Consider the following 255,469-nt stretch of genomic DNA (forward strand, 5'->3'; position numbering starts at 1 on the left):
CAAATGTGGAAGCACCAACCACTTCATCAAAGAGTGTCCATTATGGGAATCTGAGAAAGGCAAGGGAAAAGAAACTGATCAAAGCAGAAATTCCAAGCCTAACTTTTCTAAAACAAATTTCAGGAAAGCAATGATTTCCACGTGGGGAGAATCGAGTTCCGAAGAAGAGGAACAGGAACACACAGACGATGAAGTAGCCAATCTCTGTCTAATGGCAAAGCATGATGATGAGGTAGTCATTCAACCTAGTTATTTGAAATCTCTCTCAAAGGATAAATTAATCTCTTTATTGTTAGAAACCTTAGATGAATATAAAGAATTATGTGCAAAACTAAGGCAAGCCGAAAAGGCAACTGGAATTTGTAGAGATCATGTTAAGTATCTGAATAGCTTAAGAAATGATGTTCAAGGCAGATTCTTTGAATTGTTAGATAAAAATATTATGCTAAAAGAATCCCTTGAAAGAGTCAAGAGTGAGAATATCATGCTGAATATTGAATTGACTCAATATAAAATGTTGTGTACTAACATTGATTCTTGCAGGTCTACTGAAGTTCCTTTAATCATGTTTAATAATGAACTAGAGCATGTTAAGAAAGAGATAAAGGAAACCAATGATAAAAATGAGAAACTAGAAAAGGACCTAGAAATTGCAAGAAAAAGTAAAAATACAGCAAGCACGGGTGTTCCCAAGTGGGTAAAGGAAGCTCAGACAAAAAGAACAGAAGGTCTAGGCTATGTTCATAAGAAGAAGTCCACTGGAAAGAAAAAGAAATATGTGAACTTACCTAGTGAGACCGTTTGTTCTTTTTGTGGTAAAAAGGAACATCGCAGTGAAGAATGTACTAAGAAAGCAAATCTGTACAATAAGAATGTGAACTATGTTTGGCAGAAGAAATCTGATTTAAATGTGTCAACACAGGAACCCATGAATGAAAGGGTTCCTGCTACTAACCCTTAATTTCTTTTGCAGGTCGCAGTGAGGGGGAACAACCAGTGGTACCTCGATAGCGGTTGCTCTAAGCACATGACAGGAGATGAATCCAGATTTCTCTCACTGACGGCCTATACAGGGGGAACAGTGACCTTTGGAGACAATAAGAAAGGCAACATTGTTGCTGTTGGCAAAGTAGGAAGGTCAAGTTCCCATGCAATTGACAATGTATTTTTAGTCGAGGGTTTGAAGCATAATCTACTCAGTATATCTCATCTTTGTGATAAAGGAAACTCTGTAAGCTTTTCTTCTGAAAATTGCAAAATCATCAACAATAACACTGGAAAAATCGTTTTGGAAGGAACTCGTAAAGGGAACACGTATACCGTGGATCTTAACAAAGTTCCAAAATACAATCTATCCTGTTTAAGTGTTATTGAGGATGATCCACTTCTATGGCATAGACGTTTTGGACATGTTAGTCTTTCATTGCTTGACAAATTAAGGTCAAAGGACTTGGTAATCGGATTACCTTCTATCAAATTCCTAAATGACAAAATTTGTGAAGCTTGCATCAAAGGAAAGCATGTTCGATCATCATTTAAATCAAAGAAAATGGTAAGCACCACAAAACCATTGGAACTCATTCATATGGATTTGTGTGGCCCCGTTAGAATTCAAAGTAGAAGTGGAAAAATATATGTCTTAGTTCTTGTAGATGATTATTCTAGATTTACATGGGTCATATTCTTACATAGTAAAGATGAAACTTTTGATATGTTTATGACTTTCTTGAAAAAGGGCTTAATTAGGCTAGATTTTATTTCTACTGAATGACAAATTGCTGATATATTAACTAAGCCTTTAAGCAGAGACAAGTTTGAAAAGATGCGTGTGGAATTGGGGATGCTACGGCTCAAGTGACTTTTGTTTGGAACCCCTAAGGTAAAATCGGATGTAACTAACGATGCTATGCTCAATCTTGTGTGCATAACACAGCTGAAATTACCCAGGGGAAAGATTTGTGAAGTATTGAAAAGTCACGTATACATACTTTTAATATGTTAAAAATATTGAGCCATGTTTTTTTTAAGTTCCCTTTTCATCATTCTTTACTCTCTGTATCATGATCACGTAAATTATCATCATAATTTACAATCAATTTGCTCTTATTTATCCTTTTCATTTTTTATTTATCTGTTTTTTTTTTCTTCTTGTTATTTTCTTTCTTATCTTTTATTCCTATCTTATTTTTTTTATTCTTATCTTTTTCCTTCCTTATTTTTTCATGATGAATTTTTCTATTCCTCAATACAAAAAGATCTTATTTGCTACGTAAGATAAGAAGCATGTATATCAACTTCTTAACTTACGATTTTATTTTATCAACATTGAATTAGATGAGTGCAATTATTTCACCAAATTAAATCCTACTACCTCTAAAACTACCCCACTACCTCACAGTTTAAACCGTCACTTTTCTTTCTCACTCCTCCCCATTAAACTCTTTTTCTTCTTTTCACTCCACCTTCACCTATCAAATCAATTAAATTCCCCATACACTCCCATAACCGGCCTCACTCTCTCTCCTTCCTATTCACACTATTCATCTTCTCCTTCCCTTCATTTTACCTTCAACACCATGAAAACCAACCGAAACACCACCCCAAAAACCCGATCACCACCATTCAAACCCTCCTCAAACACGGGGTCTCCACAACCGGTGCCAATTGCGGTGGTGCATCCATCTGCTCAGCCAAAGAGGAAGGCTAAGGCTGTGAAGGGCGGCGACAGGAAACGGCGCGCAACCACCAAATTCCCATCATGGAATTACACTCTCGGATATCACATCAACTATGATTGGTGTGTGGCGAGTAAGTTCACTGAATTTACTTCTTTAATTGATTATCAAAAATGGACTCACTTGTTCCAGAATTGTTCTCATTACCCTGTTTATCCTAAATTTATTTATGAGTTCAAAAATACCTTTCAATGTGATAATGGTGTGTGCTCGGCCGTAGTTAATGATATTCCAATTTCGTTTGATGCCAATTATCTTGGAAATCTATTTCAAGTTCCTGTTAAAGGCTATTGTTCTTATTTAAAGCACAAACAATCTGTAAATATTGGCCATAATGATGAATGCAAAATCCTTCAATTTATTGGAGGAAATCCGAAAGTGAAAACTACTCACCATCATGCCCTAACACCCCTTCATAAGCTACTGTTTACCTTCACCTGGAAGGGTATAGTACCCCGTTTACAAAAACGGAGTACCGTATCACTCTTGGATGCCTCCCTCATATTCTGTCTTGCATGCAAAATACAGATTAATTTCCCTGCTCTAATGATTGAACACTTGAATTTTTATGCTCAAAAGACCACAATTCCATATGGCTCTTTCCTTACTGTGTTGTTCAAATCTTTTGGTATTGATGTTGAATGTGAATCCCCAACATATCTCAAACCCGATAATATCCTCTCTGAACAATCATTACTTAGACTGAGTCTTAGGCTTACAAATGGCAAAGTATGTTTTGTGCCTCGGAAAGGAGGGGAGAAAAAGAAAGGGAAAGGGAAAGAAGCTAAGGAAGAATGTGATGCAAGCAGTGACCAGGGTAGTGAGGAGGCTAGTGAGGGTGCTACCACCTCCAGTGATTCTGAGGGAGATAAGGAAGAAGAAAAAAGTTCTAACGGAGAGAAAAACAAAGAAAAAATACTTGAGGGAGATGTGCAAGGAGAAAAACAGGAAGATTCTGAGGGGGAACATATGGAAGTTTCTGAGGGGGAAGCTCGACAATCTGACTTACATGAGGGGCAGGGAACTGATCAAAGTGAGAGGGAACATACCACAGACTCTGAGAGCACAGCTGGACCACCTGTCATTCCTGTGTTTACAGGGGGCCTTAGAAGGAGTAAGAGGAATGTGGTCAAGCCTGCCCTTTCTACTACACACCCTGTGACTGTAGAAACCATCAGCTCCTCAGACAAATCTGATTCCACCTTCAAACCTACCCAAGTTCCCTCTTCCACTGAACCCTCTTCTATTCCTGTCTCACCTACTAGGCAGCCTTCTCATTCACCTTCTCCTCCTCCATTTCAGCCTACTGGCTTTGCTGCTTTCTCTGGAACTCGTGTGTCTGTTTATGATTTTCAACAGGTTCAAGCAGATATGGAGAAGTTGACTACTCTGGTGAGCAAGAAACTGGAGGAAATGGCCTCGGAATTGCTTTCTCTTAAAGGCCAGGTGCAGGCTCTGGCAGAATCTCAAGCAACCGGATTTGCAGGCGTGGAGGCAAAGCTTGCACAGGCTGAAGGCAAGTTTAGTGAAGGCAACAAGGAGATCTTGGAAACTATCAACAAAGTAGCCTTTGAGGAAGTCGAGGAAGACTCTATTGATCCCACAAATCCAACCCTTGATCCTACCAATGCAGCCTCTTAAATCCTTGATTGCACTTATTCTAATTTCATATGTTGAACAATTTTATTTTGGTCTTGTTTAATCTCTCTGAACTTTGGTTTGTACGCCTTTATCCTTTGCTACATTCTCTATGTTCCTCTTCTATTTCCTAAATCGGAACTTGGCTCGTATTTTTCATATGATTGTGTGTGGTTGCTGATGATTTAGTACCTAACTTATTTTTGCCTTGCATTATTTGAGCTCACTATTCCCTACGTAGTCTAGTGGGAGTATAGCAAAATGTTTTTTTTCAATCTTTTGATAATGCCAAAAGGGGGAAAAGACAAACTTCATGGCGGCTAAAGTGTTTACCAAGGAACTCACACATCGAAGGTACAAACTTTTGCCAAGTTCAGTTTTTAAAGTCTTTGTTAATTTTTCTTTTGCTCAGTTTTTTTTTTAAAAAAAAAAAAAAAAAAAATACTTTTTAATATTTTTCTAAGTTCTTTAATTGTTTTTTTTGTTTTCATGCCTTACTCTAAATTTTTGTTGCATGCCTGGATGATTTTATTTACCTAAGTTTGTCAATGTTTGTCATCATCAAAAAGGGGGAATTTGTTGAGCCTTTTGGTTTTGATGGACAAATTGACAAACTCGACTAATGAATGTTTTGAGTCTTTGGTGAATAAAGGATTCAAGCAAAGTTCGTTCCGGAGTAGGAACTTGGATGCGGAGTAGCATTCTTTAAAAAGCCTCGTGCAAATCTCACGTTCTAGTTTTAATTGTGAGCACTCAATAATATAAAGTCGGAAAGGAACTCAATGACTTATGTTAAAGACTACTGGAATAAAAGTTAGTTTTAAAAGATAATTTCTTAAAGAAAAGATAATTTGTAAAAGTTTTAATAAAGATAATTATCGAAGATAATTATCTAGTTGTTTTAATAAATAATAAATTTATCTTTTCAAATAAAATCTTTTTAAACAAACTTTTGATAATCTTTTAAATAAATATTTGATAAAGTTAGCAAGTGGTTTTTCTGTGAGAAAATCTTTTATACGGCTAATGGTTATCAAGTTGTTAGGATAGTGGTTTAATTAGATAAGGCTAGGAAACCTCTTCATGATCACAATCTGTCAAGATAACTCCACAAGTTGTTAGTGGGTTGTTGACATGTGGACGTGATTATGGTGGAGGTTAATGACTAAGCCTTCTCTATAAATACTCATGCAAACTATCTCAGCAAAACATAACTCTTGAGCATAAAAATTCCAGTAGCCATCTAATAACATAAAGAGAGTTATTATCCTTCTTATATTCTTGAGTGCAGTAGGTATTTGTAATCACATATTGTATTCAAGTACTTTGGGGTTGGGATTGTGAGTTTGTAAGGTGAGGTGAAGGAAGCTTCGTTGCTGAAGTCTTCTGTGAGAGTTGGGAACAAGTTCCTAATTTGTGGAACTTGTTAACGGGTTTGAATCTTCACTTGTAAAGAGTTTTGATTACATAGTGGAAATTTAGAAAAGCCTATATCTTCTCTCGTCATTATTTCATTTAGTTAAAATCCGCAAAAAGGTTTTAGATTTCACCTCAAATACAATTCACCCCCCCTCTTGTATTAGCCAGTTAGACTTTCATTTTGGGATGTCCAAACAGGAATACAGGCACGAAATTATGGGACAGAAGGAGCACATCTAACTGCTACCATTCTATCTTCAAACCATCTAATTGCTTCCAAAAAATATAATGCATACACTAAAGTCTCCTACCTAGCGACCTTGAACAAAATGATGTATTTTCTATCTCTAACTCATGCTGTTGTAACCCTTGTTGCTTTATTTTTTTTTGCAGGACTATGAGAGTTATCGATTAAAGGTCAACTAAACAATACTATACGCCGGAGTATTTGCTAAACTCGTGATCTTAGTCAATCGAAAAAGAACAAAAACGAGAATGATCATCTAACAACAAACAAAATTTTTGATTCTTACCCATGAATAGACTGGAAAGGAGACACAGGCAAAGATCAACATTGTGCTGAATAATAGAAGCTTGGCTTCCATTTTTGCGATTTCCTTGTTCTTTCTTCAATTCTCGTTGAAATTTGGTGGATGAAATAATAATAATACGTCAAATTAATTATTGAAACATGGAAGCATATTTATCCCCTCATAAACAAACAAGAAAAAAAAATTGAATAAATTAAAGTTAAGCCTTCTAATCGTTAGTTGTTAATTAGATCCCTTAATTTAAAGATTAAAAAAGTACGGCAAATGACATTATGGGAAGCACGTACTATTTCAATGACAATTCATTACACATTCATGCTTTTTTCTTTTTTTATTTTTTTTGGCTACGGATTTGTTTATTTAAACTTTTCAATGTACTCTGTACATTTTAAATTTAGCATCATCAAAAGTTAAAGTTGTGGGTCATTCGAAAAATGACTACCATAAGATAAATATGTAATAAGTTCGATCTTATCCTTTTCTCTTGACGAGAGAAAAAAAGAAGAGAGAAAGTTGTCAAACATATTTTTTTTTTTCTTTTTGGAAGTAAAACCAATGATGTAGGATTGATTATTGATGGTTAAAAAAAAAATTAGTTTAGGCATACATATGTATTTATCTTCTACTAAAACTAGTAAAGTACATCATTATGAAGAAGAGAGAAATGCATATAAGTAACTAAGATCATGATGACAATAGCAAAAACAGATTGACCTTCTAGTCAAAATATGAATTCCAAATCAAATCAACAAATACATAACATCTCTTGAACCCAAAACTAGTTCATATAAAGGTGAAATAGGGCATAAGATAAGACAACATAAGTAGTTTACAGATATTACAAACACATATTAAGCAATTTTTTAAAACACAAAGATACACATACAAATTATAAACCATCAAACTCTAAGACTTCAATATGTTTGGAAACTCCAAGCCAGTACCAGCCAACTTCTCATCCATGATTTGACTCAATCTTTCAACCATTTCCTCACTTAGAAGGTTAACCCAATCCCCCACCTCACCTTTCCTAAATAAGCCCTTGTTATCAAAGTTTAGAATAGATTTTCCATCTTTGTTAACTTCCAAATTCTTCATATTTTGAAAACTACACAACTTTGTAATATCCTCGACAACATGATCTCTCTTCTCTTGTGCTGAAAAAAGGCACCCTAAAAATTCGGCTAATCTCGTAACTTGAAGATTCACATCCTCTTTCAGATCTTCATATTTCAAAAACATAACCTTTTGAGGTGAATTCAGACTTTCTTTCCAGTAACCCAGCATATGATCCCAGTATGGACCATATCCTACTTGACCCATACAATACATATCAAAGGCCTCTTCTAATGAGAAAGGCCCAAGATTATTAGGCCTAATATTAGTCATAAAATGCCAAATTGATACAAAAGTGTCAAAAGGGTTCCTACATATGCAAACAACCTTGCAATTAGAGGTGTAAGGTACATGAGATGCAAAAAGCCTTGGAGAATCAAGATTTGACAAATTTGGAACTTGATTATCTGCATAAACCTTGTACTCCAAGAAAGGTACAAGGTCATGAGGGTTAGACCTTAACAAGGGGTGGTCTATGGAGTTGACATCAAAACGACGTCGATTTACGATGGCAAAAACAAGAGCTTTTAACCAAGTAGTGCCGGATTTTGGAATAGTAGCAATGATCACATCACTATCATGAGCTTCAAAGTGGGTTTGAGCTGAGATTATGGCTTGAATTTCTTTGGGTTGACACCAAAAACGTTGGAAAAGGTAGAGATTTGGTGTTCTCCATCCTTTAACTTTAGGAAGGGATAAAATTAGCTCCTTGCAATTTTTTGTTATGCCTTGGAACTCTTTTTCTTCTTCCTCTTCTTTTGGGAAGTAAAGAATATCCATTTAAGATAAGTATGTAGTAATATTTTGAGATAGAAGTTGGAATGATTTTGGGGAATATATGTATTTTTTGTTTTATATAGTCCATTTATATAGTGAGTATATGTAGAATAAAGACAATATTTTGTACGTAGGTACAAATGTACAATCATAGTATTAAATAAGTAATAACTAGCTACAAAAAGTGTCATATTTAGCACATGGCACGCTGAATCAAGAATCAGGATGAGTTTAGCTGCTAGCTACCAACGACTTTGATTAGTGACACTAGCAAATATTAGCAGCAAAATATAAAGTGTAAATACGTAGTATTAACAAAGTTTTGGCTTAGTGCAAGAAATAAAAGGAAGAATGGAATCTTTCAATCTAAGGGTAGGTTCAATTCTTAACTATCATTCAATCATATCAATATATATCAAATTATCAATAACATAATACTAAAACAGACACCAGGAATGACACGTGTTAGTTCCTGCTTCCTGGTGCTGTTTTTTCCCTCCAAAATTCCTTCCGTTTTTTTTTTCTTCCTTTTTTTTTTAGTAAATGCCATTAATTACCTATTATAAGTTATGCACAAAATATTCACAAAATCATATAATAAAATTGTGATTATTTTTATTCATATAATTTCCATTAGCTACGTAATTTTAGACTACTATCTAACATAATTTTAAATAAATATAGAGTTTCCAAATGTTAAATATACAAACCTAAAGTAAAATTAAATTAACTTTAGATTAAAAAAATATACATCCAAAAGTTAAAAAAATATTTTTTTAAGCAAAATTTATGTTGAATTTACAACAACAATAATAATAGTTAATGATTTTGGTGAATACGACGGGTAAAATATAGATTTCGTATTAGATTGTAGCTAGTGATGATAGTTAACTTTAGTTAATGATTTTGGTGAATACGACGGGTAAAATAGTTAACAATACCCTTCTCCATTTTCATTTTATTTTTTTTTCATTTTTTTGCCAATATATACTATCAACTACTTACTACTATAAATTTGCACAAAATATCACCATATCATATAACTGTAATAATTTTGATTCTTGTATTTTCCATATTTATATTACAATATTCTCCCTATCTTTTACTTTGTATTTTTAAATTTTTAAATTAGAGTTGACAAATTTGTTGTGTCATGTCGTGTTATGTCCTGGTCTGAAATGAAACTGGTTAAGAAGCTTCAACACTAACCAAACCCAACCCATTTAATAAACATGTTGTGTCATGTTGACCCGTTTAATTAACAAGTCGGAAACTCTTGACACAAACCCGCTTTTTCGTGTCACTTTTATGTCATGTTGTCGGACTTTTGACGGGCCAGTTATTTTTTACGCACTGGGCTGACTCTGCCAGGCAAAGGCAAGAGGACCACGGGGAGAGCGGCTGAGACAAATCAAGATCTTGTGTATTCCCCCATCCCTCGCGCAGATGCATCATCATTATTAGTACCTTGTAGGCTTATTGAAAACTGCAAGACCAGCACCAGTCGCTAGAGCTGAGAGCAAGCCTCTCACTCAGGTCTCCTTACCAAATAATTGGCAACCTAACTGCGATAGTCGGGAAGACTTACTTTCTCTCTTTCTACGTTATTTTACCTCGCTCTCATCATCTTACGATGAAAAGTAGGTGAAGTCATTGCGCTCTGGCAGTATGTCTTTGAAGTTTCAATAGTGAACGGACTGTGAAGTATTCAAAAAAGAAAAGAAAGGTGTAGTCGATGTCCTTTTTCAGAAAGACAAAAACTGGAAAAAGGGACAGTTCGAAACAAGTTTCTCACGCGACAAGGCAACTGAGAAAACCGAATTCGCCCCAACCTCGAATGTGAATGTTCCTGCTTATTAGGCAGCCTCGAAATGGTTTAATGGTGCTATATGAAAAAATATTAGCCTCGTTCAATAAATTTATCAAAATTCCCATAACTTATTAGCTTTTTTTCTTAGTCAGGTTGAGTCGTGTTAAAATATATTATAATTGTATTTTTTTTTTCATGATATTTTTGTTAAAATTTTTTTAATACTTTTCTTATTAAAAGTAGTGAAATTATCGTGGATGGCACGACCCAAATCTAGTTGATAAGTATAGTTGACACAATGTTATCAAAATTTATCAATATCTCACATAAAAGTATAGAGTAATATCTATTACGGAGTAGTTGACAACGTGTTTTAAGTTTTTCAACTAGTTTTTGGACCCGGGCAATGCCTCGGATTATTACATGGAACTAATCATTGATATACTTTGTACTTTTTTTTAGGGAAATTTACGTTATAATTTATGATTCAATTTTCTTGTAATTAATAAATTTGTAGTTCATATTGTCATTTGCTAGATATTAATATTTTGTATTGAAAAGATTGCAAAAAAAATCATATAGCTTGGTGGTAAGACACTTAATGCTATAATTAGAGGTTGTGTAGTTGAGCGGGTGATATGGCATAGTGAGGGGAGTTTACGTGACACGTGGACGTTGTTAGAAACGTCTTTTAATATATTAGTATAGATACTTGTGAAATAAATCGTGATGCATAAATGGTAAATAAATTAAGGCATTAATGACTGATGAACAAATAAGCACAAATTCATATTCGACGAAAATAGTCATCTATCCAATTACGTTAAAAATTATCGGCCCCAAAAGAAAATAGATCCGCCACTGGAACCGCATAAATGAGATAAAGTGAAAGTGTGTATGAACGGAGAGAACTGAGGAGTAAATAAAGGAGATAGAAAGAAAAATATCAAATTTGTTTACAATACACATAAAAATAATACAGTGTTATAATATCAAATATGCTTATTATTATTAACATTTTGATGGATGCAAGAAAAAAAAAAGTTGTCGATACTTCCGACTTTATTAATTTGAATTAGTTGAAAACCAACCTGTCCATTATTGGTCTGGTTTAAAAACAAAGAGGGTGTAAGTTTTATATTCTATAATATACATGCCTCTTTCTATGTTTGTCATTTGACTATGACAATAAAACAATTTAATTTAGACACTATTAAGTATCAAACAAGATACAACTGCCAGTTCAAGAACTCATTGACATTGAGATGGATATCGGAAATTGGATTGTGTTTAACTAGTGACTAACCTAAAATTCTTGAGGCATATCAACCCAAAGCAAGGCAACCGGTATTATATTCTAGTTTCCTTTTTTGTGAAATATTCTGTCCTAAATTATTGCAAATGCTTTGTTTTGCCTACTAAAAGAAACTTCAAATTGTGTAATACACACAAAACGAGGCATTAGCGATAAATTTTGTCAATTCTAACCTCAAATCAGATCCAAGGGACAAACTGACACCTAAAACTTCTATAGATTATGTTTTCTAAAAGGAAATCATATCGAATTTTTATTTTAACTATTTGATTTAACGGTTCTTTTGACGATAGGTGGTGAAAAACAATTGTTAGAATTTTTTTGGTGGTAAAATAGAGTTTTAGAAGTTTTAGTGGAAAAAAACACTTTATGGTGATAAAAGTCAAAAAATCCAAAAACGTTTTTAAGGAAAATATGAAAATTGCTATAATTAGAGTTTTGGAAATTAATTAGATAATAGAAAATAACATTAAATTATAGTACATGCAAATTCTTACTATATATAGGAACTCACGAAGGAGTGGTACATAAATATGAACAGTGGATTAGAGAGATTATTATAAATATATAAAGAAGCCAGGGAGGGGTTTGGATTCTCTAGAGTTGAACTCTATAGAGTTCAATAAATCTAGACCCTCCACAAAAGATCAATGGCTAATATTCATCTTGCATGCATTTCAAAATAAAAAATAAAAGTTCAATAAAAAATAATTTAAAACTCTCACTCTCACAACTCTACAACTCTATAATTTTCAAACTCTAGAGGATCTCAACTCGAAACTAGGGGACACTTGTAAATAGGATCGGAGCATTGGAGGATGTAGTTGTATATATACTTCCAAGAATGTCCAACATTAATATAGATGGATATAGAGATAGAAGAAGTGTGTGGAAACTTCTATACTCATACTTGCTTGCTTGCTCCTGAATTTTCCACTTAAATTTGGAATCATCTTGAAAATTCTACAACTTTTGAGATATAGAGATTATGTTAGATATATGAGATATTGGAAAATATATGTGTGATATATTTTATATAGATATCATTAAGAGAATAATATATTAGGTTTATTTTATGCTAAGATATTATTTAGAGAATATATCTTTAGGATCTATGATTATGGTAGTATACTTTTAGAAATATTATTTTCTATTTTATGATCATATGTTTTGTGTAAATACTCTAACTATTGATGAATAATAAACAAGTCATTCAATCATATTATCTCTATAATTTGTCATGGTATCAAGAGCAGGTTAAATCTTGGGACCGTTCAAAGAAATTTCTCCCTGCCGGTGGCTTGTAAATTAAACTCACCGGAGGGATTAATAAAAATTCCGTTATGCAATTTTTTGGTTGGTATACGTGATTAATCCATCTTATATGAGTATATGATGGGTATTGGTTTTTTTGTTGGAGTATGTGTTTGAACTTCTCCCGTACTATATCTCTATGGAGATGAAGAAAAGGCACGTTTAGCGTACTTTTAATTAAAAAAAAAAAAGTTTTGGCAAAAGAACACGGACACCAACAAAGGGTCCGGGCAAAATATCACGGACACCAACAAAGGGTCGTGGCAAAATATCACGGACACCAGCAAAAGGTCGTGGCAAAAGACCACGGACACTAGCAAAGGGTCGTGGCAGAAGATCATGGACACTAACAAAGGGACGTGGCTGCAAAAGTTTGTTTTTTTTTTAAAATTAAAATTGAAGGCGACATTAACTAAGTCGAAAAGCAACTCAATCGAATTCAACAAAGTGATGAATTTCTAATCGCAACGTTCGTTTTACTACCGTTACGATTGCGGGATGGTGTTAGAAATATGAGATATCGAAAATGTTAGGATTAATTCAAAAATATACTTAATCTTCATATCAAATTAATCGGTAAAACATAATTAAGCGTACCTGATTCCATGACAATTAATCGAATCCCTTCTTGATTATGGGTCTTCTAGTAGATACACACTCTAGGGTTTCTCTCTATTGATGGGATATAACTGAGAGTCTATTGTATGTACTACTAGGGACCATAACCCTAGATGTCTATTTATATATATAGACCCCCTTCCCTAATCCGCCCATCATGCATTAGAAAAGGTCCAACGGTCTCTACACATAAAACTAAACCCAAACTTTATAAAAGACGTAACAAGCCCAATAATTATAATTACTTTAATGGATCACTTGAATTTTGGGCTAAACTACATGACAGCGTATATAGACAATCATCACCGTATAGTCCACATACATTATTATTGTATTTAGGTCCATAAATTTCTTACAATCTCCCACTTGGACCAAATACAATTACATGTTTGTGATTCTTGATGCATGATTGCATTATACTTTAACTTTATGAGCTCATAATACTATCATTTTCAAACGTCTTTAAACAATTAGGTCCATTAGTTATATTAACACAGAGTCAAAGCAATCTAAGATACAATTAACGTAACTAGACCCATCAATGGCCACAATGTTAACACAATCAACGACATGAATCAAGCATAGGTGTGTAGCATGGAAATAACAAAATGTGATCCAAAATGTCTATTTCCAACTGGTCCACTTTAAAATTTAGCAAGATCACGATATGATCTAATAAAAGAGTAAACCAAACTGAATACTTTATTTCTGCATAAATACTTAAAACCTCAATATTCTAAACGTTGTTTATGTCATACAAGCAATAAGATAACAAACTCCCACTGAAACTATATATCCTTAGGTGGCATGACACCCATACGAGTAGTGTGCTCATGAAATACTTTGGGTGGTAAACCCTTAGTAAGCGGATCCGCAATCATGGAGTTTGTGCTAATATGCTCTAAGGACAATTGTTTACTCTCCACTCTTTCCTTCACAGCTCTAAACTTGACATCAATATGCTTTGATTTTGACAAGCTTTTGTTATTGTTGGCATACAATACTGCTGACCTGTTGTCACATAGCAATTTGAGTGGTCTATCAATACCATTCACTATGCGTAGACCTGTGACAAAATTCCTTAACCATAATGCATGGTTGGATGCCTCATAACAAGCTATGAATTCTGCTTCCATGTTGGAAGTAGCTGTAAGAGTCTGTTTGACACTTTTCCAAGAGACAGCTACGACAAAGATGTAGCCAGATGTGGATTTCAGGCTATCTTGACATCTAGCAAAGTCAGAATCAGTGTATCCAACGATCTCAAGTTGATCTGACCTTCTGTAAGTGAGCATGTAATCCTTTGTTCTCTGCAAATACCGCATAACCCTCTTTACTGCTTTCCAATGATCAAGTCCTGGATTACTTAGGTATCTGCCCAACATTCCAACAATGTATGCAATATCTGGACGGGTAAAAACTTGAGCATACATAAGGCTCCCTACAGCTAATGCATAAGGGATCTTCTTCATTTCTTTATTCTCAAAGTCATTCTTTGGGCATTGAGTGAGACTGAACTTGTCTCCCTTAGCCACAGGAGTATCACCTGGTTTACAGTCTTGCATGCCAAACCTTTTCAAAACTTTTTCGATATAGCCCTTTTGTGACAATCCAAGAGTGCCTAGATGACGATCTCGATGGATTTGTATCCCTAACACAAAAGAGGCGTCCCCAAGATCTTTCATCTCAAAGTGATTTGATAGAAATCTCTTGGTTTCGTGCAAATAGCCTATATCGTTGCTGGCAAGCAATATGTCATCAACATATAAAACCAGGAAAACATGCTTACTCCCACTGAACTTATGGTACACACAATCATCAACTGCATTTGTCTCAAAACCATGAGACATAACAACTTGATGAAACTTAAAGTACCATTGACGAGAAGCTTGTTTGAGTCCATAGATGGATTTCTTTAATTTGCAAACCATTTTCTTTGAATCTCCCGAAACAAAGTTTTCTGGTTACTGGATATAGATGGTTTCCTCAATGTCACCATTGAGAAATGCTGTCTTAACATCCATCTGATGTAACTCTAGATCATAATATGCTACAAGTGCCATCATAATCCTAAAGGAGTCTTTAGAAGAAACTGGTGAATAAGTCTCCTTATAATCAATGCCTTCCTTTTGAGTATAGCCCTTAGCGACAAGACGAGCCTTACGCCTTATCACATTTCCATTTGAATCCCTTTTGGTCTTAAAAATCCATTTACAACCAATGGGTTTCACACCTTCTGGCAATGAAACAAGGTCCCAAACGTCATTATCCGTCATGGACTTAATTTCCTCATTCATGGCATCAATCCACTCTTGAGAGTTAGGGCCTTCAATGGCTTGGCGAACGGTGATTGGATCATCATCCATCATTTCATTATCCAACTCTTGTTCTTGAAGTAGTGCAACAAATTCTTCGCTAATTTCATTGTTATCCTCCTGTTCTTGGAGAAAAACAATGTAGTCATCTGAAATTGCACTTCTTCTTTCTCTAGTGGATCTCCTTAATGGCACTGGTTCTTGAAGTTGTTGAGTTTGTTCATCATGAATTTCCTGTTGATTATGAATAGGGGAATTATTTTGAGTTTCTTGAGTTGTACCTTCAATCATGCCAAGAATTAATGTCTGATCATGATTGATAACAAATGAAGGAAGAGAAACTTGTTCCTCTTCGAAAATAAACTCTTTAACCTTATTTTTCCCTCCAAACTCAACATCTTCAAAAAATCTAGCATTTCCCGACTCAAAAATTGATCTAGTTGTGGGATCATAAAATTTATACCCCTTAGACCTTTCAGGGTACCCAACAAAGTAACAACTGACAGTTCTAAAGTCCAGTTTCTTTTCATTTGGCCTATAAGGTCTTGCTTCAGCTGGACAACCCCAAACGTGTAGATGTTTTATACTGGGTTTCTTACCAGTCCATAGTTCATAAGGGGTTTTAGAAGCTGCCTTAGTTGGTACTCTATTGAGAATATAAGTTGCGGTCTTAATTGCCTCTCCCTAGAGGGATTCTGGTAAGGTAGAGTGACTAACCATGCTCCTTACCATCTCCTGTAATGTTTTATTGCGCCTCTCAGCTACACCATTCAGTTGAGGTGATCCTGGCATGGTGTATAGAGGGATAATTCCACATTCCTCTAGGAATTTAGCAAATGGCCTTGGACGTTGTTCACCAGATCCGTCATTTCTGCCATAGTATTCACCACCACGGTCAGATCTGACTTTCTTAATTGTTTTCCCAAGTTGATTTTCAACTTCAGCTTTATAAGATTTGAACACATCCAATGCTTGGGATTTCTCATGAATCAAATATAGGTAGCCATAACGAGAATAATCGTCTATGAACGTAATAAAATATTGTTGACCATTCCAAGAAGCTGTAGGAAATGGTCCACAAATGTTCGTATGTATTAGTTCTAAGACATCTAAAGCTCGTTCAGCTCCTAATTTCCTTTTGTCTGTTTGTTTCCCTTTGATACAATTAATACATACATCAAAATCTGAAAAATCAAGGGAATCAAGAATTCTATCTGACACAAGTCTTTGAATTCTTTGTTTAGAAATATGTCCTAAACGTTTGTGCCAAAGTGATGAAGAATTCTCATTTGCTAATTTTCTTTTGGTACCACTAGAACTGGCATGCAAACTTTCATTAGATGAAGCAATAGTATCCAACAAATATAGGTTGTCAAATCCAGATAAAGAACCAGATCCTACTAACTTTGAATTATAAAAAAGACTAACTTTATTGTTTCCAAAAGAACAAAAATAACCAGATTTGTCCAATGTAGAAACAGAAATTAAATTCCGCCTAAAAGACGGTACAACATAAGTCTCTTTTAAATCCAAACAATATCCAGTCTTAAATGACAACCTAAAAGTGCTTATAGCTTCAACTTCAATTGCCTTTCCATTTTCCACATAGATGTATCTTTCACCATCACTCGGTTTTCGGCAATTCAGGCAACCCTACATGGACACACTTATGTGAGTAGTTGCACTAGAATCTAGCCACCAAGTGTGTTTAGGTACCGAAATTAAATTAACTTCAGAACAGACAAAAGAAAGAAACATACCCTTTTTCGCACGCCATGCGTGGTACTTAGTGCATTGTTTCTTCTTGTGAGTCATCCCACCACAGAAGAAGCATCTAGATGCTTTGTTTCAGCCTTGTCTTCCTTATGTTGCTTCTTTTGTGGTTGCGAAACCGCATCCTTACCCTTCTTCCTTTTCTTGCCATCCTTAGAGGAAGATGCTAAGTGAGCACTTTCTGTCTTTTCTTGCTTCAATCTCTCTTCCTCTTGAACACAATGAGAAATGAGCTCATTTAGAGTCCATTTCTCCTTTTGACAGTTATAACTGACCTTAAACTGACTGAACTGTTTAGGAAGAGATATCAAAACCAAATGCACGAGCAAGTCATCAGACGGCTCTAACTTTAGTGCCTTTAATTTTGAAGCAATATGAGACATTTCCATAATGTACTCCCTTATGTTCCATGTTCCTTTATACTTTTGGGAAACAAGACTACTCAAGAGAGTGCTTATTTCCGCCTTCTCATTTTTAGCAAAACGTTTTTCAAGTTCTGTAAGGAACGATTTGGCATTATCCTCTTCGGACATAGTGCCCCTGAATGATTCCGGAATTGCATGTTTCATGATCATAAGACACATGCGATTTGAGCGTTCCCACTTCTCCATATTCCCCTTTTCAATAGAGGAACTAGAATCCGTAAGAGCAGCAGGACGCTCAACCCGAAGAGCAAGGTCTAGATCCATGCAACCAAGAACGATCATAACGTTCTCTTTCCAAGTCTTAAAATTTGTCCCATCAAGCATGGATATAGTATTAATGTTGGCAGATATCACATTAGCAGAAGTATTCACTGAAAAGAACATAAACAAACAAAACAAGCTCACAATTGATTCCAAAATTCAACTTTAATAATCAGATTAAAATATTGACAACATATCCCATCACAAGAGACCTAGCACAACATAAAATTTTTTTTAGTCTTTGGACAGAAAAATTAACTTGTAAGTGGTCCTCTTGGTGTAGTAATCAAATATTAACAATAAAATCTTGTCAAATATTAAGCCTTTCTTTGGACCGACTCAACATTCACATGGAAAACCTTATAATTGTTACATATTTATCACCACAAGTATGTTTAATTTCCGGCCAAATAATAGCCTTCCTTTGGACCAACCATTAATCGCATGAAAATCAAACACACATATCTCAATATTTCAAATAAATTAATTTACACAAAAGAGGTTACTTTGGTAACATATTGTTTCAATTAATAAACCCAAAATATGAGACACATTATTATTTTTATTACCTTATTGTCAAATATTATAATCTGATTTAACCTCAATACATATTATTCATGCAATATATTGATATTCTTGATTAACTCATGATCACCATCGAAATCAAGAAAGTTGCGACAAGTACTAGCATTCAATTTAAGAATAGAATTTGATACTACAATATATATGACAAGTCATGGAAGCAGGAGCATGTAAAACATACATGATTATAAATGTTTTGATGAATAATCTAAGTGTAAGAAAATAAACACTAACAATTACTCTTTCAAACGAAATCAATCAACATATGAGACAAAATAGCCGGAAAAAAAAAACCGAAGATCGCAAAACACTTAAACAACTTTCACCCTCGATTAACCGTATGGCAAAAATACGATCAAATCCAAAATTATTATTCATATACAACGAATTAGCCGAAACGAAAATACTCCATTAACACCAGGGGCGGAGCTAGAAGGGGACGAGTGGGGACACTTGTCCCCCCATTTTCAAAAAAAAAAATTAAATAAAAAAGAAAAGAAAAAAAGAAAAAAAGAAAAAAAAAAAAAAAGGTGGCCCGTTCATTTCTCTTCTGCAAGCCGCTCGACGCTCGTTCATTTCTCTTCTTCAACCTCGCTCCTCCCTCCTCTCCATAAAGTCGTACCTTGAATTATTCATTGAAGCCGTACTTTAAATTCTCCATTGAAGCGGCTTCTGAGCCTTCCATTCTGCAATGAATCAGCTTCTCAGGTGAAACAGGTATATCAATATTAATTTCGAAATTTTGGTGAAATAGTTCTGTCAATATCAATGTCGAAATTTTGCTTGAAAAACCCTAAACTACAAATTCGTTCCAATTTGGTGAAATAGGTATGTCGAATTTCAATCAGCGAACCATATAATGTGCCGAAGCTTTCATCCTCGCAATTAGGTAAAGTTCTCTGCTCAAAATTCGTGTTTCGCTGAATTTGCCCTTTTAATTTGTCAACGAACCCATCTAATTTACTGAAAATCGGTAAATGTACCCAAAAAATTAAAATTATAACATTTTTGTAGATTAATATGGGGTTCTCTAAAAGAAAAGACTGATTTGTTATTTTTGTGAATTTCATCAGTTAAGCATCATTTGAAGAATTTCCCATCATAAAGAAAGAGATCGAGAAATAAGAGGTTTATGTAGGTATATTTACTGCATGTTTGTCATTATATATACTGCATAGTTTTTAATAATTTTTTCATCAATATTGAGTTTTGTACCCGGGTTTTAATATATTATCATGTCTAGAGCAACATTTTAAATCTGCATTGCCTAGTATTTCTCTTAAGATTTGAAACTTGAATGTTGGGTTGAATTGCAAAAGAAGACTCATGAGAGCATCAACAACAGATTGGCTCTTGTTATGAAGAGTGGAAAGCACACTCTTGGTTACAAGGCTGTTCTCAAAACCCTCAGATCTTCTAAAAGTTTGTTTTCTATAAACCCTAATAACCTAATTTTTTTTGGGTGTTTGTTAATTTGATATGGGTTTATCGTATTTTTGAGGGATGCTTTGATTTTTAATTTTTTGTTTAAATTTATAGAAATTTTAGGTATTTTTGATTGTTTGCAAAATGACTTGTAGTAAAATTCGAATGTATAGGTTGTTAATCTGAATTTGTGTATTGAGTTTACTTTAGTTTAATTCACATTTATGCTAAGATGATAGGTAGATGATCAAGTAGTTGGAATGAGATTAATGTTCCTGTTTTTTTTTTTTGGTTAAGATTTTTGTCTAATTATATTATATCCATAATCCGTCCCCCCAATTTGTAAATCCTGGCTCCGCCACTGATTAACACATACAATACTTCGTTTCAACAAAATACACAGAATAACAGCCACATGAATTAATTAATATCAAGACTCAATAGTTTCATGAAAATTCATATCCAATCAAACGATTGATTAAACCAAAATTAACGGAATGAAATTAACCGACTAATCCAATATGAAGGAGGCTCTGATACCACTTGTTAGGATTAATTCAACAATATACTTAATCTTCCTATCAAATTAATCGGTAAAACATAATTGCGAAAGCGTACCTGATTCCATGACAATTAATTGAATCCCTTCTTGATTATGCGTCTTCTAGTAGATACACACTCTAGGGTTTCTCTCTATTGATGGGATATAACTGAGAGTCTATTGTATGTACTACTAGGGACCATAACCCTAGATGTCTATTTATATATATAGACCCCCTTCCCTAATCCGCCCATCATGCATTAGAAAAGGTCTAACGGTCTCTACACATAAAACTAAACCCATACTTTATAAAAGACGTAACAAGCCCAATAATTATAATTACTTTAATGGATCACTTGAATTTTGGGCTAAACTACATGACAGCGTACATAGACAATCATCACTGTATAGTCCACATACATTATTATTGTATTTAGGTCCATAAATTTCTTACAAAAAAATATATGTATGATATATTTTTTGTAGATATCATTAAGGGAATAATATATTAGGTTTATTTTATGTTAAGATATTATTTAGATAATGTATCTTTAAGATCTATGATTATGGAAGTATATCTTTTAGGAATATTGTTTCCTATCTTATAAGTTTATATTTTATATTAATACTCTACCTATTGATGAATAATAAACCAGTCATTCAATCATATTATCTCTATAATTTGTTAGAGTACAACAGTTGATAGTAGACCATAAAAGAAAAATGGAAAAAATTGACGTTAACAATCCCAAATATGGACATTCTTCTTCACATGGCAATCCCAACTTTGGGGGTGTCCATCTTAAAATAGTCATTGCCTCATTGGCTTATAATGACAAGAGTAAAATGTACCATTTGCAATTGTCAGGTGTTGAATTTTTTGTAATCCGTTTTTTTTTAAAAAAAAATAATAATAACATGAAGATGGTGTAAGGTGTAACAGGAGGGATAGATGTTTGATTTAGAGTGGTCGAGGCTTTTTTTTTTATTTACAGCTAATGAAAACAAGACACGTGTCAATATTAACAGGTCAAATTAGTAAAAAAATATGTTAGGGATTGTTTTGAGAAGAACCTCTTAAAGTTCAATGCGCACCTGGGGTGACAGGCCCAAATGAATAATACACGTGCTTATTAGAGAAGTGAAAGGCAAAAAGAACATCAGGTATAGATACAAAGTACGAGACATTAATTTAATTTAGGAAAAGATAACTATCAATTGATCTTTAATTACCCACATATTAGCTGTCATATCTTTTCAAAATATTTGGCTTTTCCAAATTCATTTTTTCTCTCTTTTCATATTATTTTTATCTTAAAAAAAAATTTAGGCCCTGTTTGGTAATTAACTTTTAGCTGATTGATATAGCTGATTATATTAACTGGTTTGACTAGCTGGTTATATTAGCTTATTTGACTAGCTAGTTGTAAATAGCTGATTGTGTAAAAGTTTTTGGTAAATAGATGTTTGTTGTTAGCTGTTTCAATGTATTTAATACCCAAAAAGCTAATTCTTCAATAAGCTAATTGTAAAAAGCTCTTAAAATGAGCTTTTTCAAAAAGAGTTTTTTGGAACCAAAAAGTTCTTTTAATAAGTTATTTACCAAACACCCAAATTAGCTTTTTAAATTGGTCAAACCTCTAATATTGCTCAATAAGCTAAAAGCTTTTCAAAAAGCTCTTTACCAAATAAGGCCTAAATCTTTTCCAAAACATAACGTTCAAATTTGCACTGGAAAAGGGTTTTTTTCACTAAAAAAAATTGAATCCCTATATTTTCAAAAAAATAAAAAAAAAAAAAAAAAAAAAAAAACCTTCATATATTTCACTTAAAAATCCTTCTTTATATTTAATTAGTTTATTAGATCTTGTAAAGGTCGCCTAAATTATGATCATGTGCATCTCTTGTAATGTTCATATGATAATTTAATAATGTTCTTTATCGGAAAATAGGATGTTTTATATTATTGTAATGTATAATTAGTTAATAATAATATAGAGTATTATTTTTGCATGTTCGTTATTCATATCTTGTATGTTTTTTATTCGATCTTTTGGTAAACTATTTTAAATATGCATGTTCATCAATTGTAATCGTAATGTACTTTTACTATCCCATAATGTACATCGTTTGTTGTTGATTATTATTTAAAATTTGTTTTTTTATTATAGTGGTTAATTAACGTATTCTTCATTACATGATAGTATCATGTTCTTTATTAATAACATGGATGTCCTTTCAATATTATAGATGCTCTTCAGATTTAAACGTCCATCATTGTCCCAAAAACTTCTCATCAACCTCGGTAACCCTGAATACAAAAAAGAAAAAAAAAAGTTATATAAATCATAAATATGTGGATAACAAAATAATAATATAAGGGTTAAACCATATAAACATGCCTACGTACAATACTCTCTATTTCTCAAAAAAGAAAAAAATATATAAAATAAAAAAAACAAGAACAAAATAACATGAACATGAAAGTATAAGAACATACTATTAAAGTAAAAAGAACAAATATTCTTGGTATTATTGAAACCCAAAAAATACTTTTACGTATGCCTTGAAGAACATAATTGATAATAGAATATTTTTAACGTATGTGGCTAGTCGAAACGTGTGCCAGAGGACAGAGGTTACTTCGTCAATGTAATAGGGTATACTTTTTTTTTCCTATTACACTGACGAAGTAACCTCTAGCACACAGTGCGACTAGCCACATATAAGACTTTGTGTAATGGGGGTTACTTGGTCAATGTTAAAAGGGTTACTTTATAGTATTAGTGTTATAGGGTTACTCAGTTTAATTTTTCAGCAATTTTTTTCCCTATTTATGGTACGTCTTATATCTACAACGTTTTATTAAAAAGATTAAATCATATTCATGAAATTGGATATTTAATGTTCAATTATATACATGTATATTTAACAACAATCTATTATAACAAAAATACTTTTTTTTTTAATTATTTGCTCCTACATAAAATTAAACTTATAGCTATAATTAACAACAATCTATTATAACAACAATCAAAGAGTCGAAGAGGAAGATCGAGGGGAAAATAAGAGCATTATTCTAAGGGGGAAATAGGAGCGTTAGGTCATGGCGATTGAGAAAGGATGGACAAGAATAGGCGATAGGAAGAAGAGGAAAGCCTCCGTGATTGATCGACGAGAAGACAGGTTGTGGTAGCTGTGAGCCTGTGATGGACTTCGGGCGGTGGTGGTTGTTGCAAACTTGCGATCGTGATACTGAATTAATTAGTAGATCTGAAATTCTAATATCTAATTTTTTTAAAGGATTTTTTGTAAATAACCACCCCAAAATGTACCCTGTATTGAATTTACCACCCGTTTTTTTCGAAATTAAAAATTACCACCCATTAATGTCAAAACCTGTAGATTTCACCACCCTTTTCCCATTCCGACCAGTTTTATGACTTAGGGTACACGTGTCACTACATTATTGCTCAAAAAAAATCAAAATAAAAAAAATCCCCTTAACCCAGCCCTTGGCAGCTCTCCCATCTTCTGCCACTCCACCCAAATCAACGACCTGACACACCACCCTCACCCGAACCAACCACCACTCCTGCCGGCAAACCTTACCAAGCCCCACCTAGCCTCCATCCCTAACCCCTACCCACATCGCCTATTCACCACCAAACCCCACCCACTTCGTCACTTCCTCAAAATACCCCTACCCATATCGCCGTTTCCTCATGAAACCTTCACGTTGCCGCTTCCTCTGCTCATTTCAAGGTTGATTGCACTCTTCAATTTGTTTTTAAATTTAATTTTCTGTTTTTATGGTTTTTATTTGTTGGCTTGATAAGATTGTTGAATTAATTCAACCAACAATGGATTTAAAGCATGTACAAACTTCTAAAATTTTCAAGTGAGTAGCTTGTAATTGATTGAAGAGGAGGAGATTTAGAGAGTTGGCTGATAATTCTAGAATATGGGTTGACAGTGGTAACTATGGATAGAACTATATATGAGATTAAGAGGTGAGTTGTGGTGGTGGTGAGATTGAGGAGTGGAGGAAATAGCAGGAATTATGTATACCGAAAATGGAAACGGGGAAGGGGAGGGGTGTTGGAGGTGGCAGAGCTGTCGCCTTCCAGAGGTGGTAGTGGTGGGTTTGGTGATGCTCCTATTTTATATTGTATTTTACCCCCGTCCCTTGGTCGTAATTAGTAGTGTTTTTGGCTCTTTAGAGCCACTTTTATTACTAATTGGTGTTTTCTAGTGTTTTCGTAGATTTGGTTGACTTTTGCAGGGATTTATGCTTTTGGAGTATTTTCACGAGATATTTTGGAGCAATCACGAACATTGGAGAAGCACGACCAGATTCTATAGCCCAGGGCCGGTTAGAGCCATCGAACCGGTGATTAAGGGCTCGGTATAGGTGATACTGGGGCATTTGGATCAAGTATTCAAGACCGAAAGAGGAAACCCAGATTGGCCCGAAGAATTGGGGCCTAATCGTAGTCCAAATAGTGGCCCAAGTGAGCCGCCCGGCCAAAGAGGCTGGCGCCCGGAGGCGCGCCTGGCCGGGCGGGAGAAGCTAAGGTTCGCGCCCGAAGACGCACCCGGCCGGGCGCGAGATTTGTATTGAGGAAGCAAAAAGGCGCGCCCGATCGGGTGGTGCCTCGCTCGATCGGGCGCGTGTATTTATTAGGAGACGATTAGCGTCATTTTAGTTTGTTTTAGTTTAGGATTTGTACGGAATATAAATACTCCTCCGTAATACGATTTTACTCTCTCTCTCTTTTTCTTTCTTTACTCTCTTAATTGTTTTCTTAGATTTCTTTCTCTTAAACCTTTGTTCTTAATCTACTCTTAATTCCAGATTTATTTTGGTAACGATTTCTCTTCTCTTAATCTTAGTTGTTTATTTTATTCCTTTAATCATGTCTTGCTTTATTGCTTTGATTAGTTTAGTTTCTATTATGTGTGAATAGTTTTCTTTCTAGGGTTTATGGGGATCCATAAATAATATGAAGGGGTAATTTATTGTTGTTAATTATCAATGCTAGATTAATTTCCTATTGATTGGTTTAATGCTCTGTGACTAGATATGCGCAGATCTTTTATGCATGAGTTTAACAATATTGATTTGAGATTCGACAGATGAGAATTAATGTTTAGGTCTAGTTTTAATAGGCAGGTTCATTTATAAATGGTTAAGTCGAGATTCGAAAGATGAGATTTAATACCGGTAAATTAATTGTGTGATTGTAATACGTAGCGAAAGCCCTTTATAATCTGATTAATGTATGCATTGATGAATGATTATTATATTCTACCCTGGAATATTATTTACTGGTGAACCTATGCCCTAGATCCTGTTTTTCATTGTTTTCTCCCTATTCTTAATCTTCGTAGTTTAGTATATTATTCAAATATAAATATTGGTTACTTCATAATCTGGATTATATTAGTTAATTAGGAATAGAAAGACTTGTTTCCCTGTGGAGTTCGACCCAACTTCTCTATCTACATTAGTTAGAGGATTTAGGAATTACTTTTGATTAGGGGATACAACTTTACCCTGTCGAAATTTGGCGTCGTTGCCGGGGAAACGGTTTTATTTTTATTTCTGATTATTTTTGTAGTCTAGATTATTTTCTTTTTGTCTCAGAGAGCGTTTGTTTTCTGAGGCAAATCTCATATTTGCTTCTAGTTTTTGTTTATGACCAGGTGTTCCAGATCAGGGTACATCCCATTCGATCCTGAGATCGAACGTTCCTTCCATAGACAGAAAAATCTCTACAAGCAAATCCTGGCGGATTCTGGTGATAATAATAATAATCACCGCGATCCTCCGACTGGTTCTAGCGATTCAGAGGTATCATCAGACGCAGAATCAGAGATGGCGGTTCCAAAGAAGTTTAGTGATTATTCACAACCAAAGCTTACAGATTTTCCACATCTCACCCCCACTCCGGCTCTTGATGGGGTTCAATTCGAAATTAAACCTCAATTTATAATGATGATAGAGAGGAAGCAATTCAGTGGAGCCAAGGGTGAAGACCCAAATCTTCACATTGCCGACTATTGTCAATATTGCAATACCATCAGGCAAGCCGGGGTCAGTCAAGACCAAATCAGGGAGATTCTCTTTCCCTTCTCTTTAACTGGAAAAGCTAAATTGTGGTTTAATGGCTTAAATTGAAATGCACTTGGTATAACTGACTGGGAAACTCTTGGTTTGAACTTTTATAATAAGTATTATCCTGCAGAGAGAACATCCGTACTACAGAGTGCGATTCAGAACTTTGCCCAAGAAGCCGATGAATCTTTATATGAGGCTTGGGAGAGGTTCAAGGATCTACAAAGAGACTGCCCCCACCATAATTTAGCACAATGGCAGTTAATCCAAGCCTTTTATAATGGCCTTGGAAATTCTTCTCGAATAATTTTAGATTCTGCAGCTAGTGGGAGATTTATGAATCTTGATGTTGAAGATGCAGGTCAGGTTATTGAAGACATGGCGATACACAATTCCCAATATGGGAATCCTAGAGGATTTGCTAACAAGGGGAAACATAGTGCTGACTCTGTATCCTTTTTACAAGCTCAACTGACCTCTATATGCCAAAAATTAGATAATCTGAGCACTGCTAATGTAGCTAATGTTTCTGCGATTAATAATAATTCTAATGAGGCTTTCTGTGAAAATTATGGTATTATAGGTCATTGGGAACAAGATTGCAAGAGTTTCGTGGATCAAGTTAATGCCTTTCAAGCCTATAGGCAGAATAACCCATACTCCAACACCTACAATCCTGGGTATTGGAATCATCCGTACCTTTCCTACCAGAGTACTAATGTTCAAAATCCACAACCACAAGAACCACAGGCGCCACAGCAACAACAGCAGAAATATTATCATCCCAATGCTGGCCAGAAGAACCAACCACAACAACCCTCCTCATCTTCTGATCCTTCTCTGGTGGAAAGTAGAGCAATGTTGGTTAATATGCAAAAGCACATGGAGAGTAGAGATGCGACAAATGATCAAATTCTAGCACATAATAAAATTGTAGATAATCAAATTGCGCAACTTTCCGCTACTCTACAAGCCCACCAACAGGGAGCTCTACCGGCACAGCCGACCAGGCCTACGGATCAAGCATTTTCAATTACTCAAAGGAGTGGTTCAAACTATGAAGGGCCCCCTATGCCCAGAGTTGATGAACCTGTTTTATTAAATAATGCTAATCTTGATTCCGTTAAACCAAACAATGTAGTTAATGGCCCTGCAGGGCTAAAGGATAGTACTAACATATCTAATTCTACATTGTAGGGTACGACTCCAGAGAAGGTGGCTACTACAGACAAGAGCAATAATACTCCAAAGCCAATTATCAAACTTCCATTCCCCAATCGTCAATTGAAGACAAATTTGGATAAACAGTTTGGTAAGTTCCTGGAGATGGTAAAATATTTAAAGGTAACAGTTCCCTTCACTGAATTAATCACACAAATTCCTTCATATGAAAAATTTACGAACGAAATATTGACAAGGAAAAGGTCTATTAGTGAGGTAGAGACAGTAGCTTTCACTGCAGAGTGTAGTGCCGTACTTTAAAATAAGTCTCCACCTAAATTAAAAGATCCGGGTAGTCTTTCTATCCCTTGTCATATAGGAAATCTAATGATTAATAATGCATTGTGTGATTTGGGTGCTAGCGTTAGCGTCATGCCATTATCTGTGTGTTCCAAGTTAAATATGGGTAAATTAAAAGCTACCAATATAACTCTACAAATGGCCGACCGTTCTTTCAAATACCCCTTAGGTGTTTTAGAGGATGTCCCCGTCAGAGTAGGTAAATTTTATATACCTGTTGATTTTGTTGTTCTTGATATGGCTGAGGATATGCAAACCCCAATTATTTGGGTAGACCATTCCTTAACACTGCAGGAGCAATCATAGATGTGAGAAGTGGTAAGTTAACACTATCAGTAGGGGATGATAAAATTGTTTTTAATCTGAATAATTCCCCTAAAATCTCCATGACTGAGGAGAAATGTTTTAGTGTTAATGTGGTTGAGAATTATTCTAACAAGCCCCAAGCTCTTGAAAAAGATCCCTTGGAGGCGGTATCTTGTGTTGCACCCCTTTCAGATGAGATAGACAAATGGCAGAAGGAAGTCGATGCAATAGAAAGAGCACTTTACACTGTTGGTCTTGGTTTCGAGGATGAAAAGGTGGAACCGATCAAGCAAGTTGTGCGATTTGAGCCTACGGTAAGTGTTCCGCCAGATCGAGTCACAAGTGTTGAATGCAATGACAATTTGAGGCAATCCTCGATCAAAGAAGGATCTTTGATGCGTAGCATTGAAGAACCCCTTACCCAAGTCAAGGAGGATCCACCCCATAAGGTGAATTGGTGTCCCACAGGGTATGTCAGGAAGTCGCATCGCAGCCTAAACACCGCTAAACCGGGTAAGAAACGCCCGATCTAGCGTTAGGCCAAGGGTCCTAGCTGTTATACTTGGTAAGAAGGTCGTGCGGGACCTAGATAAACCAGCGCTTTTCGGGAGGCAACCCGTATTTTTAATGTTTTTTTTTAGACTAGTTTTTCTTTCCTTTTTCTTGAGAGAGGAGAGGTGAGGGAATTTAATGAGTTTTATGAGTGCTTATACAGGTTTGAAGGAAAAGAGTTAGCAAAAAAAATTGAAGAAAAGAAGAAAACAAGTGAAAATCGTCAATTAGCCTCGGGCCCGACCAGGCGAATGCCGCCCGACCGGGCGCGAGAGCTAGGTTCTTAATTCGAGTATTCTCTCCCGACCAGGCGAGGGGCGCCTGAACGGGCGCGAAATTCGTCGTATACGGACAATTTTGTCCGCCCGATCAGGTAAAGCTCGCCTGACCGGGCGCAAGAAGAGGCGAAAATTACATCATCAGATCGCCCGATCAGGCGAAGGGCGCCCGACCGGGCGCGAGAGTATACGAAATCGGGTACATCAGATCGCCCGATCGGGCGAATGCCGCTCGACCGGGCGCGAGAGCTCAACAAAAATTAAAAATCAGATTGCCCGACCGGGCGCGAAATACCCGACGCCCCTTTTCTTCTTCTTCCTTCGGTTTTCTCATTTCATTCTTTCCTCCATTACTTTATCTCTCTAAAACTCAAATTCTCTCTACCTTCTCTCTAAGATTTCTTCTTTATTTCTTACCCAAATTCAAAACTTTTTACATATATGTAATCCCCTCTTCATCCTCTACATTTCCAAATAAAAATTTTCAGATTTTATTCAAATTAATTTTCAAACCCATTTTCTACCATGGCTTCAAAGAGGGCTAGGTCCATTTTCGGTAGGAGCTCCAGTTTGAGGGAGGAATACGACCCGGATTTGCAACTTCCGTACTGGCCGACGATCCGTATTGCTAGCCGAGAGCAAAAGGAGCGGCTAGAACACTTAATCGGTCGTGAGGTAATTCCTTCTCAGTGGTTACACCGCCCTACTCTAGAATCATTTGGTTTGTATGATTTTGTAAAATGATTTTTAAATGACATTGGCATGAGAAAATTTGTTGATATGCACTATCCTACATTCCGAGAACTTACTTATGAATGCTTGTCTTCTTTACATGTTGTTAGTAGTAGAAATGGGCCAAATTTATTTTTTAGGTTGAACAATAGAAATATTAGTTTAACTTTTATAGAATTTTGTAAATTATTTGAATTAAATTCTAAACTATCTTACCAATGGCATGCGGACTATAAAATGGGTGACATATATCATGCTTTGACTGGTTTGCCTACTCCCGACCCCCAACATGCTAGTACCAAACCTATTCACCACCCTGTCCCAAAAATCTGGCAAAGATTTGCGGGTTTGTGTTTTTTAGGTAGGAACGAGCCCCACAATGCCCAATCTAACGACCTAGATGTCATAGGACACTATGTGTATGGGTTCGGAAAATTGAACATAGGTAGGTTTATTGTTCACCATTTGAGTAGGCATGCCACGGCCAGCACCACATCAAAAACCCCCATCCGTTTAGGAGGCCTTATCACTCGAATAGCAGTGAAAAAGGCCGGTTTTGTAGTGGATGGACCCCACCAACTGACCAACTGTGGACCAGATACCTATATGACTGCTAGGTATTTTGAGGAGTTAGGGTGGGTATGACCGGATAGCGAGCAGACACCCTTTTGGTGTATTAGGACTGGGAGCGAGCACCCTTTGCCCATCTTTCCCCTACCCAGTCCTGACTTGATTGCCTTTCCCCCAGGGCAACCATCTTACACATATGATACTTTAGTTTCCAACGCTAGGGGGGAGGCACCACCACCACCAGTTCCACCACCCCAGCCTCAGCCCGAGGTGGCATTCTCTCCACCTCGCATGTCTCACTCCATCCCTCATGTTGACTCTGACCTAGTTTGGGACCTTCAAAGTATAGGTCAGGCCTTAAGACGTATAGAGCATTCCCATACTGACCTTAATTAGGAGGATTGTTGGCTCCATAAACCATAGGTTAGGGCACCTGGAGAGGAACCAGGGTAGAGCTCTCTACCCTATGTATGATGATTATGCTCGTCGGGGCAACATTCCCGACGACGCTATTCACCCTGACTGGTTTCAGCCTCCACCCCAGGGATACGATAGGGATCCCACTGCCCATGGTATTTGTACTGACTATTCCTCCTTCTATGGGTACGGCCAGGACATTCCTTTCGGCGGACCGGCGGGGGGGAGTTTTCATGCTGATTATTTTGGTGGTAGCTCTTCTGGTGCAGGTGGTGCAGGTGGCAATGGAGGTGCGGGCTTCGGCTCGATTGATGAGGATGATCAGGACTAGCTATGCTGGGCTAGTTCCCGAGCCAATGAGGACATTGTCTGATTCTGGCTTGGGGGAGATTTTGGATTTGGTATATTTCTCTTCCTCTTTTCTTTTATTTTTGGTGTGTTTTCTTAAGTTAGATTTCTTGCTTTCTAGGTTAGTTTTATTGTTTTCTTATATATGAAAAAATAAAAAAAATTGAAAAATAAAAAATCCAAAAATACGTTCCAATGAATTGTAAATTATGCTTTCCTGTGCCCCTTACTTGAGAAAATTATTTTGATTCTAGGTATTTGATGATAAGCATTGTTGATTAGTTGATCATGATTTGATGTTTAATTGCCTTGAAACCTTAACATGCGTCAATTTTGTCCAACTACTTGTGAATATAGTGCTTGACTAGTTGATTTGGTAAGGAATGTGTGTTAGTTCCTGGTATGTCAATGACTTTGAGTATTGGTTTTTAACTTTCAGTAATGTTTATATGATTCATTATTATGCACATTGACGAGGACGAAGACATTTGTTCTTTTAGGTAGCCTCCAGATGATTTTAGATACATTTGTTCCCTTCTTGCTACCCATGTTGTTGCCTTGACTTTTTGTTGTTTATTAGCCACATTACAAGCCTATTTTGCCCCATTGATTACTAGTCTCAAGCTTGACTTGGGGGAGCTATTAGTGAGTGAGGTGAGGGAGTTTGTAGTGTGCTTATTATTTGCACAATTTGGGTGGGTTTTGAGAAGTTATTTTGTTTTTGATCATGTTTATTTTTGATGAGTTTGAGAGTTATATTTTCTTGAAAAAATAAAGCATGATGTTGTGAAGAAAAAAAGAGAAGTTCAAGAAAAAAAAATATGTTGAAAAAAATAAGTGAACTTCAAAAGAAAAGAAAAGTGTTCAATGTTCAAATGTTCTAGGTGGAGGTTGATCAAAAGAAAAAAATAATTGAGCTTCAATAAAAAAATTCAAGTTTGGAAATAAAGTTTGTTTATTCACTCCACTTCTTAATTATTATATCTTATGAGTGATATGTAAGAGTTGGGATTGTTTATTATGATTGGAGTATATTTGGTTGATGTTAGAGTTGGTTATGTAGGAGATGTTGATCATTATTTATTTTGATCATGGGTTTTGATAGGATTTGGCTCCCTTAATGCATAGCTTTTCTCTCACATATTCCCAAATTTATCCTACCCTTTACCCTAGCCTTACATTACAAGCTTTAAAGACCTTCCAACCTTGTGCATAGAATTGTATGAATGTGAAAGTGTTGCTTATCAATGCAAGTTATGATTTGACATATTTCGAGTCGACTAGTAGGTTGAGCGTTCATTGTTTTATACACACGAGAGTGTGAGATGGGTGGGCATTATTCACATAAAGGGGTTGGATGGAGAGCGATCGAGTACATATTTTACTCGCCACAAAAATGAGAGTTGAGTGCGTGAGCACTAGTCTTGAATTCTATATGCTCTTATGGTTTGCTCTGTTTGACAATCGTTAGGGAAGATTGGTAATTAGATGGATTTGATTGGTTGATTTTGAAGCGTGTTTATTTTTATTTACCCTGGATCGTTTGCGCTTGATTTTTACTTTTGGGGTGAAGCATATTTATTGATTCATTGATGAGATCTTTGCTTAGGGACAAGCAAAGGATTGGCTTGGGGGAGTTTGATGCGTCTATTTTATATAATATTTTACCCCCGTCCCCTGGTCGTAATTAGTAGTGTTTTTGGCTCTTTAGAGCCACTTTTATTACTAATTGGTGTTTTCTAGTGTTTTCGTAGATTTGGTTGACTTTTGCAGGGATTTATGCTTTTGGAGTATTTTCACGAGATATTTTGGAGCAATCACGAACATTGGAAAAGCACGACCAAATTCTATAGCCCAGGGCCGGTTAGAGCCATCGAACCGGTGATTAAGGGCTCGGTATAGGTGATATCGGGGCATTTGGACCGAGTATTCAAGACCAAAAGAGGAAACCCAGATTGGCCCGAAGAATTAAGGCCTAATCGTAGTCCAAATAGTGGCCCAAGTGAGCTGCCCGGCCAAAGAGGCTGGCGCCCGGAGGCGCGCCTGGCCGGGCGGGAGAAGCTAAGGTTGGCGCCCATAGACGCACTCGGCCGGGCGCGAGATTTGTATTGAGGAAGCAAAAAGGCGCGCCCGATCGGGCGGTGCCTCGCCCGATCGGGCGCGTGTATTTATTAGGAGACGACTAGCGTCGTTTTAGTTTGTTTTAGTTTAGGATTTGTACGGAGTATAAATACTCTTCCGTAATACGATTTTACTCTCTCTCTCTCTTTTTCTTTCTTTACTCTCTTAATTGTTTTCTTAGATTTCTTTCTCTTAAACCTTTGTTCTTAATCTACTCTTAATTCCAGATTTATTTTGGTAACGATTTCTCTTCTCTTAATCTTAGTTGTTTATTTTATTCCTTTAATCATGTCTTGCTTTATTGCTTTGATTAGTTTAGTTTCTATTATGTGTGAATAGTTTTCTTTCTAGGGTTTATGGGGATCCATAAATAATATGAAGGGGTAATTTATTGTTGTTAATTATCAATGCTAGATTAATTTCCTATTGATTGGTTTAATGCTCTGTGACTAGATATGCGCAGATCTTTTATGCATGAGTTTAACAATATTGATTCGAGATTCGACAGATGAGAATTAATGTTTAGGTCTAGTTTCAATAGGCAGGGTTAATTTATAAATGGTTAAGTCGATATTCGAAAGATGAGATTTAATACCGGTAAATTAATTGTGTGATTGTAATACGTAGCGAAAGCCCTTTATAATCTGATTAATGTATGCATTGATGAATGATTATTATATTCTACCCTGGAATATTATTTACTGGTGAACCTATGCCCTAGATCCTGTTTTTTATTGTTTTCTCCCTATTCTTAATCTTCATAGTTTAGTTTATTATTCAAATATAAATATTGGTTACTTCATAATCTAGATTATATTAGTTAATTAGGAATAGAAAGACTTGTTTCCTTATGGAGTTCGACCCTACTTCCCTATCTACATTAGTTAGAGGATTTAAGAATTACTTTTGATTAGGGGATACGACTTTACCCTGTCATTTGGGTTTTTTTTTTATAATATAATTTTGATTTTATATTTTGTGGGCCCTAAGTCGGAAAACTGGCTGAACTAGTCAGAAAATTGGCCAGAATTGAAAAAGAGTGGTAAAATCTACTGGTTTTGACATTAATGAGTGGTAATTTTTAATTTCGAAAAAATGGGTGGTAAATTCAATACAGGGTAAATTTTGGGGTGGTTATTTACAAAAAAAATCCTTTATTTAATTTTATATAAAAAAAAAAAAGGTTGCAAAAAATTACTCAATTACCACCTGTTTTATACTTTTTTTTTCTTATTATGATGTTAAATTTTCTTAGAAGAGCTCTACTTGCAAGTTTTTTGTGTTTTTAGTGGTTTTTTTTTTTTTTTTTGTACAATGAGCATTGTTAAAGAAAAACTGAAAACAAAGACAACCAACAAACTAGACTAAGCAAAAACACTTTCGAACAAACTTTGTTTGAGCCAAGACGGAGTACTTGAAGTCCACTCTAGGCCCGCCATCACGCTTTGCACCCACATGAACCACCTGGCAACCTATAGATGATCTAATTCGAATAATCAAAGAACTTATTTTCCTAAACCGTGGATGAGAAAAAGATGTTGTTGGTGAACTGGTTGACCCGAAGACTTGGCACCTGAATGCAAAGTGGAAAACTGAAAACTGGAATCACTAACTTCTCCCACCAACTCCTGTGAATCCATATGACTATCAACGTCAGAAAAAGCAGTCATGCACTACGAACTACCATGCGCCACGGGAGCATCTGAGAACTGCTACAACATGAGGACTGCAGATGGTGCCCATAAAAGAGTTTCTACTTGCAAGTTGCGACACTCGTTTGTACGAGGTATAATTTCAATAATTTCTCCAACATCAATAACATAATACTAAAGGCGAATCTGATATGACATTTGTCATGTTTTGATTAAAAAAAAATCCCGCCACTTTTACTTTCCTTTTTTTAACAATATTTATGAACATTATTTTATAATATCCTATAATATTTAACTTTCCATTTGACAACTATATATAAATATATTCTATATGCATTCAATCAATGAAAATATTTTGACATATAATATTTTATAATAGGTATTTTTCTATATCAAACAAACATATATATACTACATATAAGGTAATATAAGGAATATTGGAATCAATAACATAATACTAAAGGCGAATCTGATATGACATTTGTCATGTTTTGATTAAAAAAATTCCCGCCACTTTTACTTTCCTTTTTTTTAACAATATTTATGAACATTATTTTATAATATCCTATAATATTTAACTTTTAATTTGACAACTATATATAAAGTATATTTTATATGCATTCAATCAATGAAAATGTTTTGACATATATATAATATTTTATAATAGGTATTTTTCTAAATCAAACAAACATATACTACATATAAGATAATATAAGGAATATTGGAATAATGTAAAACTCCAGTTTTCCATAGTTCATATCATTCTACATCATATTTTTTTTTTCCTTTGAAAGGTTTTTTGCTCCAACCGGGATTGTTACATTTCCTTTTATTTATTATTTATATATATATATTTTTTTTAGAATTGTTGATTTATTTATAAAAATAACACTACAATTCAATAACTATAAAATAAAAATTAAAAAACCTTGATTATTAATTGTCACAAAAAAAAATATTCAATTAAATTTGTATAAAACATTATACCGTCAAAGTATGCTATAAAACATTGTGCCAGTCAAAACATGCCAACAAAATAAGGATATATGGGGTACATAAGTACATTTCACGGGTTATAATTAACATAACATTTTAATCTTATATAAAACCCTATAATCATTAAATATTGCTTCTTCTTTTTTAAATAACTTTTGATATCAATATAATATAAAATCCAATGGAAAAGAATATCAAGTATTGTTTCAATTAAAAATATTAAATTTTATTATTTTTAATTATTGTTAAATTAACATTATAATTTATAAATATGCTAAGTAAAAACCGTGCATTGCACGGGACTTAAACTAGTTCTACACTAAAAGTGAGAGTTATGAAATACATTAAAGGTTACAAAATTATTGTTAAATTAACACCGGCTTTATTCCTTTTTGTTTGTTTTATTTGTTTTTTCATAATTTCAACTCATTAGGTAAAACATTAATACTTTTAACAATGCATTATATATTGAGAAAAGTACTACCTCCGTTAACTATAATTTGCAACAAAGTTATATTTTATATCTCACAAATAATACCCTTTTGTTGCAAATAATAGTTAACGGAGGTAGTATAAAAAAAAAGTTAATATTACATATTTTGAAACTATACAACAAGATGAATCTAACAAGATCGTCTTAAATGAAAGCTTATAGATTGTTAATTTATCTCTAATAGGACAAATTAAAATGAACATAAAAAGTTACAAACAATGAAAATTAATGTGCTAATCTTTTTTTTTTTGGTGTTTAGAGAGCCACAAGGGCGGGGGTGAGAATCGATCCCAGAACCTCATTGGATCGGGAGGGAAGCTCTAACCACTTGACCTATCCCTTACTTAAATAGAAAAATATCCCAATACATACAACACATTTCTCATTTTCATCACACATTCCAATTAAAGCCAAAGGGCAAAACTCAATCAATAACTAAGCAATAATGCACTACAAGTTATATAATTGTAGCATAACCAAATTAGAGGCCGAATCAAATCTTCTAGCTAGGAGCATATACATCATCTCTAATAATCTCATCACACAAACACACACCCCGACTAGCGGTACCAAACGGTGGCTCATCGACGGCCAACCACGCATTAACCGGGAAATTAATCTTCCGACAACCCCGACTTGGTGCAATAGAGGTAACTTCAACATAGTCCACGTACCAGCCGGGAGATACGCCGGTGTTATCATGACTTAATGTCATGCTACAAAGGGGGCCTCTTAAGCAATTGCCTTTCACAGCAAATGTATCCAAATTTCCACTTCTAAAGTAGTAATGATATTTGCTCATAATCCCCCAAGATTGAAGGTTTGTGATGTTAAAGCGATTGAAATATTTGTCACGTAATTCAAGGTTCACTTTAGCATACGTTGTTACGGTTTGTGCATTGCCGGTTTGCACGTAGATTACGTAGGTGCATTCATCATAATCCTGAAAGAATTGAACAAATTATGTATTTTAGGTTAGATAAATGTGTAAATTGATAGAGTATAAAAACACATTCACGGGCTTAAACCATCACTTTAAATTTATGGTTGAGATGGTTAACTAAACCAGGCCAACGTGATACAAATGTCATAGGTTTAAATCTCATCCACCACTGGATTGAATTACGGGGGGTTACTAAATGCCACAATAGAATTACTTAGTGCGCGGTATTAAATTACTCATTTACCCTTATAACTTACATGTTTGACATCATTCAATTTTTCTCACCAACCATACTCCTTCCACCACCATCACCCTAAACACCATCACCACCACCACCACCCTAAGGTTGCCGGAATCACCATCACATTAAACACCATCACCACCAGCACCCTAAGGTCGCCGGAATCATCCAATTTTCTCATTATCTATCACACCAAATCAACCACTTATCATACCAAATCAACCGGAAAAAGGAAGAGGCCGACGACAATGAAATCGCGGCGTGGGAAGGGGGTTCATTTGCCGAGAAATGTGGGGAAAACATCGGTAAGTTTTTTTTTTAATTTTCGCACAAAAACCATAGTCGCGTGCTATATGCGACTCCACCACGACATAGTCGCATATAGCATGCGATTACACCGTGGTGGAGTCGCATATAGCGTGCGACTACGCCACGGTACAGTCGCATATAGCGTGCGACTCTACCATGTAGTCGCATGTAACATGCGACTGTATCATGGCATAGTCGCATGCTATATGCGACTATACCACGGTGTAGTCGCATATAACATGCGACCGGATACAACGAAAATTGAAAAAAAAGTTCGACATATACTTGACTCGACGGTTGTCGTCCCCACCAAATGCCTCCGAGACCGTCGTCGACTCATTTTATATGTGGTGGACCATTCAAGGTGGAGTTGTGGTGTATGATGGTCAAGGTGGAGTCGTGGTGGACCGGTCAAGGTGGAGTCGTGGTGGTGGCCCAGTCAAAGGTGAGTGGTGGTATGGGTGGTGGAGCTAAGACAAAGTTAGTAGTTAATAATGGTTGGATTGTTAAGTAATTTTCAAAATTATAAGGGGCATAAAAGTCTTTTAATACTATAGCTTGAGTAATTTCATTGTGGCAAATAGCAATTCACTAATTGAATCATCAACATTAATAATAAGATAATGCATGGTTCGTGCAGGTGGATGCACGATCCACATGATGCATCTCTTCCAAAAAAAAGCGGAAAAAACATTGCATAGAAATATAAAGAACATTTAGTTTAAGTGAAAAGAACATATTATAAAATTGTAAAGAACATCGTATAGAAATGTAAAGAACATTCAGTTAAAGTGCAAAGAACATGTTATAAAATTGTAAAGAACATAATGTCTAGTTAAATAATGTTCTTTATCTTCATGTTCTTTGATTGTCAGAATAATGTACTTTTATTTGTGACATATGTTAATTGTTTATTTTGAATGTTCTTTGAATTTTGTCTTTAGATTATGGTGATTGAATAAAAATAATGTTCATTACATTATATTATCATTAGAGGTGATAAAAAATTCAGGTCAGACTGGGCCTTAACATAATATCTCGTGTCCAAAAAAACTCGAAAAATGTAGTGGGCTTTTCGGGTTTTTATCGGGCCGAAGTTGATCACCTCTAATTATCATGTTTTTAATTAATATTACGGATGTTCTTTAGATGTATATAAAGAACATGAAGTTGGATGTTTTTTTTTTACAAAATAGTCATATGTTCTTTATAAAACAACTATATGTTCATTACAATACATCTATATGTGATGTTCTTTATGAAATAGCTATATGTTCTTTACAAAACAAATGTATGTTCTTTACTGAACAACGGAATGTTCATTCCGCCTTTTTTAAGAGAAAACGGATGCACGGAGCATCGTTTATCCGCCATAGAGAAAATTTCAATAATAAGATTCAAAACAAGTCCGTTCTAGTATTAAAAAATAATAAATAAAGAAACAAGACAAATGAATATATATCGCCCGCTAAGCTATAATAACTGATTAATATAACCGGTTTAAATTTTCCCTCAAAAAAAAAATATATAACCGGTTTAAATTGAGTAGTTTAATTGATTGCCTGTGGTATTGGATGTTTCGACAATCTCTGTAATTAATCTATTTTGCCAAAGACCAATCTACAAACTTTTCAGTCAAACATTCGGACTTTCATCTTAATTGCTACCATTCCATCTTCAAAACATCTAACTGCTACCAAAATATATATTATCTCGTTACATATTATTTGCAACGATTTGACATAAATAAAGAGGAAAAATGCCTAATCGGTATTGCAAATAATATGAAACGGAAATAGTAACACATACACTAAAGTCTCCTACCTAGCGAGTTATTTTCATGACTCTTGAGAGTTATTTTCAGTTAAAGGTCAACTAAACAATACTATACGCCGGAGTATTTGCTAAACTCGTGATCAACTAAATCAATCGAAAAAGAACAAAAACGAGAATGATCATCTAACAACAAACAAAAATTTTGATTCTTACCCATGAATAGACTGGAAAGGAGACACAGGCAAAGATCAACATTGTGCTGAATAATAGAAGCTTGGCTTCCATTTTTTGCGATTTCCTTATTCTTTCTACAATTCTCGTGGAAATTTGGTGGATGAAATAATAATAATACATCAAATTAATTATTGAAACATGGAAGCATATTTATCCTTTCATAAACAAAGAAGGAAAAAAAATGAATAAATTAAATTTAAGCCTTCTAATCGTTAGTTGTTAATTAGATCCCTTATTTTAAACATTAAAAAAGTACGGCAAATGACATTATGGGAAGCACGTACTATGAGTCTATGACAATTCATTACACTCATGCTTTTTTTTTTTTGGTACGGATTTGTTTATTCAAACTTTTCAATGTACTCGTACTTTTTAAATTTTAGAGCTTTTTAGTGCAGCAGGTTATACCGTGTGGCCTGTTGCAATAACGGATTTAGACGCATATAATGGGGTTACTATTCACGCGTATAACGGGGTTACTAGTTTTGTCAGGGTTACTTGTATTTTTCAGGGTTTACTTGTATATGTTTTTTTTCCAGGGGTTACTTGTAAATTTTTTTTCAGGAATTACTTGTATGGATTACTTATTCAGGGGTTACTTGTAATTTCAGAGGTTACTTGTAATTTCAGAGGTTACTTGTAATTTCAGAGGTTACTTGTTTTTTTTTTTCAGGAGTTACTTGTATTTTTTTTCAGGGGTTACTTGTATTTTTTTTCAGGGGTTACTTGTATGGGTTAATTCAAGGGTTACTTGTACGAGTTACTTATTCAAGGATTACTTGTATGAGTTACTTAGCTTATTCAGAGGTTACTTATATGAGTTACTTCAAAGGTTACTTGTATGAATTACTTATTCAATGGTTACTTGTTACTTATTCAAGGGTTGCTTGTAGGCCCCATACCAAACCAGTAACACCCTACAAGTAACCCTTGACCAAAACCGGTAACACCCAGCAAGTAACCCCTGACCAAATCAGTAACACCCTACAATTAACCCTTGACCAAAACCAGTAACGCCCTACGAGTAACCCCTGACCAAACCAGTAACACCCTACAAGTAACCCCTGATCAAAACCAATAACACCCTACAAGTAGCCCATGAGAAAACTAGCCAGTAACACTCTACATGTAACCCCTGACCAAACCAGTAACACCCTACATGTAACCCCCGACCAAACCAATAACACCCTACAAGTAACCCCCGACCAAACCAATAACACCCTACAATTTTTTACGTACAATGTTAGATCTAAGACTCTATGAAGGAAACGAGCTCAAATTTCTTTGGTTCTCATCGATTCACTACTTCAAATGTTGTTGATGATCTTAAGGATAATTAATCACAATTTTTCACAGCAATTTGACACCAAATTTCTACAATTCCGGGCTTTAGTTGCAGCAATTTGGCAAAGAGGAGAGAGAAAATGGGTGGAGTAGAGATATGGTTGTTGGTGATGTGTGGTTTGGCTTGAAGAAGAAGCTAAGAAAAGATGAGAGAGAAAATGGGTGGAGTAGAGATATGGTTGTTGGTGATGTGTGGCTTGGCTTGGAGAAAAAGCTAAGAAAAAAGGAGAGAGAAGAATTGTGGTATTTTTTAAAAAAATAATAAAAATTGTGGTTGGCCACACGGTGTGGTCAGCCACCTACAAAAATTTGTGTTTAAAATTAGCATCATCAAAAGTTAAAGTTGTGGGTCATCCGAAAAATGACTACCATAAGATAAAATACGTACTAAGTTTGATCTTATCCTTTCCACTTAGGGTAAAATTATTGCAAGTCTTGAGCAAAGTCTCAACATGAGTCTTACTCAAGATTCTTGAAATAAACTCATCTAAGACTCATGTGAGTCTTACATGGAGTTTGGAAAATCCAAACCCATGTCAAGACTTTGCAAGGCCAATGAAAATTAGCCACCTCACCAACTACAAGTTTACAGTAATTTTTTAAAAAATAAAAAAAGATATTTTACAAAAAATAAAAATATTTTGAAAAGGATTAAATGAGTTTGGAGTGAGTCTTGAGATAATGTGTAAATTTGGAGAAAGTCTTGTATGAATCTGAATAATATAAAAGTATTTTAAAGTTAGTGGAAAGCTGATGTGGCAGAGTCTGAAGTCTGGGTCCGAGTTTGGGGATAAACTCACCCTTAGCGTGAGAAGAAAAGAAGAGAGAAAGTTGTCAAACATATATATATATTTACTTTTTGGAAGTAAAACCAATGATGTTGGATTGATCATTGATGGTTACAAAAAATTTAGTTTAGGCATACATATGTATTATATCTTCTACTAAAACTAGTAAAGTACATCATTTTGAATAAGAGAGAAATGCATATAACTAACTAAGATCATGATGACAATATCTAAAACAGATTGACCTTCTAGTCAAAATATGAATTTCAAATCAAATCAACAATACATAACATCTGTTGAACCCAAAACTAGCTCATATAAAGGTGAAATAGGGCATAATATAAGATAAGACAACCTAAGTACTTTATATATATATTACAAACACATATGAAGCAAATTTCTAAAATATAAAGATACGCATACAATATGATAAACCATCAAACTCTAAGAATTCAATATATTTGGAAACTCCAAGCCAGTACCAGCCAACTTTTCATCCATGATTTGACTCAATCTTTCAACCATTTCCTCACTTAGAAGGTTAACCCAATCCCCCACCTCACCTTTCCTAAATAAGCCCTTGTTATCAAAGTTTAGAATAGATTTTCCATCTTTGTTAACTTCCAAATTCTTCATATTTTGAAAACTACACAACTTTGTAATCTCCTCGACAACATGATCTCTCTTCTCTTGTGCTGTAAAAGGGACCCTAAAAATTCGGCTAATATCATAACTTGAAGATTCACATCCTCTTTCAAATCTTCATATTTAAAAAACATAACATTTTGAGGTGAATTCAGACTTTCCTTCCAGTAACCCAACATATGATCCCAGTATGGACCATATCCTACTTGACCCATACATTACATATCAAAGGCCTCTTCTAATGAGAAAGGCCCAAGATTATTAGGCCTAATATTAGTCATAAAATGTCAAATTGATACAAAAGTGTCAAAAGGGTTCCTACATATGTAAACAACCTTGCAATTAGAGTTATTAATAATGGTTTTAGGCAAGGAATTGTAAGGTACATGAGATGCAAAGAGCATAGGAGAATCAAGATTTGACAACTTTGGAACTTGATTATTAGCATAAACCTTGTACTCCAAGAAAGGTACAAGGTCATGAGGGTTAGACCTTAACAAGGGGTGGTGTATGGATTGACATCAAAACGACGTCGATTCACGATGGCAAAAACAAGAGCTTTTAACCAAGTAGTACCGGATTTTGGAATAGTAGCAATGATCACATCACTATCATGAGCTTCAAAGTGGGTTTGAGCTGAGATTATGGCCTGGATTCTTTGGGTTGACACCAAAAACGTTGGAAAAGATAGAGATTTGGAGCTCTCAACTTTAGGAAGGGATAAAATTAGCTCCTTGCAATTTTGTGTTATGCCTTGGAACTCTTTTTCTTCTTTAGGGATGTTAAGAGTATCCATTTAAGATAAGTATGTAGTAAACTATAGTAATATTTTGAGATAGAAGTTGGAATGATTTTAAGAAATATATGTATTTTTTGTTTTATATAGTCCATTTATATAGGAGTTAATCTAAAATACGGTCCCTCAACTTTGCCATTAGTAGCACATTTGATCCCTAATCTTTAAAATGAAGCAAAAAGGTCCCTCAACCACCCTTTCCTCACCATTTCTGGTGGAGGAACTTCCTAGTCAGCAAAGTTTAGGGGTGTCAATGCCAACTAAGCCAAAGTTCAAGGACTTCCAGCGATGAGTAAGCAAAAGTTTAGGGACTACACTTGTTTTTTTCAAACAAAAGTATAGGGACTTGTTAGATTACAAGTCATTAATTAAATTAAATATAAACAGAAGCTTACTTATTTATAAACTGAGTTTTTATTAACCAAATATTTTTAAAGTGAGTTGGCAAGAATAAAAATTGCTAATAAAATTTGATAATCATGATGTATTTTATATGTATTTTTTTATCATTCCTTTAGTTCCTACCATTTTTTGATAATCAATTTTTTTTTTTTTTGTACAATAATATATCCCTACCAAACTCATTAACCACATATCTTCAAATCCTAACTCCTAACTCTTAACCCCTTATATATTTCATACGCCAATATAAATTGAAATAAAAATAAATAAAAAACCAAAAATGTATTGTGTTTTCAAAGTGAGTGATGAGTAAGACAAACCCAAACTTTGTAATATAAAACTAAAAAAATTATGAAACTAGAATAAAAATAATACCACCCTACTTTTCTCATAATTGATATTTTATTTTTCATGAGTTTATGTTCTAAAAGGTTTTCACCTTTTTGGGTTTTTGTGTGTCAATTTCAAGGTTTTTTCCCTAGGTGTTTTGTGTTCTAAATGATTTTCAATTTTTTTTAGGTTTTACGTGAGACAATTTTAAGGGTTTACCTATTTTCCCCTTTTTTCTTATGTTAATTTCTAGGAGAATATAATTGCCTTAGATTATTGACTAAATGTGTGACCATTAATTCACTCTTAGCTTAAATTATCTCACTTAAATATTTTTATTTTTATAAAGCAAATAATTTTTACTAAAATTAAATTGGTTTAGTTGAAATTTAATTAGTTTAATTGAATGGGCTAAAACTTATAAATTATAATCACTTTGTATGGGAGCACCATGTGTCTCATAGATCCCTAAACTTTGGCCTATAATAATTAAATTAGCCACCTCACCCTATAAGTCCCTAAACTTTCATTTCTAATTTTATTAATGCCAACTCATTAGTTGAAGGTCCCTAAACTTTGCATTTAAAATCATTAAATCTGTTGCCACATGTGCACTAAGGTCCCTAAACTATGCCTAGTAAGCTACTGAAAAGTGAGTCATTGGTGGTTGAGGGACCATTTTGCTTCATTTGAAAGTTGAGGGACTAAATTGCTACAAATACCGAAGTTCAAGGACTGTATTTTAGCTTAACTCCTCTACATTTGTTGCTACAAATACCGAAGTTCAAGGACTGTATTTTAGCTTAACTCCTCTACATTTGTTCCCACGTACAAAATATTGTGTTTATTCTACATATACTCACTATATAAATGAGTAAAGGTAAAATACAGTCCCTAAACTTTCGTATTTGTGCACTTTTAGTCCTTGTCAACTTTTTTGTGTACTTTTGGTCCCTCCTCCACCACTTTAGGTGTTTTCTAGGCAAAAGTTTAAGGACTATGCTGACTAAGCATTAGTTTAGGGACTATGAGTCAGCAAGATAGTTTAGGGATGTTGAGTCATCAATAGTTTAGAGACCATGACTTATATTTTTTTTTTCCTTCTTTTTTCTTCGGAATTTATTAAAAAAGAATCTTTTAATTACTATACTTGTCATTATTACTCTTTTTTTTTACAGCATTATTTTTAAAATCAGCTTTAATTATAAATCAAAAGTAATTAAAAATAATATTTTTCTTTATAAAAAAAATTGACAGGAAAAAAATAAAATTAAGCTTTATCTTTTCATGGATTCTACTCTCTCCCCTTCTTCCCTAACACCCCCTTCCCAATTTTCTCTATCCTCCCTTCACCCATGGCTTCCAATTCCCTCTCCTCCTTCAAAAATGGCTCTCACCCCTTAAAAAACCCAACCTCAACCACCAACAAAACAATGAACAAACCCTGATTTCCCCCCTTGAAATCTCCGCTGAATCCTCCCTAATCTTCCCACCATGACCCCACAAAAGCTTACATCAACAATTGCTCACACTTAAGGGTGTTTAAGAATGGGTTAAATTTGGCCGGATTTAAGGATTTATCTGGGTTAATGCAGATGTAATTGCTCTCTAATGGTGGAATTAATGGTGATTCGGGTGGTATATGATTACAAGGCTTGAAATTACTTCGGTTGATGAAACATTTTAAGCTTTGGTTTGGATTGCAATGGCGGGCTGGTGTTGGGTATGCGGCTGCGTGAATTAGGTTGTTATGGTGGAGATGCGTGAAGGGGGAGATGGGGTTGCGGTGACATGAGAATAGGAGTAGCAGAAGTGGTGGTGTTGTGAATTAATGCAAGTTGCAAGGTTGGTAATAGTGCGGTACGGTCGTACGGGAGGTTAGAGGAGGCATGGGCTGTGTTTGGTGATAGTTGCGGTGGGGATTGAGTAGCAGCAATGGTGATAGGGGAATTACATGGCTTTTTTATTTTTATAATTTTTAAATAAAAATAGAGATTTTTTTTTAATTAAAGAAAAAATAAAGGAATTTTTTATTTATTTATTGTTATTAATGGGGGTGTTAAATAAAATTTTGACATATAAAAATTTAAACAACAAAATAATACAATGAGTCATGGTCCCTAAACTATTGGTGACTAGGCTTAGTCCCTAAACTTTTGCCTAGAAAACACCTAAAGTGATGGAGGAGGGACCAAAAGTGTACAAAAAAGTTGACAGAGACAAAAAGTGCACAAATACAAAAGTTTAGGAACTGTATTTTACCTTTACTCGTACAAATGTACAATCATAGCATTAAATAAGTAATAACTAGCTACAAAAGAGTTTAGCTGCTAACTATCAACAACTTTGATTAGTGACACTAGCAAATATTAGCAGCAAAATATAAAGTGTAAAGATTAACAAAGTTTTGGCTTAGTGCAAGAAATAAAAGGAAGAATGGAATATTTCAATCTAAGGGTAGGTTCAATTCTTATCTATCATTCAATCATATATATATATATATATATAATGGACATCAGAAATAACACGTGTCTATTCCTGATGTTGTTTTTTCACTCCAAAGATACCCTTCTCTTTTTTCATTTTATTTTTTTTTTATTTTTTTGCCAATATATACTATCAACTACTTACTACTATAAATTTGCACAAAATATCACCATATCATATAACTGTAATAATTTTGATTCATGTATTTTCCATATTTATATTACAATATTTTCCCTATCTTTTACTTAGTATTTTTAAATTTTTAAATTAGAGTTGACAAATGTGTTGTGTCATGTCGTGTTATGTCCTAGTCTGAAATGAAACGGGTTAAGAAGCTTCAACACTAACCCAACCCAACCCATTTAATAAACATGTTGTGTCATGTTGACCCGTTTAATTAACAAGTCGGAAACTCTTGACACAAACCCGCTTTTTTCGTGTCACTGTTATGTCATGTTGTCGTGCTATATGAAAAAATATTAGCCTCGTTCAATAAATTTATCAAAATTCCCATAATTTATTAGCTTTTTTTCTTAGTCAGGTTGAGTCGTGTTAAAATATATTATAATTGTGTACTCTGTGAGGATATGACTTCAATCACGCTAGGGATTCGTTTGGGTAGCAGTCTATCACTCTTCAAGATATACCGTACTCCCTCCGTTTTTAAATAATTACTTCATTTTTTTCCGACCATTTTTAAATACTTATTCTATTTTCTTATTTGGAAATTTTTATAATATTTAATTAATTTCTCTCACATAGTAGACCCATTAATATATTTAATTAATTTCATGTTTTCTCTCCTTCAATATAATTATCTCCACTACTTTTTCTTTTTACAATTTTTTATTCTTTCACCTATCCCACTAACTCTATATTTTATTATATTCTTCAATTCTCCTAAAACTACGCGCATGGAGAAATGGAGCAAGTATTTTAAAACGGAGGGAGTAAATTTTTTTAACAAACCCACATCATCAATTATGCCAATTTTTGTAAAAAAAAAAAAAAAAAAAAAAAAAAAAAAAAAAAAAAAAAAAAAAAACCTTACTTCACCAAAATTCTTGTAATATCCACCTATAGTCCTCTTAGACCCCGGCCCGTTCACTATACCTAATTTTTACTGAACAAAAATTATTTTTATTGAATTGAAATTATTTTTGCTAAACTGAAAATATTATCTTTTTTTTTTACTGATTTTGTATTATAATTCTTCTTTAAATTTACTAATTTTTACTACATTGAAATTATTTTTATTGAATTGAACGAAATTATTTTTACTAAACTGAACTTATTTTTACTGAACTATAATTATTTTTGCTGAATATAATTTATTTTGCGGTGAAGTGAACAAGACCTTAGGATGAAAAATAAAAGGTGAATCCCTGAATGATAAATGTATGAAAGGTGAGTCCCCAAAATGTATTTTACTTGTTTGTTGGAGAATATAAATGATTAAGAGTGATAGTGAGGGAATAGTTTATGTAAAAGTAGAATATTAATAAATCATACCACCTCCTGTTATTTTTTAGTTAACATCTTTCATTTATCGCGCGTGCAAATGCGCAATTTTAACGATAATATATCTAATTATTAAACATCGTAAAATTATAAAAATTGAATATTTATAAATGTGTAAGAACTACTTGGCACTAAAGTATAGTCGTGTCGTATTGATTCATTTACTTAAACGTATAAGAACCACTTGTCATGCTATATGAAATAGTATCAACTTCTTCATTCAATATATTTATCAAAAATACCATAAATTATTGTTTTTGTAGGCAAGCTAATTTGTGTTACTTCCGCAGTTTGAAAGATATCGACACTAATCAACCTGTTTGATTAAACATATCATGTTCAATTTATATCACATTGTCGTATTGTATCGTAGCGTATCAATTTTTACCGATTTTACCTTCAACATCTCTTTTTTATATTTTTTTAGAGTACCTTCTAAAGTTGTTTAACTTATCTTGATTCTTGATACATGGAGCACCAAATTACCAATACCAAACATGTGTTCCCAATGCAATAGATTCGACGTACCATGTGCTAAATGTGATGACAAGTTGACAACCCTACTTTTTTTGAGTTATTTATTACTTGTACTCCAACAGGGCCGACAAACAAAAATTTGTCTTTGTTCTCTACATACTCTTATAAGAGAACTACTACCTTGGTTAACTATTATTTGCAACAAAGAAATATTTTATATCTCATAAATAATACCCCTTTGTTGCAAATAATAATTAACGGAGGTAGTATAAAACATATACTTTCACATATAATTCTTAAACCATTTTAAACTCAACACAAAATATTGCTACTTACTTATAATAAATGGATACTCTTAACTCAACACAAAAACAATATGTATATCTACCCTCCGTTCCCTTTTGTTCTTTACGTTTGGAATTATGCACGGTTGTTAAGAAATTGTGTAAAATTAAGGTGAATTGACATAAATTAATCATTCAAAGTACAATTATAGTTAAAAAAAGGAATATTGTACATCTGGGGTAAAAAAAAGTTGGAAGGATGTAGAAGAGAGATGAGAGAGAAAGTAATTATGAGTATTGAAAATCCATTAAAATATTATAAAAGGTACATATGCACATGAAAAGTGAAGGGCAATTGAGTGTTTAATTTGTAAAGCAAGGGTAATTTTGTCTAAAATCAATGACTTAAAAAGGAAATATCCTAAATGTAAAGAATAAAAAGAAACACCCTAAATGGAAATGTAAAAAACAAATGGGAACGGAGGGAGTACTAAAACTAGTAAAGTACATCATTTTGAAGAAGAGAGAAATGCATATAAGTAACTAAGATCATGATGACAATAGCTAAAACAGATTGACCTTCTAGTCAAAATATGAATTCCAAATCAAATCAACAATACATAATATCTGTTGAACCCAAAACTAGTTCATATAAAGGTGAAATAGGGCATAAGATAAGACAACCTAAGTAGTTTACAGATAGTACAAACACATGTTAAGCAAATTTTTAAAACATAAAGATACACAAACAAATTATAAACCATCAAACTCTAAGACTTCAATATGTTTGGAAACTCCAAGCCAGTACCAGCCAACTTTTCATCCATGGTTTGACTCAATCTTTCAACCATTTCCTCGCTTAGAAGGTTAACCCAATCCCCCACCTCACCTTTCCTAAATAAGCCCTTGTTATCAAAGTTTAGAATAGATTTTCCATCTTTGTTAACTTCCAAATTCTTCATATTTTGAAAACTACACAACTTTGTAATCTCCTCGACAACATGATCTCTCTTCTCTTGTGCTGAAAAAGGGCACCCTAAAAATTCGGCTAATCTCATAACTTGAAGATTCACATCCTCTTTCAGATCTTCATATTTAAAAAACATAACCTTTTGAGGTGAATTCAGACTTTTCTTCCAGTAACCCAACATATGATCCCAGTATGGACCATATCCTACTTGACTCATACAATACATATCAAAGGCCTCTTCTAATGAGAAAGGCCCAAGATTATTAGGCCTAATATTAGTCATAAAATGCCAAATTGATACAAAAGTGTCAAAAGGGTTCCTACATATGTAAACAACCTTGCAATTAGAGTTATTAATAATGGTTTTAGGCAAGGAGTTGTAAGGTACATGAGATGCAAAAAGCCTCGGAGAATCAAGATTTGATAAATTTGGAACTTGGTTATTTGCATAAACCTTGTACTCTAAGAATGGTACAAGGTCATGTGGGTTAGACCTTTGCAAGGGGTGGTCTATGGAGTTGACATCAAATCGACATCGATTTACTATCGTGAAAACAAGAGCTTTTAACCAAGTAGTGCCGGATTTTGGAATAGTAGCAACGATCACATCACTGTCTTGAGCTTCAAAGTGGGTTTGAGCTGAGATTATGGCTTGGATTTCTTTGGGTTGACACCAAAAACTTTGAAAAAGGTAGAGATTTGGAGTTCTCCATCCTTTAACTTTAGGAAGGGATAAAAGTAGTTCCTTGCAACTCTTTGTTATACCTTGGAACTCTTCTTCTTCTTGTTGTTCTTCTTCTTCCTTTGGGAAATTAAGAGTATCCATTTATGATAAGTAAGTAACAATATTTTGTGTTGAGTTTAAAATGGTTTAAGAATTATATGTGAAGTACATGTTTTATACTACCTTCATTAATTATTATTTGCAACAAAGAGGTATTATTTATGAAATATAAAATATTCCTTTGTTGCAAATAATAGTTAACGGAGGTAGTAGTTCACTTATAACAGAGTATGTAGAGAACAAAGACAAATTTTTGTTTGTCGGCCCTATTAGAGTACCAAGTAATAAATAACTCAAAAAAAGTAGGGTTGTCAGCTTGTCATCACATTTAGCACATGGTACGTCGAATCTATTGCATTGGGAACACATGTTTGGTATTGGTAATTTGGTGCTCCATGTATAAAGAGTCAAGATAAGTTAAACAACATTAGAAGAAACTCTAAAAAAAATAATACTCCCTTCATTTCAATTTGTTAGTCCCATATAATATTTTGAGCGTTTTAAAAAGATATACCCATATTGAATGTATTCTACTTTTAACTTAGTTTTATTTCCTATTTTATACATATTAAATTGTGATTGGTTAAATTAATGATTGTGCATTGATGACATGAGTCTAAGTAAAGAAATTATTCCCTTGAATTATGCAATTATACTTGACAATTTCCTAAAAAAACAAAAAAAAATTTAAATAAGGCAAAACTATTTATGAATTGTTTTTGACTTTAATGTTAGATTCCAAATATTCTTCTTTTCTTATTTTATGTGATAGATTCCATATGGGACTATCATATTGAAACGGAGGGAGTAAAAAAAAAAAAAGATACAATACGATAATATTATATTAATCGAACATGATATGTTTAATTAAATAGGTTGAATAATGTCGGTATCTTTCAAAATGCGAAATGTTTAATTAAATAGGTTGAATAATGTCGGTATCTTTCAAAATGCGAAAGTAACACAACTCAACTTGTCTAAAAAAACAATAATTTATGGTATTTTTGATAAATATATTGAATGAAGAAGTTGATACTATTTCATATAGCATGACAAGTGGTTCTTATACGTTTAAGTAAATGAATCAATACGACACGACTATACTTTAGTGCCAAGTAGTTCTTACACATTTATAAATATTCAATTTTTATAATTTTACGATGTTTAATAATTAGATATATTATCGTTAAAATTGCGCATTTGCACGCGCGATAAATGAAAGATGTTAACTAAAAAATAACAGGAGGTGGTATGATTTATTAATATTCTACTTTTACATAAACTATTCCCTCACTATCACTCTTAATCATTTATATTCTCCAACAAACAAGTAAAATACATTTTGGGGACTCACCTTTCATACATTTATCATTCAGGGATTCACCTTTTATTTTTCATCCTAAGGTCTTGTTCACTTCACCGCAAAATAAATTATATTCAGCAAAAATAATTATAGTTCAGTAAAAATAAGTTCAGTTTAGTAAAAATAATTTCGTTCAATTCAATAAAAATAATTTCAATGTAGTAAAAATTAGTAAATTTAAAGAAGAAATATAATAGAAAATCAGTAATATATATATATATATATATATAAGTTTAGCAAAAATAATTTCAGTTCAGTAAAAATAATTTTTGTTTAGTAAAAATTAGGTAAAGTGAACGGGCCGGGTTCTAAGAGGACTATCGGTGGATATTACAAGAATTTTGGTGAAGTAAGTGTATTTTATTTTTTTTTTTACAAAAACTGGCATAATTGATGAGGTGGGTTTGTTAAAAAAATTTACTCCCTCCGTTTTTAAATACTTGCTTCATTTCTCCATGCGCGTAGTTTTAGGAGAATTGAAGAATATAATAAAATATGGAGCTAGTGGGATAGGTGAAAGAATAAAAAATTGTAAAAAGAAAAAGTAGTTGAGAGAAAACATGAAATTAATTAAATATATTAATGGTGGGTCCACTCTGTGAGAGAAATTAATTAAATATTATAAAGATTTCCAAATAAGAAAATGGAACAACTATTTAAAAATGGTTGAAAAAAAAAGTGAAGTAATTATTTAAAAACGGAGGGAGTACGGTATATCTTGAAGAGTGATAGACAGCTACCCAAACGAATCCCTAGCGTGATTGAAGTCATATCCTCGCTGAATGCCTGAATCCTAACGACAAACGAGGAAGGACAGATCTTTCTACGAAGGCTATTATCGCGAGATAGGATTCTTTGCTGAAGAGCTGAAGTTTTTAAAGTGTTATTTAAGAAATTAATTTTTTATTAAGGTATGGGGCAAAGCTGTCCTATACCAGGTAATGGGATATACTTCCTCATATATCTTGATCTCATTTATACAATTCACCTATTCGATCTCTTCTTATTCTATATAAATTTTTCTATTACTATTAAATATATATATATATATATATATATATATATATATATATATATATATATATATATATATATATATATATATATATATATATATATATATATTATATAATTTAAAACACGTCTTTCTAATTTTATGATAAAAGATTCTACAGGGTTATTTGTGTAATTCATATTCTTTACTTCTTTTTTTCCTACTATATGTAAGAGCATCTCCAATGGTATTAAAAAAGGATCTGCATGCAAATTAAATTAAATTGTAAGCATGTAGCTTACCATTGGAGTGACAATAAATGGTTCATCCTGGTTGCTTGATTTTCTATAGAAAGGTTCATCCTCTTATATTATGACATGTGTACGATAGAAATTTATTTATTTTTTAATTTATTTTTCCAAGCTATAATATTCTATTGCTCAACATTGGAACACTTTGTAGCTTAAAAGAATTAGCTTGAAATTTTGATGTATCAAGGTAAGCTACAAGCCTTTGTAGCTTATCATTAGAGATGCTCTAATTGAATATGTATTACAATATACTCCCTTTTTTATTATTTTTTTAATCAAAGACTATTTTGCTGAACAAAAATTATTTTTGATGAACTGAACTTATTTTTACTGAACTGAACTTAATTTTACTGAACTTAAATTATTTTTACTGAACTGAAATTTTACTGATTTTCTATTATAATTCTTCTTTAAGAAAACTGAATTGTACTGAACTGAACTTATTTTTACTAAACTGAAATTATTTTTACTTAAGGTGAACAGAACAGGGCCTTACTCTATTGTGTTTAAAATTTCATGTTACTCACTCACAAAATTATATATATATATATATATATATATATATATATATATATATATATATATATATATATATATATATATATATATATATATATATATATATGGCTTAAGAAGAATTTTTAATTTTTTTTTCTAATTTGAAATGATTGAAATAATCTGTTGGAGTTGGAGAAGATTGATTATTTTGTTTGTGAAAAAGAATTAAATATGTCTCTGGAAAGCAAAGTAACTACGTAGTAGAGCACTAGAGCCGCCAATAACTCTTTGATTAATATATATTAAGAATTTTAGGAAGCTAGTAAGCACTTCCTTGTGGTGACAGTTGTATTAAAACACATTTAGAAATTGAAGTAGTTTTGTAATTTGTAGTGGGCGAAATTTTTAATTAAATGATCGGAAGTCCCTTAATGATGGAAAAAGAAAGGTGAGTCCCCAAATGATGAAAAGTATTGATTCCCAATGGAAAAAAAAAGTATTGGTGAACTCTATAAATGCATTTTTACTCTCCAACAAACCCTAATTACATAATATTTTACTCCGCAATAAATATAACTCAATCACATAAAACTGTGCATGAGTCAAAGAGTTTCATGCAAAAAAAATGAGGGAGTAGTTATTTTTTAAAAAATGAGGGAGTAGTTACTTTTAAAAAAACAATGAATAATTATTTTTTACAAAAACAAACAATGAATAATTATTGAGATAGGAATGTTGCATAATTGGAGATTTAAAATCGGTTTTAATTCATTTTTGATTGGCCCCTATTAATATTGATAATTGAGTGATTTAATATTTTAATTGGCGTGAATGAGCTAAATTAGGTGAAAAATTACGCGGCTAGGCCCAGCCAGAAATGCTCGACCGCAAAAGAATTAGCAAAAGTTTTTGATTCGTAATTGAATATTATTTTTTTTATTCGTAATTGAATATGGAGTAGGTAGTAGCACATGGAGTCATGGAATTTGCCTAAAACATGCTTAGTAGTTAGAACAGCTGTTAGGCCGTAGTCATTAACACTCTACTTGATCGACTTGACCACTACTGATTAGGACCAAACTAAATTAATTTTTTTTTATATAAACAATCTAAAAATATAGCTGACGATTTCTTTATTAAATAAAGAATTACGAAAGATAAGTTAGATATAAAATGATGTAAAAAATGAACAAAATTGTGTTTAGAAATTTTTTTTTATAGTTATAAAAAAATTCGTGTTAAAGATATGCCATTTTTTTAAGTAATTATATTGATTGTATAAGGTTAGGGAAATTGTTTCAAAAAAAAAAAAAAAAAAAAAAAGGTTAGGGAAATAATTTTGTATAAGATTTGTTTCTTATACAAATTTTTTTTTTTTAAAAAAAAAAAAAAAAAACTAAATTAAAAACACACCAGACAATTACACGTGTCATTGCTGGTGTGTCTTTAAGTATACTAGATATAAGCCCGTGCTATGCACGGTTTTTTCTATAAATAAATCTCATGAAAAAATAACACGTTTATGATATTTTAATTAATATACTATTATCTATGAAAAAGATAATTTTTATCATAATATTTATGTGATAATGTGCCTTTATCAATCGAATTATTATGTTATTTAAAGAATGATTTTATCAGTTAAATCACATAATATTTTAATAAAATTATTGATTACTATTAGAAAAAATAATTTTTTTTATTAATTACGTGATTCAACCCGCCTATGGGTTTTAGTTATTTTTTGTTTTTTTTTTAAGTTATAAAACTTGTGTGTTTCTATATCCGATTTGTTACATTATTTTATTGATACAACTTCATACGATGTACGAATAATGAAGAGTGTATTTTTCTGTTTTGGGTGATACTCCAATTGGTTTTAATGTGAAACAGTACCTTGGTTTTTTTTAGTGCCACATGTTGAGATATTAGGGATAAGACTGTGTACTATATATGACGGTTCTAATTTTTTTTTTTTTTTTTTGGAAGAAATTAAATGCCCCAGATTTTATTCATAGGGAATCAAAATCCAAAATTAAATACAATCAAGTAAAATACTAAACAAAAAACGGTTACCGGTGTCGCATGGAAGGCAATGAGAACTCATGTGCAACCTTATTACCATCCTTATGAATGAAACTCCAATATATATACTCTAGCAAAGAACAAACCTGATAGATAATTAGATATCATCCAAAAATAATTTACCTACAAAACAAAATAAAAATAGTACTAAAAAATTAACAATTATTGTAGGCACTCAAATGTGTCTCCCCAAAATCAAACCCGGTGATGAGTACCTTTCACGTCGAATCATAATCGAATGAAGTGAAAGTGTGGAAAGTTTAGTGTTGTGGATAGTTTTATTTCTTTTCTCTTCTCTCTGTTTTTGAAAACTTATTTTAAGAAAACAGCCAATCCAGTTTGGTTGGTCCATGATATGGGTCCAATAGTAGTGTAGTTGGATGGGGCTTGACAACAATAGGTCTATGGTAGACCCTGGTCCATCTAATATAGGTGGACCACTAGCCCAAATACTACAATCCATCATCACAAACACATTACAAATAAAGCGGCCCAACCTCTCCTTTCTTTCTTTCCACTCCAACAACACTCTGACATAATAAATTCTGAACTTATAGCCATCAACACAAACACTACGAAAAATTCTCGTTTCTCTCTCCTCTGAAAATTCAAGCATAGCCATGGATGAAAAGCAAGAAAACAATGTAGAAAGGTAAATAAAATTTCTGAACTTATACTTTCTTTAAATTTCTTTGAATTTCGTTCGTAGTTGTTATAATTTATTAAAATTTCATTCGTAGTTTTTGTAAATTGGGTATAATTTTTGAACAATATTCACATTTTAGGGACCCAAATTCTTCTGATAGTGATGAAGATCAATTGTAAGTAAATTAAAACCCTATATAATTGTTGAATTTTGAAATTAAATGATGAATTTAAACCCTAAGTTATTTGAACAGGACAATTTCTCAAATCTGAAACAAAAGGAAGAAGAAATTGGATATAACAAGTCCAATTGTTGATCCAAAGATTTTAAAAGAGATATAGACAAGCAACATTTAGAAAATGGAGAAACCGGGTAAATCATAGGCTCAAATATTTTGTGTTTTTAGTTCATATAATTCGTAATTGCCGTTCAAATGATTTGTGGTTTTAGTACATATAATATGTGATTATCGTTCAAATATTTTGTGGTTTTAGTTTATATATTTCGTGCTTACTGTTCAAAAATTGATATTGTTATTTTTTAAAATAAGAAGCATTTATTTTATAAGTTCAAATGTTTTGTGTTTTTAGTTCATATAATTAGTGATTATTGTTCAAATATATTGTGGTTCTAGTTCATATAATTTTTTTTTATCAATGTTCAAATATTTTGTGGTTTTAGTTCATATAATTTGTTATTACTGTTCAAATGTTTTATGGTTTTATCTCATATAATTTGTGATTCCTGTTCAAATTTTGATATTGTTATTTTTTAATCCAAGAAGCATTTGTTTTATTACAGCAACCAATCTGAACTTCAACCCAAATCCACCACCCAACACCAATTCAAGAAGCTGAGAATCAAGCTCAAAAGGAGGCTGAGAATCAAGCTAAAAAGGAAAGTCAAAAGGAGACTGAAAATCAAGCTAAAAAGGAAGCTCAAAAGAAGGCTAAGAAAGAGTCTCAAAAGAAGAAAGTTCAGAAGAAGCAAGAAAATGTTAAGAAGAAGAGAGAGGAAGTTCAGAAGAGTGAAATTAAGGAGAAAAAAAAAAAAAGAAAAGAAGAGATAATGTTGATAATTTCTTTGATCTAGACAATGTTGTGGATCTAAATTATGATCGAAAAAGAAGTAAAAAAAATCAGATTAAATAGGGAAGAGTGATCTTATAAAGAAGGAAAAAAAAAGTTAAGATAGCGGGATTTGAAGAACAAGGTGAAGTTGAAGTTGTGTTTAATTAAGAGAAGAGTGTGTTTAATGCCTGGTTCACATAGGATAGGTGGACCAGGGTCTATGTAAGAATTTGTAGCTTGACAAGAGCTTTCCAACGATATATTATAAGCCCAATTCCGATGAATATCGAGGAAGTTATGGCCAATTTACTGAACTGGGCCCGGTTTGAGTCTTATATGTAGAGATGGCAATGGATCGGATTCGGATCGGGTGGAGCTTCACCCGCATCCATCCATTACTCTAATCGCTCCATCCACATCCATCCATCACCCGCTTCACCCATCACCCATATCCATCCGTCCATCATCCGCGGATGAAACGGGTGGAGCGGATGACTAATGGATGAGTATTAAAGTTGAAAAAAACTCAGATAACTTTAATTTTCGGTTATTTGTACAATAGTTTTATTAATTTTATTAATTAAAAAGGAAAAAATAACAATATATTGTTTGAAAAATTAATTTGCAACAAAAAAATACATATAATTTTCTTGCACATTTCAGATTTTATTATTAAAATTCTTAGATTAAAAAATTAATATATGTTAAACGGGTGGGTGGATGATTAGCGGGTGAAAAATGTATCATCCATATCCGATCCGATCCATCATCCGCTTCATCCGTCACCCGCTTTTCATCCATTTAATTCGGGTTTTCATCCATTTATTTATTGCGGGTGGAGCGGGTTAGTGGATATCCACTTAATATTGACATCCCTACTTATATGCGGCCTAATGATCTAGAGGAGGGCCTAATATGATTTATCATTCCTAATGCAATTAGGAATGATTTTAGTCTTCTAGATTCTTCTAGAAGGTTCTTTTCATTCCTAATTCAATTAGCATTGATAAATTGACTTTTGTTGACTTTTCAGAGTTTTAATTAAAATCAAAGAGCATTTTTGAGGAAAAAATACGATTTTATCCTCCTGTACGGTAATTTTTATCTGATTTTAGAAAACGCGTGAATTTCTGAAATCAACGCCAAACGCCAGCTGTAGCGCCTGGCGCCAGCCTTGGCGCTAGTGTTGGCGCCTGGCGCCAACAGCCAGCGTTGGCGCTGGTTCGTTTTTCTGTGCGCCAATGCTCTGTTTTGTTAATTTTATCTTTTTAGCTGATTTTTCTATAAATAACGTATTAAAAACTCCGTTTTCATTCACCTACAACCAGTTTTCATTCGCAATCATCAATTCTCTCATTCTCTTCTCATTCACCATCTCTCTCTCTCTTTCTTTCTAAACTTGCTTTTTACATACAAAATTCCGCATTCATTAGATCTAGATACACCTAGCTATATTCGAAGTTGCCTTCGCCCTAGACGTGAAAGGTTTAATTTCTGAGGGTTTGGTCCCAAATCTCTCTTTCAATTATTTAATTTAATTGTTTGTTTATTATTTTCCTTGAAGTTACTAACGTGTGTATTTTGTTATTAGAAAGAGATACGAGGCATCAAAGTAAGTACTTTAATGGTTTTTATTGATATTATGATGTAGAAATCATGTTTAAATTGTTATTATGATATTCCTAGTATCATGTCTAGGGTAAATTTAATATTAAATATGATTGTTACGATGCTTCCTATGTTCTTCCTAATATTTATGATTGTTAGTATCATGTTAGGGCTAAAAATTTGATTTTTATTTCTTAGTGACATGTTAGGGTTTGTTATTAATCTTGTTCGTATCATGCCTAGGATCTTGCTATTATTATGCTTTAGCGTTGATATGATTATTTTAATCATGATTATTATTATTAATTATGATTGTTATTATGATGATTATTTTTAATTATGATTGTTATGATTATGATAATTATTTTGATTATTATTATGTTGCTTGATGCTTATTTATTTTTATTCCTTGATCACACCTTTTATGCATGTTTAAAGGGAATTGGTACTTGTAATCACGCTTAATAAGATAATTAATAATCTTGTTTATGGTTAATTTGATTATATTTCAAGTGATCGCCAATAATAGTTTTATTTGTGCATTAATATTCAACCAACATAGATAAACAGGTTTAGGGCTAAACCTATTGATTGCATGTTAGTCAGAAAACGCACATGAATACGATCAGAATAAAGTAGAGGCCTATTATTAGGGCAGATTCAATCTCTTTTAGGTTGGATTTGTACCTTCATCCCCGAACCCTTATTTGGTTCTAGACCCTATGGAGTTGACGATTTCTTGGATCGTTAAGGGGTGTAACCTTCACCCTGTGAACGGTTTACAAGTTCCTAAAACTTGTTGGCGACTCTTTTACTCTATCTTCTTCCCTTTTGGACGCCACCGTACTTAAGTGTATGATCATAGTGGGGTTCAAGCATGGGGGTTAACGCTTGAAATTTATTTCCCACAATTATATAAACAAATTTATCAATAACCATGCAGTTATTATTTAAATTTATTTGCATGAGAAAGATTTAAAAAGAATAAACATAAAATATAATTAAATTGAAAATTGTGAAACAAAAACGTTAAAAAGATTTACATTAACTATGCAAAAATCATTTACCTATTTTTTGCAAAATGTATGATCATGGCGTTCCAGGACACCCTAGTCTTATTCTCTAAGCGGTCAAACAATTTCACCGCCTTAAACATAGATTAATTTTTACATTTCGAATACATGGAAATCAAGGAATTCGATAGATACATTAGATCCAGATCCTATTTGATCCGACATTCTATAGATGACCATACCTCCTCTATATACAGAATATTCTCATCATATTGGTTCTTGAGTTCTTGACTGGCTCTTTTAAGTTTCTTTGGCTATAAAGTAGTTGACACTTGGGATAATAATCTCATAAACTATATGTTTATTTATGTGGCATGGGTATGTTGGATTATCATTAGATAGTTAGATGGTTATATAGGATTGAAAAAGTGATAAATTTCAACTCGTTATAATTTTTTTTATCATTAATATGATAATTTTGTTCTTGATTAGCAGTTTTTCTCTGCAAGATAAAAAAGAAGATATTTATTGGATTTTTTAATATATATGTGTATTTATATATCTCTAATATCATTCGTTCATTTTGCTTATGTGGCGATTGATTTTTTTAATTCTAAAAGAAAATGTGAATCTTATTTTTCATTGGTTGAATTGATGCTTTTGCTTATGTGGCGCTCCAAATGCTTTCGAAAAATGCCTACTTTATATATATATATATATATATATATATATATATATATATATATATATATATTAGATTGTTATTGATTGATTGATGATTTATTTGTTTTACGATTGTTATCACCTTATTTTCACTTATTTCATACAAAAAAAAAAAAAAAAATTAAAAAAAAAATCTACTTGTATTACATAAATATATATAATATAATATAAACAAATATCTAATAAGTTTAGATTATTTAGATAAGCTTACAATTTATGACAAAAGCTATTAGACTATTTACATTTAGGTGTAAAAAGGTTGATCCCTTCAAAAAAAAAAAAAAGGTATAAAAAGGTTGAGTTAAGTTGATATCATAATTGAAAAATCGAGTAAAGACAACAATGAGGAGTGTAACCTAATCAAAACCCTACAAGGCTACAAATATTAAGAACTGGAAAGTGACATATTTTCATATTGTAAGATCCATACTGGGATTATAACATCCATTATTGCATATTTTGTTATTGTAGTTGTTGTTCTTGCTATTACAGTATAATGTTTGGCTATATAACTACTACAACCTACAACAACTACAACTTATAACTAATACAATAACACTTTTCCTACAAATTATATATTAAAAAAAATTTTAAAAAAAGAAAGAAAATCTCCATTATTATAAGGAAATATTGTTAAAAATAATTCCAACTTCGTTATATTCTCTTTTAATAATTCCAACTTTGAATTATTCTGGAATAATCCAAACTTTAGAGGATGTTTACTTTCTCAATCCCAATTACCTCCTAATTGTTTTATTTAAATAATTGAAAAAAAAAAATCAACCCCCTCTTGTTCCCCTTCCTTCTTCCTCGATCCACACATAAATTAGCCCTACTTCGTTCCTGTTCTTGTTCGCCGAAGCCAACCTCACCCCTTCCCAACCGAACAATCACATATATCCCTACTCCCTTCCCTAAGTTCTCTTTCCCTTCCCCCCATTGAAATTGGCATCAAGGTTTTTTTTAAAACTTGAATGTTGTTCTACATATTCTAAGGTAGGGTGGGGATTGGGCGGGTTTTGGGGTGGAGGAAGTTTTACTGTTTTAGGGTTGGAGTGGGATTCGATTAAGAGGTTGGGCTTTCAACATATCATTTGAGATGTCCAAAATTCATCCGACTTGACTTGAAAGTTGCTTAATCCATAATTCGACATGTATAGACACAATGATTTAGCATGACTCAAACTTGAACGAAACCCAACCTGATTCGACAAAATTGAGCGTAGCCAAGTCATCTAAACTGACATCTCTACCTATTGTACACAAGCCCTCAGTCTTTGCTAGGACCTCATCATTATTATCTAGACTAACAATTAAATTTAAAAGCAAATCACCCAACACCAAGATTGGATCATATGCTTTAATCCTTGAAAACAAGATTTGTGAGCATATTGCCAATGGGGGTCCATGACCAATATGCTGGGCTACTATGTTCATATTATTGTGCTAAATTTTATAAAATCTCAAGTATCCTATCTATATTCCATGGGTTGATCCATAAACATTAAAAATTAGTCCAATCTAATTTATTGGATTTGACCCCATATCCGAATCCGATACCCATTTCCAACCAATGCCAAAAGTCTAAATTTCCCAAATTCTCAAGATCAAAGTCCTTATCTTTTTCATCATCAAACCAAATCCAAACTTCTCTCGTTTTTCTCTCTCTTTCTCTCCTCTATCTCATCTTTCTCAGAACTTCAATTCAATTCTTGAAGGTAGCTGCAACAATGGAGGCATTAGCAGGTTCTAGAATCTACTTTCCATGCATAAAACCCCCAACTATGAAGCATAATTTCAGAAGACAACAACGGGTAATGATTACCAGAGCCTCCATTGCTGTTGAACAAAAAAACCCAGAATCTAAAGTTGCTCTTGTTAGGATTGGAACTCGAGGAAGGTACCATTTTTGGTTTTATTTTCTGGATTTTGTTTATTTTTTTCAAAATGTACCTTTAATTTTCGTTTTTGATGTCTTTGATCTGATTTGGGTTCTGTTTGACACTTAGCGAAAATTGTGTTTGTCTTAAATGTTTGGATGGAGATATGTACTTAATTTTTGTGTATAGAGAGCTCTAGGTAATGATGTAGATGGGATTCGATTTAAGGTATTAGGTGTCGTCCCCAAGACTTTAACCAGCTAAGCTAGTTGACATCCACGAAAATGATGTGTATTACCCTTATTTTATTATATTTTGGGGCAGGGGGGAAGGAAGTGGGGAGAGTGGGTCTGTATGATGTGTGTAGCTGCTAAATTTGTACAAAATGGCTTGTTTCAAGAGAATTGAAGAATTTGCTTACTTAATGAATTATGTGTAGGATTAGATTAACTCACATACTCAATACATGGGCATGTTGGTTGCGTTGTTCATAAGTTTGACCTTTGTTTTCATATAAAGAAAACTGGTTCAAGTAGTGCATTGATGTCAATAAATAACCATTGGGTGTTGAATAATAAATGTGCTTGATTAAAAATCGGAAATCAACGAATCCTTGCTACTGGATCCATTATGTGTCATTAGTAATTGTGGCTCTCTCCGTCGAGATTTTGTTGTAACATTATTAGTTCAAAACATTATCAGCATGACTATGATTTCCAAACAGAGATAGCAATATACAACCAAGGATTGCAAAATTCTACAAGCTTTTAGGTCCCTTTTTAGAATCACATTATCACTACCTGAATTTTGTCTATCCTGGTCCCCCTTGGATACACAAAAAGTATCTCCATTTCCCATTGATCACTGCAAAGTGCAAACACTAGAAATGCCTTAATTTCTGCAGTTTTACAGTTTGTAGGATACCCACATTTTCCTCCAAACTACATGATCATTGCCAAGTTCTTCAGTCATATCATATGTATGAAAATTGTAGAATGCCCTTCCAGATCAAGCTGGAAATCAATGTAATTCCCCGTAACACAAATTGCTCTAGGGATCTTATTGTAATCAGTTCATCTGGCAATTCAGTGCCCATGTTGATCCTCTAATTGATGGTCTTTTTTTAATTCTAATCTCCTCTCTTTGTTTGTTTGGCATAGTATGATATTGTGATAAGGCTCAATTTCTAGCCTCTTAGTAGAAATTTCATTTATTTATTTTGATTTAAGTTGTATTCTCTTCAACGTATTTCTACTGGAGTTATATACATTATTTGTATGTGTAGGACAGTCCATTAGCACTTGCTCAAGCTTATGAAACACGATCCAAGCTTATTGCAGCACATGAGGAACTGGCTGAGGAGGGAGCGATTGAAATCGTGATAATAAAGACAACTGGGGACAAAATACTAACTCAACCACTGGCAGACATTGGTGGGAAGGGCTTGTTTACTAAGGAAATAGATGAGGCCCTCTTGAATAATGATATTGATATTGCTGTACATTCCATGAAGGATGTTCCCACATATTTACCAGACAAGATAGTTTTACCTTGCAACCTTGAGCGTGAGGATGTTCGTGATGCATTTATTTCCACCACTGCAACTTCCTTAGCAGACCTTCCTGCTGGTAGTGTTGTTGGTACTGCATCACTGAGAAGGAAATCTCAATTACTACATAGATATCCTTCCCTTGAAGTAAGTCTACTTACTGTTTTTTTTTCTCCATCATTCTTAGTATGCCTTGAAAACTAAAGGAAATTCATGTACCCTGCTTGTTATAGCTGAGTGATACATTTAATAATTTAATATAGTGGTTGAAAAACAAGCCCTTTTTTCCCCATTATAGTCTCATGTAACTCAAGGGATGAGCAAGTACAATTTCCTATGATCTGTTTAGACAAGTATTTTCCACCTTTTACAAAACCCATTGATGGAGTGAACTTGGTGTCCATTAATGGCTTTTACAGTGGTTGAGCAAATACTTTGGTGTCGTCTGTTTTAACAAAGTAATGCACAAATGAAAAGGCATATTGCCAGTTTCATTGAGGTTGGTACTGAATTAAACAAGGCAGACTGCAAATTTTGCACTTCGTATAATAATTTAATTCTTTGTCTATGTATTTTTAAGTTTCAAGTTCAAAGTTTGATAGCAGTAATTTTGCGTGATAAAATCCTGTCCAGTAACAAGATTAGCTTGTTGTATTGAAGGGCCAGCTTCTCAACTGATACAATGTAGATTACTGAAAGAGTGAAAGTACTGCGTCAGCATGTAAAAGAACTTGTGACTTGTAACAAAAAATATTAAGTTAAGCTTTTTTGATGTTAATATGGCAAAATTAGGATTGGATTGTGAATCCCTTATTACTCTGTATATTGATTAGCTGTTCTGGTACAGACATAATTGCTGCAGTTGGTATACTTCTTTATTAATCTGTAATGATACTGTGAACCTTTGGATATTGTACTCATTGCTGGTCGTGCTGGCATTATCCATTTAGACATGGATGTTTTCTTTTCTCTTACTCACTTGTTTTTTCAGAGGAGGGCGACTCACAATTTGGAAATCCATTTAAATTTAAATTTCATTGACTAAACAGTACTTACTGATTTGGTTTGTATATGTTTGTAGGTACTGGATAACTTCCGTGGCAATGTACAGACGCGTTTGAAAAAGCTTAACGAAGGATTAGTGCAAGCAACACTTTTGGCATTGGCTGGACTAAAGCGATTAAATATGACTGAGAATGTTTCTTCTGTTCTTTCTATTGACGACATGCTTCCAGCTGTTGCTCAAGGAGCAATTGGAATTGCTTGCCTAAATCACGATGAAAAGATGGTAAGTTTGATTATTCCAAGTTATTCCTTAGCATAAATACACATTGATTTTTCATAAATGGGGCAAATTAGCAAATATGCCAAGTTATCAGTGGTATGGATACTGATGCTTATCACTCTATTTGTTCATTCATCAACTCTTAAACTTTTTCCACTTGTCCAAATGGGATGCTCAAATTAAAATTGATCTGGAATGTGTAAAATTAGTTCCTTGTTTGTTTGAAAGTGTAATCGTTATTGTTTATGGTGGGGGCAGAGATTAATCTTGGACTAGTCTGTATTACTTTTCACTATCATTTTAGAATCTGATTTGGCTTGTATAATGAACTTAATTATGTACCTTGACGATGAAATTCTGTGCGGAGCAATTACATGTGATGAGGCCCATCAGAAGGTCTCCTTATTTGTTCTCGTTTTTTTCGTTTGAATTCTATAAATGATTTTGAAAATGCTGTGTGAGTTTATGTGTATATTACCTGTTAAATGAATGATGAAGCAATTGGACTTACATGAATTCTATGGGGAAGCTCTCTGGTGAGTTTGGTTGGGACTTGAAGGACAATTATATAAGATTGTCATTCAGACGTGATTTCAAGAGTTATAGGTTTTGATTAAAAGATATGGAGTACATTTTTGTAAGTGTTTTGATCGAACACTAAATTATTGGGTACAGTAGTGGAAACTATAAGTCGATAAACTCAGGTTTCCTTGAGTTCTGTGCTTCTTGTAAGCATTACTTTCTTGCAATACTCCCATTAATTAGGATTTGATACCCTATCAAATTGAGAGAGAAAATTCACAACTATGAACTATATTGATCTCATAGTTAGAGCCTTAGAGGAGTAACGTGTTGCCTGATATTTTCTGTAGGGCTCCTAAGGTTTAATTTATTGTCAATTATTTTGAATTTACGATGCTTCAAGTTTTAAATCTGCAATCGATTATTCTTAGATGAAGATGAATGATTTTATTTCTTGTAGTTAATTGTCAAAATGGAGATGAATGATTTTATTTCTTCATGTTCTCAATATTTGTGCTATTTTGGTTTCTGTAACAGGCAGTGATTATGCAAATAATTTCTTCTGTGCTTCGTCTTTTATTTGGTATATTGAATCCCGCTATTTTCCAAACTAATGCTTTCCTTTGTTTTCTGAACCAATTTTTTTTCCAGGCAAACTACCTAGCCTCTTTAAATCACGAAGAAACTCGATTAGCAGTTGCTTGTGAGAGAGCGTTCCTTGAGACCTTGGATGGGTCATGTCGTACTCCTATTGCTGGTTATGCTTGCAGAGATGAGAATGGGGACTGTTTTTTCAGGGGACTTGTGGCTTCTACAGACGGAAAGAAAGGTAGATCTATTTCACTGGTTGTCCATTTCATCAACCATACTTACCTAGCTTTATGACAGACCACAATTTTTAATTTAGGGCCATCTGTAAGGAACTCTAGCTAGAGTACCATAACTTTTCTTCACTTTAATTTTATACGTAGTAACTCTAAACTTACGTCCAAACCAATGTAGCGATGTGGTCTATATGTAGAATTCTTACACGGGTATTATGGATGTTCAGATATTGACTTAGAAGAAGTTCAAAAATATCGAGCAAACTATAGAGTAGTATTCAAATAATTTGGACAGAGGGAGCTAAATTGTTTTATGATATCTTGCAGTAATTGAGACTTCTCGAAGGGGTTCATACGCTTTCGATGATATGGTAGCAATGGGAAGAGACGCTGGAAAGGAGCTTCTTTCAAAGGCTGGTCCTGGTTTTTTTGATCCGAGATAATCTTCCAAAGTAAACACAAGATTCAAGAGAAACTCATTTCCTGATCTCTGATGATCCCCTCAATCTTGTTGTAGCAGTAGCATGGTGTGTGTTAATGTAGCGATAATAGCACGATGATATTCTTTAGGCTTTTGTAGACTTAGGATTTGCATCTTTCAGTATGTCGAAATACAAGTGCTAATCCTGTCGAGCTGCTGTATTAGTTTGTATGATTTTGTAATCTGTTGGTTTGATTTGATGAGTTCAATTTTGGCCTTCATCTCTTCTTTTTTTCATTAATTTCCATTGTTAGTTTGGAGCTTTGAAAGTTTATCGTCTAGGAGGTCCAATAGTGGATGATGAATTGAGGAGCAATACTTGGAGAAATAGTACGGCCAATTTTAAAGGAAATTTTCATTGATTGTTAAGCTAAGTTGATTTCTTTGCTTTTTTCCCCCCTTTGTTCTCTTTTATTTTTGAAAAACTAGGCATGCATATTTTTGAATTTTACTTTTTGTTAAGTTCAATTTGCATTATTATTGAAGAACTAGATTGTACATATGTTAATGCTTGAGGATATATTGTTACCATCAAATTAATAATAATATAGCTAATGCTAATTAGATGCCATATATAATACCAAAAATTACAATCATACTAAATACTACATTCGTTTTATATTATTTGCTATGATTAGACATTTTTCCTCTCTACTTTATGTCAAATCGTTGCAAATAATATGAAACGGGGGTAGTATAATCTTATAGATAGTTCTAATAGATGGTAGAAAAAGGTACAAATTTTTCTAATGCTAAAATTACAATTATAATACGAGTTTTAATAATTTCACAAAAAAAAAAAAAGGTATTTTATAATACCTCATTTAATTCCACTATCATATCATCATCATCATCATAATCACCTACCAACCTTCGAACCTAAGATCCACTAAATCAAACACAAAGTCTAATCCAGCGGACCAAGGAGAAGATCGGTGTCGCAATCAGCCAAATAAATTTATTTAACTACACAAACGTTGACACCTACATACATGTATAAAATTAAATAAGTTAAAAAGCTATATATATAAAAAAAAAAAAAAAAAAAAAAAAAAAAAAAAAAAAAAAAAAACACATATATTAGACCTTTAAAAAAATACTACAGACTACTTTTTGCTGTTTTCTTTTAAATGCAATACACTTTTTGACATGTGTTTTAGGAGTTGATTAGAGTAAATAAACGAGCGATTTTATTAAAACAATTTGAGCACCAAGATTAGAGAAAGGTTACATTAGTAACTATGTGCACAAATAATTTTGAATAATTTGACTATTTACATTGTTCAATCTCTTTCTCAAAGTCTGTGTCAAAAAGGTGTGTTGCATTTAAAAGAAAATGGAGAAAGTATAATAACATATGAATGAAAGACATATACTACCTCCGTTTCTTAATATGTGCAACAAAGGAATATTTTATGTCTCACAAATAATACCCCTTTGTTGCACATAATAAGTAACGGAGGTAGTATGAAGTTTCATGTATTAAAAAAAATGGAGGAAATTTATCATTTTGACTCTAGTTTGTGTTTTATACATAAAATAAGATGTAGTTATGAGTGCATGTTGTCTCAACGTATAGTTTTCAAATACTAACATTTTACAATTTACTTCCTCCGTTCTGTTAATATTGTAACAAGGAGAAAATTACGCATCCCAAAACACATTTTATATGCTAAATATTTATAATTGTGTAAGTGTAAAAATTATAAAAAGTTGATATTGTGAAAGTATTTTATGAGACGAATCCAACGAGATCCCACTTGACTATATTTTGTTTAACGTATAAATCATATTATATGGTCAAACAAGAGTGATGAATAGTGCAAAAAGTCCGTTGTTGCAATATTAATAGAACGGAAGAAGTATATTATTAATAATTAAAAATATAATTAATCAATATTCATCATTGGCAAATGTGACGAACAAATAGGGACATGTAAAACAACCTGCAATTTTCTTGTCAAAAAAAAAAAAAAAAAAAAAAAAAAAAAAAAAAAAAAAAAACCTGCAATTATAAAACTAACACCCATTAGAATTATGAAATAACTAATTAAAACCCCCAAGGTTGATTACTATATCTACAAATACAACTATTCATATCTACATGACTTATGTAGATCATAAAAATGTAAAACACTATTAAATTGTTGCACAACATTAAAATTAGTAACACTTGGTCATGAAATACATGTAACAAAGGGATAAGTGAAAATCTAGAGCAACTCCTGTATTCCCTAATTAGTTCAATACAATCTTTGATCACATAATTTTGTGACCTATTATATCCTAACAAAGAAAATGCTAAGTTCAGGACCATTACTCCCATCTGGGTTCATCATGTAATAAGTCTCAGAATCCTTTGATCCGATCACACGTTCGAAAAACGAGCGCATGTACGTAAGCTCACCATCAGGGGTTTCAACACCTTCACCACTAGGCAGTACACCAGCACCCATCGAAACAGCGTGCAACATTTGCATTACACTTAAGTCATCATCAGTTGGCTCTCTTTTTATGCCATACCCAGTTTTCTTACCATTACAATACATTGTCCAAATGGGCTCCTCAATGAGCTTGGTTTTGTCGGACGGGTGCTTTTCACACTCTAGTGCGATCCTCACTAGGCCTAAGCCCATGTCTTGCAACAGCTTCCCAGTTGGGATGGCTAGCTCTAGCAATAACATGGGGAGGCACCTAGGATTTTCTTGGATTGCTAGGTTTACCCTTGCTTTTCGGAACCCAAAAAGTGTCCCGGTTATCCGGGTCCCACCATGGACATGCCCGTCATTAATCCTACCTGACATTGGAATTCGACATGTAGGAGATACGATGGGGAAGGACCTAAAGACAGAGCGTACTCTTCTTAAGAGTTTATTTGATTTAGTAGGGTTTTTCCTCTGAGAGGGTGCTTGGAGGGATATTGGTCCTTGAGGTGACAATGACATGTTGTTTGGTGTGTTTGTGGATCCAGATTGAGGTGGTGAAGGGGGAGGATGTTGAGGCGGGGGATGAGGAGGGGACCGTCGTGGTGATGATGTCGGGGATTGTCGAAGGGGTGCAGGCATGGTGAGATTTAAAACAAGAATCAATGTTAGAAAGTTGGAAAGTTTGGAAACAAATGAAAGAAGATATAACAATCTAGTTGGTTTGGAAAGTAGAGTATAAGAAGAGAATGTTGTGGATTGCACGTTGAGTTTGGCCGTGCTGCTGATAACTTCAGCATGAAAACACCCTCACTTCACCTTACAAGAGTGAGTCAAAATATGTTGTTCATGCCGGCTGTTCTTGAATGTTAAAATACTTGGAAAACAAATATTGGAATTTCTCCAATGAAATCAGAAAAATAATTCTTCTATTGTTAATTTACTAATAAAAATCATGATATGTAAATACACATAAAACTATATATTATAAAACAAGATAATACATTTATTTTAAGACAGAGGTCAAACACAAGAATTTGTGCAAGTCACTCCACAAAGTACATCTAGACGTGCTTAGCAGTCTGCACGTTGGCATATTCTATACTGCGAGAGTGCGAGGGCTGTTCCACAAATAGAGCAATACAGTTCATAAACAAAGTGATCTGCAGTTTTCATCCTATTGATTATTCGTTACATTTCGAAGCTTTCGGTTTGCAAAACTTTTGTAAACTAACTACTACGTTCCCTCCATTAGTTTATGGAAACCGGAAAAACTAGTTCACAGATTTCAAAATTGACGTGATCAATGTATGAAGACTCAGCTTATAAATTATTATGCCAACTTATATGCACAACTTAATTCAAAACCAACTCAAAACAAAAAAGGAGTATGAGTTGAGGAAAAAATCTTAAGCACCAAGAAAAAGTAATTTAAGAATGTACACATTCTTACATTACCAAAAACATCTAACACATAGTAAAGCTACAATTATAATATCTACACTGAAGCATGCTACGCATAACTGTTAAAGAGGTTGCATTTAGTTGACATCGATCAACATCGATTTTTGTACAAAAACAAATACATGACTACCTACTAAAATATGTTACAAAGTGTACAGGTGAAACTGAGAGTATGCAGGGAACTAACTGGAACTTTCAGAAGCATTTCCTGTGAACGATTGAAGGCCCTGTTTCATCATAATCTGCCTTGGTCACATGCTGATTCTGAGGAAATACAACTTTGGCAAGAATTGCACCTCCAATCCATGCTGAATACTTGGTTAAGTCTTCAGGCATATATTCTGGTGCCTGTTGAGCAAGGGAGTCAGTACAAGAAGGGAAGGAACTCAGCAGATACATACTCCCGTATTTAGGTAATGTGGCAAGCTACTATCAGAAACTATTATTTCTAACCAAGAGATAACTCATGGAAATTCGGAAAGAAAATTACAATATAAGAGAGATAGAATCATCTTGACACATTTTAAACTCAAATGTTTGCATGTTAATCACATTCTTCCTAAGTTCTTTTTCAATTGCAACCGAGGGGATAGGGGAGAGGGGGAGATGCAAAGATTTACAGTTTGTTTGGATAAAGAAAGGGAAAGGAAAAGAAGGGGAGGGAGGAGAAGAGGAGGGGAGGGAAAGGGAGGGAAGGGAAGAATGGTGAGTTTTCCTTCTAAATCTCTCCATTGTTGGAGGGATTAATTTTTTACAATTTAATCCTTCCATGTCTCTCCCCTCCAATTCCCCCCCTTCCTCATTTGCTATCCAAATGAAAGATACTCCATCTCTCTATTTCGCTTCCCTTCCTTTCCCTCCATTTCCTTCAATCCAAACACACCGTTTAAAGAAAATGAGAGAGATAAAAAGGGATCCTTGGGATGAAGAGTTTATCATTAGCTAAATTAAGTAATGTTGTACTTGTTTTGCACCTTCCCAATTTCCCAAATATGAAATGTGGGTCAGTGAGAGTGACCTATGAGGAAAGCAATACTATCATAATTTCATGATTATCAATGAATTTCTTCACTTCTTCAATCATTGTATTCCACATGTCATAGAAACTGGAGTCCATATAAATCCTCAAAAAATTCGTCATCGTGAGTGTAAACTCAAGAAAAGTTTATCCCACCAATGCATCACTAACCAGCAAATCCTTCACTTCCCTAGTTTTAGTTAACGATATGGAAATTAAATCTCATTTGTCTACATAACTTAAAACAACAAATAGATTATATTACCAAAAACCCAACTCTTGCATGGCCCATCTTTATACTGCTGCTTTCTATAGAGTAATCTTAAATTGCTGTGAATATAAGCAGCAGCCTCCAAATCTTTAGAAGTGAGCATGATTCTCTTAATAACTGGTTAGCCACTCTAATACTTCTCGAAGAAGATGAAAAAGGTTGTGAAAGCAGTTTGAATGCTAGGCTTTGAAACTTGTTACAGAACTGTAGTTGGACTGCCAAGCCAAAGGGTCTACATATGCTCTTGCTCTATGACATGGTACACTAAAGTATCCTAATCTCACGGAAAATGCATCATATTTCATAGATCTTTAAAACGAAGAAGAGTTGTCACATTTCATCTCTTTTGTCTAACAAATTGGCTGTCAGTAATGGCTTGGTAGTGCGGGGCTTAAGAATCCTTTTAAAAGAGCAAAACTAAAAATATCAGTTTCCTTGAATCTATCAAAACAAGGATATGAAATGCAATACATACTCCCAGCTCTGACAAATATGAAGTATAATCTAAACATCACAACTCAACAATAGAAATTAACTTATCCCATACAGCAAGGCATTGGTAACAGTGTCAAAGATCATGTTACCTTAACCAGAGAAGGACGGATGGCTGAGCTACTTAAGTTGCACTCTTTCTGGAATCTGTCTTCAAAGCCTGTAGTACCAAGGAAATGTCAAGATTCTTGAGAGTTCATCCAAAGATATACCAAAGTATAACAACTACATCCAACATCCATTTACATAAAAAAATAAAATAAAAGAAATTAAAATTTTTAAAAAAAAAAAAAAAAAAAAGGTGAGTTCCAAATAAAGTCAACTATGGGAAAAGGGCATGTAGTGAGGATTTCAGACGTGATTATAGAACAATTTTAGCATCAAAAGGATAGAAGGGTTCCCAAACCACACCCTTCTGAACATGGGAAAGCACATGACTCTCACAAAGTTGAATGTCCCCAAAATTTACAAGAATTTGCATAAAGAAAAAAATATATATATTTTGATATACTACCTCCGTTTCCTAATATATGCAACAAAGGAGTATTATTTGTGAGACATAAAATATTCCTTTGTTGCACATAATAAGAAACGGAGGTAGTAATTAACTTTGACAATTTAAATAATTATATGTTGAATAACCAAACTTCTTTGATGGTGAAAAACCCTGCAAACATTTGAATATTAATTTTTATTGTTGATTAAAAAGAGAAAGAGTTAATATTTTTGGAAATTTTATTGAAACTCGAAGAGATTTAAATAATTATATTTTTGGAAATTCTAATTTTTATCACTGTTAAGACCCAAAGTCCCAAACCCAGGATGGGAAACTGATGTTGAGAGATTTAAAGATAAAGGGTCTATTCGGCAAAACTAGCTATAGTTGTTGGCTATTAGCTTTCAAGTAGCTTGTGAGCTGTAGAGGTAGCTGTAAGCTATCGTGGTTCATACTATGAGTGTTCTATAAAAGTAAAGATTGAAACTATAAAATACATTTATTATTATTATTATCATTATTATTATTAGTGTGATGTGTTATGTATCATATGTTTGATAATTTTAAATATTATAAAGTATAATATATATTGCAAATAAATAATCAATTTTAAAAATAAGATAGAAAAAAATATATTCCTCACAATGAAAGGAAAAGGAAAAAAGGATACGAAATAGAAAATTTTGATATTATGGTTGACTGAAACAGATAATACTGAGTCAAAAAAACATTAAAAAAAAATAAAAAAAAAGGTTGAACACTACTTTACAATTTCAAAAGCTATCTTTTTTAGCTTTCAACAACAGCTACATAAAAGCTACCTCTACCTCTAACAGCTACTTAAAACATTACTTCACCAAACACAAATATTTTTTTAATGTAATGTTTTGACTAGGTCTAAAAGCTAACGGCTACCTTAAAAGCTAATGCCAAACAGACCCAAAATATCCCAGCAGTTAATTAACTTCAAAATGGTGTGAATAATCTTATCCACCTAAGAAGAAATGGGTTTCAGGCACAATTCTTTGGATTCAAAGAAGCACTTCTAGCGTTCATCTACTCGTAAGAACTTGCTAAAGTTTTTAATGTGCTTTTGTGCATTGAATGTATCATACGATACCTTAGTGCTAGACCATGTGAAACCCAAGGCAGGGTGATATGGAGTTGTGTAATTGTGTCAAGCATTACTGCTGTCCCAATGCCTCTGATATGGATCTAATCTAGGATGATAAGAGGGAGTTAGGTACACAGCCTTAATCGTAATGAAAATTTGCAAAAAGATTCTTCGAGGCTTACACCCAAAATAGAAAATACAGTAATTGTTTCTGTTTAATCATTGATCTGAAAGCTAATAGAACTTATAAGTCTTTGGAGTCACATGACCAGTATGACCACCAAAATCCTGTATCACTGTTATTACACTTCCATGTAACATTGAATCCACACAAAATCACAATATTCACTTGGCCATTAGAAATGCTCAGAATGAGGGGATTGTGAACAGCTAGAAATATAATTTTCAAGTGTAAATTGAAAAACAAATTTAGATTTACTGGTGATCAGCATTTACAAACAATAAGAACCAGTATAAACAAGATTTGTTGCGATTGTGCGTTATTTTATTTATTTATTTTTTTTATCATGATTTGTGACAATCAAATAGAACCTACCAGACAACCACCAGGTAAAACTAAGGGAAATTCCTTTATGCTTTAGATTTTATGCATTTCACAAAAAATAGTTGCATTCCAGCACTCAATCAACGTACGTAAGTTGGGAAGTTCTCGGTCTTTGACTTACCAGCCATGCAAGATGTGCCACCACAGAGCACTGTGTTTTCCAGAAGCTGACGGTGATTCTCAGAAGATACAGTGGATATACTATGTACCAGCTGCTCAACAATTCCATTCGCTTCTAAACCCAATATAGAAGGCTGAAATAATGCTTCACCAACAATGTATCTTTCTCGTCCAATTGTAATGACCTGAATTTTGCATGCAAATGGACAAGGTCAGTGTATGTGATCTAATACATTCAGTACCATGTAATTAAGGTATGAGTAGATGAGGTGATACGCATAGATATTTAGTCAGCTAATTCAAAGAACTACAGAAAATTATCTGCTAGCAAAGCATGAGATAATATCTTGAAAGCCTAGCTATAAGCTATGAAGTGAAACCAATAGATCAGCACCTCTTCATTTATTTTCTTCAGTAGGATTACCGTTGCTCTATCATAGAAACACTAGGCAAACTCCACCAAAATCCTAAATCCAGCCTTAAAACTTTTCCTTGTTTACCCCCTCTACAGACATCATGTCCCCTATCATAAAGTGAAAAATGGCAGCTTCCAGAACTTTCTTCATCTCCTTGAGAACACTCTCCTAATTCAGGGATTCCGAATTTCAAAGTCTCCTTCACAAATACATTAGTCCAAGCAGTTATTCAACTAGATCAGCATAACATGCATCTGAATCTCCCCAAATACTGCCCAAAGCATAAAGCTTAATGGGGGTGGTTATTATGATCCAAACAAGCTTTCATCCCATATGGAACTTTTGAATATTGTAAGATCTAATGATGTCCTCTATGCTTATATTATATCATGCTTTCTGATAATAGCATATGTAAACATTCTTCCAATCTTAACACATAATTGTGCTCTTTGAACATTAACAGCTATACTATTTTCTTAAATAATGAAGAGTTCTCTACTAGATCTACGCAAGAATCTAGAATTACTCTCTTTATTCCATCCTCCATTTAAAGAGGGAATGAGTCATTATTCTTTCATGCCTAGTTTACCTAGTTACCTTGTGAGAGGTTACAAACACTCTTTAAGATTGTACTTCAGAGAAAGGATTTTGTAATACAAAATCAAGGGATATTGTGCAAGGTGGGTGATTATAAATAAATGCTTTTTTTTCACCTACTTTATTAGCGAGGGGTATATGGTGTTGGCTTTTTCCATTGCCTTATGACTTCCTCACTTTAGATTTGTTTCAAAATTTGTCTTGTTAGCTTTTACTGGCGATCAAAATCATAAATTATCAATCAAGTAAATATGAAAGCCAGCAAGAAAAAAAGGAATTTACTAATACTTGGGGAAAGGATCTTAAATTGATAAATTTAAGTGGTAAATCAGTAAAAAAAAATAAAAAAATTTAAAAAATAAAACCTGTCCATCAGGAAGTGCATGATGTTCTTTCTGAGAGTTATGCAATAGCTTCTCATAAGCAAGTTCATCCTCAGCACAACAAGAAATCTTCTCTTTCAATCTTTCAATATCAGACAATTTCAGATTCACTTCTGGATTTGATTTTCCAAGTTCCTGAGCAAGTAACTTCGTCAAATCAATGCCTCCAACCTCAAATCTCCTTGAAGAGATATGATGAACTGCACCTTCGATAACTGGTGCAATGTCTGCAAGTGATTAAAAAGTTTAAGTTACATATCCTTGACTTTCTCAAGGAACTTAATGTGCATTAAAGACCTTTGATGAAAAAGGTTTGGATACTTCTATTTGGATATTTTCTATATCAAACTAAGATCACAATACTCCTCTGTTCTTTTTTAATTGCAACGTTTTAACTTTAACACTTGTCAAACACTACTCTAACCATGAAAATCTTAAATTATGTATTGTCAAATATTATATGATAATGATATCGAAACAGTAGAACTACAACAATCTATTGCAGTTTAACGTTTATCTTTATACAAGTAAAGAAATTTCAAAGTAGGATCTAAACAGTGCAAAAATCAAGATCTAGCAATAAAAATAAATAGAGGAAGTGTGGGGGTTTGCTTTATAGATAAAATTTCCTAATATTAAGCAAAATCCAGATTTAGCTCAATAAGCCTCTTAAGGTAATATGATAACCTGAATGACTTTAGATGTCACATACTAAACCCAAAAGCATGAAGTTCAACTTTAGATCCTCCAAATTGGCCCAATAGTCAAACAATTAGACTAGTAAAATAAAAATAAACAATACTCGCACCTCCTGCATTCTGACTTGTGTTGACCGTTGCACTCTCGCCCAATTGGGCGCTATTACAAGTGTTTTTTGATACGTTATAAAGTTGATTTTCATCATTTATTCGCCCAATCGGGCGGAGGGTCGCCCAATTGGGCGCACATGCACGTTGAGATTACATGTCACTCTCGCCGGTCGGGCAAACCTCACCCGATCAGGTGCAGTTGCACGTCAACACACCAACAACTCTTTTCTCTTCCTCTTCCTTTGTAACTCCCTCTTAACACCCACAATTAATGGGATGCTTACGAGGTTGTTAAACCCCCCGTTTATTTCTGATTAAGTCCACATTCATTTGGTCTTCTTCAACCTCTTGAATTTCCTTTGACTATTCTATAAATTCCATGTAAAGAAATCAGATTTACACGCACAAAAATGAGCTAAACACGTTTGTTCTTTGGGCATAAGTTTACTTTGACTCCACCTCTTATCTAAAGTGCCTTAGTGTGAGAGTAGTGTGTAACCTTAGAGGACGATCCGGCGAATACAATTGCGTACCCCGATTGCACCAGAATTCGTTTTCAAAGGCAGTGATTTATCACGCCACACCAATTTCCTCTATTATATTGTTCTTGTTTATTTCCATTGAATTTTTGTATTAGACTCCACTTTTACAACTTGTATCTCATGGAATAGTGATACATCCATGCCCGCGCAAAAATAAAGAAAATTACATCAGGACAAGTCATGCGTGTTTGAGACTAAGATAGTGCTTGTAGAAATTCCTACACCTGGGAATTGGAAGTCATTACACTATTTCATTTTGCAGCTGAGGTAAGTAAACAGAGCTAGCCAACAATAAGGACCCAACTTGTTTTTGGGGCTAAATAGAGAAAGCTGAGAAGTTAGTCATGTGTGTTGGTGGGGTAACCCTCTTACAGATATATCCACTATTTCTGAACGACAGCTACTGCGATTTTGGAAACAGCCCTTCCACCTGTCTAGACAGGTTAGGGGGTAAGGCGGAAATATGAAGACCTTGTGAGACCTTAACTCCCTATGAATGGAAGGATACAAGTCAGGCTTTTGTTTTTTCTGTCACTGTTAGGAACATGAGTCAATAATGAGCATAATGCTGAACTGCATTTTTGCAGATCAAGCATAATAATTTAGGCCATTTGATATAGGAATCATCACCCGAGAGCTGACAGAAAAAGGCACTTCGCAGTTTGCACTCAAGTGTCATATCTTAACCTTAGTGTATAAATGCGCATCTCTTTAAATCTTTAATTAGTATAAACACTCCACATACGCATCAAAAATCAATCAAGAAGAAAATTCTATTTGTTTTAGATTAAACTACTTGACTATATAGTTCAGCTACAATGAAGCATTCCATCAATAAAAGAAGACCGCAAGTAATACTAAGCATCCACGAGGAATTAAGGAAATGCAGATTTTCCACAATTAAACATCAAAGCTAAAAAAGGGGGAATAACAGTTTCTCAACTCTATATTCACAGACCTATCTTTCCATGACCAATATCAACTGAGCAGCCAGATATACGCCCTACAGCATATAGTGATAGAACTCCTTGTTCTGCAGCATAAAACCCTGAGACATTGAAAGTTTCAAACAGCAGTTGGACCAATTGTTCTCGTAGACCCTGCAATTGTTCAAGAGTACAACATTACTTGAGATTTGAGCAACAGCTACAATGTGAATCACATCAACAAGATTGGATTGAACATGTTTGTCGATGAATAATATCATGGATCTACTAGAAAAAAATGTATATGCAATAATTCTCTGGTTAATACTACATGCATGCAAAATATATATAGAAATGAGACCAAAATCCAAAATAGAAACAATGAGTAAGATCTCAGGTTCAGTTACGGATAAGAAGCACACTCCATCTGCTCTTATTTTCTTACATATATAGATGAATTATGGATATCTTATTAAATCATAATAAATGTGCAGTGATTACGGGCTTCATATTCCTTGTTCAACAACAATTGATGGAGGGTATTAATTCTGCAGTCTCCTATTTCAGGAAAAAAAATCTGAGTATTTTTTTCCTTGTCTTGAATAAGCATCATAGCTTTAAAGTCTTATCTTAGTGACAATCAATCTTCACACTAATTTCTTCACACGATAGCATGCTAGAAAAAATATTTTCAAGCATACTCTACAGAATACATTCCAAAACTGGAATTACAATGAAGACATGGAATAATTCCATTTCATCATTTCACACTATGGTCGTAAAGAGCAACGTAACACTCACAAGACTCCACTACATCCAACACCTTGACTATTACCCAGATACAAATGTAATTGCAATTTATTTAAATAGTTGGGTCAGGTCATGTAGCTAACAACTTGCTTTGATTATATTCAAATAACTTCACTTTGGCCCCTAACACCATATATTAGCATGAAAAACATGAAAGAAGCCCACGTACTAGTATCATTTGAGAATGATTCATGTCCAATTACAATCTCTTCCAACAAGAAGTATTCAGAAATTATACGAAAGGGAGAGAGTAATAATCTTTGACCTTCGGAGTTGAAAGTGGATCAGTAAATAATATCTGCCCTTCGTTTCCCATTTCTCATCCAAGGCCCGTATAGAGAACATGATGCAGTAAATCTTCCATGGCATCCCAATCTCTAACGAAGCCACGAACAATGGGGTCAATCGTGATATCCTCAACTGTTGAAGCATTCACTGTTGAACCATCCTCCAAGACCTTCTTCATCTGAGTAGGAATTACCTGTGACTCATTGGACAAAATCACTAATGTTAATGTCAGTTGCCATCATGGGAAACAAATTCCTCATGATCACGAAAATCTTCCTCTCAAACGTTCTCATGTATTATTGTGAATATTTTAGGAAACATATCTTGTGAAAAGATATGATAGAATATTTAGGGTACTATTATCCTAGTATTATATATACATGATTGTGGCCATACAGAAAGTATTATTGATGAATTGTGCTTAGTTTAACAGAAACAAAAGCATGGATCGATATCAATTTACACCTCTTTTCATAATAAGGGGAAATCCACATTTCAATTATCATTAGCATTTCATTGCAACATATGTGCAACCTTTGCATAAAACAAGGTAGTTAAACCTTCTCATATAAGCCAGTTTTGAAGTGACAAGATGTTAAAGGGTAAAAGTGGGTGTTGAAAATCAAAATTACCAAAAACCATTCCTGCAAACCACAGCTCGAGCGAAAGCAGACTTCCCTATATCTACAATGGGCAATCTTGACTAAATATTTCCATCTCATACTAATTTGGCTAAACTACCAAACCCGAGCATGCCTTTAATGACTCCATTCTAAATTGTTTGACCCTCTCCTAAAAGAGGATACCAACAAATAGTACCACAAGTGAACAGCATAAGTCATCCTAAATTTTGAGGAAAACAAAATTATTTCACTGTCAGATTCTTTAGCCTTCTACCACATTATCTTTCCTGTCCCTAAACAATAATAACAACCTATATCCAAAAATTAAGGGGAAATTATGACATTTTATGTTCTCAATTGGGAACCTTTTTTTTTTTTTGCTTAACAAATCATGCATAAGAACATCCAAAGCAAAAGTTCAGCCATTTATCCATAAAACACATGAATTATGACATTCAATAAAACAATAACGCCATAAAATGATAAAAACCCTACAAATTAAAGCTAATAATTTTAATTTAAAAGTAAACCCATAAAAAAATTAAAGGTAAGCAACATAAATTAGCTTAAATTGGATTCTTTAAACTCCTACTCAACATGCAATTAAAGACATCACAGCAAAAAGATTTAAGAAAAAATCTGGAAAATACGTTGACAAAAAATTAACACACCCACAAAATAGAAAAAAAAAAAAGTAAGAAAATGAAAGCAAAAGTTAAAATTTTAAAGTGGGTATTGTGAGAAAATGTTGAAGGGTAAAAGAGAGTACCAAAGGTGGGTTTTGATCAGGAATCGCAAAACCAGCTTTGAGAAGCTTGGAACCTGCATCCACTACCACTGCTTCCATTGTTTTTCTGGGGATGTTGATAATCTGGGTTTTTGCATTGATTTTACAGTTATAAACCCTTCAAGCGGGTGACCCTATTTATTTGAATTTAATCACTCATTAACTCTTACTCCTTCCGTTTTTAAATGCTTGTCTGGCCGTTTTTAAATACTTGTTTTATGGAATATTATTTATGGAGTAGAAATCTAATCTAATATATCATATAACTAATATATAAAGCTAAACTTTTACCCAGGCGACGAGACAGCGACACTTGGCGTTCCAACTTTTCGCCAAGTGTCGTGCCACGTAGGATAGAATTATATAGAATTCAATTTGTAGGATAAAAAAGGTAGTTTAGAAATTTATTTTCAATTAAATTTGGATAGAAAATATAAAGCTAAACTTTTAGTCAGGCGACGAGATAGCGACACTTAGCGTTCCAACTTTTCGCCAAGTGTCGTGCCACGTAGGATAAAATTATATAGAATTCAATTTGTAGGATAAAAAAGATAGTTTAGAATTTTTTTTTTCAATCAAATTTGGATAGAATTTTAGGATAAAATTGTTAATTTAGAGTTTTATTTTTGATAAAGTAACAATATTTCATATGTACAAATTGAATTATAATTTTATTAAAAAAATAGATTATTACTGTCATAAATTATCATATAAATTTATTTTTTGTATCATAATATTTTTTGGAGCAAAGGAATTAGTTCAAAATGTACCACATCCATGATTTATAATATATTCTAATCAATTAAAATAATATACTTCACAATCTAATATAATTTTATTAATGTGTGTAGACCTGTCAATCAGGTCGGGTCACGAGTCATTTCAGACAAGGTCAAAAAAAAAATTCACCAATATTATTATTATTTGTCATTACATGTCTACAAGTTTAAATCGTCACAAAAACACGTCAATTCCTAACTAATTTTGTATCAATGATATGTTTTAAAATTTGACATGTAGATTAAAATATATGTTTAAATTTAATAAACAATCCGGGCATCGCACGGGCACAAAACTAGTATATATATAAAGGGGAGTTTTTCCCCGAGTTTTTAGAGAGCCACGTAGGATTTAATTTTCTTGTCGCGCCATGTAGGATTATGAATTTAAGTAGTAGCCAATTAAATAAGAGATTATGAATTTCTTTTACAATTAAATAATTCAAATGCCACGTAAGCAAAATTAGCAAATGAAATTTTAAAGTTTAAATTAATTAAATACAAAATATTATCTTTTGATATTAGGAATTTTATCTAATATTCTAAAAATAATATAATAACAATTTTAATCACATAAATATGAAAAATATTTTTTTTAAAAAAATACCGACAAACCGTGCATCGCACGGGCTTCATCTAGTATATATATATAAAGGGGAGTTTTTTCCCGACTTTTTAGAGAGCCACGTAGGATCTAATTTTCTCAGTGCGCCATGTAGGATTATAAATCTTAATAGTAGCCAATTAAATAAGAGATTATTAATTTCTTTTAGAATTAAATAATTTAAATGCCATGTAAGCAAAATTGGCGAATGAGATTTTTAAGTTTAAATTAATTAAATATTATCTTTTAATATTAGGAATTTTATCTAAATATATAACAAATTTTAGGCTCATAAATACAAAAAAAAAAAAAACTTATTTAAAAAAAATCAAACAAACCGTGCATCGCACGGGCTTCATCTAGTTTTTTATAATATTTAAGTCATTTCTCTCAGACCCAATATAAATCATATTTTATTAATTTTATATTATCTCTCTATCAATTATCTCATATCAACTACTTTTACTTTGTACAATTTTTTATTCTTTTTATTCTTTTACCTATCCCACTACCTTCATATTTTATTACTTTCTCCAATTTCCCCTAACACTCCGTACAAGGAGAATTGAAGTAAGTATTTAAAAACGGATGGTGTACATGTATTGATAGAGTTTTTTTTTTATTGGTAACAAATTCAAATAAATCATCACCGTTATTAATAGTTTGCTACTTTGGTTGGAAGGTTGGGTGACAATTACCATTACCGTTATTTGTTAGGGCCTGTTCTCTTCCGTTGAAATTCAGTTCAGTTCAGTTCAGCTCAGTTCAGTTCAGTTCAGCTTAGCTCTTAATTTATGTCTAATGATATTGCTAATGATATAAAGCCAAATTTCATTCTTTTAACCTCTTATTACAACGACAACATCAACAAAAACAATAATAATAATAATAATAATAATAATAATAATAATAATAATAATAATAATCTAATATATATAAATAAAGTAGGCATTTTTAGAGAGCATTGGGAGCGCCACATAAAAAAAGGTATATTTTCGACCAATTAAAAATTAGATTTCTATTTTATTTAAGAATTAAAAAAATCACACGCCACCTAAACAAAAGTGACGAATGAAATTTTAAATTTTTTCCACGTTGGTAAAAACGACGAATGGTAATTTATTAAGATTTTAATTATTTAATAACACTAAATTTTTTCATTTCTATTTGTTACAAAACTAACAATTATCTTTATATATAAGGATTTATATTATTTAAAAAACTAAAAATTATATTTTGATATTTAAAAAATATAAATTATCATTTGATGTTAATTGGTTAAAAGACATAATATTTTCATACAAAATTTTAAAATTATAATCCAAGAAAAAAATTTAAGAGATCACCAAAAAAATCTAATCTAATATATATAAATAAAGTAGGCATTTTTGGAGAACATTTGGCGCGCCACATAAGAAAAGATGTTATTTTGACCAATGAAAAACTAGATTAATAATTTATTTTAGAATTAAAAAATCCACTACCACCTAAACAAAAGTGACGAATGAAATTTTGAAATTTTTCCACGTAGGTAAAAACGGCGAATAGTAATTTATTAGGATTTTAATTATTTAAGAACACTAAATTTATCATTTTTATTTGTTACAAAACTAAAAATTATCTTTAGACCTTAGGATTTATATTATTTAAAAAACTAAAATTATATTTTGATATTTGAAAAATATAAATTATCATTTGATGTCAATGATTTTATGTAAATATCTGATAATATGATACTTTCATACAAAATTTTAAAACTTATAATGCAAGAAAAAAATTAAGATATCACCAAAAAAATATTGCATCACACGCCACATAAGCAAAAGTAATATTTCGACCAATGAAAAATTAGATTTATATATTAATTTAGAATTTTAATTTTCAGTCGCCGTTTAAGAAAAAATAAACAGATGAAATTTGAGAATTGAAAACAAAAAATAGTAATTTAAGATTTAAATTATGAAAAAAAAAACAAAAATTATCTTTTATATTATCTTTTACATTAGGATTTATATTATTTTAACAAATAATTAGAAATTAAAAAATATATTTTGATTTAATGATTTTATCTAACTATCCGATGAATGAGATAATATTTATTTCAATTTATAAATTCAAGTTCTATATACGTAAAATTTGAATAAGAATAATTTAAAACTTAACAAAATACTTTACCTTAAATTAATGTTAAAATAATATAATAGAAAATAAAAACAAAAAAATATTAAGAAATTACAAAAAAAATATACAAAATGAAATATTTAAAAACGTGCATCGCACGGGCTTACATTCATAGTAATGATGTAAAAATCAGCAACAAAGCTGACCAAATAACAACATTCATAATAAATTTTTTAATTTTAAAACCACAAAAAAGATGGAAAATATTATTAGCACCAAAAAAAGTTCAAATAGATTTATTTTACTAAAAAAATGATTTCACCACCCTTTAACAGTATTTTTTCAACCAATTAAAAATTAGATTTCTATTTTATTTTAGAATTAAAAAAATCACTCGCCACCTAAACAAAAGTGACGAATGAAATTTTAAATAAAAACGACGAATAGTAATTTATTAGGATTTTATTTATTTAAGAACACTAAATATTATCATTTTTATTTGTTCCAAAACTAAAAATTATCTTTAGATATTAGGATTTATATTATTTAAAAAAATAAAAATTATATTTTGATATTTAAAAAATATAAATTATCATTTGATGTTAATGGTTTTATGTAAATATCTGATGAGATGATACTTTCATACAAAATTTTAAACTTATAATGCAAGAAAAAAATTAAGAGATCACCAAAAAAAATATTTATATACAAAATGTATATATAAATTCGTGCATCGCACGCCACATAAGCAAAAGTAATATTTCGACCAATGAAAATTTAGATTTATATATTAATTTAGAAGTTTAATTTTCAGTCACCATTTAAGAAAAAATTAACTAATGAAATTTGAGAATTGAAAACAAAAAATAGTAATTTAAGATTTAAATTATGAAAAAAAAACAAAAATTATCTTTATAAATTTATCTATTTATTTATAAATTAATATTTATAAAGATGAATGAGGTAATATTTATTTCAATTTATAAATTCAAGCTCTATATATGTAAAATTTGAATAAGAATAATTTAAAACTTAACAAAATATTTTACCTTAAATTAATGTTAAAATAAGATAATAGAAAATAAAAACAAAAAAAATTAAGAAATTACAAAAACAATATACAAAATGAAATATTTAAAAACCGTGCATCGCACGGGCTTACATCTAGTAGTAGTAATAATAATAATAATAATAATAATAATAATAATAATAATAATAATAATAATAATAATAATAATAATAATAATAATAATAATAATAATAATAATAATAATAATAATAATAAATAGTATGTGTTTAAAATGTTTAGAGGTTTCAAGTTTTTAATATATTTTCCATACATTTTATAATATATTTTCCATACATTTTATAATTATAATTATATAGTATATTTTTCGTAAATATTTTAATATGTACATTTGTATATACACATATGTATAGTAATAAATAATCAATAAATAATCAAAGATCACTAATCCGTAGTTAAAAATCACTAATTAATCAGTTCAGTTCAGTTCAGTTCAGTTCAGTTCAGTTCAGCTGAGTTCAGTCAATCGGAACAGGCCCTTAGAGCATCAACACTGAATAGTATGCAACAATCCTTTCCTAATTTCTCTCTCCTTTCCTCCACTTGACACATCACACTCTCTTTCTTTCACATCACTTCCCACTATCTCCATACTTTTACTTATCCTCTTTCTTAAATATTTCCAACATCAATGAGTATCCTTTCTCATATACTCTCTCCTATTTAGATATACCCCACCATATATTCTCTCTCCTATTAACACACTTAATTATTATTTTAGTTTGTAAAATATGTTTATTATTATTATTATTATTATTATTATTATTATTATTATTATTATTATTATTATTATTATTATTAATCGAACAAAAATACGTCAACTAATACATTTTCACATTAATATAAAAGATTAGTAAAATACGAAATACATGAATTAAAAGACATAAATTAAAAATATGAAATACACGGATGAAAATAAACAACGAAAATAACACACATAATTTAAAATTATTAAAATGCTCATTTTATACATAAAATTTTTTTATGACCGTTGGTGTTTTTGGTTTTCTGAAATAAGTTACCGTTAACAAGTTATAACGTTATAAAGATTTAAGTCACAAAAAATAAATGACCACTCTCGTTGTGACAAGTGTCACAAGATAACTTGTGCATGTTTGCCATTTGACGTTGGTTTGGCATTTTGCCTCCAACGGACACTTTTTCCTTTTTTTTTTCTTTTTTTGTTGTTTGCTTTTGCTTGCTTTTGCACTCGGGACGAGGCATTGTTTCCTTTCCATAGAAAGGAAATGCTAGTTTACTGCCCAAGAAAGGATCCTTTAGCTACTTCAGCATTTAAGAGGAATCTAAAAAGTACAAAAAAGGATGGCTAAAAGGAGAGTAATCATCTCCATTGCTGATGCTCTTAGTACCTCTCTAAAACCTAAGGTAATAATTACCATACTCTCTTCAAACAAAAATAAAAGAAGATAGGTTTAAGTGATTATTTTCCATGATTAAATTAAATTAAAAGGTAAGAGTTAAATAAGGTATTTCTGGTATTAAGAGGTCATGTAGTCTAAGTCCAATTATCCAAAAGTCCTTAAGAAAGTCCCTGAGCTCCGCCTTGCAAGAACGTCTGAGGGCTCGGCTTGCAAGTAAGAGAAGGTTAGCTAGCTCGAAATGTGACCCGAGAAAGCCCCTCCGAAACTTAAGTCAACAAAATGTACTTTCAAGAGAGAGAAAGTAGCGAGAGAATGACATAGAATTAGAAAAAAGTTACAATCATTAATCATTTGTGAGCTATTTATAGATGGACTTTCAGATGACAAAGTTGTATTTTTGTGGACATATTAGGGGAAAATTTGTACTTTGTGATGATCAATATGGATTGGATCATAAAGGGGTATTTTTGTCATTTCGGGTACATTGGGGGCTTAGGAAATAGACTAGGCCCAAACATTTATTTGTTGTCTATCCACTCCATTTTCATTTGTCATACCAAACACCCTCGGTATTAAGTAAAATGTGTAATGTACGGGCTTTTTGAATTTAACTACTCCGTAGTCCTTACTCATTAACTACTCTGTACTCATTAACTTCCTCATACTATTCGTCGTAACAATTACAACACTTTATAATTAGGCAAGATTCAATATCCAAAATATTAGTAAACACACATTTTTTATTTAGACGAACTTTTATTAACTTATGAAAAATTTAACAACAACAAACCAACTTTTGCTCCGTTCAGTTCTCTCAAAATGCACCAACATTTAAATCTGTCCAAAATAAACCCAAGTTTCTAAATTTTCTCCCATATTAAACCAAGCAGGTAAGTTGACATGTTATACCAAGTTGCAATCCAAGTAGTGTCATCTCCTTATTGGTTAATTTTTTATAAAAAAATTCTGATAATTTAAATATATTATTTATTTTATTTTTAAAATTTTGATAATAATTAAAAACAGATTCCTCCCTTTCCCCCCAATGTAACTATTCTTATTTATAGTGCACAAAATATACGAAGTACTCTATATGTGAGTATGTGACATCAAATCATTTTTTTTTCCACTATCTTATGCTCCGTATTCCTTAAAAACCATGCAATAAAAGTATAAAACTACCAATTGTGGGAATATAACCTTCATCCTGGAACAAAGTAGTACTTTGTATTAAAATGGTGGGAATTGACCTCATCATCTATTTCCAATCTCATTATGTTGTTCTTGTTCCCAACCTTATCAAACACAGTGGGTTCTAGTGCGGCTGATCGCACCATACGACAAGTTGCCAAATCAGCAAATGACAAAGTAACCCCAGACAAAGTAACCCCTTACTGACTTAGTAGCCCTTGATCAAGTAACCCCTGACTGACCTAGTAACCCCTGACCTAGTAACCCCTAACCGACCTAGTAACCCCAAGTAACCCCTAACCGACCTAGTAACCCCCAACCTAGTAACCCCAATTCAAGTAACCCCTAACCGACCTAGTAACCCCAAGTAACCCCTAACCGACCTAGTAACCCCCGACCTAGTAACCCCTAGCAACCCCAAGTAACCCCTAACCGACCTAGTAACCCCAAGTAACCCCTGACTGCCGACCTAGTAATCTGAAGTAACCCCTAACCGACCTAGTAAACCCCAACCTAGTAACCCCTGACCGCCGACCTAGTAACCCCTATCCGAACCACCAAGTAACCCCTGATCAGATCTAGTAACCCCTTACCCACCACCAACAAAAAACTACCACCAACAACCACCACCAACGAACCACTACCAACCTAAACGCCTTGCCACTAGCCCCGGCCCTAACCCACAAACAAAACCCCGATCCAACCAAACCATTAAAAAAAATCAAATCAAACAAATACCTTAAAATGTTAACAATGGTTTCGAATATCACTTCAAATATGGCTAAAAAGGCCAAATTCAACCATGAAAATTCTAGATCTAGAGTTTTCATGGCTTAATTTGGCCTTAAAAACCTTGAACTTGTTTTCCGGCGACGGAGTCACCAAACCACCACTACCCTCCCAGCGATACCACTACTTCCGACGAATGAACCACCGACGAACGAACCATGAAGACGACGATTGCGAAATTTGTGTTACGTTCTCTGAGAAAATGAGATGAAGACTTTGGCTTAAAGAAAAAGAAAAGAGAAGAGAGAAAAAGATTTAAAAAAAAAATAAAAAATTATGGTCAGCCACATATGAAACTTTGTATATCAAACAAGCAAGAGGTTTTTTTTTTGTTTTTTTTTCATCAATTGAGATTAAATCGATCTCCCAATCCCACCCTTAATTCTTGGGTACCAATACATAATTTTCAAAGAATGTAAACATATTGTAAGATTTGTAACTATGCCTTTTAATCAATGTCAAATTGCAATGAACTGACTTCAAATCCACATATATCTCAATCTACAAATGATTAAGGTGCAATACAACAATGATTTACCTGAAAAGTAATACTTCCTCTGTTCTATTAATATTACAACAACTAGTATAGTGCCCGTGCGATGCACGGTTTATAAATCAAATTATTAAACCCGTAGGAAAAATAAAAATAAAAACAAAGGTAATTCATTTACTATTAAAGGACTTGTACTAATGGTCAATAAAAAAATAAAATTAAAGCAACGTTATTTGAATAGTATTTTATGTTATTTGAATTTCTTTTAATTTTTTTATAATGTTATTTTATTAATTGAAAAATAATTGAATAATACTCCACATAGCTATATAAGAAGTGGACTAATTTATTTATATCTTTCATTGAGAAAAAAAACTAAAATTTTCTTATCATACCATCTGCATTAGTAGCTACAATCAATCTAATATATACATGTTTTATTTACCCGTCGCACTCATTAAATCTATAGACACAATAATAACCCTATATTTGACCTACCAGAACATATATTTTCCTAAGTTAAGAATTGTGCCAAAAACTATATATTATATAATAGTCATATATATAACCAACAGCTGATTAAATATAGTATACAACACAAATAGTTCGTATATAGGTATGGATACTGATAATTTTATATAAATAAAATATACGGATTATATATTACTAAGATTTATCCCTACATTAATTATAAAAAGGTTAACAAAACTCTTAAAATAGTGCATGGACATTTATATATCTAAAATTGTTCTTTTTACATATATTTTCCCCCATTTAATTTTAAATGCCTTAAAATTGTCTCTTGAATTCGCTAAATTGATTTAAAAGGTTATGTTTATTTCAATATTTAAACCCATTTACTATTTTCATTTCCTTTTGTTTTAATTTTTCTATTTAGAATTTATTAGACTATTAGGTTTCAAGATCGAAGTCAATATCTTTTTACCGTACAATCACTCTTTTTACCGTACAATCACTAAATCAAAGTCGCTCAACTAAAGTTTTGGACATTGCATAGCTACACAACATCCAACACATTTAATGATTACATGCAAATAATTTTAATAAAACTACGCATTCGATATAAGTTATTAAACAATTTAACTATATATACATTTTGATAGGTTTATATCTTTCATATTAACATAAATTTACAAATGTTATTATCATATTTTGAAAAAAAAAATTACACTTTGGAGTTTTGTATAAGATAGATAAAGGATAAGTTAATTTCAGTCATATATGCATTGAATTTTGGGTGTTCTATCTGGTTCACCCTTTGGGCTAATCCAGATTTGAGGACATTGCATAGCTACACAACATCCAACACATTTAATGATTACATGCAAATAATTTTAATAAAACTACGCATTCGATATAAGTTATTAAACAATTAAACTATATATACATTTTGATAGGTTTATATCTTTCATATTCACAAAAATTTATAAATGTTATTATCATATTTTGAAAAAAAAAATTACACTTTTGAGTTTTGTATAAGATAGATAAAGGATAAGTTAATTCTCGTCATATATGCATTGAGTTTTGGGTGTTCTATCCGGTTCACCCTTTCGGCTAATCCAGATTTGAGGATCAGTTCTAGGTTATTAGGTTCCACTCCCCTTCCGATTGTTGTTGCAGGGGAGCACACAGGTCCTCCCTACCAAGTGTAATCTCAATCACCACTATACCAACATGGAGGACACGTGTTATAAAATATTATGTTATATACATATACTTTTTTATATTATAAAAAAATTATATTATATACACATACTATTATAGTTAAAATTATTATTATGTATAAAACAACATAAATTATTGCACATGATTGTTGTATATCTAGTATAGTACATGAGCAATGCACGATTTTTAAATCAAAATGTTAGTTTTTCTAAAAAAATTCATAAGTAATAGCATTGTTAATACGAATATTACAATTTAAAACATGAGTAATAGTTATAATACATTTTATATCTATCCCTTTTCCGTCAAAGGTTAATTCAATTTAACTTTTATTCTTCTTGTTTAGATTGGTTATTGGTTCAGTTTTTTTTTTTTAATTTTTTTTTATGCAAGAAAAACAAAAAGTCATTGTAAAAGACATTGTATACAAAATGAAAGGCCGATTAAAATTAAATTTATGTTCAAGATTATGTATTTTTTTTCCAAGAGAACATTTCGGCTCGACATTCAGTATTTGTCAAGGAGGACAACAAACGATAAAAGTAATTTTTACACTATTTTGTATTTTTATCAAAAACTTTTGTATTCATCCGATTACTTGAATTGAATTTAGGATAATTTGTAGACTATTTTAGGTAACTTTTATCAATAAAGCATAAATAACTTTCATTCATTAAAGGGTAGCTTTTATAATAGGTGCACAATATTTTATTGTACATCTGTTTTTTTTTTAATGTTTGTATTGATTTCATAATTGACGTCAAACTAAATATTATCGATTTTATTTAATTTTCATAAAAAAAAAACTATATTAGCCTTTCAAAATACGAAATATTTGTTTCCTGAATTATGCCACTTTAATCATATTGTTTCAAATTAGTTATTATTCTTTAACTTAACTATAAATAAAGATTGGAAAGATTTTATGGATTATTTGTAGTATTGGAAAGTATATATTTATTATAAAAAATTAAATTAATATTTATCTTAGGAAATCATGAAAATCTTATGCATGTATAGAAACATACTTTTATTGTTTGAAGTTTAACAAAAATAACTATGCTTGAATATGTAAACAATAATTATATAGATATATTTTATACATAAGATAAGTCAATGAGAGAGTGACATTTGTCATCCTCACATTGAGGCGCTTGTCTTTTAGTATAATATATATAGATATAGATAGATAGATATATAGATGGACTTTTTGCACAATTCGTCACTCTTGTTTGATCATATGGTATAACTTATACGTTAAGCAAAATATAGGCATGTGGGATCTTGTTGGATTCGTCTCATAAAATACTTTCACAATATTAACTTTTTATAATTTTTACTCTTACACAATTATAGATATCTAGCATATAAAATATGCTTTAGAATGCGTAATTTCCTCCTTATTGCAATATTAATAGAACGGAAGAAGTACTTTGTTTCAATGGCTTTCCAACGACTGGATATGCCCATTTTGATACAGAGTATAATGTTATTGACTAGCATGTTCGCCTAAATAATTGATGATTCGCCCGTATCATGCCTCAAAAATATTAAAATAATAACATACCAGAACAATGAAGAGAGAAAAAGGTGGTGTAAGCAATTGATAATATATACCATCTCTGTTAATTTATCCGTAACTTTGGAACTTTGGAATTTTTAACCCTTACATATAGTATAGGTAAATAAGATAAATATTAACGGAGGTAGTAATTTTAATTTATACAAATTGGTTGAGAAACTCATCCACGGTTGTGTATTTTAGCTCAGGATATAGTATTGTTGCTTCCAAACCGAATGATGAATTGATAGCAAAGTTGGATTGTTGTCCATTCACAAAAACTGAGTGAGCAATTGATAGTATTATCTTCAATAATGCATCTGTTGCATCTGTGAACAATGGATGAACCATAATTCATAAATTAACAATAGCACAATTTTACAAAAATGTATAACTCACTTTAATGTTTTTGGTAGGTTAGGTCCCGTGTCTTGCACGGTAATTTTTAATAACTACTCCGTATTTGCAAATAAACAATGTATTTGTCTCAAATATTATAATTAATCTATACTTCTATACTTAGTATTTAAAAACAAAAACCACAACTTTTTCAAATGACACGTGGCATCATAAGTCACTCATTACCCCCATATGCCACGTGTCACCTCCCTTAATATTTATATTTAAGTCTTTATGCATTCTACAACTTGCAAATTCAATTAAGAAAGTGAAGGGTTTCATTTCCACCATAATAAAATAAAGTTCAATTAATTAGTACACAACTATACATTGCATCTATTAAAAAAAAAAAGAAAGAAAGAAAGGAAAAGAAAGAAACTACGCATTACATAAATATATGAATAATAATAAAAATTGTCTTTTCATCTCATAGACTTTAAATATAATCTTAATTAATATGTCATTTCATATCCCACAATATTTATGTATATATCTAACTAAATTCCTTTATCTTCTTTCACACTTCTATCCTCACTCGTTTTTTTGTTTTCCTATTAATTTATAGAAATAAAACATAACTGGTTTTCTTAAAAAAATAAAATAAAAATAAAGCATACCTACATATGAAAATAATTCACCCAAGTAACAACCCGTGCATTAAACGGGTCAAAAAGCTAGTTTATTCTAAAGAGCCTATAATGCATTTATTATAAAAGAGCATATTTATATGTATTTTTTCTTCAATATTAAATTTCACCAACAAATTTAGTACCATTTTCTTGTTGTTAACCAAATGAATTTCTTAAAACTTTGTACATTACACTTCGTAATCTGTATGTATGTCACAAATTATGTTAAGAACCTGATTTTTTTCCTTAAATATATACTTCCTCTGTTCTTTTTTACTTGACCTGTTTCTTTTATCACGTTTGTCAATGCAAAACTTTAACGATCAATAACTTCAATTCTCCATAAGTAAAAATCATAAATGTTACTCCCTCCGTCCCTAAATTACATTCCTCTTTCTAGCATTTATTCCTCACATAATAGAGAGAAAGAGGAATGTAATTTAGGAACGGAGGGAGTAGTATATTATGATAGTATTTATTGAGACGAATTCAAAAAGATCTTTCATGAATATGTTTTTCCTTACATATTATTCACAAAAGACGGTCAAAGGAGGAGTAGTGAATAGTGTAAAAGTCAAAGCGGGTCAAGTAAAAAAAACGGAGGAAGTAGTTGTTAATATTTTTTTGTATAAGGACACGTCAAATCTTTTATTTTAAGCATTTTTTTAATATTTGATATTCAAATTACTTTCTTGGAGCTTTTAATATATAATTAAATAAAATAAAAATAAAATCCTTGTCGTAATTATTATATGTGTAGTATGTACATAATATTCTAGCACAATTTATGTTAAAAAATCGGATCTACTTTTTTTTTATTCAAATTTATATGTTGTCAATGTATGTATTTTGTAAGGATATATCAAATCTTATATTTATGTATTACTCCGTAGTTTGCTATATACTTCGTAGTTATTAATCTATTGGTACCACTCCATATAGATTGGTGTATGGAAAATTTAATAGGTGTGTCGCGTACCTAACAAAAATAAACCTAACACGCCTATCAAAAAAAAAAATTATACTTCGTAGTTATTTATGTATAAGATTCATCCATTCTATAATAATTGACATATATAAATTTAACATGTGCACCTATTTGACCCTATAAAAAATATACTTGAATATTATTAGTAGTAAAAAAGTTTAAAGTTGATGTTATGAAACTTTATATAAATATCTATCTAGCAATTTTTTTATGATAATATATACTTCTTCCTTTAAAAAAAATTCACCATTTGGATTGGGCAATATGGGTTTAATAAAGATTTAAAAAGAAATCAAATAATAAAAATGTCCATGTGACTACAAAAAAATTAAAATAAAAAGAGTAAATATCACATGTAAGCAAAGGTAGGATGGGTATTCAGTTTGTATGTCAAAAAGTGTATGAAAATATACCTTAATTAAGAAATTGTGCAATTAATATGTAACTTCAAAGAAAATGGTCAATTAATAATAATTAGTTTTATATAAAAAAAAACAGAGAAAGTATCTCTCTAAACTTTGTAGTCAGGCTTGATATATACATGAATAATAAATTAAAATAAATAAATAAATAAACAAAATCAAAGTGTATCAATTGTTACAGAACGTATTTAAAAAAAAAATTATAAAACGGATGAAATATTGAAAGAGTAAGGCCCCGTTCACTTCGCCTTATTTTTGCTAAGCTGAAATTATTTTTGCTGAATCGAAATTAATTTTACTCAACTGAAATTATTTTTACAGATGTTCTATTATACTTCTTCTTTGAGTTTACTGATTTTAATGAACTGAAATTATTTTTACTAAACTGAAATTATTTTTACTGAACTGAAATTAATTTTACTGAAATGAAATTATTTTATTGAATATTATTTTTTTTAAGTAAACAGGGCCTAATTGGGTAGGGGTTTGGATTATTATAAATCAAGTTCCAACATAGTTAAAAAAACTTTAGAGGTATAAGAATCCTAATTAAACTAACCTTGAATGTTCTTAAGAAGTTGTTCCTCTTTGACATATATCTTTTCAAGCTTCTTGCCAAGTTTGTTCTCCCATAAAGACACAAGCTCGTTGAAAGAGTAGATGTTTGCTGGGGGACTAATGTGAAGGATGTGAAGGATCTTGTTTAAGGTCCTTGGATCATCCATTGCTTTAATAGTATACATGGCAATATCTTCTTCCATGTTATAAATTCCTACATTGACAAATTGAAAAATGATTATATGCTAATCAATGATTCAATGTAATAAAAACTGAAGTAAAATGAACCAAAATCCGATTAAAATTAAATAAAGATGTCAATGTCATTTATTTGATTAGCATTAATATGTACTTTCTAAATATGAAAACTTTAAAAAATTATAAAGAACAAACGAAAATAAAGATATTCAATGATAATTAAACGCATTAAAAAAAAATGATCATATCAAATCTGGCATGATCTAATATGATCTAAATCTGATTAATTCTAAAATAAGTTAAACTAAACATAGCTAGTGGTGAGCCTCATTTCTATAAATTATACTTCGTAAGTTGTGGATGAGTAAAAAAAAAAATCATTTAAAAAAGGAATAGGAGCAAATTCAAAGAAAAAAAAGTAGGGAAAATGTGTTACATATAATTGACATATATTCTCTCTAATATCCCATAATATAGAGTCTATTTCATTTTATGTGTGTTATAAGACGTGCTGATAATTTGTACGTGAAAGTAATAATATAAATGAACTTAACATCATCTTTTGAGCACGCATAATTTGTACATGAAAGTAGCATAAGTGCATGCTTTTTACCTTTTGTTGTTCCATCACCTAATATATAAACACGATCCCTTGGAGGAGCTTTAAGCTCGGGCTGAAAGAAGGTTTGGATGCTAGTACGAGCAAAGTAGTATGAACAAACGACAGTGTAAGGGATATTTTCTTCTTCAATTACTCGACGTATTTGAGACTTAGCCTCAATCAAACTCTGAGCAGGTTCAACACCGCTAACTCTATCAACATCCATACCAAATTCTGATGGCAAGAATCTCTGAACGCACAAGCTAATAGTAAAATAGTGTAATATTGTATCATCAAATGTGATTGTTAGGGCCTTTTCTGTTCAACATAATTCCATTTCAGTTCAACTCCAATCAGTTCAGTTCAGTTCTTAATTTCCTTCTCTCATAAACAATTGATTTCAACTCGATTCAGTTCAGTTCAATTCAGTTCAGTCCACTTCATGCAGTTCAGCCCCAATCAGTTGAGTTCAGTTCAATTGTTTTCGGTAAATCGGAGGAGGCCCTAAGTCTTCTATATTTTCGGCCATTAATTTAATTTGTATGTGTGTGTATGTAGGATTGGACTTAAAAATGTGATTGTTAGTGTTTACAATACACCAACGCTCAAAAATTAAAAAGTGTTTAGTAAAAATAATTTAAATTAAAAAAAATAATAATTCTAGTTCAACAAAATAAGATGAAACGACATTAATATATATACCTTAATATTGCGGGACTCTTTGATAGCTGCAATAATCTTCCTTTGATCTTGTATAAGTATGTTAGAATGAGAACGATGTCCAACGGTTGATATTACCACATCCACTTTTTTCATTGCTCTTAAAAGGCTTTCATGATCATAAATGTCTCCCTACATGCATGCATATTGTTACTCTTAGAATATACTACGCAGTACATCAGTAGATTGTACAGTACTATACAATTACAATGAAATACTACGTATTTAAATAAACTTGCTTGGTGAGTTGATAGGAAACTCACTTTATTACTTTGAGGTCACGATTTTTAATCCCAACAACTACATTTGATTTGAAGTAGGGGGAATCCCTTGCTCCCCCCTTTACTTTCAAGTGTTGACCTACGGAGGTATATTGACTCTCTTGTGAGAGGTATCGGAACTCACTAAGGTCCTTCATCTTGCCTTAAAATTTGAAGCTACTATATGTTTTTTGAACTAGATTATTTTATCTTGCCTTAAAATTTGAAGCTACTATATGTTTTTTGAACTAGATTATTTTAGTAGCGTATAATTTTCTTTTAAGCAAGGGCCCTTATTTCTAATTCTGCCTGTGGACTATAAAATGTCATAAACAACCCTGTGTAGGAGTAACTAAAACGAGATGGAAGTACAAGATATTAATTAGCTAAGAATTTTGACTTACAACGAGAACTTCGACATCATTATGGCTCTTAAAATACTCTTGCGTATCCACTTTAGAGAAGGTTTCTTCTCGAACAAGAGCAAAAGTTTGGTGTCCACTCTTAACACTTGCTTCGACGATGAATTTTCCAATGCATCCCGTTGCTCCGATGATCAATACTTTGCTCTTTGATGCCATTGTTTTAGAGGATGAAGGACAGAAGCAACTAGCTAGAAATCAAAGTAACTAGTTAAATGGCCTTTATCTTTGAGCTTTGGTGTACACATATAGTAGATACGTAGTAGTAGTAACGCTACTAACTGTGACCGTACCCTTTTTTAAAAATTTAAATTACTAATGTAACCTTTTGTATCATTTGTATATGTAGTCTCTGTCTTTTCTGCTTTGAAGGTAAGATATGCGTGGACTTGTAAGCTTTAGGACCCATAAAACATTTTTCATATGCAAAGTTAGTGCTATTGTACTAATGTCAAATGTTTGTCAATGATCTAATGTCCTTCGGCCTGGATTAGTAATGACTTTTCAAATCATACTTGTATAATTATCTTCACTAACTTTCATGTGGCCAGCCACATATTTTATTTAATTTTTTTTTTTTTTGAAAGAATGGTTAGGTTACTTAAGTTTAGTCATAGCTTACTCGGATAGTTAAGGGCGATTACTCACTCGATCAATCAAAGGTTATTCAGTTATTCAGGATTTACTTGATTGGTCAGAGATTACTCAATTTGTCCAGGGTTACTTGATCTGGGGTTACTGGTCGGTCAGGGGTTACTAGTGTGCTGTTAGCTGGCTACACGGCCACACACAAACCTCCCGAATTATTGTGGTGTGAGTGTAAAGGATAATGATATTAGCAATATCATTGTCCCTTTATTTACTCCTTGAGGTACACAATTAGGTTGATTGTCAAAGATTTTCCTAACTATTGTCTAAGGTACTCAAACATATACTTTAATGTATCTAATCATATTCTAATGCTTACTTACGTACTAATCAAATTTTCTAACATTCTCTTTTTAATACTTTACATGATATAATCGTATTTTAAATAATTTAGTCAGATAATATAGTCAAATGATATAATAAACCATCAGGAGCAAGAGCTTTCTTGTAGGTACACTCATGGAAGGTTCTTACAATTGGCATAGATTTGTGGTTCTTAGTGTTGTGACTATTGAGAATATGGTGATTAGTGGATTGTGGACTCAATGATTATGAAGAGCTAATACACACGAGTGCCTCGCCGTGTTGGAAGGTTATAGAGGGCCCGTAACATGCTTGCTTGCTTTTTAATTTAACAAAACTACAAAAGGACAAGTTTGCATTGCATTGAAACATAATAATTGAAACTTTAAAACTTCAGTACTAGAACTCCTAAAAAAACAAGCTACAAAACCTTTTAAAAAAAAAAAAACATCTTCGGATTATAATTAATACTACCTTCGATATTTATTACTTGCAACCGCGGGTTGTTATTTGTGAGATATAAAATTATTTCAAAGTTGCAAATAATAAAAAGGAAAAATTGCTCCCATCTGAACTTTGCCTCGTCCGTCCAAATTAATCCCAACTTTCGTTTATTATCTATCACTCCCAATTTTAGGGGGTATTAATTTCTATTGCACTCAACCGGTCATCTAACCTGATATAGCAAGTCACCAGACACGTGTCCTCACGTGATAGGTCCAAAAAAAATTAAAAAAAAAAACAAAAATTAAAAAAAATTAAAAAAATTACCAAACCCAGCCCCCACCCCTATCCCGGTAAACACCCCTCCCCCACCCCCAAAAAACTCTCCACCGCTGCCGGAAAACGGCGCCCACCACTCCCCCGCCCTGAAAAACCCACCTAATCTTCCCCATCCCTGTTCTCGTTGCACCTATTATTAGCAATCACCACCGCAATCACCACCGCAATCAACCCTTCTCACGACCACCGCACCACCTCTGCTCCCAACCATCGACACCAAAATCACCACAAATCGCGCGCAACTGCCCCAATTAGCAACCCACTGCTTCACCATGACCCGCAACCGCCCTCAACAAGTGCTCAACAATTCGAACAGAGCAACCCATGTTCGTCGCGAGCGCGGCCTCTGCCACCGTGGGGGTTCCGTTCCTTTCCCCTACTTTGGTGCGTGAGAGAAGAGAGATGGTGGGGGTATGGGGCTGTTGCTTTGGGTGGCCGGTGCTCCGGGGGAAGGGGGTGGCTGGCTGCGGGCTGCCGTTGGGTATTGGGTGGTTTAGTATAGTTTTTTTTTACTTTTGAACCAATCAGGCTGCGACACGTGTGCAACTAATGACAAGTCAGCAAAATTGACCTCTTCAATCGGTTCCAAGTCAGTTGGGTGCAATAAAAATTAATACCCCCTAAAGTTGGGAGTGATAGATAATAAACGAAAGTTGGGATTAATTTGGGCGGACGAGGCAAAGTTCAGATTAATGGGAGCAATTTTTCCTAATAATAAAAATCGGAGGTAGTATAAGGAAGACATGCTTTTAGACTTTTAGTGACCACACTCTTTGGTCAATAACCTTAGTTTTATACAAATTGATTGAGAAACTCATCCACGGTTGTGTATTTCAACTCAGGATATAGTGTTGTGGCTTCCAAACCGAAAGATGGTTTGATTTCAAAATTGCATTGGTCTCCTTTCACAAAAACTGAGTAAGCAACTGATAGTATCATTTTCATCAATGCATCTGTTTCATCTGTGAATAAGGAAAAAATTCAAGTTAGCTATAAACTTTTTTTTATGGATAACCAAATGTTAAATCGTAATCATTAACAACATTAGCACAATTTTAAAGAGGGGGGGGGGATTGGGTTAAAAGAAATTTATATACGTTCAAGTCTGAGTTGCACCCACCAACCAAATAGTATTTTCTAATTTCTACTTAGGTCCCGTTTGATTTGATGTTTAACATTTTCAATCAAGGAAAAGCACAATTGTAAATTATTTTTTTTGTTTGGTTGTATACAAGAGAAGTTCAAGAAATATAAAAAAAAAATATGAGTGAGTATGTGAGGGAAGTAATAAGGAGGTAAAGAGGATGGAGTAAAATGTGGCTTCCTTGTTTTGTAAAAGAAAATGTTTTCCATCATTAAAAATGCAATTTTCCACCATGAGAAAACTGTTTTCCACACCTTCACAAACTAATCGAAGGAAAATAGGAAAATTATTTTACATGAAAACATTTTACATTAAACCAAACAGGTAGTTAATATATTTTCTGTCAATATAAGGGTTTGTTCTCTTACGTTGAAATTCAGTTCAGTTCAGTTTAGTTCAGTTCAGCTCCTAATTTCCTTCTCTTATAAAATATTCATTTCAGTTCAGTTCGGTTCAGCTCAATTTAGTTCAGTTCATTTCAGCTGAGTTTAGTCAATGAGAACAGACCCTAATTTTTTTTAAAAAAAAATTAAATAAGTATAAAACAATTCTTGGGTGTACCTACCTCTATTTACAGACAAGTGTATATAAAAAGTGCTAAAATTGCGTTGGGGTCCAATTAAATAAGTTCTACTCCATAACAAAATTGAAATACTTTAGGAAAAAGGTATATCATGAACTGACCTCGAATATTCTTAAGAAGTTGTTCCTCTGTGACATATATCCTTTCAAGGTTGTTGCCAATTTTATTCTCCCATAAAGACACAAGCTCGTTGAAAGAGTAGATGTTTGCTGAGGGTCTAATGTAAAGGATCTTGTTTAAGGTCCTTGGATCATCCATTGCTTTGATAGTATACATGGCAATATCTTCTTCCATGTTGAAAATTCCTGTATTATTGTCAAAGTAAATAATGATATAATCATCAAGTTACTATTATATGCTAATTAAATTACTAATCAATGTAATAAGACTAAAAAAAAAAAAAAACATAACAAAATAATGAACCAACATCTTATTTATGTGTAACAATAGTATTACGGAATGAAATTAGTATGTGTAGAGAGCTAAATGGCAAGTGATGAGAATCGATCCATCCTAGGATCCCCTAGAGGTGGGGGAAGCTCTAACCAGTTGAATTATTCTTCAGTGTTATAAAAATAATATGTATACAATGTATAAGTACTTATAAAGCGAATATAATTTGATTAATCTATTCACAATAAGATGTGATCTAACCTTTTTTTTTTCATAAGGTTACAAGATGAATCCTCAACCAACTACACCAAGCTTTAAGATGTAATGAACTTAACATCATGTGATCTATTGAGCACGCAAACAGTTTGTACGTGAAGTTACGAATGCTCTTTACCTCTTGGAGTTCCATCGCCTAATATATGAACAAGATCTCTTGGAGGAGCTTCAAGATCAGGATGTTGGAATAAATTTTGGATGCAAGTACGAGCAAAGTAGTTTGCACAAACGATAGTGTAAGGGATTTTTTCTTCTTCAATTACTCGTCGTAGTTTAGACTTAGCCTCGAACAAACTCTTAGCTGCATCGACAGCGTGAACTCTATCAACATCCATACCAAATTCTGATGGCAAGAATCGCTGAAAACATATGCAAGAAAATTAAGTGTATAAAAAAATCTATGAAGTACATATATATACACTTTAATTTAATTTTTTGGACTTTTTTTTTTTTTTTAAAGCCAATTTTTTGGACTTTGTAGGTACAAGTATATCTATATACTACCTCCGGTTCATTTTAGTCGCAACAAAGGACAAGTTTACGTAAACCAAGGCAAAAGATTGAAAGCATGATTATGGAAAAATAAGGGTACATGCTTAACTATTAATCCAACCCCAAACAAAAAAAAAATAAAAAAAAAAATAACCTTAAACAGTAACCCACCACCACCACCACTACTGACACCACCAAGCATCACCTAAACCACCCACCACCACCATCCTGCATCACTGTAACCATCCACCACCACCCCCACGCACCTAGAAACCCACGAACCCAGCACCACGGTCGCTGATCTGCAACCACGAAATCCACTACAACGCCGCACCCAGAAACCCACGAACCTAGCACCACCAACCCAGCAAACCCACGAAACCAACCCAGCACCACGGCCGCCGATCTGATCTACAACCACAAAACCCACCACAACAACGTCGTACCCAGAAACCCACGAACCTAGCACCACCAACCCAGCAAACCCACGAATCAAACCCACTACCGTTGCTGATCTGAAACCCAAGAATCAAACCCGCAAACCAAACCGCCGATCTGCAACCCACGACGCCGCCGATCTACAACCCCCGCCGCTTGTAACACCATGAAGCCACCATGAAAATGGGGTTGGAGGAGGAGAGAGAATATTAAATTGGATGAGAGTTTAATTAATTAAGATTGGGGTTTAATTTAATGAAATCAGATTCGTAATTTAATAAGGGTGTTTAAGAAAAAAAGTAAGGGCATATATGTCATTTTACAGGCCAAAAGTTACCAAATAAGGAAAAAAAATATTGTGTTGCAAGTAATTTGAACCACCCCAAAATGAAAATTGTTGCAACTAAATTGAACTAGAGGTAGTATGTTTAATTAATATTACTTTTTTTTTTATCTATAAGAAGGGAGGGCCCCTATCCTATCACATGAATAGTTAGAATGGGGAATCGAACCCCCATCACTTGGAGGGTAACCATTTCTCCATCTCCTAAATCCCCGAACAAGTATGTGTGTATGTATAGGCCATATGTATATATGTGACTTTTAATCTACTCCGTATTATACATACTTAGCTAGGTTGGAAAAGTCTAAATCATCAACCAAACAAAAAATACTAATTGACCAAGTTTTAATTAGTAGCGAGCTATATCATCTTTTTAGTTAAAGATACATCCATCGTTCATATCAGTTTATCCCTTTGTATTTTTATAAGAAATAACATAATCAATCTTATTCAGTTATTGACTTCATATTAATGTCTACTTTTTAAATTTGTATGTATACATTTTTATAGAAAAAATTTGCAAAAATGTACAACGGATTTAAAAATAGTTATGTTTTACGGATTTAAAAATAGTTATGTTTTACATGTGTTAAAGATGGTACGTGAAAAGTCAAATAGGATAAACAAGGACAAAAGGAGTGTGTCAAGAAATAAAAGCGATCTAATAAATGACATACCTTGATGTTATTAGACTTTTTGATGGCTGCTATAATCTTCCTTTGATCATGGATAAGTATGTTAGAGTGATCATAACGATGACCAACCGTTGATATCACTACATCCACTTTCTCCATTGCTCTCAAAAGGCTTTTATGATCATAAATGTCTCCCTACATTGTGACAAAGATTAAAAATGTACTTTTCTTCATAGAAAAATAATGTTAAGATTTTCTTCCTCCATATGCAATTTTTATTTAAAGGTGAGCAAGAGGATGTCGGTTAGACCTCAACTTTCACGACTTTAAAGTTGTGAGTTATGCACTTGAAAGGAAGGGGGGAGGGTAAGGGGTCCTCACTTTCAAATATATCGTAGTTGGATGATTCGACCTTAGCTTGTGATCAAATTGTTACAATGTGAATTCCCAATCAAATATACCAAACATTGCTGAGAAAATCCAAGTTTATAGCCTTGATAAACATGGGCTGCTTATCTCATGCTTGGAATCCGCACTAGCAGATTAAATAATACTTCACATAATTTGTACTGTTTTACTACTATTTGGGTACTACTTTCTCCGTTCTTTTTAACTTGATCCGCTTTGACTTTTACACTATTCATCACCCTTTCTTTGACCGTCTTTTGTAAATAATATGCAATGAAAAATATATTCATGTAAGATCTTTTTGAATTCGACTCAATAAGTACTATCATAATATGTAAATTTTAAAATTTTTACTTATAGAAAATTAAACTTATTGATCGTTAAAGTTTTTCATTGGCAAGCGTGATAAAAGAAACAGGTCAAGTAAAAAAAAAAACAGAGGAAGTATGTACTATTGTTTGGGTATTGTTTGCTATGTGGACATTTGCTATTGTAGCCTTTGTAGGCGGATGTTTGCTGGACAAAGGTTATAGTTATACTACCTCCGTTTCTTATTATGTACAACGAAGGGATAAAGTGTTCCTTTGTTACACATAATAAGAAACAAAGGTAGTAATATAAATACCCCTGCCTCGTGACTTGAAATGACCACATTATTAAGATACTATACACATTTTTTTTTGTTTAACAATGCAAGGTTATAAGCCTGGGCAACCTCGAACTTCAAGCTTGCTTGGTTTCTTCATATGCAATTAGTTGCAAATATATAAGTATAGAAGTGGTAAAAATACAACTAAAATGAGATGGAAGTAGAAGAAATGAAGTTAAGAAATTTGACGTACAATGAGAACATTGACACCAAGGCTATGAAAATACTCTTGCGTATCCACTTTAGAGAAGGTTTCTTCCCGGACAAGAGCAAAAGTTTGGTGTCCGTTCTTGACACTTGCTTCGGCGATGAATTTTCCGATGTATCCCGTTGCTCCGATGATCAATACTTTGCTCTTGGATGCCATTGATTAAGAGAAGGAAGATATGAAACTACTAGAAATCAAAAAATTGGTCTTAAGCTTTGGTGTACGTAGTGAATAACTGAATATACATAATAGTAACGTTACTAATTTATGATATTTGTATATGTACTCTTTGAAGGGTAAGATATGCGTGGTTTTCCATGCTTTAGGGCCCATGCAATTATCTTACATGTGCTCAATTTAGTACTATTTGTATTCATGACATTGCTTGACAGTATTCTTATTACGTCCTTTGATAATTGATAATTGTCATGTAAGGCATGTTGTCATTGAATGAAATAAGCTGAACTGAACTGAACTTATTAGAGCTGAACTGAATATTTTATAAGAGAAGGAAATTAGAAACTGAACTGAACTTATTAGAGCTGAACTGAATTGAAAATAATCGTATGAGAACAGGCCCGTTATTTTACGTACTCCATGTGATAAATTAAGTATTACGTCGTATTGTACATACAAAATGACAATAATCTAGTGTCCTCTGGTTAGGACAATTGCTTGACAATAATTCAGTGTTCTTTGGATTACTAATGAGAGTACGCAAATTCTTCAATAAGATGACTTTCATTAACTTTTTAAAGGTGAGTATTATTACATCAATCGTATTAGCCTTTATACATGTATTAGATTAATTAATTGTATTAGCCTTTGAGAAACATAAACATTTTACACAATCAAACTCATTACAAATTAGAAATTATCCTTAAATGAGTTAAAGTTAACAAAAAAATTGTTACTGTTACCCTTGAATCAATTGTCTTTCAATAAATTTAATGAAAAGTATGTCTTATACATAAGACTGATTGATGAGAGTAATGAAAATTGCTTAACAATATATAATCTATATATTGAGTTTGCCCCATTCGGTTTATCGGAGCTTAGCTTCAACTACATCCGGATCCGACCCGGGTTACACACCTTGGCTTATGGTGGGTAAGTCTCCCAATAAGAATTTAGATTCGGTGAAGTTCAAACTTGAACCTCCCTTAAAGCGACATCAAGTTGTTTACCACTTGAGCCAACTCTCGTTGGTAACAATATAATTTGTTGTCTTTTGGATAATTGTCAAACAACTGTCCTATAAATCCAATTCAAATAAAAAAAATAAAAAATAAAAAGTTTCTTGAGGAATACGAGTTTGGTGGGATGTAATTTACCATATATATGTAAGAGTTTTTACATATGTAGTATTAATTTTCTTGTGGTTATTTTTCATTCTCAAAAACTCACCATGTGTAAGACAAACAATTTAGACATTGTTTGATTTATCTATTTATTTCAGGATCTTATTTATTATTTCAGACCAAATCAAATAAAAAAGATCTTAAATTGAAAGATACAAGTTATATACTAGTCCCCCTTTTTTTTTCTTTCATTATATACAAGTTCCTTTAGTTCAGACAAAATAATATAAGCTCATTTAGTTTAAAGCCTTCAATATAATTTGAAACAAACCACTATATATACTAGGAATATACTAGGACATTCTAACAAACAATCAGATGAACCAAATTGATTCTAAATACTCCGTAAACGTTAAGCATAATTTGTAAGGATGAAGATTTGGTCTCTGATATGAGATGGGACTTGAACTAGGACTAGGGATATTCCTGCTCAACAGTGAATGAGAGTGGTTTTATGGCTTATAATGCATGGCAGAATTCTGGCTAATGCCAAAAGACTAAAATACCAAGTTACAGAAGATCTCCCGTTGCCAAATTTGTGATGAAACAGCACTACATCTGGTAAGTAGTTGCCCTGCAGCTCGCCGAGCTTGGTTACTAGTGGGGGGTATGCTGCACTGCTGCAGAGTGCATACATGACTGAGTGTAGGAGTGGGAACCTGCAGCAATGGTTGGAAAGGAATTTGGCCCACATGCTACACTGTAAGTGTTGGTGGACCATCTCAACCAAAAACTTAAGCTGATGGTTGAGGCCCAAAAATATGTTTTACTCTATCAGTAAGGACTTGGTGGTTGTGGAGTTGGCGTTATTGGCTTATTGCAAGGCGATTTGGTAGATTAGAGGAAATGTTTCACCCGCTGGCCTTTGGACTTTGGTTGATTTGAGCTAAATACTTATGGAGCAGTGAGGGGATCTCCGGGTTTGGCAGGAGAAAACAGCATCATTTGTGATCATATGGGTACATCAGACCATCATTTTCCACTGTGTTTGGCATTTGTACCTCTTATATGGCTGAATTCATAGCAGTCTCTAGGCTGATAGGAGCAGCAAATGAGAAAATCTTGCTGAAGGATATTTAACAGGGAGGCAACAGGCAAGTGCCGGAATTCAATTGCAAAAACAGATTGGGAGGTGACTTTAGTCCATTGCTATCATAAAGGAGATAGAGCAGTGGATTGGTAAGCAACTACGGGTTTTGTCTAATGTTTACCAAAGCTGAGCAAGATCATAGAAGATGACATTACAAGGGTGGCTTAGCCACACGTAGTTGTTACTTAATACGAAGCATCTTTTGTTTTGTTTGTTGGGCCTGTGCCCCCTCAGTAGCAGCCAAAAAAAGAGGGGTTTCCTGCATGAATCTTTAGAGGCAAAAATGTAATCAAGACAGTGAACGTAAACTCGCAAGAAATGAATCAGAAGTTCAATATAGAGGATAAGTAGATCCCAGATCACATATTCATATCAAGACGTGTGTAAAGCCAATGTATACAAAACTAGAGTACATTGTGCAAAACTAACACTCTCAAGTTATTTGACTAACTAGCTCATATACTGAGCAATTGATCAAAACTTCAGCAAAAATGCAACTATTTCAGTGCACCTGCATGATGACCTAAGTAAATTAAGTAGATAAGTATATATACATTATCTTTTGTCGAAACTTTAGAATGTGTTTTCAACAACACCGAAATCTGACTGGTAGGATTCACATTGCGCTAATAAATCAGAAGATTCAGAGTCTCTTGTTGCAGCAAAGTTCATGCCATTATGAACATATTCAGGCGATAATGCAGGAACATATTCTTGTTAATTTTCATTCACCTGGTTAAACATCATGTATGCTACAGCTCTGTCGATTACATTGGTTTCTGATTCAGGTATCTCCATTGTTCTTGATCTGGAAGCCGCCATTTGTAAGAAATGAACTGTCAGAAAAATACTCAGAAAAGACATGATATCTACTTATTTAAATATTTTACTACTTAATGGGCATTTGGTATTTTAAATTTAAGTTTGGTTAGCCAACAAGATGACCTGGTCTTACACTCTTACATGTCCAAGTGGATTGGAAAATCGACTTGTGGTCTCAACAAAGGACCAATACCACAACTCTATGCGTTCTGTTGGCCTTTTGTGTGCACATACATAGCAGTGAGGGACTAAAGGTTCATTTATAAGATAAATTATACTCGACTTTCTTCCAAGCAAATCCTTGCCAACTTAGGCATCGAAGGGAGTTTTCCTCAATCTCACCCCCAAGGATAGCTGTGTACATCTTGCAGGTCATTACATTTAAAAACGATAAAAACAGGTTTTTCAAAAACTGAAAACACTATTCAGCCTACCAATTTTCTCAAATGAGATATAACACATGAATAAAATATGATCCTACACAACCATTTCTTCCAATATTTTCTTCATATTTGTTATCATTTAGCAAAAAACTATAAATTAGAGCATAAGTGAAGCAAAACCTTCTTAGCAGTAACAATGACACCAAACTAACTTAAGACTCAATTCAGTACTCCTTTTGTTACTAAATAATAGGCCACATTTGATTTTAGGGTCACTTTTAATAAATTCAATTAACATCCTTCGATATTTAAACTTGCAGGATTGTAAGTACCTTGAGCACTCATCACTAGTTTCAGGCATTGAAGGTTCATCTTCCATAGCATTATTTGATGTCTGCTGCTCTGAGTGTTCAGCAAGTCGGTACATGGAATCTCGAAGGCAAATTCGAGTCTCATCACTCAACTAGAAGAAAAAGTAGTCCACGTATTAGCAGCCACAGAACATAAATAAATACATGAATTAAAAAACAGAACACTAATGCTGTGATGGTGTTGGTTTTGTATGAGTTAACCCACCTGGTTTAGGACATTCTCAAGCCCCATCAGCACCGATTCTTCAATTGACGACAAATCATTAGCCTCTAATTTCCTTGTCTTCATTTGTTCTTCATGGTTAGACGGAACCCGGTCCCTAGTCTCCGGTACCTCAAAAAATAAATATGAATTAATACCAGCAAAACACCAAACCGAAACAAATGGTTCATAACCTGTAATATGAACTGATTCAAACTTTCTGTTTGCCTTAACTATTTTTTTTATTATAACTTTTCCTCCTCATGCCAAATCAACAGATTCCTTATTAAAAATTGATTAAGCCAATCTAACAGTAACCAGGAAAGGCAACATGGTAGGTTATCAACTTATCATCATGTACATGAAAAACATCTTAAAGCATTAGTTTAGACAGCATCTCACCTCTACTGATGGACAGCTACTGCGGCCTGAGTTGTTTCGAGAACTAAGTTTAGATGCCTGTGAATATTCATTATATGAGCTTTGTGAACAAGAGAGGTTGGGATCAGTGAAGCACTTCAAATTTCCCTCTCCATCTGTATCACAAGACATACTCTGAAATTCCATCATTTTGTTCGTTGAACCGCTTTCAGATGGCATTCCAATGTAGAGAGATTGCAGTGGGAGGACATCATCTTCAAGCAAGGAGCTCCTATACAAATCAAAACATAAACAAAAGGGTGAGAAAATCAAGAGAATACAAAGCTAGTATGGTCAAAATCTAATGTAGATGAATAAAAATTGATTGCCTACTGCACTTGGACATCCCATACAAATTGAAACTTTCTTCCATAAAACAGCAAAGTTTTTCCAACTTCAATGGGATATCCAAATTTCCTTTCTTAGTTTTGAGTAGGTTAGATGAAGAACCCAAGTGGACCTAACCCCTCAAAGGTCGACTCAGTCTATACCTAGCCTTTGCAGGTCAAGCACTTGGGAGCTGGGGGGGAAGGGTAAGAGGAAACACCACCCTCAACTCTCCAAGAACCGTAGTTAGCAAGGCTCGAACCTGTCAATGCTGAAGGTTGAAATCCTGCCAACTACACCAAGCAAGCTTGGTCTCCATACTTAGCTCATAGGAAAATGTAAAGTATTGACAAATTTCTACTATTGCTACATGATTTCCTACATGCATTAAAGCAAGTATGTTAAACTCCAGAAGCCTGTACAAGAATATGTCATCCGCTGAATCAGTCTCTGCGAGGTCATTGAAGTAGTAATCAGAACGAGCACAAGCAGCAGAAGCTCTACGAAGAAAATGAGGATCTTCGGATGATCTAAAATTGCTCGAGTCATGAGACTGAACTCCATTAATCTCTTTGTTGCCAGTTCTACCAAACAACGTTTGTTGCTGAGGTTTTGCATTCGCAAAGTTACCTGAATCAAAGGTGTTTGGCCATCCAGAGTTCCCTCCTATTCCACGAGTTTCCCATTGTGACTGTTGATAAGTATATTAGGTGACTCGTACTTCGTAGCTTTGTCCGCCCGATCGGGCGGACATTGCCCGGTCTGACCGGGCGGAAGAAGAAGAGGTGCCTGGCAAATTCGTTGAAGAAGCTGCTCTCGCGCCCGACCGGGCGAGCCTTCGCCCGACCGGGCGAGCCTTCGCCCGATCGGGCAGACCTTGCCCGGTCTGACCGGGCGGTGGGGGTTGGATACGTTGAAGCATTCGTATGGAGTTTTCTTCTCGCGCCCGATCGGGCAGACCTTGCCCGGTCTGACCGGGCGGAGAAGGAAAAATACGGAACGCGGATTTTGCGGTTTTAGGTTATCTTATTTTATTATCTTTTTGCCCAAGTATCTTTTAATTAGGGATTAATATAAAACCTCCCTAAAATCAGTATTAGGGTGAAGAGAGACAGAGTGAGAGCCGTTCTTGAGAAATACAAGAATCATCTTTGTAATCTTTGCAGTTTATAGTGAAATCATTCGATCTCGGTGCCCGTGGACGTAGCTATCACATCGATAGTGAACCACGTAAATTCTTGGTGTTGTTCTTATTGTTTGCATTGAATTTCTTTATTGTTTTCTTGTTTGTTTTCGACCTTTGCTTCCGCTGTCGCACACCAACTATCAGGCGATGGAAGCCTGTCAAGGTACTCTTGATCTCTTTGAACAACGAGATCACCATCATTTGCATAATACCATTCTGTCATAGTTACCTGAAGAAAATTTAAAGCAACACAGAAATTGTTAAGTAAATATTTTCAAGTAGCAATATTTTAGCATCATAATAACTCTATAAATATCTTTGTTGTAATATGATTGGAATCCTCCATAGATCATATTTGACTTGGAGATCAAACTTGTTAGATTGTCAATCTCTTAAATTTGTGTTATGACTTTATAGATTTGTAGTGCGATGAAAAAACATACAGATGTTAGGAGAAAATACAACTACTATACACAAGGTATGATTCATTTAAGTACTAAAGTTGAGAAGATATTGAAGATATATTAGTTTTATACTCCCTCCGTTCTAAAGTACATGCAATATCAAAAAGTGCCCATGTAATTAAAAAGTGAAATAGAGAGAAACCTCTAGCCGAAAAATACAAATGTTGCAAATACTATCAAACTTCCATGAAAGAAAGTGTTGCAAGTAATTTAGAACAGGGAATGATTTATGTTAGTATCAAAGAACGTAATATCTCGATCTAGAATTAAAAGTAACACAATCACGGATATTATTTTGAGGTGCCCGAAAAAATTCCTTACTTTACCCAAGTACAATTAGATTGTTCTAGGTATTCCTAACATACTGCCCACTTATAAAGAGAGAAGAAAGTTATTAAATTGTTTAGAAAAAAGAGAGAAGCAGTGAGTCTGCAGTCTGCATCATTGCATATAGCCCAAGCTTCAAGCCATTTTTGGTAAAATACAATTAGAATATCATGTGCCGCTTTCTTTCAGCCCTCATACCTTATCTTCACCGTCACCGCCACCGCCACCGATTCAACTGTCTAGGATTTCCTACTGCACACATTTTTTTCCTCCTCCCTAATTCATTCAAGCTTTTACTCTAAGCTATATTAAAAGTGAAGATGGATTTGGTCCCCTCTCCCCCTTCTATTATAAAAACATAACACGTGAAATGTCGGGCAAAACTGAGGTGTTCTAATACTCCATCCGTCTCATTTTATTTGCCCCGTCAAACTTAAAAGTTTTGAATTCGGAAATAGGGGTTGAACAACTCATAGTAAGTAAATCAGAGGAGTGCTTTATTTTTTTTTTCAGATCCAGCTCTGAATTAGCAGGAAGTTATTTTTTTTAACCAATCATAATCTGAGTTTAACATTGAGAGTATATTGTAAAAAATCAAAAAAAAAAAAAAAAAAAAAAAAAAAAAAAAAAAGAAGGTTTTAAGCAGATTACTGAGCTGATAAAATTGAGCTGACTTCTCATTGACTCATTGGAGAAATTTATGATACAGAAACAATAATTACTAGTTCTTGAAATCGAAGACAGTCAGATAAATGCTTTAAAAATATATTTAAATGAGAAAAAACATTATCATATCGAATTTTGTTAGATTTGTTTCAACGCGTATTTTATTAATGGTCTGGGTGTATGGCTGATTGACTGTATGTATGTATGTTTATATTGCTATTTGAAAATCATTCAAAACAGAGGAACAAATCAATTTTTTTTCAACAGATTCAGAAATTAAAAACCCAGAAAATTAAATTTATCATGTTCATTCAAATTTGCCATTTGTAGAAATTAGACTTAACACTTGTCATTAAGTTAAGCTAAATACTGAAATTTGAGGTGAACAAGAAAATTGAATTAAACTTGGTGATTTGAACTTGACTGTGATTAGATTATGTTAAATTCATTGAATTAACCTTCAAAATCCAGATTCATCACAGAAATCAATTGATGGGTTAATATAATCTTTCTTCACTCTTCTCTAAACTAGAACATCAGCTGAAATAATTTCTTAAACCCATTTAACATATAATCTAACCAGAAAATTTTTAGAACATCAAATCATCCTATCAAAATCATTTTTTAACTGACAATTCACAACAATTAAAATTGAACACTCAATCCCAACAGAGGGCGGGGTCGACTACATGAACCAAATATTTATCTCCTAAATCATTTTAACAAACAATTAGCAACAAATGACATTTAATTAAAATCAAATTAATGAAGAACATCAATCCCAAATGAACAGAGATTGACTACATGAACCAAAATTAATCGAATTATTTTTAACTCATTCCATCCAAATCATCTTTACAAACAATCAACAACAAATAAACAATAAAACCAAATCAACAAACAAACAAAAAAAAAAGTGAAAGAAATCTTACCTTTTAAAAGAGTAATCAAAGAAAATCACCCAAATGAAGAAGATTCAAGTAGAGATTGAAGAACCAACAACTTAAATTTATCAATAAAATATGAAAAACCCAAGTTAGAATTTTTGAGATAAAATATAAAACCCTTTGAAATTTGTATAAGTAAGCAAAAAAAAACTAGAGAAAACGAGGGAAGATATAAGAAGGAAGAAGAAAAAGGGCAGAAAGAAGGCAAGTTGTATTTGTTGGTCAGAAAAAATTTGTGGGTGAGAGAAGCCAATAAAATGACAGGAAAAATACAATAAACAAACCAAATCATATTTGTGGTTGAGAAAGCTTCTCATCAAATATTGAAAATCTATTGGTACACGTGTCATAAATGGGTCCTACATAATCAAATTTGTGGTTCACCTTGGTTTGTGGGACCCAATCAACAAGTACTAGGTTGTTATTTGTATCTCTCCTTAATACAGTCATAAGGATTAAGGAATATGCTTGCTTTTAGTTTAATCCCAAAATGGTTAGTGTGTGTGAAAGAGGATTGGAAAGACTTAAAAAAAAGTCAAAGATAAAAAAATGTGGGTTGAATTTATAATCAAAGTTTGATTTGTTTGAGGTATATGAAATTTAAAAATAGTTTGAAAGTATTCAAAGGGTTAAAAAGTAAATCAAATTCTTTATCAATATACGTTTATTAAGTAGCTCGTTGTAAGTTTTTAAATCGAAATATTGCAATTATGAAAATAAATATGAAGGGACTGTCAAATAATGTACTTCTCTTATCGTTTTCTAGTATTTGGTCAAATCTTTGAGAAAATTTAATGTAAATGTAAAAAGCTCTTGGTCTCATACATATCGTAGTGAATTAATGACTCCTTAATCCATATACTACCTAATCGTAATTCGTAAGTATGATTGCACTCTTGCATTAGCTGCATATGATGGTTGATTGTAGACATCACATATAGATCACTTTTCTTAAGCTTAGATATTTAGTACACAAATTAATAGTTATAGTCCTTTTGTTTTAAGGAGACATGCCCTTTGATTAAAAAATTGATCTTATAATTAATTAAATAAGCTATAAGCAAAAATAATGGTACTTGACTTGAAAGTCAAAAGAGGAGCTCAAACTCAAAGGCAAGCATGGCCCAATTACTTAATTTAAATTAAGAAATAAATAATCTAAAATTTAAAAATAAAATTAATTTAAAAAAAAAAGGCTCCTACAAACAGGCAACAGCTGGGACAACCAAATCAAATTTGTGGTGGACGTTGTGTGGATAGGGACCCACTAAGCGAGTACTTGAGGTTGATAATTGATGCTCTCATACAGTCATTCTTTTTTTTTTGAAAAACTCTCATACAGTCATTCTAGATATGCTTTGTTTTCTTTTTCTTTTTTTAAATTTCAAGCAATGCTATTCAAAAAAAAGTAGATGCTGAACTTTTAAATAATAGACTATTGTCTAAGGATATTAGAGGATATTACGAGTACAAGTGTGACATGTACAAATAAAGTTCATTTTTATAATTAGATGACACGTGGATGTATATATATTTTAAATCCTTATATAAAAAAATGTAAGACTCGTGGGTAGGGTCATTCATCGGTCTAAACCGGATTAGACCACATCGAATCGAAGACCGAAAAGTAGAATTTTAAGAAGCGAAAATCGGACCGATTAAGCTAAGACCAAACTCGAACCGGACCGAAAGAATCGGTCCAAAACCTGGACCGGACCGTTTTGGACCGATTTAAGAATTTTTTAATAATTTTATGGAAAACTCGAAAAAAGTAAAGGAAATCCACACTTTAACGTTTTTTTGGTATATTTAGTACAAAAAAGCTTATAAATTTAAAGTTTTCTAACCTTATAAAAGATAATCTTAACAATTATTTAAGGACTCACACGTATTTTTAATAAAAAAAATCGGTCCCGTCCAAGACCGAATTTTATAGGGTTTTGGACCGGATCGGAAAAATAAGTTTCCAGAACCGAAGACCGGACCGATTAATTCGGTCCGGTCCATTTTTTGGTCCGAACCGATTTATGAACACCCCTACCCGTGGGTGATTTCAGAGCATAATTAACCAAATTTATTCAGCTTGTAGTCATTAAAGATAGTGTAATTTTTGTAAAACACCAATGGTATTATATAATGTATTTTAAACACACAATAAATAAATAAATAAACTTTGGATTAAATAGTTGAAAAAAAAAACTTTTTTTAAAGGTGTTACACCACCATTTTGACAAGAAGAAATTCATAATCTACATCTTGTATCTTACCTTAAAAAAAATTTAAAAAATTTAATGTCTACTTATTAGTTTATTATTATGGGAATTTACAGAAGTTTAAGTGTAAATATATTACTCGCAATTCACTTGGTTTGAGTTGGCCTGGGTTACTCATAATGACTAACAAAGGTTGTTACTCAAATGGTAATGTGGTAAATATTTGCCTTGAAAAACGCGATTAATAATATTCTAATGCTAACGGTTTGTTGACGGAGTTTAGCACTGGGTTTACTAGTCGTCCAGGAGAGAAAAAGCAAAAGTTCACCGAGAAGCCCAACTAAGCAACCACGATCTCTGATTAATCGAAAGAAAGAGGAGAACCACGACCGGCAAAGCAACGATCTACGATTCTGCGTGAAAGGTTCACCAAGAAGCCCAACAAAGCAACGGAGTCGCCATCATGGTCAGGCGAAAACAACATCGAAGACGAATCTTTAGCTAGAAGGGTAACCACGAGCGACGGTGTACGAATTAGCAGGTGAATGGTAACAACAAGCCTAAGTCACCAGATCGCCATCATTATCTTCTTCCCCCACAACCATTTTCGGCGGATTTTCCGCTAAATTATACGAAAGCACTAAGAACAATTGGAGAATAGAATGAAAATGTTAACCCCAAATCGTAGGGGTGTTGTCTTCTTCCACTAAATTTCCCCATTGATGAACCTTGGTTGTGAGCTCTATTGAAAATCGCATCTTCTAAACACCGCAAAGCCTCTGTTTACTAACCCCACCCAAAATTAACATGTAAATAAAAAAATTTCTCTATTTTGCCCTTACTAATCCCACCTGACGAAATTACCAGCATGCCCTTTGAGTAACAATTCATGTTACTCAAATTGAGTAACTTGAATTTCCTCCTTGGTTTTCTATCACTTTGGAAGCAAAAACTTTGAAAAAAAAAAGTGTTTTTGTTACAAGTTGCACTTGATAATCTGGAATCTAGTAAACTTTAACTAATTCGGACTCAAGCCGAGTCAATCCCTAATTAAGGGAAAACTCTCCTAATAGTGTTGTATTCCCAAGTCTCAAACCCAAAATTTTGGTTAAGCTACAACAACTTCCTTGCCATCTAATCCAAGCACTAGTAGATTATTGTCCTATTTGCCCAACTTTATACTTACATAAATTTACCTTATTTGTGCAGCTTTATTCGTTTTTCATTTATTTCTTTGTAAAAACTAGATATTGCCAAAAAAAAAAAAACATTTTTAGTACAACACATACATTTAGGGCTGTACAAAGTGCGGTTTAGATCGCACCAAACCGCAAACCAAAACGCAATTTTACGGTTTGGTGCGATTTGCGGTTTGAAAATTGCGGTGTGGTTTTTTAAAATGATCAAACCGCGGTTTGCGGTTTGGTGCGGTTTCCAATTGCACCGCAAGTGCGGTTTGCGATTTTTATACTATATTTTCATTAAAATTATATAAAAGAACTAAAATATATGAGCTAATTTTTTACTATTAGTTAATTAAAGGTTAATAAAAAGAGTTATAAAATAAAAGTTTTGTTTTAAAAAGAATAATTACAATTTTAATAAAATACGATTAAACCGCAAACCGCACCGCACCAAACCGCATTTGGTGCAGTTTTTTTAAAAGTGCGGTTTGGTGCGGTTTGAAAAAATTACAAACCACACTTTTGCGGTTTGGTGGGTTTATGATCCAAACCGCACCAAACCGCACCGCGAACACCCCTACATACATTACTCCCTTAGACCTCAAGTATTGCCTCGATTTCTTTTTAGTTAATAGACTCTACCTATTTAGCAAGTATAATGTTGATAATTTCTCTAATTGTAAAGTGTTACATCCTGTAGTAAAGATCTAAATTACCTATCAACTCAATACAACTCTTAAAAAGACGAAAGTAGAGATAAGGAACAAACACTATGGATCGAGAAACTATTCATAGTGTATTAAAGTGTACACTTCCTTTTTTTTTTTTTTTTTTTTTTGAGGGGAAAGTGTACACTTCCTATGAATATTAAAAAGAGGGAAGTTAAGGCAGCTGATTAGAATAATAAGAACCATGACGGCACCTCTTCGAATAAACGTAGAAAGTGAGCAATGTCTTAAGAACACACGTCGTAGTGTCGCACATCAACACTGCAACACGCAGAATAAAATGAAACAGCAGCATAGTCAGTACTTTGTAGACACGAGTGTGTTAGCAATTGGCGCTTAGACAGTGGCTTCAGGAAACGTGGCAATCTGAATCTGAACCATCTGCCTTGGGAGATTAAAATAAGTGCTGCAGAAAAGTACTGAATGAATGAATGATAGCAGTTGCAGCATCAGACCCTGATATCATTCAGTACTTTTTCTGCAGCGCCACCTCCTGCTCTGCCTCGAGGGGCAGGGGAATGTGTCAGGACACGGATAACGAGCACTTTCTAAAAAAAAACTCATTATTAAGGCCACCGCATGTCTGGATGAAGTAAAAGAGGTCTTATAATAGAATCTGGACATATAGAGCAACATTTGTTGAGAGAGCTTTATCCTACTCAAGACCCGGTTCAGGCCGGATCTGAATTAGTTGACAAAAAGGTAAATGTAATTAAAAGTAAGGCGTTTTAATCATACAGAATATGAGATGATACAGTAAAAATTTGGAGGACAGAAGTATATCATATAATCAAACATAGTAAGAACAAAGTCTACTTATGATGGTAATTTTCTGCAAAGTCTACCCAGCTAAACAAGGATTAAACAACTATTACGGCTTTTACATGGGGTAGGAGACTAAATTTTGTAAATCTATCAACATCCAGGCCGGTCAAAGGCATAGCGCTTCAGCTCCTCACCCATTTATGATTTCTGCAAATTACAGGAGTATTTAGTTTTTCAGAGCGAAGGGTGATAGGTAAATTTAAGCACAGCTCTGCATACTTGTATGTAATGTTAATTCAACTTGCCTGCATGGGGAGATACAGCTTGAACTCTGGAGGAAGTTCTTCTTCTGAATAAAGGCGGTCCGAGAAATAAATCCGCCTCAGGCGACAGTTTGCATGGACTTGAACCCGCAGTGTCTCTACATAGTTGGTTCCATATGCTCGTTTGGTAAAATCAGCAAGATTTAACTGGATTTGATTCCATCCTTCATCCAACTTCAGAGGCATGGTGCATATGTAAGGCTTCACTCGAGTCAGTGACTGCATTATTACAAAAAAACAGTCAATGATTAGTACTACCTAGAGATCAAGGACAAAGGAAGTGAGACGTCAGTCGGAAGAAAACACAATAAATGTATTGCAAAAGCCAACAACGTGATCAGAGGTACGGAACAAGTTATAGCAACGCTGTCTTCAGGTCACTAAAAAATTAATTTCAAATATTGAAAAGATGCAGTGGACAATTTTCTCTGAACTGCCGGCAAATAAAGTTTGATACACTCCCTTTAATAGACTCAATTTCTAATTTAGGTGTTGTGCTCACTTTTAGCTTATTTTTATTTGGCAGCTCCATATACCATCTTGTCCAATTACCCCATAATATTACTCCTCCACACTCTCTTACATTTATTCACCCCGCCCGCCCGCCCACCCTTTTATTCCATCTCTCTTACCTTATTAACCGATTCTTACACCCACTCACATTTTCTAAACTTCTCTAAAACCAAGAGTATATGGTAACTGAAGCAAACTTTCAGAAACAGAGGAAGTAACAAAGTAAATAATTGCAAAAATATTGAATGCTCACAGTGTGCTCTATCAACGTCGTCAACCTTATCCTCACGCCCCTAAAAAGATTCCCAATGAGGTAATAATAGAGGGCTGGAATGCTGGAAGCCTTACTCCTAATTTAACAAAAAGGGTGGACCAACCAAGCACAGAGAACAATTCTATTTTTATTTTTTTATTTTATTACAGTACACCGTTTTTTTTTTTTCCAGGAAATAATTTGTCATACCAATAAAACTGTCATGTCTTGTTTTCAAAAGGCACACTTCTTTTAAATAACTTTTAGCCTTGACATGGTAAAGTGGGAAGATTTTTTACATTCTTACATAGAGATACATTGAAATCATTTGGTCTGGAGTTGCATGCATATCAGAAAATCAAATTGGCATCCTATTAGTATCATAAATTCATAATGAATCCATGTCTCTGATGGCTTCACAACAGGAAAAAGTTGCATCTTCCCCACATACAAATTGAAGTGTCAAACTATATCACTCATTAAGTAGAATCCAACAAGGAGCTATTATTTCCAGTAAGATGAACAATCATAAGAAAAACATAATTTGAACATAGTCGACAAATGAATACAAGACAATAAAATAATTTGATAGACTTACAGACTTGATAATTTGAAGCACGAAACCGACGCCTCACGTTCTTATCATCAAGGATTTGAATCTCGAAGGTGAAGTATTTCTTTAAATTCTTCACAATGATAACTAAGAATGGCAATTTTATACCAAGTGTTGCAGCTGGATCTACAGGACATGTAATATATGTCGACTGTATGTTTGATCCCACGATCTCAAGGACATTTGACTGAATATCATCATCCTTCGGACGCTTGATATGGCCATTAGAAACTGCAATTAGTCACATTCAAAACCTGTGAGAAACTTTCTTCAGCCACCTTCAATGGTAGAAGGGTGTCATTATAGAGCAATAGGGCATCACTATCTCTATTGTGTAAAGTTGTTCAAATCTGTGCTTAGATTAACTACTCCTCCCATCCCAATTTACTTCCCTCATAGTCATATGCAGGGATTTTATGCATATACAAAGATAAAGAGAAATAATAGGTGTGTATGGGACCCAAGAAATGGGGGAAGTAAATTGGGTTACCCCAAATAAGAAAATGTGACTAGTAATTTGGGGGGGAGAGAATACATGTTCACTTGTTACTGGGAAGGAATGAAGTGATAAAAAACGAATCTTTACTCCCTCCATCCTCAATTTAATCATCACACGGACAGGGTTTATGTGGTAACTGATAAGTTATAAAAGGCTGGCAGAAGAATTTTTTGATAAAATGTGAAAGGGTGTGGGACCCTAAATTGTGGTAGCGGAAAGAGAGAGGTAATAAAATATTAGTAGTTCATGCCATAAAAGAAAATATGACAATTAAATTGGAACAAATGTAAAAGGATAGTGTAAATATTAACAGAAGTACTATAAAAGCAGAAAAACTTTCAGAAACAACAAAATGCAATGCAGCATAGATATAAGATTGAGTACCATGTAGCTGCAAACAATGGACAGCCTTATTGATTTTACTCCAGATGAATTTTTCAATAATATACTCCATTTAAAAGTTTTCATCCTTTTTTTGAGACAGATAGCTCACCCATTCATGGTCTATAAAATTACATTGAAAATTCATGAAGCACATAAGAGCAGAAAGTAAACAATATAGAACGCTGATGCTTAATCGGATTTCAAGCAAAGGCCCAATCAAAGCAATAGAAACAGGGAACATAAAGCAGATTCCATTAACCAGAAAGCATGAATATACATATATTATTTCAGACACATAATACCTACATTTTTTCCCATTTATTTTAAAGAACCATGATACACCTACATAGTGAAACAAAACTAAACAAACCATGTCATTAATGTTGAGGCTCGTAGCATATAAGCTATAAGACTTGGGTCATCAGAAACATTATTTTGGATAAGGAGTATAATTTTCACAGGAAACATTGAACATACAAAGAGGACAAAATAAGTATTTAACCTCTGACATGATTCAATACAGTAATTAACATCATCTAGGGACAGAATTATAAACCGCCGACGAAAATCTGAGATTGCAGCGAGGAAAGGAAGATAAATTAATCTATCCTGTAATAACTCAAGCCTAGGACAGCTAAGTGTATGCCCTTGATGTATTTATGTATGTTATGCATAGTGTATGAGCCTATGAGTCCTTAATAAGGTGCCAAGGTATAACATTTGCTCTATAAGCTCCTGATAACCATGCGTCATATAGCACACAAGAAAGAGTCTTGATTAATAGGGAAAAAGATGGTACCCTCATCTCAGCCCCTCTACCAAACATCTTCTGACACTTCACACCATCAAATAACAACATAAGGATGAACAGTAAAGAGGGGAAGATTAGTGAATTGTTTGCCTAACACAGCTAGTTGCGCCCAATAAAGAGCTCAAAGACAACCAATAAAACTGCATAAGAAGCAGAGCTCCAACATAGATAATGGCCTTTCGAGTAGCCACACTTGCCAGTCCCATAATATATACACTAATGAATAAGGCTAAGTAAGATAATCTATGTACATTGGCAAAAACTAAAGGAGCTATAATCACCATCAATGAAGATGAAACAACAATCTGAAGCAACTTTTTAGCTTTTTACCTTTGGTTATATAATTTTAATACACAGTAAAAATATCGTTTCGATACAAACACAATCCTGTTTTCCATGGTATATCAAGAAGACAAGAATACCAACACCTTTGACATAAAAAGCCAGATACCACATTACAACATCGGTAAAACCTAATCGAGATTCAAGATTCGAGATTCTCAAATTGGGCAATTAGGTAACAGCAAAGTAGGCATCAATGCATCATCATACAAAAAAACTAAAGCTACATATTGGTTTCACTTAATAGTTATCATTTCCCAACAATTAAAAATAACACAAACATACTGCTTATAGCATAATCAAGAACAATATAAACATACCAAATCTCCCTCTTATACTTCTAAACTAAATCTCAATACTTCAAAAAACAAAAAATTAAAAAAATAATTACCTTCTTTATCCCATATTTGCAAAGGCTTGCTCCTGAACAATATACAAATTAAATAATGTATAAGAAAACCCAAAAATATACTTGTATATACTTATACACAAATAAAAGCAAAAAAATAATAAAATTCAATTGAAAATAATGAAAATATAGCATACCCAAGGCTGTATAAAATGGATAGAAATCCCGATTGGAAAGTATTCTTAAACATTGCTGAGTTTCACCAAATTGAAGCTGAAATTACGACAAAAATACAATTCAAGACAATATTAAAATTAAATTCATATGAAAAAGGAAATAGTTTTTAGCTAATTAAATTAAAATTACTGGAACGATAATCAAACGATTGTGAGAAGTATGAAACCCTAATTTGATCGTTGTACCTTATCGTAGCGGTTGGAGAACAGATGAGAGAGAATAAGCAACCGGAGTGGGAAAACTCTCAAAATGACGAGGGATTCTGGGTTTATTTGGGGAGTTGTTAGAAACCAGTACTCCCTACATGAATATGTACTTTTTTTTTATTTTTTTTTAGGGAAAACATTAGGAGGATTATATTAAATCACAAGGTCCGCTAAGGTTATAATGCATTGCGGAAAGTTGCTCATACAAACTAATTCAGCACAATTACGAAAATCCCACCTAGCTACGAGATGGGCCACCGTAGTACCTGCTCTATGTACATGAGACAAGCTAAACACATGAAAAGATTTACTAAGCCGAACAATATCATCATAAATCAAGCAAAGTGGGGAGCATCCATCCACGGGTTGTCGCACCTTGTTGACCACATTCACCGCATCACTTCGAGCCATACCTGTCAATACCCAAACGTAAAGCCAATTGGCAGCCATAACGAACCGCTGCTGTTTCAGGTACTTCAATGTTCAGGTTCATAACAGTCCTCTTGACAGCAACCCACAGCATAGTGCCATTCCAGTCCCTCGTCACCACCCCCAAACCCCCAGAAGTTCCATCACCTATGTGTGCATCGGCATTTATTTTTACAACACCCTGAGGAGGCCGAACCCACTTGCTAACAGCAGCAGGACAGCCTAAAGGTTTAAAGACTTTGGATGTATGCAACTTGTAATCATGCACCATTCTAATAAATCCAACAGAATCAAAATTAACATCAAGTGAGGCATTATCAAGTACACGTTTGTTTTTGCAAAACCAAATGGCCCACGCAATAGTCAATACATTCATGAGCTTCCCTTTGTCGACCTTTTCAGCCATCCAAAGTAACCATTATGTGAAAGGAACTTGACGAGGGGATTCTGCAATAATTGTGGCAAGGTCATTAACCACCCATACCTGCTGACTGTTGTATTTCTGCACATTCGAAAAAGAGCATGAGCATTCATTCCACCTCTAACCCACACCCACCACAAATCGCATCAGAGGCAATGTGTCTTCTGTGGAGTTCATGTTTTACAGCCAAGCAGACCAAGTAAAGTGGCACAACTTTGGAGGACCATCAATACCCCACATAAGATGCCAAACAATATCATTTGAGCTTCATGTATCATTCCTCATCTGGGCAGCCCCTAATTTTCCTAGCCAGTAGGCTGTTCTCGCAGAAAAAGCACCATGTTTTGCAGGCCACCAGAACTTAGAATCATTTGGCAGATTCAGAGCTAAAGGGATTTGCATAATGTGGTTGCATACCTCTTCTGGGAAAAATTGTTGCAGCACCTCCATCTTCCATTCACCACATTGTTGATCAATTAAATCAACAACTCGTAGCTCTGGGTCGAAATTGGTGTCATGAGTAGGAATCACATTTCCAGGGATCCAAGAGTCAAGCCACACCATAATATCCCTTCCATTCCCTAACCTCCAACTAAGACCATCCAAAAGCAGAGCCTTGTTGCCCCATAAGCTCCTCCATGAGTATGATGGGTCATGACCACAGTAAGCCTCCAAAATTGAGCTATTTTTGAAGTATGGGGCCTTGAGTATTGCATGGAGTAACGGATTTGGGTTGTTGTAGAGTCTCCACATTTGTTTAGCTAGGAGGGCTTGATTAAACATTTAGAGATCTCTAAATCTCAAACCCCCCATCGATTTTGGTTTTACACAAAGAGTCCCAACTGTGCCAATGCATTTTCTTCGTAATCTCTGTAATCCCCCATAGTATGAATTATTTTGATGTAAAAGTAATAAGATTAATTATTAAGTTTTAATTTAAATCATAAATCTTTTTAAGTTAGTAGTCCAGTGCTTAAATTCTACTCAAGCCCAAACAAAAATACAAAACCCTCACCTCTCTTCCTCTCTTTCACGTGAAATTGAAAAAAAAAAACAAAAAACAAAACCAAACCCACAACTTCTTCTCCTCCCTCAATTCTCACGGGAAAAAAAAAAGAGAGAAAGAAGCCTAGCCACCGCACCACCACTCGGACCACCGCCGCGCCACCCTGCTGCACCGGCGTCTCCAGCCACCAGTTCGCCCCCCTTCTCTATCTTTCTTCCTCTTGTGTTTCTCTTATTTTATTTTTTTATTTTGATGAAAAGCTTCAATTTTTATTTGATTTCAATTCTAAATTATTGTTATTAGGCTTTGATAGTATGTTTAATTTATAAAAAATCGCACATCTTTCTTCCACTTCTTTTTATCCATCGCCTTCGGCCCTAAGACGGATCAAAGAAGAGTGGGGAACCTCTCGCTGGTTTTTGGAATTTGACATCAGGAAGTGGATCATGCATGTACGTGGAGGAAGAAGGCTATGGGGTTAGCCCAACATGAATAAGGGCTCTACTTAGTGGAAAAGCTACTCCGACCCTCTATGTTTGTTAGTTTACCTGCCCTGGCCTGGGAGACAGACTTTAAGCGCATCTGAACTACCCATAGTTACAGGGTTGCACTCAATAGTAAATCAATTCGCGCATGCGCTATAACGATAGGACCTTAAGGAACGACGCGTGCGGGTAGTCAGCCCACCGCGCCGCCAAAGATTCCGAAGCTCATATGGCAAGAAGGGGCCTTAGAGATTCCAGACATCTTAAAAGATTACAAATTTATGAGTTTTAGCATGTTTAAATTATTATATAAAATTTCAGATTATATATGTTGTATAATTTAGGGTTTAAACATTGATTTTTTTTTATTTATTTATTATTTATTTTTTTATGTTTTAGGGTTTGAAAACGTGCTAATCAAGTTATCTTATTATACTATGTTTAAACTTTGTTAAAGTATAATTATTTTGATCATATATAAATTTTCAGATTATTAAAGTTTCGATTTTTATGAGCAAGTTATGTTAATTTCATGTTTTTATGCTTCTAAGCCTACAAAATAATTATTGTGGGTATTTTATGATTAAAAAAGCTTTGAACTTTAAATTCTAACCTTAAAAATAATTTTCAGATTTCATACTTTTTATTTTGAAGCCTCTAATTGCATTGAATTGATATATTTTTGGGTTTTTAACACACTAACTTGCTATATAATGATTATTTCAAGTAATTATGCTTATGCGGTTATTTTATATACTTAAACCAAATTTTCAGATTGATTTACTTACTTTAAAGTTGCTGTAATTTGATATTAAACACTATATTTTCATAATTGTAACATATAAACTTATAGTTGGGATGTTATATTATTAACTTTGACTATTGGGGACAATTTAAAGGCTTTATTTTGATGATTTAAGAGGTTTTAAAGTAGTTTATTAGTATTGCTGTAAATTTATTTGCTTGGGTATTGATTTATTTCTAATTCTTTGGTTTAGGAGAGGACTTTGTAGAAGGCGACTTCTAGTTTTAAAGTGACGAACCGGATTGTTTACATAAGGTACGTACAAGTTACGAAACCTTGCTTGTAGGTGCATGTTTAAGGACGGATCGAGAACTTAGTATCATGTATAGGATTGACTAGGTTAAATTGTTTTGTTATACATTGTGAATTTCAAATGATGTGCACTAGTTTATAATGCAAGTATTATTTGTGCTCTAATTATGCAAGGTGCGCTTAGAGGCAAAGGTATGTGATTGGTGTAAAGATTAAATTATTACTCATTCATGATTATGCAAACATGATGAGTAAAGGAGGAATTCAAGTCTTATAAGACGAGGTTATGGTTTTGGGGTGCCTTTATGCACTCAAGGTGTTTATACACCGAGGTAGTAAAAGAAGAAATAATAAATGTTGTTTGTCACTAATAAATCAAGAATTTAAATTGGGAAATTGCTTTGTTTGATTGAATTGTGTTTGGAATGGTTGTATTGTAATGTATATGAGTCATCACCAAGTCTAAACCTGTAAATCACGTAAAGTATATGTACAAGATGGATGAGCAATAAAACTCTGAATTGGTGCACATCTGGAGTAATGACAATCAGGGGTTGGGGTACATGGGGTATTAGCCGTGTACTTTTATCGAGACCGTCTGATCTACGAGTCTCCCATTTCAAATATTATTTTTGTAAAACTAGGAGTTAGGTGAGATCTGATCATACTAATAACTACGGTCACGGAGTCGCGCCCGTGGTCGTTGGATGTTTATTGATGTTTCCAAAAGGAGGCATGAGGTTTTTCTTTTATTGATGTTCCAAATGGAACATGGGTTGGACAACCTTGTCTATTGCTAAATCCAATGAAATAAATAAATGAGTTAGTTAATATCAACTAGTGAGGTCTTAATAAATTTGATAATTGAGTCATGTGTTGAGTCTGTATTTAATGATGCTTATGCTTGATTATTAGTAGCATGTTCGGTATTTTCTTAATTTATTTCGCAGCTTGTATGTACTCTGCTTTGCCGATTGCGTGCTTTTGTGTACGTGTGTCTTTCTTTGGTCATGGCCTTCGCCTTTCAATGACCCTGTGACGATTCAATTTTTACACTTGTAATATTGGGGAGCAGATTAACCACATGTTCTTACACATGCAACATCTATTTCTAGATGGTGGGATCTTGAGTGGAGAGTTGGTTACTTTCTTATTTTATTTACTATTTACATTTTAAAGTTATTTAAACTCAACTTTGCTTTTATACTATTTATATTGGTTTCAGTTTTGAATAAGGGCCTTAAGAGTTCCAAGTTGTAAGATTTAATTTGGTTTTGGTTATTGGTTTTGAAACTTATATATATTTATTTTAGTTTTTCCGCTGCTATTTTCTGAAAAAGCCTTAACGTTTGAACACGTGGCGGTAGCACTCCAGTAATTCTCTTGGAATTGTTCATGTTATTCACAGGTTTTTAAGAGAGAATTATTGGGGTGTTACAGTGGCCCTGTTTGGTAGTAAGCTTATTGGGGATATATTAGCTTATTTGACTAACTTTAGCTGATTGACTAGTCAAACAAGCTAATACAAGTGTTTGGTAGTAAGCTTATTGAAAGAGCTTATTCCACTAAATAAGCTCTTTTTGAAAAAGCTCATTTTAGGAGCTTTTTCAATTAGCTTATTTATTAATTATTGTGAAATGACATTTATAACCTCATTTAATTTAAAATCCTATCTAAACTACCTACCCCACAATTATCTTATTGGTCATTTCACATACTCAATCACCTTTAAGCTATCAGCTATTTACCAAACACTTTTATATAATCAGTTAATACAATAAGTTAGTCAAATCAGTTAATAAAATCAGCTAGTCAAAATCAGCTTCAGCTTTCAGCTTTCAGCTTTCTCCCAAGCAGGGCCAGTCTCTGTAGACCCCCACCAAAATCGAGCAAGTAATGCATGAATCTCATCAATCAATGTCTCCGGAATTCTGAAAATACTCATCATATAAGTTGGTATCGCCTGGGCTACCGCCTTAATCAAAATTTCCTTTTCGGGTCTAGATAGGAGCTTCTCTTTCCACCCTTGGATTTTCCACCAAATTCTCTCACATGAATATGTACTTCGTAGTGTTACACTTTTTTTTTTAATTTTTTTTTTTTTACAAAAAGCTACCTTTAAATATTATATTTCTCCTCTCAATATTATATCTCTATTCTCTCATTGATCCCACCCAAACCCACTACTACTTTATTTATTTTATATTTATACTTCCTCTCACATAGTCACATTCACTAATTTTCAATCAACTATTAACCCCAACAACATTAATCAAAGTGGTGCAGATAAATAGTGTCAAAGTTGAAATGGGACTTGGGTTAATAGTCAATTTATGGACTCAGGGGTTATTTGACTAATAATTTAAATTAATTAATTTGGGTTAATAATATTAAATTAACCTAATTTATTTTATTAAATCAATTTGATAGGTTCATTTAGAGGATTTAAATTGAATATAAGGGTTAATAATAATAAATGGTTCGCGATTACTAACTCAAAAACCCAATACACATTATTAAACCCCAACCCTAGGAGTCCTCTCTATTTCATTTGGGAGGAAGAGGAAGCAAGGAGACTACATCAGAAAATAAAGAAAACCTATCATAATACTAAACATCTCCAAAGAAAACCTCTCAAAACCTAGAAGAAAAACAACAATCATCAAGCACACCATAAAGTTCATGCCTCTATAGAGATCAAGTCTTGTTGGTCCCCAATCAAAAATTCAAGTCAAATGTCTACATCAACAATCTTTGATCGAGATCAAGCCTCATCCTCATCAAGCGTCCCTCAATTAGAAACTCAAGTCAAAGTTCTACATCACGATCGAAAGAATTAAGTCAACTTGTGGATACAAATCAAAGTTTAAGTGGAAATCGAATCAGAGGAGCAAATTAGAGATTACACCCATGAATTATCAAATAAATAAAATAAACATTGTTGTTTCATTTGTTTTGAATTTATATTTGCAAATTTAATTAAAGTTTGTCTTTACAAAGAAAGTCTTAGTTTGAGACCTTTGAGTCAAATAAAAATTAAAAGTGTTCGGCTTGTTTTGAGCGGAATATCAACACCAAATTTTCATATATAATACAACTAAAAGTATGCACCTAAAAGAAAAGACCATACTTCTGTAGGGAATATTTTCAAGCCTTTAAAATCCCACTAGCTTGAACCCCACTGTGATCATACACTAAAGTACGTTGGCGTCCAAAAGGGAAGAAGATAGAGCAAAAGAGTCGCCAACAAGTTTTTTAGGAACTTGTAAACCATTCACAGGGTGAAGGTTACACCCCTTAACGATCCAAGAGATCGTCAACTCCATAAGGTCTAGAACCAAATAAGGGTTCGGGGATGAAGGTACAAATCCAACCTAAAAGAGATTGAACCTGCCCTAATAATAGGCCTCTACTTTATTCTGATCGTATTCATGTGCACTTTCTGACTAACATACAATCAATAAGATTAACCCTAAACTTGTTTATCTATGTTGGTTGAATATTAATGCACAAATAAACTATTATTGGCGATCACTTGAATTATAATCACAATTAACCCTAACAAGATCATTAATTATCTTATTAAGCATGATTACAAGTATCAAATTCCCTTTAAACATGCATAAAGGTGATCAAGCAATAAATAAATATCATCAAGCAACATAATAATAAATCAATATCATGAATAATAATATTATAATCATAATAATAATAATCATAATCATGTTCATGTTAATATTAAAGCATAATAGTAGCAAGATCCTAGGCATGATACTAACAAGATTAATAACAAACCCTAGCATGTCACTAAGCAATAAAAATCAAAGCTTTAGCCCTAACATGATACTAACAATCATAAATATTAGGAAGAGAATAAAAGGCATCGCATGAATCATATTTAATATTAAAAATACCCTAGACATGATACTAGGAATATCATAATAACAATGTAAACATGAATTCTACATCATAACATCAATAAATCAATTAAAGTACTTACTTTGATGCTTCGTACCTCTTTCTAATAACAAAATACACACGTTAGTAACTTCAAGGAAATTAATAAATCAAACAATTAAATTAAATAATTGAAAGAGAGATTTGGGACCAAACCCTCAGAAGTTAAAACCTTTCACGTCTAGGGCGAAGGCAACTTCGAATATGGCTAGGTGTTTCTAGATCTTGCGAATGCGGAATTTTGTATTAGAAAAGCAAAGTAAGAAAGAATGAATGAGGGAGAGATGAAAGAATGCTAATTAAAACTAATTGTTGAGGAAAACATGTGAATGAGGAGAATTGGTGAATGATAGATGTAGATGATATTTGATGAATGAAAACAGAGTTTTTAATACGATATTTATAGAGAAAATCAGCCAAAAAAGATAAATTAACAAAACAGAGTCTGACGCTCAGGAAACAGAGCTGGCGCCAACCCTGGCTAGTTGGCGCCAGACACCAGCCTTAGCGTCAGGCGCCAATGGCTAGCGCTAGGCGCCAGGCCTGGTTCCAGGCGCCAGGGCCTAGGGTTGGACGCCAAGCTTGATTTTAACGCGTTTTCGAAAATCCGATAAGTTTACCGTACTGGAGGATAAATAATATAATTTCTTCGAAAATGCTATTTGATTTTGATTTAAACTCTGAAAAGTCAACAAAGTCAACTTATCAATGCTAATTGAATTAGGAATGAAAAGAACCTTCTAGAAGAATCTAGAAGACTAAAACCATTCCTAATTGCATTAGGAATGATAAATCATATTAGGCCCTCCCCAAGATCATTGGGCCATATATAAAGCCCAAACCGGGCCTAGTTTGGTAATTTGGCCATAATTTCCTCAATATTCATCGGAATTGAGCTTATAATATATCGTTGGAAAGGTCTTTGCAAGCCCTATCCAACTACACTACTATTGAACCCATATCATGGACCAAACAAACTGGATTGGCTGTTTTCTTAAAATAAAGTTTTCAAAAACAGAAAGAAGAGAAAAGAAATTAAAAATTTCCGCATCACTAGACCTTTCCACACTTTCGTTTCATTCGATTATGATTCGACGTGAAAGGTACTCATCACTGAGTTTGGTTTTGGGGAGACACAAATGAGTGTCTACAACTTCGAATTTTGAGCATTTTTCAACCTCCAATAACCTTGTGTCATTAATTAATCTAATGATACTTAGGGCCTGTTCTCATTGACTGAACTCAGCTGAACTGAACTGAACTGAATTGAGCTGAACTGAACTGAACTGAGCTGAGCTGAACTGAACTGAATATTTTATAAGAGAAGGAAATTTGGAGCTGAGCTGAACTGAACTGAATTTCAACGTAAGAGAACAGACCCTTATTAGTATAAAATGTACTCATTTTTAAATGATACTCGTATTATCTTAATACCAACAAAGAATCGTACTAACAAAGCATTTTGCGTTTATTGACATTAATGACGAAGTACGTATCATGGTAATGTCATATAAGCATAATTTTATACCAATGAGCATTATTAGTCATTTATGACTCAAATCTATACATAGTATTTAAAAACTCTAACCACAAATTCATACTAAGCCACATGTCACCAATCACTCATATGCCACATGTCACCTCCTTTAATCTTTCAATAGAGTAAAATAAATAATGTTTTAAGTCTTTATGCATTCCAAGACTTGCAGATTTAAGTAATAAGAAAATGAAGAGTTTCATTTCTACCATGATAAACTAAAGTTAAACTAATTACAAAGACAATAAAATAATATTTTCATCTCCTAAACTTAAAATATAACTTAAATCAATAAGTCATTTCATACTACGCAATATCTATGTATATATATATACCTAACTAAAATCCAAAACAATATCGACACATATAACACAAATATATATGCAACACATTTCAACAAAAATAACCAGCCCGTGCATCGAACGGGCTAAAATACTAGTTATTATTAGAGGCATTTCCCCCAAAATTTCATTTACGTTCATACAATCCTATTACTCCACTCATTCATGAACTAATGTATATTATCTCCATCCCTATTTATTTTATTTTGTCCCTTTTGTAATATTTGGGTAATTTTTTAAAAAAAAATTTGACCATAAATTCCCATTAATTTATGGAATTCATAAAGTTTCGTACTTATAAAGTTATATAAAATCTTGTTGAATTTATCTCATCTCATTCTATATTTTAATAGTAATACTAAGCATTAAGTTTTTTTAATATTCTGGTATAAAAATAGAGCTATATATGTACTCCGCACTTTGTTATTTAAAATTGTAATTTGGGACGGAACGAAGGAGCATTGGGATCTAGGGCTGAGCAAAACTACTCGAAAAATCGAAAACCCGATCCGCAACCGTTTCGAAAATTAGGGTACCCAATACAATCTATATATCTATAATCTATAATTCTATATAATTATTAATCTATATCTATAAATAAACTAAAGTAGCAACCGCTGACGTCATTTTTTTCCCCAAAACTGTACACGTGTCGACTTATTATGAAAAATTTTCCCGCCCAATTGTATGGCTTATTTTAGAAAAAAAAATTATCATTTAAAGTTACATCACTAAACTATTATTTCCTAAAATAATGGGATTTGAATTGGTATAATTGTTTTTGTATTTATCCCAAGTTACTATACATTTTACATAAATCAATAATTTAAATTACAAGTAATAAAATAAATTGGAACGATTTCCCTACAAATTGTTTAAACCAAAATTAATTCCTACTTTGCACTGTTTTAAAAACTTATTCCCTACATAGTGTCCACGTAGGATCGGGTATTAGGTTTTTTTTTATTTTTTTTATTTTATATAAAGTATAAAACCACAATTAGTAATAATAGCGGTTTTACTTTTAACTCTTTAACACGTCTTCCCTGTCTTCCCATTTCCTCTCTCCTCGGTTCTCACAATCTCACTGAGAGTCAACAAATCAACAATGGTGGAGAGTATGCACTTGAACTGTGCAGCCCCAAAACGCAAATGTTGCCCACCAATTCAATTATTGCCGTTGGTATTAAAACAACAAAGATGCTATTTTCAAGCTTCTGCCTCAACCTCTTTATTCACTCTTGTTTTTTTTTTCAATTCAAACCTTTTTTTCTTCTTAGATCTTCTCTCCCTTCTTTTATTTGTTTTGATTTTCTGGGTAATTTCATACAATTATAAATTCGAATTCTGGGTAGTTTTGGTTTCAAAAAAAAAAAAATTTGGGTAGTTTTGTTTTGATATAATCTCCACTGAGTAATTTCATACAATTATGAACTCCCATGTAACTTTTTTTTTTACTTCCTGTTTTAATTTCATGGGAATACCTCTGCATTCAACCTCACAAAATAGTTTGCGATCGACCTAGAAAACCCCATCTTCAAAAAAAAAAAAAAAAAAAACCTTGAAGAAAGAACTGTTGTAGAAAAAAAGGAAAAAAAATAAAAATAAAACTAAGCTAAGAGCATTGCCACTAAAGGGCATTTTTTTGGTTTCCCAATCTCTCTCTAACCACTTTCTCACTCCTCCTCCCCATGGGTATTTTCTTGGTCATTTTTTTTTCTACACTAATGGTCAAAAATTATAATCCCCACCATTCTCTCTCCTATTTTTAACCCTATATCCCACCAATATTTATCTCTCCTACACATCATTAAATTTGTAATTTAGTATTTCTAAATTTTATTGTTAACAAAATTTTGTATTGATTAAATTATTTAATTATTTTTATTATTAATTTATGCAAAATGTATTTTTTAATAAAATAATAATATTTATTCTTTAAGTAATACTTATTCGATCTGTAAAAAATATAATAAAAATAAATAAATAAATAAATCATTTTAACTAAATTTTTTTATTGATTAAATTATGTATGAGTACAATATTAATTATTTTTATAATTATTCTATGCGAAATTTCATTTTTCATTAGTACAACATTAACGATTACAACATTGGAACATAATGATCGTACACCTATCATACAAACCAAATAAATTAACGATTACAAAACTATTTATTTGTACGATCGTATTTTTGCCAAATATGCTCAACTAAATCATCTTTCAAAGAAAAATGGGTTTGGCTATCACGCAGGGTAATTCTTCTTTGAATATACCCGTCAAAATCAACGTTTGGTGGTCGGCCAACGTTAAATTCGAAAGGCTCGTTGTTATTCACTGTGGCACTTGTACTCGGACCGGACCTTGCTCTATGAAGCTGAGGGCGATCTTCTTCATAATACCTTCTCAAAACTTTGGCACGAGTGTAATTGTGTCGTTCATCCTCGACAATCATGTTGTGCATAATGATACAAGCTTTCATTATGTCGCTCAAAATGTCTTCGTCGAAAGCAAGTGTGGGTTGTCGTAATATGGCAAACCTAGCCTGTAGAACTCCAAACGCACGTTCAACGTCTTTCTGAGCTGCAGCTTGTTTATCTGCAAATAACTTGTCCTTCTGGAGTTGAGGATATGTGATACCTTGTATAAATGTTGCCCAGTTCGGATATATACCATCTGTTAAGTAGTATCCCATGTTGTACTCATGGTCGTTTACCATAAAACTAATTGGTGGTGCCCGACCTTTCAAAACATCGTCAAACACCGGAGAGCGGTATAGGACGTTAAGATCATTACAAGAGCCGGGTATTCCAAAAAATGCATGCCAAATCCATAAATCTTGATCCGCAACAGCTTCGAGGATAAGGGTTGTGTTCTTGCTACGACCTGCGTATTGTGCTTTCCAAGCCATAGGACAGTTCTTCCACTCCCAGTGCATGCAGTCGATGCTACCGATCATGCCCGGGAATCCACGCTGCATTCCTACGCTGCTGGAAGAACGGATCGCCCTCAACCACTTTATTCATAATCCGACAGAATAAAGGTTTGTGCATTCGAAATCGACGACGAAACTGATTTTCGGAATACACAGAATTTATTGCGAAGTAATCATTGTACAATTGCAAATTCCCTTTCTCCCTTTCTCTATCTCCCCTACGCTGCGGGACAGTTTCATCTTCATTTACAATTTCGATCTCGGATGGAGGTGGTTGAGGAAGCATTATGTTAGGTAAGTGATTTGTGACAAATTCGTCAACTAGATTATCAAATTCTGCATATTGATCTGAATCAGAAGAATTTGAGCTTGAGGTTGAGCTTATGGAAAACATTTTCTGTGTTTGGTTTTTGAATGTTTTGGTGTTGTGGATCAATTTATGGATTTCACACCTTTAAATAAGAAAGCTTTTTAGTGCATGTCCTTCAACTGAGTGTGAAAAGACTACTCAATGTATAGTAAAAACAAAATACATGACTACTCAATTCTTAATAATCAATACCAATGCTTGTCATACGGTTCAAGTTATGTATGAAATGACTACTCATTGCTTGTATAAAACAAAAACTACAATTGGACTTGACTACTTTTTGGGATTTGACAGTTCAATGGTTGATAAAACCAACCACTTGACTCATAATTGTATAAGACAAAATCTACACACACTAGCTAGTACTTGACTCATAATTGAACAAAATATATGAAAATGTAATATAAATTGATTGATTTTTGGATAAAATTAATAATAAAAATTAATTCATTTCAACATAATAAACAAAATACTTGAAATCATAATGCATAATAAACTACTCTACTTTACACCATACACTTCTTGAATTAGTTCCTCCTTCCACGCTTCTTCAGCTGGTGTAAGTGGCGTCGTTTTTGACATAATGGCTTGCAACATATCAAATTTCATCTTCTTCTCTTGTAATTCGACCTGTTTGTTTTTCCTCTTTTCCTTTTCCCTTTCAAGGTCCAACCTTTGTTGCCGTAAATTTGCCTCAAAGCTTCTAACTTCAGTACAAGCCTGTATCTGTTCACCAATACTTAAAATTGCACTATCATGAGCAGTAGCTTTTCCCTTACGCTTAGCCTTTGCTTTTTTTACCCCGTCGGGTCTGGGTATACCTCCTGATGAAAACCCACCAACGGGAACATCTCCTTCAGCTTCACTGTCAGTTCTCGATCTCTTTCCACTTCCATTGCTATCCTCGGTGTCCCCTTCCGAACGCAGTTGACAATCCTGTCGTTCCTTTATTGACAATGCCCATCTGAGTTTCGGCCTCCACTTTGGGTCATTCTTTATCATTTCCCAAGCGTGGGGAAAAACAAAATTGTGTGGTGGTTTGGATGATATATGGAACAACTTCGAGGCCTTTTGAATTCGATCAACTTCGTTGAATCCACTTCCAGTTAACGGACCCGCTTCATCATAACAACTTGTCCATAACAGTACATCTGTCGCCATCCTTCTCCAACGGTTCTCCAAACTCTTCGCATTTCTAGGTGGTAGTATTTCTGGCTGCCTAGCTTGAACCATGTCGTACGCCACAGATATTTGTCGCCAAAGTTCAGCTGCTTTCATGCCCGTACCCACTATCGCATTTCCACTGTATTTTAAATATAGCCAATAAGAGCTTCATCTTCTGCGACTGACCAAATACGACTAGCTTTAGCGAGTTGTTGGTTGGAACCCACCGACATTCTTTGAGTCGACGGCGGGTATTGAGGTGTCTCAAGCACATTTTCTTCTTGGCTATCATCGTACTGAGAGTTACTTCCTTGGTAGACAGGAGGTGATTGCTCGTAATCAGTGTTTTCAGTTGGAATTTGTGGAGGTATTTGTTGTTGTGGAGGTATTTGTTGTTGTGGAGGATTTTGCAGAGAGGTGTTGCTCAATCTTTGTAGGAAAAGTTGAAATTGAGGTTGATTCATGAAATTCTCATCTAAATCATTACAATTTTGAGAAAGTATTGAGTAAAAGGGGTTATTGGGATCCATATCTATTTTTTTTATTAATTTCAAAAACTAACACAATAATAACAATAATAATAATAATAATAACACAAATAAAAAAAAAATAATAATAATAATATTAATAACAAAAATAATAATAACAACAATAATAATTTTAATAACAATACTGCTAAAATAATAGCAATAATAATTATACTTCCAATAATAATAATAATAATAACAATAATAATAATAATATTTATTTTAATAATAATTATAATAATAATATTATTATTATTAATAATAATAATAATAATACTAATATTAAAAGGATGTCTAATTATGAGGGAGAAATTGAGAGAAAATGTAAATATAACAAATTTATGTGAATTTTGGAAATATGAAAATATAGGCAAAATGGGTCTCTATTTGTAGGGAATTTTTTTTCTAGCCGTTGGTAATTTTTTTTTATTTTTTTATTTTAAAAGTACAAAATACCCGTTACAAAAATATAACCGTTGTAATAATCAGGAATTTCCTGATTGGTCCAAGCTACCTGACAGGACGCATGTCAACGCCTGATTGGGCGTGCTGACGCGCTTGTCAGGGCTGCAAGTAGTATTTTTTTTTGCTTTTCCTTTTCTCAAAACGCTGCGTTTTGAGTTGAAGCAAAGCACACGCTTCCTCAAAACGCTGCGTTTTGAGGTAAGGTGAGCAAAAAAAAAGTTAATGGCAGATATGCACGTGGGGCCCACTAGTTGTTGGTCTAATTTTAATTTTGCCCAAACTTTGATCATAAAATGATTTGCCCATGGACATTTTTTATTTAGCTCATTGATGGGGACTTTTTTTTTTTTGATTAAAACCCAAAAACTACCCATGGGCATTTTTCTCCCCATTGGTGGGAATGCTCTAATATCCAATCCTACGTGGACACTATCTAGGGAATAAGTTTTTATAACAATGCAAATTGGGAATTAATTTTGATTTAAACAATTTCTATGGAAATCGTTCAAATAAATTGATTACTACTAAAAGGTAGGAATATTAACGGATAGTTGCTTTTCCACTTCGAATTCATATTAATGATTGGCTTGCTTTTAAATAATGATTAATTATATTGTTGCGGTTGCTTCTTAATACAAGATTTTTGATTTTTTTCTTTTTCTTTTTTTTCAAATCAGAATATTTTTTTAATACAACTTTTTTTTTTTTTTTTTTTTTTTGTGTTTGTGTTTGTGTGTGTTTGTGTTTTTTCTTTTTTTTAAAAAAATCATCCACCTTAATATTTTGACATACTATTGAACATGTTGTTGATGATACTTTTTTTTTCTTTCAAAGATTGATAAATTGAATTTTGTAGCATTTCTCTATATTTGATAATTTGGGTGTTGTTTCATTTAATTTTAAGTTGGCCACTACAGGTCAATTATATTGAAAGAGTTGATTGCATTATTAGTAATATATCACTTAATATAACAACATAGGCTTAAGATATTATCTATGACAAAAATGTGAAAATATAAAAGTAAAATTAATATTAATTATCCAATTGATGTGTGAATTTGTCATGCATTACAAACTTAATACGGAGTACTATTTTAAGTAATATATTAATTAGTTATCTAACGTCTCACTCGAGAAGATTATTTGTAGAGTATATGCGAGTTCAATACTACGAAATATAATTTTATTTGTTAAAATTGTGCATTGCACGGGGCTAATCTAGTATATACTAAAGTAACAACCGCTGATGTCATCACTGCCTACGTGTCACTTTCTTATTTTATTTTTTCTCTCCAAAATACATGGATGATGTCATATTTTTCCTTTACAAGCTACCCTATTCAACATTACTTTGAAAATTAAATTCCATTTGAATTTTTAAATTTTTTGGTTTTCTATAGATATTATGTTATTGAGTTATTTATGATTTGTTAACAATAGTTAATAATATAATTTAATTGAAATTTCTTAATTAAATATGAAATTATGCACTTTTGGGAATTGTATATTCATATTTAATAAAAAATTAATTAGGAGTAAAAAAACCCTAGCCTCCTTTTCTCTCTTCTCTCTCCTAAACATAGTCTCCTTTGTTAATTTTAAGGGGCTTTCATCGGATTTCACCGGTGGAAAGCCCCAATCTTTATTTTCCTTTAAGCTTTTAATTTGTTTTAGGTTACAATAATGTCTCCCTCGAAAGAAATGGTTTATCTCCTTCGAAAGGCAAGGTTTTTTCGATCTCCTTCAAAAGACAAGATTTTTCGTACTCCTTGGAAAGACATGGTTTTATTTGTGCTTAATTTGGTCTCCGGTTGTGCGGGGCTACTATTGATTGTGGCTCGGATTCGGGTTACGGAATCAACACAAGAATTTACTTTCTCACAAAATTGCGAAGCGATGACGGATCCACTCAAAAAGTTGTATGAGACAACGAATCGAGAATATGCCGAATTGTTATATTTATGTATTTGGATTCTTAGCCCTTCCCCGATTAATTCTTGTTTGATTTTGTTAAATTCGTTTTCATTATCGTTCATTGTCAATTGTAGATGCCGTATGACTTACATTAATGAAATTTAGTGTCCTTTTAGGACTTTTTTTCAAAAAAAAAAAATTTAATTAGGAAAACGGAGGAAGTAGTTATTTTATTTAATTTCAATATGTGTTAAAAGTTTATAATTCAATTCTTATTATAAAACCGTGCAACCGCTGACATCATAATAAGAATTGTAAGAATATCTGGTGGCCGAATGTTGTCAACGTTCTGGTGTGATCATAGTCGATAGATGTGATTGGAGAGTGGAGTAATTAATAAAAAACCCATCTCTATTTCCCCTTTTTTTTTTTTTTTTAAATTTATTTTTTAATTAAAATCCAACTAAATCCACCACTGTTGCTGACTCAATCTCTCTCTCTCTCTCCTCCTCTTCTCGAATCCCTCTTCTCATACTGTAGTTTCAGAATGCAGTGAACTTGATTTGTTGCCTTTTCCTGGTAAGTAAGCTTGTAAAAATGGCGACTTTTATCAATATTTATGAAACCCTTAAATCTTTTTTCTGTAAAGTATAGATCCATTGTCATTTTTAATTCTTAAATTTTGTCATGATTTTATCAATTTTGTCATAGATTCTCGAGTATTACTTACATTAATGATGGGTTTATTTGATGAAGCTATTTGTCGAATTGGGTCTGTTAATCTTGATATAGTTACATGAAATCTTAACATTTAATTTTTTTCAAAAAATTTCAAAATTTATTAATTATTTTTGATGGGATTTTGATATTGGGTGAGATTACTTCTTTTGCTAGGTAAATTTGGTGGCACATACATTTGCAGCTGAATTCAATGGAGGGGTATGTGGAATACTCCATTTCATTTCTGTTTAAATCATATTGTATTCAATTATTCATCAAGCTTTGATTTCTGCAGTGTGGGATATTCATGATTTTTTTGGTGGGTATTTAATTTTTATTGTTGTATTAGGGAGAGTGAGCTAGAGCTTCTACAACGATATCGGCGTGACCGCCGTGTGCTTCTGAATTTTATGCTTTCCGGTAGCTTGATTAAGAAAGTTATACTTCCTCCTGGGGCTGTTTCATTAGATGATGTGGATCTAGATCAAGTCAGTGTTGATTATGTTCTTAACTGTGTTAGAAAAGGTGGGATGTTAAGCTTTGTTTGAACTCGAAACCCTAACTGTTGTATTAATTGTTTTGATGGGATGTTTGCTTATTTCATTGATGTTAATAATGTAGGTGAAATGCTTGAACTCTCTGAAGCTATCAGAGATTATCATGATGGTTCAGAGTTCCCTTTTATGGTGAGATAATGCTTAACTAATTTAAAGGTATCATGAGAGTACTTGTAAGGTCTGTCGTCGTGAAATAATTGTGGTTGTTATCTTTGCAGAATAATGGGGGGGCTAGTGATGAGTATTTTCTTGTTACAAACCATGAACTTTCTGGTTCACCCCCGAGACGAGCACCACCACCAGCACCATTAGTTGCCCCACCAACCATTCTTCCGAGTTTGTCAAAATCGGAGGTGGTTGATGACGAGTTGGAATCAAACTCAGAGCCTTCTATCCAAGATGCGTCTTCAAATGTTGATTTTCTGTCTAGAAGGAGTATGTCTCAGGCTGAATCTTTCAGTTCAAATCAAGCTAAAGAATTGACAGTTGATGACATTGAGGACTTTGAGGATGACGATGACTTGGAAGAAGTTGATAGCAGAAGAGTTTCAAGGCGAATGCCGAATGATGCGTCTGATCTTGTGGCTGTACTACCAAGTTTTGCTACAGGCAAGTATGGTTAGGCATTTATGTCATGCATGTTATTTTTATCTTATAAGTGGAGCCTGCATGCATTTAAGATCAATACTGACCATGCACGTAATGTTTGGGTCTAGTCCAGAGTCTTGACTAGAGTGCTGAATATTCTGAATATAGTGTTGCTACATCAGTGGTTTTCAGTTAAGATATTGTGTCATCTAGAATGGTTATTCAATATATGGCTTAGATTAGTAGTGGTTGATGCATGAGAAAGTTATAAAGGCTTGTTTTTGTAGATCTCTACTACCAAATCTCGAAGATTTGTGTATGCTCATACTTATGATGATAGTAAAAAAAAGCACCAAAAATATTTAATAATTAAAGAAAAGTTTCATCTAAACGAATCTTATGTTGATAGTAAAGAACTGTAAATGATTAGAACTGGATTGCCAGTGCTGAGTCAATGGAGTGACAGTAGTTGGATTTATAAAATTTCCTCCTGAATCAACTGCACCTACACCACAGCTTGGGCCATAATTGTTGAAGCTTGCTTTCTGAATTTACCTTCTGAGTACATGAACATTCAAAGTTCCTTCAACATTTGTGCAAGATCTTCAAAAAGAACACGTGGGAAAATCTTTCCAGGATTCTTGTAGAAATTTATACAAAATGAGTAGTAGACTAGTCGTCTTTGGAAATTCATCCTTGGCATTAAATGGTCTACACTACTCTCTCAACTTATGTAAGAAAACAGCCAAAGTGACAGCTAATGTATTTTGGGCTTGATATATGAAGCGGATTTGAGTTGTATGCTTTTAGAATGGTCAAAATTTATAGCCCGGTGAGATATTAATTGTTGCAAGTATAGTATAAATAGCATAAAAAGTAATAAATTGAAAAACCTAAATTGAAATAGATGTGCTTCACTAATAAACTTTCCGTTGATTCGCCGAAAAGAATATACCAACTTCATTTAATGAAGTTTTACTCACTTTCCATTTTGGTTTGTTCTTTAAAGTTCTATGATTTCTACCAACTTAGATCTTTCCTCTTACACGTAAACTCTCTATACTCCCTGAGTTTTCAAAAGTTCTACTTGCTTTCCATTTTGTGCTGTTTCAAAAAGTTCGACTCATTTCTACTTTGTTCCTTTTTTGACAAACTCCTATACTAGTTTATTACTCTTACCTCATAAATATATATATATACACACACACACACACACACACACACACACACACACACTCTCTCTCTCTCTCTCTCTCTCTCTCTCTCTCTCTTTTACTTTATCTATCTTTTTCTTATGCCCACCCATCTTTTTAATCCATTTCTCTTACTTTTTTCACTTTTTTTCTTAAACCTACCCATTTTATCCAAAGCATTCCTAGAAATAAGGTGGGTACAAGGGATGACAGCGGTCCCCCCACTTTTTTTTTTTTTTTTTTTTTTTTTGTAAAAAAAAGTTATAAGCAATTTGTGTGTAGAATAATGATAAAGAAGAACGGGTGGTCTAGTGGCTAAAGTGATCACCGTTGTTAATTTGAGGTCTTGGGTTCAATCCCTCTAACTAGTATTATTTAATGAAATCATGTTAAACTTTTAAATTACCTTAGCAATTTACATAATTTTTAAAATAATTGGTCAAATTACAAACCCAAATTATTGATTGTAATAGGGATTTTGGGCAAAAGTATCTGATCTTATTTATATATCTCAATTTAAAGTAAATTGTCTAAGAGTTTTTGTTAAATTATAGAACAACTTCCTTAATCCGTCCCCCATGATGAAAATCCTGGCTTCGCAACTGTAGTCAACCTTATGGAAATAGAAGGAGTATACTTTTTACGTACCTTTGGCCCACTCTCTCCCTCTTTTCCTTGAAATGTATTCAACTCCACTCTTTTTTTTTGTAAAAATACTAAAGGAAGCAAGTGGTCTTTAAAACTTTACTCTTTCTTATTGCATTATACTACGTATCTACAGTGGGTCAAAAAAAAAAAAAAAACTACGTATCTACAGGAATTTTATGGAACTTCAAAGAACAAAGGTATTATATAGATTTATCGTGTAAACTATGTTTGCCATTGTAAGATTTTGCTTTAAATATATTAAGGACTTAATTATGAAATTGGTTGCAGTGCATGACTATATTAAATACAACTAACGAATCATCTATTGTTCTTTGTCTGCTAGTGAAGTTGCACTCTGACAAATGCTTTTGTGCTACATACTCAATTTCCCACAAGTATATTTCAAATAATTATCTATTGCTGCATAAGGCTGATGATTCAAATTTATAAAATTTCTTTAGGAAGATGTTTTGTCATGATGGGAATGCTAATAATTTTAATTTTATGTTTACAGGTATCGCTGATGATGATCTTCGTGAAACTGCTTATGAGATCCTTTTAGCATGTGCTGGAGCTTCAGGGTATACTGTCAGTCATGGGCTGCACTTTATATTCATTTGATCATTATGTATTGTCAGATAATGCACATTAATATCAATGCATTCCTTCCCTTTCCTCTTCTAATGAATGAGCATCTTTCTCATTCTGCATCTCCCTGTATGTGACGAGTAGTGGTCTTATAGTACCATCAAAAGAAAAGAAGAAAGAGAAGAAGTCATCCAAATTACTGAAAAAGCTTGGGCGTAGTAAAACTGAGCCTGCTGCAGCTGAGCCCCAACGTGCACCTGGCTTGGTTGGTTTGTTAGAGACTATGCGGGTTCAAATGGAGGTAAGTCCATATAAAGGCTTTTAGTCTCCATCCATAATTGTTTCCATTTTGTTGACCCTGTTTCTAATCAAGAGGGCAGTTCTAGCAGTTTCCTTAATTGTTCTTGTAACTGCTATGCAGCTAAAATTCAATTGCGGTCCTTAAGGTGATACAGTGTAAAAGCCTTGAATACATATAGAAAAGATTATCTTATATAACCAAGAGATTTCTACTTAGTCCCTTGTGCTATTTTTGGATCTAAATCTACCTTGTGCGTTGTAAAATAATATACTAGTATGTAGTAGTGCTTTGGCCTTGTGGGTAGTTACTTCTAAAGTTCAAAATTTTTAAGAGTTGGTGAGGATAAAAATAAAGCTAATATGGTAAAAACATGGCATTATTTGGGATTCAGTATGTTAAATTAACTTGGACTAAAATATGGTTCATTAAAGGGGGTAGGGAAATAAGTGATATTTTAACTAGTCATATGTATTCCCCGGGTGTGGGTTGTCGGAATCTGGGTCGAAAATGCTGAATAAAATTGCTGCTCATTATATCCAAGTTAGCATGTTGGAGTGAGAGAGTAAGCTTGTTAAGAATATTTCAAACGGTGTTAGAATTAGATTAATCTGGCATCTGACATATCTCTGATTTTTAAGTTAGATAACATGCTAATGCCCTTTATACCTTTTATTTTGGCTTGTAAATTCAGATTTCAGAAGCTATGGATATCAGAACAAGACAGGGCTTGCTTAATGCTCTTGCTGGAAAGGCAGGAAAAAGAATGGACACCCTTTTGGTACCTTTGGAATTGCTATGCTGTATTTCGCGCACAGAGTTCCCTGACAAAAAGGCATATATACGGTGGCAGAAAAGACAGGTAACATCCTCTGTTTCTTTCACTTACCCTGCACGTGTTGTCATTTTCGTGTCTGTAGTTAATACTTGCCTCACGCTTTGTACTGGCACGAATCTGGACAAATTTATATATGCACAGGGTCCATGTCTTGGTTTATGGCTGACACCATGATGCCAGTTTCTTTCTACAATTAATATCCATGCTCGGTATAATTTTGTGTCAGTGTAGTTAAACATGTTGGAGGAAGGGCTCATTAATCATCCCGTTGTTGGTTTCGGAGAATCTGGACGGAAGGCCAATGAAGTGCGGATTCTTCTAGCTAAAATCGAGGAATCTGAGGTGGGTATTCTTTACGACTTTTCTCTGTGTCACCTTCCTATTATTGTTCTCTTGAGGTGGGTATTCAAATTGTTTTGTTTCCTTAATCCCCCAAGTTTAATGAATTGCTTTACTTTTGCTTCACATATATATTTGTATTTTTTTTTTCCAGTTCCTTCCAGCAACTACAGGAGAACTTCAAAGGTCGGAATGTTTAAAATCTCTTAGGGATGTTGCTAATACTCTTGCAGAAAGGGCAGCTCGTGGTGACTTAACTGGTGAAATTTGTCACTGGGCTGATGGCTATCATCTTAATGTTCGGCTGTATGAGAAGTTGCTGCTTAGTGTCTTTGATATTCTGGATGAAGGAAAGCTTACAGAGGTACATAATTTCCGCCTCAAAAAGAAAAAAAAAAGGAAAAATTCTGGGGATGCTGGGAATTGAAAACGAACATTTGGTATTCCTTGTAATTTTTATTTCATGATGATATACTAAGAAATCTCAGAATCGTGCTTTTAACTTATCAGCTTTATAAATGATTCTCAGTTGAATTTACCCTGTGCTCAATCCTGAGTTGCTGTGTATCACATTAACAATCAAACAGAAACAACTTTGGGGTTATGCTGCTTTTATGAAGAAGGTTTGGATGTATACAACCATACTCATGTAGAATCTTTGAGTTGAATGGAATAAATCTGCCGACCATTTGAGATAATTAATTGAATTCATTTCTTAGTACAATTCATCCATGATAGATGTAGGCTGTAGGCCTCCCTAGCCTTTCAAAGCATGTCACTTTATTACCTTTTAGTTTGCTAAAGGTTCATATGTTTAGGGTCCTCATGAAGTCACGAGTCAGCCTTTTCATATTCCTTTTTGGTTTGATCTTTTAAATTGGCTGGTATAATGCATATCTTTTTGAAAACATTTCTATTTATATAACCCATATATAATACAGGAAGTGGAAGAGATTCTTGAGCTTTTAAAGGCAACATGGCGTGTGTTGGGAATAACAGAGACCATCCACTATACATGTTATGCTTGGGTATTATTTCGTCAGGTATATGAATTATGATGCTCCTTTACCTTAAACTAATCGAAATATGCCTTTTAAATTTGCATTGCATTAAAAACCATTGATGATTGACAGACAATTAATAGAGTATACATGATGTATCCAGTCCTTCATCATTCTATCTTTGATCAACCTTGCTTAACATAACCAATTAGAATCGAGACAATTGCTTTTGGATGAAAGGATGATTTTAGCTGGCTTTTTGTCGGCTAATCGAAGTGATAAAACAGAATAAGTAGCTGAAGGAAATTGATTTCTAAAGAACAGATTATATTAATGCTTCGGTTGGAAGAATCATTCAGAGTGCTCTGTTCTCTTATCTGCCAAAATAGCAAACTCTATAAGTGTCCATTCTTATTTAAACAATGAGGAGAAGAAAGAAGCAATACTTCCTTTTTCTCATATATTTTCTGGAGATCTTTGTTGTCAGAGTTGGAGCTCTTCAAGTTTCTTATGGAACTTAGGATGAAAAGTGGTCTTGCTCTTCTGTCACAGTGTTTAATCTTAGTATTCTGTTCGACTGTAAGGTGTCCCCCAACTCCTCCCTGCTAGCATCAGTGTGATACCTACCTCTCCACCCTCCTTGTTTATGTGATGCTAATGTATGTATTTGACAGTAACCCGCCCTCCCCCCCACGAAAAAAAGGTCCTCTTCTTATCTTCCTTATAAAAAATTATCAATTACAAAATATGCTACTATTATTAATTCATTTTATAGCTTTTAGTTGGTGGGAATAGTTTTAGAGAAATTTAACTAAATTTTGTGCCTTGAATACGATAGGCAGGAACCCTTTGCACCTTGTTGCCCTTCGTAAAGTTTTTGGAAACTTGGCCTTTTAAAGTTCTAATTGAATTTAGAATTTGGAAAATGTTGTGGACTTTTTTTACAAGTTTTTTATTTTTATTTTATTTTTTATAATAGTTATAGGAAGTATGACGTGTGAAAACACCAGAAGAAGAATCACATGACCATCACCACCACTTTATAGTCTCACAAGTGTGCCTAGTGAAAAAAAAAAATAAAAATCGTGTTCATCCTACAAGTTTGCAAGCTTCTCTTAGTTACTCAACTCCCAATTAAATAGGGTTCTTCCTATAATAAAGATGTCCCAAGAAGTATTGCTCCCATAACGGCACAAGAAAGTCGAGTAGTTGCATGATGAATTATGGGATATTTGGTAAAAGCTTGGAAAAGAAATACAGAAAGGTGTTCCCTGCCGAAGCTTCTTCTAAGGTATTAGGTCAATAAATCTGTTACCCACGGGGATCCGCCGCTCAAATTAAAGCCATGAAAAAAGTGTAATTGGCTAAAGCGCAAAGATGACTGTGAAATAAACTATTGAGTTTTGAGAAAAATAAAAAGGTCAATAGTCATTTTTAGGTCAGAGTAAGTGCTGTATAGCACTCTGTTTGAATGCCTGGCCATATAATAATATGAATTATGAAGGGTGTCTTGTGTGTGTTTGTGTTTATGTTTTTTTTTTTTTTTAATTTTTTTTATATATGTGTGCTTTGTCTCCTCTTTTTGGCTGAATCTGTTGCACTTGTTAACCGTGGCCTGCTAGGTGTACAAACTTTTTCTTATGTTTTGTCTCTTTGTTTTCCTATGTATTCTTCTGTAGTTGTTCTATACTGCTATATCTGTTTGACATCTCTAGCAATACTTGCCAGTCCTTTATATTAATATATACTCATATATTCATTCAATTATTGCTTATTACTTATAGTCATTTGGGGTATTGGCGTATTGCATTACAGTATGTGATTACAAGTGAGAAAGGAATGCTTCAACACGCCATTAACCAGTTGAAGAGAATCCCTTTAAAAGAACAACGTGGCCCACAGGAGAGGTTGCACCTGAATAGCTTGCAATCAAAGACAGATTGTGAAACAGGATCCCAAAGTACATCTTTTCTTCAAGCATTCCTTGGGCCAATCCAGAGGTGGGCTAATAGACAGCTTGCAGACTATCACCTGCATTTTTCTGAGGTCAGTTACATACATGTATTGAGATCTTTTCTAATTAAACTGAGGCAATTGCTGAGCTTGTGGTGTGCCGTGTTCACTTATGATTTCAGTTAAAGTTAGATTTATATGTGGATTTGGGTCAGTCATCACTCTTTCAGCAAGGCTTTTAATTTGCTTATGTGTTTTTTTTTCTTTCTTTCTTTCTTTAGTTTTTAAATTAAGCTCAGTTTTGCTTGCTTGATTGCCTTTTTTTTTCGTGATACTTTAAGATTTAATATTGATTCAAAAAATCATGTATATGCTCTGAACTTTGTCTAAGGAACCTTAGTCAGAGCGCAGTTTGCAATTTGTCTGAATAACCATTTTATTTAATAGTCACTCATGTGTATTAACTGCTTGTGTTGTCACTTTGTGTGTATGTTTTGTTTTTAGATACTGGTTGAACAATACAAAATGTTGTTGGAATCTGGACCAAATTGTTATAACATGTAATTCAGATCAAAATCATGTACTACTATTTCTAACTGGGTTCCTTCTAGATATGCAATTGAATATGCTCAGGGAACTTTTTTTCTTCTAATCTTTTGGTTCAGCTGCATAGGTTTCGAGAAATTACAAATATGTCATTTTTGGATGTGCTACTATCTATCATTAAATTTGGATCATTGAACAATCCAGAAAGAGAGAGAGAGAGAGAGAGAGAGAGAGGGTAATTTCCTGTAGATTGTAGTGGGCTCAATATCAAAAGATCAGTCATTAAGAAAAAAAGAGGGGAAAATGCAGGATAAAATTTGATCATTTTAGGAAAGATTCAAAGTGGGTAAGATATAGAAAATAATAAACAAAGTGGGTAAACGTTTAATTAACAGAGGGATGACAAATTAGGTACAAGAATTGTCCTAATGAATCACACAAAGAAAGAACTCAATTAACCTGTATTGCAACAAGAATTCAACAGTAGCCATATCTTTACTTTTTTCTTACATGCATTTGGAGACGCTTTAACTATACTGAAATTAATGCTCACATGCTGATTCAAGCATGGGAATGAACATGCATGTAGATGTTGTGACAAATCAAACTTGTACACACTTAATAGTGTAGAAAGAGGACAGAGCATTATGTACCTGGATTTCTATCATCTAAAACACCTCCCAATTGAATTTCTCAAGCTTTGGAACCTTAAGTTAGTAACACACCTATGTATAGCAGACTAGCAGTCAATATTGTCAAAAAGTTGCGTGTGCACATTTAATCGGCATTGATGGGTGTTGCTTTTGCTTCGAGAATTGACAAATTGGAAAAGTTTCACTACTTCCTCATAACTTAAGTGGTTCTTTCAATATTTTCTTTTCTAGTTGTTACTTTAAAATGTTCTTTCCAAATCTATATGCTGCTTTTGTGACGAAACCAAGTGTGAATTGGTAAAGTTTTAGCTTTCAATACATGTAATGATTATATTAATGAATCATGAGTTTAGGACTGTTGATGTGGTATTATAATAGCCTATAAAAGATTTGTTGGTGTGAATTTGAATCACCTAATGCAGAATTCCTTTTAGTGAAATGACAAGTGAAAATCATTTAGAGAAAAGCCTTAATTTAATGGAACAGGCTTTGCTTGAATACATTGTTGCATCTAAATATTCATTTGATTAAACATATTTCCGAAGTACTAGACACTGCTATTTGTGATTTCACTTTGTGCTCAATGTTCCCTTTTGTTCTTGTTTCCATTTGCTTCTCCGAATTAGAAGTTGTTTTTTTTTTAATTTTTTTATATATATATATATATCTGATAGGATTCGCACAAGATGGAGAATATTGCAACTGTTGCAATGGTTTCTCGCAGACTACTTGTGGAGGAATCAGAATCTGTATGTTTCCTGTTTCCCTTCTTTATGTAAACAACTCTTAAAAGAAGTATGTCTTAGTCCTTTTCCTATGTCAGAATAATTCTTTTTATAAACAAGGCTAACATGTTCTTCCTTTCCCCCCCTTAAAAACTCATGCAGTCTACTATCAGCGATCAGGAACAGATTGAATCGTATGTAAACTCGTCAATTAAAAGTGTATTTGCCCGGGTAAGTCACTCAATTTGCTTAAGATGCCTATTGAAGATGCATGTTTGAGAATTTTATTTTCTGTATGATGGGCTGAAAAGTTTTGATTGGTATCATTTTAAGGGTAGACGATTTATGCATTATATGGGTACATTGGTATTATTATGAGGGTAATGATTCTAGCATATTGCAAATACAACTGAGGAATGCTAGTTGATAAAATAGCTCTCATAATGTAGTTTCTCTATGTATGATATCCAAAAATTACTGGAGGTTAAGGATCTTACTTGGCTCTTGTTTGGTTTAATCATGATGTTTTGTTTTATTTTTTATACTTCCTCCGTCCCGAAAGTTTTCCTCACTTTTCTTTTTGGTTGTTTTAGAAAGTTTGAATCACTTTTAATTCTTCCGTTTTTGTCATACCTTTTTTTACTACCTCACCCTTTTTACCCCACACTATTTTCACCTTTCCATTCCTATCTCTTATCTTATCCACCTTTTTATTACTCACCCTCCTTTTGCTCTATCTCTCATAATTTATACACTTACACCCACCCACTTTTTCCAAACATTTAAAAAAAAAAACCCTTACACCTACGCTTTATTCCTGTTAAAAATGGTCTTTCTTTAGATTTCATGGTCGGAGAGGAATGTCAGGTCAAATATTTTGCTTATATAAAACTATTTGGGAAAATTTGTGATAACTTGGGATAGGTGTCTGTGGCTTGCTTCTACTGATGTTATTCAGGGATAACATGTGACTAAGCTTTACTTGTTTTGTACATTGATTTTGTATAGAGAACTTTTCCTGCAGAGGTTAATAAGATTGTATGACCCTGCAGACGTTACATGCCGTTGACACAACTTCAGAAACAGTGCATGAACATCCATTGACGTTGCTTGCTGAAGAAATTAGGAAATTACTGAAGAAAGAGGCTACATTGTTTGTCCCAATTTTGTCTTCGTGTCATCCACAAGCACTTGTTGTTTCAACATCTCTTCTTCACAAGCTTTATGGAATGAAATTGGTAAGTTTATGTCTCTCTCTAGGATTTGTTTCTCGGTATTCTACCTCCATTCCTATTAATGTGGTTTTACAAAAGAGTAACGGCCTGTAATCATTTCTCTAGAAACCATTCCTTGATGGCGCTGAGCATTTGACTGAGGATATAGTATCTGTATTTCCAGCAGCTCATAGTCTTGAGCAGTATATTCTGGGCCTATTGACTTCTACTTTTGGTGAAGAGGTTTCTGAGACATACTGCAAAAAAATTGGGAGATATCAGGTGAGTAGATGCTGTTTACAGTACAATCATTTTTAGAATTGGTCAAAATATGTAGTGTTACTTGCTTGTGTAGTTGCCAATTGAGTGATTGACTTGCCTTCATTCATCAATTTTGTTAGTTGTCCATTTGTGTTTTGTTCTAATAATTGTCATGTTCTTAGAGAGAGGGAAGGTGTTTGATTTCTGGAATCAAGCATTTTTCAATCGTTTGATTGTGAGCTTCTTGTCCCTCTATAGTTTTGCTGTTAAGGTGGCTATTGATTTTGAATGGAGGGAATAATATAATAGAGTTGAACTCTAATTCATCTAAGTTGCTAGTGTATTACTGGGTGAAGATGCCTTTTATCTTTGTACTAACTAAAATCACTCTTTCTTTTTGAGTTTCATGACTGGAATCAGGCCTGTTGTGGATTTTCCATTTTTTTATTTTTTTTTTGGTCATATTCTTGGGTATGTTGAATCACTTTATTGGTTCTTCTTTCCTTTGTATAGATTGAAAGTTTATCTGGAACATTAGTAATGCGCTGGGTCAATGCACAGCTGCAAAGGATTCAGAATTGGGTTGAGCGTGCCATTCAACAGGAGGTAACTACATAGCTTTCTAATTTTTTTAAATGTTGGTATATTTCTTTCACTTATGATTGTAATCCATATATGTACTCTATGTTTGGGAACTCTAAGTTTATGAGGAAATCTGTTTGAAAGTGTAAATGTAAGGTAACCTTAATGTTAGGCTTTTAGCTTGTTGATCAAGAAAACTATTTATGAGTAAAAACTAAGGAATTATGTGTATTTGTGTAAACTCTCAATTATTTTAGCCTCCTTTGTTGCGCCTTCAAAAGTGATAAAAAGACTGGAAATCTAAGCAAATAAAAAAAAAAAAAATCATAATTTCATTTTTTTAGAAAAAAAGGATAAAGCACCGTGTTTATTTGGTTCATTTCCTTACCTCTAGTTACAGAAAATAAATCCCTTCTCTGTATATTATTACGTGATGAACAGCCAAGCGGAAACTAAAGATTTCTTTCATTTCACTTTTCTGCAGAATTAAATAGTTTAACTTTTCTGTAGTTTCATTAGATTGGTTGCCAAGCAGACTTCGCATGCAGCTATTTACTTATACTACGTTTTTTTTTTATTCTTACCTTCAGTAAATTAAGTATAGCAAGAATTTTCTCCTAGTTTGATATATAAGGTGACACTTTGGACGTAAAATAAAAGAAGGCTGACAAGCACAAGGTTTTGTAAAAGATAAAAGGTGATCCTCCATCACATTTATCATTCCTATGGATGCAAATACTTTGTAGCTGACTGTGCTGTCTAGTGTCTGCACATGGTAATTTCGAATTTTGAGGCCTTCCTATAGCCAATAATGTCAGACTTAAATTATATTTCACGTAAATCCTGTTCCTTAAATTCATCACTCTAAAGTTCATTGGTTTGAGTTTTGGCAGGGTAATTCAGTGTTTATAGTTGGGTTTCCTGTCCAGATAATTGCTCCCATGCAAAAGAATACACACTTTTTTATATTTTTAATTTTTAATTTTTAATTTTTGTAATATATCAATTTCTGTTTCTGTAGGAAAAAATTTCACTCATCAATTATTTATTTATTTTTTAAAATTAGGAAGCACTTTCACCAAGTGATGTGTTTCTTTTTCTGTAACTTTTTAAATATCCCATTTTCTTTCTTGTCTCGACCATGGATTATGATCTTTAATTCCTGTACTTCTACAGCGATGGGATCCAGTATCACCTCAGCAGCGCCATGGAACTTCAATTGTTGAAGTCTACAGGATTATTGAAGAGGTATTTTCATCATTATTTAGTAGTTACTTGGTGTTAATATGAAGCTTACTTTTTCTACGAATGGCAATTTTAAGGAATTGACATAACCAAACACCCAAACTCTCATCTTGATTTCTTTTTTTGGCCTCACTTCTTCGACATAGATAGGGTTGTTAGGCCCCCCATTTTGGGATAATGGTACCATAAAAACCTGTACAGTCGTAATTCAAATCTGGGGTATCGTCAACTATGAGGATGATAAATATTTGTCACTCCTAATGTTGTTTCAACATTGGCCTTGTCTATTGGCCATTTACATCCAAGTTGAAGAGGTCTTTAACTCTATTTTATTTATATTCTTCATGCAGACAGTGGACCAATTTTTTGATCTTAAAGTTCCAATGGGTTCTGGGGAGCTCAGTAGCTTATGTCGTGGTATTGACAATGCATTTCAAGGGTATTCTAATCTTATTGTCGCTAATTTGGGTAAGCATACATGCCTATATATGCAAATTTATGCTTGTTTTTTCTGGTTGTATTATAATGTTAGATTATTAGTAGTCTTGTTGGTCCTGAATCAACTCTACAAATTTGGCCTTTTAATATTAGTTCAACGTGTCATCTACCAATGAGAACAGAGGATGTTTCCTTTTTTAATCATGAAGCATAAGGTACCAGCCAGGAGGCACTATAGGTTGGGGGTGATTCTAATGGGATTTAATATGATGGAAATTTTAGTGAATACACAACTGTTGGCAGTGAGCTGATCCTATTTAGAAACTGCAGGGGCAATTTTCATAATACCTCGCTTTCTTATTTTCTAGTAACTATGTAACATTGTGTCTACTTTTACAAAGGTGTAAGTACATTATCAATTTACCTTTTCTCTGTATGTTTTCATCGTGCATGCTCTTCATTGGTGTCAATACTTCTGGTAAATTTTTTATTTTTATTGTTTGATTTGATGTATAGCCAGCAAAGAGGATCTCATGCCACCTGTGCCCATCCTCACACGATATCGGAAGGAAGCTGGTATTAAGGCCTTTGTGAAAAAAGAGCTTCTGGACCACCAAAAACTCCCTGAAGAGAGAAAATCTAGTGAGATCAGTGTTTTACCTACCCCAGTTTTGTGTGTTCAACTAAATACTCTTCATGTAAGTTGATCCTTTATTAAATTACTGAATTTTTATTTGAAGAAAATGTTCGGGTAGTGAAGTTGATCATTAAAAAAATGCCACTATATCTCTAGTTTCTACAATTTGATTTTCCAAAGTAGGGAAACATACTTTGGACAACATTATGGTGTTTGTTATTTATAGATTATTTCTAATGTTCAATACTGAGTTGTTGAGATAAGTTGATAACAATAACTCCACTAATATTGAAAGTAAAACTAAAGCATGAATAATTTACTTTTTAGGCCAATCAAGGATATGAAGTTTTGACAACATGACATTATTTGTTATCTTCTATAATATTCCAGATATCTATCATTTTACAGTATGGTTTCTTTCCTAGCAATCTGCATGATTAGTAACTTCAAATTTTTTTATTTTTTTTTCTCCCTTTTGTGTACCATTTTTTGTCAATTTTTCCAAATCTGGATTTCACTGAAGTGACGAAATCCTGAATGTTGTCAATATTCTAATTATAGTATATAACATTCAAATATGAAAATTGAAGTAATGATTGACTGCAATAAAAATAAAATAAAATAAATAAAAAGAGTTGGGAGATATCGTAATGATGATGTTTGCCTATTACTGAAATCTGACCAATGATACTCCCTCCAATCCTAAATCATAGGCCATGTTTGACTGGAAGTCTTTTGTAGAATTAAAAAATTGAGATGAGTTATTAATTTATTATAGACTTATAGTTATCCTTTTGTAACTTTTTACTTCCCATCTTGTGGAGTCGGTAGTCTTTCCTTGAACTTTTTTTATTTTTTACTTTAAGGTGTTAATAAAGGCAACATGGCAATTCTAAAATCATACAAGTTTATAGCTAATTAGTGGCATATTATTTTTATAATGCTCAAATTAGATGTGTGGCCAATAATAGGCAGAGAGAGTGGGCATTAAAAGTTGTATTACATGGAATTAAATATGCTCCCTCCTATTCCCTACGTGTTTCTGAAATTTGTGCCTTGGACAAATGAGACAGATATTATGAAAGAGATGAAATCCTTTTTAAGTATTAAAATATTGCATTCCTGGATTTCTCTTTTATGTTCTTTTTCCCCTAATATATGCTGATGTGGATCCTTCTACAATCACAGTATGCAGTTAGTCATCTTAGTAAGCTGGAAGACAGCATTTCAGAGCGATGGTTGAAGAAGAAGCCAACTGACAAGATTACCAGTATGTTTCATCACAATTTTCTATCTTTAGTTGCCCCATTGCTCAGATTATAGTTTGTAGCTGCTGAATAGGCAGCTCATAGATTAGTGGTGCCTTAGTTAGTGGGTCGATTTACTGCAGAGCCTTATGAAAGTTTACTATAATTCAGGAGTTATATTGTTGCAAACTTGACATTAAATCCTCTCAAATATCTTGACCTAATTTGGCCTTTAAATCTTTCTTACCATTAGAATTGCTTGTATGTGAAAATATGGAAGCTATGTGAGAAAATGACTTGTTTTAATTGGTGATCACTGCTATATGCACCATCTATCACTTGTATCTACATTATGTATATCTCCTGTGCAACTTCACCCATGTCTTAGATGGCTAAGCTTAGCAATTTTTTTAAAATTTATTTTGGGACTAACAGTGTATTTGAGGAAATCTGATATAAATTAACATTATATAATGCTTAGTATTTTCTTTGAAGCAATTGTAACATGAAACGTGCATCCAAGAAATAATGGATCAAGTCCCCCCACCCCTTGAAAAATATGCAGAGAGATTCTTCCAGTCAGCATTGTTCTAAAGCTTTTTTCTGTTTGTCCACTTTTTTGGATTTGCAGAGAAGAGTTTCAATGAAAATTCAAAAGGCTTGAACCAAAGTAACACTTTTGAGGGTAGCAGAAAAGATTTCAATGCTGCTATTGACAGAATCTGCGAATATACTGGTAAGACTGACTTGTATAAAAACACCTAATTGGCCTAATCTTCACAATTTATCTCCTTTTCTTTTTATCCCACCCTTCTCTACATATCTCCATGTAGCTTTTGACTTTGTTTCTCTTCTAATGTAACGTAGGTACCAAGATCATTTTTTGTGAGCTAAGGGAACCATTTATTGATAATTTGTACAAACCCAGTGTCTCTCAAACTAGATTGGAAGCATTAATTGAACCGCTTGACCTGGTAAGGATATAAAATTGCATTCTGTGCGTTATTATCTGTATGAGCTAAATGAGTGTAAAGTTTGTTCTTCATTGTCCAGCATTTGTGTCAGGGATTTTTTGGAATTGATTGCATTCCTGGTACTAAACCGTAGTCCTTTTTTGCAGGCACTAAATCAGTTATGTGTTATAATCATGGAGCCTCTACGTGATCGACTTGTGACTAGTCTTCTACAAGCATCTCTCGTCAGTTCCTCATTTATTATATTTGGGAAAGCAAAATGATTATTTTTTTTAAAAAATTCTTTTTATATTTCTTATTTTCTTAGGGTGTTTTATCTGCTTTGTAATATCATGTGTATTTTTTTTTCCCCTTTCTGAGTACCTTTATTATCTTTCAGGATGGTCTGATACGGGTATTGTTGGATGGAGGCCCATCTCGTATCTTTTCCCAAAGTGATGCCAAACTGATCGAAGAAGATTTAGATATTTTAAAGGTAGAGACAATGTCCCAACTGTACCAGATTTTTTGTTATATATGGAGTATTGAAAATCAAACAGTTTGATTTTTTGAAATGTGGTGGTTTGATCTGATTTTGTGTAAAGTTTTTTAAAATGCAATTGTCATTGTTTAGTGGTCCGAATGATGATTTAATACTTGCTTATCTGATATTTGCCTTTTTAAGAAAAAAATTGAAAATCTTATCATGTATAAGAACCCTCAATCAATTTATACTCATATGTGAAACAAGGTGAACCTAACAAGGTCTAATATGTTAATCAGAACCTCCTATGCATTGGTCTGGAAACTACAATCATTGTTTAACGAAAAGGCTTCTCATGTTGATTGAACTTTCAGCCTTATAAATCCGTTATATTTTTGCAGGAGTTTTTTATTTCTGGAGGAGATGGTCTTCCTCGAGGAGTTGTGGAAAATCTAGTGTCTCGTGCACGACATATAACACAATTGCTCGGATATGAGGTAAGTTGTAGTGATAAGATTAGTTCCATGTTGATGCCAATCAGATAATCATGGACTTGTTATATTCTTGAAGTATAGGAATATAGGATACTAGTACTTAAGGCTTGAATTTTTCTTTTACTCTCATTTTGGATAATAATAATATCTCTACTGCTTCCAGTTTTGACTAGTTAGGGGTAAGACCTTCTGTACCCTAACCTTCCCAAGTCCAGCAGCAGGGCAATTTGTTAATGGAGCTAGGCTAGCAAATTTGATCTTGTTTGGTAGGCATAGTTCATGGTGATTCATGTCAAACAAGTTTTAACATTCATTCTTTAAGCTGAGGTTCAGCATTATATAATGTGAGACGGATAAGAGTATACATCTTGACCTCACTAGACCACGTTAACGGCTGGAGTCATGCTGAGCTGTTATGGTGGTCATGGCCCTCTTGGTACTGCAGGAGAGGTTGGTGGCAAAGTTAGCATAAGAGTAGCAGATTGCTATGGAAAGAGGAACTTTTTTCTGAAAATTCCAATTGAATGAAAGATGTTCTTGCTAGTCTTACCCATTCAGACACTACTGATGCCTCTAAATTAAAGCTAAATCATCATATTAAACGTGTATTTTTATTTGATGCATCATGTGGATTGACATTTTCAGCCTCTTTGTCTTATAAACTGAAAAACCTAAGGTTTAGAAATTCTGGAGGGAGTGAGTACAGTCTATTGTAACCTCATGTTTGGTTTTTTGCTTGTCACTGTTTGCAGACCCGAGAATTGATTGAAGACTTGAAATCCACAAGTGGACACGGAGGACGAAGTAAACTAGGAACTGATACCGAGACCTTGCTTAGAATATTGTGCCATCGAGGTGATTGGGAGGCTTCCCAGTTTGTGAAGAAACAATTCAAGATACCCAAGTCAGCTTCTTAAGTGTATAAATGCAGTCATTACAATATATAGTACAAAAGAGAAATTGTGTCGACGTGTCGTGATTGTAGACTTGTAGAGAGATGTACTCTGATTTGAGATTTGCTGTGTAGCATGGAATATTGTCTTTGCAAGTCCTGTTGCCAAATTTTGTATTAATTCTATCTTTGTACATTCTGTTTGTGTCTTTGTCTTTCTTAGGGATGATCAGAAGTCAGTGACAATGAATCACTGAATAGATTTATTTGCCAAAACATCTTCACTATTTAAAAAGAAAGTTGTACAAAAACATCCTTAAGCATAAAAACATTCTGTCTTTGATAGGGGTGGGACTTCGGTTTGGCAGTTCGGGTTGAAACAGTTTCATTTAAACGGCGGGTCGGTTCAGTTCGGTTATGATTAGTCACAGGTCGGTTCGGTTTCGGTTTATTTTTGTACGGTTTAAATTCGGTTCAGGTCATAAACGATTCGGTTTATAAACAGTTCGGGTCATAATCAGATCGGTTAGACACAAGTCAGTTCAGGGGCGGGTTTACTCGGGTCAATGCTGGTTCGGTTTTTAAACGATTCGGTTCATAATCGGATCGGTTTGAAACAGGTCGGTTCAGGGGCGGTTTTACCGGGTCAACGTCGGTTCAGGTTCATATCGGTTCGGGTCATGAACGAATTATTTTGAAACGGGTCGGCTCAGGGGCGGGTTTACCCTAGTTAATGCTAGTTCGATTCATATCAGTTCGGTTTATACTCGGTTTGGTGCTCAAATCATTCGGGTTAGTTTGGTAATCGGTTAAATTGGATCGGGTTGAAAAGGTTCATTTCTTTAGCGAACTAGATAAAGTCGGTTTGATTCGGGTTGAAATTGAGTTCTAAAAAGTGGTTTTGACCAGTTAGCGCGTTTTGTTTTATATCAAGTTGGGACTAGTATTTCCATTTCATTAGCAGGTCAGTATAGGTTGGTGAAAAAAAAAATGGATCGAGTAGAAATTGGGTTTAAAGAGTTTTTGACCGATTAGCTGGTTTCGTTTTATATCAAGTTGGTATTTCGTCACTTTATTTTCAGACATCGGATTATATACAATTACACAAATCTTCATTTATTCAATTATTTTATATCATGTTAATATGTTATGTTTCAACTTTGGTTATACTCTTGTTGTTGTTTATTAGATATTATCATATTAGTCTATTATAAATTTATAATATATTATTGTTTCATTATCAAATATTATCAGGTTATCAGCTTCTTGTTGGATTGTTTTAGATATCGTGTCATGACCATATTTTTATGAGTTGCTACTTTGAATATGATAAATCGATTCAGATATCAGATTATATAAAATTACAGAAATTCTCATATTCTATATCATGTTAATGTGTTATGTTTCAAGTTTGGTTATAGTCTTGTTGTTGTTTATTAAATATTAGTCTATTACAAATTTATAAGGTATTAATGTATTATTGTTTCATTATTGATTATTATCAGGTTATCAACTTCTTGTTTTAAAGATCGCGTCATGACCATGATTTGATGAGTTGGTACTTTGAATACGATAAATCGATAATTGATATTGTAATAAACTAATAATTTAATGTTACAGAACTATATTTGGATATTTAATTAAAATCACAATTATTCAATTTCCCATTAGTCTAATAAAGTAATAATTGACAATTGTTTGTAACTATTCCATAATTTTGGTGTTAAAGTTATATTGCTGAATTACTTTGTTCTCTTACCCTCTCTGATCACCTTTTAAGATTACGTGCCTACAAGGCTGCAACATATATATGTTGCAACTTGCAAGTTAAAGAAAACGGATGGAGAAATAGAAGTATTCAATTAGATCGATCATCAACTGTTTTAAGTTTTAATAATCAGATACATTTATTTATTATCTATTCATACCAATGATAGTATGATACCAATCGTACCATACATTATTATTTATTACATATAATAACTAATATACATTAAATATGTCGTATTGAATCAATTTGAATTTCCAAACATTTCTGTTTCTTACAATTGATAAGTTACATAAAGTTAATCATTTTTTAAGAGTACAGTAGTGTTTTTATTAGTACGTAGCTATGAATAAAAAAAAACATACTATCCTAATCCATCATTCCACGATCCGTGTCACCGTCTTAAATTAAATATCAGCCATTGATTTGCATGTCATCTAACGGCCTATCATCGCACACATTCCAATTCATGATCCGTGTGTTTTCTTTTCCACTAATCAAATCACTCTTACCATTGTCTCTTTAGTACTCTTTGATTTCTCTTTCGTTTTCTCTCTCCTCTTCTGTAATATTATCAATTTTTTGAGCCATGGCTGCTAATATGCTCACTGCTCTCCCGTTTTCTCTCTCATCTCCTCTTCCATCTTCCTTTCTTCTTTTCCCTTCTTCCATCTATGTTCTCCTTCTTCCATCTCGTTTTCCGTCACCGTCCATCGGCACCACGCACGACGATTTTTATGGTCAAATTCGACCACGAAACTCTAGATCTAGTTGTTGCATGATCGAATTTGGCCTTTTAAAACCAAATTCGAGGCCAAATTCGGGATTAATATAATAATATATAAGGTATTTTCGTTCTTCCTTTTTTTTTTTCAGGTTGTGGGCGACGGAGGGGGCCAAGTTAGGGTGGGTTCGGCGGCGGTTAGAGTGGGTTCGGGTGGGAGGGGAGGGAGGATTTTTCAAGGGAGGGAGGGAGTTTTATGGTGGGTGAGTAGTTAGAGTGAGTTGGGGGGGGGGTTTCGAGGATGTTGGGTTTCGTGGGGATGGGTGGGGTGGGGTTACAGTGGGTTTGGGTTTTTTTTTTCCGATTTTTTTCGTATGGGGTAGGGTGGGGTGTGTTACGGTGACGGTGGTGGGTGAGGTTGGGGTTGAACCTGGTTTTTTTTTTTTTTTTTTTGTATAGTGACAATGGTGGGTGGGGTGGGTGGGGTGCGTTACGGTGATGGTGGTAGGTGGGGTGGGGTGGGGTATGGGTCTGGGTTTTATTATTTACGGTGACGGTGGTGGATGGGGTGGGTGGGGGTTTGGGTCTGGGTTTTTTTGTATTTACGGTGGGTGGTGGGGTGGGGTGGGTTATGATAATTATGGTGGGTGGGGGTGGTGTTAGGGTGTGTCTGGGTTGATGGTGGTGGGGTGGGGGTGGGTTACGGTAACGGTGGTGGGGTGGAGGTGGGTTACGGTAACGGTGGTGGGTGGGGGTAGTGTTAGGGTGGGTCTGGGGTGACGGTGGTGGGATGTGGTGGTGATAGGGTGAGTCTGGGGTGACGGCGGGGGTGGTGTTAGGGTGGGTTACGGTGGTGGGTAGGTGGAGGGTGTTGGATTGGGTGGGTGGCCAGATTTTTTATAATTTTTTTATTCAATTTATAACTCCTAATTTAGTAATGCAAGAATATAATTTTAATTTTATAATAGTAAAAAAATTTATAAATTTAAATTAATAATTATACGTACAAAAAATTGTACTGTTAAACTACATTAAACATCAAATGTATTCGTGGAATTCTAACAAATTGTTAAAGGCTGTAAATAGTCCAATTTGAATGGAACGGGTTGTAAACGGTTTGTTTTAAACAGTTTGTAATCGGATCGGTTTAAACGGGTTGCGGTTTGAAAATAGTTCGGTTTAAACGGCTTAACAGGTTACAACGGTTTGGTGTAAACGGTTAGCGGGTTGTAAATGGTTCGATTTAAACGGTTTTTTTTCCTACTATTCAAACGGTTTCGGTTTATAATCGGTTCGGTTTAAACAGTTAGCGGGTTAACATTAATCGGTTCAAACGGTTTCGGTTTATAAACGGTTTGGTTTGTTATCGGTTTACGGTTCGTAACGGGTTAACATTAATCGGTTTGGTTCGGTTTCGGTTTGACATTATACGGTTCAGATCGGTTTTCGGTTTAAAACTAGCGGTTTATAAACAGTTCGATCCGTGATGGTTCGGTTCGATAACGGACGGTTTTACGGTTCGGTTTGAAAAGTCCCACCCCTAGTCTTTGACATTGATTGCTTGTAATTGTTTGTAAAATAAGATACTTCTGTACAAGTTTCAACGATTAATAGGAGTGTGAGTTAAATTTGCTTTAGATAAAATGATGAACACCAACCAAAATTTTAAAACTCGAAAAAACGTACGACTGCAAAACATACAAGGCTAACAAATGCAATTGATAAAAAGTTGCCTAGGGAAGATATCATCTAATTCAACAATGATTTGAACCCAAACTAGCTCTCAACCCGATGGGAATCCAAAACAAATTACAACCCGATTTAACTTTCGATTAACCCAACTTATTATCGAGTTGATTTGTTGTGAGTTTGTGACCCTCAACTAATTGCTAACCCAATTAGATACCAACTCAAGTGTCAACTCGATTTATTTTTACCCAACTCGAATGTATGTTTGTTTAATTTTTTTTAAACAAAGATTAGTGCATTAATTAATTAATAAGGGATAAGATAATTTGCCCATGAGTATGAAGCCACGTCTCTTGAACTCTGATTTTACCAAATTTGATCTACACCAAACGACATCAAGAAATATAGTCTAACTTAGAAATTAGAATAGCCATAACTAGGGGTGTACAAAAATACTCGGACCAGAACCCATACCTGAACCGGACCGGGAGATTCAGGTCTGGTCCCGGTTTTTAAAAAATGGGTGGTTCCGGTGGCTTTTTCTCAATAATCATTGATATAAGCTTTAGTGTTGGTTGTATCAAATTGTTGCAGTAGAATATATTTATTGGAAAATATTTAAATATTCTCAATAGATATTTACACCACATAATTAACAATATGTAAATATTAACCGTAACTTTAACATTAGAAAGTTCACAAGGTATCTCAAATTATATCCAAAAGAAACAATAAAAAAATTTATTATACTACCTACATTTCTATTTGCAAAAAAGTGGAGTTAATACAAATTGAAGGTACTAACGTTTGCCAATAGTTGCAAAGAGAGTACTAACGTTTCAAACGTTGCAGATAGAGTACTCACCACATAATTGACCTTCTACAACAGGTTAACCAAACAAAAAAAAAAAATTAAAATTCTGACATTATTAAAGAGGTGACTAAAGTTTGCCATTGTTCAAGAAATCTATCAGTTAAATTATAGCTGGTACAACTCCAAAAAAACTGACTTCCATATATACTCATCTCCATAGCCATCTTCTCCACCTTGCATCTATTGAAAAAAAAAATCAGAAGAAGCAGTTACAAAAATTACAGGAAATATAAAGTGGTCTTAATTCATGTCTTCTCCTTAATTCATGTACAACTAAACATGGTCTTAATTCATCCATATTTTCTGCCACAATAAGCACTCTCTTAATAAGCATATCATAGCATTTGATTCATGATAAAATAAGTGCATAATAATAACAACACAACAAAGAGGAATGGCTTCATTCATACATATACATTTGTTCCATTACAAAATGGCTATATAAGCCAAGCCATCCATTTCAACCTAAGCATTGTCATGGTAGTGACAAATCCCAAAAGATTATAAATGATTTGTCACATTAACAACAAAAACCTACTTAACCATGACAATGCACTCCTACAATTCATATCTTAAAACTTAAAAAAAAAAAAATAAGAACAAGCTTAAATCTAGCAGCTCCTAACCCCAAAAGCCATCTAGCTGCACATACCCCCCACCCAACCTAACAACAACAACCTACACATCCTCCTTGAAGAGCAGAGGGAAGCCATCAAAATAGACTGTCATGTCATTGTTGATCCAGGCATGAAAGTCACGACCATCATTGTAGATGAGGTCGTTGAGGATCCACTCGTTGACAGAGGCCCTGGGACCGAAAAAGGGTTGGAGTCGGGCTAGGTGGCGGGTCTTCCACCATAGACGCCATTTCCTGCAGACCTTCTTCACATTATCCCGACTACCCTAGTCCAGCTTGGAGAAGACATGGACCACAAGCAAATCGGGGTTGCTGAAAATTGGGTGAGAAACGGAAAGAGCGTCCATACCTAGGTAAATTAATGGAGTTAGACAAGGTATTTTCCATGGAAAAACCTACTCTGTTTCAGTAAGCCAAAACCCTAGACATAATTCTCAAGAAATTTTACCCAACAATAACACAATTCAATTTTGATAATCACCCACATCAACAGAATTACGCAAACAAAATACAAGATCATGATAACTAAAACAAGAAAAATCACTTTCAAACAAAATTCGCCCAAAAAAAAAAACAGAACAAGCATACAACACCATCAATGGCGAAATTAAGAAGGTGAAGACAAAAAAAGGGAATATACCTTGAGTAGATTGAAGCTCAGCCAACTTTGCTTTCTTGCAGGAAGATGGACAATTACACTCCCACATTAATGGCGATTTTCTTGAAGAGGAAGTACGAGTTTTTTTTTTTGGAATGAAATGCTCTGGTTTTTATCTGAAAATGAAAGTAATGAGGAAGCCAATGGGGTGAAAGAGTGAATAAAAAGGCTTTTCACCTTCCAAAAATCGCGTCATTGTCAGTGTAATGATGGCTTTTCACTTCCCAAAGTACAGCTGAGTGGACAATTAAGCTTTTTTTTTATTTTTTTTAAAGGGAAATAGGAAGTAACCGGTTATAAGCAATTGCAACCGGATTATTAACCTGGAATAGTGGATTCAGTACCCTCTTTGCAACGTTTGAAACGTTAGTACTCTCTTTGCAACTATTGGCAAACGTTAGTACCTTCAATTTGTATTAACTCCAAAAAAGTGTTATATGTGAGACATTAAAAAATCTTTTATTGCAAATAATAAGAGAGTAAGGTAGTACTTGTATTATTACTTAAAATACCGTGAAAAAATCGAGGCAACTTTTTTTGACGTAGTTGGTTACTATGGCCACACTTCTTGTTACGACAATTGGTAGCACGAGGTGAAAGTCGGGCGTAACACTTGCGACATATCTTTTTTTTTAAGTTGCATTCGTACGCCAATTTTCTTAATTTAGCAGAAATCAATAAATAATGAAAACCACTAACTAGTCTAGAGGTAAGTTGGAGGGTTGTGTCCTTGTTGACGTTGTAATCTGCTAAGGTACGTTCGTAGCAATCCTCGTAATCGTCCTTGTTATCGACTAGCTCTTTGTCGCCCATTATAAGACGTTGTTGGTCCATCGGAATCCCTTCTTTCACCTCGATCGTCGATTTGAGATCGACAATGGTGTTGCTAGGTTTTACCTCAAGCTAATTTAACTACATACCTATCTAGAGGTTCCATTTAAGATTTTGACAAATATTTGCATTTTTGAATTTTGATAATGATACCTCTGTTCTTTTTGTTTTCTTGGTGTGATGAGGGAAATGTTCATATGGTGATATGGATATTATATATACATGAGAAAATGCTTGGACTCCAAGGTCTTTATTTATAGTAAATTTTGTGTTTTTAGAAAAATGAAATTATTTACTTCGGGATCAAGCTAATTTAACTACATACCTATCTAGAGAATTTTAATTTTTTTTTTTAAAAAAAAAAAATTATGTTAATTAAGGAGAATGACTTACGATAATTTTAAAAATTTATGGTAAGGAGAATGACTTTGATCATATCTCAACCCACTCTTAGGTTCTGTTTGGCAAAAGTAGCGGTAACGGGTAGCTTTTAGCGGTCGAGTATCGAGTAGCTGTTAAGGTAACGAGTAGCTGTCAATAGTAGTGGATAGAGATTAGCTGTTAAACTAATGGTTTATAGTATGAGTGTTTGTTAAAAGTAGCGATCGCAATACTAAAATATATCAAAATTGATATAAATATTATATAAAAAGTAATTAAAATTTGCCAATCGCTACCCGCTACTTCTAAACGCTACAATTTTTAATGTTTGAAAAAAGCTACCTAAACACTACCTATATCGCTAAGAGCACTCACATCAATGAGCATTTATTTTTTCTCATGAGCAAAAATGGTGAGCAAATTTGGTAGAAATTGTACAACACCAATGAGGATAATGAAAAATGCTCGTGAGCATTTCAGAATTTGCTCATAGGATAAGCAAATTTCATGATGAACAGTAATCTCGTGGGCCCAGCATTCATCTAAAATTGATGAGCAAAAATGGTTGAAATGTTACTATATCAATAACCAATATAAAATAGGAAAAATTAGAAAAAATAATCCCAACTTTCATCAATTTTGGTAGAATAATCCCAACTTTTGATTATTCTGGAATAATCCGAACTTTATGGGGTCTTCATTTTCTTCAGTCCCAAACCGGTCAACGAGAGTCAACAACCTTTAATAAGAGGTCACATGACACGTGTCAGCTTGTCATTGGTCCAAAAAAATTAAATTAAAAAAAAATCAGAAATCAGAAAAAAAAAAAATCCCTCCCAACCACCACGTTCCCCCCACCTAAACCACCCCCTCCACCACCCCTTCCCCCAGCCCCCACCCCGAAATTACCCCCCACTCAGCCGGAAAACTCCCCCCACCCCCCAACCACCATTCCCCACCCACCGAAACACCTCCCCCTCCCTTCCCCCGCCCACGAAACCCTTCCCCCTCCATTCCCCCACCCCGTAAAACCCTCCCCTCCTTCCCCACCCCGTAAAAACTACCCCCTCCCCTTCCCCCACCCTCGATAACGGCCGGAAACGGCAAGAGGGCTTAATTTCCGACCGTTTTCGAGGGTGGGGGAAGGGGAGGGGAGTTTTTACGGGGTCGGGGAAGGGAGGGGGGAAGGGTTTACGGGGTGGGGGAAGGGGAGGGGGGAGGGTTTCGTGGGTGGGGAAGGGAGGGGGAGGTGTTTCGACGGTGGGGAGTGGTGGTCGGGGGGTAAGGGGGGTTTTTCCGGCAGGGTGGGGGTAGTTTCGGGGTGGGGGCTGGGGAGGGGCTGGTGGGAGGGGGTGGTTTCGGTGGGGGAACGGGTAGTTTGGGGGGGGATTTTTTATTTTTTATTTTTGATTTTTAATTTTTAATTTATTTTATTTTTTAAATTTATTTTTTTTGACCAAAGACAAGCTGACACATGGCTTTTAAAAACAGAAAAAAAAAATTAACCTTCTCAACAGGTAACCGGTCATTAGGACTGAAGAAAATAAAGACCCCCAAAGTTCGAATTATTCTAGAATAATCCAAAGTTGGGATTATTCTACCAAAATTGATCAATTTTTTCTAATTTTTCCAATAAAATATGCTCATGATTAAATTTTCTCCCGCAAGTACGCAACCAAGGTAAAAGGAAAAAAAAAGCCCCTCGTTTGCATCAAAAAAAAAAAAAAAAAAAAAAAAAAAAAAAGAGCCCCTCATTTCCTGGGTTTATCTGGGGTTTTCCATTGAAGTTCTAAGAAACCCGACAATGGCGGCGACAGTAACAGCAGCACCCAACAACAACGCCGCAGCAACGGTGGTGGAATGGCACCAACGACCTCCCAATCCCAAAAATCCCATCGTCTTCTTCGACATCACCATTGGTTCTATTCCTGCTGGTCGCATCAAAATGGAGCTTTTTGCTGATATTTGCCCTAAAACTGCTGAGAATTTTAGGTTACCCATCTTTTGCAATTATTTGATTTTAGCTCAAAATTATCTTCTTTTTGATGGGTTTGTTCTGGGTTCAATTTATTGATTGTGGTATTTTGTGCTTTTCAATTGCTTAATTTTTATCAATTTGTGAAGATTTCGTTGCATAGACTAGATAAGCAAGCTTGAAAACCTAGTATTTTTGCGATAAACTCTTTCTTTTGAACTTCTTAGTAAAGTTGAACTACTTGGCTATGAACAAAGATTTAACAGTTAAATAATTAAACATTTAATATCATTGTTTACGTATTGTACTGCATTGCCTAGGATCATAATTTTGTTGATACTTATTTAGTTATTTTGGTGTGACTTCTCTGATCATTGTTCGTTCCTTGATTTACAGGCAGTTTTGTACCGGCGAATACAGGTATTTTCTGATGGATTAAATCAATGCTTGTTAATTTTGGGACTGTTTTAAGGGGTTATGGCCTTATGGGTACTGAAGGGGTGCAGCCTTTGAAAATAACATTTAATTGCTTCATTTCGTACGCTTTCTGCTTTGATTAAATCTGCTTGCATTGTCTGTTTGAGTTTGCAGGAAAAATGGATTGCCTGTTGGTTATAAGGGATGTCAGTTTCACAGAGTGATTAAGGATTTTATGATTCAAGCTGGTGATTTTTTGAAGGTATGTCAGCTTCTTGGTTCATTAAAGCATTGTTTTCGATGCGGTATCCTACCATCTCCCCTCTTCCAAAAGGCGCACACACACACACACACACAAAGATGAGTGGGGGAATTAAAGAAATTAGAAATGTGGCTAATGACTTCCATCGTATGTGATAGTGTGTAATCTGAATATGAAGGAACATTGATGTTGATGCTAGATAACGAATGTGTTATACTGGAAAACAAATTTCTTAAGAGATCAAGTGTTTTTACCCAAGAAACTGTTGCTTTTTACCTTTCTGGCTGAGTAAGAACTGTTATTTCTTATATTTGGTCTTCTTATAACTTTCTTATGCTGAAAAGAAAATTTTCTAATTCAAGAAGTTATATAATGGTCATGAGTCCTCCTTAATCTCCTCCATTGAATACCTAACCTACAGTTGCACAAACCAAAATAAAAGGGTTATCCCTTCTGATTATGCCTTTATCATACGAGGAGATAACTAATGAATATTAAGGTTGTTCCTTCTGATATTGCCTTATCATACGAGGAGATAACTTTGACTTGCATACCATCTCTGTGCAATGATATTGAAACTAGCATGGCATATTTCTGTTATTTGCTAAAGTTTTCTTTTAAATGAGAGACCATATCTATTGCAGAATGGTGTGTTTGCTCTTCTTTGACTATATGTCTCCTTTAAATCTTGTGAAGGTTCTTTGTTGTATTGTAGTGTATAGCATCTTTCTTTTTCTCTTCTGGTAAGGTTTTGACGTTACTGATTTCTCCTAGGGCGATGGTAGTGGATGTGTTTCCATCTATGGGACCAAGTTTGAGGATGAAAATTTCATTGCAAAACACACTGGCCCTGGTTTGTTGTCAATGGTATTATTCTTCTTTCCTTCTTTTAAGCTTTTGAATTCTTTTCTTTCTCAATTACAATCGTTAAAAGAATATCACATGTATCTTTAAATGGGCTCCAATTCTCTCTCATACAATGATATGCATTTTATTATGGATTTCTCCTAGCTCCTTGCTAGTCCAGCCTATCTTTCATGTATACTAGTAATTGCCTTAGTTTCACTTGGTTATCTGCATGAAATTATAATTTTTTGTTGGTAAGCTCATGGTGTGTGTCAATTCATATTTTTTATTTCAAAATTATGGTTTTCCACAACTCCACTTCACATGGGTTATGTTACAAAATACTTTTACTTTAGAAAGCTACGACTGGGAATAAATGGATGATGTGGCTAAATAAAACCATTTCAAATCCATCGCAAGACATTGCATACAGAAATTAGTAGGAGATGTTTTGAGACTTGTAGCAGTGATTAATTTGACTTCTTGCTGATCTATGAGTTTTGGAATCAGGGGAGGGGGGGGGGGGGGAGACAAACTGATTATAGTTCTTTTTTGGAGGTGAAGGAGGTGGGGAGTGTGCTGTTGTCTTGGTGTGAATTGGTTGTGGTGCTATCTAGGGATTTAAACATCCTGGTCTTATACTCTAGAGTTGACCTTCATATGTCTATGGAACCTCCTCTGCTGTATGTTTTTTGGAATGTCCCTAAACGAATAGTGAGCCTTTTCAACTTGATATGCAATAATATGAGGCGAGGCTTTTCACTTTCTTCTTGTAACGACAAGTTTAGATGGGGAAGAATATAGTCTTCTTAAGTGTGCCTCATCTGTATAAAACTTCATTGTCATGTTGCTGAATGTGTGTGTGTGTGTGTGTGTTTTGGGATTGTCAGGAATCGCATCCTTTATCATTGATTCTAAGGCAGAGAACATCCTTGATTTCTTGTTGACAATCTGGCTCTTACCTGTTTATTACATTGTAAATCACTGATATACTCAGATTTGTATTTCAATTGATTGTTTCTTTTACCTTGGCTACAGGCTAATAGTGGACCAAATACTAATGGATGCCAGGTAATATTTCTGTACCCTTTCTTTTTTGCTGCACTCTTTGTTATATATATACTAAATGCCTCTCATGGAGTTGTATACTTGTATGCAAATATGAGCGAGGAAAATAAAGGTTCCTTTATTTGTAAAATTATTCTGTTCATGGGCCCATGGCTATCTTTGATGAGTCATTTCTATGTTTTTTTTTTTAATAATGGACAACTTTTGCCAGCGATCACTAGATATTTGGCTACTGTAATTATGTTGTTGGATAAATTAAAAGAGGTCTGGTTCTTGTAACTGTATTCCACATTGGATTACTTCTATAAACCCTTGAATGCCCAGTCATTTACAGGACATAAGATAAAGATTTTAGATAAATTGAATCATCCAAATGTTTGATAAAAGGGTAAGGGATAACTAGGATCAGTTGGATTTGACTTTTAGATAAGCTGATCTATGATTGACGAGGACAGTTGTTTTCATTACCGGAGTATCTCGATTTTGACCATATTTTCCTCTCTCTATGGTGAGCCATGGAGGATTTCTATTAGACGCCTTGCTCTAATTCTCATTGGTCTGGTTAATTATTTGTAGTCAAGATCCTGTAATAATAATGAGCATATTTCATGCAGGCTCACATTCATATCCTTGAATAGTCCCCCCCCCCTCCCTCCCCCTCTCTCTCTCTCAGCAGCTGAACTGATATGATTTTTTTTTTTTTTTTTTTTTTTTTTTTTTTTTTTTTTTTTTTTGTGTTATTGCAGTTCTTCGTGACCTGTGCAAAATGTGATTGGCTTGACAATAAGCATGTGGTTTTTGGGGTAAGCTTCCTGCTCTCCTTAAAAGCTTAAACCCTCAACCTTTCTTTGTATGCGTGTAGATCGGTGTTCATAGCAGTATGGCACATTGGTGTTTCAGTCAACATGATTAAAAGTTATAACTGATCTCTCGAATTTGAATTATCAATTTTCCAGTCAGCCTGCATGCTGCTAAAAGCTGAATTAAGTTTTCCAAAAGCAAGAGAAGATGAAACCGTTTGTGCTCCATGTTCTTACATGTTTGTTAAACTTTTTTTAACTTGGTTGAACTTCAGATGTCATTTACTGTGGGCTTAATTCAATTGGTGTCCATTAAATTGTGTCCATCAGTATGATAGTTTTTCATGGTGATGCTTTTAAAGCTTAGAGCTCAAGTAGCGGTTTTCACATGTTCTCTTGTGGAATTTCAAGTGATTTTAGAAACATACTACTTTGTACTGTATGTTTTCTTTTATGAGTCTGTCCAACAGCTTGGCCTCCTAGTTTTTAAAGTCTTGATCTCTCTAAGTAGTGTCCCTTTACTTTTCATCCCTTTCCCTTCTTTTTTTCTTATTCGCCAAAAGGGAACAAGCAGTGATTTATGTTTTTAAAATAACTTCTGACTGGAATGTTTTGAAATTTCAACTCTATTGTTTCCTTTAGATCCTTTTCTGAATTGTTTTGTTGACTTACTGTATGACTCCCTTCCCTTGCAGAGAGTGCTAGGAGATGGCCTTTTGGTTGTCAGGAAAATTGAGAATGTTGCCACTGGACCAAACAACCGTCCTAAACTTCCATGTGCTATCGCTGAATGTGGAGAAATGTAGAGCATTGGAGTTATATGCTGGCTATTGTAATCTGCTGACCTGGATACTATGTTCATATAAGAATGGAAAACTACCCTAGTTGACAATGTTTAGGATCAATCAACATGGGACTATGGGAGTATCAATATTACTTCTGCGAGCTTCGATTTTCTGTCAGGATTAGGTTCACTCTTTGCTAATCTTCGATGTAAAACATTAAACACTTCCCAGGAAGGACATTGAATATACTTGCTGAGCTGCATAAGAAATAATGCTAAAAGTTATGTTTTGTAGTTCTTGCGATCTTGCAGAAAAAGAAAAAAAAAAGAAAAAGAAGCAATATTATAGAGTTTTTATTTGTCCAAAAGAAGCAAGCATAGAATGATAAAGGCTTCATAATGCTATGTCTCACATTGTGCTTGTTTCAGCCATGGCCTCCTGATTTCAGCTGTGTCAATATTACAGAATTGCTGTACCGGGAACTGTAACAACTGTGAACCAAAGACCTGCTGTGGTCTTGAAAAATTTTGGAAGGGACATTTATATTGACATGAGTGAGCATTCTAAAATACGGTAATTGCAATAATAGATGGTCAAAGTTACTCCGTAATACATAGTAGTTGTCAAAAAAAAAAAAAGTTAATACGTAGTATAAAATTACTACTGTTATACTTTATAAAACTATAATCCAATAATATACATTAAGATAAATCTAATATCTTACTTACTCCATTGTTTTATATAATATAATAATAAAAGATGGTTGAAGTTCAAATGTGTTAATTATTTTGCGACGGAATCAAGCATAAGGTATTGAATGACGACAAACGTATATCCATTTTATGCATTTCAATTTACAACAAATTTCATTTTAATTGAATTATTCTGAAAGATGAAAAATGTGATTAATCTAAATTCATAGGCAAATTTAGAAATTCTCCCAAATTTATAATTAAAAAATAAAAAATAATGCATTCTGAACCAAACGACGTCGTACCCATGAAATTAATAACCAAACGACGTCGTATACTTCTGAATAGAAGACTACAGGAAATAAGAAAAGTGAGACCCAGAATCTGAAACTCTGAGTCAATCTAACCCAGTACCCCTCCCACCATTCTTCTTCTCTCTCATTCTCTCTCCTCCGACATTGTTGTTTTCGAGCTCCAAAAATGGCGGCGATTTGGAGAGCAAAGGTACCCCCAAACTCAGCCAATCTCGAAGAAGCTCGTAAAAGAGTCTTCGACTTCTTCAAATTAGCCTGCCGAGCACTTCCTACTGTCATGGATATCTACAATCTCGACGATGTCGCCACCATCTCTCAGCTTCGCTCCACCATTGCTTCTCAGATCCGAAAGAATTCTCATGTTAAAGATCCTAAGGTTATTTTTCAATTATTTGATTTTCATCTTCGTTTTTGTGTAATTAGGGTTTATTTTGATGTTATTATATCGTTTGTTACATTGATTGTGCTGTTTTGTTTGATTGTTTGAAGATTCTCGTGCTTTTAGGGGTTTAGGGTTTGTTAAAGAATTGACATTGGTTGTTAGCTAGTGATTTCAATTTTAGGGATTGAGTATGATCAAATGTGATTAGTTAATGGGGTTGGAATGCTCTTAAGATGTTGGAAGATTGAATGATTGCCTGAAGTATACGTCTTTTTAAATATTCGTATGTTTTTAGGGATTGAAATTAACCAATTAGAGGCTTGTGTTTTGCCATCTTTTGGATATAGTGTTTTGCTGCAAAATGTTGGCAGTTTCATCTTTTGCAAATGCTTATAAGTTATGATTTCTAGTGTTGAAGATTGTTTGTTAGCTATTAGGGATGATTGTATAACCAAATAGCTTTTGGAAATAGAGAACGTCGAAGTTAGGGGGTGTTTGGTTCAAGCATATTAGGTATAAGGTATGGGTTTGTAATGGCCAAAACCCATACATTGTGTTTGTTTCTAGAAATTTCATTTTTCAAACCCTCAAGGTATGGGTTTTTGAAACCCAAGGAAGGAGGTGGGTATGGCTCAAACCCATACCTTTATTTTAAAATTAAAAAGAAATTGTCATTCCTAGATAAAAACCAAACACATGAAATCAAGCATCAAGTTCTAACCCCGTACCACCTAGGTTTCATTCCTCATTCCAAACCCATACCATTGTTTGAACCAAACGCCCCCTTAGTTGTCGCTTGTTAGGCTTTAATGAAAATAAACTTTTTTCCTTCCATTCAAACACTTTAAGGCAATGAGAATTGAGGTCAATTTAAGCTTCTTTTTTTTTTTTTTTTTTTTTTTTCCGGGTTTTCAACAATGCTAATCTGAAAAACTTAATTTAGGGAACTACATCAATATATACTCCTCAAAAGTAGTGTTTAGAGGTGCATATAGTGTTTCCACCTTAATGATTAGAATATAGAATTTCCTTCTCTTTTGCTTTTAGCCTTTTGAAATAGCAATTTCTCAGGTGATTCAGGCCTACAACTCTTAAGCATCAGGTGACAGGACACTTGTATTGTAATTTTTTTTTAATTTGTGAACCTAGTGCTTTTGTAGCCCTTTTCTCTATTTATATATTTTTTTTCTTAATGCAACTATAGAGAATTACTGTGATATGGGGATTGTTGATATTAGCAACTACTCTACCAAATACATATAATAGATTGCTTTCTAAGAACTTTGGCATGGGGACTGGCCGACTGGGAAGTCATATCATTGAACTTTTGAAGCTAAACTTTGAGGAACTTAATTCCTATAACGGACCAACGCCCTTATCTCGTGGTTAGATGCTTTGTTTCTTCATGGCCAACTTTGTTACTAATTGAGGAGGAATGTTAATGATCTAGAGGGGGTGTTATCCTTGGAAGCGTCACAACTTGATGGTTGTGTGATTTGAGTGACTCTGACACTACTTGAGTGGAATTATCCCAATTTCGAATAGGTAATTTTAAGGACTTTGAGATGGGTTAGGTTGAGTTATAATTTAAGGTCATTTCCTGCCTTCCTGGATTTAGGGTCTATTTAAGGGAACAATTGACAATATAAATTCAGGAGATTTCATTGAGGTGATACACAATGTAAGTGGGGGCCCAAACACATTGGCTTGTATGGCAAGATTTGCATAGTTTAAGGTTAGTAAGGTGAAGTTGCTCTCTCTAAGGCTGAAGAAAAATGAATTTTGAACCTTTGCTATGATGCAGTAAAATATCTGATAATATCTAAAGAGCTGAGGGTCTGGCTATTCTTGTGTTCACTTATGGTTAGTACAAGTGGATGACCTCAATATGGATTTCCCGAGGAAAAAAGGAGGAAGGATTATGTGTTATATCTGAGTTTAGACAAGGTGTTCGAAAACACGTGTGTTTTCCATTAGGAATTTAAAGCGCATGAAGATTTGTGTTAAAGCATATGACATCATTTTCTCTCCATTTGGTAAGCAAACTGGCAAATCTATTGTTTTAGTGAATTGAGGCTTTGAAAGGGGCTTACATCACAAAGTACTTCATCAGTGGTAATTGCTTTGATTTGAGTTCAATGGCAACATTGGTAACCTTGTTATAAGTTCTGTCACATTTTAGAAAATCTAGTGGCACTGGTTTTTTAGGCCAAAACAGAAAAAGGGGCCTTTCCTCGATATCATCCATAGTTAGTTTATTTTCATATGCAATCAATACCTAGAGTTGGTCATCCTCATATTAAATTTTTTCTTGAGTAAGAAAGTTTGCATTGCCTGGTTTTTGTAGTCTTGGATACTTAGCTCCATGTCATTATCATATTTGACCTGATATTAGTATTTATATCTTTTAGACTGTTACTAGTGCATATTCTCCTAAAGTCCTAAGTTGAAAGCCTTGCATGATTGGAATTTGGAACAATGACAAAATACCACTTTGTGCTTGTTCACTATGGAAGCCTCTTGAACCTGTCTACAGTAACTTTCCTCTACAGGTTTTCACCTAGACCTTGAAGATTTTGTCACAGCCATAGCTTCCAATTAATTTTTTGTGATGATTTTTAATCTTACTCAACCTTCGTTAATGTCATTCTCAGTACTTACTCTATCATTTTCCCAAAGTATCAGCCATTTCCGTTTCTGTCTTGACATCCACCGTGCTCTTGAAAAAGTTGAAAGATTTAAGTTAGGTCACTGGTGTAAAGCTTTTGAATAGAATCAGAATGGTATTGAACATAGGCTCAACCGCTCAAGTATATGGATGTGGTCACGCTTGTGTCATATTTTCAGTTAGAGATATAGAGTGATGAGATTGATGGCTTTTTATGTATGAGTGGGAGAGAAAGAGTTTACGTGTTGTCAGTCTGATCACACCATTGGATTAGATTGATGGCTTTTTATGAATGAGGGGGAGAGAAAGAGTTTACATGTTATGAGGAAGATTGATGCATGGCTTTTTATGATTGGGCAACAGATATGCCAAACAGATGAGGGTACAGCTTTGTTGCTGATTTGTCATAAAAGTGAAGCAATTGAATGTGAGTGAAGAAAATCATGAATACCTTGGATGTCAACAACGGAAGCATTTTTGTCTTGTTTGACCAATTAGTATTATTAGTTTTTTCAGTCAACTAGTAGTGACTTGTCGCTAAAGATTTATGATAAAACCAGTTGTCGATATGCAGTATGTGGCTTGGAAGTCTATGTTTTACCCTGGAGAATTTGGTTGTATGAACTGTAGTAGACTTTTGTTAGAGCTGGTTCAAATTTCCATTTTTTTTGTGGTTAGCTATTAGTATAAAAAATGTCTAGTTTTGGGGCAAAATAGTAAATGTAGTATACATCGTGTGAAATAGGTCTAGCAACATGAAACCAAAGAATAAGTTGTTCCAATATACTTTGAAAAATGTCAAACAACTAAAATCCAAAGAGAATTAGTTGCTCCAGTCAGAGTTTCATTGTAGCTGATTGACCCATCGAAAAAGCCACTTACCAGCTTAATTTTTTTGATTTGACCAAATTAACAAGCTAAAAGCCAAAGACCAACAAAAAGCTGGCTAAAAGTCATACGGGTATTTCTAATAAACCCCAAGCTGTATTATATGGAAAGGCTGATAAATATCTTTCATGTTTTAAACCTGCTTTGTCTCCCTTACAAGTTTCATATATCTGCAGGTGATCGACATGTTAATCTTTAAAGGGATGGAGGAACTGGAAAACATTGTTGAACATTCAAAGCAGCGTCATCACATGATTGGCCAATATGTTGTGGGACACCATGGACTTGTTCAGGAATTGGGTACCAAAGAGCAAGGTTTCTCCCCATTCCTTAAGAATTTCTACAAAAGTAACTACTTCTGAGCCATTTTCGTCGTTGCTCATTAAAGAATGCATCCAGTTGTGGACATTCCAAATAAGAACAATGTTGTAGTAAAATTTGTTACTGCTGAGAATATGAATTCTGTTTTTGGCTCTCCTTGTATTATGCATTAGATGCTTGATCTCAGTTGCTTTTCTTCAAATGATCATGGCATCGATATTACAAGAAAGAAAGTGTAATTTTTTGCCAATTATTTTTGTTTTACCCCTTTTTCTTTGAAACCTTGGATTCTGGATAAAAATCAAGCACCTAGAAAGTATCAGAGTGTAAGACAGAAGTTAGTGCGTGGTGCAAATAATTATACCTCATGATTGACAGAGCATTTTAATACCACCTCCATTTCTTTTAGTTGATATGTTTTGGTCTTATACACAATACACTTTGATCATATAATATAATTTATATGTAAAAGAAAATATTTTTATTTTTTAATAAATGGTAAACTATGGGGAGGGTCCTCTACCCTATCACAGGAAAGGGGGCTGTGAGGAATCAAACTCCCATCACTTTGTTGGGTGGGGGAATGGAGGGACTCTTCTCATTGACTCTTCCTCAGAAAATATTTTTATGTGGGTGTGGGTACTAGTTGGATTTATCAGAATATATAATTATTTTAAATTATCAAAATTTTCTAATTTTGTCTCATCAGTGGTTAAAGATAGCAATAGGTCAGTAGTCAATTTATGCATTGGCAAACATAATGCTCGTATGTAAATAAATGTGTCAACATAAATGAAATACGGAGAAGACATAAAATCTTAGGACACAAATTTATTGTCTTTTCGTGATGGGTTTCAACTTAAAAGGAATTGATATAATAAGTTGATCTAATAGGAAAGTTGGTTACATAGACTAGACTAATAATATGAAAGTATTCAGAACATATGAAAGAAATACTACTATGTACATGATCGTTGGAACTTGGAACATAAGGAATATTCACATTCACTTCATATTTCATACCAATGTATCAAGTTGTTTAGTTGACCATAGAAAGTTAAAGTTCTAACTTTTTGAAAAGTTTCATTTACCTATATAGTAGAAGTTCCTATAATTTCCAATTTTCTTTGATTTTGTCAACCAAAAAATTATGCTTCTGAGAGTTCCACTTCATAAAAAAGTTCACTTCCTATGCATTTTTACGTCAAACAAACTGGCGCTATGGTTTGAACTTTGAAGAGGAGGTCAATCAAGGCGAAGAGGGACGGGGTTGTAGTGGTTGCTGATAAAATCAGGCAACGACGTGAAGGTAAGAAGAAGAGGGACTGAAGTAAGTTGTAAATTGCCACAATTTACTCAATGAATTGACAAACCAATCTAAGCAAAATTCTTTAACAATCATCCTACATATGGGTCATCTAAAATGTAATTTCAAACATAAGCAGACAAGTAAAAGTTCAAAATTATTTTGTCAATTTGACAATTTTTTTGTTTTGGCTGAGCAAATATGAACGCAACTTTGGATACACTCTGAAAACGTTTTTTAACACGGCCAAACTACAAATGCATCACATAAAATTTAGTATATCAAATTTGGTGTGAACACTTTCATTTTCTCAAATAATTTACCCATGATAATCAATACATCAACAGAACTACAAGCCAATTTTAAATATTCCATCACTGATCTCCTTGAAGCGGAAAACAATGATAGAAACTCACAACTTTCTAATCAGTAAATATGGTACAACAGTGTTGGTCATGGTGTTGATAATACACAGGCAATGACTTGTGGGCCGATGAACGAATGGGGTTGGCATGCTGATCTCTCAAATAAACCCGCGCCAGCCATTTAACAAAGCTACTCCTGATTAACGAGTTAAAAGGTTGTCATTCTCTTGGACGGGCAAGCCAAAGGGAACTCAAAGCACGCAACCTGGAGAAATAATCATGAATTGCTAAAAGTGCACGAGCTGACTGTCGTGTCGTCAATATCCGGTGCATTTGTTGTAGCGTTTGTTGGCGTAAGTTATCAGCCTGCCAGAAAACAGAAAAATCACATGTTTAGGGAATATGTTACCATGTAAGTTACCAAGCGACTACAACAGGAATACTGACACAAGATTCAAGGATCATATGCTGTAGCTAAGAATCAAAGAATTGTACATATACTTGGTATAATTAGTCAAAAAATCGGATAAATGCTGGAAAGGTAGCAGAGAGCTAGAAGCTGATAAGAATTGCTAACTAGCTGTAAGCTAAAAGCTGATAAATGCAAGGATATGTTTGGTAAAACTTGCTGTTGAACGAACTGAAAATTGCTAGACAACATTCAGTAATGATTATTTTTACTTGTATCACTAGCCAGTCTTAGCAATAGAAACCACAGGAAAAGGGGGGGAAATTTTTTGACAAATCTGAAATTTACTTGAAGTTAGAGGCAGTAGTTTGACGTTTTGTCCAGCTTTAGCCTGCTTAATTTAAGTTAAGCACCTTGGCAAGCACCTTGTCCAGCTTTATTAGCCTGCTTAATTTAAGTTAAGCACCTGCTAATTTAAGTTAAGCCTGCTTAATTTAGCTGAAAATTCAGCTACCTAATAATGTACGCCGGCTGAAGTTTCATGCCAATCAGGCAAACAAAGCCATAGTTAAGTTGAGAAATCATCAAAGGAATGCAAGTGAGAATGACAAAAACAAAAAAAAAAAAAAGATGTTTCCCTTTAATTTGAGGATGTGTTGTAAACTATGGTCAGCTAGAAGATACAGCTTGGGTTCAGGCATAACAATTGCTTGGACCAGCAAGCTTCGTGTCCGAGTCAACCCTCAGTTTTTTTTTTAAAAAAAAAAAAAGAAAAAGAAAAAAACCCAAAGAATGTACTTCGTATATTGTTTTCTTTTCTAACAACAGTTGACATAACAGAGACAAAGCAAGTTTTATCTGAACCTAATAGAAATTTTATAGCTCTTTTCTAACACCCCCCCCCCCCCTCCTTCTGTCTCCCATCACCCCACCCTGCATCCAACATATGGAGTACATGCACCACACCACACCAGAAGGGGGAAAAGGTTGAAATAGACAGGTTCTTTCTGTACTGAGTACAAGCGAAACTTATAGTTCCAACTTGAAGAAGTTACCTGGCGAATAAATCCTTCAAGGGTACCAAGTTTTCCCATAGCCATGGCCATTTGACCCATATAATTTGCAACATTTCCAGATGAACCTGATGAACCAAGATTACCACTCGACAAAGTTTCTGCCAGTGACTGCTGCAGGGCCTCCATTCCCTGAGACAATGCATCTTCAGCCTGTTGTGAAGACTGCTGCAAGTTCTGAATGTTAATTACTTGTTGTTCGGTCAGAGGTTCCAGCTGGTTTACAAGAAGCTGCAGAGTAGAGCTTCAATTAAATATGTAATATCATAAAATTGTAATCAAGCAAATCACAGCATCTGTAGCAGAATGTACAATACAGTCCACCTATGTATCAAATTGAAACTAAGACAATTCATCGAACATCTGAAATCAGCAACACAATAACAGAATCAATGGGACCAAAGTAGTAGTGCAAAAGGCTCCAAAATTAATGACAATAATAATTAGCAACAGTTTGCTCAGCCTCTAAGATCATGCTTTGACAATTTTCTGCTACTTTGACTACTAAATGATAAGAATCAAGGAACAGCATAACTGAAGATACAAATCACACAATATACTACATACTTTGAATCAGTGACCAAAAAACATGTTCATAAAATGAAGTTAGATGTCGATCTATAATTCTCTGGATGTCCCTCTTAGCTACAATTAATATAGATACAATTCCCGAGGATGCCTCACCTTAAGAAGCTCAGATGAACGGAAGCCTCCTAGCCACAGAAAGCACCTCTCCGCAGGCGTTTTCCACATACCCGACAAAAGATGAAAAACATCATTCTTGGCAGCATTGGACTTGAGCCTAAAAATATCATCATAATGTGCCACGACACTATCAACAATGACACGAAGTTCAGCATCACCAGCATGAGCATTAACTGCTGCTCTTAATTCATTGATCTGACGGTTTTGCTCTTCCAGCCAGCGAGCATGTTCTACATCAAAGGCCATTGCTCCAGCTGATGACAGACATTGACAAGGTCAGTTGTTTTTTATAATAGTGAATATGACCATGAATCTCTGAGATCCCTTCTATCAAGTAAAAAAAAAATACAAAATAAACAGCTTATTTTCCGGTTTTATTTTAACACGCACCATGGGAAATAGATGAAAAAGAATAATGTAATATGGATCCTAAGGCTTCCACACAAGTAGAAAGAACATCATTACGCAAGCTGAAGAAAGATAATGAATCATACACTGATATGTTATGGTTCAACTGCCAGGGAGTCACTCACCCAGACAAGGTCCCCTATGTTACTCTAGAGTGATTAAGCTGGCAATATACTTCTATGCTAAAATAAAAAATAAAGTGTATTTCTATGCACTTAATCAGAATCTTCTAGCATTTCGCACATGAGTGGGTATTACATTGGCTTTCTACAATGATCCACTAAATAGTCACTAATTGTTTACAGATAAAGTAGATAGAAAGAACGCATTGATGATTAATAAGGCATTAATAAGTGTGGTTCAAACTTTTCCAATAGGGACAACTCATCCAAGAAAAATACTTCCTGCAACAAATCCTGAGAGAAGTTGGGACCCAAATTGGGATTTGAACCACAGAGATTCATGATACATTTCCATAAATTAATAATTGCAATGCAACAATAATGCATAACTCATTAGAATAAATTCATTCTACATCAACTAGTTGAGCGTGTTGTGATCATTATATAACTTTTGATGTTTTACCTACTTATACTGATATAGCTCTACTTTTTCGGACTAAGTTAAGGCAAAAGTTTAAAGGGATTAAATGATTAATACATATGAGACATCACACCCAAAATTGGAGGGCCTGCCTGGTAATTTGCCAAATCAGATATCATGTGAGGATGACTGATAAAACTGAAAGAGTTGTGGCACCAGTCATTTTATTGAAGCATAACATTTTGACACTAATCCAGGGAACACCCTCTAGAGAGGCTGAAACAAGAACATATATTAAGAGAGATGAACTTTACCATTTCCACCACTTGAATGGGCTTGATCCCCTGAGCTTGAGATAAAAATTCCCTAAAAATGCAAAGGAAGCACAACCAAAAAAAAGAGGGGAGTTTTTCAGTATCTATAAGAAAAAGATATGAGCTACTGTCAACTAGTGTGAAGATTTCAGCATCAACGAGAAATAAAGTAGACAACCAGATCTAACCTGTTGTCGTGCTCGTTGGAGCTCCTGCTCGAGTTGAGTAAGCTTTAATCTGCTACTCTCCAGCTGTTGCACATATGCCTACTTCCAACAAAGAAAAAAGAGAGGGAGGAGAGAAAAATTTATAAAAGAACGTGAGAAAAAGGTCAAAAAAATAAAATGACATTGAGCTAAAATTTTGTATCAGCTTTGTGACTCTTGTTTACACATCGAATCCTTCTCTAACAATAAAAGCTTAAAAGTAAGAAAACGTTCAAGATTTAACAAGCCTCAAAGCACATAAGCAACAATAAATAGATAGCTTACTTTTTTTCTCAGCCGACTTTTCCTTGCTGCCTCACGATTCTGAGCAAGCCTTCGTAGAGTCTACAAATGTAATTTTAAAAAGGTGTCACAAAAATAAAGGCATGTGAAGTTAGATTGCATGGAAAAAGAGTAGTGGTCAGCTTTTTACCTTCTGATCTTTAGTCTCCTTGGATCTGTCACTCGAATCAGAAGCTGCATGAGCCGATGTAACTATATCAAACTGCATAGTTAGCAACCACAGCGTTAAGCCACATGCCATGAGTTACATCAATATATATAGCTATCCAATGATGAGTCTGATCATCACATAGAAACTTGAACTTCCCCAAATTAAATTAAAGTTATTAGAAGAAAGCTTATAAACCCATTAGGCCTCTAGCAACGGGATTCTCTATATCAGAAGGAATATGAAAAATTACCCTCTTGTTTCTTTCATCTGTGTCTGCATCCGTTGAAATATCTGTTCTTGGACTACCGTCTGCCATGTTAGACTCTCCCCAATTTTCCAAACTACCACTAGAAAAAGAAACCAGATTCTTATGTAGACTGGATTGCGATTGCGTAGCAGATGGATTTATATATAGTAAACCTGGTGATGCCTGTAGGATAGAGAATATTTTATTTAAACAAAGACTAAAGACACATATTTTAAGCTACAAAATAAGCACAGGGATGCATAAATACAGAAAATTTATCAACAGAGTTCTGACAGTGTATCAGAATAAAATACATGGGCAATGCAGAACACTTTCCGATGCTCGGACACGCATTACTTGAAAAGAGGAAAAAAGGCTAAGGGCAATCAGTATATGCACAAATTCACCTTCTTAATAGAGATGCTATGAAAAGGATCAGATGGAACAACTTGACCCCCAACTGATATGGTTGAGCTAATCACAGAGTCTGCAACAAAGCACATTCACTGAATGAAAAAGTGAGCAACAAAATTTTCAATTCTCAAGCAATTATCATAGGGTTGTTCTTCTGTGGATCTTATCCATTACTGTGACTAAGATTTCCATGAAGAATCCTATACTCAAAACAAAAGGGCATATATTTGTGTGTATATTATATGATGTCAAATTTCGAATGTGACTTACAATGTACCAAACATGACAAAGCAAATGAAACTATGATTCAGAATAGAATATTAGTTCACAAGTGCTTCAAGGAAAGACAAAAGGGGAAGAAGAAAAAAAGATAAAATCACACCAAAGGTCGCCATTATGTAAACATAAAACAATGAGGTAATAAGATAATATTATTATACAGCATAACTTCGAGATCATACACTGATAGTTTCAAATATGAGAGTGGACAGTATCAGCAAGAAAAAATATAGGTTACAAGGTATATCACCAACTAGTCCATTGATCCTGCCCCTCATCAGTTAGTTTCAACATGAACAATCCATTGATGTACTCAAGTACAGTACTTCTCCATTTCTTCTCAGCAGAGAGAAAACAACTAGCAACTCGAAACAAAACAAACGGGGCAAACAAAGAAGGTTATTTTTACCAAACACAATTTGACTTATAGAGTGTTAGTACTTCCTGGAAATAGTTAACACAATAAATGCTGCCCAAAAATTTTATGTGGCACGAGTAGGAGGTAAAAATCGAACATGTGGCTTCCTTTTCTGAATAAATAAAGTATGAGTATGAACATGTGATTGGCTTCTCATTTGACTAGAAAAGAGCAAGATAGATAGTTAACCACATCTTGTATCCTAGAAAGGCTTTCAAAACAATGAACCCTATAATTCTAACTTAGACATGCAAGTTTAAAGTGGTTAATCGATAGAGTAAGGAAGGTAACAGCTTACTTCTAAGACCTACAGTATTTTCCACCAGGAACCCATTTGTTTGCTCCAAAAGTCCAAAATCAGAAACTCGACAGGAAATAGAGCTTGCTTCACTGTAGTCACAATGATGAAATTAGTCGATTTTAGAAATAGAAGTGAAAACTACATGTTACCATTCTATTTTTTATTTTAATATTTTTGGGAGGGAGCTTCAAGTTACCAATTAGACCAACAACTAACACACATTGAAGTCAACAGGCAAGTTAGATTAATTATCTCAAAAATCACTCAATGATATAAGCAAGAGATATCGTCCTTGATACTAGGTGTCAAAGAACCATGTTGAGGATGGTTTTAGCTCATCACCACTAGGGCTAGCTCTCTCCATACTATGACCGATTCAGGCAGCCATTATATGAAATTGTATACTTGAATGGAAGCCTTTGTACCAACCAGAAAACAAAACAATAAACTTTTGCATCTACCACAACTTAATGATGGTAATAACTGAAAGATTGAACGAAGCAGGAATGCTGTCAAAAATCTTGATCCACGAAAATCAAGGATAGCAAATAGATACAATTATGAATGTCCACAAAATAAGTTTGAGCTATGTTTTGACGAGTTGAACAGGACACAAGTTTGATCATCATTTGCCTTGAATATAATGAATTTTGTTGCTGTCAAACAAAATTATTGAATCTCTCAAGAGTCTATAGTCATGATAACACTTACATGGAAGGAAATATTCCATATTTTTCTCACAAGAAACTATTGAAAAATAAACGTCCTACAGAATCTAGTTAATCATCTAACAGCTTACACCATAACATGAAACAGAACTGTAAAACAAGCAAGATACACTACTAAACCACCCTGAGAAGCCAATGAATCACTCATATTTATGGAACAAAGATATAGCATAGCAACTCCGTGATAGTCAACTCATATACGACGAAAAAATTTAGGAGTAGCAGTGTAGACACTGCCAATTAAGTACAAAGGACAAGCCAATCATGAGCCATGAATGCCACTTTCGGCAATGTGTAAATCATAAGTTTCCCAATTAGAATTGAGATTTCCTCCAACCATACAAGAGCAACAAATAATTTCACACAAGACTTGTATTTAAAGCAAAGAGCGGGTAATAAAATCAATACTAAAAAGTGCTAATAATCAAGGAGGTAAGGATGATGAATGAATTTACAGTGTATTAGATATTGGTGTCGGAGGATCAAAACTCGGCATCCCGTTTGAAGCCGCCTTTTCAGCTTGCACTCCAACCCTCACTGTTTGGCTCCTCATGAACAACCATCATCACCACCTCCACAACCTCTATCAATTCAGGAATAGTAACCTCCAAATAACCAAATAAATAGTACAACTCCTTTGAAATGAGACAATCTTTAGCGCCCAACAATCCAGAAATGAACCAAAAACTGCCCAAATGAAGAAGATAAAGTGATCACCCCCAAAATCAAACTAGAATCAATCAAAATCCCAAAAAACTAATATACCCAGTTCCTAAATCCCAAACCCACAATTTTAGCAAGCAAAAAACCCTAATTTATCAATACAATCAGATCAAAAACCACAGGAAGCTTAAGTTTTGGTCTGAAACAACTTACAATTAAGCAATTTTAAGAGAAAATACTTAAAACCCAATTCAGAAAACAGCAATAAAAGAGAGATTAAGTATAAAGATTCAAAATTTATTGAGAATTACCACCAACAATTTCGAACAAAACCCAACACAATTTTACCCAAGAACACCCAAAATCTGAAGCTGGAATTCAGTAAAATTGAAATTTGAGCAAAACCCAGAAGCTTAAACTATTCCAAAAGTAAACCCAGAAGAAGAAAAGGGAAGAAAGATGAAAAAAATTAGAGCTGCCCAAGTGACGCAAGAGGCAAGAAGACTAGGAGAAATTCACAGTCTTCTGCTTTGACTTTTATGTAAAATTGTAAAAAAAAAAAAAAAATAATAATAATAATTAAACAAAAATAAAACCCAAAATGAAGAAAATAAATTATAATTCCACCAAGCAAAATCTGTGAATACAGCTAAGCTTAACGCAACCCACACCTGGGATTCTGATACTTTACTATATTTGTTGGATTAAGTTGAGAGAAGAGGTGAAGAAGAGGAAGGGAGAGTTGGAAACGTTTGGATCCTTCTAATCTCAATGCGTCTTCTAGTGCCTAACATCCACATTTCAAGGACTCGTTACTCATGTTTAAAGTACACTTTCAACATGTGTTTTGATGTTGGATTCGACTTATCTTGTTCGAACTTATTAACTTATTTGTTCGACTATTTAGCTAAGTAGTTAAATTTATTACTTTATTAAGTACCTATTTATTATCTAAGTGAATATTTATTTACTTTTAAAATGATTAGATCGTCCTTTTTCGCTAGAATTTGTTCGTCACTAATATCTAATCTGTGGTTTATACAATAATACTTCACATTAGGAAATTATGCATTAATGAGAATATAAGATATCACATTTGATAGATTTTTTTTTTCCTAAAAAAGAATAATTCAAATTTGGTTAAATCATATCAGAATACCAAATCGAGTAAGAGAAACGTGATCTTAAAATAAGTTCGAATAAGATCTACCGAGTAAGCGAGTATTAAATTATTGTAAGTTTAGATATAGTTTAAATAAGGTGATAACATACAACCTAATATAATATGGAGTATTAGTGACCCTCCCTTCGTTTTCCTAAGCTCTATTCAATTCTAAACTAAGGAAAAGTGAAAATGGACACTTGCGCTTTTGCATTAAAAAAAAGGAATAGAAATTTAAATAAGATTTGGTCTCACAAAGTAAGGTTTGCGGATGTTAAAAAACAAATACGAAGTTTAGGAAGTTAAAAATAATACTCCCTCTATCCCATACTTCGTATTATTTAGGAAGTTGGGAATCTTGGGATGAATAGTTTAAGAGAACTTTGGGTGACACCGGTGTGTTCTATTCACCTGATTTTTACTTATTTGATCTTATCTGAACTTACCAGAACTTATCTAAACTTATTAGAACTTATTTTAATTGTAATTTGAACTTAGGCAACCCTTATCAAAACTTATTTTTCCTAAACTAAACTTATCAAAACTTAATTTATAAGTGAAAATACGGTGAACGGGACAATGATACATTTGTTTATTCTAAAAAATTCCTTTTGATTTTCTATGTGGCTAAAATTGTTTCTCAAAAAACAATGAGCCATGGAAGAGTATAGGAAAATAGTTTTTAATAAGTGGAATCATGGTATATTTGGTAACCTGTCAATTATTATGGGACGGACAAAATGGGAACTGTGTCAGTTATTTTGGGATAGAGGAAGTAGTGAGTAGAATTACAACTTTAAAAATAGAGGTAGTATTACTTTATATCATTGTGTTATGTTTATATGCAAAGTTCACAATATTTGTATAAAATATGCAAAATTAATATATAAACAAATATTTTTAAGGTATAAATGATCGTGACTATTCTTTTTTTTTTTTTTTAATCAAAGCCCGAAGGCAATTAGCTTTCATTCATAGGGAGCTCGTGCTCTATAATAGAAATAATACAACTAGGAAAATTCAAAAACCAAATACGATAACTAGAGTCTCGTGGCAAGCAATGAGCAAGCTCATGAGCCACTTTATTTCCCTCCCTACGAACAAAACTCCACGACACATACTCTAGCAAACTGCTCACATGATATATATCATCCAAAATAAGGTGTAGGCTACCTCCCCTTGTGATGAAAAATGTTCGTGACTATTCTTAAGGAATTAGCTTCGTGATCTTTTAAGGTATAAATGTTCGTGACTATTCTTAAGAATTAGCTTAGTGATGAAAAATAAGTAATTAAATATTTTAGAGCGTAAAAATTGTTAAAACACTAATAAATAAGTTATTAAAAAAAAAAAAAGAAGAAGAAGTTATCACAAACTTTTGAGACATATACATAGAACCGTAGGAACTAGTTAGCATGTATCCATTAATGTCAACAATCTATAATCTATAACTATTTCTAAAGTAATTATCGCTGACATCATTGATGACCATGTGTTTAATTCTCATTAAAAAAAAAAAAAAAATCCCGCCAAATCTATTAGCAACCTCGTTATTTTATTTTTCAAGATAAATAAAGGTTTGTAATGATAAATTAATACGAGTAGTAAAATAAAAAGGGTAATGCTATATGTAGTCCTAAGGGTTATATATAAGCATTAAATAACCTTTGAAAATTGTATAAAGTTAGAAATTCATGACAAAAACACGCGAAAATTAGTGTAATTACTAATTAGTATTTATATTTTTATAATTTCTTAACTTTTTACGATTTTCAAGTGTAAATTTAATGCTTACATGTAGCCGGCTATGCGTAGCATTTTCCAAATAAAAATTGGCGGTTAGATTGCTCCGTATTTCATTTTCCTATAAACTGTATCTTTCCTCCCCGCTACGTCCATTTTTAATTTTTTTTGTGATTGTATCATTGTAACAGCTAGTCAACCGAACAATCATACCTAAATTATCTTTTTTCACAGCTAACAGCTTATTGACAGCTAACAGCTATCTCCACAGCTCACAGCTATCTCCACAGCTACGGCTACCTTCACAGGTATATTTTGCCGAACATGCCCTAAGTTATAAAAGTTAACTAGTGTGTAGCACGGGCGTTGCAACATGTTGCTACTTTAATTATTCCTTGTGATTATATGTATTTGATATTTAAGGTTTTTTTTTTCTTCAAATAATCAGACCTTATGATTATCCATTATATACATTTATTTTTATATTCATAACATAAAAGATAATTAGCTTAGATGGTTAAAAAATCATCATTTTATAATTATATTACATATTAATTTGCACTATGTAAAATTGTAAATAATTACTCATCGAGTATATCTCTCAGCTCACTTATGTTTACAAGAATTGACTTGATATGAGCCATATTTAGGGGTGTTCATAAATCGGTCCGGATCGAAAAAATGGACTGGACTGGACTGAATTAATCGGTCCGGTCTTCGGGTCTTGAAATTCATTTTTCTGGTCCAATACCCTATAAAAACCGGTTTTGGACCGGACCGGTTTTTTTATTAAAAATATGTGTGAAACCTTAAATAATTGTTAAAATTATCCTTAATAAGCTTAGAAAACTTTAACTTTATAAGCTTTTTTGCACTAAGCATACAAAAAAAAGACGTAAAAATGACGTTACAATATAGTTTTTCCAATACTTTTTTTGTGTGTTCCTAAACTTTATAAAAAATTTAGTATTCTTTTTAAAAAAAAATTTAAATCGGTCCAAAGCGGTCCGGTCCGGGTTTTGGACCGATTCTTTCGGTCGGGTCCGGATTTAGTCCTAGCTTAATCGGTCCGGTCTTCGATTCTTAAAATTCTAATTTTCGGCCTTCGGTTCAATCCGGGTCGGTCCGGTCCCGGACCGATGAACAGCCCTAGCCATATTCATTATGACTTTAAATTTTAAAACAATGGAATATATTATCTTATATTATTAAGTGAAAGTGGAAATCACGTCTAACTAACATAGAGTATAAATACAGTATGTACTATGTAATTACGTATGTATAATGTATCTTCTAACAACTAAGTACAGCTATCTCGTTAATTAATTATTTAACCTATAATTCTATACATATATGCATGGATGTTCCAACCCAACTTTCCATGAACATAACCAAAAATGAGTCCATTCACAAATTGTAAGGTGGTGTTCATAGCCATGGCAATGCTCGTGATGACCTCCGTCGTCTCAGCCGCCCGTTCTTTAGGCACTGATGTTCAATTTGAGACCGGTGGAATGGACGTCTACAAGTGAACTATTTTATGGTCTTACTTCTTATGGTCATTTGTCTCAACCTCCAACTTTAGCGCCCGAACAACCATCAAATTAAACCGGATGTTCATAATGGTTCGTGCATGCTTTTATATATTTAGTGTAGCTAAAGTGGTTAAGTGGGTTGGGTTATTCTTGGAGTTCACTAAACACATACACTGGTTAGACGACTTTGAATTCCCTAAAAAAATAAAAAATAAAAAAGAAAAGTTAGCTTTTAACTTTTTAATAAAGAATGGTACTTTTTTTTTATTATTATTTATTTATTGATGGTAGTTATTTTTAAGACCTGTACAAAATTATTCGAGAATCCGAAAATCTAATAATCCGATCTGCAATCGATCCGAATTTTTGGATATCCGATCCGAGTTTTCATTTCGGATCGGATATCCGATCCGAAAAGACGGACATCAAATGCGGATTTGGATATTAATTTTCAAAATTTTGGATATCCGATATCCGAAAGATATCCGAAATATATAAACATATATAAAATAGTGAAATATATACGAAGTATAAGATTTTTAAATTGTTCATACAAAAAATAATCTTGTATTGTTAACTTATTATAATATTCTTAATATATTTGATGATAATATTTATTGCAAATTAAAAGGACTACTATTTTAGTAAAATATGTTGTACAACTTAGCGATAAAAAAACGGTAAAATTACTGAAATTTACAAAGTAATCATAACAATTTTACTTAATATTGGATAATGGATATCCGAAGCATCCGATCCGAAAAGTTTGGATATCCAAATATCGGATATTCGGATATCCGAAATTTTCAATAGGATTTGGATATCAATTTTTGATATTCGAGTATTTGGATATCCGATCCAAAATCACATTTCGGATCGGATATCCGATCTGAAATCACATTTCGGATCGGATATCCGATCTGAAATCATGCCTAGTTATTTTAAAAGAAATTTAGGTAGTTTTTCTTTCTTTATTTCTTTTTTTTTTAAAAAAATAAAATAAAATAAAAGATAAGAGGGGTATTTTGGGAAAGAAAATTTTATCACCCAAAACCCCCTTTCACTTTATATATATATTAAACACCAAAATATTTAATTTACCTATTCCCAAACAACAACTACTTCCATTATATTGAAAATTGTATAGTACACTAGGGTGTACCATGATGATGCGTTTTTAACATTTTATTTGCAAGTTGTCAGTTTGTTATTTAAAAAAAAAAAATCAATCTCTTCCACAATTCATGGGATTCAACGTGATATTCTCCATTTTTACATAACTTTCAAAATTAAATTTCACCATATTTCAATTTCGAATTAAGAGAGAATAAAGTTTATAAAGAATTTTGTACAGAGAAAAATACGGAGCAAATTATGAGAACATTATTGTAATCGATGGATTGGAGAAGCTAAGGTAACTTGATTTTATTTGTTATGATTTTAATTTCAGGATTTTGCTTATTAGGTTGATTTTATTTCGTTATTATTTTGCACGATTATTGTAAAAATATTGTTGTTGTTTTTTTTCAATTTTGATATTTATGAATTTGAGATCCATATGACAAAGGTTGAAGATAGGTTCTTTTATTTTGTCAAAGGTTGAAGACGATGTTCTTTATATTTTGTCAAATGTTGAAGTGGTGTTCTTTATAAATTGTACTTATGTTCGTTATTATAGTTATTGAACAATTATATGAATGTTCTTTATTTTTATCCTTTATGTTCTTTGCTTTGATATTCTTTGATTTATTCTGTATGTTCTTTGAATTATAATAATTTTTTTAAAATAATATATCATTTATTAATTATATATATATATAGGGGAGGGATCTGGTAAGAACCCCTCCTTATGTAAGAACCCTATTTATATAAGAACCAATCTCATCCGTAGGATTAGATTAGGATGAGCGGTCAAGATTAAAACAAAAAAAAAAAACTCCCCCAAAACCCTCCCCAAACGTTCATACTTTTCTCTCTCCTCAAACTTTCAATCCTCTTTACTTTCTCTCTCCTCAAATCTCAAAATCTAGCCCAAATTGCTGCAAAACAACCTAAATTCACTACTACAAAAAAGGCCAAAGAGACCAGTTGAAAAAGGCCAAAGAGACTGCTTTAGAGGCGGTCTCTAGCTCAGTGGTCTCTTTGGCTAAGAGACTGCTTGACTAGAGGCGGTCTCTAGAATGAGAAAACTAAGACCGCCTATTGAAGATAGGCAGTCTCTTTTTTGTGAAAAACTTAGACCGCCTGTGGAAGATAAGCAATCTCTTTTTTAAGAAATTTGAGACCGGTTTTTAAACTTAACAGGTCTCTCCAATCTCATTTAAAATAAAAAAAAATATTGCTTATTTGATACGAATTTTAAAATTATAAATTTATAATCACAATTCATCAATACAACTCATTTAATTTTTTTACATTATTAAATATAGAGTACAAAATAATTCTTGAATGTCATATACCTCAAAGATTACAAACATGATACAAATATACAGTAATTGAAAATCCAATACACAAAAAAAAAAAAAAAAAAAAACAAAACGTTGTAAATGATAACTTCCAGTTCCAAAGATCTTCTAGATGATAACTTTAAGAAATCTTTTACCTGTAACCACAAACATACACAAAGTAAAATCGGACAAAAATTAGTATCTAATAAAATAAATCAGAAAAATTAAACCAGCATAATTAAAAAAAAAACCCATTGTTTTCAAAAAAAAAATCAAAACAAAGATTAATACGGAAACTTAACCAAAAAAGTAAAAAAAAGAAAAATTCATAACTGATGAAATACAGGATGTAAACCAAAAATTTGGTTAAATGGCGATTAAACACACAAAAAGAAAAAATAAAAATAATATTTCATAAAAATAATTTTAACCAATTTCAAAAACGAGCTAAAGAGTGAATTGACAGGATAAACTAAAAAGATAAATTTTAAAGAGGAAATAAATTTTCTAGAACTAAAATCTGAAGAACTAAAAAATGATATTGAAAATAAAAATAAAATAAATTCATCAACATATCACATCTGGTTAATATAAAAGAAGAACGAAACGAACAATAACATATATAAAAAAAATAAACGAAAAATCAACTAAACTAGATCTAATACTACAGAAGATCTAAGGGGGAAAAATGTTTAAAAAAAACGTAAAAGAAAAAGGGAATAAAGCTAATACATCCATTGAAAAAACCCCCAAAACGAAACCAAAAAATACATCATGTTCAAATCTCATAAATTTCATAAAAAATGGCGAAAATTGGTTTTGAAACAAAAACATTAACATGCAAAATAAACAAACTATAATCAATTACCATGGCTAAACGAAAAATCGGACAAAAAAAGCAGAGTTTAATAGAAATTCAGATTTTTAATTAAGAAAAAATGATAAAAATGAACATCAGATGACTAGAACACAAAGATCTACTCAAATAAAATCATAGATAACTAGAAAGAAAATGAAGGGGAAAAAACCCCTATTTTTTGCGCCACATATAAGAGCAAAATAAAAAAAAAATTGAAAAGGGGGATTGAAGAATTCTCACCATTGAGAATCGAAGAGCTTAATTTCCATAATTTTGCTCTCTTTCTTTTCTTCGTTAATGGCTGCTCGAATTGAACAGTTGCTAGCTATTTGGCTTGAATGAAGGAAATAGTTAGGGTTTGAAGGAGGAGAGAGAAAGAGACGAGAAAAGAAGAGAAAGGAAATGAGCGGCGGTAACTATAAGGGAATGAAGAGGTGAGAGAAGTTAAAGAGAAAAGTGAGTGGGGACGTGCGTGGAATTGAACCTCAAAAACCAAGAGACCGGTTTTTAATGTTAACAGGTCTATCTATAAAAAACAAGAGACCGGTTTTCGCAAAAGGCGGTCTCTGTTTTATTTTTGATAAATAATTTTTTTCTCAAAAAAAACACAAGAGACCCGTTGTCTTAAATAACCGGTCTCTCGAATAAATTTACCACTCCAACCAATAAAGTTAGAGACCAGTTATTAATAATAAACGGTCTCTTGGATCAAAGAGACCGCTTATGTAGATGACAGGTCTTATACATTGGGTCTCTTTGGCCAATTTTGTAGTAGTGATTGCTCAAATCAGGTACGTTTTTCTTTGATTTTGTTCTAATTTTAGGAATTTCACATGATATTCAAGTCGATTTTGCGCTTTCAATCGCATGATGTTTGCAAATTGGCGATTTTGATTTTTGCGATTTGATTTTCATGAATTTTGCATGATTTAAAGCCGATTTTGTATGTTTTTCTTTTCGATTTTGTTTAAATTTCTATGAAATTAGCATGATGTTCAAGTGGATTTTGTTTTTCTTTTCGATTTTTTTTAGTTCGATTTTTGAAAATTTAGGGCTCGAATTTAGGGTTCGATTTTTGCGGCTTTAGTGTTCGAATTTAGGGTTCAATTTTAGTTCGATTTTTTTGTTCGATTTTTGCTCGATTTTAGTTCGAATTTTGCTTGATTTTAGTTCGATTTTGCTAATATTTTGATTTTTGTTCGATTTTGTTCGATTTAATTAGTTCAATTTATGTTCGAATTATTTTGTTCGATTATTGTTGTTTGTTTTCTGTCAATTTCGAACAGGCTTGTATAATGTTCTAGACCCATCGCTGTCAATTCGTTCATAATACGATGTGACATTACAATCAAAGAGGAATCATAAAAAAGGCGTAAAATTAGAATGCTGTCAAAATTTTGATCAATTATACTAGAATGTTTGGTTTTGATAGTTCATTATTAGAGTTCATATGAGATTGCAAATAATATGAAGCATTTGCTGGTAGTTGCACAGATTTAGTCATTTAGGTTAGTTCATGTAAAAATAAGAGTATTATAGTAAGATATTAGGTTAGCACTTGCAGTAGATAAATTTGCATAATATTTTATAGGAATGGAATCACTGGATGAACATCCAACTGTATATTTTCCTCTGTCAGACTGATGTAATTTACTTGATAACACTTCCTAGTAGTACTGTAGTAGTTGTGTTGGGTAATGTGTGAGCTATGGTGGTTGTTTTAGCAATAATGGAGGCATTTGAGTTTCTACATGTGATCGTTTTCCTCTACTTCTATGGGAGGGTAGTGTGTTGATCTATCTCAAAAACCTATTAGCTCAAGTGGTAGAGCACTATGCAAACTGCATAGATGATGTAGGTTCGAATCCTACATAGGCTATTTTTATAAATAACTATATAAAAAAAACTTAATCATCGTTCTTTCCTTAGAATAAATTTAGAAAAAATTAGATCATAATTCATAATGTTATAGTTTAGAACATAAGAAATAATTTTAGAACATAGGGAAAAAAATTAGAACATAGGCTCAAAAGATAGGTTTAGAACATATAAAGAATTGAAATTTAGAACATGGACGAAAAAACTAAGAATATAGGAAATGATTTTAGAGAATAGGGGAAAAAAATTAGAACATAGGCTCACAATATAAGTTTAGAACATAGGAAAAAGTTTAGAACATAGATTAAAAAAAAAAAATTTAGAACATGAAAATGTAAAATTGAACATAAATCGAAAATCAAGCATAAATCTGAATTTAGAACATAGAAAAAAAAAATAGAACATAGGGAATAAATTTAGAACATAGGCTCAAAATATAGGTTTAGAACATAGAAAGAAATTTAGAACATACACGAAAAACTAAGAATATAGGAAATGATTTTAGAGCATAGGGGAAAAAATTAGAACATAGGCTCACAATATAATTTAGAACATATGCAAAAGTTTAGAACATAGACAAATTTTTTTGAACATAGACAAAAAATTTAGAACATGGAAATATAAAATCGAACATAAATCGAAAATCAAGCTTTTTATGTTCTAACTTTTTTCTGCTTATGTTCTAAATTTTTGTTTGCTTATGTTCTAAATTTTTTATGCTTATGTTCTAAAAATTTTCCTATGTTCTAATTTTTTATTCTATGTTCTAAATACAAACTCTTCAAAATTACAGAAATGCCATTACTAAGGGATCATTTTAGATGGTTGGATCAAAACTAGGGGTGGGACTTTTCAAACCGAACCGTGAAACCGCCCGTTACCGAACCGAACCATCACGGACCGATCCGTTTATAAACCGGTAAATATAAACCGAAAACCGAACTGAACCGTTCAATATCAAACCGAAACCGAATTGAACCGCTCAATGTCAACCCGTTACGGACCGTAAACCGATAACAAACCAAACTGCGCAAATCCGAACCGAAACGAAACCGAACCGAATGGTTTATAAACCCGTTAATGACCCGAACCGTTTATAAACCGAAACCGTTTAAACCGAAAAAAAACCGTTTAAACCGAACCATTTGTAACCCGCTAACCGTTTAAACCGACCCGTTTATGAACCAAAACCGTTTAAACCGCACATATAAACCGAACCGTTATAATCCGCTAACCTGTTTAAACTGATCCGATTACAAACTGCTTAATTCAAATTGAATTATTTACAACCTAAATGGCTAAATAGTAAATACAATTAATGTTAATAAATGTAGATCTAATCAAACGGCTTAGGTTTATACAAAGGTTTATATTACCTAGATCTAGGCCAACGACATTATTAATATCGTTTTAGATTACTTATTTATTTTAATTACAAGATATATCATTTGTATCATTTTCATTCCAGTAATAATGCTAGTCCACCCAAATTATCTTCATTGTTCCTTGATATTCATGATCATCCAATATCACTCAAAGCCTCAAAGGTAACATAAGATTGGAGATGTATGAGATTGCGTTACACAAGTGGCATAAGCATTAGAATATTACTGTACTAGTCAATAAGGCGTACAATCATTCACATTATCACTTTATAAAACTTTCTTATACAAGTATTTTGTAAAAGGGAGGACTAAAATGTTTATAAAACACATTTTTTTAGCTTTTCTTAAATTAAACCAGATATTAAGTAAAAGAATTTTAATAAATACGGAGGCATCCCAAATCTGTAGCCACAATTATTTCATAACATTACCACAAATCCAGCAGATAAATAGCATTAAAATTAGAGTAATATCAACAAGCAATTAAAAAAAGTCACCATTTTCATTGATTAAAATTCACAATACATATACCAATACATAATGAAACTACTATCACTACTACCCAGATTAGATTTCAGATTTATCAACTGAAATATCATCAAGTTTAGGGTTGCAAAAAATGATACATGATAAGATGAAGGGAGGAGTGAGAATGTGAGTGATTTGGGAGCAAAATCTTGAAGCAGAATCTTGAAGCAGCAGCACAGCACCCAAGAGCAGAGGAAATAGCAGCAACAAGCAGGAACCAGCACACGCAATAACAGATCAGCAACTTATCAGAAGCAAGGAATAATATAAGCAGAAGGGACTCAGCAGGAACTTATTTTTGTTTTTCAAAATTGCTCTCAGATTTACGTTTATCGTATCATCACTGAGCAATGGCTGTTTTAACTTAAAACTTGAAAAATGCTGCCAGCAAGTACATATACATTGAAGTCTCAACATAAATGACAAGGGCAACGATGATTCAAGAAAAATTAAAACAGCAAGCATAAGAAACAGCAGCAACAAAACAGCAGCAAGCATAAGAAGCAGCAGCAACAAAACAACAGCAGCAACAACTCAGCAGAGACAACAACCAAAAGGCAAAAGCACTACCAGCAGGCAGCAGCTCATAACAAGTTCAAGCAACTTCAAAATTATAGCTTTTGTTTTTTAAAATTGCTCTCAGATTTACATCACTGAGCAATGGTTGTTTTAATAAAAACTTGAGAAATGCTGCCAGCAAGTACCAAAATACATTTAACTATTTAAGTCTCAACATAAATGACAAGGGCAACGATTTTAAAAGTCTTGAAAAATGCTGCCAGCAAGTCTGAAAATAAATGACAAGGGCAACGATTTTAAAAGTCTTGAAAAATGCTGCCAGCAAGTCTGAAAATAAATGACAAGGGCAACGATTTTTCAAGATAAAATAAATCACAATGAGACACAAATACCAGTTATGCAGATGAAGCACTTTCGGCTTCAATCTCTTTACCAATAAGGAGGGCGTCTTCCTCAACATCCGCTTGATAACCACGGCACCAATTTTGGGTGGTAACCAATGCCTCAACATTCTTTGGCAAAAGTTTACCCCTATATTTGTTCAAAATACGACCACCCAAACTAAAAGAAGATTCAGAGGCCACCGATGTAATAGGAATGGCCAAAACATCCCTTGCCATATTAGCTAAAATAGGAAGAGAAGAAGCTTGAGATTCCCAATACTTGAGAACGTCAAAATGTTCCCCTTGAATTGATAGTGCCGGTATTACTAGCATCATCAACCGGGAGTGGGACAGAGGCAGCTTGAGAGCTAACAGTATCAAAATTTGATTGCCTCTCATAGTAAAATTCATCATACTCGCAAGACATGACTGAAACAAAAAAAAAACAGCATTTATAAGTACCAAATTAAGTGACAGATTCTACTAATAGTGAGCAATTAAGCATGCATTGTCTCATGTGACTGACATATGTGTACATTTTAAGTACTAACTTTAAGCCAACTTTAAGCCAATCATACAAATATACATTTTAAGTACATACAAGTATACTAACTTTAAGTACTAACTTTAAGCAGAATAAGATTAGCAGAATGGGGACTTATTGAAGAAATTGTGTAGCTTCTAGATAATACAATTAAGCACCTAAGAGAAAACAAATATTGTAGTTAATTAGAGAAAATAAGTTAACTCAATGCAAATGCACATCTGTAGTGCTACAATAAGTAAAATGAACCAAATTAAGAAAACAGAAGTTGTTCCTTCAACAACAACAACACCAACAACAAAAAATAAAATAAAATTAATCCACTCTCAAAACAGCTAGCATCAATGTAAATGCCAAAACTAATTCTCATTCAACAACACATCACAACATTTACTGATTACTATGGCCACTCTTCATTAGCATCCTGCTCACAGCTGCCAAAATACTCCTCGTCCTTCTACCACCCCCCTAATTCCTTATTCAACAGAAATGTCAATATATTTCGATAAGAATTCTCTAAAAGACTAGAAAGCTGCACTAGCTAAGTGAAACAAACGTGTCTACTCATTTGAGGTGAACCAGAGTAATCCTTCTCCCCTTCAAACCAATTAATCACATGAATTATGTTCACACAGACAAAACCGTAACCCGTTAATCGCATAAAAATTGCAACCAAATCAACCAACACAACCATAATTCAATTCCCCTCCCTGTGAAAATCAAGATCTAGCGACTATACATTGCAAAACAACCAACATAACACAACCATAATACAAATACCAAATCTACAAAAAAAAAAAAAAAAAAAATTTACGTATCAAAAAAAAAAATCACAAAATATACATTGCAAAACAAAAAATGAACAAAAGAACTAGAACTTTCAAAAAAAAATCAGAAATTATAATTTACAAAATAATAAATGAAAAAACAGAACTTAGAAAAAATAATAGGAACTTAGAATGAGAATGAAAAATACAAATACCTTATATCGTCCGTGAGTAGAGAATATGAAAGATCTACAAAAAAAAAGAAAAATAAAATTAAAATTAAAAAAAAAAGGCAGATAAACTCATAAACCAGAATAAATAGAACTTATAAAAAACCAGAAAAATTCGAAGTTTGAGAATATCCAGAAAAAAGATCTACAATAAACCAGAAAAAACAGAACTTAGAACAAAAAATAGGAAATTAGAAGTTTTCAACAAAAAAAAAAAAAAATCGGAACTTAGAATGAGAATGAAAAATACAAATACCTTATATTGCCGTGAGTAGAATATGAGTATATGACAGATCTACAAAAAAACAGAAATTAATCAATTCGGAATAAATGAACAAAAGAATTAGACCTTCCAAAAAAAAAATCTGAAATTTTAAGACTAAATGAAAATATCAGATGAGGAAATGAGAGTTTCATAGGCGTGAGAACTGAGAATTTGAGAAAGCTTGAGAGATTCAGATGAAGAGGGAGATAGCTAGGGTTAGGAGGTTAGGAGAGAGAGAGATGTTTGAGAATATCAGAGAGATGAGGAAATGACAAATGAGGCGTGTGTGCTAGTGAGTTTTCTCTAGGTTTAGTTTTAGGTTTTACTTCTTCTCCTAATCTAACCGTCCATTTTTAATCTCAGCATCTCACCGTTCATTTTTTTTTTGGTAGTAATAAAGTAATAAAGGTCTGGTTCCAGAATGTTCATGCAACATGCCAGCTTTATCAACGGTCTTATTTTTTTTTCGAGACTTTTTCCTTTTTTTATTAAAATATATTAATATATTATTATTATTATTTTTTTGAAAACTATTATTAATTATTTTATTATTTTGAGGTTACTATAATTATTATTATTATTATTATTATTATTATTATTATTATTAATAGTATTATTATTGTTATTATTATTATTATTATTATTGTTAGAATGTTAGTATAATTTTATGTTAATATTCTTTTTATAAGTATTATTATTATTAATATTATTATCATCATCATTATTATTATTATTATTAATAATATTACAATATTACTTATAAATTGTAAGAAACACAAATGAAACAAAATTGAAATTAATTCAATATGACATAATTAATGACTTAATGACGTTAATGTACATCAATATCTAACATCTCTATGTATAAGTGTATAACTATATATATGAATATATCAGTGAGTCTGTGACTTTAAATATAATAAAATAATAACTTAATAAGTAATAAACTAATAACTAATAAGAGTATAAGACTAATAAAGTAATAAGTAATAAGTAATAAGTAGTAACTAATAAAGTAATGAAATCTAACTGTTGTTTTTCATGGGCATTCAATCTAACCGTTGTATATTTGACCATTTGACTATTTGACTATCTGTACATTAGTATTGCTCTTGCATAATGATTTCATCACCACTTTAGTGATTTCGTCATTTCGTCCATTTAACTTATCAAGTTGTTTGAATTAGTAATCTAAACAAAGTACCAAACTAAATAAATAATTCATTTAATCTCGTGTAAGTGTGTAACTTATAAATTATAAGAAATGCAAATGTTTGGAAATTGAAATTGATTCAATACGATATTGACATATTGTTAATGTATATGTATTATGTATATACTTATAAATTGTAAGAAACACAAATGAAACAAAATTGAATGAATTCAATATGACATAGCTAATGACTTAATGTACATCAATATCTAACATCTCTATGTATAACTATATATATGAATATATCTGTGAGTCTGTGACTTTAAATGTAATAAACTAATAACTTAATAAGTAATAAGAGTATAAGAATAAGTCTAATAAAGTAATAAGTAATAACTAATAAAGTAATGAGTAGTAACTAATAAAGTAATGAAATCTAACTGTTGTTTTTCATGGGCATTCAATCTAACCGTTGATTATTTGACTAATTGTACATTAGTATTGCATAATGATTTCATCACCACTTTAGTCATTATGTCATTTCGTCCATTTAACTTATCAAGTTGTTTGAGTTAGTAATCTAAATAAAGTACCAAACTAAATAAATAATCCATTTAATCTCGTGTAAGTGTGTAACTTATAAATTATAAGATATGCAAATGTTTGGAAATTGAAATTGATTCAATACGATATTGTTAATGTATATGTTATTATGTATATCATATGGTAGTATGGTATGAATGTACGATTGGTATCATAATATCATTGGCTCATTGCCTCATTGAATCATTGGTATGTAAGTAATTAAGTATGTAACTATGTAACTATGTACATATAATCGATAAACATATATGTTAAAACTTAAAAATTTAAAACATTTGTTGATCGATCTAATTGAGTACTTGTACTTCCTTAATTATCGATTTATTGTATTCTAAGTATCAACTCATTAAATCATGGTCATGACGCGATCTTTAAAACAATCATGATTCATGAATTCATGACCCAAACCGCTTATAAACCGAACCGGCATGATCCGAACCGTTTATAAACCGAACCGACATTGGACTGGGTAAACCCGCCCCTAAACCGACCCATTTCAAACCGAACCGACATGATCCGTACCGTTTATAAACCGAACCAACAGTGACCAGGGTAAACCCGCCCCTAAACCGACCCGTTTCAAACCAAACCGGCATGATCCAAACTGTTTGTAAACCGAACCGTCATCAACCTCGGTAAACCCGCCCCCTAAACCGATCCGTTTCAAACTGAACCGGGGTGATCCGAATTGTTTATAAACCGACCCGCTTATGACCCAAACCGAATTTAAACCGTAAAGAAATAAACCGAAACCGAACCGACCCGTGACTAACCAAAACCGAACTGAACCGACCCATCACCTAAATCAAATCGTTTCAACCCGAACCGCTCCAAACCGAAACCGACTCACACCGAGGTCAAACCGAACCGCCAAACCGAAGTCCCACCCCTAATCAAAACAAATAAAGGGTTAAGACTGGTTCTTATATAGAGGAGGGTTCTTACATGAATATATATATATATAGGGGAGGGATCCGGTGAGAATAGGTTCATATGTGAGAATTCATACTTATATGAGAATTGATTTTAAATTTAGAACATGTGATTAAAAGTTTTGAACATACGAATAAAAATTTAGAACATGTGTCTGAAATTAAAATTTAGAACATCTATGTGAGTAATATGTTTAGAACATTTGATTTAAAAATTAGAACAAGTGATTAAAAATTTATAAAATATGCTTTATGAAATTTTAAACATATGAGTAAAATTTAGAACATCTGATTTAAGATTATGAACATGTGAATAAAAATTTAGAACAAACTGATATAGAATATAGAAAGTGTGAGTAAAAAATTTAGAACATATGAGTAAAAAAATAGAACATACGCTTTAAAATCTGGAACATATAATTAAAAATCTTAGAACACACATTTTAAAATTTAGAACATATAAGTTAAAATTTTGAAACAAGTTATTTAAAATTTATGATATTAAACTTCTCACGAGAGCCTCCCCCTATATATATATATATATATATATATATATATATATATATATATATATATATATATATATATATATATATATATATATATATATATATATATATATATATGTATATATATATATATCGTATTTTTTTTGAAAAATCATATATGTATATATATGTATATATATATATATATATATATATATATATATATATATGTATCGTATATTTTTTTTAAAAAAATCAGGATCGTGAAGGTTGATGACGATATTCTTTTGAGATCTCCTCTATTGATGATTGTTTTCAGATCTAAAGAACATCCGTAAAATTATTAAAGAACATGATAATATTATGAAATGAACATAACTTATATATATATATACCTACCACGATCCAAAGACAAAATTCAAGGAACACTTCACAATAAGCAATGAACATTATGTGACGATAAAAGTATATTGCAATTACAATAAAAAAAAACATGGACAATAATTAAAATAAACTATCAAAAAATCTAATAAAAATCATTATATGATATAATTATGGACATAAGGAAAAAGATATAGTTTTAAAAAAAAATTGTATACAAATAACTATAAAGTACATCATGTTTTCTAATAGAGAACATTATTAAATCACATATAAAACATTACAAAAAATTTATATACACCAACCCTAAAATGAATATTGTAACTATATATATTAAAGGTGAGAAATATGAACAAAAATAAAATAAAATAAAATTGAAAACTAAGGGCTTGTTTGGCATTGTTTTTTGTTTTCAGTTTTCAGTTTTTTTGAAAATAAAAAACCAAAAACAGGAAACAAGAAAAAGGTGTTTTCACTTTTCTGTTGTTAGTTTTCAAAATTAGCATGATTTTAATATGTTTGACTAATTTTTTATTCATTATATTACATATATCATACACTTTTAAAATACAAAAAACTGAAAACTGCAATAATGCCAAACGAACCCTAAAATTTTGAAAACGAAATTTATAAATTTGGGCTTGTTTGGCATCATTTTTGGTTTTTAGTTTTCTGTTTTTTTTTAAAACCAAAAACAGAAAACAAGAAAAAGGTGTTTCCACTTTTCTGTTGTCAATTTTCCAAATTATCATGTTTTTAATAAGTTTAAATAATTTTTGATTCATTATGGGACATATATCACATACTTTTAAAAAACAAAAAACAGAAACCGCAGCAATACCAAACGAACCCTTAAATTTTGAAATTTAAAAATGAAATTTTAAGTTATTTTTAGGTCAAATAATTTTAGAGAATAAAAATTATTTTTTTTATAAAGAACATTATATGGTCATATAAAGAGCCTCATTTAAAATTTGAAATTCAAAATTCATTAATTTAAATATTGCTATATTTCTTAAACATTTATTCCAGGCTATTACCCAAAATATTTATTGACTCCCAAAAGAAATATTCTCGATCATTTTACATATTCCTAAAGTCTTTTTCTTAATATCCACATAAAAACCAAAATGTAACCGTAGAAAAATATGACGGAAGGAGTATCACCCCAAAAGGCATAACTTATCTATGATTACATTTTTATAATTGTTTATTTTTGTAGTCAAAAGTTTTTATGTAACAAGCAAAAAATTCATGGGATAATCAATTGTCCAAAATGTCTCAATCTAATGGTGTTTAATAAAAAATTTAGGATATCAATAATGAATGTTCAATTCATCAAATGAAACTAAAAATCACGTCTTGAAAATAATCTGATCTTTTATACAACTGGGTACAGCTAATAAATTATACGTGATAGCCCATCAACTGAAAATGTCCTACATATATAGTTGCATGATCCAATTTTGCTAATATCATCTGTTTGGGTCCAATTTAGTCCAATTGGGCCTAGGCATTAAATGATCCAATTAAAAGCCCAAGGTCAAGGTTCATCTCTCCAATTGTGCTAAAGTCAAAGATCAGCCCTCAAGGCAAGCCAATTGGGCTAAGGCCCAACTTCTCCATGTATGAAGAGGTATAAAAGCCATCAATATTACATTTTTACATAGATTCTCATACATTCTGATTCATTCTCATTAATTCAAGCAAAGCCTCAAGCAACAAATTCTCTTGCATAGTGTTCTCTTTCTACACATTGTACTGACTTTAGCATCGGAGGGGCCTTCCTCGGCAACACCCCCGAGGCTAGTTTACGTGTGTTTACTGTGCAGGAAACCTTCGGCCCAACATTACTTGAGCCGAATCTAGTCTTCTCCGTTTCAGCGGACCTTCGGCAAGGTCCCATTGTTTTCACCCGAAACAATTTGGCGCCGTCTGTGGGGAAGACTTTCAAAAATAGCCAAATTTCTAACCAAGATCATCTTGCAATTATCTTAGTAGCAATGGCTAAGAACCGCAAGAGCAAAGGCCTCCGTCAAGGAGCGGGCGAAAAGCCTAAAACCCCTACACCATCACCCTCGCCGGATCGGAACTCTCCCAAGGGTGCCAGCTCGGGGGGAGGATCATACAAGGAGGATTCCCTTTCTCCCGCAATTCATGACTCTCATCATAGGCCGAGTCACTCTCGGTCTAGCAGGGGTGAGTCCGATCATAGGACACGTACAGTGCCCCAAAGCCAACCATCGAATGTGCCTCCTCATTCCCATACTCGGCCGAGGACCCCTTTGACGGGGCCCAGCTCGGAGGAGGTGGCAAGAGCGCTGGCAGTTCTCATGGAGGCGATGAGGGCACAAAATATGCCACCACCTCGTGATCGAACTCCTCCGCATACCCGGCATCAGCGGAGGAAGCTAGACCATGATGGTGGGAAGCTTCCTTCCTTCCGAGAACTGGAAGAGTGGGAAGAGGATACCTGGAAAAATGAAAAAGAGAGGAAAAAGAACCCTCAATTTTTAAAAGGATCCTTATCCTCCCGACCATAGACGCATAAGAGCAGCAGCTCAGCTTCTCGGCCAGAATCTACTCACCGAGAACCTGAGACTGTTCGCCGAAGCGTCCTCGACCGACTTGGCGGCAAGGAACCGAGCGTGCGCAGTCGCCTCTCGTTCCCTGCAGCCGAGGCCCAGACTTCCCAGCCAGGGACGAAAACCACTCCTACCTCTCTAAGAGGGCGGAGCGCGGTCCCTTCGGCTAGGAACAAGGGCAAGGCCGTTATGCTACCCGCCAGTTCACCATTCAATGGATTCTGGAAGAGCACGTGCCCACGGTTAAAATACCGTCGCACATCACATATGACGGGACCTCGGATCCGAAGGATCACGTGGCCTCGTATGAGACTCATATGCATCTTTGCCCCAGATCCGAAGCGACTTGGTGCAAATATTTCCCAACCACTCTCAAGGGGGTCGCGCAAGCGTGGATCTCCAAGGGAGTAAAGCAAGGCTCCATAACAGGGTGGGATGATCTGTCCTCCAAATTTAGGAGAAAGTTTTCCACGGCAAACCGCCGAGAGAAGACTACTCCAGAACTCATGAGTCTGCAACAGGGGGAAACCGAAAGCCTCCGAGACTATCTGACCCGTTTCAGTAACGAGTCATCCAGCGTCTCTCAGCTGGACCAGGGGCTAGCCGTTATTGCAATGCAGAATGGCCTTCAGCCCGGGAAGTTCCTAGACTTCATGGTCATGCATACCCCGCAGACCTTGGAGGAAGCTCTGAATGCCTCGGATAAATTCATCCGAGCCGAAGAATGGAACAAAGCGAAAACCCAACCTCAATTTGGGGGAGGGAAACAAAGACAAATACCCTTGTCTGAAGGCCAAGGCCATAAGGCAAAGGGAAAGTCAAAGGCCTCGGAGCAATCTTCGGCCAGCGGCCCAAAGAAGGAAAAATCTGCCTCATACACAGGCAGATACGAATCCTACACTCCGCTCTCTCTTCCACGCGCCAAAATTTACAGCGTGACGAAGGAGGAGCAGAGTTACCGAAAGCCGAGACCACTCCCAGAGTGGTATCAGCGAAGAAATAAAAATCAGTGGTGCGAGTTCCACGAGTCTCCGGGACACAACACTGAGGAGTGTATCCAACTGAAGGACTAGATAGAGGACATGGTCCGGAAGGGATACTTGAAAAAATACATCGCGGATCACCGCGAGAAAAAAGAATCCGAGAAGTCAGCAAAGGACTCTCGGCAAGACCTCGACTTCCCCCGGAAGAACAGTAAAAAGCCGGAGGGGAAATTCCCTCCGATCAATGTTATCTCGGGAGGAATATACTCTCGGAGGGAGCACAAGCGACACCTTAGAGCTTTGACTCACCAGGTGAACAACGCTGACATTCAATCTCCCCAGTTGCCGGTGCCGAACATGACGTTCACAGCCGCCGACTGCCGGGGGATAACGTTCCCTCACGAGGATCCGTTGGTGATCATCGCCACGGTGGCCAACCACGACGTCAGTAAGGTCCTTGTTGACGGTGGCAGCGGAGCAAACATTCTGTTCCGAAAGGCCTACAATCAAATTAAGCTGAAGCCCAAGCACCTTACGCCGGTACCCTACCCGGTATCCGGGTTCAACGGGGCTTCAACTTATCCAGATGGGAAGGTGACACTTCCTATCACCATCGGCTGCGATGAGGCAGCCAGGAACGTCATGATTGAATTTTTGGTCATTGACGCTCCTTCAGTGTACAACGTGATTTTGGGTAGACCCATAATTCATGAGATCCAAGGGGTCCTCTCAACTTATCATCAGCTGATGATTTACGTCTCAGACGCCGGCTTCCCCGAAAGGATACAGGGCAACCAAAAGGACGCCCGAAGGTGCAACTACCTCAAGCCATCCAGTAGTCGCCCAGATGACGACAAGGATGAGGAGGAGAAAGAAAAAGAAAGAGAGCCAAGCACCAAAAAGCCGAAAGGCCTAAGTGCTTCGGCTCAAGGATCTGAACCCAGAGGTAAAGGGCCCGAAAGGGAAAAGGCTAGCTCTTCAGCTGAACCGCAAGACTCAGAGAGCCAGCCGAAGAACAAAAAGACTGGGACACCTGCTGACATAGGCAGCAGGCCAGATTATGAAGAGTCCAGTCCATCAGCAATGGACATGGACCAACAGACTGAAACAGTTGAGTTGGCCGAAGGAGACGTTGAGAAATGTGTAACAATCGGGATGGACCTTGATCCGAACACCCGTTGTGAACTTATTCAGCTCCTTCGGGACAACAGAGATGTGTTTGCTTTCTCGGCAACTGATATGCCCGGGATAAGTCCAGACCTCATCTCCCATAAGCTTAATGTTGACCCAACGTGTCGACCAATTAAGAAAAAGAAGCGGAATTACTCCGCTAATAAGAACCGAGACATCGCAGCCGAGGTTAAAAAATTGCTGGAGGCAGGCTTCATCGAGCCTTGCCAATATCCAGAATGGCTGGCAAATGTGGTGATGGTTCAGAAGGCAAATGGTACCTGGAGGATGTGCGTTGACTTCACGGACCTAAATAAGGCTTGTCCGAAGGATTTCTATCCCTTGCCGAGGATCGATCAGCTAGTCGATTCGACAAGTGGCCATGCCTTGCTTAGTTTCATGGACGCATTCTCAGGGTATCATCAGATCTTCATGCACCCCGACGATCGAGCAAAGACAACATTCGTCACGAACGCTGGGGTGTACAATTACAAAATGATGCCCTTCGGATTGAAAAATGCAGGGGCAACCTATCAAAGGCTGGTGGATCAAGTTTTTGCCGATCAAAAGGGCCGAAACATGGAAGTCTATGTCGACGATTCGATCGTCAAAAGCAAAAAACCTGAGGACCATATTAAGGACCTGGCTGAAACTTTCGCCACCTTAAGAAAGCATCAAATGAAGCTGAATCCGAAGAAGTGTGTCTTCGGCGTGAAGTCAGGGAAATTCCTTGGGTTCATAGTCAGCAAAAGGGGGATTGATGCCAATCCCTCCAAAGTCAAAGCGGCGCTCGACCTTCCTGAGCCGAAAACAAAGCGGGATGTTCAGCAGCTCACCGGAAGAATGGAAGCCCTCTCGAGGTTCATTTCTAGAGCTTCGGATAAGGGTTACCTTTCTTCAAAGCCCTTAAACTCCCGAAAACAAAAGAGCTCGTTTGGGAGGAAGAGCAAAAAGACGCCTTCAAACAGCTTCGGGAGCATCTGGCTCAACTCCCAACGCTGGCTAGCCCAGCTGAAGGAGAAAATTTGTACCTATATGTGGCCGTTAGCCCAGCCACCATCAGCGCAGTATTGCTGAAGGAAGAAAGTAAAAGTCAGCAACCGATCTATTTTGTCAGTCATACACTGACGGATGCCGAGACTCGCTATCCTCTACTCGAGAAAGCCGCTTTCGCGGTAGTAGTAGCTGCTCGGAAGCTGAGGCCCTATTTTGATTGCCATCAGATAGTGGTCTTAACTGATCAGCCGTTGGAAAAAGTTCTCGGCAAGGTTGAAAAATCTGGTAGGCTAGCCAAGTGGGCTTTTGAGCTCACCGAATTCAGCATCAGCTACCGTCCGAGGGCTGCCATTAAGGCTCAAGCTCTAGCGGATTTCTTGGCCGAATGCTCATACCAAGAAGCGCTAGACAGTGAAAAGAAAGTCTGGACCGTGTTTACGGATGGATCTTCCACCGAAAACGGTTCGGGGGCAGGAGTAGTGATAACTTCTCCCGAAGGCAAATCCTTTGAGTATGCACTAAAATTTTCTTTTAAGGCCTCGAACAATGAAGCCGAATATGAGGCACCAATCGCCGGCCTAGAATTGTGCATCTCCCTGGAAGCCGATCATGTCTGCCTGAAAATAGACTCTCAGCTAGTTGCATATCAGATCAGCGGCAGCTACGAGGCCAAAGAGCCCTCCATGATAGCTTATCTTGCCAAGATCAAGTCAGTCATTGCAGAGCTGAAAACTTTTGAGGTTCAGCTGATCCCAAGGGGTCAGAATACTCAAGCCGATGCACTCTCCAAACTTGCCAGTTCATCTCTTACCGAGCTGAACAGATCTGTATATGTAGAAGTGCGTCGAGAGAGAAGTGTCGACAAAGCACCTGAAGTGTGCTGCGCTGACCTAGAGCCTACTTGGATGGACCCCATCCTAGCTTTCAAGCTTCGGGGAGAAACTCCCGAAGATAAAGCTTTGGCCTCCAAGATGAAGAGAACCAGCTCAAGGTTCATTGTCTTCAGGGGGGAACTTCTGAAAAAGTCCTTCTCAGCCCCGTTGCTGAAATGCGTGGGACCAACAGATGCAGATTATATCCTACGGGAGATTCACCTCGGCATCTGTGGGAACCACATTGGGGGAAGGACCTTAGCCCACAAGGCATTGAGGGCTGGATATTACTGGCCCACCATGATCGCAGATGCTAAGGAGCTGGTTCGGAAATGCAAAAAATGTCAAAAATACGCTCCAGTTATCCATCAGCCAGCAAGGGATCTTCAGCCGATCCTTAATCCACTCCCGTTTGCCCAATGAGGACTGGATATACTGGGACCATTTCCAGAGGCTGTGTACCAGAAAAAATGGCTGATAGTTGGAGTTGACTACTTCAGTAAATGGATCGAGGCCGAAGCAGCCTCGAACATTACAGAGCAAACTGTCAGAAAATTTATCTGGCAGAATATCATCACTCGCTTTGGCATCCCGAGAATATTTGTCTTCGATCATGGGAGGCAATTTGATAACTTACCGCTGAAGCGGTATACAGATCAGTTCGGCATCAAACTGGCATATTCAGCGGTATGCCACCCGCAAAGTAACGGACAAGCCGAAGCTGCAAATAAACAGATCTTAAAAGCCCTCAAGAAGAGGGTGGAAGATCAAAAGTCCAAGTGGCTGGAGGAGCTCCCTGGAACCCTTTGGTCCCTTCGGACAACTGAAAAAAAGGCAACGGGCTATTCACCTTTTGAACTGGTGTATGGTGCCGAAGCCGTCCTTCTAGTGGAAATTGGCTCTGAGAGCCCGAGTGCACCACTTCTCGGCTGAGAATGAGCAACTGATGAGGGAATCTCTCGATTTCCTCGACGAAGTAAGAGACTCAGCCCGAGACAGAATGGCCGCTTATAAGCAGAGAATCAGCAAATTTTATAACCGAAGGGTCCATGCAAGGCCTCTTAGAATTGGAGACCTTGTCTTTCGGAATGCTGCTGCAGTTCAGAAAGGTCGAATCCATGGGAAACTCTCAGCTGCATGGGAGGGACCTTATGAAATCTGTGATGAGCTTCAGCCTGGGACATACCGACTTCGGCAGTTGGATGGAACTGAGTTGAAAAATCACTGGAACGCTGATGTACTGAAAAAATATCATGTGTAAACCCTTCGGGGCAGAACAATCTTTGTAAGTACATTTTGAACTAATGAAAGGCCTTGGAGCCGCCATTTATATAAATGTTTACAACTTTTTATCCTTTCAAAGTTTTCTCGGTTCTATCTACTCTTTAAGGGTTTTTTATTCAGCCTCGTCTGAAACCTTCGCCTTCGGGTAACTGGGTTTCAGATTGCTGACAAAACTCGTCTTTTTAAAGAACACTGGTCTTTCAGCTGAAGTCCAACTTCAGTAAGACTTGTTCTCCAAAGACATGAGTCCATGGACAATTCTGGGATATTGCCTTAACTGAGCCTTGTATCCCAGAAAGCCATTATCCGAAACATTGCCTTCAGTTGGCCCTGTGTTTCGGATATCCATTTTTCAAAGATAGACAGAAAATCAAGGATAACAGCAACAGTTGAAAATTGTTTATTCAGCCTCGTCTGAAACCTTCGCCTTCGGGTAACTGGGTTTCAGATTGCTGAAAAAACTCGTCTTTTTAAAGAACACTGGTCTTTCAGCTGAAGTCCAACTTCAGTAAGACTTGTTCTCCAAAGACATGAGTCCATGGACAATTCTGGGATATTGCCTTAACTGAGCCTTGTATCCCAGAAAGCCATTATCCGAAACATTGCCTTCAGTTGGCCCTGTGTTTCGGATATCCGTCTTTTTAAAGAACACTGGTCTTTCAGCTGAAGTCCAACTTCAGTAAGACTTGTTCTCCAAAGACATGAGTCCATGGACAATTCTGGGATATTGCCTTAACTGAGCCTTGTATCCCAAAAAGCTATTATCCGAAACATTGCCTTCAGTTGGCCCTGTGTTTCGGATATCCATTTTTTAAAGAACTCTAGTCTTTCAGCTGAAGTCAAGCTTCAGTAAGATTTGTTCTCCAAAGGCGTTATCCGAAGCATTGCCTTCAGTTGGCCCTGTGTTTCGAATACCCATTTTGAAGAAATAAAGAAATTGTTTATTCAGCTGAAGCCATACTTCAATTTCTGGGGGGGCAAGAAGCACTACCAGTACGAGTTTATGTTCAGCAGAATTGAAGAAACAGTAAAGCATTCAAAAACAAAGCAGCTGAAGAAAAGAACATCAAATTAATAATTTATGCTCAGAAATTGAGCTACAAGTTCAAATAAACTGTATCGGCAGCCGCCCACAAGCGGAAAATAACAGCTGCCGAAATACGTACAGAAGCAAAAAATTAAACTATTGTACGACAAGGCAAGCTGAAGCAAAAAACAAGGCAAAAAATTCAGAAAGCGGCAAGTCTAAAGTTGAGCGCATTATGAACCGCAAGATTCTGAAGACGACTGCCCGAGTTCCTATGCTTCAGCCCGAGGATCAGACTGGTCAGCATTGTTAAGCCCCATGATGGTGTCAGCCCCAGCAGCAGAAGAGGCAGGCTTTGCACTCTGCCGAGCCTCCCTTTCCCTCTGTTCAGCCTCCAACTCCATTCTCTCAGCTTCTTCTTCGGCTTCCTCAGCCTTAAGAATTTCAGCTTCGACTGGAGTTGCATACTTCATATGAGGGTCTTCGGGATTCTGGACCCATTCAGCACATTTGGACCAGTCCAGCTTCGGCTCAGCATGAAGGCAGACTCTTCGGCACACTCTGAACCCGTTTCTGAAACCCATTTCATATTCTTCCTGGGTATAGACACGGACTTTGAGTAGAGCCTCAGCATCAGCCAACTTCTTCTGGGTCTCCTCCAAGTCTTCCTTGGATTTCTTCAGCTCATCGGAGAGCTTGGAGGAGGAACCTTTCAGCTCATTCAGCTCCTGCTGAACTTGGGAAGCCTCTGTCTGAGCCTGGGCCGCTTCTTCCTCTTTGGCCATCAGCTGATCCTCAGCCTCTTGGAGCTTAGCTCTCTGAGCTTCAGCAGCAGCAGCAGCCTTTGAGAGTTGGACATCCCTGGCTTGGAGCAGCTCTTCAGCAGCCATTCTGCTGGCTTCAAGAGCTTCTAGCCGTTGCTGCACTTCAGCTTGTGCAGCAGCTCCTTCCTGGATTCGGCTCTCAATGGCAGCCTTGAATTTGGAGACGTCCACTCCCATGTGCTCTTGGAGGAATTTTTCCCCTTCCATCAGTGGAGGAAAAACTTCCTTCTCCATAGCGTCGCAGAAGGTTCTGAAGGCTTCAGCAGCCTTTTTCTCGTATTCCTCACCCTTCTGCTGCTTCTCTTCAGCTGCTGCTTGCTTCAGCTTAGCAAGCTTTAACTCCTCTTCGGCTACCTTCTTGTCGTGCTCGGCAGCGTCTGCCCTATCTTGTAGGGTATCTATCAGCTCTACAGTGAGAGTCTGATTGTGCACAAACTGAAAACAGGAGCACAAGTTAAAAAAAAATTAAAAAAAAAATAGAGCTGAATTTTAGAGGAAATGAAGGCAAGGAAAATCACCTGCATCATCAGCAGTTGGTTAGACCTGGCTGGGTCAGGAACTGATCTGCTGGATTCGCCCATCCCAGCAGTGGCCTTCAGCGACCAGATTCTTGCCCTATCTACTTCGGACATGCCAGCAAAATCGCCGAAGTAGGCTGCAGCACCTTCTCGGTTCTGACCCCATATGAGGTCCCAGATGTGATCTGGGATTGGAATTCGGGGGGCCGAGAAACCCATTTCTCCAGGTTGCAGAGTCTGGAAGGAAGGAAAGGATGACGACGGAGCTTCTTTAGCTTTGGATGGCTCAGCATCATCCTTCTCAGAAGAGTCAATTATTATGACCTCTTCTTCTTCAGGGGTGAGGACGAAAGCCTCAACCTCTCTTGCAATGTTTGCCGTGAAACCCTCAGCACTGGGCATCACGGCATCCTTATTCTTGTGCTCAGCAGCACTCTCCTGAACTTCTTCTTGGACCCCTCCCTTAGACTCGGGAGTTTTCTGATCCACCTCCATCTCAGGAGGTGGCGGAGGGGTCTTTTGAGGTGATTGAGGTTGTGGCCGGGGAACCCTCGGCGATCCATTGCCTTCCTCGGGTTCCCTTATTTCAACGCCGATGGTCATCGGCCTCCGCTGAAAGTCATGCGGGCCGATGATGGCCATTCTTCGGCGCCTTTTCTGAAGCGGCTGCTCGTCCATGTCTGAGTCTGAAGACTCTTCTTGTATCTGGTCTTCGGGACGAACATGGGCTTTCCCTTCTCTGTGTCTGTTACTCTCTTCAGACTGTAACAGACAGGGGGGAGGAAGAATGTGAGGAAAAAAAAAAAAAAAGACAAAGTTAAGTCTGAAAGCTCACCGAGGTCTTCAGCAAAGCCTCGTCTTCTTCAGCTGCCCTAGCTGCAGCTTCTTCTTCAGCAGCTCTGGAGGACCCTTCTCCTCCTTCGCAAGCTTCGATAACCCGTGCAACCTCTTCGGCCGTACGGGCAGCTTCAGCTTCTTCGTCCAGCAGCTGAAACCAGGGGTCTCTCTTCTTCCACCAAGGCTTCTGCCTCTGATACAGAGCAACAGCCTCAATTTGGAAGTGGGAAGAGTCTAGATGAACTTCCCTATGCCTCGGTTCAGTGATAGACGGGGCCCGATCAGTTACAACTCGTTCTCGGTTGACACCAAGACGAGCGTAGTTAATGTCGACGTTGGTCTCGTCCCGCTTTGAAAAAGAAAAGGGGAAAGGTCAGTTCAGTTAGGTTGGCACAGCATAAAAAAGCAAAGTGAGAGGAGAAAAAGAGATAATTAAAAAGCCTCGGCCCCAGCCGAAGAAGCTTACCATCCTTAAACTTTCGGCTGAGGCCAACAGCTGCTAGCATGTTCTCTTGGAAAACATAATGCGTATCGGGGAGCCAAGTCTCCGGGATATGCTGCATTCGGCCGCTGCCCCCCCCCCCGATTCGGCAGCTTGCCGAAGATATTCTGTTGATAAAGGTTCGGATCTGGGCCGTTATCTGCGGGGGGACTTAGACTTCCCATGTCGGGATCAGGCTCAGCAAGGTACCGGGGAGCGCTGAAGACGCAAGGGTGGCCCGGGTCCGTGGGTGCCCTAACCCAAATCCATTGACCTCTCCAGTCCTTGTCTGAAGAGTCGTTCGGCCACATGGTTAGGTACTGGGGCCGAGACTCAATTCGGTACCACCCAGAACCATGACTTCCGTGCCCACTTTGAATATTTGGCACTAGCCGATGAAGCTTTTTGAAGCAGTGCAGGTTCGGCACATACTTGAAGAACTTGCAGACCCATAAGTATGTCATCACCCTTCGGATGCTGGTGGGAGTTAGCTGACATAGGGAGATATTGTAATGGATCAGCAAGTCTCAGACGAATACGTCCAAAGGGAACCTCAGCCCATACTGAAGCTGTCTTGTGTACACCCCCACATACCCCGGGGGTGGACGATGGATTCTATCGGATGCCACGGGCATTCGGCACCAATACCCATCAGCTTCAAAAATGTCGTAATGCAACTCAATTTGCTCGGCAAACCGATATTGTTCGGCATTCTCCACCCACCATGAGTAGGGGAGGTTCTTTATCGTGGCCGAAGCTACTTCGGCATTCTCCCACTCTGAAAACCCGGGGAGGATATCCCAAAGGACAGCGGGAACTTCATCGTCCCGTCCAGAAGCGCTCGGCCCCTCCGTTCTCTGAGGAGGAGCCGAGGAAATTGGAGTCGCCCTAATCCCCTCAGCAGGGTCAGACTCTGCTCTTTGTCCATTCCAGGTCCTAATCCTGATCCTAGGATCGGGAATTGGCCTTGCTCTTCTTGGAGCACGGGCTCTACCTCTAACTCCTCTTGCCATTGATTATTTCGAAGAAAAAAGTCGAAAAAAAAGGGAAGGAGTTCGAATTCGAAGAAAAATAAACTGAAATCAAAGGAGTTTACCTTAATCTGAAGCGAAAGTTTCCGATTTACGAGTTCGTAGTGGCAAGTCTCAGTTTCTAAGCTTAATGCTCGGGGAATTTGCGAAGTTTTGATGCGGGTTCTTGGGTTCTCTCGAGAATTCTGGGTTTGTGTTGGTGAATAAGTGAGGAGAGATGACGCGCCTCTGATTATATCTCCAGAAATGGGAATACGGGGAGTCCGCGTTTCAATTTCTCTTAAATACCCCACTAAGTAACCGTTAAACACACGACCTTGCGATTAAACTGCCCATTATCCGTCCAACTTCCACAATCATCTGCCTTAACCGTTGTTATCTCATTAATTACGGTTTAAATTCAAATTTTTGGATTAATTAAATCATTCACTTCCCTCCTTTTCTGAATTAAATCAAACCCGACCCGTCATCCTTCCAAATCGGGTCTGGGGGGCAAGTTGTTTGGGTCCAATTTAGTCCAATTGGGCCTAGGCATTAAATGATCCAATTAAAAGCCCAAGGTCAAGGTTCATCTCTCCAATTGTGCTAAAGTCAAAGATCAGCCCTCAAGGCAAGCCAATTGGGCTAAGGCCCAACTTCTCCATGTATGAAGAGGTATAAAAGCCATCAATATTACATTTTTACATAGATTCTCATACATTCTGATTCATTCTCATTAATTCAAGCAAAGCCTCAAGCAACAAATTCTCTTGCATAGTGTTCTCTTTCTACACATTGTACTGACTTTAGCATCGGAGGGGCCTTCCTCGGCAACACCCCCGAGGCTAGTTTACGTGTGTTTACTGTGCAGGAAACCTTCGACCCAACATTACTTGAACCGAATCTAGTCTTCTCCGTTTCAGCGGACCTTCGGCAAGGTCCCATTGTTTTCACCCGAAACATCATCAACCTCAACCCAAAATGAATCAAGCAACGAAATGTATGGTTGTACTCGTTGCCATCACAATGCTTGCTATGGCATTTGTCGTCTCAGCAACCCGTCCGTTTACTCCTATAGTTAATACTTTAGACGACGATGTTGATGTTGATGATGATGTTCAGTTTGCGTCCAAACAACCAGCAAAAAAAAATTCTCATAGAAGTATTTTTGATGGTGCTTTTGGTTTAGCTAAAGCGGGCATTTATGGAGTATTTGGTAGCCCTCGTAAACATAGGTGATACATACACTGATGTTTATCCAAATAGCGTTCAGTACATTAAACTTCTAAACTGGTTGGTACGCCCTTTATTGTATGGCTGCCTTATTTTCTTTTTATGTTTCTTGTGTCTTATCATATCTTTCATAATAATGTATGTCTAAAGAAAATTAAAGGGTTGTAATTTCATTGACTTTTTTTTTTTTTTTTTTACTGTAGTATCGTGTTAGTTAACTTAGTTTATTTGATTATCAATTTTACTTTAAATAAAGGGATTTTTTTGTTTTTTTAAAAAAAATTGGCAGGTTTTGTGTCAGACCATCTGAAATATACAAGTTTTTGTTAGACGTCATAGCATGCTAGCTTCATTATTTTTATCCCTAATAAGGCTAAACTATTGAGACTAAAATCATAACTTAAAGACTCATTATAGGCTTATAGCTATTAGTCCAAAAGATATAACTATTCCATCTATTCAAAAAAAAAAAAAAAAAACAACCCTTAATAAACCATAATTATTTGTTTTTATGCAAATTAATCCATAATTATAAATCAATAATTATAACAAATAATCCTAAAATCATGACCAATAACCAAAATATGACGTTACAACTTACAATGCATAGCATAACCAGAAAAACCACAATTAACCAATAAACCAATAGCTAACTAAAAAATCAAAAATATAATACTCCTCCGATTTTTGTTAATATAACAAAGGGATATTATTTGTAAGTTGTGACACATAATAATATTACTTGATATTTTGTTGCAATTAAAAAAACAGAGGTAGTATTAAAAATTTTAATTATAAAATACTTTGAAAGATGTCATAATTCCAGAAGTATGAACTCAAAAGCCACAATTATTAACCATAAGATCCATAGCTTCTAGTTGTATTCTACTAATACAACCCAAGAGGCCAACGCGCAAAGCCCAGTTCACAAAATCTGTACATGCACATCTCCGCGCAAAGCCCACTTACATATCCACCGACCACCGTAGACATATTCTCATTCCATTCGGTTATGTGTATCATTTGAAAAAACTTTAATAAGTGGTACATTTGTTTTGAACGATTCACCATAGAAGCAATGGTTTATAATCTTATTGGGTTAAAAAAAAAAAAAGGTTTATAATCTTATGAGGTTGAGGTTTGAGGTGATGGAGTAGTGATATCGCTCTCACCTCGTATTCCTAAGGTGTAGGATTAAATTTCATGGGACTAATTTGGGGAGCACTTTGACAGACTTACATGCTGAAGCACAACTTTGACCATTAATATACGTAATTATATAATGTATTATTAGGAAGTATAAAAACTTAATATAATGAACATATACATAGAGATTAATTCAAAAATTAATTACATAGCAATGTATAGTTTTATAAATTGATAAAAATAGAGTTAAAGTAAATATATGAATAGTGCAAAAATCAAAATGTTGCAATTATAACGAAACGGATGGCTCCTATATCTTTTGTGTGAATTGAGGAAAAGACATTTTATTAAGAATATGGCTAACAAGTGCCTCAGCATTAGATAGGGATTAATATATTACTTAAAATAGTACTCCGTATAAAGTTTGGAATGCATAACAAAATCACACGTCGATCGGTGTAATTAATGTTAATTTTATCACTCTCTCTGTCCCCAAAACTTCGACCCTTTTGTGTTGATTTCGCGGTTATTAAGAAACTTAAATAAAAAGAAATAAAAACATACTGAAAAGATAAATTTACATGAGGTTTGTAAAAAAGTAGAGAGATAAAATATTGAAAATACATTAAAAAAAAAGCAAAATTTTATATGGGGAAGCTAATTTTGCACAAATATTATTGTAAATTGGTGGGTATTTTAATGCAAATGGGTCGATTATTTTGAGACTAAGGGTTTGTTCTCTTACGTTGAAATTCAGTTCAGTTAAGTTCAGTTCAGCTCAGCTCAGCTCAGCTCAGTTCAGTTCAGTTTAGTTCAACTCCTAATTTCCTTCTCTTATAAAATATTCATTTCATTTCAGTTCAGTTCAGTTCAGCTCAACTCAGTTTAGTTCAGTTCAGTTCAGTTCAGCTCCGTTCAGTTCAGTTCAGTTCAGCTCAGCTCCGTTCAGTTCAGTTCAGCTCCGTTCAGTTCAGTTCCATTCAGTTCAGTTCAATTCAATTCAATTCAGCTGAGTTCAGTAAATGAGAACAGACCCTAAAATTAGGCCAAAAGGGGCGAAGTTTTGGGGATGGAGGGAGTATAATTTCCACATTTAGTTCTCTTATCTAACACCCCGGGGGTGCTCGTTAGCTTTTGGCTTTGATATAAATATGTTTTTTTTTTTTTTTTTGACACACCTTAACTTTGAGTAACATTGTTCAGACATTCACTTTGAGTAAGGCATCTTATATATACACTATACATCTTATTAATTTTTCACATGACGGTACTAAGTTATTGATACTCTCTCCGTGTTTTTTTTAAGTGTTACACTTTTCATTTCCAACCATGTTTTTTTAAGTGTTACACTTCCTTTTTTGGCAAAAAGATACAATAAAATATTATATATCTCTCCTCACATGGTCCGCACCCAAACTTAATATTTCGTACTACTTTTTTATTATATCTTTCCTCTTACATTCATTACTTTTCAATAAATTGTTAACCCCACTATTTTTCTTTTACAATTTTTTAATACTCCAACTACCCCACTCACCTCTTATTTTATTTAAGTCAATTAACTTGCCTAAAATTATGTGCCAATCAAACTATAACACTTAAAAAAACACGGGGGAGTAGTCAAAATCTTACATTGACAAGTACTAAGAAAACAAATATACGTAAACTAAAAATGAGTAAGGATACGAAAATGATCGATTACAAAATGGACCTACAAGGCTACAAGTCTACAACAACGTCCTCTACCAGTTTCTATCCATAAAATGGACACACGAATCTTGAAATGTGAAGTAAGAAAAAAAAAACGCAACTTTTTAATAAACTTATGGATCTAAGCCACCTCACGTCCTCACTTACGAAGTACAACTCCAACTTAAAAGCGACAGCTGAGTCTACTTGCTCAACCCACCCAACTACCCAACAAAGGACACACAAGCAATTGCAATTTTGTAAATGGAAAACAAGATTTTGGAACAACCCTCTATATCTTTTAAGTGACTTAACAATTACTCAAGGCATCATTTGAGTTGATAACTACGCCATAATGTGATAGCTTTAAAATTAGTAAATTATAACTGGTATTCCTGTAATAATCTCAGGTATCATTTGAGTTGATAACTACCCCATAATTTGGTAGCTTTAAAATTAGGTAAATTATAATTGGTGTTCCTGTAATAATCTCAACTACTCCGTGTGTGTTATCGTAGTTTAAATTTTGTTCGATCGAGGATTAGTAATTTTTTTTTTTTTTATCAAATGGACTCACACACTAAAATACTCGTACGTATCTAATCAACTAATCTAAGGGGTTGTTTGGTTACACAAAGAAAATGGAGGAAGTCAAAAATCATGGGAATTTGAAAATGGGTGAGTTGTTTGGTTGACACTAAAAAGTGAAAATGAGGGAATTGCAAATTCATGGGAATTGTGACTTCCCACAAAACATGAGAAGTTGATTACCTAACCCCCCCTAGGTAAGTCAAAATTCCCATGATTTGCAACTTCCCACGTGTCAACCAAACAATTTTAAGCAATTCTCATGAATTCGATGTAGGAATTTAATTCCCATGAAATACAAATTCCTATGGGAAGTAAATTCCCATAGCAACCAAACAACGCCTAATTTTGTCAATTTTTTTTCCAATAAATCATAAATTACATACAAGTATGTAATATATCTATCGCTCCTCCTTTTCATATATGATATATCCTCATTGGTTTCCTATCAAATATAACTTTCTATCGTGTCATCATTTAATTTTATAATCCAACATGAGACTCTATCCCAATTTCTCACTTCTTATGATCTACAAGGTTTTTATTTTATTTTTTTTTTTTTTTTTTTTTTGGGTACATGTACAAGATGGTCTTATGAGCGTTATGATGATAACATTGTCTAATTTAAAAAATTGTAATAATTCTTTCAAAAAAATTGTAATTATACTTTGTATATTTTAAGTCATCAGATCAAATCGTATTCCTAAGCTTCTATATTTTCAAAATCAACCGTCCACTCTTATCTCTCAGCTTAAATACAATTAAAAAATTATTACCAAACTATAAAATTCAATCATTACACACTAAAAGAAAAACAATTTTGTTCATATCAAATCGTATTCCTAAGATTTTATATTTTCGAAATCAACCGTCCTCTCTTACTTTTCGGCAAAAAGAAACAATAACAAACATGATTACCAAACTATAAAATTCTATTATTACAAACCAAAAAAAAAAAACCAAAAAAGAAAAACAATTAAAAAGCTGATGTATAAAGGAAGAAAATCATGATTTCCCCATCAAATAGGACTATCCTTGTGATCAATCATAGTGGATAAAATAAGTAATTCACCTCTTGAATAATCTGAAGAGCCATATTAAATTCCCACCGTAGATTTAATTTCCTCATCCATTCAGATTTGAACATTTGTCTCATTCGAGTATTAATTGTGCTTATCTGGCAGAGAGAGAATTCACATAATATTAGCCAATCTCCATCTAATTTCATGTGCTTAGCTCCAAGCATCTACAAGTGTCTTCCATGTGGGTCATCCGTGATTCATGTGGGTGGCTTTAAATCTAGATCCCTTGATTTTCCACGTGTCACTTACCCACTAACCACCTAAAAGAAATGCTCAAAAAATTGTTATTCCAAATTTAATACTTCGTAAATATTACTTCCTCCGTTTTTATTTAGGATATGTTCACATTTATTAAAAACTGAACTGAGCTAAACTGAACTGAGCTAAACTGTACTGAACTGATTGGAGCTGAACTGAACTGAATTAATTAGATCTGAACTAAACTGAATATTTTATAAGAGTAGGAATTTAGAAGCTGAACTAAACTGATTAGAGTTGAACTGAACTGATTAGAGCTGAGCTGCGCTGAACTAAACTAAACTAAACTGAAATTAAGTTGAAGTGAACAGGTCCTTTGTTGACATGTTCAATTTACGCACACATATTAAGGAGAGTAGAGAAAATGAAAGAAATTATAAAGCAAGTGAGGTATACTTAAAAATTAAGGTAGAAAACTTATCTAAAAAGAAAACGTATCAACGAAAAATAAACTTCCTAAAAAGGAATGTGTGTCACCTAAAAAAAACTGAAGAAAGTATTAGTAAAATTGGTCTCAATACTCAAAAACTATTATAGCTTGGGTGCACTCAACGCCCTGATATTGGCACACCACCAACTATTGATTGAGGATGCAATACATGCAATATAATTAGTAGGTTCTATATGTTTTTTAGCACTCAAAATTAGACATGTTTGGTTATTAAATAGAAATTAATGATGTGCATTGTTCCTTAATTAGTAATTGGCGGTATGCCAATGACTAGTCAAAATTCAAGGTGCTAGGTGTACCTAAGTTATAATATTAGGGTGTTGAAATCAATTTTGCATAAATACTACTTTGTAGTTACTATCCGTACTTATGCAAGTGATACATATATTTAGGGAAAAGATTAGTAATGACTGGAGATTTTAGTAGGTATGGATAGTTATTGCACTTATTAGAGTCGTCACACATACTCACAATTTCACATGGTATGTGTCAAAGTATAAAACCGATTTTGATATTCAATCATTAATTTAAGTCTGATCCTCTAACAACACGTGCCAACGTAATAAAGAGATCACGGGTTCGAATTTCATCAGCCACTTCTTTGAAGTGAAACTTATTTCGTGTATGGTATGGGACCAAATAACATCAACATTTAAATCTCAATGGACTATCATGTGAGGGACGTGATAGATTAAATGAACCAATCAGTAGCCATGTTTTGTCTATAAGAATTACCCTAGTTCATTACACAAGTAACATTAATTTTTTGAAAATTACAATTTTATTATCATCAACTCACCATGAACCATAATGTGGCTTATACAACATATAAAGTTATCATTCGACTCATACCATTAATTAATGACGCATCAAACTACACATAAAAATTTATGAAATAAAAGTCGCACATTTATTTTTTTAAAAAAACACATTTTATATGTCCCATTTTTTTTTTTTTTTTTATTCAATCATTCATAATGAAAAAAAATCTTGTGTATGTTTGTTTAATTTCTTCTATCAGTCAAATCTAATTAATTTGTTTTAAAATTTGTATACAGCTATTTATTATTGAATTTAAAAATAAAAACAGAAATGAAACATAAATATACGACGTGGTCGGTTCGCCATCCACGCAAGTACGCAACCCAAAAAAAAAAAAAGAGCAGTCCCCCTTCTTCTCTCATATGATAGTCTGATCTTCTCTGATCTAGTCACCTCTCTATCTACTTGTATTCATCTTTGATTAGTGAAGTGACGCTAATTGCGGAAATTCGACAACGAGCTGTCTTCGATAACAAACATTTTTTTTTTTTCTAGATCCATCTCCATCTCATTTCTCGTTACGATTTTGTGCTCATCACCGTAAAAGGTCAGTTTCGTATTGCTTTGATTTTGTATTACGGCTTATAAGGTGTACTCGGGTACAAGATAGATTGTCGTAACTATGTAATGGAGAATTGAGATTACTATTACGATCAAGAGTATTATATTGTTGCAATGTTTTAGATCGATTCTTGTAATTTCTGTGACTGTTATATTAAATTTTAGTGTTACTACTCTTACTAGGTTGAATTATGGATTTAGGATAATTTTGTTGATTTGTGATTTTGAAATAAAGTGAAATGGCAGGTTGTTTTAGGATTTATGTTCGAATCTATCTCAAAAAGTGTGCTAAATTCACAGTTTAAGGAATAATTGTAAAATGGATAAATTGGTGAAAATTACTGTTTTTTTTAATCAAGGAAAATACTGGAGCCCCTCGTGGTGATTATTTTGATTCATTATTAAAAGGGTAAGGGATCGTCACCTTCAACCATCCTTGATTCAAAATCTGTAAACCTAGTATTTGTACGTCTTATCAAGTGAGTAAAGTCTTGTTTTATTAGATACCCGTACCCGACTACAAAATGGATCCCTAGAGGCTACAGTTTCTTGAAAAGAGTGTGATGGTAAACTTTGATGATCTTTTTGTGGATATATGCATTGGCGGACCTGCCCTTGTGCATGGTGAGTCAAGACTCACCAGGGCCCAAAAAAAATTTCTAAGTTTTTTTTTAAAAAAAAAAAAAAATTATTTTCTTTGGTTGATTTTGTTGTTGTTTGTTTGGTAAACTTTGAACCTTTTGTTAATGTTGTTGGGTTTTTGATGAAATTTGAACCTTTTTGACCATGTGAATTGTAATAAGTGTTTATTTAGGGTGTTTATTGATGTTAATTATGTCTGTCAAATTGTCAATACACCATTGACTTTGGTAGATTTATATGGGGTTTTGCATATGTGCTGATTTGATTGGCGATTCGGACGATTGCTTATGATATAGTCGACCCACCCTAATGATATAGTCAATTATGTCTGTCAAATTGTGAATACACCCTAATGCTTGTACAGATTTTAATCTTGTCAATTATTAGAGAGCTAAGCTTGTCATGTTGTCAAATTTTTTTTTTACATATTTGGTTATCGATTGTGACTCATCAGTCGGAAATTCCTGGGCCCGCCACTGGATATATGCATGAATATAGGTAAGACAGTTGAATTTTCTCAACAAAAAAAAAAAAAAAAAAAAAAAAAAGGTAAGACAGTTGAATTGCTGAATTCAAGTAGTAAAATAAAATCAGAATTATTAAGTTTTTTTTTTTTTTTTTTTTTTTTAAATGTTAACTTCATGGTGTATTATATTTATTATTAATATTCAAATAGATGTGTTTTGACTCACCGTTTTCAGTTTTTCACAATTTTTGTTTTTGATTGCTAAGTTTGACATTGGTTTAATCTTTTAGACTATTGACCAAGTCTGTTGTCACATTTTATAATTTTTATTTTACTCACATTTTTAATGTTATGTTAATTTTGCAAATATTTGTTGAAAATTTCACAAATTTCTATATTAAGCATGTTCTGTTTCAAGCAGTCTTCATCAAGTATAATAACACACACAGTTTTTTCAAAGATTTAAAATTTCACAAGCAGTATTTAGTATAATACGGAGCATTCATTTTGCTCACATCTACTTTGCATTTTATAATCTTCATCAAGTATGTTTTTCCTTGTATACGCGTCCCTTTCTGTGATCATCAACGTAGGGTGTCACCGGAAATTGAAAATTGTGTACTAGTCTTTGGGTCTATCAACGATGAAGTGAATAGAAATGCAATTTATTCAAGCAATCATCAAAGAAGGATGTAACTATGTAAGCCATATCACACAGTATGAAGTACTTCCGTCTTACCATTACCAATGGTAGCAATTTTAGCTAATTGCCTACTTTGCTTCTGATCCAAATTAGAAGTCAGTCTAATGTACACTGTTTTATAGAATATCACTTTATAATATTAATACGACGATATTATAGTCTGTTTTATATTATACCAATACAATGTCAAAACTCCACTTTCCATAAGCAATGCAACTTTAAACGACATTTAACTAATTAGTAATTACATATTTACATAATGTGTGAATATCTGAAAGTTACTAAAAGGAGCTATTTTGTTCGTATCAGTAGAAGTTTGATGTAAAGGAAGAGGCAGTTTAAAACTGAAGTCTTATTCTCGTCAAAAGTAGAATAACCATGGAAGCAACTGGAGAACCTCCATCAGATAATGCCAGCTCAAATTCAATAGATGATTCAACTTGCGCGAGTGAGCTAGCCACTGCACTAAGTAGGGAAGCAGAAGCAGCCACAAATGGAGAAGCAGACCTAGAAAGCTTACAACAACCCTTATTAAGGAGAAACAGAACACTCTCTGCTAGCCACTTAGCTATGGTGGGAGCAAAGGTTTCCCATATTGAGAGCCTTGATTACGAGTATGCTTCCTGTCTTTTACCCCTCCATCTTTTGCTGTCTTCAAGTATTGTTGTTTTTAGGAGATTCTTTTGATGCTATTGCAGAATCAATGAAAATGACTTGTTCAAGCAGGATTGGAGAAGCCGGTCAAAAGTTCAAGTATTACAATATGTATTTTTGAAATGGAAACTTGCATTTCTGGTGGGACTGCTAACCGGTCTTATTGCTACAGTCATTAATCTTGCTGTTGAGAATATTGCTGGATACAAATTGCTTCTTGTATCTGGATATGTTCAGGAAAAGAGGTATTCCTACCAATTTACTGTTGTTTCTTTCTCCTTTATATGGCCAGTAAGTCATGAACAAGCCTAAAATCATATACACGAACTCACAAGGAAATAACATTGTGGTGCAGGTACATTACGGGGTTGTTTGCCTTGACAGGGGCTAACTTCTTATTGACACTAATTGCAACAGTGTTAGTTGTTTTCTTTGCCCCTACTGCTGCTGGGCCTGGTATACCTGAAATCAAAGCTTACCTGAATGGTATTGATACTCCCAACATGTACGGAGCAGCAACCTTGTTTGTCAAGGTTAGTTTGTTTGCAATTTTCATGTACATGTATCTTTCTGAGATTTATACTCATCATTCCATTAAAGCTTCCACTTTGCATGCTGCTTGTTTAAGTTAATAGGGTCAGAATATGAATCTGACTTTGGATGGTATTTGACTTTTGATCCCCGTAATTGGACTTCTAGGATGTAACTAATCGTCAATTTAGTTCCAAAAGACAAAATCATCGAATTCCATTCTAGGTCCTTCACCGTATTGAAATAAGTACAGTCTAGCTGTCTAGATACAATTGCATGTGTAAATCAACTATCTATGTCATAGATGTAAGTTATGGGGGAAAAAGGCTTCATTTGGATTAGCAAGCTAAAATTGTAATTTATGATCATATGGGCTCAAGGAGTGAATTTTTCACCATGTGGATAATCACTTAAGACTTTACTTATCTTATGTCAGATTATTGGGAGCATTGGTGCAGTCTCTGCTGGGTTAGACCTCGGTAAAGAAGGGCCTTTAGTGCACATTGGAGCATGCATTGCATCCTTACTTGGCCAGGGTGGAACTGATAAGCATCGTGTCAAATGGAGGTGGTATCGTATCATGAACAATGACAGGGATCGGAGAGACCTGATCACCTGTGGTGCTTCTTCAGGAGTTTGTGCAGCTTTTAGGTCCCCAGTGGGAGGGGTTCTGTTCGCTCTGGAAGAAGTGGCCACATGGTGGAGAAGTGCTATCCTTTGGAGAACTTTCTTTAGCACAGCAGTTGTGGTTGTAGTGCTCAGGACTTTCATTGAATTCTGCAGTTCCGGACAATGTGGGCTGTTTGGCAATGGTGGACTCATCATGTTTGATGTGAGCAATGTTACTGTGCGCTACCACATGATGGATATCATCCCTATCGCCCTCATAGGACTCATTGGCGGTGTTCTTGGAAGTCTTTACAACTATGCCCTGCACAAAGTTCTCAGACTTTACAGTCTCATTAATGAGTAAGCACTATAATCCCATTCCAGTAATTTGAACTAATATCTGCTTCATAGATCCTGATTTTAGGATGACACTATGATTCCACTTTTTTCATACTACAGTATTCAGCGTTTTCCGTTGGTTTGGTATGCAATATGCATAATGAATTAATGTTTGAGAAATAAACTACAAACAATGCTACTAGATTCCAGAGTAATAAATATGATAAATTTAAAACATCCAGCTCTAATAAAATTATAGTTGTCAAATACTTTGTGATTTCTTCTCAAATTGGCGAATTACCCTGCATAAAGCATAATCACTTTTAAAGACTTCTTCCCAAGTAACTTGAATTCTGAAACTTCCACGTGTGATTTTTGCATAGAAAGTCTCCAGAATTATCTCTATAATTTTGGCTTTACTTCACATAATTCAGTACTGAGATCACCTTCAATAAACCTTTTACCATCTATAGATTAATCAAGAAGGAATCCCTTGGGCCATAGTCTCTCTCACTCAGATTCCTTCCCTCTAGACTCTTAACAATTTTTCTGTAGTTGTGAGATTTATCCACTATTTGCAATATCCTACAAATTTTTAATCACACAGGTCTGCAAAAAAGACTAGGACTGCAAACAACTGTACTGTTGTCGCCTGAATACTTTCCTTTCCAAAATCCTACAAACAAATAAGAAGTATTTTTCTATCTATTTCTAGTTAACATATGCTAATGACCGCTTGGTAATTAGTAATAAATAGTGGTAATGATTTTCTAAGTAAGTTTGTGAAGAAAATTCCATGCCTATACCCATGGTAATGGCTAGTCCCTCCTCAAATACCTTTTTTTTCCTTCACAAATTCTCATTATCATCTATACCTTTTTAATGAAGATCCATTTCTTCGGATTTTCAACATGGAATATTCTATTTTATAATCTAATGTGAATTTCATTGCTATTATGTGCCATTTCCTTGATTTATTACTTATATGAAGGAGTTTAGGTTAATTTCCAGATTAAACTTGCTGAACCATAATTGACACAACAAACACGTATCCAATGTTGGGCTAAAGATACAATAAGATACTTCTGAGATTTTATCAGTGTTTCTGAATTTCTTTGTCATTCTGCAGGAGGGGAAAGCTGGCAAAGATTCTTCTAAGTCTTACAGTCTCAGTTTTTACCTCTGTGTGCATGTATGGACTGCCCTTTCTTGTGGGTTGCACAAAATGCGATACATCTATATCAAATTTTCAGTGTTCTACTACTGGAAGAACAGGGAACTTCAAGAGATTCAACTGCCCAGAAGGCTATTACAATGACCTTGCCAGCTTACTCTTTTCCACCAATGATGATGCTGTTCGAAACATCTTCTCTACAAATACTCCAGGAGAATTTCACCCATCCTCGCTCATAATTTACTTTGTACTATACTGTATCCTGGGACTCTTTACCTTTGGCATTGCTGTTCCTTCTGGACTCTTCTTACCTATCATTCTCATCGGTTCAGCATATGGGCGTTTACTTGGCATTGCTATGGGAAGTTACACAAAGATTGATTGTGGGTTATATGCAGTATTAGGTGCAGCATCTCTCATGGCCGGCTCAATGAGGATGACAGTATCGCTTTGTGTAATTTTCCTTGAACTCACCAACAACCTATTGTTACTCCCAGTAACAATGCTTGTACTTCTCATTGCAAAGTCAGTGGGAGATTGCTTTAATCTGAGTATCTATGAGATTATACTAGAGTTGAAAGGCTTACCTTTCTTAGATGCAAACCCTGAACCATGGATGAGGAATATCACTGTTGCAGAGCTTGCTGATGTGAAGCCTCCTTTAATTAGTCTTCGAGGAATTGAGAAGGTATCTCGCATTGTAGAAGTCCTGAGAAACACTACACACAATGGTTTCCCTGTCATAGATGATGATGTAACAGTCCCATCAAGTGAAGCCGGAGGGACAAAGGCAAGGGAGCTACATGGGCTAATTTTAAGAGCTCACCTTGTAGCCGTGCTAAAGAAAAAGTGGTTTTTGGAGCAACCAAGAAGAACAGAGGAATGGGAAGTGAGACAGAGATTTACATGGGTTGAGTTAGCTGAAAGAGACCTCAACTTTGAACAAGTAGCCATATCAAAGAATGAAATGGAGATGTATGTTGATCTCAATCCTTTCACTAACAAAACTCCTTATACCGTGGTAGAGGACATGTCGGTAGCAAAGGCAATGGTATTATTCAGGCAGGTTGCTCTTCGCCATTTGCTCATTGTACCAAAGTACCAAGGAGCTGGGGTAAGTTTCAATATGTTAAAAGAGTATAATTTAGTTTATCATCTTTCTGAAACCCATCAAAATATCTAATCAAATGTGCTTACTATTGTGCAGATATATCCTGTGATTGGAATCTTAACAAGGCAAGATCTGAGGGCGCATAATATTCAGACTGTGTTTCCTCATGTAGCGAAGAGCAAAGGCAGAGAAAAGCAGAAATGAGCTCTTTCAATTACTCGGATGGGTTGGGATCGATACATATCCATTGCATTCTATACACAGTTTCCATCTTGCATTCTTTTGCTAATAATTTTGTTCATAATATTTTGCACTCTTTATTTTATACGATGCGTACAAGTTTGTACATTTTAAGGAAAGGTTTGTGTAGGCTCGTCAAAACATTACATCTTCACTAGTTTATAAAAGAAAATTATTTACCAGTATGAAAGCAGCAGCAGCAATTCATCTACTTTGTATCATATTTCTTGTATGAAAATTTTGATTTCCCAAGATTTACTCTTTCTATATCACAATACACTTAGCAATATATGCCCAAGCAACCGAGCTCATACATAGCCACATTGAATGTAATTGTGGATTTCGCGGTCCTTCCTGGATGTGTTTTTCAGTAGGATCATAGCGTCCCATTTTCGGAGAAGTGCTTGGAGCAGTCTGTTACTGGTCTGCTTTTTGTTAATGTAGTTTAAGCAGACCAGTGTTGCCTAATTCTCCTTCTCCCTGCACAAAATGCGGAGGGAAAAAGGCAAATCATAGTGAGTTGACAATTTTCGGTCCAATTTATCAATTCTAATAGTTCAATTCCTTGTTTCACTCATTTTTCGTGGCAAAGGGTGCATCTTAGATAACTTCGACCAAGCTTGGGTGGAAATTTGGAAAGCCGAAGTATCACCCAAAGTGAGGCATATCTTCTGGCACCTTGAGAATAAGCACACGTCCAATTTTGTGCTAGCTGAAACGTGTCACCAAGTATGTCAAGGAGCATACACCCCTGGTATACGCAATCTTAATAGCCCAACTGCCCAAGCAAGTGGAATGCCCCTCCTATGAATGTGTTAAAGCTGAACGTAGGCGCTTGCTTCCTTGGCAGATGAAGGCTGGGCTGGGCGGCTGGCCTTGGTGTGGTCTGCAGAGGCCACATGAGTGCAGTGCTGTTTGCTGCAGTAAGAAGAGCATGGGTAGATAGCTGCGGCCAAAGCAATCCTGCTGGCGCTGGAGATGGGCAAGAGATTTGGTTTGGCAAACATAATCTTTGAATCTGATTGCAAATTGCTGATTGAGAAGTTGTCCAAGGGATCAAAGCACTCAGCTGATTTAGGCACTTTTAGGGAATATTTCTTTTCATGGGCTCTAGTTTTAATTTTGTTTGTTGGTCTCATGTTAAGCGAGGAAGAAATTGTGTTGCACACTATCTTACATGGACTCAGGTATCCATGTCCGACATGGGTATGTGTTCAAGTGTGCGACACGGTTTTTTTGAGAACAAATCCATGATTTTGAACCAAAATGAAGTGTCCAAGTGTCATACTCATGTCTGAGTGTCGAGGATCTGACATGGGTAATTGAGGTGAAATGAAGAGTCCATGTAACATTACTCGCATACTATCTTGTTATTGCTAGTACCCTGAAACGACATGATGTAATATCAAGTGTCCAAGTATCAATTTATAGTTTTATAATATACGTCATATTATTTTCATTAATACGCAGTTAAAAAATGTTGGAATAATCTTTCAATATAGTTGTTATATTTTTAATAAAGTAATAAAATCACAAGGTTCTCACTTGTATTCTGGTTAGTGAAAATAAGGAGAAGTAGACATTTAATTAAGGGACGGAAGAGTACTACTTTGCAAAGCTATACACAGACACACAGTAGTGCATAGAAAAGTCATAATCTGCTCAAGTATCATTAACTCATTATTGTACAAGATGCAACCATAAGTCCATAAAATCAACATGGACAGCATTAGAGTTTCAAATATATATAGTACTCCGTACTTTCAATGTTTCATAAATATTGCAATGTTTAATGTTTATGAATATATATCTATAGCAACGTTTCTCTATTTGCATATGCTACATGGGTCTTAATACTTAAGTTTATCACCTCATGCTGTGATATGAGTATTTGTGAAACGGAGGAAGTATATAATATACAGTCTAATGGCGTGACGGGTTCTCATCAACATATCCAAACGCCACGCGCTCTCAAAAGAGTCGCTTTGAAAAGGCAGTCGCAAAGTCATTTTTATGACGGCTGAGATGCACACTTCCTGTGGTACAAGCTAAGGAGCGTGTAAATGTGTAATGCATCAATTATTCCTTGCAAATTTTAGTTTCATATTCAGCTGACAATTGAATAAATCTCTTTTGATTAATTCTTTATAATGCTGACGTAAAGGATGAGCTAAGGGATGCAATCATCAAATCTTTGGAAAATAATTCTAATTCTAGAGCTTCAATGAAATTTTGTTACAGTAATAAACTTTGGAGCATCTAATCCTACAGTATCTAAAATATTATAATATTCTCTTAGTCTCAATTACTTACGGCATTGTTTCTTTAATGGAAAACTTTTGTATACACCCGGTTTTCAGTAATTTACTGTACATCGGGTACACTTTTATCACATTTAGTGTCACTTTTGTCAAATTTAGTGTCACTTTTGTCAAATTTATCAATAAAGCATAAATAACTCTTATATATGTCACGATAACTTTTGTGCGTTTTAGTGTAACTTTTGTACATTTTATTGTCACTTTATAACGGATGTTCAGTAATTTACTGAACATCCGTTTTATTTAAAAGTTTGTGTTTTTTAATTTAACTACTTCGTACTGTATTTTATTTGGACTCATTTTATTTGAAAAAAGAAATACTATTGAATTTAAAATCCTAATCATAATTGAAAATAGATGACAAACAAATAAATCCGTAATATCAAAATATTTACAAGTACATTTGGGGGTTCAATACTCATTAAGGGTCTATTTACATTTACTGAAATGAGTTAAACTGAATTGATCGAAGCTGAACTGAACTGATTAGAGCTGAACTAAACTGAAATTAAGTAAATGTGAACAGGCTCTAAATGTAGGCATGCAAGTATGCAACCATTCGGAATATTGCTCAAGCCACTCACCAGTTTGATTATGAATCACACTTTTTCTAGAGAGTCTATTATGTACACCCGAGTGTACCGTACATTCGAGGGTCATTTACTCATTCAATCAACAAATAAGTAAAATATTATTTGCTCATTTGTTGATTAAATGAGCAAATGACTCCGGGTGTACTGTACACCTAGGTGTATATAATAAATTCTACCTTTTCTATACAAGTGCACAACATTACACGATATTAAGGAGTAAAGGTAAAATACAGTCCCTAATCTTTTGTATTTGTGCACTTTTAGTCCCTCTGAACTATTTTGTGCACTTTTAGTCCCTCTGCCACCAAGGTTGGTGTTTTCCAATTAAAAGTTGAGGGATTAAGCCTAGTCAGCATTAGTTTAGGGACCATGACTCATTTTTATTTTTTAATTTTTTTTGTCAAAATTTATTAAAAAACTTTTTATTAGTTTAGGGACCAAGCTACTCCAACATCTTTCTCTCTCCTCAGTATTTAGATCTGGTTTTTTCCCTCTTCCCTCTTTGCTTTCCCTCTTTGAACCTTAATTTCTACTCCTTTTCATTTCAAATCTTTAGCCAAAATTAATTTATTTACCAACAAAAAATCAGATTAAATATCAAGAAACATTGATTAATTAAAGCCCTAAAAAAATTCACTTTTTCTGAAAATTCGTTGCTCTACAGTAGCAACACCAAAGACGATTTTTTTTTTGAAAGCAGCCAACGTTGAATTTTTGGGAGCGATGTAGTCGGATTTCAGGGGATGAAAATGTTGGGGAAAATGGTCGATTTTTTTTGGACAAATTAATTTGAATTTTGGAGAAGTAGTCTAAATTTATAAAATTTGGGGAAAACAGTCAATTTTGAGGAAATTTATCGGAAACTGTGTAAAAATTGTACTCCTACTTGTATTAGTGTGGAGAAGGCTGATCTTCACTTTTTTTTAACAAAAAATTGATTATTTGTTGAAGAAATTGAAGATAGAGGATGAGGTTTTTCTTTGGAAAACAAGAGAAAGAAAGAGCTGAGCAAACGGATGACAGAGAATGTTTAGCAAAAAAAAAAATAAGGGAAAATAATAAAGGAGGACATGAATTATTTGGCAACATATGAGGGTAAAATAGGAAATTAGGATGACTTAAGTGTAAAATATGGGGGTATTTTGGGAATTTTAAATAAAATTCTGACAAAAAAAAAAACAAAAAACAAAAAAATAATGAGTCATAGTCCCTCAACTTTTGTTGACTAGGCTTAGTCCCTCAACTTTTGGATGTAAAACACCAAGTGTGGTGGGTAAGGGACTAAAAGTGCACAAAAAAAGTTGACAGGGATTAAAAGTGCACAAATACGAAAGTTTAGGGACTGTATTTTACCTTTACTCCAATATTAAGCTAGATCAAATCCGAAAAAAGTGTCTTGACTGGACTTTAAGGAGAAAATAAGGGGAAATTTTGTTTCTGTCGACAAGCATTAGAATACCTGCGGCTATCAAAAGGCCAGGTTCAAAGAATTTGTAATTGCAATCTATTTGGAGCCCAATCATGAACAGTTTATTGTTCAAGGAAAACTTCCTGAAAAGTTCACTCATCCTTATACTTTTTTCAATCACTAGGGATTCCAAATTTCCAATCATGATGTATAGGTAGTCCTTTTGAGAAGAATTATTATCCATGTTCATCATATTCTATGCTAATTTATGTATAATATTTTATCAAAATATTTGCATATAGACAATAAATATTTTGAATATTGTGTAGTTATGCAATATTGTAAACTTTATTTGAGCTATTTTAAAATAACACCCACATAAAGCAACAACCTTTCGCTGTCCAGTGACTAATCTTTAACTTTATACTAAGGTGAAACCAGGAATGAGACATGTCATCTCCTGGTTAAAAAAATTCCCTCTAAAAGGGGATTTTTTTTTTTTTTTTTTTTTTTGGCCAAAGCTTTTTGGAGAAGTTTTTAATACAAACTATGCAATAATATTTCATTTCCTATTTAATAAGTATATTCTATTTGTACACATTCAAACAAAGATATTATTTTTTTATACTATAATATGCAATAATAGTTTGCTATCTATAACTTTGTAATGTAATTCTTAGTTATTTTAATTAGTCGTGCATATATTATTCTCTCTGTTTTCTTTCGTGTGATAATTTTTTTTTTTTTTTTGTAATTACAGAACTTTCATCCTATTTTACAATTAGGTATAATTTTTTATAATTAAATAATAGTGTTAAACTAATGATAAGTATTAAGTATTAAAAATTGTCGTGCATGGCACGAGACTTAACCTAGTGTTGTCATATAATTAAACCATAACCCCCATTAAATATATAAAATTTTAAATTTTATTATTCCATTCTCTATTTAATTTATATTTAATTGATGGGTCTTGAGAAAAATTACAAAATTACACATAAGGATATGAAGGTCAACAAACATTTTGAGGGGTATAATAGTCCGTGCACTATTCATAAGAGAATTCTCCTAATTTTTATAAGGATAAAGAAGAGAAGAGAAACACACTTAATTGTAATTATGTTACAAGTACTCGTATTATTTTAGCCTATGAAATAAATAAAGGTGCATTTTTTCCGCATGATTTTGTCATAAATTCCTAAATTAAAACCACATAAAGAAAAATATTACTGTAAATGCTGATTTATAGCCCAAGGGCTACATATAACATTACCCATATAGGCATATACATACTACCTAGGGATGAGCAAAAATTCAGGGTACCCTGACAAGGAATCGGAACCTGCTCGGAACCTGTAGATCAAGGTGATAAAAATGGAAACTTGTTGCAACAGGTTCCGATTTCGAGTAATAAAATTTTGGACCCATAACCCGTATGGTACACTGTTACTCGTAGTATAGGTTCCCTATAGGGTATATAAAACGAAACCTTTTTTTTTTTTTTTTTTGACGGGCAACGCAAACATTTTATTAATGGCTAATATCAAAGAGTACATAGGCCTGAATTAAATCAGGAAAATCTTCTAACCAAACACGATAATCATCATAACTATTACTCAAACGAGCAAGATGGTGAGCCACTTGGTTTCCTGTTCTTCTCACCCACGAGTAAGAGCATTCAGAGGAGCTAGCAACCATAAAAGCTTTGTATCAAAATTGTATAAAAGTCGTCACCTACCTCTCTCACTCCTCTTATTCATTTTTCATCTTTCTCTTAATGGTATATATACGAGTATTTGTAATTTTGTATTAAATATTCTATACAATCAAGTACGAGTAACTGTTAAGCTTACTTTAAAAGGCAGGGTACCCTATCCCAGAACCAGAATAGGTTCCTGTTCCTATTTATAGGAACCTGTTGCAACAGGTTCCGGTTCTGGGTCCTGAGATTTTTACAGGGTACCCTGCTACGCTCACCCCTAATACTACCTTTATTAATTATTATATACAACTATGGAATATTATTTCTGAGATATAAAAAATTTCAAAGTTGCAGATAATAATTAACAGAGGTAGTATATGAAGTATAGACTATTTAACATATTAAAAAAAAAAAAACCCCCATCTAAACCAACTAATGACTTTTTTTTTTTTGTATCAATATAAATAAATTTTAGCTCTTTTAGAAAAATGTAAATAAGTAATGTAAATAAATTTAAGTTGGAACATGTAATAAGTAGCTACGGAGTTTTTTTTTTTTTTTAAAAAAAAATTATTTTATTTTTAATATTTGGTTTTGAATAGTAATTTTGTGTCATTTTAAGTGTCTAAATAATGTCGTTACTTCAACCTAATATTGCAATTAAAAAACAATGGGAAAAATATTAGCATCCACATAACATATTCCACACTAATTATCGGTTGATTTTGTCAATCATGTTCATATGTCTTCAACGCTATGAGATTGTAACAATTATAAATAACAGAATAGAATAGATTTGGAAAGATACTAATTGGGCCCTATTAAGCGCATCATTTTGGACCAATAAGAAAAGAATTTTGCGTTTATTTCTCATCTCTTATTGCATATAGAGGGATTAATTCTATCTCAAAGACTTGACCAAAAATGTTGAACAAGAATTTTGTTTGTGAGCTTGACAACACATAGAAGCTTATTGACAATACATGAATTTAGAAGATTTTTCTTTAGAGACATTTGATCTACTACATTATTCACATTATCACAACTTTCCAAAATAGTCGGGGAAGATTAGTTTTGTTAAAACTCCAAAGGCGGCGTCATGCTACATCTGGAGTGAAACTTTTTATATACATCCGTGTGAATGGTGCATCAAACTAATTCAAAGTTAGCTTTTGCTCTATTTGATTACAAAATAAACAATAATCATCCAAATGAGAAAAATGTATCTTTCAATCTGGATGTATATAACAATCACTCCATTCAGAGCTTTATTTCTTTATGTTCATCCCATTTAATTTATTATTTATTTGTGTGACCAATACTAAATAACTTTGACGATAAGTAAACTTACTGATATTAAACGTAGACTTAATATCATAAGATATGTTAGGAACACAAGACCTTAATTAAAATACTATATTGTAATGTTTTTATATGTATATTCTCTTATATATTGGTCTTTCCCTTCCTTTTCATTCATTACTTAAAAATTTTACTTTTGAACAAAACTTTAAGGGTTACTATCTTGAACAATGATCACTTTCTAGCTATTTGAATAAGTTTTCGTTTATGGGTGGCTGCACTTTTTCGTTTTTTTTTAAAGACAGAAGAGGTGTGTAATTAAAAACTTGGATATAGTAGAAGATTTTACTTTTTTATGTATGCAATTTATTTAAGCAATCTAGGCATCTAGCAATACGATAACTCATCTTATCACAAGATGGGATACTAGAAGTAATGGCAGAATTGGATCTAATTTATTAATAACATGAGTGATATTTTAGGTCAAACTACTTTTGTTGCATATTATTTGCAACGATTAGACATTTTTCTTCTCTATTTTAGGTCAAATTGTGACAAATAATATATTACGGAGGTAGTATTTATAAAACCTTTAGAAACAAATTGAAAATGAGTAAGGATATTATATCGTTTGAAAATGACATGTTACTATGTTATACGAAGTAAGTTATAACCAAAATTATTAATTACTACGTGAATCACCACAAATGACGTGACATTGCTTATATCATATATTTGTCTATGCCTCATATCATATTTAATTGTATAAAAAGCCAAAAAAATATCACAAGCTAACAAATAAAAAAAAGGACCATATTTTATCATATTGTCAAATCAAAGAACACATGCATTGACTTATAATTTGACACTCTTTAAAGCCTACACATACATTTTCTACCATACAAAAAAAAGAAAAATAAAATCATTTTATTTTGTTTTATTTTATTTAAGATTAGGCAGCCACCAATATTAGGGGTGTACACCGGTCCAAAACCGGACCGGACCTGGACCGGACCTGTTTGGACCGGGGACCTGAATTGGGTAATTATGAGGACCGGGGACCGGACCTGAATTAACAGGTCCGGTTCCGGGCCAGACCTGAAAAATCAGGTCCGGTCCGGGTTTGGACCTGAATGGACCTGTTTTGTGTCTTTTTCGTTTTTTTTTTTTAATACAAAACCTGCTGGACCTGCATATGGACCTGCATATGGACCTGTTTTGTGATTTTTAGACCTGTTGCATAATTTAATAATTACATACAAACCAAAATTATCAATTACAAAACTACATAAAGTCTGTCCCGATTCTCAAACACCAAAAATACAAATGAGTCCACCGAAAATACAAATAAGTCCACGAAAACTCAGTTTCAATTTTTCAGAGTTTGGTTTTCTTCTTCTTTTTTTTTTTAATTACGATTTTCCCGGGTTTCAGGTCCGGACCTGAAAACCCCGGGTTTGGACCGGGTCCGGACTGGGACCGGGAACCTGGATTTTTAAGAACCGGGACCGGACTTGAATCAACAGGTCCGGGTCAGGTCCGGTCCGGTTCAGGTCGGTTCAGGTCCAGTTTCAGATCCGGGCCAATTTTTGTACACCCCTAGCCACCATGCAACATTCCACAGTTGTTTAATTTGTAATTATGCTAATTACATCTCAAGAGGAATTTGACACTTGCCTCTTTTGATATCGCCTAGAAGCACAACACACACCTTCCAATTCCAAATCAAACTAATTTCCACATTCCACAAAGTATATCCCTTCTTCCTTTCAACTTCCTAATTAACTTTACAATTTACATAATTATTAATCTTCCCACGTTGTTAAATTATCTCCCTTTCATTTATTACCCAATATTATTGACTATCGAATTAATAAATTAAAAAAAAATATATTCACTCTTAGGGCCTGTTCATATTTACTTATTTTCAGTTCAGTTCAGTTCAGCTCCAATTAATTCAGTTCAGTTCAACTCCAATCAGTTCAGTTCAGTTCAGCTCTTAATTTTCCTCTCTCATAAAATATTCATTTCAGTTTAGTTCAGTTCAGTTCAGTTCCAATCAGCTCAGTTCAGTTCAGTTCAGTAAATATGAACAAACCCTTAATGTATGACTTTACTTCCCGTTTTAATTAGAATAACCGACATGCTTCATTAGATATAAGATTGTAAAGTGAGTGTTTTAATTAATTTGATGTAATATAATGTTAGTGAACTCTTGAAAGTTTGACTCACTTACGATAAGTTATTAATAGTAGATGAGTGTGGGAAAAATATGAATAAAACAAGAGATATAATGAGTTATAAATAGGTGGGTGTATGAAAATTGAAAAGTGGATAAAGTTAAAGAGTGTGAGTGAAGTAGTGTAAGTAGTGTGGCCCTGTGGATAGTAAAAGGAACCTATCAAAAATAAGATAAAATTAAAGTGAGTTAAACTCATACGAATTGAAGTACTCCAAAATGAAAAACAAGTCGAACATTTGTTAACAGATGAAGTATATTGTTCGTTGGGAAAAAAAAGGGAGGGGCATGTATGTTAGATTGAAGAAAAGTGATCCATGGTGATCAAGAGTGCTAAATATGTATTTATAATGGTAGTGTGTCAAATATTGTGAAACGATTGATAAAGAAAATATAACCATTTATTTAAAATTGGTGTAATACGTTTAAAAATTCTCATCTTATCAAATCAAAATAAAAGTCATTATGAAACGACACATTTTGAGAAACGACACATTTAGAGGTACATACAACTTAACAAAATTATAACCACGAGAATGTGGGGCCCACTTATTACATGGACCCAATGAAGGATTTTTGTCATCCCATGGCGTTTTTCTACTCTTATCATGGCATGACTAGAATTTTGTCATGGTAGGTTTTCATGGTTTTTTTTCATCTACAAATAAAAGCCACTTTTCATGACAATTTTTGTCATGGTTATGGTTGCTCTAAGGTGTAAATCAAGGAAGGTACTATAGACTAAAAAATTGAAAGCTCAAACCATATTGATTAGTTGTGACAAAATAAATGAGCAAATGTAAGGACCACGACTAGATATGAAGCAAAACATTGATAAACTGTACGATTGTTAACTCTTTTTTTTTTTTGATAATAAAAATTTCAAAGGTTAGGAGAGATGAGTTATAAAAAGATTTGAAGCTTTTGTTTAAAGCTTTTGTCTGCTAACCCCTTTCCTAATAGCTCTAGTATTCAAACCCGAGATGTGAGTGTTATTAGTATGTTATATGTACGAATCCTATGTCTGTAAAATGGACTCCTAGCTCCCCTAACTGCTACTGCTACTAAAACTGCTGCTACTTCAAGCCTTGATGGGTATATTTACCTATTTTAACCAAAAAAAAACACAAAATTACATTAGTTACCTACCCATTTTTAGAATTGGTTTTGTTTAGTAATTTTCACTAAATTTAAGAAAAACAAATCCACATTCCTAACTTTTAGGAAAGAAAATAGGTTCAATTTAAAAATAGCTAGTTTATTACGGAGTATATATGTACAAGTTCAAGAACATAAGAAATAGTGTACTCAAGTTCAAGTTACAACTAAATAAAAGTTTTAATTTAATAAATAATAACATTAGATTAAATATAAGTTTCATTCAAGAAACCCTTTTTTTTTTTCTTTTTTTTTTTTTTAAGTTCAAGAAACATAAGGTATATTGGGTAAAAAACCTACAAGTATAAACTAGGTGATTTTTTCAGAAAGGTGTACGTGAGTAAGGATTTAATTTTAACACTTGCCTATATACATAAAGCCTTTTTCATCTCTAACATCATCTCGTTATTTTATTTCTAGTCTCAATTAATACTAAGGGTTTGTTCATATTTATTGAAGTGAGCTGAAGTAAACTAAATTGGATATTTTATAAGAAAAGAAAATTAGGAGCTGAACTGAAATTAAGCTAAAGTGAACAGGTCCTAAGTCACTTGGATCACGAACGAAGTTGTATAATATTAGTAGTAATCCTCCCAAATGTGTTATGTGAACCACATCATCCAACTTCATTTCACCTAAAAAGATCAAAATTTTCCCTAATTCATGCAAATAGAATACAAAATCTACATAAAAATACCTCAACCTTAATAAACTGTAAATAAACTACTCCCTTTCTCACATACTACTTGTCACATATGACCGAATTTTATCATCAAAGGGGACAAGTAAAATGATACGACCGGCTTAGTATATATAAGCTTCCCAGTCATAGTAGTTAACTAATATGTCAACAGAATGTTCTGTTTTTCTTCCTTCAAACTTCCATAATAATTAACTAATCTAAACCCATCCTATTCACTAATTTCAATCAATCCACACCAACAAATATAACCTCCCCTTTTTCTCTCACACACCCTTCCACGAAACAACCAGTCTTCTAGTACTTCATCATCAAAACCTTCTTTAAAAAAGACAAAAATAATCTCCAAGGCAAACCACTATATAAACCCTACCCTCCCCTCTTCTAATAAATTGTTAATTCGTAAATAATTTTATTAACTAACTAGTATCCACAAACAAAAAAAAAAATGGATATTCACAGTTTAGCTCAGCATCAAAGGCAACAACAACTGCTAGTAAAGGGCAAAAGAAGCAAAAAATCATCAGAAAACAAAGGGATGACCAAGAAATTATTCAAAAAAGTCGAAGCGATGAAGGTTGTGTACATCTCAACCCCTATGAAAGTTACTACAAGCGCTTCTAAGTTTAGAGCGATTGTACAAGAGCTTACAGGGCGAGAATCGGATGTTGTTAACATCATGGAGACCAGTGGTGGAAATGATACATGGATGGTTAATGAAGATCACATCATCAACGTAAACACGGCCGAGGTAACGAAGAATTATGCTGATAATACTAATGAAAGTACATCTGTTCCGGTTATAGTCGATAATATGAATGGATCTTCCCCTTCTGTATGTTCATCTGAGGAGTTTGATGGTGTTTTTGTTAAGGGGCAAGATAGTAATTTTGGTGTTTTTGATCATACTAGTTTTTTGTATGATCAGTTTTTTCATCAATTAGATGTACTTGGTGGTTATTAGTGATCGAGTATAGTTTTTATTTAGTAATGCTAATAAGTTAGTAAGTACGGAGTAGTGTTATTGTTTCATCTGTTGCTTTGTTAATGTATGTATATTTGATGGTTTATTAATTAATTTTGGACTCTATTTAGTATTTACCACTTCCGTTAATTATTATCTGCAACTTTGAATGAAACAATATTTGAGAGATATAAAAATTTCGAAAGTTGCAGATAACAATTAACGGAGGTGGTACATATAATTAGTATTTGGTATATAAACTTTTTCGCCAATTGACTTTCGGTAATAAGTTTAATAGATGTTTTCTATTGTATTTTCGATTTCTGAGCTGTAATAATCGAGTTTGAAGGATTAATTATATATTCAATTCGTTCCTTAAACTAATCATCTTTTTGTTCAATTTAGTAACTTGTACTAGAATTAGCTTTTTTATGCTAAATTAGCCGGGAAACAATAAAAATTTTAGGTAATGCATTAAGAGTTCCCTCAAATTGGAATCCAAATGTTCCTTTTTTTCCAATACGATCCGTATCCTTACCTTAAAAAAATATACGGAGTATATCTTTTTTAGCGACTGCCTACTATTCAAATGAGATAAGCAAATGGTTATTGATCTGAATCATCTAATAGTGTATGTTTGGCCCAGGAACCTTGCTTTCATTGATGCTATTAATTTTGCAGCTGAGTTCAACATCGTAAGGAAGCATGGACACATACACTCACACACTAGTACAGTTATGGAGTACTTACATATCCGATATATTCCCTTCGAAACTCCGATCTTAAATGTTCCATTTTAGTGATTTTTTAGAGTTTAGAGAGGCATAAGCATTACAAATTAAGTCAATATAGCATCAACTAAAATTTGTTGCTATTCACCAAAAATTTGTTGCCAACTCTATTTAGCAACGGGTTGGAAATGAAAATTTGTTGTTGCTAAAAGGCTTTTTCCATGGGATTTTGGCTATCAGTTGCAAAACAATTTTGTTGCAATATTGCATCCATTTAAATATAGTTTCCATGATGGTTGCTATTTTTGGTGCATTTATTGTCAACTTTGACAACAAATTACCATTGATTGTTGCTAAAATTAGCAACAAATTATTAATGTCAGTTCCTAAAATAGCAACAAATTATTAATGTTGGTTCCTAAAAATAGCAACAAATTATTAAGATTGGTTCATAAAAATAGCAACAAATCATAAATATTGGTTGCTATTAACACTTCAAGACAAAAACCCAATCCCTATTAGCAATTCAGCTTAGCTCGACTTTGCAGGTAAGACTCTTTGAATCCCCAGTCTCAAGAATCGCACTTGGTAGAAGTTGAACTTGTGACTTCAAAGTCACATGGTGAATCTCTTACCAACTATACCAAGTACTATTTGTTTACTTTTATGCATATAATTTATAATAAGTGAACGAAATTAAAGAGACGAAATTAAAAAATTTATCTCTAAATTAGGGACGAAATCAAAAATCAGTTTCTAAATTAGAGACGAAATTGAAATTCATCTCTATTTGATGTCATATAGCAACAAATAATAAATCTGTCTCTAAATTAGAGACGAAATTGAAATCTATCTCTATTTGATGTCATATAGCAACAAATAATAAATCCGTCTCTAAATTAGAGACGAAATTGAAATCCATCTCTATTTGATGTCATATAGCTACAAATAATAAGAGTGTTTTCAAATAATTTTATACATAATAGCAAAAAGTGGCCTACGCATATAAATTAACAACAAAATGTTACACAACTTGTTTTCGATGGCAACAAATAAAAAAATACGTTATCATCTAGCAACAATAGTTTAGACGACTTGTTTCTAATGGCAAAATTCTAAAATTCATTGCTTTTGTTTGTTTCTAAATCAATAAAAATATAATATTTGTTGCCATAGTTTGTTATTATATGGCAACAAGAGAAAAATATGATGACATATAGTAACTAGTAAGACAATTTGTTTTAAACAAGAACAAATAAAAAACATGTAGCCATTACTTATTAAAAAAACTAAAGCATAAAATGTTGTCACTTTTAATTGGCAATGGAAAAAAAATTAGATTCGTTGCTATTTAGCAACGTTTTAAAGTGTGTTGCCAAACTTAGTTAATAAAAAACTTTTAATTTTGTAGTGAAGGACGGGTGATGAAAATCGATCCCAGTATCACCTGAAATTGAGTGAAAAGCTCTAATCAATTGAGATATCCCTCACTCTCATGTTCCATTTTGATTGTGCTTGTTTGTTGATATAAACTTTAAGCTTATATTTTGTCTAGCGCAGTATCAATACATGTACAACAAACTCTATACTCTTTGTATTTTTAATGATAATATATGAGGAGTACATTTTTGGACATTGGTTGAAAATGTTTTTATATCATCGAAAAATATTCAAAAAAAAATTATACTCAGTGATATAATATTCATATATTTTTCATATCTATTCACGTGTTTCTATTTTACATATGATATCTTCAACTCTTCAAGTGTTCCTTGGTATCCATTTCATGCAATGTATATTGTTAAGAGTTTTTTATTTTATTTTATTTATTTATTTATTTTTATTTTTTATTTTTATTTTTATATTATTGGATTTATAAGAAGTTTTTGGGAGAATGAATAATAATTGGAATATTTGATAAACTGCTTCCTATCTATATGAATCAACTCCAACTTTCTCCAACCTATCATTCGTGTGCCTTTCCGCTTTTTTCTTATAAAAAAAAGTTAAAGTTACTTGAAACTTCTTATCTAATTTAACACATTTTTCATACGTAATTCCTAGAATAATTTCAACGTGGTGCATTTGTTGCGTGAAAAATCTTTCAATAATTTATGAGAATATAGTTAAATCGAAATAGAGCGATGGTAGGAGTGTGACATTGTACACACTGTAAGGGAAGAAGCTAAGATTCCTTACCTTGCCCCTCACAAGTAGGGTGTTTCATACTTCTTTCATCCGAAATTAGGGTGTTTCATACTCCCTTCATCCGAAATTAGTTTAAACGCTTTCTTTCTATCAATTACATATTAGTTTAAACATTTTCTATTGGTAAAAGACACAATTATTATTTCACATAATATCAGCCTTTTCTCTCTCTAGTAAAATAACACTTCACTATCTTGTACAATATTTGGTAACACTCTAGTATCTCCTATCACATTTACTGTTCTATCAAATAATACGAGTAAAATCTCAATAGCTTGTTGCCTAAAACTTTGTGCCTGCACTAGAAGCGTTCGAACTATGATTTAGGACGACAAACTTTTAAATTGATCGGATGTACAATTAATATTATAAAGTTGTACTAAAATAAGCAAAAGTTACCCTAATATGAGTACAATAATTACTGTACATCAAACGTATACAAAAGTGACTCATTTAGGATGGACGGGGACGGGGAGTGTAGTAATATTCCATTTTTAATCATTAATGAGTTCCCTCTACTCGATCAAGACTTTGGGGCCGTCGTCACAATTTCGTTTATGAGTTCATTGTTCACCTTATGCGACTTGGGCCTTTGACTTAGTTAAAGGTGGATAACTACCCATCCTTAATGGCCAACTAGCTCGCCCACTTCTCATTCACATTATCATTGCCTCCACAATTTTCAACCTAAAAAAAGTGAACGAATCTTATATAGAATTTTAAGAGATGCACAAGTATATGTGTTCAAACTACAAGTTGCAACAATTTCCATTTTGACAAGCCAAATTGCATAAATTTATGGCTTCACAAACCACAAAATTTAATTTGGTATCCTCATTTTATGGTTTTTATCATTTGCATGGTTGCTCAAGAGTTTAGATAGATCATAAATTCATTTCAACTTTTGTTTGGAGATAGAAATAATACAACGAGACATTCAAATATAGGTCTTGTTCACATTCATTTTTAGTCCATACAAATTCATTGGTTAAAAGTTTGTTTCTACTTTTATTTGGAGGTATAAGGTGTTTGGGTCCAATCTAGCCCAATTGGGCCTAGTCCATCAATGATTCAATTAAAGTCCAAAGTCAAAGGTCCAATTATCCAGTCTATGCCAAGTTAAGTCAAGGGTCTGGTCAACATGGTCAGCCCACTTGGCTTGAAGCCCACTTCTCCTCATTGTGCTAAGGTATAAAAGCCTTCACTCCTCTTACATTGCATTCATTCACAAATAGCCTCAAGCAATTAGTACTCTTGCATAGCACTTTCTCTCTCTACACTGTATTGACTTCAGCATCAGAGGGGTCTTCCTCAGCACACCCACGAGGCCAGTTTACGTGTGTCTGTTGTGCAGGAAATCCTCGGCCCAGCATTACTTGGACCGAGCTAGTCTTCAGCCCACTTCAAAGGACCTTCGGCAAGGTCCCATTGTTTTCACCCGAAACAATTTGGCGCCGTATGTGGGGAAGACTTTAAAAAAAAATCTTTAAGCCAATCTCAATAATTATACTCTAATCTTAGTATCAATGGCTAAGAACCGTAAAAACAAGAAATCCGACGGGAGGGGCACCTCTTTGTCAAAGAGGAGCCACGGGGCACTAAAGAAGCCCTCTCCGTCCCCGTAAGCCTCGCCGAGCGGGCATTCCTCAGGGGAAGCCATCTCGGGGGGGGGGGGGGGCATCAAGAGAGAGAACTCATTCTCCCTCTCATCACTCTCAACGGACGAATCCTCAACGTTAGAATCATTCTAACGCTCGAAGTCCACCTCTGAGCATTCCTGCTCGCTCCCAGACTCGGCGAAGGACCCTTCAGACGGGACCTTCAACTGAGGAAATAGCGAGGGTTGTAGCGGTCTTCATGGAGGCCATGAAGGCTGGAATGATGCCACCTCCTCGTGATCAATGACCTCCGCATACCAGGCATCAGCGGAGGAGAATCAAGCAAGAGGGGGGGAAAGCCCCAATCCTTCAAGGAATTGGAGGATCAATGGGAAGAGGATACATGGATAACTGAACGGGAAGGAAGAAAAAATCCGCACTTCTTCAAAGAGTCCAACACCCAGATCTTCCAAAGCAACAAAACCAGCAGCTCTGCTTCTCGGCCAGAGACTGTTCGCCGAAGCGTTTACGATCGTCTCGGCGTCAAGGAACCGATTTTAGAGTAAAAAGAGTTTTGATATTTTTGATATTATCACGGTGGCGGTAATATTTTTGATATTTCCTTAAAAGAGTTTTATTAAGAGTAAAAAGAGTATTTTAAAATAAGGGAATTTCGGGGTATTACACTATCTCGCCACCCGATTTTCCCTTCATGTCCGTACTGACATCTAAATGTGTCACAAATTTTCCATCACTTCTAGGATGATCCCAAGAAAGAATAAGTTTAGCGATATTCCTGGGAAAAATCTTCAAGTACCGGACATGGCGACGCTTAGTAGCAGCTAGTGGATAGCGAAGTGAGGAATGCTTGCAAATGGAAACAAGCGGATGTCCAAGGATGAGAGTTTCACAAACTTTAAAACACTTTTTAGGTGTAGTCCACTTAGTTAGGGGTGAATGTTTGGTGTTCGGTTTGGACTATGGCCCAAACCGAATCCAAACCGAAAAATTTCGGTTTTGGATTTTTCAATCCAAATCCAATCCAAATAAGAATTCAGTCCAACCCAAACCGAACTGAACTATAAACCTCCAAACAAAATCCAATCCAAAAACTGAATTATGAAATCATACTGAGTATTTGTGTCTATTTTTTTTATATATATATATATATATCGGGCAATTTTATACATGTACAATTTTAATTGCAAGTTTTAAAGTGACAAGATTTAGGGTTTATAACAATTGTTAAAAGGCCTAAATTTTCAAACAGATAATCACAAAATTAATCTAGACATACAAATTACAGCAGAAATAAATATTCAAATTATGTTGCTCTCTAATGCATTTTGCTTATCAAGAACTTTAGATCCATCAATCCTTCATCTAACCCAAAAAAAATGAAAATATTGAAATTGTTGGGCTTGTCGTCACAATCTATCCATTAAGACAACATTACTTGTAATTCGTGGGTAGAAACATGGAAGAAATAAGGGAAGGTGATAATCAATCAATATCAATATATATATATATTTGTTGCCAAATCATACCATAACATTAGTTATTGAAAAACTCTATGCATTAACTTTCATGTATTAATGGTACACCTAAGGTTCGGGCTTTTATCAATGGTACACCAACTTAGTTTTTGTTTATCAGCGGTACACCGGAGGTTTCACACGATTATCAACTATACACTTAACATTAAACAAACGTTAAGTAAAGGTTAAGTTGGGGTTTAATTCGATTTTTTTAACTTAAAAAATTCCTTCCCTTTTTTTCCCCTCTTCATTTTCCCTTCTTTATGTAATCTACCTGTAGGGAATATTTCAGGCATTACCCCTAACTTGATCCCCACTGTGATCATACACTAAAGTACAGTGGCGTCCAAAGGGAAAGAAGATAGAGCAAAAGAGTCGCCAATAAGTTTTAGGAACTTGTAAACCGTTCACGAGGTGAAGGTTACACCCCTTAACGATCCAGGAGATCGTTAACTCCAATAGGTCTTGAACCATGACTGGTAGTTCGGGGATGAAGGTACAAATCCAACCTAAAAGAGATTGAACCTGCCCTAATAATAGGCCTCTACTTTATTATGATCATATTCATGTGCACTTCCTGATTAACATGCAATCATTAGGTTTAGCCCTAAACCTGTTTATCTATGTTGGTTGAATATTAATGCACAAATAAATCTATTATTGGCGATCACTTGAATTATAATCAAATTAACCCTAAACAAGATTATTAATTATCTTATTAAGCGTGATTACAAGTACAAATTCCCTTTAAACATGCATAAAAGGCGTGATCAAGCAATAACAATAAAAATAGCATCAAGCAACAATAATCATAAATAATAATAATCATTAAAATAATCATAAATCATCATCATAACAGTTATAATCATAATATTCATGTTAAAGCATAATAACAATAAGATCTTAGGCATGATACTAACAAGATTAATAACAAACCCTAGCATGTCACTAAACAATAAAAATCAAAGCTTTAGCCCTAACATGATACTAACAATATATTAGGAAAGAATACAAAAGGCATCATACTTTTAATCATATACTTGATTTTAGAGTTACCCTAAACATGATATTAGGAAGATCAAAACGCCCTAACATAACATTAGGAATCATAATAACAACCTAGACATGATTTCTACATCATAATATCAATTAAACAATTAAAGCACTTACTTGGATGCCTCGTACCTCTTTCTAATAACACAATACTCACGTTAGTAACTTCAAGGAAAATAATAAACAACAATTAAATTAAATAATAATTAAAATAGGGATTTGGGACCAAACCCTCAGAAATATCAAACCTCTCACGTCTAGGGCGAAGGCAACTTCGAATAATGCTAGGTGTATCTAGGTCTTATGAATGCGGAATTTTGTAAAAAGAAGGTAGGTTTAGAAAAGAGAGAGAGAGAGAAAAGCTTCTAGCTTAAGAGAATAAGAATTAGAGAGTTGGAGAGTTGATGATTAAAGATTTTAGATTGTAGATGATTGAAAACGGAGTTTTTAGGAGGCTATTTATAGAAAAAAATCAACCAAAAAAGATAGAAAATCAAACCAGAGTTCTGACGCGAAAAAACGAGCTGAGGTTAGCGCCAGACGCTAACGCCAGGCGCCAAGCTTAGCGCCAGACACTAATGCTGGCGATTGGCGATAATTAAATTTTTGACGCGTTTTCTAAAATCAGATTAAAAATTAACCGTATAGGAGGATAAAATCGTATTTTCCTCAAAAACATTATTTTATTCTGATTAAAACTCTAAAAAGTCAACAAAAGTCAATTTATCAATGCTAATTGAATTAGGAATGAAAAGAACCTTCTAGAAGAATCTAGAAGACTAAAACCATTCCTAATTGCATCAGGAATGATAAATCCATATTAGGCCCTCCTCTAGATCATTGGGCCGCATATAAGGTTCAAACCGAGCCCAGTTTAGTAATTTGGCCATAACTTCCTCATTATTCATCGGAATTGGGCTTATAATATATCGTTGGAAAAATCTTTTCAAGCCCCGTCCAACTACACTACTATTGGACCCATATCATGGACCAACCAAACTGGATTGGTTGCTTTCTTAAAATAGATTTTCAAAAATAGAGAGAAGAGAAAAGAAATTAAAACTATCCGCAACACTAGACTTTCCACACTTTCACTTCATTCGATTATGATTCGACGTGAAAGGTACTCATCACCGGGTTTGGTTTTGGGGAGACACAAATGGGTGTCTACACTACCCTACCGACCCCTCTTCCTCTATATATAGTTTCCCTCCTTTCAGATTTTCCCTTTTCACACACAAACATACATATATCTACTCAAACACACCCAATTCGAATTATTTGTGCAAAAAATACAATAATAAAGCAACAAATAATAATCACAGGCACATTGTGCATAATTTAAACCATAATTCGCTAACAATTGTACATGGAAACCAAAATTCAACCATTTAAACAAAAAATTCATATACTACCAAAACTAAGCGAAAGTCAGAAAATCAAAGACTCAGATGAAAACTTACCTTAAGCGATCAACAATGAAGTGCAGAATTTGCTAGAATTTTGTTCAATTCGCCCGTCGATTATGGAACCTCACAACAACAGAAAAAGAGGAAAGAGTGAGAAGGAAGAAGAAGATGAACGATCTTCTGAATTAGGAGGTTTTAATTTAGGTAATTGAGGTTTGAAAGGAGCGATTTAATGTATTTGGAGTAGGGGGGCAAATTAGTCATTTCATTTTAAGTGGATTAACCTAAAGTTAACCTTTAATTAACGTTTGATTAACGTTAGGGTTATTGTAGATGAGTGTATTAAACCTTGGATGTACCGCTGATAAACAAAAACTAAGTTGGTGTACCATTGATAATTTCCCTAAGTTTAATTGATAAACTCTTCATATGCATGACAATTTCATGTAACTCCTTAATAATTACATAATAATAAAGTTTGTAAGAAATTAAACATTACTCCATTTTTATTTTGTGCATTAAACTCATAAAATTGTAATCATAGAGTAAAAGATTTTTGTACATTATGGAGTAGTATATATTTTGATATCAAATTTATAAAGATTTGATTTATCATATTTTTATGATTTTAGTGTAAAAAAATTATTCTTATAATGAATAAACCAACTCATACAATCAACAAACTACTTAAGCTATCATATTAAATAAAAAAAAAAACCACCACTTAAGCTCTCAATGACAAAGAAGCCAAAATATATATAGTTCGATTAAAGTAATAAATTTGTAATGACCCGAAGCATCGCCCGGGCCAATAACTAGTTGATTAATTAAACATGCAAGTAAAGATGGAGAAAGACAATTAAAGGGGAGCTCGAGAGGAGACCTCAGAAAGTCCTTGAGATTTTTTGTGAGGAAAGAGAAATTCTTAGAGGAAAGAGATAGATAGAGGCGGATAGTTTAGGGTTTAGGGATTTTAGGTTTTGTCTTCTTTTTACATATAGAGGCTGATTAAAGGAGACTGGTGGGCTTAACATTTGGGCCTAAATTATAAACGAGACATATACATTAGTAATATAATTCGGTTTATTTCGGTTTTGAGAAGCCTAAAATCGAATCCAAACCGAAAAACCGAATTTCATTTTTTTTTCAATCCAATCCAATTCGAATTAAAAAAAATCCAATCTGAATTACTAATTCGGTTTGGATCGGTTTGATTTTTGGTTTTAATCTGTATTACTTTCACCCCTACACTTAGGGCTTGTTCACATTTACTTAATTTCAGTTCAGTTCAGTTCAGTTAAGATCCAATCAGTTCAATTCAGCTCCTAATTTCCCTCTCTCATAAAATATTCATTTTAGCTCAGTTCAATTCAATTAAGTTCAGTTCAGCTCCAATCTGTTCAGTTTAGTTCAGTTCAGTTCAGCTCTAATCAGTTCAGTTCAGTTCAGTAAATGTGAACAGATCCTTAGTTGTAAAGAATTTCTCAAACTAAGCACTCCATATAAGCCTGTCCAGCATCATGTGTCGAATTTCCATAGTTATATTCCATGGGAGATGGGGAGCTCCAAATCCAATGGATCTACAATTAATTCAATTACAACTATGCTCTAATGGCGGTTACCAACTCACAATTTTCCGTTATGTCTAACTCACTAGTTCCGTTATTCACCGTTATGACAAGTCAATACACAGATGTCAAAATGTCCATGTCATGTACCTGGAAGTTACCATATTACCATGAATATGTCTTAAGCGTTTTTTTAAGGGAATTATACAAAAAAAAAATGTTTTAAAAATGTAGAATCCCATTATTTTGAAATACCAATTTGGAAATACAAGTGCTTCATTTAGTGACAAAAATAAACAAACAAACCAAAATTGCAAAAGAAAATATCGTTTGAACGATCGAAATGCACGTAAAATGAGAAAAGAGAGAAAATTTCTTTTCAGATAACAATGTATCCATTGTGAAACAACATGCTCCAATTCAATGGTAATTAGTTATGGAGTAAAACACTAGGAGATAATAACACAATCTTTGCCCCACATTAAGTAATAGAAACATACAATTAAACATCATATAGTAAATACATTCCTACCTAATCTAAG

The 255,469-nt window shown here is 34.0% G+C and overlaps 20 protein-coding genes, 1 long non-coding RNA gene and 2 pseudogenes across 30 annotated transcripts in view; 8 read left to right on the forward strand and 15 right to left on the reverse strand.

Moving 5' to 3' along the window:
- LOC110718358 (PLAT domain-containing protein 3-like) overlaps positions 1-7,083 on the reverse strand; it is a 10,573-nt gene extending 3,490 nt beyond the window's left edge. The window contains exon 1 of the mRNA XM_021897187.1: positions 6,326-7,083. Within this exon, the coding sequence (XP_021752879.1) occupies positions 6,326-6,397 (72 nt within the window). The 5' untranslated portion in view covers positions 6,398-7,083. The remainder of the gene's footprint in view (positions 1-6,325) is intronic.
- LOC110718356 lies at positions 1,660-4,966 on the forward strand. The gene is made up of 2 exons (XM_021897185.1): positions 1,660-1,812; positions 3,180-4,966. Exon 2 carries the CDS (start codon positions 3,282-3,284, stop codon positions 4,374-4,376), a length of 1,095 nt encoding a protein of 364 aa, XP_021752877.1. The 5' UTR covers positions 1,660-1,812; positions 3,180-3,281; the 3' UTR covers positions 4,377-4,966.
- A 71-nt stretch (positions 7,084-7,154) lies between the features above and the next one.
- On the reverse strand, positions 7,155-8,330 carry LOC110718357 (cytosolic sulfotransferase 15-like). The gene has a single exon (XM_021897186.1). The coding sequence runs from the start codon at positions 8,237-8,239 to the stop codon at positions 7,250-7,252; it is 990 nt and encodes a 329-aa protein (XP_021752878.1). The 5' UTR covers positions 8,240-8,330; the 3' UTR covers positions 7,155-7,249.
- A 10,842-nt stretch (positions 8,331-19,172) lies between these two features.
- On the forward strand, positions 19,173-20,142 carry LOC110718359. Its single transcript, XR_002510900.1, has 2 exons — positions 19,173-19,538; positions 19,723-20,142. It is a non-coding gene; the product is annotated as an uncharacterized LOC110718359 (long non-coding RNA).
- Positions 20,143-36,982: 16,840 nt separating this feature from the next.
- Positions 36,983-40,357, reverse strand: LOC110717194 (PLAT domain-containing protein 3-like). Its single transcript, XM_021895842.1, has 2 exons — positions 40,205-40,357; positions 36,983-37,665 (listed from the first exon to the last, which is right to left on the reverse strand). The coding sequence occupies exons 1-2, from the start codon at positions 40,343-40,345 to the stop codon at positions 37,225-37,227; spliced, it is 582 nt and encodes a 193-aa protein (XP_021751534.1). The 5' UTR covers positions 40,346-40,357; the 3' UTR covers positions 36,983-37,224.
- A 2,381-nt stretch (positions 40,358-42,738) lies between these two features.
- LOC110717557 lies at positions 42,739-43,798 on the reverse strand (annotated as a pseudogene).
- Positions 43,799-49,569: 5,771 nt separating this feature from the next.
- LOC110717203 (cytosolic sulfotransferase 15-like) lies at positions 49,570-51,155 on the reverse strand. The gene has a single exon (XM_021895852.1). The coding sequence runs from the start codon at positions 51,093-51,095 to the stop codon at positions 50,070-50,072; it is 1,026 nt and encodes a 341-aa protein (XP_021751544.1). The 5' UTR covers positions 51,096-51,155; the 3' UTR covers positions 49,570-50,069.
- Positions 51,156-62,965: 11,810 nt separating this feature from the next.
- LOC110718360 (porphobilinogen deaminase, chloroplastic-like) lies at positions 62,966-68,279 on the forward strand. Its single transcript, XM_021897188.1, has 5 exons — positions 62,966-63,264; positions 64,535-64,940; positions 65,875-66,081; positions 67,252-67,429; positions 67,752-68,279. Exons 1-5 carry the CDS (start codon positions 63,095-63,097, stop codon positions 67,865-67,867), a joined length of 1,077 nt encoding a protein of 358 aa, XP_021752880.1. The 5' UTR covers positions 62,966-63,094; the 3' UTR covers positions 67,868-68,279.
- A 1,600-nt stretch (positions 68,280-69,879) lies between these two features.
- Positions 69,880-71,070, reverse strand: LOC110717209 (protein MIZU-KUSSEI 1-like). Its single transcript, XM_021895864.1, has one exon. It carries the CDS (start codon positions 70,968-70,970, stop codon positions 70,185-70,187), a length of 786 nt encoding a protein of 261 aa, XP_021751556.1. The 5' UTR covers positions 70,971-71,070; the 3' UTR covers positions 69,880-70,184.
- A 653-nt stretch (positions 71,071-71,723) lies between these two features.
- On the reverse strand, positions 71,724-82,219 carry LOC110718361 (annotated as a pseudogene).
- Positions 82,220-93,785: 11,566 nt separating this feature from the next.
- Positions 93,786-99,224, reverse strand: LOC110718362 (isoflavone reductase-like protein). The gene is made up of 5 exons (XM_021897189.1): positions 98,925-99,224; positions 98,243-98,392; positions 97,553-97,790; positions 96,743-96,955; positions 93,786-94,074 (listed from the first exon to the last, which is right to left on the reverse strand). The coding sequence occupies exons 1-5, from the start codon at positions 99,099-99,101 to the stop codon at positions 93,905-93,907; spliced, it is 948 nt and encodes a 315-aa protein (XP_021752881.1). The 5' UTR covers positions 99,102-99,224; the 3' UTR covers positions 93,786-93,904.
- A 1,948-nt stretch (positions 99,225-101,172) lies between these two features.
- On the reverse strand, positions 101,173-106,492 carry LOC110718363 (isoflavone reductase-like protein). Its single transcript, XM_021897190.1, has 5 exons — positions 106,231-106,492; positions 105,023-105,175; positions 103,191-103,431; positions 102,505-102,708; positions 101,173-101,638 (listed from the first exon to the last, which is right to left on the reverse strand). Exons 1-5 carry the CDS (start codon positions 106,402-106,404, stop codon positions 101,469-101,471), a joined length of 942 nt encoding a protein of 313 aa, XP_021752882.1. The 5' UTR covers positions 106,405-106,492; the 3' UTR covers positions 101,173-101,468.
- Positions 106,493-109,010: 2,518 nt separating this feature from the next.
- Positions 109,011-111,989, reverse strand: LOC110718364 (protein LNK3-like). Of its 4 annotated transcripts, none has more exons than XM_021897194.1 (5): positions 111,852-111,989; positions 110,877-111,126; positions 110,478-110,606; positions 110,234-110,364; positions 109,011-109,504 (listed from the first exon to the last, which is right to left on the reverse strand). In XM_021897194.1, exons 2-5 carry the CDS (start codon positions 111,072-111,074, stop codon positions 109,414-109,416), a joined length of 549 nt encoding a protein of 182 aa, XP_021752886.1. In that variant the 5' UTR covers positions 111,075-111,126; positions 111,852-111,989; the 3' UTR covers positions 109,011-109,413. The 4 variants fall into 4 exon arrangements, with proteins under 4 accessions (XP_021752886.1, XP_021752884.1, XP_021752883.1 ...); XM_021897192.1 differs by having other exon boundaries at positions 109,011-109,532; positions 111,604-111,944; XM_021897191.1 differs by having other exon boundaries at positions 111,604-111,933.
- Positions 111,990-119,626: 7,637 nt separating this feature from the next.
- LOC110718366 (cilia- and flagella-associated protein 20-like) lies at positions 119,627-124,587 on the reverse strand. Of its 2 annotated transcripts, XM_021897195.1 has the most exons (6): positions 124,211-124,580; positions 123,986-124,061; positions 123,831-123,862; positions 121,393-121,634; positions 120,007-120,243; positions 119,627-119,908 (listed from the first exon to the last, which is right to left on the reverse strand). In XM_021897195.1, exons 2-6 carry the CDS (start codon positions 124,036-124,038, stop codon positions 119,900-119,902), a joined length of 573 nt encoding a protein of 190 aa, XP_021752887.1. In that variant the 5' UTR covers positions 124,039-124,061; positions 124,211-124,580; the 3' UTR covers positions 119,627-119,899. The 2 variants fall into 2 exon arrangements, with proteins under 2 accessions (XP_021752887.1, XP_021752888.1); XM_021897196.1 differs by lacking the exon at positions 119,627-119,908 and having other exon boundaries at positions 119,998-120,243; positions 124,211-124,587.
- Positions 124,588-124,628: 41 nt separating this feature from the next.
- LOC110717566 lies at positions 124,629-125,258 on the reverse strand. The gene is made up of 3 exons (XM_021896300.1): positions 125,217-125,258; positions 125,145-125,162; positions 124,629-125,054 (listed from the first exon to the last, which is right to left on the reverse strand). The coding sequence occupies exons 1-3, from the start codon at positions 125,256-125,258 to the stop codon at positions 124,629-124,631; spliced, it is 486 nt and encodes a 161-aa protein (XP_021751992.1).
- Positions 125,259-135,635: 10,377 nt separating this feature from the next.
- On the reverse strand, positions 135,636-136,403 carry LOC110717573 (protein ALP1-like). Its single transcript, XM_021896312.1, has one exon. It carries the CDS (start codon positions 136,401-136,403, stop codon positions 135,636-135,638), a length of 768 nt encoding a protein of 255 aa, XP_021752004.1.
- An 868-nt stretch (positions 136,404-137,271) lies between these two features.
- LOC110717582 (glutathione S-transferase T3-like) lies at positions 137,272-138,464 on the reverse strand. Its single transcript, XM_021896322.1, has 2 exons — positions 138,121-138,464; positions 137,272-138,073 (listed from the first exon to the last, which is right to left on the reverse strand). Exons 1-2 carry the CDS (start codon positions 138,462-138,464, stop codon positions 137,272-137,274), a joined length of 1,146 nt encoding a protein of 381 aa, XP_021752014.1.
- A 2,700-nt stretch (positions 138,465-141,164) lies between these two features.
- On the forward strand, positions 141,165-160,263 carry LOC110718367. Its single transcript, XM_021897197.1, has 27 exons — positions 141,165-141,419; positions 141,735-141,779; positions 141,910-142,085; positions 142,182-142,246; positions 142,336-142,726; positions 145,061-145,127; positions 145,279-145,435; positions 146,127-146,294; positions 146,502-146,612; positions 146,764-146,973; positions 147,551-147,652; positions 149,426-149,656; positions 151,437-151,511; positions 151,650-151,718; positions 152,540-152,725; positions 152,828-152,983; positions 153,476-153,568; positions 154,721-154,792; positions 155,140-155,257; positions 155,744-155,925; positions 157,053-157,134; positions 157,743-157,847; positions 157,979-158,085; positions 158,232-158,309; positions 158,465-158,560; positions 158,950-159,045; positions 159,795-160,263. Exons 2-27 carry the CDS (start codon positions 141,772-141,774, stop codon positions 159,957-159,959), a joined length of 3,366 nt encoding a protein of 1,121 aa, XP_021752889.1. The 5' UTR covers positions 141,165-141,419; positions 141,735-141,771; the 3' UTR covers positions 159,960-160,263.
- An 8,952-nt stretch (positions 160,264-169,215) lies between these two features.
- Positions 169,216-174,045, forward strand: LOC110718368 (peptidyl-prolyl cis-trans isomerase CYP22-like). Its single transcript, XM_021897198.1, has 7 exons — positions 169,216-169,488; positions 169,868-169,891; positions 170,063-170,150; positions 170,925-171,017; positions 172,035-172,067; positions 172,811-172,867; positions 173,560-174,045. The coding sequence occupies exons 1-7, from the start codon at positions 169,301-169,303 to the stop codon at positions 173,668-173,670; spliced, it is 594 nt and encodes a 197-aa protein (XP_021752890.1). The 5' UTR covers positions 169,216-169,300; the 3' UTR covers positions 173,671-174,045.
- A 682-nt stretch (positions 174,046-174,727) lies between these two features.
- LOC110718369 (NADH dehydrogenase [ubiquinone] 1 alpha subcomplex subunit 6-like) lies at positions 174,728-179,178 on the forward strand. The gene is made up of 2 exons (XM_021897199.1): positions 174,728-175,031; positions 178,770-179,178. The coding sequence occupies exons 1-2, from the start codon at positions 174,822-174,824 to the stop codon at positions 178,953-178,955; spliced, it is 396 nt and encodes a 131-aa protein (XP_021752891.1). The 5' UTR covers positions 174,728-174,821; the 3' UTR covers positions 178,956-179,178.
- A 1,260-nt stretch (positions 179,179-180,438) lies between these two features.
- On the reverse strand, positions 180,439-188,561 carry LOC110718370 (transcription factor TGA2-like). Of its 5 annotated transcripts, none has more exons than XM_021897202.1 (12): positions 188,419-188,561; positions 187,540-187,771; positions 186,354-186,445; positions 185,352-185,431; positions 184,948-185,127; positions 184,677-184,748; positions 184,529-184,588; positions 184,226-184,303; positions 184,038-184,089; positions 182,752-183,026; positions 182,050-182,298; positions 180,439-180,951 (listed from the first exon to the last, which is right to left on the reverse strand). In XM_021897202.1, the coding sequence occupies exons 2-12, from the start codon at positions 187,635-187,637 to the stop codon at positions 180,805-180,807; spliced, it is 1,383 nt and encodes a 460-aa protein (XP_021752894.1). In that variant the 5' UTR covers positions 187,638-187,771; positions 188,419-188,561; the 3' UTR covers positions 180,439-180,804. The 5 variants fall into 5 exon arrangements, with proteins under 5 accessions (XP_021752894.1, XP_021752892.1, XP_021752895.1 ...); XM_021897200.1 differs by lacking the exon at positions 188,419-188,561 and adding an exon at positions 188,059-188,412; XM_021897203.1 differs by lacking the exons at positions 186,354-186,445; positions 188,419-188,561 and adding an exon at positions 188,059-188,412.
- Positions 188,562-225,618: 37,057 nt separating this feature from the next.
- LOC110718372 (chloride channel protein CLC-b-like) lies at positions 225,619-232,638 on the forward strand. Of its 2 annotated transcripts, none has more exons than XM_021897206.1 (7): positions 225,619-225,952; positions 228,087-228,391; positions 228,476-228,676; positions 228,787-228,964; positions 229,399-229,931; positions 231,040-232,198; positions 232,292-232,638. In XM_021897206.1, exons 2-7 carry the CDS (start codon positions 228,156-228,158, stop codon positions 232,397-232,399), a joined length of 2,415 nt encoding a protein of 804 aa, XP_021752898.1. In that variant the 5' UTR covers positions 225,619-225,952; positions 228,087-228,155; the 3' UTR covers positions 232,400-232,638. The 2 variants fall into 2 exon arrangements, with proteins under 2 accessions (XP_021752898.1, XP_021752897.1); XM_021897205.1 differs by having other exon boundaries at positions 228,090-228,391.
- An 11,668-nt stretch (positions 232,639-244,306) lies between these two features.
- On the forward strand, positions 244,307-244,822 carry LOC110717589. The gene has a single exon (XM_021896335.1). The coding sequence runs from the start codon at positions 244,307-244,309 to the stop codon at positions 244,820-244,822; it is 516 nt and encodes a 171-aa protein (XP_021752027.1).
- The last annotated feature ends 10,647 nt before the right edge of the window (positions 244,823-255,469 follow it).

This window comes from Chenopodium quinoa, unplaced genomic scaffold, assembly GCF_001683475.1.
Source record: "Chenopodium quinoa cultivar QQ74 unplaced genomic scaffold, ASM168347v1, whole genome shotgun sequence".
NCBI lineage: Eukaryota > Viridiplantae > Streptophyta > Magnoliopsida > Caryophyllales > Amaranthaceae > Chenopodium > Chenopodium quinoa.

Coding starts and splice junctions, on each gene's coding strand:
- LOC110718356 (XM_021897185.1), top strand. CDS start 3,282: ATGATTGAACACTTGAATTTTTATGCTCAAAAGACCACAATTCCATAT.
- LOC110718357 (XM_021897186.1), bottom strand. CDS start 8,239: ATGGATATTCTTTACTTCCCAAAAGAAGAGGAAGAAGAAAAAGAGTTC.
- LOC110717194 (XM_021895842.1), bottom strand. CDS start 40,345: ATGTATTATTATTATTTCATCCACCAAATTTCCACGAGAATTGTAGAA. Junction 37,666..40,204: donor CCTTTCCAGTCTATTCATGG/GTAAGAATCAAA, acceptor CAATTCTTTCAG/GATTATGATGAATGCACCTA.
- LOC110717203 (XM_021895852.1), bottom strand. CDS start 51,095: ATGGATACTCTTAATTTCCCAAAGGAAGAAGAAGAACAACAAGAAGAA.
- LOC110718360 (XM_021897188.1), top strand. CDS start 63,095: ATGGAGGCATTAGCAGGTTCTAGAATCTACTTTCCATGCATAAAACCC. Junction 66,082..67,251: donor TAAATCACGATGAAAAGATG/GTAAGTTTGATT, acceptor TTTTTTTTCCAG/GCAAACTACCTAGCCTCTTT. Junction 67,430..67,751: donor TTCTACAGACGGAAAGAAAG/GTAGATCTATTT, acceptor GATATCTTGCAG/TAATTGAGACTTCTCGAAGG.
- LOC110717209 (XM_021895864.1), bottom strand. CDS start 70,970: ATGCCTGCACCCCTTCGACAATCCCCGACATCATCACCACGACGGTCC.
- LOC110718362 (XM_021897189.1), bottom strand. CDS start 99,101: ATGGCATCAAAGAGCAAAGTATTGATCATCGGAGCAACGGGATGCATT. Junction 98,393..98,924: donor ATGATGTCGAAGTTCTCGTT/GTAAGTCAAAAT, acceptor GCATGCATGTAG/GGAGACATTTATGATCATGA. Junction 97,791..98,242: donor AAGAGTCCCGCAATATTAAG/GTATATATATTA, acceptor TTGTGCGTTCAG/AGATTCTTGCCATCAGAATT.
- LOC110718363 (XM_021897190.1), bottom strand. CDS start 106,404: ATGGCATCCAAGAGCAAAGTATTGATCATCGGAGCAACGGGATACATC. Junction 103,432..105,022: donor AAAAGTCTAATAACATCAAG/GTATGTCATTTA, acceptor ATATGTTTTCAG/CGATTCTTGCCATCAGAATT. Junction 101,639..102,504: donor ACTTCTTAAGAATATTCGAG/GTCAGTTCATGA, acceptor CCTTATTCACAG/ATGAAACAGATGCATTGATG.
- LOC110718364 (XM_021897191.1), bottom strand. Junction 110,365..110,477: donor TTGAGAATGTCCTAAACCAG/GTGGGTTAACTC, acceptor TTTTTCTTCTAG/TTGAGTGATGAGACTCGAAT. Junction 109,505..110,233: donor ACTAGTGATGAGTGCTCAAG/GTACTTACAATC, acceptor GGCGGCTTCCAG/ATCAAGAACAATGGAGATAC.
- LOC110718366 (XM_021897195.1), bottom strand. CDS start 124,038: ATGTTTAAGAATACTTTCCAATCGGGATTTCTATCCATTTTATACAGC. Junction 123,863..123,985: donor TCCATTTTATACAGCCTTGG/GTATGCTATATT, acceptor TATATTGTTCAG/GAGCAAGCCTTTGCAAATAT. Junction 121,635..123,830: donor GCAAATATGGGATAAAGAAG/GTAATTATTTTT, acceptor GACTAATTGCAG/TTTCTAATGGCCATATCAAG.
- LOC110717566 (XM_021896300.1), bottom strand. CDS start 125,258: ATGAACTCCACAGAAGACACATTGCCTCTGATGCGATTTGTG.
- LOC110717573 (XM_021896312.1), bottom strand. CDS start 136,403: ATGCACTGGGAGTGGAAGAACTGTCCTATGGCTTGGAAAGCACAATAC.
- LOC110717582 (XM_021896322.1), bottom strand. CDS start 138,464: ATGGATCCCAATAACCCCTTTTACTCAATACTTTCTCAAAATTGTAAT. Junction 138,074..138,120: donor GCTAAAGCTAGTCGTATTTG/GTCAGTCGCAGA, acceptor TTTAAAATACAG/TGGAAATGCGATAGTGGGTA.
- LOC110718367 (XM_021897197.1), top strand. Junction 154,793..155,139: donor TCTACAGGATTATTGAAGAG/GTATTTTCATCA, acceptor TTCTTCATGCAG/ACAGTGGACCAATTTTTTGA. Junction 155,926..157,052: donor TTCAACTAAATACTCTTCAT/GTAAGTTGATCC, acceptor CTACAATCACAG/TATGCAGTTAGTCATCTTAG.
- LOC110718368 (XM_021897198.1), top strand. CDS start 169,301: ATGGCGGCGACAGTAACAGCAGCACCCAACAACAACGCCGCAGCAACG. Junction 169,489..169,867: donor AAAACTGCTGAGAATTTTAG/GTTACCCATCTT, acceptor CTTGATTTACAG/GCAGTTTTGTACCGGCGAAT. Junction 170,151..170,924: donor AAGCTGGTGATTTTTTGAAG/GTATGTCAGCTT, acceptor GATTTCTCCTAG/GGCGATGGTAGTGGATGTGT.
- LOC110718369 (XM_021897199.1), top strand. CDS start 174,822: ATGGCGGCGATTTGGAGAGCAAAGGTACCCCCAAACTCAGCCAATCTC. Junction 175,032..178,769: donor CTCATGTTAAAGATCCTAAG/GTTATTTTTCAA, acceptor ATATATCTGCAG/GTGATCGACATGTTAATCTT.
- LOC110718370 (XM_021897202.1), bottom strand. CDS start 187,637: ATGAGGAGCCAAACAGTGAGGGTTGGAGTGCAAGCTGAAAAGGCGGCT. Junction 185,432..186,353: donor AAATACTGTAGGTCTTAGAA/GTAAGCTGTTAC, acceptor GCTTTGTTGCAG/ACTCTGTGATTAGCTCAACC. Junction 184,304..184,528: donor AAAGTCGGCTGAGAAAAAAA/GTAAGCTATCTA, acceptor TGTTGGAAGTAG/GCATATGTGCAACAGCTGGA.
- LOC110718372 (XM_021897206.1), top strand. CDS start 228,156: ATGGAAGCAACTGGAGAACCTCCATCAGATAATGCCAGCTCAAATTCA. Junction 228,677..228,786: donor GGATATGTTCAGGAAAAGAG/GTATTCCTACCA, acceptor ATTGTGGTGCAG/GTACATTACGGGGTTGTTTG. Junction 228,965..229,398: donor CAGCAACCTTGTTTGTCAAG/GTTAGTTTGTTT, acceptor ATCTTATGTCAG/ATTATTGGGAGCATTGGTGC.
- LOC110717589 (XM_021896335.1), top strand. CDS start 244,307: ATGGATATTCACAGTTTAGCTCAGCATCAAAGGCAACAACAACTGCTA.